The sequence below is a fragment of the Schistocerca nitens genome, chromosome 3 (genome assembly GCF_023898315.1).
Source record: "Schistocerca nitens isolate TAMUIC-IGC-003100 chromosome 3, iqSchNite1.1, whole genome shotgun sequence".
Taxonomy (NCBI): domain Eukaryota; kingdom Metazoa; phylum Arthropoda; class Insecta; order Orthoptera; family Acrididae; genus Schistocerca; species Schistocerca nitens.
Window position 1 is genome coordinate 735,617,762 of NC_064616.1, and position 250,504 is coordinate 735,868,265.

The 250,504-nt window shown below is 41.9% G+C and overlaps 1 protein-coding gene across 2 annotated transcripts; it reads left to right on the top strand.

Moving 5' to 3' along the window:
• Positions 1–18,628: 18,628 nt before the first annotated feature.
• LOC126249737 (L-threonine ammonia-lyase) lies at positions 18,629–243,052 on the top strand. Of its 2 annotated transcripts, XM_049951416.1 has the most exons (10): positions 18,631–18,711; positions 105,088–105,227; positions 147,136–147,252; positions 159,397–159,467; positions 184,011–184,298; positions 189,152–189,314; positions 196,873–197,028; positions 207,178–207,314; positions 233,000–233,225; positions 242,473–243,052. In XM_049951416.1, exons 2-10 carry the CDS (start codon positions 105,186–105,188, stop codon positions 242,593–242,595), a joined length of 1,323 nt encoding a protein of 440 aa, XP_049807373.1. In that variant the 5' UTR covers positions 18,631–18,711; positions 105,088–105,185; the 3' UTR covers positions 242,596–243,052. The 2 variants fall into 2 exon arrangements, with proteins under 2 accessions (XP_049807372.1, XP_049807373.1); XM_049951415.1 differs by lacking the exon at positions 105,088–105,227 and having other exon boundaries at positions 18,629–18,711; positions 242,473–243,048.
• The last annotated feature ends 7,452 nt before the right edge of the window (positions 243,053–250,504 follow it).

Below are 250,504 nucleotides of genomic sequence, written 5' to 3' on the forward strand. Positions count from 1 at the left end.
GCGAGAATGCAGTAAAGGTTCCCAGTTACCTGGAGTGTCTCGAACACTTCTGAAGTAACAGAACGCATTATGCTGTTCTCGACGGAGAGAGTTCTTCAGAGACAGGGATTCCGTCAGAGCGTCCCAGGGAAATATGATAGGGCCGCTATTATTTTCTGTATACATAAATTATCTGACGGACAGGATGGATAGCAATCTGCTGCTGTTTGCTGATGATGCTGTGGTGTACAGCAAGGAGATGAGTGGCTGTAGGATGATACAAGATGACTTAGACAAAATTTATGGTCGGTGTGATGAATGGCAGCTCGCTCTAAATTTAGAAAAATGTGAGTTAATGGTGATGAGTAGCAAAAACAAACCCGTAATGTTCGTTTACAGCATTAGTAGTGTGCTGCTTGACTCAGTCGAGTCGTTTAAATATCTGGGCGTAACGTTGCAGAGCGATATGGAATGGAACGAGGTTGTAAGGATTGTGATAGGGAAGGCGAATGGTCGACTTTGGTTTATTGGGAGAATTTTAAGAAAGTATGGTTCATCTGTAAGGGAGACAGCATATAGGATGCTTGTGCGACCTATGCATGAGTACTAATCGGGTGTTTGGGATACGCACCAGGTTGGAATAAAGAAAGACATCGAAGCAGTTCAGATCCGGGCTGCTAGATTTGTTAACGGTAGGTTCGAACAATGCGCACGTGTGACGGAGATTCTTTGGGAATCCCTGGAGGGAAGTCAACGTTCTTTTCGAGGAATTCTATTGAGAAAATTTAGAGACTGGCTGGCTCTGAGCACTATGGGACTCAACTGCTGAGGTCATTAGTCCCCTAGAACTTAGAACTAGTTAAACCTAACTAACCTAAGGACATCACACACATCCATGCCCGAGGCAGGATTCGAACCTGCGACCGAAGCGGTCTCGCGGTTCCAGACTGCAGCGCCAGAACCGCGCGGCCACTTCGGCCGGCATTTAGAGACTGACTGCAGAACGATGCTACTTCCATCAACATACATTTCGCGTAAGGACGACGAAGATAAGACACGAGAAATTAGGGCTCATACGAAGGCATATAGATAGTCGTTTTCCACCGCACTGTCTGCGAGTGGAAAAGGACACGGTTGCGTTACAGGTACCATCTGTCACGCACCATACGGTGGCTTGCGGAATATGTATGTAGATGTAGACACTTTCAATGACGTATCTGAATTTCTGTGGAGTAATGGCAGACCATTCTTCCTTAAAAGCCGAAACCAGAGAAGGTAGTGATGTTGGACACAGGAATCTGAAATGAAGTAATTATAGCTCATCCCAAAGGTGTTCCTTTGACTTCAGGCCGCGAGTCTGTGCAGGCTAATCCGTCTCAGGAAAGATATTGTTTACAAACCACTACCTCTCTGGTACGGAAGCACTGTCATGCTGATACAAACAGTCATCGCCTCTGGACTTTTCCTGTGGTGTCCACAGTCCACAATGTTGCCAATTTTCTTCATTTCCTTCTACATTAAATATTTCCATAAGCGCAACATGTGGACTAGAGCCCAAACGCGAAAAACATCCCCGTGCTACTACACTACCTCCCTCATACTTCACTATTGGCATAACATGTGATGGCAGGCAACGATCTCAGGCATGCGCCAAAGCCAAACACTTCCATCGGATTGCCAAAGGGTCTGGCATCATTCATCACTCGAAATCACTCGTTTTCAGTCATCCACTGCCCAGCTGTATCACTCTGTGAATGATCTTAAACGTCGCTTAACATTGACTACAGAAATATGTGGGTTATGAGGAGGTGCTCGACTTTGTACATCACTTTTTTTAACTCCCTACGTACAGTCATTGTACTAGCTGGATTGCAGGTAGTGCTTTGCAACTCGTGAGTGATTCCTTCCGCTGATTTCTGCGATTTTTTACAAACCAACGTCCACAATGTTCGACATTCTTTGTCCGTCAGTAAATAAGATCCGCCTTGTCTCGGATTAGCTATCGTTGTTCCTTCGCGTTTTCACTTCACAATCGCAACAGTGGACTTGGGCGGGTTTAGAAGGGTTGAAATGTCCCTGACGGCTCTATTACTCAAGTGGCATCCAATAACTCGTCCAAGTTCGAAGTCACTGAGCTTCCCCGACTAACCACTTCTGCTGTTAGTGCTTCTCTACTGACAACACAATACTACCCGCCTCCTTTTATGGGGGGGGGTATTACATGTGGGTGCCCGCATACTTTAGATCAGTTAATGTATGTAAGTCATGAGGGTGGTGCCACATACTTTGTGAACAGTTTAATTCACGCAGGTACGGTGGCTATATCTTTCCGACGTGCCCAAACTGTTGCCGGCCGCGGTAGTCTCGCGGCTCTAGGCGCGCAGTCTGGAACCGCGCGACTGCTACGGTCGCAGGTTCGAATCCTGCCTCGGGCATGGATGTGTGTGATGTCCTTAGGTTAGTTAGGTTTAAATAGTTCTAAGTTCTAGGGGACTGATGACCTAAGATGTTAAGTCCCATAGTGCTCAGTGCCATTTGAATCATTTGAACCCAAACTGTTGTAGCACATCCAGCTGCAATAACTGTTAACGCCAGTGCCTACTCGGTGTCGAGGTGGGGCCAAGTCATTCACCGCCTGTGAAGGCTGCTCAACCACGCCGAAAACCAGTCATAAGCGCCCTGGAACCCATGACCGATCCGGAAACGGCATTGCTCGTATCTTGATTCTTGTACTTTGTATACTTGTGAAACTCCATACACACTATGTGATCAAAAGTATCCGGACACCTGGTTGGAAATGACTTACAAATGGTTCAAATGGCTCTAAGCACTATGGGACTTAACATATGAGATCATCACTCCCCTAGACTTAGAACTACTTAAACCTAACTAACCTAAGAACATCACACACATCCATGTCCGAGGCAGGATTCGAACCTGCGACCGTAGCAGCTTTAGGCCACGGATTGTGCCCATACATAGGTACACATCCCACGTTTGTGTTTTTATGTTATTGACAAACGAAAAGAATCCTTCAGTAAAATAATTTTCATTAAAATATTACAAAAAAAGAAAGTAATTGTAGCAATTGTAGGTACCTCAGCTGTTTGTGCGTTGTTTCGAATACCGATATAGGGAATAATTTATTATTTATTTTCCACAAAGAACCGTAATAACCGTGTCAAGCCGGCCGAAGTGGCCGTGCGGTTAAAGGCGCTGCAGTCTGGAACTGCAAGACCGCTACGGTCGCAGGTTCGAATCCTGCCTCGGGCATGGATGTTTGTGATGTCCTTAGGTTAGTTAGGTTTAACTAGTTCTAAGTTCTAGGGGACTAATGACCTCAGCAGTTGAGTCCCATAGTGCTCAGAGCCATTTGAACAATTTTTTTTAACCGTGTCAAATTTACAGTAAAATTTTGTATGTTAATACTGGTGTTAAACATATTTTTCCTTAAAAGACTCCATGAGGGCTAAAATAATTTGTTTAATCGTAAAAATGCCTGTTCCAAGAGAGTAAAGGGCTAAAATCCATTTTATGAAAACCTAAAAACCCGGGCCCTAGTCGTAAGAAAATGAAAATAAGCAAAGTACTGTAGACTAATTTTAGTGTTGAACTATCACTTATTGCAGATGTTGTTCTAATCGTAAATTTATTAGCATTTAGTTTTTGAACAAGATCCTGGACATAAATTTTCCATGACAACTTACTCTCTATCTGAGCATCTAGAAATTTTGATTATAGGGACTCACTAATCATATGCCCATTTTGTGTTATCAGAATGTTAGTTTAGCTGTATTGTGTGTTACAAACTGTAGAAACTGAGTCTTAGTATGATTTCGCATCAGTTTATTTGGTAGAATCGATGAACTTATATCTTGAACTGCACTATTTGATCCATTGCCAAAGTCACACTCAACATCCTTCGTTACTAAGCTAGTGTCATCAGCAAACAGAAATATTTTAGAATGAGCTGTTATATTAGAAGTCATATTTGTTTATACAGTATATGTAGTGGTTCCATCACTGACCCCTGGGGCATACAATCCCCCCCTCCCTACGTCCTTCCAGGAGACTTACTGGACAGAACTACGCAAATTTCTTACGTACTGCATTGTCTGAGTACTCAGAAGACATGCCACTTGCATCGCGTCGACAGCTGTATTTCATGCTCGATCCTTCTCCCCCAATTTCAATCTGTCTGCCCAGAGGCACCTGAACGTACATTTTCCTGAGCGCTGGACAGATAGAGGTGGACCGATTGCTTGGCCATCCCGTTCAACTGATTTAAACCCCTCGACTTTCACCTGTGGTGATACGTTGAGTCTCTCACGTATTCGGCTGCTTTTGTGGATGAACTTACTCTCCGTGCCCGCACTACCGCAGACTTTCAGTCAGTACGAACTGCACTAGACACTCTTTGCATGCACGCACTGTGGCAGACAGTACGAACTGCACTAGGCATTTTCGGCGGTGTGCAGAATTCAGTGAGGCGACGAACAGAGGTCTGTATTCAGGCAGAAAAAGGTCACATTTAACATTTCCTCTAATAAGTATCCAGAGTGTACTAGCTGGCTTTGCAGACGTACAGTGCAGGTTTTAGGAACTCAAGGTCGAATGAATATGTAATGATGCATTTATGGAGCCATGCTGAGACAGCCTCTTTTTCTTCTTTTTATATGAGGAATCCATTCCTGAAGTTTTGCAGTCGAGTTTTGGAACACCCTGTATACACAGACTTTTCAGTAACGTTAGGAAATACAAATGGCATAGCTATAGCTCTAAAATTGTCTACATTATCCCTTTTTTCCTTCTTTATGAAGTGGTTGCACTACTAAGTACTTTAATCGTTGAGGAAACTGGCCATTGCTAAGGGAAAAACTACAGATGTGGCTAATTAGTGGCCTAACATACACAGCACACTAATTTAGTATTCCGCTAGATACACCGTCATATCAATGAGGGTCCTTAGACCTCAACGATTTAATTATTGACTCAGTCTCCTCCTTGTCAGTGTATTTCAGACAGCAGTCTTGGAAAGTGGTTTTCTAAGTGAGTTAAACGATTCCGTATAGAACTAAGTTTTTATTTAATTCATCTGCTATATTCAGAAATTGATTTTTAAATACTGTACATATATCTGACTTATCAGTAACAAAAACATTTTTCTACGTTTTGACTTTACATCCGTGACCTTGCGCTGTTGACCGGACACCTCCCTCATGGCTAACCATTTGGTTTTAGTTTCATGCCCAGAATTAGCTAATCTGTTTGCATAGATCATGCTGTTTGCTTCCTCGACGCTTATTTGGAGAGCATTCCTTACTCGGCATGTGTGTAGGTGATGTGTAGACTTGATGTCCTCAAGCTGCTGTGGAGAAAATTATTCTCGCAGCAGGATTGGCCTCGGATGATGTGGAGGTGAGTTGTCCTCAGGTGGCTTCAGAGAAAATTATTCTCGGAGTGGGTCAGCCAACGTGTTATCTGCCTGCGGTGTTGGAGGTGGCCCAGTTCCAGGACGAGCCGGTTGCGGGATTGACCCGCCTTCACGTAGAAAGCACGAGCAGTCTGCCGGAATCTGTCCTGCAGCAGCGAGATACAGGTGGTAGATCTGGCGGTAGCATCCTTCATGTGAAGATTACTGCCTGGCTCTTGGTGGCGCTGAATTCCAAGCGCCACTTCGTCGACCATGAACCCAATGAGTCGCACCCAATCTGGAGGCGGCGTCTCATTATCTGAACATTCATGCTGCCCGTGAAAAGCGCTGCATCGTCGGCGTAAAGCGCCAACTCTACGCGCCCCACCCGCAAGGCGTCGGTTGTGTACAGGGAGTACAACAAGGGGCAGAGCATCGAAACCTGAGGCACCCCTGCTCTTACCTGTCGCTCGCTGGACGACCCGTCGTCTATCCTCACGAAGAAGGACCACACGTGCCATCCGTATCGCGTGAACAAAGATTTGGTACACGAGGCTGTCGTGCCGCATAAAGTCGAAGGACATGGACACGTCGAGAAGCAGCGCCCCAAGATACTCCCTTGTTTCCAGCACTCTCGTTGCTGGTTCCACGAGACGCAGCAGCTGGTGAGAGATGGAAGGGCCGATTTAGATTAGATTAGATTAGATTAGATTAATACTAGTTCCATGGATCATGAATACGATATTTCGTAATGATGTGGAACGAGTCGAATTTTCCAATACATGACATAATTAGGTTAATTTAACAACATACTTAAGTTAATATAACAACTTTATTTTTTTGTGTTTTTTGTTTTTCTTTATTTTTTATTTTTATTTTTTTAATATTTTTTTCTTTTTTTTCTTAATTTATATCTAAAAATTCCTCTATGGAGTAGAAGGAGTTGTCATTCAGAAATTCTTTTAATTTCTTCTTAAATACTTGTTGGTTATCTGTCAGACTTTTGATACTATTTGGTAAGTGACCAAAGACTTTAGTGCCAGTATAATTCACCCCTTTCTGTGCCAAAGTTAGATTTAATCTTCAATAGTGAAGATCATCCTTTCTCCTAGTATTGTAGTTATGCACACTGCTATTACTTTTGAATTGGGTTTGGTTGTTAATAACAAATTTCATAAGAGAGTATATATACTGAGAAGCTACTGTGAATATCCCTAGATCCTTAAATAAATGTCTGCAGGATGATCTTGGGTGGACTCCAGCTATTATTCTGATTACACGCTTTTGTGCAATAAATACTTTATTCCTCAGTGATGAATTACCCCAAAATATGATGCCATATGAAAGCAATGAGTGAAAATAGGCGTAGTAAGCTAATTTACTAAGATGTTTATCACCAAAATTTGCAATGACCCTTATTGCATAAGTAGCTGAACTCAAACGTTTCAGCAGATCATCAATGTGTTTCTTCCAATTTAATCTCTCATCAATGGACACACCTAAAAATTTGGAATATTCTACCTTAGCTATATGCTTCTGATTAAGGTCTATATTTATTAATGGCGTCATACCATTCACTGTACGGAACTGTATGTACTGTGTCTTATCAAAATTCAGTGAGAGTCCGTTTACAAGGAACCACTTAGTAATTTTCTGAAAGACAGTATTGACAATTTCATCAGTTAATTCTTGTTTGTCAGGTGTGATTACTATACTTGTATCATCAGCAAAGAGAACTAACTTTGCCTCTTCATGAATATAGAATGGCAAGTCATTAATATATAATAAGAACAACAAAGGACCCAAGACTGACCCTTGTGGAACCCCATTCTTGATAGTTCCCCAGTTTGAGGAATGTGCTGATCTTTGCATGTTACGAGAACTACTTATTTCAACTTTCTGCACTCTTCCAGTTAGGTACGAATTAAACCATTTGTGCACTGTCCCACTCATGCCACAATACTTGAGCTTGTCTAGCAGAATTTCATGATTTACACAATCAAAAGCCTTTGAGAGATCACAAAAAATCCCAATGGGTGGTGTTCGGTTATTCAGATCATTCAAAATTTTACTGGTGAAAGCATATATGGCATTTTCTGTTGAAAAACCTTTCTGAAAACCAAACTGACATTTTGTTAGTACTTCATTTTTACAGATATGTGAAGCTACTCTTGAATACATTACTTTCTCAAAAATTTTGGATAAAGCTGTTAGAAGGGAGATTGGACGGTAATTGTTGACATCAGATCTATCCCCCTTTTTATGCAAAGGTATAACAATAGCATATTTCAGTCTATCAGGGAAAATGCCCTGTTCCAGAGAGCTATTACACAGGTGGCTGAGAATCTTACTTATCTGTTGAGAACAAGCTTTTAGTATTTTGCTGGAAATGCCATCAATTCCATGTGAGTTTTTGCTTTTAAGCAAGTTTATTATTTTCCTAATTTCAAAGGGAGAAGTGGGTGAGATTTCAATTGTATCAAATTGCATAGGTATGGCCTCTTCCATTAACAGCCTAGCATCTTCTAATGAACACCTGGATCCTACTATATCCACAACATTTAGAAAATGATTATTAAAAATATTTTCAACTTCTGACTTTTTGTTCGTAAAGTTTTCATTCAATTTGATGGTAATACTGTCTTCCTCTGCTCTTGGTTGACCTGTTTCTCTTTTAATAATATTCCAAATTGTTTTAATTTTATTATCAGAGTTGCTGATTTCAGACATGATACACACACTCCTGGATTTTTTAATAACTTTTCTTAATATAACACAGTAGTTTTTATAATTTTTGATAGTTTCTGGGTCACTACTCTTTCTTGCTGTCAGATACATTTCCCTCTTGCGGTTACAAGATATTTTTATACCCTTAGTAAGCCATGGTTTCTTACAAGGTTTCTTACGAGTATATTTAACTATTTTCTTGGGGAAGCAGTTTTCAAATGCATTTACAAAAATGTCATGAAATAAATTATATTTTAAATTGGCATCAGGTTCACGGTACACCTCATCCCAGTCTAACTGCTGTAGGCTTTCCCTGAAATTTGCAATTGTTAAATCGTTGACTGAACGTACCACTTTGGAGGACTGTTTAGTATTGCTGAATGGAGCTATGTCATATATTGTAACTAGCTGTGCACCATGATCAGAAAGACCATTCTCAACAGGCTGAGCATTTATCTGGTTAAACTTATCTTGGTCTATAAAGAAGTTATCTATCAGTGAGCTGCTATCCTTTACCACCCGAGTAGGAAAATCAATAACGGGTGTCAAATTGAAAGAACCGAGTAATACTTCAAGGTCATTTTTCCTATTACCCTCTTTCAGAGAATCTACATTGAAGTCCCCACAAATAATAATTTGCTTCCCCCTGTCTGACAGATAGCACAACAAGGAGTCCAAATTTTTCAGAAATAGATGAAAATTTCCTGATGGGGACCTATATACAGTTACAATTATAAATGTGCCTTTATTTAATTTAAGCTCACAGGCACATGCTTCTATATGTTTCTCTACACAAAACTTTTTTGTTTCTATACTTTTTGCACAATGATAACTTTTGACATATATGGCAACTCCTCCTTTCTCCATATTTTCTCTCATTACATGTGCAGAGAGCTTATATCCACTTACATTTACCTTATCCATATCAGTAACAATGTGATGCTCAGACAGGCATAGTATATCTATTTCATTCTCAGCTTCTAAATCTTCTAAACAAACCAGAAGCTCATCTACTTTATTCTTTAAACTCCCAATATTTTGATGAAATATACTTACATTATTTTTAATTATGCATTTATGAGAACCTTTCCTTATTCTAACATTTGCAGTACTCTCCTGTCTGAGTTTCTCATTGTGCTTAGGCCTAGTTCCTATACCAGTGGTCACACGGTGTTCAGAGAGGCAGATTATGTCAACTGGGTTGGGTGACTTTAATTCATCAATGCAATTACCTAGGACTGAGCTACAACTTGGTGGAAATAAAATTTCTGGTGATTTGTGAAAATTTATAATTGATAGCTGTGATTGGTGATCCAATGTGCTAGAATTGTGCTGTTTAATTTCTTTCCTAAACTGAAGATTTGTTTCAATCCTGACCTCTCGTAGAACTTGACATCTTTCTGTCTTACCTATCCTAAAAAAGGTGCTGCTCCAACACCTGTAACCACTGGTATTTTACCATTCATGGCAGTGCCTCCCCCCCTTAAATTTCCTGCTATTACCCCAGCCAGTTTCCCCTTCCCTTTCCTGTTGAGATGTAGGCCGTGCCTGGTATAGTCCCACCTACTGAGATAATCAACAGGAACCACACCAATATGAGCCCCCGCACCCGACCCAAGCAGCCGTTCCAACTCCAAATTAACTCTCCCAACAGAAGAGTCCAAATGAGGCCGGTCATGACGTCTCAGGACAGATACAAATTCAACATTGGTGTGTCTCGATGCCGACGCAATCTTTACCAGGTCACACTCTATACTGTACCCAGGATCTCTGTCAATGCTGTTCCCTGGCCCTCCCACAATAACCACGGTGTCTTCCCTGGTAAATCCTTTACAGAGTGAACCTAAATCCTCTGTCACCTGAAATCCTAACTGTTCGTCTGGTATGATACTCTTTTGAGTGACGTGTTGCATCAACCTTTTCATGTACAGCCTCTCGAACGCCTTCGAGAGGGACGGGCAGCAAGGTGATGGACCGGTAGCTGGCTACGTGACGTGGGTTCTTGTCGATGTTGGGGATGGCCGCAACTTTCGCATGTTACCATGCGGGGGGATAGGAGCCTGAGTGAAGTATCTCGTTGAAGACCCCCGTTGAAAGTTTTTCGCCGGCCGGTGTGGCCACGCGGTTCTGGGCGCTTCAGTTTGGACCCGCACGACCGCTACGGTCGCAGGTTCGAATCCTGCCTCGGGCATGGATGTGTGTGATGTCTTTAGGTTAGTTAGGTTTAAGTAGTTCTAAGTTCTAGGGGACTGATGGCCACAGATGTTAAGTCCCATAGTGCTCAGAGCCATTTGAACAATTTTTTTGAAAGTTTTTCAGCAGGTGTTTGTTGACTCCGTCACTGCCTCCAGCCTTCATGGTGTTCAGAGAAAGGAGCTGAGTTTCATTTTTCTTCCTCTCTGATCAGCGGTTTTGCTTTCTTAACATTTTTAAGCAGCTTATACTACTGTTTGCGATGGGCTACTGCAGCTCGATTGTGACTGTTTCTGACGTTTTGATATAATTCCCACTTTTACCTAGATGAACCGAGAGAGGTAGCTCATTGATTAGCACACTGGACTAGTATTCGGGAGCACGGCGGGTCAAACCCACTTCTGGCCATCCTGATTTAGATTTTTCTTGATTTCCAAAAATCGCATAAGGCAAATGCCGGGATGGTTCCTTTGCAAGGGCACGACCGGTTTCCTTCTCCATCCATCCCTAATCCGAGCTCGTGCTCCGTCTCTAATTACCACGTTGTCGACGGGACATTAAACACTAACCTCCTCTTTCTCCTGTTCTACACGATATCCTTATTCCACTAGTCAGCCACCCAAATTTCCTGTTAGTTTTAGAAACCTGTTTAAAGCATTCTAATGAAAGCCAGCCTTCAAAGCACGTGAAAAATACACTCCTGGAAATGGAAAAAAGAACACATTGAAACCGGTGTGTCAGACCCACCATACTTGCTCCGGACACTGCGAGAGGGCTGTACAAGCAATGATCACACGCACGGCACAGCGGACACACCAGGAATCGCGGTGTTGGCCGTCGAATGGCGCTACCTGCGCAGCATTTGTGCACCGCCGCCGTCAGTGTCAGCCAGTTTGCCGTGGCATACGGAGCTCCATCGCAGTCTTTAACACTGGTAGCATGCCGCGACAGCGTGGACGTGAACCGTATGTGCAGTTGACGGACTTTGAGCGAGGGCGTATAGTGGGCATGCGGGAGGCCGGGTGGACGTACCGCCGAATTGCTCAACACGTGGGGCGTGAGGTCTCCACAGTACATCGATGTTGTCGCCAGTGGTCGGCGGAAGGTGCACGTGCCCGTCGACCTGGGACCGGACCGCAGCGACGCACGGATGCACGCCAAGACCGTAGGATCCTACGCAGTGCCGTAGGGGACCGCACCGCCACTTCCCAGCAAATTAGGGACACTGTTGCTCCTGGGGTATCGACGAGGACCATTCGCAACCGTCTCCATGAAGCTGGGCTACGGTCCCGCACACCGTTAGGCCGTCTTCCGCTCACGCCCCAACATCGTGCAGCCCGCCTCCAGTGGTGTCGCGACAGGCGTGAATGGAGGGACGAATGGAGACGTGTCGTCTTCAGCGATGAGAGTCGCTTCTGCCTTGGTGCCAATGATGGTCGTATGCGTGTTTGGCGCCGTGCAGGTGAGCGCCACAATCAGGACTGCATACGACCGAGGCACACAGGGCCAACACCCGGCATCATGGTGTGGGGAGCGATCTCCTACACTGGCCGTACACCAATGGTGATCGTCGAGGGGACACTGAATAGTGCACGGAACATCCAAACCGTCATCGAACCCATCGTTCTACCATTCCTAGACCGGCAAGGGAACTTGCTGTTCCAACAGGACAATGCACGTCCGCATGTATCCCGTGCCACCCAACGTGCTCTATAAGGTGTAAGTCAACTACCCTGGCCAGCAAGATCTCCGGATCTGTCCCCCATTGAGCATGTTTGGGACTGGATGAAGCGTCGTCTCACGCAGTCTGCACGTCCAGCACGAACGCTGGTCCAACTGAGGCGCCAGGTGGAAATGGCATGGCAAGCCGTTCCACAGGACTACATCCAGCATCTCTACGATCGTCTCCATGGGAGAATAGCAGCCTGCATTGCTGCGAAAGGTGGATATACACTGTACTAGTGCCGACATTGTGCATGCTCTGTTGCCTGTGTCTATGTGCCTGTGGTTCTGTCAGTGTGATCATGTGATGTATCTGACCCCAGGAATGTGTCAATAAAGTTTCCCCTTCCTGGGACAATGAATTCACGGTGTTCTTATTTCAATTTCCAGGAGTGTATATTGTTTTTCTACTTGGAGGGTGCTGCCAAGCAGAGTTACGAAAACCACAAGGAAGAGTTGGCTGTCTGGGGAGTATTCCAGACGGAATGGCAGAGGTAGTCCCGAGAAATGCCAGGCAGAAGAAAAATTAAAATACAGACCGCGGCGTCAAGGAGAAACTACCAAATCACATATTCATGACGCCTTGGGGCTGTGTAAAATAGTCGATCCTAAGATGGAGGAGGAAGATAAAGATGCACATCTTATGAAAGGGTTGCTGATGACATGTACCAAGCACTTCCACTGAAGGAGTTTCCACAGCTGACGATTTCATAAAATGGTGCCAGAACACTGTGATGATGCATCAAAAAAGAATTGGACGCAAGACGTTTCTACGGCTTCCGAATGTTGTGTCAGTGGCTGTGTTGGGGGAAGAAACAGATCTTACAAATGCCATTCATCAAATACTGAGAGAGGAGGTTGAAAGAGCAATGGGAGTGCACGTCGAACCAAAAACCGGGACGCTTCAAGATATCATAAGTGAGAAAGTGGAACAAACGCTGACTACAGTCTCTCGTCATGTAGTTCCGTCGAAAACGGCGAAGCAGCAGTGGCCAGGGCGAATTTACGCTCCTACAATGCAGCGCGAGGCAACAATTTATGGAAGACTGGCGTTTGGAGAACCCGGGACAACGAGCTAGTATATTTTCACTGCTGGCAGTCGGGACATGTGGTGAGCTATAGCCGGAAAAGGCGACTGGAATTTAATGATGCCCGTGCCAGCAGACTGTAAGGACAACTCAGCCGGCACCAACCCCACGACGCCGACAAAGGACAAGAAGGTGTAGTTCCAGGATAACATACATCACCACTGCGGCAAGATAACCGCTGGAGAGGACGCTTCCTAACACACCAATCAAGGTCTCCAACTTCATTTATAAGTTGCAGCTGATGACATTATCCAGGTAAACTGGAAAGCTAAAGTTTGCGACATTCCTTGGAGATGAGGCCGCTGAAGAGAAAAATTCTCCGCCATCTATCATTTAAAAAATTATGGAAACTAACTTCAATATAGCCGGCCGGTGTGGCCGTGCGGATCTAGGCGCTTCAGTCTGGAACCGCGTGACCGCTACGATCGCAGGTTCGAATCCTGCCTCGGGCATGGATGTGTGTGATGTCCTTAGGTTAGTTAGGTTTAAGTAGTTCTAAGTTCTAGGGGACTGATGACCACAGATGTTAAGTCCCATAGTGCTTAGAGCCGTTTGAACCATTTGAACTCCAATATACTTATGGATGACCAACCAGCCCAAGCTCTTGCGGACTCTGGATCATCACCAAGCAGTTTTAATCTTAGTCATAGGATCACATGGTATCCATTAAGCCCTATCAGTTCAAAAAATCATAACTTGGAAACTATTAGAGATAGAGAATAGTGACTTGCTTTGGTTTGTCCTTATTGCAGATTTGACCTTGAGTGCATGCAAATGGCGACAGACAATGAGAAGGGGCAATTTGTCATTTGGTATCTATCGTCTTCTGCGGTATGTTGTTGTTGTTGTGGTCTTCAGTCCTGAGACTGGTTTGATGCAGCTCTCCATGCTACTCTATCCTGTGCAAGCTTCTTCATCTCCCAGTACCTACTGCAACGTCCATCCTTCTGAATCTGCTTAGTGTATTGATCTCTTGGTCTCCCTCTACGATTTTTACCCTCCATGATGCCCTCCAATGTTAAATTTGTGATCCCTTGATGCCTCAAAACATGTCCTACCAACCGATCCCTTCTTCTAGTCAAGTTGTGCCACAAACTTCTCTTCTCCCCAATCCTATTCAATACCTCCTCATTAGTTACGTGATCTACCCACCTTATCTTCAGCACTCTTCTGTAGCACCACATTTCGAAAGCTTCTATTCTCTTCTTGTCCAAACTGGTTATCGTCCATGTTTCACTTCCATACATGGCTACACTCCATACAAATACTTTCAGAAACGACTTCCGGACACTTAAATCTATACTCGATGTTAACAAATTTCTCTTCTTCAGAAACGATTTCCTTGCCATTGCCAGTCTACATTTTATATCCTCTCTACTTCGACCATCATCAGTTATTTTGCTCCCTAAATAGCAAAACTCCTTTACTACTTTAAGTGTCTCATTTCCTAATCTAATCCCCTCAGCATCACCCGATTTAATTTGACTACATTCCATTATCCTCGTTTTGCTTTTGTTGATGTTCATCTTATATCCTCCTTTCAAGACACTGTCCATTCCGTTCAACTGCTCTTCCAAGTCTTTTGCTGTCTCTGACAGAATTACAATGTCATCGGTGAACCTCAAAGTTTTTACTTCTTCTCCATGAATTTTAATACCTACTCCGAATTTTTCTTTTGTTTCCTTTACTGCTTGCTCAATATACAGATTGAATAACATCGGGGAGAGGCTACAACCCTGTCTCACTCCTTTCCCAACCACTGCTTCCCTTTCATGCCCCTCGACTCTTATAACTGCCATCTGGTTTGTGTACAAATTGTAAATAGCCTTTCGCTCCCTGTATTTTACCCCTGCCACCTTCAGAATTTGAAAGAGAGTATTCCAGTTAACGTTGTCAAAACCTTTCTCTAAGTCTACAAATGCTAGAAACGTAGGTTTGCCTTTTCTTAATCTTTCTTCTAAGATAAATCGTAAGGTTAGTATTGCCTCACGTGTTCCAACATTTCTACGGAATCCAAACTGATCTTCCCCGAGGTCGGCTTCTACCAGTTTTTCCATTCGTCTGTGAAAAATTCGCGTTAGTATTTTGCAGCTGTGACTTATTAAACTGATAGTTCGGTAATTTTCACATCTGTCAACACCTGCTTTCTTTGGGATTGGAATTATTATATTCTTCTTGAAGTCTGAGGGTATTTCGCCTGTCTCATACATCTTGCTCACCAGATGGTAGAGTTTTGTCATAACTGGCTCTCCCAAGGCCATCAGTAGTTCTAATGGAATGTTGTCTACTCCCGGGGCCTTGTTTCGACTCAGGTTTTTAAGTGCTCTGGCAAACTCTTCACGCAGTATCTTATCTCCCATTTCATCTTCATTTACATCCTCTTCCATTTCCATAATATTGTCCTCAAGTACATCGCCCTTGTAGAAACCCTCTATATACTCCTTCCACCTTTCTGCCTTCCCTTCTTTTCTTAGAACTGGGTTTCCATCTGAGCTCTTGATATTCATACAAGTGGTTCTCTTCTCTCCAAAGGTCTCTTTAATTTTCCTGTAGTCAGTATCTATCTTACCCCTAGTGAGACAAGCCTCTACATCCTTACATTTGTCCTCTAGCCATGCCTGCTTAGCCATTTTGCACTTCCTGTCGATCTCATTTTTGAGACGTTTGTATTCCTTTTTGCCTGCTTCATTTACTGCATTTTTATATTTTCTCCTTTCATCAATTAAATTCAATATTTCTTCTGTTACCCAAGGATTTCTATTAGCCCTCGTCTTTTTACCTACTTGATCCTCTGCTGCCTTCACTACTTCATCCCTCAGCGCTACCCATTCTTCTTCTACTGTATTTCTTTCCCCCATTCCTGTCAATTGTTCCCTTATGCTCTCCCTGAAACTCTCTACAACCTCTGGTTCTTTCAGTTTATCCAGGTCCCATCTCCTTAAATTCCCACCTTTTTGCAGTTTCTTCAGTTTCAATCTGCAGTACATAACCAATAGATTGTGGTCAGAATCCACATCAGCCCCTGGAAATGTCTTACAATTTAAAACCTGGTTCCTAAATCTCTGTCTTACCATTATATAATCTATCTGATACCTTTTAGTATCTCCAGGATTCTTCCAGGTATACAACCTTCTTTTATGATTCTTGAACCAAGTGTTAGCTATGATTAAGTTATGCTCTGTGCAAAATTCTACAAGGCGGCTTCCTCTTTCATTTCTTCCCCCACTGCATATTCACGTACTATGTTTCCTTCGCCGGCCGAAGTGGCCGTGCGGTTAAAGGCGCTGCAGTCTGGAACCGCAAGACCGCTACGGTCGCAGGTTCGAATCCTGCCTCGGGCATGGATGTTTGTGATGTCCTTAGGTTAGTTAGGTTTAACTAGTTCTAAGTTCTAGGGGACTAATGACCTCAGCAGTTGAGTCCCATAGTGCTCAGAGCCATTTGAACCATTTTTTTATGTTTCCTTCTCTCCCTTTTCCTACTGACGAATTCCAGTCACCCATGACTATTAAATTTTCGTCTCCCTTCACTACCTGAATAATTTCTTTTATCTCGTCATACATTTCATCAATTTCTTCATCATGTGCAGAGCTAGTTGGCATATAAACTTGTACTACTGTAGTAGGCATGGGCTTTGTGTCTATCTTGGCCACAATAATGCGTTCACTATGCTGTTTGTAGTAGCTAACCCGCACTCCTATTTTTTTATTCATTATTAAACCTACTCCTGCATTACCCCTATTTGATTTTGTATTTATAACCCTGTAATCACCTGACCAGAAGTCTTGTTCCTCCTGCCACCGAACTTCACTAATTCCCACTATATCTAACTTTAACCTGTCCATTTCCCTTTTTAAATTTTCTAACCTACCTGCCCGATTAAGTGATCTGACATTCCACGCTCCGATCCGTAGAATGCCAGTTTTCTTTCTCCTGATAACGACGTCCTCTTGAGTAGTCCCCGCCCGGAGATCCGAATGGGGGACTATTTTACCTCCGGAATATTTTACCCAAGAGGACGCCATCATCATTTAATCATACAGTAAAGCTGAATGTCCTCGGGAAAAATTACGGCTGTAGTTTCCCCTTGCTTTCAGCCGTTCGCAGTACCAGCACAGCAAGGCCGTTTTGGTTAATGTTACAAGGCCAGATCAGTCAATCATCCAGACTGTTGCCCCTGCAACTACTGAAAAGGCTGCTGCCCCTCTTCAGGAACCACATGTTTGTCTGGCCTCTCAACAGTTACCCCTCCGTTGTGGTTGCACCTACGGTACGGCCATCTGTATCGCTGAAGCACGCAAGCCTCCCCACCAACGGCAAGGTCCATGGTTCATGGGGGGCTGCGGTATACATTCGCGTAAGAAGTGTCTGTTTTCAGATGAACCAACGTTCCACATCTCTGGCCACGTGAATTGCCACAAAATAAGGATTTTGTGCTCCAACAACTCGCAGAACCCACACACGCATCCGTGATAGCCCGAAGCTTAATTTTTGGCCTCGACTAATGCGTGAAAGAGTGACGGGACCACTTTTATTCGCAGGGAACACTCGGGCGGGAAATGTTTACCTGGACACCCTCTAACAGTTCCTGCTACCACATATCGAAGAGCTGCAGTCGTCTGTCATATTCCAACATGATGGTGCACCCCAACATCGAAGTTTGAACGTGCGGATGTGCTGAATGGCATATTTCCTGAGAGGTGGACGGGTCGTGATGCGTTTCACGGCCCCCGCGCTCTCCCGATGATACACCATTTTATTTCTTTTTGTAGGGTTACGTCAAGGGTCACGTGTACACAGCACTAGTCATTGTCATTGCTACCATTCGCTTCATGCACGAATCAGTGAAGCAATCAGAACGATTGGTGCTGCAATGCTGCACCGTACATGGGCGCAACTCGAAATGGCTCTGAGCACTATGGGAGTTAACTTCTAAGGTCATCAGTCCCCTAGAACTTAGAACTACTTAAACCTAACTAACCTAAGGACATCACACACATCCATGCCCGAGGCAGAATTCGAACCTGCGACTGTAGCGGTCGCGCGGTTCCAGACTGTAGCGCCTAGAACCGCTCGGCCACTCTGGCCGGCGCGCAACTCGAATATCGCTTTGTTGTTCTACGGGCGACGAGTGGCACATGCACTGAAATTCTTGCGTACCAGATAGAAACTAAATTTTTGACAACAAATCGCGATGCTCTGTCTCTAATAGTTTCCAGATTATAATGTATTGAAATGGGTGCGGGATTTTATGGACACCATGTGTTTCTTCCATGTTCGAAGTTTGTCGGACATAAAGAGTAGCGGTATTTGTGCCCATAAGCGAGAAATCAGGAAGGCTAACACGCTAATAGTATAAACGGACGCTGACGTAGCTTTTTTTTTTTCTAGCTGGTGCCGTACGAGAGACTGGCGCCTTGATTTTTACGCGCACACGCATGCGCGGAAGCTGCGAACGACGGTATAAGTGCTCCGGTGGCGGGAGAAGGCCGCATTCCGCCTGTGGCCGTGGAGCTCGCCAGTTACCTAGTAGTGTCCACCAACATGGCAACCGAAGAGCACGCCGCTGCAGCCGCCGCGCCAGACAACGTAAGTGCTTGCAGTCTGTACTGTTAGCGGTTCTGCGTGCAGTTGAGAGACTCGCACCAAGCCGTTGAACCACAAGAAATTATTATCGTGCTTTAACAGAGAAAAGAAATTCGGCGCGCATCGCGCAGAATTATCTGACAAATGCCTACGTACAATGAGATATAGTTGCCGTCGGGTACTCAATACAGGTCAACAAATTAATTAGCAGCAAAGTCTGATTTCGCAAGTACGAATTTCTGGGGTCTTTCATACAAAAATAGTTGCAATTCAAAATGTATCTCTTACTCTGGAATCAAAGTGTGCAACTATTTAAAACTATGTGTAGTATTAATAACCGTATTTAATATTTATGTTGTTATCCAGACACCCTGCTCTAATAAGCTCAAAACTTTCAAAACACTGACCTAGAATGTGCTGCAAATTTCTGCTTACTACAGATCATGACAAATCGTTTTGTTCGGGATAATTCAAACTAAATTTAGGATGGAAGGAAGACAAGAGTTTAAAGTCCAGCTGACAGCGTGGTGATTAGAAACGGAAAATGATTATAGAGATCACAGAGGGCTATAATTACTTAATGCACGCCGATGCATTGATAAAAATATAGATAACGTAAAAAATGAGTGTGTGACGTGAAATGGATTACCACTTAGATGATGTCCGTGTGACCAAGGGGAGTCATGTAGAACACCTATTAAAAAAAAGAGAAAAAAGACCATTCCTTTACATTTTCTACAATTCTTATCGATGCATCGCTGAACATTAAATAGTTATATCCGTTTGTACCCGCTGTATTCATTTTGAGTTGCACTGTGACTAATTTACAAAATTATAATGTCGTATTATTTGCTTTGATTGTCTTGATGGAAGCTATTGATTGAGAAGAACGGGAAGAAAAGTGCTTTTGGAAATCACAGAAAAGCGATTGTGCCTCATAAAGAGAGCTCTATACACAACATCTGATCTTCGGTGTTAATAATCCATTCTTCGACGACATAGACCTCTTCTACCTGCGGTATCTACAGCCCAAATCGCGCACTTCACCGTAGGATGCAGACATACAAAAATGAGTTTCCCAGCATTTCGTAATCTGCTGACAAATCATCTAAATCTCCCTTAGTATAGCACTTACACGTAAAATCGACAAATTCGGAGCAATACCTTTACACGTTTCAATAAATGGAACGAAGATTCAGGTTTAATGTCCCGCGGACCTCGCTAGAGACGAAATACGAGCCCAACTTAGATAGGGATGGGGCGCGATGCCCGTGGTGGCCTTGCCAATGAACCATCCTACATTCTCTTTGGGGTATCTAGAATAAACACGGGAGACCTTAATGTGTATGTGTAGATGGGGATTTGAATCTCCTCTCTCCTGAATGCGAATTCAGTGAATTAAGGTCTGCGTAGTGTTTTTCAAGTTTTAGATACTTCAGTCCGGATGTGACAAAACTGCAGACAGAACCTTTCACAAAATATGTCTGTCGTTTCTATTGTTGTTGATGTCGTAATGTTTTTTTATCAGATCTTGACAAAAAATAGTGAATGCAAATATCAACTCGATGTGTAATTTTTTATTTAATAAATACATTGCAGGATACTTTTACAGTAATCTTTTATCATGTAGGTCAGTTGCGACAAACTGCATTTTTTTCGCAGTTGTCACGGATGCACTTTTACATTATACTACTTGCGGTGTAAACCAGCCTTAGGGAAAAATTATATCGCTGTGTGAGATATTTGCCATGAATGGGAATTAATTCACGCGAGATATGCTACGAAATTCACCTGTTTAACTCATTGTACTATGTGAACTAGTCGATTTTTTTTACGATTATCTGCCTTGCAGCAGTGACAGCAGCAGCTACCACCACCTGATGATGACGAGCAGTTGCATCGAAGAAATATTGTGCGATTTACACAATACGATGGCTCTGAGCACTATGGGACTTAACATCTATGGTCATCAGTCCCCTAGAACTTAGAACTACTTAAACCTAACTAACCTAAGGACATCACACAACACCCAGTCATCACGAGGCAGAGAAAATCCCTGACCCCGCCGGGAATCGAACCCGGGAACCCGGGCGTGGGAAGTGAGAACGCTACCGCACGACCACGAGCTGCGGACATACACAATACGATCCAGCGGCAAACCCGAGAAGCGTATTTGCAACAGATCCGTCGGGAAATCACGAAAAGTCACAAAAAACAAAATATTTTATCTGGTTAAACAGATTTTGAAAAGTAATGTTATCTTATAATGCTGTTATCAGTTTTGTTGGGTAAGTCTTTTATCATCAGCTGTTAGCTTGCAATTTGATTTTAAAGCTGCTCGAAACCTACAACACGCATTCTCACCAAACTAATTCATTGTGAACAGCTTGTCAGAGATGTGCTGTACCTATCTGGAAACGTCAGTAACTAAAGGAAGGAAGCTTCGCGTATCGGTGCAGAAAGTGCATAAAAAAAAGTAAAGGCTGATGGCATGAATGGCTGGGATAACCCGAAGGGCATGTTCACCTGCCTAACTTCAAAGGTTTTTCCTATCCTCCACGCCTGCAAGTACCTTTCCTTCGCAAGGTATGAGAACTGTGTAAAAAAGTGTACCTGTTGAGAGTAGCTAATTGTAAGGGTATGGGTGTGTAGCGTACTGTTCTTGATGGTCAGACAAGGGGGAGGAAGAAATTCGGTGCCGGCACATAGCCTGCTTCTCACGAAGAGCACCAAAGTTCCCTCCGAGCTTGACGTCCCCCTCCGACGACGGATTACCATCGACACTGTCGCACGTCCTCACTTCACGAGACACTGCGAAGAGGTTTGGAATTTAACTTAAGATACTGGCGCAAGGATTGATGATCAGGGACCTTATGCCACCACCCTTTCGGTCCTGTCTGCCGTAAAGGTAAAGGGAAAATAGTCAACATCACGCGGCGTGCCCGACTGGTCACCCATCCAAGTGCTGGCCATGTGTGGAGATGCTCAGTTTTGGTGATGTGGCGGGAAAGCGTGTAGCAACCTCTGCACGGCCGTCGGCGTCGGTTCATTCAAAGTGTTCGCAAGTTCTAATAGTGAACCTGACCTGTTAATCGTGTTTATAACTGTAAACGCCAACACAACAGCTGTCGTTTGTTTTGCCTCCCGTTGTAGTTTAGTAGCCAGGAAGGCAGTATCTGTCCTACAAAACCACGCACATTTTATTTTATTTTATATTTTATAGTGTAGAAAATCTGGATTCAGTGTATCATGCTTTGGTAGAGTTAGATAGTCACAGCTGTCTGCAATGACCTTGTCGTTGACGAGATTTTTAGTAGCAGTAGTAGTACTTTTATTCATCCGAGGAACACTTTTAGAAAGAAGGTTGACATATCGCTGTATTAAAAACTTAGCTGTCTAGCTGACAAGGATGGTCGGATAGAGACTTGAGCACCCACCCTCGCGAACACAAAGCCAACCGTTAGAAATAGCACAACATCGATAAATTTATCTATAGTATACAATAGTGCTTTATTTATACAGTATTGCAAATAAGTTATTTCTTAATGTAAAAAACGGCTAGTGCTATACGTTTCATTCATTTCTCGTCACCAGTCGTCGCACACATTGCGCACATTATCAGTGACATCCGGTCAACGAAGATGAAGTTTTGTTTCCATTCTGTGTACCCCAACTTTCCTTTTTCTTGCCTAAGAAACTGAGCTAGCATCGCTCCTTAATGGGTGAGATGTTGAACTCAAGAGGGGGATTAGATATTAGCATTATGCACTGGAGGGCGCTGTATGAGGTTTTCCCGAAAAAGAAACAAGTGAAAATTGAAAGGGCAGAGGTGGTTGACTGTTATATAGGTGTGTTATATTTTTTACCAAACTCCTATTATTTATTTAAGTAATCCTTCACTGTGTACGCAGTATTACTTAACACATACTTTTTAAATGTTTTTTTTTATTTTAAAAAATAGATTTGTTTCAGTAAGCCCCTTAGATAATTAAATATAAGTTCAGTCTAGATCTTATTCCATGGTCAGATGTAGACCTATTTTTGCATTAATTATTAAATATTTTTATATGCATAACTTACGACGTTCGAATCACAGATTTACTTCAATTTTTGGACAGCTTTAGCAGTCCATTAGGACAATATAACGTGCCAGTAGTGAGGCGTACTACTTAGGCAATTTCGAGAAAATCGCAAGAGACAGTTTTCACGTCGAATTTGTGCGGTGCGTTGCGTCTCTGAGCACAAGCTGGCGTCATAAATGTGTTCAGCATTCAAACCCCCTTCTAGGTGGATGGCAAGATTGAGTCCCGTTCATTTTGTGTTTTTTCTTAAATGTACATATTTTTCAATACTGCTCATATTGTTTCACAAATATGACATTTGAAAGGTAATGTAACGAAAAAACACGTATATTTTCATGAACTTTTATACTATTCTCAGTGATTCTGATTTTCCAAAAATTCGCACGTACACTATTCATTCTTGTTACATTAGCAAGGCCTCACCGCTACGCAAGTTAACTGCCGAATGAGGCCTGTCTCTGTGTTTACAGGTCGACGAGTCCAGGTGCATAGCAGTTCCGGGCACCTGGCCCCATTACAGGTTGACGGGATTTCGCAAGTCCCGATAGGCATACGTGTTCATGGAACAATTTATTCGTATCATCGTTTACTTCTCCATATTTGTAATCTACATCTACATCTGCACGGATACTCTGCAAATCACCTTTAAGTGCCTGGCAGAGGCTTCATCCAACCACCTTAAAAAAATGGTTCAAATGGCTCTGAGCACTATGGGACTTAACTTCTGAGATCATCAGTCTCCTAGAACTTAGAACTACTTAAACCTAACTAACCTAAGGACAGCACACACATCCATGCCCGAGGCAGGATTCGAACCTGCGACCGGATCGGTGGTGCGGTTCCAGACTGTAGCGCCTAGAACCGCTCGGCCACTCCGGCCGGCGAACCACCTTCACATTTCTCTATTATTATAATCTCGTATAACGCGCGGAAAGAATGAACACCTATATCTTTCCGTACGAGCTCTGATTTCCCTTATTTTATCGTGGTGATCGTTTCTCCCTATGTAAGTCGGTGTCAACAAAATATTTTCGCATTCGGAGGAGAAAGATGGTGATTGGAATTTTGTGAGAAGATTCCGTAGCAACGGAAAACGCTTTTCTTTTAATGATGTCCAGCCCAAATCCTGTATCATTTCTGTGACACTCGCTCCCATGTTTCGTGACAATACAAAACGTGCTACCTTTCATTGAACTTTTTCGATGTACTCCGTCAGTCCTACCTGTTCAGGATCCCACACCGCGCAGCAGCATTCTAAAAGAATTCCATTCAGATATCTTTTCTAAAACGTTTTCAGTTTGTTTTGATCTTCTGATGACTTTAGTAATCGATAAACGACAGCGTCATCTGCAAACAACCGAAGACGGCTGCTCAGATTGTCTCCCAAATCGTTTATATAGATAAGGAACAGCAAAGGGTCTATAACGTTACCTTGGGGAACGACAGAAATCACTTCTGTTTTACTCGATGACTTTCCGTCAATTACTACGAACTGTGAACTCTCTGACAGGAAATCACAAATCCAGTCACATAACTGAGACGATATCCCATAAGCACGCGGTTTCACTACGAGCCGCTTGTGTGGTACCGTATGAAAAGCCTTCCGGAAATCCAGAAATACGGATTCGATCTGAAATCCCTTGTCAATAGTACTCAGCACTTCATGTGAATAAAGAGCTAGTTGCGTTTCACAGGAACGATGTTTTCTAAACCCATGTTGACTGTGTGTCAATAGACCGTTTTCTTCGAGGTAATTCATAGTGTTAGAACACAATATATGTTCCAAAATCCTGCTGCATATCGACGTTAACGATATGGGCCTGTAATTTAGTGGATTACTTCTACTACCTTTCTTGACTATTGGTGTGACCTGTGCAACTTTCCAGTCTTTGGGTACGGATCTTTCGTCGAGCGTACTGTTGTATATGATTGTTAAGCATGAAGCTAATGCATCAGCATACTCCGAAAGGAACCTAATCGGTATACAGTCTGGACCAGAAGACTTGCTTTTGTTAAGTGATTTATGTTGCTTCACTACTCAGAAGATATTTACTTCTACGTTACTCATGTTGGCAGCTGTTCTCGATTGCAGTTCTGGAATATTTACTTCGTTTTCTTTTATGAAGGCATTTAGGAAGGCTGTGTTTAGTAACTCTGCTTTGGCGGCACTGTCTTCGATAGTATCTCCATTGCTATCGCGCAGAGAAGGCATTGACTGTTTCTTGCCGCTAATATACCTCGCATACGACCAGAATCTCTTTGGATTTTCTGTCAGATTTCGAGAGAAAGTTTCGTTGTGGAAACTGTTATACGTATCTCGCATTGAAGTTCGCGCTAAATTTCGAGCTTCTGTAAAAGATCGCCAATCTTGGGGATTTTGCGTCTGTTTAAGTTTGGCATGTTCGTTTCGTTGTTTCTTCAACAGTGTTCTAACCCATTTTGTGTACCTAGGAGGATCAGCTCCGTCGTTTGTTAATTTATTTGGTATAAATCTCTCAATTGCTGCAAATACTACTCCTTTGAATTTAAGAGACATCTGGTCTGCACTTATATTATTAATTTGGAATGGGTGGAGATTGTCTCTCAGGAAGACGTCACGTGAATTTTTGTCTGCTTTTTTGAATAGGTATAGGTCATCAGTCCCCTAGAACTTAGAACTACTTAAACCTAACTAACCTAAGGACATCACGCACATCCATGCCCCAGATAGGGTTCGAACCTACGGCCGTAGCGGTCGCGCGGTTCCAGACTGTAGCGCCTAGAACCGCTCGGCCACTCCGGCCGGCATTCAATAAAAGTTCATGCAAATAGACGTATATTTTATCATATTACCTTCCAGATGTCTTACATATGAAATAATATGACCAGCGTTGGAAAAAGATGCATTTAAAAAACAAAAAAATAAAATATGAGTGGTATCGATCCAGAGATCCACCGACTACGGAGCTCGAATGCTAACTGCATGACCGCCGCCACCTCGTGCTTAATCACATCGCACCAGTACACATTCTATGCGTAGAACTTCTCTTGCAATTTTCTCGAAAATGTCCAAATAGTACGCCTTAGTACTTGCACATTGTGTCGCCCTAATAGACTGTTAAAAAGGTACAAAATTTGATGTAAATCCGTGATCCGCACGTCGTGACGTCCCCTTGTTAGTAAATGTACTCGTGAGGTGATATTAAAATATATGGTGTTCTGAGCAGATCTTTCCAATGAGCCCTGTTACCGATTTTGGTTCTATGGCCTATCCTGTAGTCTGAGAACTATGTTCAAATTTTCTGAATTTTTCTCCAAATTGGAACTTCACGACTTAGAATTAATTGTACTAGAAGGCAGTACATCTACATCTATATCTATATTCCGCAAGCCACCTTACGGAGTTTGGTGGAGGGTATTTCTGGTACCATTATATTTTTTCTCCTTCCCTTTTCCGTTCAGGAATGGCGTGCGAGAAGAATAATTGTCGGTACAGCTCCGTATGATCTCTAAAGCTGTTCATTTTCTCGTCGTGGTCATTGCGCGAGACGTATGAGGAAGGAAATCATTGTTACTGGACTCTTCGTGGGACTTAGGCTCTCGGAGTTTCAACAGTAAATTTATCAGTGATGTAAAGCGCTTCTCTTGCAGCATCTGCCCCTGTAGTTTGTTCAGTGTTGAGCATCCTCGTGTAAGCCGCCGTCACACGTGCCATGGCATTAAGTGCACAACTCGCTGACTTGAATTCCACCGTGCTCTGAACGCTCAGGAACTACCCGGCTTGTGCATACGGCACGTATGCCTCAACGTGGAACACACGATCGCAGCGCGCTCCAGTGGTTGTCGCTTTCTCTGGATCGCGATCACAGTTTGTTTACAAAATGGACGCGCGTAAAATTCCTGCGTTAGCTCTGTTACAACCTATACAGTGTTCCTTGCCAGTAGGTTAGTCATGTTGTTTAGTCTGCATTATTCACAAACAAAAACTTCAATATCCAAGAACATGTTATATGGCAAAAAATAAAGTCACAATTCCAGTCAGTAAGGACATCAGTTTATAAGGTTACATTAAAAATAGGGCGAAACAAAATTACAATAGTTTCTTACATACGATAAAAATTCCTTCACCATCCTCACTTTTCAGTAAAACTCTAAGGTGATTCTTTTTTAATCGCTGTTTTTATTGATAGAACATGTGAAATACGAGAGTTTAAGCTAGAAAGTACAAAATATCTTGCTGAAAGTAATACACGCTCTGTCGTAGATAAAACTAATCGAACAAACACACTTCCGAGAGAGCGCACACTTACATTTACTCAACATCCAATATTATAGAATATACTTCTATTAACTTAAGAAGAAAGTCTCTGAACGTATTAGAGACGAGAAGATAAGAAAAAGGGCTATAGTGAGACGCAAACCAGCTACACGGCCACACATCGCTTGGTGTCTCTACTCCTTATGGTATGCTGTACTTCTGTGATATCTGCCCTTCGCTTGTATGTTACTGTCTTCTGAAGGCTTTAATAGCAGATATGTTATTAACTGAAATTTAATTGTAACAGATCGTACCAAGTACAACGTATTTTTTATCGATCTTCAATGTGTCTTTGCCCTGAAATGGCACTCTTTCGTAACACGCTAATTACAATTCGAAAATTCTTTAACCAGCACTATGATGTTTCCCGTCATTTTATTACAACAAACGTGCAAGAGAACGACGGGTTTTCGAGAGATTCTTAATTTGCTGATGCTTTAAAGTGGTATATATTCATAGGACGTAGGTTATAATATAAAACCCACCAAATATGGACTTCCACTGAAAGGCAATATGGCGTCTCCAAAACAGTACTAAAGAGATGGCCTGCGTGTTGGCGTTCTTCCGTCTCATTGGTCTACGTTCAAAAGCACGTTCAGAATTTCTGTTGTGCTTGATATTTTTCTACAGTCTACACATTCTGAAAGACTCTTCGATGTGCTGTTTCCAGGCTATGACGCCAGAAATTCTGCACTCCTAATGTTGACGTTCCTACGCACGGTTCGTGTGAAGACAGCTTAACGCTCTCGCACTGAGTGAGAGATCACGTGACGAAACGCACCGCTCTTCGTTAGATCTCGTCCATTTCTTCTATCAATGCTCCTTGGCAAGAGTACCCATAGTGATGAACAATACTCAAGAATCGATTGAATGAGTTTTTTGTCAGCCATTTCTTTCGTGGATGAATTACATTTCCTTAAGATCCTCCCAATGAATCTGAGTGTAGCATCCGCTTTTCCTGCTATTTGTTTTATGTGTTCGTACCACTTTAGGCCGCTCCGGATACATATTGCTAGGTATTTTATGGTAGTTATTGTTTCCAATGATTTGTGCTCAATAGTTTATCCGAACAGGGGCAGATAGATTCCTCTTTTTATGAGCAACACGTTACATTTATGGGGCAAGTGCCATTCCCTGTACCATTCGTCAGCCCTCTGTAGGTCTTCTTGGATTTCGCTACTCTTCTGGTGTTGCAACCATCCTACAAACTGCCTGACACCCACTGACTAGGGTGACTAAAGGCATAACAAACTGATGATATACTGTTTGCTCTTTCTGTGTGTATTCATGCTATTGCAACTGACAATCAATATTCATTCTAAGTAATTTGTCTTAAACCTTGATCTTACTTCCTTTTCTTTCCAGGCAGCCACTGTCACCTCTAGTTCGTTTATTTGTTGTTTCTCGTGAGTTACGTCAACGAATGAGAAGTATAGGAGCTCCATAAATTTTGACTTGTTGCCGTGGGTGTAACACGTGGTTCTTTGGGAGAACTGAAGTATCTAGATTTCTGGAAAACACGGTGATTCCCTGTCTTCCATGTTTTTCTGAGTCTGCAACAGGAACAGGTTTTCAGATTTCTCATAAATCCGCTATGAGAACGTCACGCTCTACACTGACAGAAAAAAAACCGCAACACCAAGAAGGCTTTAAGAGTGGCGCTAGTAGCGCCACAATGAGGATGCAAATCAGCTTTGCTTGAAATATGCTCTATGACGGTCGTGAGCATTACTTACCTCTGAAATTGGATGTGATGAGTTAATGATTTATTCTATTGTACTGTATGGAACTGGGGCACGAAACGAAGGAGAGGCTCCCTCCCCACCGTAGCCCTCAGTGGTACACGACCCTACAATAGGCTACAGCAGTCCACTCACCTCACCTCACCGCCGCCCCACACGGAACCCAGGGTTATTGTGCGGTTCGGCCCCCTAGTTGCTGAGGCGGGTAAGGCAAGCCCTCGCGCTAAGCAGAAGATCTGAATTCGAGTCCCGGCCCGGCACAAATCTTCAGCTTTCGCCGTAGAATTATTTCGATGCCCGATTGCGGCTGGCGTCGGCCTTTCCTTCGAAACTTGATGTATACGGCCGCTGTATCAAGTGTTTGTTACGTCGGACATGACCGATAGAACAGATGCACACACACGCACGTGGGCGCGCTCGCGCTCACACACACACACACACACACACACACACACATATATATATATATATATATATATATATATATACACTTCTGGAAATGGAAAAAAGAACACATTGACACCGGTGTGTCAGACCCACCATACTTGCTCCGGACACTGCGAGAGGGCTGTACAAGCAATGATCACACGCACGGCACAGCGGACACACCAGGAACCGCGGTGTTGGCCGTCGAATGGCGCTAGCTGCGCAGCATTTGTGCACCGCCGCCGTCAGTGTCAGCCAGTTTGCCGTGGCATACGGAGCTCCATCGCAGTCTTTAACACTGGTAGCATGCCGCGACAGCGTGGACGTGAACCGTATGTGCAGTTGACGGACTTTGAGCGAGGGCGTATAGTGGGCATGCGGGAGGCTGGGTGGACGTACCGCCGAATTGCTCAACACGTGGGGCGTGAGGTCTCCACAGTACATCGATGTTGTCGCCAGTGGTCGGCGGAAGGTGCACGTGCCCGTCGACCTGGGACCGGACCGCAGCGACGCACGGATGCACGCCAAGACCGTAGGATCCTACGCAGTGCCGTAGGGGACCGCACCGCCACTTCCCAGCAAATTAGGGACACTGTTGCTCCTGGGGTATCGGCGAGGACCATTCGCAACCGTCTCCATGAAGCTGGGCTACGGTCCCGCACACCGTTAGACCGTCTTCCGCTCACGCCCCAACATCGTGCAGCCCGCCTCCAGTGGTGTCGCGACAGGCGTGAATGGAGGGACGAATGGAGACGTGTCGTCTTCAGCGATGAGAGTCGCTTCTGCCTTGGTGCCAATGATGGTCGTATGCGTGTTTGGCGCCGTGCAGGTGAGCGCCACAATCAGGACTGCATACGACCGAGGCACACAGGGCCAACACCCGGCATCATGGTGTGGGGAGCGATCTCCTACACTGGCCGTACACCACTGGTGATCGTCGAGGGGACACTGAATAGTGCACGGTACATCCAAACCGTCATCGAACCCATCGTTCTACCATTCCTAGACCGGCAAGGGAACTTGCTGTTCCAACAGGACAATGCACGTCCGCATGTATCCCGTGCCACCCAACGTGCTCTAGAAGGTGTAAGTCAACTACCCTGGCCAGCAAGATCTCCGGATCTGTCCCCCATTGAGCATGTTTGGGACTGGATGAAGCGTCGTCTCACGCGGTCTGCACGTCCAGCACGAACGCTGGTCCAACTGAGGCGCCAGGTGGAAATGGCATGGCAAGCCGTTCCACAGGACTACATCCAGCATCTCTACGATCGTCTCCATGGGAGAATAGCAGCCTGCATTGCTGCGAAAGGTGGATATACACTGTACTAGTGCCGACATTGTGCATGCTCTGTTGCCTGTGTCTATGTGCCTGTGGTTCTGTCAGTGTGGTCATGTGATGTATCTGACCCCAGGAATGTGTCAATAAAGTTTCCCCTTCCTGGGACAATGAATTCACGGTGTTCTTATTTCAATTTCCAGGAGTGTATATATAAGCGTTACTGTGCGCCAGGTGACGTGTGTATTGTACTGGGAAAACGCTCCAGTTGTTGCAGCTAAATAATCTTCCTAGATTTATTGCGGAGCGATTGTTCCTCATCGAGGCTATGTTCACGTCTCTAATTACGACGACGTACTCGTATTGACGTGGAAATAATTTAATCCCGACTGGCGGGATATCAGTGTGCTGATTTTTGTTGGCTTATAAAAACGACGAGCACTTCTTGCTCTGTGGGAAAGTGCCCCCTCTTGTGACCCTCGCCCCCCCCCCCCACCCACCCCCTTTGCGGACGCCTGTGATCCCAGGAGATGAACGGAATGGGTGATATGTGTGGTTTTAACCTTCAACATTGCGTGGAAGTTTGTTTGATGAAAAAGAGAGCTCAGTTCTTCGTATGCTGACAAAGACTGGACATCTTAAAGCGTCATTATTTGAATCAGAGACATGCACGGCGCAGACACATCCAGAGATTAGATGAGATTAGATTAGATTAGTCAGTTTTTGTTCCATGGACCAAAAATGAGATGATTCTTGTGGATGTGGAACATGTCGGAAAGTATAACATAGATAACTTAGAACAATTGAGTTTAATACTCATTTTCCTGATTATTCATCAGGAGATTGTCAAGATATGTGAATACATTACAGTAAACTGGAACTGCTAATATTTACAGAATTAATACACTGTCAGAATGAAACATAGTTACGCACTTTTAATAAATTTACCATACACAAAATATCTAATATTTACTATTGTGGCCAAGTGCTGTCAGAAATGAAATCTAACAGACATTTTTACTGATGCGGGTCCAACAGTCGCTGTAAAGATATTCATCTATAGTAGAAGGAGTTGCCTACCAAAAAGTTTTTCAAACTCTGTTTAAACTGTGCTTCATCTGAAACCAAGTTTTTAAAGATTGCTGGCAATTTATTGAAATTGTGTGTTGCTGAATATTGGACCCCTTTTTGGACCAAGGTAAATGATTTTAGATCTTTATGTGATTTGTTCTTATTCCTAGTATTGATACTATATATGTTGAGCCATTGGTTGGGAACAGAGACATATATTTGCAACAAATTTCACACAGAAATAAGTGTACTGAGAAGCAGTGGTGAGAATGCCCAGTTCCGTGAACAGGTTTGTACATGATGTTCTTGAATTTACACTGCAAATGAATTTTATTGCACCCTTTTGCACTCTAAAAAATTTTGCTCGGTTTTTATGAGCTACTCCAGAATATTATCCCGTATGACATAATAGAGTGAAAGTAAGGAAAGTATGTAATTTTTTTTTATATTGATATCTCCTACATCTGACATCATTCACACTGCAAATACAGACCCCTTTAGACGCTTCAGAAATTCTGTGGTATGCCCTTCCCAACCGAATTTATTATCGAGTTCTAATCCCAGAAATTTAACACCATCAAACTCTTTTTATCTGCATGTCTTCATACGCTATAGACAAGCTGGGAGAAAATCTCTTACAGGTTGTGAGCTGCAAAAAGTGAGTCTTTTCAAAGTCTGACCGTGAATTAGCTTTAAATCATTTATTAATGTCAATGACAATTTCATTAGCAGCTATTTCTAAATCTGTATTTGAATTGCTATTTATTGCAATGCTTCTATCATCTGCAAACCAAACAAACTTACCATCTGGCAAAGTAACAGACGAGGGTCATTAATGGACACAAGAAAAAGCGATGGAATCAACATGGCACCTTGAGGAACACCACATGTAAATAATTCCCAATGAGATGAAGACTGATAGCTTATTCCACAGGTATTTCGCAACGACATACTTTGTTTCCTTTTAGTTAGGTAAGACTGCAGGACTGTCAGTGACACCATAATATTCTAATTTACTTATTAGAATGCTGTGATTCATATAGACAAAGGCTTTTGCCAGGTCACAGAAAATTCCAGTAGCCTCTAATTTGCTATCTGTTGAATTAAGTACATTCTCACTGTACGTGTAAATAACTTTCTCTATTCACAACCCTTAAGGAACAAAAACTGTGACTTGGACAATATATTATTCGCAGTCGGATCCTTAAGAAGACGCTTGAATACAACCTTTTCATATATTTTTGAAAAAGCTGGCAGTAGTGAAATTGGTTGATAGTTTGAGGATATCTCTTTGTCCCCCTTCTTGTAAAAAGGCTTAACTTCAGCATATTTCATCCAGTCTGGAAATATTCCACTGATAAGAAATTCTCATTACACAAATAACTTAAGACAGAAATCGATTTGTGTGAACAATCTTTGATTAACTTCATTGATGTTATCATAACCACTAGAATACTTTGATTTTAAGGATTGTATGACAGAAGGTACTTCTCTGGAAGAAGAGAGTGTCATTTCCATTTTACTGAAGTTATTTACCGAATCCGATAACCCCAAACTGTCAGTAACAGAAACAAACTACTTGTTTAAGAGGTTTACAACACTAAATGTACTCGTTACCAATGTTTCATTCATTTTTAGAGCTATCTGTCACTCTTACTTTCTGGCCCCACCTGTCTCTTTCTTCAGTATATTCCATATAGTTTTTATTTTGTTGCCTGTTGTAATTATCTTTTTCTCATAATAAAGCTGCTTAGATTTCTCGATTACTTCCTTCGATATTTTGCAGTATTCTTTGTAATGCATTACAATGCTAATATCAGAGCTGTTCCTAGATAGCCGATACAATTTCCCTTTTGTCTCGAACATCAACCATTGTGATATATTGTGATCTCTCAAAGGCTTTTGACTGTGTGAATCGTGTAGTTCTTCAGATAAGCTTAAGTATCGTGGTATGAATGGGACAGTGCACAACTGGTTTAACTCATATTTAACTGGAAGAATGCAGAAGGTTGAAATTAACAGTACAGATGGTCAGCAGAAATCAGCAGTCTTCTAACTGTGGAGTTATCAACAATGGTCTCCCACAGGGTTCAGTCTTAGGTCCCTTATTCTTTCTAATATACAGTTTATTAATGACTTGCCACTCTGTGTTCATGAAGATGCAAAGCTAATTTTTTTTTGCTGATGATCCAAGCATAGTGATCACACCCAACAAACAAGAATTAGCTGAGGAAACTGTAAATACTGTCTTACAGAAAATTATTAACTGGTTCTTTGCAAATAGACTCTCACTAAATTTTGAGAAAACCCAGCATATACAATTCTGTACAGAAAATGGCATAACGCCATTGATAAGTATAGACTTTGAACACAAGTTTGTAGCTAAGGCAGAATATTCAAAAAATCTAGGTGTGTGCCTTGGTGAGAAATTGAATAGGAAGAAACACATTGATAATGTGCTGAAACAAATAGGGTCAGCTACTTATGCTTTTAGGATTATTGCAAAACTTTGATGATAAAAATATCAGTAAATTAGCCTATTATGCCTATTTTCATTCACTGCTTTCATATGGCATCATATTTTGGGGTAATTCATCATTAAGGGTATACGGAACGCCCTATGCTTACAATGTTAAATTGAGCTAAAAGTTAGGAACATTTTCTGATTTGTTATTTGGACGATACTCTTGATTTTTTCACAGAACGCAGAGATGTTCTGCTTTTATGCTGAATTATTAATTTTGAAACAATAATGTATAGTTTTTCAGATATTTTATTTTTTTAAATGTTAAAAAAAGTTATACATTTTAACAAGTATTTTAAAATTTACGTCCATTAATACAAAATAATTCCACATATCTTTTAATTCAGATATATTAGAAGGTCTTAAGGAACAACTACAGAAAATTTCATCTTTCTACTATAAATAGGCCCTGAGAAAATATACCTTATACACAAAAAAACTAAAGTTATGGGAAGTTAGCTTCAAAGTTTTTACTTCAGCACAAGCCTGCTCCATAGCTTGTATCATCAGAATCGTCCAACAGCTTCCTCTTGATGGCTCTGCTATGCTGTCTAGCCATCTTTGAATATACTTTTATGGCACTATCTGAAGACCTGAGCCGTTCCTTGTCCAAACAAAGCATAGCTGCGGCAGTTCGTAGTCATACACAGAGCCCCAACTTCTGCAGAACTTTGCACTTTGTTATATTGCCCTGACTGAATGATGAAACAGCATCATAAACGCCAAAGTGAAGTGTGTTTATACCCACAAACACAGTTTTAGGTAGTCTATTCCATATCACATGGTTCACACACTCATTTGGATTTTGAGTCCGGCCATGAAGACATTTCTTTAGTAGACTAATATCTGCGAGGTCTCGGAATATTGGTTTTATTTCATCCATTATGGCAGGTGGCAGGAGATGAGGGTGATTGTATTGTTTCTTAGTTGCCTTGCCTCTGTTGTACTTGCACCAACTATTGTCTCCTTTTGGACATAGCCCATGTTGGGGATTCTCATTGTTTGAAGCTGTATGAACAAACAGAGCCCAGACTGCTCTTCTCATTAATTCTGCATCTGCTGTATTCTGTCTTATTGCTAGACCATAGCACTTCTGAGTATGATCTATTGTAGCATCTGTCAGTCTATTTTTCCCATCTAAAGTTTTTCCATCGCTCAATTTCTTGCCTTTCATGCTAGCCTTCAGCTGTCGAATCCTTGATCCCATCCTTTTCTGAACATGGCCAACACACTCCAGTTTGGAAATTTTCACATCGTTACCATAGGGTCTCAGTTCCTCAATTTCTTTGAAAGCCTTTGAGCCACCATCTCCAAGATAATTTATGTATCTAACGTTGTACCATTTTTCTGAGCGTTGATAAATACTTCTGACACCAGCAACTTCCATACCACCACTTGACCCATAGTAATTTGCCATGTACTCCTCTTCATGTTTAGTTTTCATTTTCTCCTTGCATCTGCAATGCTTGGAAAGTATTGCCACATCAACTACCTTACCAGTGTCCACACTTGTAGCTGTTACTACACCATTCAGAGATGTGTGGCCTCTCTTCTGCCAGCTTCCATCAAAAGCTATGGACAAGTCTCTGCTATTATTATTTTCAACAACTGCTTCCTCAACAGCATCTTTCATGTTTTCCTGTGCCACATCTTCTGCAGCAGAGCCTATTGCAATTATGTGTTTGTTAAATTTTGAAGGTGGAGGAGGGAGGTTCATCACACCACACAACATGGCACCTGCAGCCCTGCCCTTTCCTATACACCGTAATCCATAAACCAGTCTAATGTTTATATCGTATAGTTTACCTGTATCTGCAGTAACACGCGAGGAATTGAAGAAAGTAACACTGTGTTTGCAATAACTCCACATCAACTCTAATTCACAAGCAAGTCCTACATGTAAGTTTGTTTTCAATGAAACACCACATATTCCACATTGTTTGCAGCACACATTGTTCTCCAAAACGTCTGATAATAAAGAGACGATAATTACCTCATATTTTGTAGTCCCAGCATTTAGTTTCTTGTATTCTTCTTCAATTCCAGCTAGTTTTCTTCTTGAAGCACTTTCCGGTGTAGTGGCAGCAGCATCACTCAATGTATCACTACCAGTGTTGAGGTTAGTCGCTACTGGGACATCAGATACTGATGAAGATGAATCAGACGAATTTCTAGTACACTACTTTCTTGCGCCAATGTACACGCTTTCTAAATACCTTCAGACTAGGTCTTGGCATGTTGAAGGAAAGAAAACTCGATGACTTCTCCACATACGACTTTCACAACAATGACATGGATGTACTCACAAAGGAAACAATACAAATGGTGCAGAATCTATTGTCAACTGTCTAGCAGTGTAGCCAACAGAAAAGCTAACTCTCTTGTGCTCAATTATATCTCTGGCAAGGCTGTCTATATCAGTTATATTTCGCGTCTCATATACAAGGTGCGGAACATCATGTGTCGAAATTATTTAAAAAAATTATTTAAAATAGTTCTATTCACGTCATCCAAATATTTTATACATGTTATTAAACGGGAGAGTCTAAATTTTTCGAAAATGCATTTACCCAAAAATCGATTTTTTCATCGAAAAACTCATTCCGTATACCCTTAAGAGAAAAAGTATTCTTTGCACGCAAGCGTGTAGTCAGAGTAATAGCTAGAGCCAACCCAAGATAACTTCGCAGAAATTTGTTTAAGGAACTCAGGACATTCACAGTACCTTCACAATACATACTCGCTTACGAAATTTGTTATTAATAGCCCATCCCACTTCAAAAATAATAGCATAGTGCATAGTTACAACACTAGAAGAAAGGATGATCTTCACTGTTCTGGGTTAAATCTAACTTTGCTGCAGAAAGGGGTGAATTATGCTGTCACAAAAATCTTTGGTCATTATCCAAATAGCATTAAAAGTGTGACAGATAGCCAACCAACATTTAAAATCAAATTAAAAGAATTTCTGAATGACAACTCATACTCAATAGATGAATTTTTAGATATGAAGTAGTAACTGTAAAAAAAAAAAGTTTCTACAATGAAAAGTTATGTTAAAATGGTTCAAATGGCTCTGAGCACTATGGGACTTAACATCTGAGGTCATCAGTCCCCTAGAACTTAGAACTACTTAAACCTAACTAACCTAAGGACATCACACACATCCATGCCCGAGGCAGGATTCTAACCTGCGACCGTAGCGGTCGCACGGTTCCAGACTGAAGCGCCTAGAACCGCTCGGCCACACCGGCCGGCTAGTTATGTTAAACTGAGAAGTCCCACATTTTGCAATATGTCGCATTCATGCTCTACGTAACACGTATTAATATGATATACTGACAAAAAATATCAAATGGCTCTGAGCACTATGGAACTTAACATCTATGGTCATCAGTCCCCTAGAACTTAAACTACTTAAACCTAACTAATCTAAGGACATCACACAACACCCAGTCATCACGAGGCAGAGAAAATCCCTGACCCCGCCGGAAATCGAACCCGGGAACCCGGGCGGGGGAAGCGAGAACGCTACCGCACGACCACGAGCTGCGGACATGTACTGACACCTTTATACCTTATGTAATCCGGGGTTTATTTTTAGACTTCTCTTTGACTTGAGTTAACTCTGGGGGATTTTTTTCCAGCAGATGCATTAACAGTATATTAAGTACAGATATCAGTAACTTCTACAACGAACGTAAGAAACACGCAGGGCCGGCTCGAGAACAGTTTTCCACACAGACGATCAATCATTTGCGACCCTTCTCCATTCCCCTCCTTGCCTCATACGTTAGTTGCTGTTCGTTGGGCCCTTGCTAATACCTTCAAAATTCCTAAATTCAATCTAGTGAGCATGGAACTGCTTCGTTTTGAGTTGCTACTTATGATACACTTTATTTACGAATTTTGCATTTGTGGCGTCTCTAGCGACTGACTCAATTTGGCAATACAAGCATCCGCTTGTATCTCTTGGGCCTTAAACCCGCCCTGCCTGCCTGAACAAAACCTACGTAAATCGCAGCAAGCTGTGCTGCAGTGCTAAACGGAAACCGCTTTTCACAAGGGGACGGCGGCTACTCGTCATCACCAATTTCGTCGAAATTTATGGTATATCCTGGGTTCGGCCAGACATGAAAGTGTCAGAAATGGGAATTCCAGATGTCTAACCATTAAGAAAAAACAGCATTTTTGGCACAGCCGGGTGACGCATGAGCCATTTACGTTAGCGTAAGTACCAGGCAGACGCTGGCGCAGCAGAAGGAATACGGAACAGTAGTCCGACGGTCATGAGATCGATTCCTTAAGCGGGATTTTTTTTTATTTTCAATTTTTACATCACTTACATAGCAAATACACTAAAGTAATGCTCGATGTATTGTACTTATTAATATCTTCATAAAAGGCTTGAAAAGGAAAGGCGAAGGACTATTTTGGATTGCAAATAAATTTCAAGGATGGGATTGTAAGGCGTACACGAGAACTTCGTGTATAAAATTAAATACTTTTATTATTTTACAATTGGCGATTTCCGCGTACTGGGGTAATATTACTGTAAAAACAGAAGACTAGTAGTGGCAGCGAGTATCTTCTGTGATGCACCATTCAGAGGCTTGCTGAGTATACAGGGTGTTACAAAAAGGTACGGCCAAACTTTCAGGAAACATTCCTCACACACAAAGAAAGAAAATATGTTATGTGGACATGTGTCCGGAAACGCTTACTTTCCATGTTAGAGCTCATTTTATTACTTCTCTTCAAATCACATTAATCATGGAATGGAAACACACAGCAACAGAACGTACCAGCGTTACTTCAAACACTTTGTTACAGGAAATGTTCAAAATGTCCTCCGTTAGCGAGGATACGTGCATCCACCCTCCGTCGCATGGAATCCCTGATGCGCTGATGCAGCCCTGGAGAATGGCGTATTGTATCACAGCCGTCCACAATACGAGCACGAAGAGTCTCTACATTTGGTACCGGGGTTGCGTAGACAAGAGCTTTCAAATGTCTCCATAAATGAAAGTCAAGAGGGTTGAGGTCAGGAGAGCGTGGAGGCCATGGAATTGGTCCGCCTCTACCAATCCATCGGTCACCGAATCTGTTGTTGAGAAGCCTACGAACACTTCGACCGAAATGTGCAGGAGCTCCATCGTGCATGAACCACATGTTGTGTCGTACTTGTAAAGGCACGTGTTCCAGCAGCACAGGTAGAGTATCCCGTATGAAATCATGATAACGTGCTCCATTGAGCGTAGGTGGAATAACATGGGGCCCAATCAAGACATCACCAACAATGCCTGCCCAAACGTTCACAGAAAATCTGTGTTGATGACGTGATTGCACAATTGCGTGCGGATTCTCGTCAGCCCACACATGTTGACTGCGAAAATTTACGATTTGATCACGTTGGAATGAAGCCTCATCCGTAAAGAGAACATTTGCCCTGAAATGAGTATTGACACATTGTTGGATGAACCATTCGCAGAAGTGTACCCGTGGAGGCCAATCAGCTGCTGATAGTGCCTGCACACGCTGTACATGGTACAGAAACAACTGGTTCTCCCGTAGCACTCTCCATACAGTGGCGTGGTCAACGTTACCTTGTACAGCAGCAACTTCTCTGACGCTGACATTAGGGTTATCGTCAACTGCACGAAGAATTGCCTGGTCCATTGCAGGTGTCCTCGTCGTTCTAGGTCTTCCCCAGTCGCGAGTCATAGGCTGGAATGTTCCGTGCTCCCTAAGACGCCGATCAATTGCTTCGAACGTCTTCCTGTCGGCACACCTTCGTTCTGGAAATCTGTCTCGATACAAACGTACCGCGCCACGGCTATTGCCCCGTGCTAATCCATACATCAAATGGGCATCTGCCAACTCCGCATTTGTAAACATTGCACTGACTGCAAAACCACGTTCGTGATGAACACTAACCTGTTGATGCTACGTACTGATGTGCTTGATGCTAGTACTGTAGATCAATGAGTCGCATGTCAACACAAGCACCGAAGTCAACATTACCTTCCTTCAATTGGGCCAACTGGCGGTGAATCGAGGAAGTACAGTACATAATGACGAAACTAAAATGAGCTCTAACATGGAAATTAAGCGTTTCCGGACACGTGTCCACATAACATCTTTTCTTTATTTGTGTGTGAGGAATGTTTCCTGAAAGTTTGGCCGTACCTTTTTGTTCAAATGGCTCTGAGCACTATGGGACTCAACATCTTAGGTCATCAGTCCCCTAGAACTTAGAACTACTTAAACCTAACTAACCTAAGGACATCACACACACCCATGCCCGAGGCAGGATTCGAACCTGCGACCGTAGCAGTCCCGCGGTTCCGGACTGCAGCGCCAGAACCGCTAGACCACCACGGCCGGCGTACCTTTTTGTAACACCCTGTATATGGAGATGTAGATGTAAAAGCAATCATTTTCCCTCCATCTTGTACACGTTACCAACGTCGTGTATTTGTAATTACATGGTTGTTTTAAAGTTTCTATGCAAAATAAACCTTGTTTACATTCATTAGAGTTTGTCTCATCCCACAGTCTGCATAAAATAAAGCAGTTACTGACAGGTGTGAAATATCGATTTAATAAATCATGGTTGCAAAATAGTAACACGAATTCCTTACAGAAGAATGGAAAAACTGGTAGACGCAGACCTCGGGGAAGATCAGATTGGATTCGGGAGAAATGTTGGAATACGTGAGGCAGTACTGACGCAACGACTTATCTTATGGCTGGCTCTGAGCACTATGGGACTTAACATCTGTGGTCATCAGTCCCCTAGAACTTAGAACTACTTAAACCTAACTAACCTAAAGACATCACACACATCCATGCCCGAGGCAGGATTCGAACCTGCGACCGTAGCAGTCGCGCGGCTCCGGACTGAGCGCCTAGAACCGCGAGACCACCGCGGCCGGCAACGACTTATCTTAGAAGATAGGTTAAGGAAAGGCAAACCTACATTTATAGCATTTGTAGACTTACAGAAAACTTTTAACAATGTTGACTGGAATACTGTTTTTGAAGTTGTGATTGTGGAATGGGTAAAATACAGGGAGCGAAGGGCTATCTACAACTTGTACAGATACCAGACGGCGGTTATAAGAGTCGAGGGGCATGAAAGTGGTTGAGCCACGCGGGGTTAGCCGAGTGGTCTTAGGCACTGCAGTCATGGACTGTGCTGCTGGTCCCGGCGGAGATTCGAGTCCTCCCTCGGCCATGGGTGTGTGTGTTTGTCCTTAGGATAATTTAGGTTAAGTAGTGTATAAGCTTAGGGACTGATGACCTTAGCGGTTAAGTCCCGTAAGATTTCACACACATTTGAACACTTATTTGAAAGTGGTTAAGAAGGGAGTGAGACAGAGTTGTAGCCTATCCCCGATGATATTCACTCTTTACAATGAGCAAGCCGTAAAGCAAACCAAAGAAATATTTGGAATAGGAATTACAGTTCAGGGAGCAGAAATAAGAACTTTGAGGTTTGCCGATGACATTGTAATTCTGTCAGAAACAGCAAAGGACTTGGAAGAGCAGTTGAGTGGAATGGATAGTGTCTTGCGAGGAGAATATAAGATGAACATCAACAGAAGAAAAATAAGGATAACGGAATGTAGCCGAATTAAAGCAGATTATGTTGAGGGAATTAGATTAGGACATGCGTATTGCTATTTAGGGAGCAAAATAACTGATGATGGCCGAAGTAGAGAGGATATAAAATGTAGACTGGCAACAGCAAGAAAAGCATTTCTGAAGAAGAGAAATTTGTGAACATCGAATGTAGACTTAAGTTTAGGAAGTCTTTTTCTGAAGGTATTTGTCTGGAGTGTAGCCATGTATGGAAGTGAAACGTGGATGATAAACAGTTTAGACAAAAAGAGAACAGGAGCTTTTGAAATGTGGTGTTACGGAATAATGCTAATGATTAGGTAGGTAGATCACGTAACTGATGAGGAGGTAATAAATGGACTGGGGAGAGAAAACATTTGTGGCACAGCTTGACCAAAGGAAGGGCTCGGTTGATAGGACACATTCTGAGACATGAAGGAATCACCGGTTTAGAACTGGAGGGAAGTGTGCGTGCGTGTGTGTGCGTGTGCGTGTGCGTGTGTGTGTGTGTGTGTGTGTGTGTGTGGAGTGGGGTGTGGGGTAGAAATTGTAGTATCGTAGTGCGAGGCCAAGAGATGAACACGGTAAGTAGATTCAGAAGGCTGTAGGTTCCAGTAGTTATTCGGAGACGGAGGCTCGCACAGGATAGAGTAGCATGGAGAGCTGCATCACACCAGTCTTCGCACTGAAGACCACAACAAAACACATCATATCGTGAGATTTGGACGAGTATAACTGGTTATGTACACGGAAATGCATTTTGATGCAGTCTTCTCGGGATGTGATTTCCTTTTCTCTCTTGACGAGATAAGAGCGCTTTTGAAGCTTCTTCATCGAATTCTTCAGCTGACGATAAAAATAGGCATCGCAGGGTTGCACTAGTGGAGTGCATTTAGGAGATTCACTTTAATTCTGCACGATGGCAGTCCTTCATATTGAAGAATACAACGTATACATATTGAAGAATACTGCGTATAACTGTGGATTTGTTCGTTCTTCCCATTACGAGTTAATGAACAGAAAAAAATTGTTCGGCTGCACATACGCTTTCATTACATCGGATAGAATATATCGAGCATGATGATTTGCAACGTAAGTAACGTAAAAATTGAAAATAAACAAAAATTTAAAAAAAAATTTTCGCGTATGGAGCCGATCCCACGACTGTCGTATTACCATCCCGCCGAGGCAAACGCTGCGCTGCCTCGAAACTGTCAACATAAGTGGCTCAGGCCTCACACAAACCTCACTAAAGTGCTGTTTCTTCTGAACGCGTGGCCATCTGGATCTCTTACTTCTGGCACTGTCCTTTCTGGCCCAGTCCTGAACATACCATAAATTTCGGTGAAATTGGTTTTGACGAGAAGACGCGGTCCCCTTGTTAGCTATCTTGTACGGCGGTTGTTGCGTTCTTCGGGGAAAGGCCGGTTCCCGAACCATACGCGCTGCTCGCTCATCAGTTTACGGGCAGACTGTAGCTTCAACAGTACTTCCGTCTTCCGAGAAGCTTGCAGTACAGCAGGCAGTTTGAGGTGTTCGCCCTTGCCTGCGGCATGACCCACATTCCAGACAGGCGGCACAGTTCAGGGGTGGCCAGACTTCCTGTTCAAGTGGAGGTTCTCTCGTATCCTCTGTGATGGGAAGGCGTCGGCGGGTGCTGATTTTCTGAGATTTCAGACGTGTCCAAACTGCGAAGCGACTTTCATTGTAAGGAGATATGTTAGAGATACTGACGAGATGGAGACAATTTAACTCTTTGTCTTGAAATTGCGATAGCGGGGGAGTAGAAAGGATGAAAATGTACTTGGTAGTGTGTCGTAGAGATTAGAATGGAAAGAAAAACAGGAATTATTTGGAGGACTGATGCCGGCAGTAGAGAAAAATAAATGCAATTACTTCGTGATTAGCACACGAAGCCTTAGCCCAATTAAAAACAAATTTCTATGAGACACTAGTTGTAATATTTATAATTGGGAATGAAGAGCAAATACAGCCAAACTGACGGTGGCTGAAAGATATAAAATGCAAACTGCCAACATGAAGAAAAGCATTTCTGCAAAAGATACAAGTTTAACATCGAATGTATACTGAAGTAGCCTTGTACGGAAGAGGAACCTGGACGATAAACAATTCACACAGTAAGAGAATAGAAGCTAGCAAAATGTAATGCTACGGAAGAATACTGAATATCAGATGAGTAGATCGGATTACTAATTTGGAAGTACTGAATGGAAATGAGAAGGAAATAAATTCATGGCACAATTTTACTAAAAGAAGGATTCAGTTCACATGACACATACAGAGATATCAGTAAATAATAAGATTGGTAATGGAAGGGAGCGTTTAAGTGGGATGAGGCGGGGTGGGGGTGGCGGGGGGGGGGGGGGGGGGGGGGTACGAAATGTAGAGGGAGACCAAGGCTAGGCTACAGTAAGGATGTTAAAATAGTTTAATGGATCTACAGAATTGCCTGGAATATACAGGGTGTTTATAAATGAATATCGGGGTTTTAACGCTTCATAATATTTATTATATTAAACTTACAGTTATAAACGATATGTCAAATGAAAGAGCAACTCAAACAGTTTTACCAGGAACCTTATAAATGTTAACTAATAGCGAAGCACGCGATTGGTTGAACTTCCCTGTAACCAAGTGCTAGATAGGCCGCAAGGGGCCCAATGACAGGGCTTACTTTGCATGGCCTCCACATTCACCCGACCTAACGCCATGCGATTTTTTCTTCCATCATCCTTTCCTCCGCTTCCAGCAGACTTCCCTGAATTAAGAAACCGGATTGAAGCAGTTTTTGCTACAGTCACTGAAGACACACTTATCAACGTTTGGGAAGAACTCTGCTATAGACTTGATGTGTGCCGTGTGACAAATGGTGCTCACATTGAACATTTATGAGGATGTTGGTAAAACTGTTTGAGATGCTCTTTCATTTGACATATCATTTATAACTGTAAGTTTAATATAATAAATAGTATAAAGCGTTAAAACCCCAATATTCATTTATAAACACCCTGTATTTACAATAAGACAGGAGAGAGGCTCTCCTGCGAACCATCCTTTCTTTCAGGAGTGCTAGTTCTGCATAGTTCGCAGGAGAGCTTCTGTAAAGTTTGGAAGGTAGGAGACGAGGTACTGGCAGAAGTAAAGCTGTGAGTACCGGCCGTGAGTCGTGCTTCGGTAGCTCAGTTGGTAGAGCACTTGCCCGCGAAAGGCAAAGGTCCCGAGTTCGAGTCTCGGTCGGGCACACAGTTTTAATCTGCCAGGAAGTTTCATATCAGCGCACACTCCGCTGCAGAGTGAAAATCTCATTCTGGAAACATCCCCCAGGCTGTGGCTAAGCCATGTCTCCGCAATATCCTTTCTTTCAGGAGTGCTAGTTCTGCATGGTTCGCAGGAGAGCTTCTGTAAAGTTTGGAAGGTAGGAGACGAGGTACTGGCAGAAGTAAAGCTGTGAGTACCGGGCGTGAGTCGTGCTTCGGTAGCTCAGTTGGTAGAGCACTTGCCCGCGAAAGGCAAAGGTCCCGAGTTCGAGTCTCGGTCGGGCACACAGTTTTAATCTGCCAGGAAGTTTCATATCAGCGCACACTCCGCTGCAGAGTGAAAATCTCATTCTAGAATTTTCATTGTTCTGCTGTAGTTCTTCCAATGTCTGAGGGTTATTTGAGTACACTTGACCCTTCTATTTGCCCTGTATATAAGAATCACAGGGAGAGAGTTCAGGCGATCGACGTGGCCAGGAAGTTGTACAACCCCTGCTGATTGTCCTCTCCTCACCGAACGCTTCAACACATTCGTGACGCCGGCCTGTGTGGCCGAGCGATTCTAGGCGCTTCAGTCTGGAACCGCGCGACCGCTGCGGTCGCAGGTTCGAATCCTGCCCTGGGCATGGATGTGTGTGATGTCCTTAGGTATTTTAAATATGCCCTCTTAGGCACTGTATAACACTTAAAACACTTGATAATGGCACTTTGAAGCCGAAATCATGATGGTGTAAATGTAACACTGCAAATAAAAACAGTCTAATGGCGGTACTGACTTTAAAGAAACTAAAGAATAATGATGCAATGCCACAGTATGACCCCACATCACATACAAAAGAGCCATTCGTAATAGCTCTCGGAACCTCCCTAATGTTGTGATCGGCGCCTAACCATTATGCGAAAACCATGCAACTCGTCACAAACATTCGCACCCTGGTTGGACACCGACTACAACATGAGGCAGGATCCTACAGCTTTTAGCGATGGCTGTGTTGTGTGTGACGTGACATCATACTAGCGCATCACACAGCATTAAGAATGAAAGTAGACTTTCCGAATCTGATCCAAAAAAAGTGTGAGTAAAAATTTGTAGCTAATCGTTGGGTTATTTTCTCTACAAAAAATACTCGTAGGGCAAAATAGAAATAATAACACAGTTGGAAATAGTGACTAAACGTAAGTAATAATTACAGTTAAGCGTTACGTAGCAAAGACGATAGAATGCACGTGAAGAAAAATAATTATAGAGTTAATAAAATCGCAATAAATTCTTCGAAGAATAAAAGATACACTGTTGTTGACCCTACATTTATTAATATTTATTCAAGCTCCTTTTTTTCATAAGACGAAGTTTATAATTGTTGGCCGAAGCTTTCTAGCCATTGACATTGCCAGGCACATGTTGTGTCTTCTAAGATGCTGGTTTAGTTCGTCAGTCGTAAAAAACAATTTTTCTTCCAAGTCTCGTTTCTTTTTTTCGTGCTCCGACACAAATATTCTGTAATTTCTGAAGCATTGTTTGCAACACTTTCACTCTTCAACTTACAGACAGACTACATTAGAGAGAGATTACAGGATCTGATTTGCGAGGCTGGGGAAGGAAATCAGCCGTATCGGCTTCGAAGAAATGTCTCCACCGTTCACTTAGAGCGATTTAAGGAAACCATGAAACGTCAAGATACAGATGATAAGACGTACATTTAAATCCTGTTCTACGTAATTAGAGCCATTTCAGTAATAAACAACAACAAATACCACTTAATGTACGGGACACGACATGTGGTTATCCCACGCATCCTGACTGCAAATTTGAACGTGAAATCTGGGGATCGGTTTTGCGTTACTGTGCATGAACAGAATTCCAGCTGGAGTTTTCCAACAGGATAATGCTCGCCCACATACCACTGTTGTAACCCAACATGCTCTACAGAGTGTCGACACGTTGCTTTGGCCTGCTCGATCACCAAATCTGTTTTCAATCGAGCGCATATGGGACATCATCGGACGACAACTCCAGCGTCATCCACAAACAGTTATATCCGTCCCTCTACCGACCGATCAAGTGCAACAGGCACGGAACTCCATTTCACACACTGACAATCGACACCTGCACAACACAATGCATGCATATTTGCATGTTTGCGTTCAACATTCTGTCGCCTACACTGATAATTAATGTACCAGCATTTCACATTTGCAATTGTTTATCTCGCGCTTATATTAACCTGTGATTCTGCAATGTTAATCACTTAAACATGTTACCTAGACGAATGTAATCCAGAAATTTCATTACTCAACATTAATTATTTTTTTGGTATTGCGATTTTTTTTCCTTCAGTGTAGATGAATGTAGTCTGGGTATCATACATGCTGTGAGTTACGTTGCTCCAAGACGTGTTCACAGTTTCTAACTGTAACATAACATTATATCTCTTAGTGAGTAGAGTATGAAAGCATTTAAATTTTTCAATACTGAAAAGCAGTTTTTTGTTGGCCCTGGAAGCCGTAAAATAGGCAACCTGCAACGGGGAATGTCCCCAAGTTTAGCTATTTAGTAATATAGATTACTAAAATTAATCAAGGCCCCAGAGCCGATTGGAATCTCTGTCATCTTCTATACGGAATTTTCGTCTGAGTTATCCCATCCACTAATCATAATATACCATAACAAAAACTGTGCATAGTGCTTGCAAGAAAGCACAGGTTCAAATGGTTCTGAGCACTATGGGACTTAACAGCTATGGTCATCAGTCCCCTAGAACTTAGAACTACTTAAACCTAACTAACCTAAGGACATCACACAACACCCAGTCATCACGAGGCAGAGAAAATCCCTGACCCCGCCGGGAATCGAACCCGGGAACCCGGGCGTGGGAAGCGAGAACGCTACCGCACGACCACGAGATGCGGGCGAAAGCACAGGCCATACCCGACAACAAGAAGGGTGGAAGAAGTGACTCACTAAACTACTATCAAATGTATTAACACCCATCTGTTAGAGAATCTCATAACATATTTTGAGTTCTAACGTAACAATGTAGCTTAAAGAGAATGACCTTCTGGATACCAAAATAGTTGAATCAAAAAAAGCAAGTCGAACCTTTACGAAGGAGGGCGATCCGAGTGGTCATGGACTTGTTTGACTTGCAGGAGAATGTAACAGAAAATCATAAAACCGCAACTGGTACTCACGCCGAGAAAGACGCTATACACGTTTTACAAAAAGAAAAAAAAAAAAAAAACAGAAAGAAGCTGCTCGCATTGTTTTCCTGGAGTGCTAGTGCGCAACTTTTTTAAGACTTCGAAGTACATCCTCACACGGTGCCAAGGTTTCATCAAAATCGATTCTATTCGGAAGCAGTGGACGATCGTTTTATTACAATCGTCTTCTGTCGGCCTGTCGGAAAATGTCTTATACTTGGTATTGAACAATAGAAACGAGACTAGTGTTGCAATTTTGTGTGCCTGTCATATTCATCTGGGGGTGGTGACCTCCAAAGCAGGACCAATTTGCGTCCATACTTACCTGCCTTTATTCCTTCCACTGGTCCAAATATTCCTGCATGTCGTTTTCCTTGAGGCTTCGACGAAGGTCCCCTGTGTTTGTGTTCCAGCGGATCACCTATGTAGTAAACTGCCACTGAGCTGAACACTTCTCATAAAATTTGTTATTATTTATAAAAACAAAATTCATCGTCGAAAATTAGTTACACACAAATGCACCACGACAGTTAGATCCTTAGTAATGAGAGCAGCTTCCTTTCGTTGTTACGAAAAGCGAAATCCAGCTTTCAGGACGGGAACGACGAATATTCTTCAGTCTCTTATGTACTGATTATGTAGAGATACTGAAAACAGAATTACACTAATAACAATATGTACAGGGACATAGAAACAATGGTCATTCCCGCTCTCTATCCGTGAACGGAACGGGTAGAAAATTTAACACATGGCAAGGTGAAAAACACACTTTGCCATAACCTATTAGGGGAATCGGAGCATATAATTTTCAAACAACTTTTCTCGAGTGTCACTTCTCCATTGCAGAAATTAATTAGGTTGAGTAAATAGAATTAAAAAAGTTAATCTATCCTCAAATCGAAGGATGTTTGAACACAACAGGGCTTTGTTACGAATGGTCCTACTGCAGGCAAGATGACCTAATCTTCCTCAGATCAGTGAACTGACGTACCCAGCCACTTGCAGGAGCACTACAGTTTAACGTAGACCCCGAAATGCGATATAGCTTGGCGTTTTACACATGTATAAGTCACTGTAGAAGGCGAAAGACTGTGATAAGTGACAGAAATGGAATCACAGAATCTACAGGAGAAAACCCAATCAGCCATCAAGCCACAGGTCAAGTGTGCTGTGGGAATCCAAGTAACTGAAATGAAAGACTGAAACGGACGAGGATACTATTAACATATGAACACTTTGTCTCGTCAACTGTGGTAGTGAAGCAGAAATTTTATCGAGTGAGCTGGCGCAGTAGTAAGGCGCTAGATTCGTATTCGAGATGGCTCAGGTTCAAATCCCCGTCCGCCGATTGTAATTAAGGTTTTTGCGTGATTTCCCTAAATCACTTAAGCCGGATGCTGGGATGGCGCCTTTGAAAGAACACGGCCGATTTCTTTTCTCAGCCAGTACTCGTGCACAGCCTCCATTGATCCCGCCGTCGGTGGATCATTGAACCCCGATCTTCTTTCATTCCTCGTAACAGTATTTCACTAAAATGAACGAAAACGTATGGTAACTGATCATGTAAAGAGGGCGTTGCGTTGTTTACATTACCTACCTCTCCTCTCCTGTGCTGTCCATGTTTTTGCAAATCGTGCGAGGTGAATGCCGAGAAGGCTACGCTCAACGCCTTCCTCTTTCCTTATCATTATTAAGATTTGATAAATTTTATGCTCTTTGTCTATGATTATTATTATCATTTTAATTCATTACTTTTATAGTTGAATGTTAAATTGCTATTTTGTCGAAAACTGATATTTTGAGACCGTGGTTGTGTACAAAATTCATGTTGATTATTGCCGAGAAGATAACAGCAACCAGCCACTTTTTATAACGCTATTTATTCAAATAAATAGCGCCGTTATCGCTTTCGAACCGGAAGTGCAATTAAAAAAATAAAGAAATAAGTAAATAGAAATCAAATGAATCTTCTCGAAAGAGCAACGGATGGTACAGCTCTCAGAATTTCAGATAAAACAACAAAATTCTTGTCGGATTTTAAAAAATGTGCAAAAAAAATGAGATACCAATAGGCAAAATACGAGTTAGTAAATACTGTATAACTATCTAGAAGAAACCTTACAGCAGAATGGACCAGAAAGATTTACTACATAGGTAAGAATTAGTATAATGGAGGGAGTATGTGGTTTAACTTCACTATCATTAGTAGATAAATTCCATAGTCTCTGCTGCAAAAGATGGATTGACGGTGCGGTTGGTGGACAGTAAGTAGCTGCTTGCCTTTAATGCCCCTTCGCAACATAAAACACAGATGTCACTTTGATACAATATCTGAAGCGGTCACGCTGTCCACTTGGGACGGTAAATTATGCGTTCAAATTCCGTCACGCATAAATTTACATGCTACAGCTATAACGTTTACTCACGAGAGAATATATTGGCACCAGTTCTATACTGATTTTGGCATTCTGTGAGTTCCAATGGTTCCTCCAGCCGACCGCTGAGATAATTTCCTAAAGAGGACCACGGTCGACTCGATACTCGAGGAGTGTTAAACATGAGTAATTCGTCTCTAACGACCTCAGTGTTTACGAGACGCTACACATGGATCTTGGCAGCGTCAGACAGCACTTACATGCACAAGTTAGGATAACTGATACACTAGTATTTGGTATGGAAAATGTTACCAAGAGAGACGGCACAGACGCTGGTATTGATATTGTGAGGATACGGATTCAAATTCCGATCTGTCCTTCTTAAAGAATTTCAGATTAATAACAAGATTGTTCCACAAACAATGCCAGAATGAACTCCACACACGATCACTGGCTGAGCTACCTACCGCGTTGCTACTGATGCCATTACTATGGACAAAATATTATTGCTAACAACACAAAAATTTAAGGAAATATTACTCTAAAAGGTTAGAATACACTGCTCTTCTTCAGACTTCACTTTTCATATCCTTAGATCCAAGAAAGTTTTAGCTATATTGGTACCTAAATGTTTGAAGAGAGAGACTTATTTATCATAGGAAAGGAGAAATCATTCCGAATGAGTCGACCGGATAACGATTGTTCGACGACTTCTCTGGTTCAAATGGCTCTGAGCACTATGGGACTCAACATCTTAGGTCATAAGTCCCCTAGAACTCAGAACCACTTAAACCTAACTAACCTAAGGACATCACACACACCCATGCCCGAGGCAGGATTCGAACCTGCGACCGTAGCAGTCCCGCGGTTCCGTACTGCAGCGCCAGAACCGCTAGACCACCGCGGCCGGCGACTTCTCTGGCGTGAGAAGTAATTGACAAAGACAAAAAACGTAAGAACTTAACAATCAATAATGAAAGCTGACAATAGGACGAAACTGGCAACTGAGCACTAATGAACAGCACAATTTTCAGTGAAAGTCACGTGTACAGTGAGAAAGATATCTCTCCCTATGACCTCGTTCCTGTAGGCCATATACGTTCCCAGAAATGTGTAGGTTTGTACATCAGACTTCTGCATGTCCTGTAACTTGTTGAATACGTCTAGACCATGTCTTAAAAAATCCTTAATATGCTCATCTTTCTTGTATTAGTCATAAATGTTTTTCCTAGTGTACTATGTGTTTTACTTAACATATTTCTCAAGTGGTGGATGGAGCCAGGAAAAAGGTGTTGTCGGCATTTTGCACGTTAATGACGGATTTTTAAAAATATTATGACATGAGATGCTTAATTCACTCCAAGGTGCCTTTAGGGCTTAGTCGCAACAAGTTGTGGTGTTGCACTTCATGGTGAGATTGTATGGACCCGTGTGGTGTATTGAAATTTCGCGTTTCTGAACACAGTGGCACCCATGAAAAATCTGGTTAGTCTCATTGTACCCGAATAAATTCTCAATACGACATAGAAAGATTCTACGTTCAAACCTATAACGTCTACAAGAAACGACATTGATGTTTTACAGAGCTTATTATCGTGATCACTGATTCTGATAATTTTTTATAAGTCATTGTTTTTATTTTTTTTTTGGGGGGGGGGGGGGAGAGGGAGAGGATGCAAACTACACTTGCAGAGAGAACTGGTAAGTCATCGTCCAGTACATCTATTGGATGTCGCTACAGTATTTCAATTATTTTTTCTTCTTTTTTTCGATCCAAAAGAACACTATCGAACAGAATCGCGACTATTTGACTAAAACAAGGGAAAAAACAAGGAATATTATGCAAGTATCACGAGTGACATATACGATAATTACAGGGTGTTTCAAAAATGACCGGTATATTTGAAACGGCAATACAAACTAAACGAGCAGCGATAGAAATACACCGTTTGTTGCAATATGCTTGGGACAACAGTACATTTTCAGGCAGACAAACTTTCGAAATTACAGTGGTTACAATTTTCAACAACAGATGGCGCTGCGGTCTGGGAAACTCTATAGTACGATATTTTCCACATATCCACCATGCGTAGCAATAATATGGCGTAGTCTCTGAATGAAATTACCCGAAACCTTTGACAACGTGTCTGGCGGAATAGCTTCACATGCAGATGAGATGTACTGCTTCAGCTGTTCAATTGTTTCTGGATTCTGGCGGTACACCTGGTCTTTCAAGTGTCCCCACAGAAAGAAGTCACAGGGGTTCATGTCTGGCGAATAGGGAGGCCAATCCACGCCGCCTCCTGTATGTTTCGGATAGCCCAAAGCAATCACACGATCATCGAAATATTCATTCAGGAAATTAAAGACGTCGGCCGTGCGATGTGGCCGGGCACCATCTTGCATAAACCACGAGGTGTTCGCAGTGTCGTCTAAGGCAGTTTGTACCGCCACAAATTCACGAAGAATGTCCAGATAGCGTGATGCAGTAATCGTTTCGGATCTGAAAAATGGGCCAATGATTCCTTTGGAAGAAATGGCGGCCCAGACCAGTACTTTTTGAGGATGCAGGGACGATGGGACTACAACATGGGGCTTTTCGGTTCCCCATATGCGCCAGTTCTGTTTATTGACGAAGCCGTCCAGGTAAAAATAAGCTTCGTCAGTAAACCAAATGCTGCCCACATGCATTTCGCCGTCATCAATCCTGTGCACTATATCGTTAGCGAATGTCTCTCGTGCAGCAATGGTAGCGGCGCTGAGGGGTTGCCGCGTTTGAATTTTGTATGGATAGAGGTGTAAACTCTGGCGCATGAGACGATACGTGGACGTTGGCGTCATTTGGACCGCAGCTGCAACACGGCGAACGGAAACCCGAGGCCGCTGTTGGATCACCTGCTGCACTAGCTGCGCGTTGCCCTCTGTGGTTGCCGTACGCGGTCGCCCTACCTTTCCAGCACGTTCATCCGTCACGTTCCCAGTCCGTTGAAATTTTGCAAACAGATCCTTTATTGTATCGCTTTTCGGTCCTTTGGTTACATTAAACCTCCGTTGAAAACTTCGTCTTGTTGCAACAACACTATGTTCTAGGCGGTGGAATTCCAACACCAGAAAAATCCTCTGTTCTAAGGAATAAACCATGTTGTCCACAGCACACTTGCACGTTGTGAACAGCACACGCTTACAGCAGAAAGACGACGTACAGAATGGCGCGCCCACAGACTGCGTTGTCTTCTATATCTTTCACATCACTTGCAGCGCATCTGTTGTTGAAAATTGTAACTACTGTAATTTCGAAAGTTTTTCCGCCTGAAAATGTACTGTTGTCCCACGCATATTGCAACAAACGGTGTATTTCTATCGCTGCTCGTTTAGTTTTTATTGCCGTTTCAAATATACCGGTCATTTTTGAAACACCCTGTATGTCGAAACTGTGAAGGCAATTTATACAATGTATCAAAAGGTGTCAGGCATGATTGTGTCCTACCCTCCACCCTTACTACGTCTATGCAGAACGTGTCATTAGGAAAGCTCCTGATGGCTGGACTAAAGGCATCTCAGTTGGTGGAAGAACTATTAACAACCTCCGATTTGCTGATGACACCGTACTTTCAGTCAGCAGCGAAAACGAACTTGCTGAACCACCAACAAAAATAAACTACATTAGTCTGTCACATGTATAAGACATTAGTGTCACCAAGTCCAAACTCATGGTACTTGATCGAGGAGCATAGGTCTACTCACAGGTCGATTAAAGAAAGTCGTGCATTCTTTCGTCTGCCTTGGGTCAACCGTCTGCGACACAGGAAGTTGTGAAGATGAGATACGAAGACGGATCACCTTAGGGCAAGTGGCTATGAGGAAATTCTCCAACATCTGGCAGAACAGACTGATAACGAACAGCATAAAGATCTGGCTTCTTGAAGCACTCATGTTTACCGTCTTCTTTTATGATTGCGAAACATGAACCTTAAAGACCAGAGACAAGCATTGTTTTTATGCATTTGAACTTTGGTCCTGGCACAGGATGCTGTGCATTAAATGGACAGAAAGAACTAATGTTTCCATCATTGAGCAACTCAGTCTCTCCAAGCGCCTTTCTTCTCGTGTCAACCAAAAAATTCTCCAGTTTTTGGCCATATTGTGAGAACAGATAATGAAAGTCTAGAGAATATAATTATGGAAGGAAAAATGGAGGCCACAAGGCCAATGTGGAGAGCGGAGAGCAGCTGTATAGATCAAATGAAGATCGTCTCCAGTCTACATTTTCAACAGGCTCTAAGAGAAGCGTCCGGTATGAAGACGCTTGGCTCGTGATGAGACGACGTCTAGCCGTGAACAAAACTGATATCGAGTGAAATAAGAACATGTACTGAATTCGAAAGCAACTATATTTTCGTAGAATTATCTCCACCGTCTGTTGAAAATCCGTATGGCTATAATCCTCTATGCAGTCCACGCATGTGGTTAGGAAATGCTTCTCACGATGACGAGGATGTGTTGATGGTCAGGCCAGATATCAGGGGATAGTGAGAACCAATGAAAAGATGTACAGGTTCCAGGGGATCTCCAATCACATCCGCTATTACTGATCCGCTGTTAGAGCCCTATAGATCGCAAGATGCATTTTTGCCAGTGCACACTACCATAGAATGCAGTGTTCTCCTCGACAGCCTCCTTGTTACAACGAATATTTCGTTCTGCTGTGTGCGTGTGCGTGGAGTTTTACATTTGTTTTATTTAAGCGTTGTTACTCGCTTATTTCGCCTATCTCTAGCTAGTTTATTTGCAGGGCAACCATTTGCCTTCACCTCGAGCTTCCAACTAACATGTTGCACCTTTAATGGAAGTGTTGCAAAGACGCATCCACTCGCAACTGTCAGCTGTAGAATGATCTATGAAATTACTGTGAGCAGCGTCATTCGGGCTAGCCCCACCCCCCCGCCCTCACGAACCTGCTCTGACAAAGTTTAAATATCTTAGTATCGAACAAACACAAATTTCTCGCCCTTATATGGTTTTAGGTCAACGAAATAGAAAGTACACAGCAGGACACGACGTGATATTAAGAAATCTCCCAATAAGTATAACAGGAAATTAATATTGTTTGCTCAACCGATGCGTGAAAGTGGACTGTTGTTTCTCTCGGACAGATCTGTTACTGGCGAAGGTATCCAGGCGTCATTCATGACCCCGTGCGGTCTGGGCGCTTCAGTCTAGAACCGCGTGACCGCTCCGGTCGCAGGTTCGAATCCTGCCTCGGGCATGGATATGTGTGATGTCCTTAGGTTAGTTAGGTTTAAGTAGTTCTAAGTTCTAGGAGACTGATGAACACAGAAGTTAAGTCCCATAGTGCTCAGAGCCATTTTGAACCATCATTCATGACCCACCTTCACAGCATCAGTACTGCTAGTAGCACTCTCCAACTTTTCAAACTTTGCTGAAGCAAATCAGTCATGGTCACTCGTCTGAAGTGCCTATGGAAAACCTAAAACTAAATCCCTGGACCGGGATTCGAACCTCTCTACTGACGAATAAGAATTCTATGTCTTAACCAGGGTTACCTCTCTGAATGTTGTCTTCCCTGGGGAGAATGAGGTATCTCAGAAAGCTAACATGTCTTTCCATATGATTAGAAATACCCGAAAAGGACTATCAGAAGAGAATGAAGACGGTAAACCTTTCCTGGTCTCGCGTTCCCAATTAAACATTTACGTGACCACATCGATCTGCGTGTTTTCTGTATAAATTATCCACTGCGCCCTGTTCAATAGTCTTGTAAGTTTCGCAGACAGCATGATTTCAGATCACTTGTGGATATACTTTACCACTTCTTCCATTAATACCGTAAACTTCTCGTCTCATTAACGTTGGACGTAACTAACTTTTTTCCTTGCACTCCTCCTCTTCTCTATACTACGGGTATCTTCTACCTTCAGTTTTTACCTACTTATGATCTCTGTTTACTCATAAATGTACCCTTCGCTCCAATCTGATCATATTCCTCTTCATTTATTGCCACAATACCCGTAAAACTTAACAAAGAACTTGAAAATCATGACCATGACCAACTCTCCACCACAAGAAGTCAAGACCTTTAACCACAAGAACAGTTGAGTTTGTAAAAGGAGCATAACATTTTCCTCCAGCACCTAAGTGGCTTGGTTGCTAGCAATTCTAGAATAGAGGAGGACGAAGAGAGTCTAAGCTTAAGGCTCCCTAAGCAATTAGAAAAAAGACTTACACAAAGTTTTTGTTGATGGCCCACTTAATGAATGATGATTGAAGTTTTAGAGCATTAAGCGGTTCTGCCATCAGCAGCCTTCAGATTTGTTACAGATGGGGCCTAGGCATAGCTGAAAAAGATGCGGACAAAACGTTGCCGTAGCCTCGTTAAGGAACCATCCCAGTATTCGGACCTAAATCGGAGTGGGAGAGAATGTTTCAAACGTTGCATCTTTAGAAAACTAGTCAAACGCATTATCCGCTGCACCAGGTCAATCATTGAGATTCATAGAGACTTTACAGCACCACAGCTGGGCAAACATCATGTAAGGTGTAGACCTAGACCACAATAAGGTAACTGCTGCTGGAGTGACCTGAAGGGATGTAGGCCACTGAGGGAAACCTATATCACTATGAGCAGAGGGACGCATGATCTCAATCCTTCGCCACCTCTCTCCGTTTCTAGTAGCCATTCAGTGGCCGGGATACTGATGAGGCTTTGCTAATTTCTAACCTGCCATCACTGCCCAGGCCTTTCGTCTTGTTCATTGCCGGCCGGAGTGGGCGAGCGGTTCTAGGCGCTACAGTCTGGAACCACGCGACCGCTACGGTCGCAGGTTCGAATCCTGCCTCGGGCATGGATGTGTGTGATGTCCTTAGGTTATTTAGGTTTAAGTAGTTCTAAGATTTAGTGGACTGATGACCTCAGATGTTAAGTCCCATAGTGCTCAGAGCTATTTGAACCATTTTTCTTGTTCCTTTCTAGTAATTAGGCCTTTCTGGCTACAGAAAGTTCATCTGCGGTAAATTATTTAATAGCGAAAGAATAACTGTGAAAGATGCATAAAGTTAGATCTAACATCGATATAAATACTGTAAAAATACCATTACTACATAAAATATACCATTACTATATATAAATTACATAACGACCTCACGATCTCTAGTGACTAGTTACCGAGTAATTGCGTCTTGCAGGAATTTTCTAGAACTTTATTCCGACACTCGCTGCTTGGAAGGCGTGCCGACAAAATTTTGTGATCTTATGTGATTTCGATAGGACGGAATGTAGACACACTTAGCTCACTATGTCAGGTATGAACTGATAGAAGATTTGGGCAACAGTGAACTTCCTTTTTATGATTTACGCAAATAAGCTAATTTACGAATCTTCACTCGATATTCGCACTGATATGTTACGAACACAGCCGCTGATATTCTACGCCAATCTCCTGGGGCTACGTGCTGTGGGCGACAGTTAATGATTCATCAGTGTATGGTGTTTTATAATAAGGGCACTAAATATTCCGAATAGTTGAATAGTTTAATTTCTTCTGTGTCGTGGGAGAAATATATGAACTATACTGTAGGGGTCGAGATGTGCTCCACAAGGTGGTGAGTGAATCCGCTGATGGTAAGGCAGAACGGAGTGCCGTTTCTCTGGCTGGACGTGGACTGCTCAGTTGATGGACACACCGGTTCTAGGCACTTCAGTCCGGAACCGAGTGACTGCTACGGTCGCAGGTTCGAATCCTGCCTCGGGCATGGAAGTGTGTGATGTTCTTAGGTTAGTTAGGTTTAAGTATTTCTACGTTCTAGGGGACTGATGACCTCAGATGTTGAGTCCCATAGTGCTCAGAGCCATTTGAACCATTTTTGATGGACACACGAATTGTACGGCGGACTGTCAATGAAACATCCCTGGTTAAGAAACTCATTTGTGCCAGTCACAGAGACATAATCACAGCCGGAGAGGAAGTTGTTGCCCTCTGTGATATAGTAGGCCACGGTCGCACCGCGTGCCTGCTCAGCTGTTGCCCAGCAGATAGGCACCGCGTTCTGGCGGTTACTGCTGCTGGCGTCAGCGCGGCTGTAGAGTACCGATATGAATACGTGAGAGCCAGGCGGCTAATGTTTTCCACCACGGGAACGCTTCACCTCGGTAATTGTAACAGGCTGGAGTGCTCTGCTGTAACTGTTAGCAATGGTGACTTAATTTGCCCTGGTTTTCTAGTCCAGCCATGTCTTCCTGACGCCCCGTAGATGTCCCAACTTCGGCTTTCAGAGGCGGTGGTAGGCGTATTCCGTAGCATCAGTGTGCTGAATGAGTGTTAATGCGTTCGTACTATTATACAATACAGGCCATTAAAATTGCTACACCAAGAAGAAATGCAGATGATAAACGGGTATTCATTGGACAAATATATTATACTGGAACTGACATGTGATTACATTTTCACGCATTTGGATGCGTAGATCCTGAGAAATCAGTACCCAGAACAACCACGACTGGCCGTAATAACGGCCTTCATACGCCTAGGCATTGAATCGAACAGAGCTTGGATGGCGTGTACAGGCATAGCTGCCCATGCAGTTTCAACACGATACCACAGTTCATCAAGAGTAGTGATTGGAGTATTGTGACGAACCAGTTGCTCGGCCACCATTGACCAGACGTTTTCAATTGGTGAGAGATCTTGAGAATGTGCTGGCCAGGGCAGCAGTCGAACATTTTCTGTATCCAGAAAGGCCCGTACAGGACCTGCAATATGCGGTCGCGCATTATCCTGCTGAAATGTAGGGTTTCGCAGGGATCGAATGAAGGGTAGAGCCACGGGTCGTAACACATCTAAAATGCAACGTCCACTGTTCAAAGTGCCGTCAATGCGAACAAGAGGTGACCGAGACGTGTAACCAATGGCACCCCATACTATCACGCCGGGTGATACGCCAGTATGGCGATGACGAATACACGCTTCCAACGTGCGTTCACCGCGATGTCGCCAAACACGGATGCGACCCTCATGATGCTGTAAACAGAACCTGGATTCATCCGAAAAAATGACGTTTTCCCATTCGTGCACACAGGTTCTTCGTTGAGTACACCATCGCAGGCGCTCCTGTCTGTGATGCAGCGTCAAGGGTAACCGCAGCCATGGCCTCAGAGCTGAAGTCCATGGTGCTGCAAACGTCGTCGAACTGTTCGTGCATATGGTTGTTGTCTTGCAAACGTCCCCATCTGTTGACTCAGGGATCGAGGCGTGGCTCCACGAACCGTTACAGCCATGCGGACAAGATGCCTGTCATCTCGACCGCTAGTGATACTAGACCGTTGGGATCCAAGACGACGTTCCGTATTACCCTCCTGAAGCCACCGATTCCATATTCTGCTAACAGTCATTGGATCTCGACCAACGCGAGCAGCAATGTCGCGATACAATAAACCGCAACTGCGATAGGCTACAATCCGACCTTTATCAAAGTCGGAAACGTGATGGTACGCATATCTCCTCCTTACACGAGGCATCACAACAACGTTTCACCAGGCAACGCCGGTCAACTGCTGTTTGAGTATGAGAAATCGGTTGGAAACTTTTCACATGTCAGCACGTTGTAAGTGTCGCCACCGGCTCCAACCTAGTGTGGATGCTCTGAAAAGCTAATCATTTACATATCACAGCATCTTCTTCCTTTCGGTTAAATTTCGCTTCTGTAGCACGTCATCTTCGTGGTGTAGCAATTTTAATGGCCAGTAGTGTAGTATGTACTAGTATTACCGATAAACTGACACATGTCAGCAGGCCCTTCTGACTCCACACACTGCACTTGTAAGTCGCTACGACGACCAGTTACCCTCGCCGTGCCTGTGCGCAAGAACAGAAGAGGGACACTAGAATAGCAAGTTTACTCACCCCACCCGTGCTGTTGAAACTGCGAACTGGACCTGGCAATGATGTCGCAGCTGGAGCGTTCTCTCCCCGCGTGGTAGCGGTTGATGTTGAAAAACTTTTGACATCATGACGTAGTTTTGTCAGAAATCACTTCTTCTTCATCGTTGCTGGAACCACTCGTGATACCCGAATGTGAGGTTCGGGACATGACCCCTAAGGAGGCGGGTGAATTGACTAGCGAAAAGTCAGAAAGGAGTGCTGTTTTCCCTCCTGGATATGGGCTGCGGAGAGTTGTCCACCAGGCAGGCAGCACACATTGATGACAATGGCTGCAGGCGTTATCGCCGCCATGGAGTCCCGACGTAAGGCGGCGTTCACCGTGACAGAGGCAGCCACGTCCCAGCTCAGTCACACGACTCACAAGTATTTAAAAAACGCTTGGTCACTTTCACATGTGACAACACGACACAGACATTTGGGATAAGCGAATTCCGTCCCAGGTGGGAAAGGCGTATACCATTAATATTCCAGAATGAGATGTTCACGCTGCAGAGTGAAAATCTCATTCTCGAAAACATCCCCCAGGCTGTGGCTAAGCCATGTCTCCGCAATATCCTTTCTTCCAGGAGTGCTAGTTCTGCAAGGTCCGCAGAAGAACTGTGAAGTTTAGAAGGTAGGAGATGTGGTACTGGCAGAACTGCTGCTGTGAAGACGGGTCGTGAGTAGTGTTTGGGTACTTCAGATGGTAGAGCACTTGCCCGCGAAAGGCAAAGTCCCGAGTTCGAGTCTCGGTCCGGCACATAGTTTTAATCTGTCAGGAAGTTTCACCATTAATATTGCTAATATTGTTGCTCGACATACTGTTTTAGTTGGAACAATATGGAATTTTCTCGCACGGTGCAAACTTTCAACCATACGCCAAATATTCCGATTCTGAACATGAGGCATAATGACTTATATATTGTAATCTTCCACTACCAAATTTCACGATGCAGATTAAGTTTTTTAACCTATTTAATTGTGCCCACTGTTCTTGGTATCTTATTTCTGTGTATGTATGTATGTATGACTGTTTTCATGTAGTGTGTGTAGTTTATGTCCATCATTCACGTATTGCCCACAGCAGAAGACAATGTGTTCTGGGAAACCTTCTTACCAGAATGTGCATGTAGGTGTCTGTCTCAGACCCACGCAGTTTAAGTACGTGGGATAAGGTCCGTGTCCAGTTAGAAAATGTACCATACAGTAGGTGTGATCGATATGTTTCATTATCAACCACTCCCTTATGTCAGAAACAAAGTCATACAGTCTACGTTATTTATCACTTACATCCCACTCGCCTTGCCATGTATCCAAACGCAAGCTCTTTTAGGGTGACGTGTCGTCTGCATTGGTACACCAGTTCCAGTTATTGTGTGCACTTTATCTGGTCTCCCCCCTCTTTAGCCAGTCCTTTCCAGGTGATCGTGATAGCTATAGAGTATATTCCGAGCAGCACACTCAGTGCATCCACTGAGGTGGTGCCGAAGCTCCTGATAGCCTAAGTAGGACACTTCTTTGCCCTCGTCTGACTATGATTTGTTGGTCACCCGGTTCAGTCTGTGCTTCCACTTGCTAGTTGCGAGGCTGAGTACTGATTCGAAGAACGCACAATGATATGTCCGTATGACTGGCAGAGATAGTAGTACTATTCTAAATTTAGGCGCCGGCCGTGGTGGCCTAGCGGTTCTAGGCGCTTCAGTCTGGAACTGCGAGACCGCTACGGTCGCAGGTTCGAATCCTGCCTCTGGCATGGATGTGTGTGATGTCCTAAGGTTAGTTAGGTTTAAGTAGTTCTAAGTTCTAGGGCACTGATGACCTCCGATGTTAAGTCCCATAGTGCTCAGAGCCATTTGAACTATTTTTTTGAATTTAGGCTCACCAGTTTATGTTTTTTTTTTTCAGCTTTGTCCGTTGCTAGCCTTGTGTGTTCGTGGATATTCAATTACTCGTCTATGTGTACACCAAGATAGCGTGGTACATAAGCTCGTTTGATGCTTGTGTTCCCTATTTTAACTGAAGGATTCGTTTCGTTTGGAGTGACTATAGAAAGTTAGTTGATCAAACGAGTCTTGTTTCACACTGTTTTCAACCTCTGGACGAGTTTATGTCCCAAGACTGAAACTTGGCGGGAGTTCGGTGATGATTTGGGCAGTAATATCGTGGTACTCCAAGGGCCCCATGGTTAACTCTGTAAGGTCGCATCACAACGAAGGATTATGTGACTATTTTGGCTGATCAGTCCATCCCATGGTACAATGTTAGTTTCCCCATGGTGGTGCTGTGGTTCAAATGGCTCTGAGCACTATGGGACTCAACTGCTGAGGTCATTAGTCCCCTAGAACTTAGAACTAGTTAAACCTAACTAACCTAAGGACATCACAAATATCCATGCCCGATGCAGGATTCGAACCTGCGACCGTAGCGGTCCTGCGGTTCCAGACTGCAGCGCCTTTAACCGCACGGCCACTTCGGCCGGCGGTGGTGCTGTGTTCCAATACTACAGGGCCCCTGTTCACATCGCTCACATTATCCAGGACTTGTGAGCAAGAGTGAGAATTGTCGCATAGCCACTATATATAATGTATGGACCAGTGTTTCGGGAAGGAATTTGGATGAAGAGGCCAACTAGAGAGATTTACAAAGACAGAGAAACAATAACAGATACCATTAGAACGAGCAGGATGAAATATTATGGACATTTCATCAGGATGAATAAAAGCAGGCTCACAATAGAAATCTTTCAGATAGTAAACAAGAGCAAGAACATGACAAAATGGATCACTGAAGCAGAAGAAGACATTAAAGAACTGGGGATCACACAAGAGAACATAAACAATAGAGAACAGTTTAGAAACATCATAAAGAAACACACACGTAAACAAGAACATACGGAGAACAGAACGGGGAAAAGTTGGTCGGAAGGACGCAAGAGAGAACACAGTGAACGTATGAAAAGAATTTGGGAAGAACTATGAAAGAAGAAGAGATCATGACTTCTCAAGTTCAGTCGCTCTCTCAAAAAGGAAATAATTGAAAATAATAATAATATTATTGAGTCTTTGTGGTCTATTTTGGAGAGAAGGGCGCGTGATTGTAATCCGCCTCCATCATCATTACCTGAACTTGCCACTGTTTTGCAGGAAGAGAGGTATATGATTCCCTTGAAAACCATACAGGATCAGTATTTACCAATTCCGAGACCACTGGAAGCTGTTTAAAATGACAACGAGTTCCCGACACCGTATTAAGCATGGTGATCTGTTATATTTAGCTTCACGAATAGACGCCACCAGAAGACTCTAAATTCTCATGACTTGACTGCCTGCGACTCTGATGGTCGGCGTGCTCCTTCAAGCAGCCGCACTCACAGCTCTGCTGCAGAGTCAGTGAACTTACTGATTCATCAACATTAGTGCAGAAGACTGCAGTGAGGAAAATACGTCAGTGTAGGATGATGCGACTAAGTAATTTCTACATGTCTAAAACAATCAGAGAGTATTAGCACTGAAGATTATTTGTTAATATCAAGAACATTGCTCTCATTAAAATGTGACTCTGCACCACAGAAGAGCCTACAGCACGTAAAAGTTACATGCACTGAAGCGTCAAAGAATTTGGTATAGGCATGCGTACGCAAATACAGCGATATGTAAACAGACAGAATACTGCGCTGCAGTCGGCAACGCCTATACAGGGTGTCACCTAACGTTACCGCTGGATATATTTCGTAAACCATATCAAATACTGACGAATCGATTCCACAGACCGAACGTGAGGAGAGGGGCTAGTGTAATTGGTTAATACAAACCATAAAAAAATGCACGGAAGTATGTTTTTTAACACAAACCTACGTTTTTTAAATGGAACCCTGTTAGTTTTGTTAGCACATCTGAACATATGAACAAATACGTAATTAGTGCCGTTTGTTGCATTGTAAAATGTTAATTACATCCGGAGATATTGTAACCTAAAGTTGACGCTTGAGTACCACTCCTCCGCTGTTCGATCGTGTGTATCAGAGAGCACCGAATTACGTAGGGATCCAAAGGGAACGGTGATGGACCTTAGGTACAGAAGAGACTGGAACAACACATTACGATTACATGCTAATACATTTTTATTGGTCTTTTTCACTGACGCACATGTACATTACCATGAGGGGTGAGGTACACGTACACACGTGGTTTCCGTTTTCAATTACGGAGTGGAATAGAGTGTGTCCCGACATGTCACGCCAATAGATGTTCAATGTGGTGGCCATCATTTGCTGCACACAATTGCAATCTCTGGCGTAATGAATGTCGTACACGCCGCAGTACATCTGGTGTAATGTCGCCGCAGGCTGCCACATTACGTTGTTTCATATCCTCTGCGGTTGTAGGCACATCACGGTACACATTCTCCTTTAACGTACCGCACAGAAAGAAGTCCAGAGGTGTAAGATCAGGAGAACGGGCTGGCCAATTTATGCGTCCTCCACGTCCTATGAAACGCCCGTCGAACGTGTACCTCACCCCTCATGGTAATGTACATGTGCGTCAGTGAAAAAGACCAATAAAAAGGTGTTAGCATGTGGACGTAACGTGCTGTTCCAGTCTCTTCTGTATCTAAGGTCCATCACCGTTCCCTTTGGATCCCTACGTAATTCGGTGCTCTCCGATACACACGATCGAACAGCGGAGGAGTGGTGCTCAAGCGTCAACTTAAGGTTACAATATCTCCGGATGTAATTAACATTTTACAATGCAACAAACGGCACTGATTACGTATTTGTTTATATGTTCAGATGTGCTAACAAAACTAACGGGGTTCCATTTAAAAATCGTAGGTTTGTGTTAAAAAACATACTTCCGTGCACTTTTTTATGGTTTGTATTATCCAATTACACCAACCCCTCTCCTCACGTTCGGTCTGTGGAATCGATTCGTCAGTATTTGATGTGGTTTACGAAATATATCCAGCGGTAATGTTAGGTGACTCACCCTGTATAACACAACAAATGTGTGGCGTAGCTATTAGATCGGTTACTGCTGCTACAATGGCAGGTTATCAAGATTTAAATGAGTTTGAACGTGATGTTACAGTCGGTGCACGAGCGTTGGGACATAGCATCCCAGAAATGGCGATGAAGGGGGATTTTCCCGTACGATCGTTTCGCGAGTGTACCGTGAATATCAGGAATCCGGTAAAACATCAAATCTCCGGCATCGATGCGGCTGGAAAAAGATCTCGCAAGAACGGGACCAAAGACGACTGTAGAGAATCGTTCAACATCACAGAAGCGTAACCTTTCCGCAAACAGCTGCAGATTTCAATGCTGAGCTGTCAACAAGCGTCAGCGTGCGAACCATTCAAAGAAACATCATCGATATGGGCTTTTGGACTCGAAGGCCCACTCGTGTACCCTTGATGACTGCACGACACAAAACTTTACGTCTCTCCTGGGCCCGTCAACACCGACATTGGACTGTTGATGACTAAAAACATGATGTCTGGTCGCACGAGTCTCGTTTTAAATTGTATCGAGCGGATGGACGTGTACGGGTATGGAGACAACCTAATGAATCCACGGACCCCGCATTCAGCAGGGGACTGTTCAAGCTGGTGGAGGCTCTGTAATGATGTGAGGCGTGTACAGTTGGGAGTGATATGGGACCCTTGATATGTCTAGATACGACTCTGACAGGCGACACTTACGTAAGCATCCTGTCTGATCACCTACAGCCATTCATGTTCATTGTGCATTCCGACAGACTTGGGAAATTCTAGCAGGACAATGTGACATCCCAGCCGTCCAGAATTGCTACTGAGTGGCTCCAGGAACTCTCTTCTGAGCTCAAACACTTCCGCTTGCCACTAAGCTCCCAAGACGTGAAAGTTATTGAGCGGATCTGTGATGCCTCGCAACATTCTGTTCAGGAGAGATTTTCACCCCCTCGTCCTCTTACGGACTTATGGACAGCCCTGCAGGGTTCATGGTTTCAGTTCCCTCCTTCACTACTTCAGACATTAGTCGAGTCTATGCCACGCCGTGTTGCGGCACTTCTGCGTGCTCGCGGGAGCCCTACACGATATTAGGCAGGTGTACCAGTTTCTTTCGCTCTTCAGTGTATATCTCAATTACAAAGCATGCATAATGTAAACAAACTGGCCATTATATTATATTTTTGTAGATTTCTGATTCTCTTTTATTGGCCACCTCAGGTACCGACACATCACAACCAATTTCCACAGATGCAAGCGACGGTAGCAGTCTAAGAGCCAACTAGCTTTGCTGTTTCAGAGAAGCTCGTTCCCAGGGACCAAGCCATAACAATTTGGCATTGCTTAAAATGAATTTCCCCATTTGCGGCTCGTATCATGGTCAGAATGGTTCTGCATTCGCCAGGCTTTGTTTACACAGTTTGCTACCAAGACGTATGCCTGCAACGCCACCAAGTGACGTTCAGTCACGTGGTGGTTAGTGGTCTTCATGTTTTGGTTTTTCAGTGTATATCGTATTATGTATTCTAGCCTAACATCTAAAGAAATTCATATACAAATGCCACTGCAGATTACTGTGAAAGGTAAAAAGTCGCAACACACCAGTAAATAAAAATAATAACAAAATGTTCAAATGTGTGTGAGTTCCTAAGGGACCACACTGCTAAGGTCATTGGTCCCTAGACTTACACCCTAATTCAACTAATTTATTCTAAGAACAACGCACACATCCATGCCCGAGGGAGGAGTCGAACCTCCGGAGGGAGGGGCCGCGCAATCCGTGACATGGCGCCTCTAACCGCACGGCCACCCCGCGCGGCGTAATAACAAAGAAAAATTATTATTAGTGTGATCTAAACTTGTGTCCCTTTGAGTATGGAAGGTAAAATATATATTATCCGAAAAATCATAATTGGGACTAAACTTGTGTTCCTTTGAGTATGGAAGGTAAAATATATATTATCCGAAAAATCATAATTGGGAGTGGTCAAAATGCCACAGAAGAAAGTTTAATTGGCTTTGTTTTTCACAGTTCAAACTTAACTGATAACTTGTTTTTGTGTATTTGTATACATCATGAATCACACAGTTCATTTGATTGCACCTTTGCATACAGGATTAATGTTTTCTTCGCATCATAATACACTTTTGTCATGGCACCTCCCACTCTCGTTACATGGGTGCAGCTTGATCGTCAGTTCTTATGCATTCTCCCCAGCCAGTCATGCCTTTTAGTTGTTAGCAAGAAACAAAGAAAATAACACGACGAGTCGCCTGATATTCAAGGATAAGTAGAACTGAACCCACCTCCGTTCTCGACCAACGCTCAAAAAAAAAAAAAAAAAAAAAATTAACACCTCCGAAAGCTGAAACGTAGAAACATTGGTTGCGTTAAAGCGAGATAGTGCTTGTGTGAAGGTTTCATTTCCGTGTCAACAACACGTAATTTTCAGCAATAAAATGGTCCAAGCAATTATTGAAACTGTACACCATTAAGACAAAAGTATCTCCAACCGAAATAAGTTAGACGTGGTGTAAACAGAGCTAAAGGTATGTAGATTTTCCATGTTAGCCTCATTGCAAGCATTCAGTTCAACAGCAGCTGTTTTCCCAGAGTGAACTAACAGTCTATTGTCACTATTTTGTTGTAAACTTCATTCATGACTGCACAAAACTGAATGAATACACAAGTAAACACTAGGAAAACGTTGTTAAAAATGATCCCAAACCAGTTATTATTAAATGAAATATACATATAAACCAATAAGCCATATGCATATGAAGTAAATAAGCTTAACTAAAAAATGGCTCTGAGCACTATGGGACTCAACATCTGTGGTCATAAGTCCCCTAGAACTTATAACTACTTAAACCTAACTAACCTAAGGACATCACACATCCATGCCCGAGGCAGGATTCGAACCTGCGACCATAGCGGTCGCAGGGTTCCAGACTGAAGCGCCTAGAACCGCTCGGCCACCCCGGCCAGCAAATTACTGTTGATCAAATAACTATCCTAACGAACATCTTTACATAATCATACAAAAAAATCAAATCATATGACTTGTCATCTGCTACATAGACCACCAATTAAAATGGTTCAAATGGCTCTGAGCACGATGGGACTTAACATCTGAGGTCATCAGTCCCCTAGAACTTAGAACTACTTAAACCTAACTAACCTAAGGACATCACACATACATGCCCGAGGCAGGATTCGAACCTGTGACCGTAGCGGTCACGCGGTTCCAGACTGAAGCGCCTAGAACCGCACGGCCTCACACAGGCCGGCACCACTAATTATTGGTATATATCTAAAACATGCATCACACGAAACAGAATATACAAGAATTCACTATTATAGTTGCAACAACAAACAAAAATCAGTTTCCCCTCCTTTCTTCATTGTCAACCATCTGACTTCAGTCACATTACAAAATGGCGAAATAAGTACAAACAAACATTAGGATTATAAATAAATCACTGTCACTTTATTTTTAGATAAAAGCAACAAAATCCAATTTCATCATTATCTGCACCACTGATTTTCTACGCACACCAAACTTCGCTACATAGTTAATCAAAATACACTTTACACAACGCAGTACATGCGTATCTTAACCTATTCCAAAATGTGAACCTCGTCTAATTAACCAAACTCCTGAAAATGGAAAAAAGAACACATTGACACCGGTGTGTCAGACCCACCATACTTGCTCCGGACACTGCGAGAGGGCTGTACAAGCAATGATCACACGCACGGCACAGCGGACACACCAGGAACCGCGGTGTTGGCCGTCGAATGGCGCTAGCTGCGCAGCATTTGTGCACCGCCGCCGTCAGTGTCAGCCAGTTTGCCGTGGCATACGGAGCTCCATCGCAGTCTTTAACACTGGTAGCATGCCGCGACAGCGTGGACGTGAACCGTATGTGCAGTTGACGGACTTTGAGCGAGGGCGTATAGTGGGCATGCGGGAGGCCGGGTGGACGTACCGCCGAATTGCTCAACACGTGGGGCGTGAGGTCTCCACAGTACATCGATGTTGTCGCCAGTGGTCGGCGGAAGGTGCACGTGCCCGTCGACCTGGGACCGGACCGCAGCGACGCACGGATGCACGCCAAGACCGTAGGATCCTACGCAGTGCCGTAGGGGACCGCACCGCCACTTCCCAGCAAATTAGGGACACTGTTGCTCCTGGGGTATCGGCGAGGACCATTCGCAACCGTCTCCATGAAGCTGGGCTACGGTCCCGCACACCGTTAGGCCGTCTTCCGCTCACGCCCCAACATCGTGCAGCCCGCCTCCAGTGGTGTCGCGACAGGCGTGAATGGAGGGACGAATGGAGACGTGTCGTCTTCAGCGATGAGAGTCGCTTCTGCCTTGGTGCCAATGATGGTCGTATGCGTGTTTGGCGCCGTGCAGGTGAGCGCCACAATCAGGACTGCATACGACCGAGGCACACAGGGCCAACACCCGGCATCATGGTGTGGGGAGCGATCTCCTACACTGGCCGTACACCACTGGTGATCGTCGAGGGGACACTGAATAGTGCACGGTACATCCAAACCGTCATCGAACCCATCGTTCTACCATTCCTAGACCGGCAAGGGAACTTGCTGTTCCAACAGGACAATGCACGTCCGCATGTATCCCGTGTCACCCGACGTGCTCTAGAAGGTGTAAGTCAACTACCCTGGCCAGCAAGATCTCCGGATCTGTCCCCCATTGAGCATGTTTGGGACTGGATGAAGCGTCGCCTCACGCGGTCTGCACGTCCAGCACGAACGCTGGTCCAACTGAGGCGCCAGGCGGAAATGGCATGGCAAGCCGTTCCACAGGACTACATCCAGCATATCTACGATCGTCTCCATGGGAGAATAGCAGCCTGCATTGCTGCGAAAGGTGGATATACACTGTACTAGTGCCGACATTGTGCATGCTCTGTTGCCTGTGTCTATGTGCCTGTGGTTCTGTCAGTGTGATCATGTGATGTATCTGACCCCGGGAATGTGTCAATAAAGTTTCCCCTTCCTGGGACAATGAATTCACGGTGTTCTTATTTCAATTTCCGGGAGTGTATATACTACTCACGACTGGACATAAAAGCTCTATAAATATAAAGCACAAAAAGTCCAATAATCTTTGTTATGAACTGTTTGACTTCTACCTGCTCCTTGTACAGTCTAAGCTCAGGTGTATTTCTGAGTCTTGTCTCCACATAAGCCACTAACTGTACTTCCTAATTGCCTTCTCATTTGCGCCAGTGTGACATCTCAACTGTTCAATTATTCAGTAAAGACTTACACAGATTATCATGTGGTGATCATTTAAAATACTATTTCTGTCACCCCGCCATTTAACTTATGTTTTTCAATAGTCATCTTGCAGATTCTGAATTTTAATGAAACATTGCTAGCCGTAATTGTTGTCACTTTATTAAAACTAGAACTACTTCACTCGTTTTCTGTAAAAATACTGACTTCATTTTCGTTAGAACAGGACAATTACACGTGCACGCAAATGCAATTACACACATCATTCTTAAATACAACTACAAAATGATGCCTAATTTAATATTTATAGGTACACAACACACTGATTTGCTTATCCTGTTCCTTTCTACATCCTTTACATGGTGCAAGCTCTCTGAAACTGTTTGCTTCAATCTAATTGATGTAAAAGATTTTCATCGTGCTAAACTAAAAGATCTGTCTCAAGGATGCAGCCGCTGAACACAATAAATCGTTTTCTGTTTTAATGGTTCTGTGTCATCCCCACAAGAAAAAATTACGTTAAAAACATCTTTTAAGTCAGGAAATTCCAAATTGGACCCACTAGCTTATTTGCAGATCAAAACTTCTCCTCTCTGGTTTTGGGATTAATGGGTGCCACCTGGAAAATAGATAGCAGGAGTTTCTTTTCCCTCCATATCGTGCCCGCGCGTCGTACACCGCCGAGATTTGCCATTGACCGGAACTTTTCAGTTTACTTACTACCTTCCTGATAGCCGTTGTTACTTCGTGTATAGTACGTCCCGACAGTAGCAATGACTGTTTTCGTCTGCTCAAATCTGACAGCTCCGACAAGTAACTGCCACGAGCACTATGGCTCCTTGTCTTTCAACTCGAGCCATCTGTCTTACATTCATCTCAGATGTACTATAACTACAATTTATGTAACGACAGTTTATTACGATTGTTTTTTCAGCCACATAAACAGATAGAAATTTTATAAATCTGTTTCCGTGACTTTTGATTCGCACTCTTAGTGTGTGACCACTCAAATAAATCCAGGAAAAGAAATAGTTTCTCAGGCGTAGCAAAAAGCTCCGAGAACACCTGGAGATGCAACTTTGCATTAAAGTGAATAGCACTGGGCTCTCCACAGATGTGGCAGTAGTAGCTGTGTGGGAAGTAACGAAACATTCCCTCGTATGTGATCCTGAATAAAATACTGTTTAGGTCAGTGTGTTGTACCTTGAGACACTTCTCAGACACTCGCCTCTAGCCAGTTCTGTAATAGTATTTAATATGGTGTCTTCTTTCGTTTTCGAATGACGTCACTCACTTTCTATGTGCTGCATTCTTTTCCTAAAATTATAAAAATTACTATGGGAAATTAAAGTTTTTCCAAATATGAAAAAATGTTCCTTGGTAAAACATGATCATGTACCTAGGAACAAATATTTTATTCAAATTTAAAAGTACTGCAATCGAGAACATCTTGTTAATAGTGTATTTAATAGACTGTGTGTTACATTATTGCTCTACTACATACAAATAATCAGTAAGTGAAATCAAATTAAGCTGGAGTATTATCAAAACCCAATTAAAAGTTAAATACAATTTTAGACTGAAGCTGTGGGAAACTAACACAAATTTCCATTTTCAAGACAGGCAAAACTCTCAAGACAGTAACGAAACTCAGTTAATTTGCAAATGTACCATGTTCTACAGTAATAGATCTTTTGTTCCAACGTACAAGATGGTGCACGACTGACAAAGTATGGCTTTGTAGTCCACACGGTATATAACTAGAAGAAAGAAAAAATAGTGCGAGTTGCAAATTATTACTTTTTAATTCATTCGATGGCTAGTTTCGGGCTGAGACCCATTTTCAAATCATCAGAACAAAATCGAAAATGGTATTTCCGAAGATGTTAAAACTGTGCAGTAAACATTTGCAGTGCATACAGATAACTCTCCAGCATGCTGGAAGTTCATTATGTAACTAGTTTTAAAATACACGCTAAGACAAAAAAAAAAGGACGCACCAAGTAGGAATTACCTGAATGGGACAGAAATCGGTAGATATGATGTACATCTACAGGCAAACAAATCACTACAATTTCAGAAAAATTTGGGTGCTTTATTCAAGAGAGTGTGCTTCACAAATTGAGCAACTCAATAACAAGCTGATCCCCCACTGGCCTTTACGCAAGCTGTTATTCGACTTGGCACTGACTGATAGAGTTGTTGGGTGTTCTCCTGAGAAACGTCGTGTCAAATTGTGTCCAATTGGCCAGTTAGATCGTCAAAAACCAGAGATGGTTGGACGACCCTGTTCATAACGCTCCAAACGTTCTCAATTGGGGAGAGATCCGGCGACTTCGGTTTATTGGGACAATTTTAGGAAAGAGTGGTTCACCCGTAAAGGAGACCGCATGTAGGACGCTGGTGCGACCTGTTCGTGAGTACTGCTCGAGTGTTTGGGATCCGTGCCAGATCGAATTGAAGGAGGACATCGAAGCAATTCAGAGGCGGGCTGCTAGATTTGTTACCGGTAGGTTTGAACAACAGTTAAGTTCTACGGAGACGTTTCGGGAACTTAAATGGGAATCCCTGGAGGGAAGGCGACCTTCTCTTCGAGAAACACCACTAAGAAAATTTAGAGAACCGGCATTTGAAGCTGACTGCCGAACGATTCTTCTAACGCCAACATACATCACGTGTAAGGACCACGAACATAAGATACGAGAGATTAGGGTTCATACGGAGGCGTAAAGATAGGCGTTTTCCCCTCGCACTACTTGCGAGTGGAACAGGAGGGGAAATGACCAGTAGTGATACAGGGTACCCTCCGCCACGCATCGTACGGTGGACTGCGGAGTATCTATGTAGATATAGATGTAGACTTTGCTGGCCAAGTTAGGGTCGGGCAAGCACGAAGACAAGCAGCAGAAACTTGCGCCGTCTACGGGCGGGCATTATCTTGCTGAAATGTGAGCCCAGAATGGCTTGCCATGAAGGGCAACAAAGCGAAGCGCAGAATGCCGTCGACGTACCGCTGTGCTGCAAGGGTGCCGCGGATGACAACCAAAGAGGTCCTGTTGTGAAAAATATGGTACCTCAGACCATCACATCTGCTTGTTGCTGTATGGCGGGGCGGACGACTGTCAGGTTGGTGTCCGACCACTGTCTGGAGCGTCTCCAGACACGTCTTCACTGCTCATCGGGACACAGTTTGAAGTGGGACTCATCACTGAAGACAATTCTACTCAAGTCAGTGAGATTCCAGAGCCGGCCGGAGTGGCCGTGCTGTTCTAGGCGCTACAGTTTGGAACCGCGTGACCGCTACGGTCGCAGGTTAGAATCCTGCTTCGGGCATGGATGTGTGTGATGTCCTTAGGTTAGTTAGGTTTAAGTAGTTCTAAGTTCTAGGGGACTGATGACCACAGCAGCTAAGTCCCACAGTGCTCAGAGCCATTTGAACCATTTTGAGATTCCAGGTCGAAGACGTCTGGAGACGCCAGAGACAGTGGTGAGATACCAACATGACTGTCGCCCACTATATAGTCTGACAACCAGGAGTGATAGTCTGGGGTGCCATTTCATTTCATAGCAGGACCCCTTTAGTTGTCATCCGCTACACCTGTACAGCACTGCGATACGTCGACATCATTCTACGCCCCATTTTGCTGCCTTCCATGGCAAGCCACCATGAGCTAACATTTCAGCAAGATAATGCCAGCCCGCACAGCGTGCGAGATTCTACTGCTTGTCTTCGTGCTTGCAAAACCCTACCTTCGCCAGAAAGATCGCCGGATCTCTCCCCGACTGAGAATATTTGGAGCATTGTGGGGAGGGCCCTCCAACCACCTCTGGATTTTGACGATCTAACGCGCCAATTGGACAGATTTTTGGCAAGGCAGGACATACGACAACTCTATCAATCAACGTCAAGCCGAATAGCAGCTTACATAAGGGCCAGGGATGGACCAAGTCGTTACTGACTGGCTCAGTGTGTGAAGAGAAAGATCTCTTGAATAAACTATCAACTTCTTGTATGTATAGAATTTTACTTGCCATAAAATTCGATTGAAGGTTTAACAATATATTTGAAAAATCTTCATACTATTACACAGCACATAATTGTGTAGAACTTTAAAAATTTACAGATGCTGCACAAAACAGAATCTCAGTCCTAGCAACAATAAAAACCGTTGAAAATCGCGCAAACTGCTTGTGACAGGCTCTAGAGCCCATTCCTTCATGTGATTCTACAGATCAGTCACCAGACTGTGGTACCACCCGAAAATATCGTGTGTTTCTAGGGACACTCTCCTATAAGTATAACCCTCCCCCCCCCCCCCCCTCAGTCTCAAGCAAATCAGTCACTGCCCGTATCCTATATTACATAAAAATTAAGTTATTAAGTGAATGTCTTGCATATTTTACACAAGAACAACTTGCAGCGGTATTTTCCATACTATCCTCAAAAGAAACTCGAATAGAGATAAGCTAAAATTGTATCGCTGTTGCATCTAAACGTATACATTTGTCGAAAACGGTTTCAGCCTACATTCTTCTCACTCAACATCCCTAACTGTCTCCGTTACCACCTATTACCATTTTACTTTGTCTGCTACGCTATGGTTCCACCTGGGCATAAATAATTTCTTAGTGAGTTTTTGAAACATAAATAATTTCTTGGTGAGTTTTTGAAACACTATCAGATTGTCACACTTCTCCCAAAAACTGTTCACCAGTCTGTTATAGTCTTAAATCGACGGTAATCAATTACGTATCTGAAAATGGCCTTGCAAGCATACTGGTTAACGGCGTAAATAAACACTGTATAAAAACTCATGCTTTATTTACACTCCTAGCTATGAAATTGTGTACCAAGCAGCGAGAGAAGACTCCATTAATATGTATAACAATACGTTTGTTGGCGTTATGGGTACGCTGTCAGTGTATCTTATTGTGCTCCAACAGTTCATGACTGTTGATCCAACTACAGGGTGTCGTAGGCCTTAAGTGTCAACTTAAACAGACGACAGAAGAAACCAGTGTTATAAATGAATATTTCACGTGGTACAAAGTTTTGAATGAGCAATGCATATGAGCAGGATTTTAGTTAGCTACTTATATTCCGTAACAAACAACTGCCTACCGCATTGATATTGACAGCAATGCGTTGAAAAAAAAAAGCACGCAAGAAAATTTATGGTTGATTATGGAATATGGAACATTACGGATTTTCATTTAATGTATGGTGTACCATTATGTTGTGCTTAGAAGGTCGAACGGTTGTTTAGAGAAAAGTTTCATAGTAGGCGTTAACCTCACTGGAAGAAATTTATGGGTGTGGATAGAAACTTAAGAGAAACAGGGACGTTGAATGCGTAGAGATTTGGCCAAGGATTTAGACACAGAATTGTTCACCTAATAAAATCTGAGGCGACTGTGTTAAATTGTGTAGAAGATTGTTCAAAAAGCACAACTCAACTTCAGCAGGTTGCCGGTAGCCACTTTGAACAATACGTGTTGCTATAAGATACAACTTGTTTATGTTATTCTTTTCCTTAAAGACGCTTAGTTCAGGATTCTCTACCACCTCTGTCCCTCCACGAACCATGGACTTTGCCGCCCTCGTGGAATGACTTGTGTGCCTCGGGATTGGAAAGCACCACTCGTGCGAAACTCAGCTTCCCCTTTCCCCTTTCCCCTTTACTCACACGATATCCTGCGAACCATGGATAAAGGGCAATAGTCAGACAACATATTCCTGGATTTCCGAAAAACGATTGACGCGGTGCCGCACTGAAAACTGTTAACGAAGGTACGAGCACACGGAATACATTTCCAGATATGTGAGTGGCTCGAAGGCTCCCTAACCCAGTACGCTGTTCTCGACGGTGAGTGCTTATCAGAGAAAAATGTATCATCAAGAGTGGCCCGCCCGGTTAGCCGTGCGGTATAACGTACGGCTTTCCGGATTGGGAAGGAGCGCCTGGTCCCCAGCACGAATTCGCCCGGCGGACTTGTGTCGAGGTCCGGTGAGCCAGCCAGTCTGTAGATGGTTTTTAGGCGGTTTTCCATCTGCCTCGACGAATGCGAGCTGGTTCCCCTTATTCCGCGTCAGCTACACTATGTCGGCGACTGTTGCGCAAATACACTCCTGGAAATTGAAATAAGAACACCGTGAATCATTGTCCCAGGAAGGGGAAACTTTATTGACACATTCCTGGGGTCAGATACATCACATGATCACACTGACAGAACCACAGGCACATAGACACAGGCAACAGAGCATGCACAATGTCGGCACTAGTACAGTGTATATCCACCTTTCGCAGCAATGCAGGCTGCTATTCTCCCATGGAGACGATCGTAGATATGCTGGATGTAGTCCTGTGGAACGGCTTGCCATGCCATTTCCACCTGGCGCCTCAGTTGGACCAGCGTTCGTGCTGGACGTGCAGACCGCGAGAGACGACGCTTCATCCAGTCCCAAACATGCTCAATGGGGGACAGATCCGGAGATCTTGCTGGCCAGGGTAGTTGACTTACACCTTCTAGAGCACGTTGGGTGGCACGGGATACATGCGGACGTGCATTGTCCTGTTGGAACAGCAAGTTCCCTTGCCGGTCTAGGAATGGTAGAACGATGGGTTCGATGACGGTTTGGATGTACCGTGCACTATTCAGTGTCCCCTCGACGATCACCAGTGGTGTACGGCCAGTGTAGGAGATCGCTCCCCACACCATGATGCCGGGTGTTGGCCCTGTGTGCCTCGGTCGTATGCAGTCCTGATTGTGGCGCTCACCTGCACGGCGCCAAACACGCATACGACCATCATTGGCACCAAGGCAGAAGCGACTCTCATCGCTGAAGACGACACGTCTCCATTCGTCCCTCCATTCACGCCTGTCGCGACACCACTGGAGGCGGGCTGCACGATGTTGGGGCGTGAGCGGAAGACGGCCTAACGGTATGCGGGACCGTGGCCCAGCTTCATGGAGACGGTTGCGAATGGTCCTCGCCGATACCCCAGGAGCAACAGTGTCCCTAATTTGCTGGGAAGTGGCGGTGCGGTCCCCTACGGCACTGCGTAGGATCCTACGGTCTTGACGTGCATCCGTGCGTCGCTGCGGTCCGGTCCCAGGTCGACGGGCACGTGCACCTTCCGCTGACCACTGGCGACAACATCGATGTACTGTGGAGACCTCACGCCCCACGTGTTGAGCAATTCGGCGGTACGTCCACCCGGCCTCCCGCATGCCCACTATACGCCCTTGCTCAAAGTCCGTCAACTGCACATACGGTTCACGTCCACGCTGTCGCGGCATGCTACCAGTGTTAAAGACTGCGATGGAGCTCCGTATGCCATGGCAAACTGGCTGACACTGACGGCGGCGGTGCACAAATGCTGCGCAGCTAGCGCCATTCGACGGCCAACACCGCGGTTCCTGGTGTGTCCGCTGTGCCGTGCGTGTGATCATTGCTTGTACAGCCCTCTCGCAGTGTCCGGAGCAAGTATGGTGGGTCTGACACACCGGTGTCAATGTGTTCTTTTTTCCATTTCCAGGAGTGTAAGTTCTCCACGTACGCGTACACCACCATTACTCTACCACGCAAACATAGCGGTTACACGCGTCTGGTGTAAGACATTCCTTGGGGGATCCACCAGGAGCCGAACAGCACAATAACCCTAAAAGAGTGGTTCGGTGTGGGGTGACGGAGGGGTGAAGTGGACTGCGATAGTCGTCGTGGGGTTGTGGACCACTGCGGCTGCGGCGAGGACGGAGCTTCTCCGTCGTTTCTAGGCCCCCGTTGAACATACAGTATAGTACAATACAATCATCAAGAGTTCCCTAGAGAAGGGTGATAGACCCGCACCTATTCTCTATGTACGTAACTGGTGTAACGGACAGAGTGAGCAGCAGTCTGCGACTGTTTGCTGATGACGCTTTGGTGTACGGAAACGTGTCGTAGTTGAGTGACAGTAGGAGGATACATAGTGACTTCGACAATATTTCTAGCTGGTTGGATGGGAGCTTGCTCTAAAAGCAGCAAATGTATGTTAATGCAGATGAGTAGGAAGAACAGTCCCGTAACGTTCGAGCGGTAGTAGTGTACTGCTTCACATAGTCACGTCGATTACATGTCTTGGCGTAACTTGTAAAGCGATATGAAATAGAACAAGCACGTAAGGACGGTAGTAGAAATGCGAATGGTCGGCTTCGGTTTACTGGGAAAATTTTATGAAAGTGGTTCATCTGTAAAGGAGACTGCACCTAGAACACTAAAGCGACCCATTTTTGAGTAGTGTTAGAGTGTTTGGGATACCACTAGGCCGGATTAAAAGGAAAACTTCGAAGAAATTCAGACGCAGGCTGCTAGGTTTATTACCGCTAGGTTCGACGGAGTGTTACGGAGATGTTTTATGAACTCAAGTAGGAATCCCTGAAGTGAAGATGACTTTTTTTCGCGAAAGAGTATTGAGAAAATTTAGAGAACAGGCATGGAAGCTGACTGCAACGCGATTATACTACCGCCGGCGTACATTTCCCGAAAGGACCACGAAGATAAGATGCGAGAAATTGGGGCTCGTACGGAGGCGTATAGAAAGTCATTAGCTAGTAGTGGTACAAGGTACCTTCCGCCATGCACCATAGGTTGCTTGTGGAGTATGTATGTAGATGTAGATGCAGGGGATACAGAAAGCTGTACCGTAGGTGCAACTATATCGGAGGAATATCTGTGGAGAGGTCCGACTGAAAATGGTTCCTGAAGGCGAGCAGCAACCCTTTATACAGGGTGTTACAAAAAGGTACGGCCAAACTTTCAGGAAACATTCCTCACACACAAAGAAAGAAAATATGTTATGTAGACATGTGTCCGGAAACGCTTACTTTCCATGTTAGAGCTCATTTTATTACTTCTCTTCAAATCACATTAATCATGGAATGGAAACACACAGCAACAGAACGTACCAGCGTGACTTCAAACACTTTGTTACAGGAAATGTTCAAAATGTCCTCCGTTAGCGAGGATACATGCATCCATCCTCCGTCGCATGGAATCCCTGATGCGCTGATGCAGCCCTGGTGAATGGCGTATTGTATCACAGCCGTCCACAATACGAGCACGAAGAGTCTCTACATTTGGTACCGGGGTTGCGTAGACAAGAGCTTTCAAATGCTCCCATAAATGAAAGTCAAGAGGGTTGAGGTCAGGAGAGCGTGGAGGCCATGGAATTGGTCCGCCTCTACCAATCCATCGGTCACCGAATCTGTTGTTGAGAAGCCTACGAACACTTCGACTGAAATGTGCAGGAGCTCCATCGTGCATGAACCACATGTTGTGTCGTATTTGTAAAGGCACATGTTGTAGCAGCACAGGTAGAGTATCCCATATGAAATCATGATAACGTGCTCCATTGAGAGTAGGTGGACGAAACTAAAATGAGCTCTAACATGGAAATTAAGCGTTTCCGGACACATGTCCACATAACATCTTTTCTTTATTTGTGTGTGAGGAATGTTTCCTGAAAGTTTGGCCGTACCTTTTTGTAACACCCTGTATACATGCAGGGCTACAGTCTGGATAATTGACTTACCTACCCTTGTAATATTAGTCAACATCGTCTCACTGTATCACTATTCTGAACGTCTGAAAGGAAGGGGAAACAACAGTTTCTACATTTATCGAGGGCATGCAGCTTTATGGTGTGGTTTCATGATGATGGCATCCTATTGTGCAAAAAAGTACCCTATTCGCATCTTCAGGTGGGGATTTCTCAAGAGGGTGTTGCCATCGTTGCCATCGCGAAAAACAAAAAAGTGTATGATGATGTATGCAAATGACCGATTAGCGGTGAGAGCTGGATCAAACCCGTCTTTAGATTGAAGCCAACAACAACAACAACAACAACAACGACAACGACAACGACGATGACGACGACGCTGTCTCTATAATTTTGACCTTAATGTTTGAGATACCATGTGTGTACCTATTTTCTATAGATTTGCTTCTCCTGCACTAGTATTGTCCCCTGAACTTTATTTAGGTACCTGTTATTCCCCAACAGCAGCACAATGCACGGTGTCACGTTGAATGGGTGAAAGACAGTTCTGCTTCCCTGGTTCGAATCCTTGGCCGTGCCAGCTTTAATTATGCACTGAACGCCATGAGCGAGCTAGAATGCAATAGACAGGGCTGATATTTTGAAAGGAAAATTTTATCCAGTGTCATGAGTGATTCACGACACCAGCGGTGGAAAGAACAAGTACCGTGTGGTTATAGTTATAATGCAGCTACTCAGGGAGGTCTAGTGAGGGCCGTAACTTGGTAGAAATGATAATGCGTTAATTCCTAGCCGATTTACGCTGGCTCCAATTTTGGCCACCAGGAGCAGATGTGGCGCTGTATACTATTTGTATGACATCCATGCTGTCATTTGACAAGGCATAACGTGAGTGAACAGTAGGGCTATCAGGAAGAGAGACAGTGTGCTGTTACTGAGACTGTTTTATGGGAATGGTAGAAATTACAGTGCTACATTGAGAGAGTGTTGCCCACTGAGAGGTCTAAGCTGACACCCGACGTTATTCAATGGCTCAAAGATGATGATAATGAAATTCGAAAACACGGGTTAGCTTGATGTGGCACATGGAAGAGGAGGACGTCCTATCCCAGTGGTTGTTATTGACGAGGTTGCTGTTGCTGTAACTGACCGTGCAGCACGTGCCCTGGGTGGTGCTAGAGTTCATGGAGTGTCACTAGAATCGTCCATACCATGGTCAACAGTATGGGAAGTTTTGCCGTTTGTATTACACTGGTATCTGAACAAGATCCAGCAACTGAAACCTCTTGGTTCGCAGCAACGTTTTGAATTTGCGCTGCGGTTTCTGACTCGGATCAAAGTTGATGACATTTAGCCGGGCAATATTCCATGAGGTGAAGAGATACATTTTACACTAAGGGGTTCAGTGAATACACAGAACTGCCGAATTTGAGTACTGTTAAACTGCGTGTTGTGCACGAAGAGCCGTTGTACTCATCGTGTGTGACTGTGTGAGTGGATTCATAAGCACCTTTCCTCTCTGTCCATTCTTCTTTGAAGTGAATACACCAAGACTGCCTGTCAGGTGTACCGTGACGTCTGCACGTAATCGAGACGTGCTTTTATAGCATGTAATTTCTTATTTGGAAGAGATCTTTCACTGGGCGAGCGTTATTTAAATTTATTGAAAGAAGATATAGAGCTGGGTGTAGCGTTATATTATAGGGAAACACATCAGGTTCTCTTACCTTAAACTAAAGATGTCGTATGTGGCTTCCGTTGGTTATCCTGTACACATCCCATCGGAAGTCAATTTCTTCAAAAACTCTCTGTAGCATTGCAATTATAACTTGCTCAGTGGCGCCGTAAATTCTTGCTCTAAGCTCAGGTAGAGCAGCCGGCACAGGAGGTACAAACACGATATCCTTGATGAAGCCCCATAAAAAAATCGAGTGGTGTCAGGTCTGGGGAACTTGGGGCCCATGCAATTGGCGCAAGTTGGCCAATCCATTGACCTGGAAAGCGGTCACTGAGAAAATCCCAGATGTCAGCATATTGCATTTCGTTCTTGGTCATCCTCATTGATCTGTGGTATCAAAAAGTGTTGTAACATATCCAGTCACACTATAACATTGATGGTTCTCTCACGGAAAAAAAGGGGCTGTACACTTTGTTCTTGCTCGATGCACAAAAAGTTCAGTTTAGGGCTATCACGAACATGTTGCAATGTCTGATACGGATTTTCACTGCTCCAAATCCAACAGTTATGTGTGCTAACCTTGCCACTTAAGCGAAAAGTCGACGCGTCAGAAAATATGATTTTGTCCAAGAAATGTTCATCCTCATGTAATCGATTTTACATATCCCCACACAAGTTCTTGCGAGCAATTTTATCAGTATCCTTTATTGCTTGTGCGATCTTCAGTCTGTATGGTTTCAAATGCAAACGGTTTCTCAACACACGCCAAACAGTCGTATGAGGGACTTTCAGTTCGCGAGATGCACGCCGGGTCGATTTCGTAGAGCTGCTGACAAAACGTTGTCTCACTCGCTCAACGACGTCGTCAGATGTGCTTGGACGACCTGAGCATCCTGTTTCTACAAAACATTTACGCCACTCATAAATTGTAGGCCTACTAGGAGGATCTTTAGCGTACTTCGTACGGAAATTACACTGAACTGTTGTCGCCGACTTCGATTCTTCAAACCAAAACACACAACTAGCACACTCGGGTCCAGTGAAGGCAGCCATCTTTGACGCAACTGCCGCTAGCGCTCCTTACTGTGCGATTCAGCACTAGCGAACTACGCGAGGCAAGATGTGATGTATTTCCCTACAAATTAACACTACAATAACCTCCGTAGGTACTATGAATTAATTTATATGCATTATCAACGTTGTAAAGTCCTTTTTGAAACACCCTGTGCAACAGCGCAACCTGTAGGCTTGGCTAGCATGTGCATTTATGTCCAAGTACGTATTTCTCGAGATGTTTCCATATTTCTGTACTAGCCTCTGTAAGTCTGAAGACAAAGAATAACGTGGACGCACTCCCTCCCCCCCCCCCCAAACAAGACGCAGCGCGGTACCGTCGACATTTGCACTGTTGTAGAAGATAAGAACCCATAGAGAAATCCTCACAAGCACCATTTAATGACGTGTAATTCTGTCCCTTGACTTGATTTCCACCTGGATTTCGTTAGGAAGTGAATACACAAGGTTGTGCAAGTACGTAGCATCCAGGTTAAGTCACTAACTGAGGATCTGATCGTGCAGTTCCACCAAATTGAAGGGGTGCTGAAAAAATGGTTCAAATGGCTCTGAGCACTATGGGACTCAACTGCTGAGGTCATTAGTCCCCTAGAACTTAGAACTAGTTAAACCTAACTAACCTAAGGACATCACACACATCCATGCCCGAGGCAGGATTCGAACCTGCGACCGTAGCGGTCTCGCGGTTCCAGACTGCAGCGCCAGAACCGCGCGGCCACTTCCGCCGGCGCAAGGGGGGGGGGGGGGGTGCTGATGCCAGTGTTTGAACCGCTGTACCAACATGTCTCTCAGACTGTGGTGTTCAAAATGTAGTGTCGGCAGACTTGCCAACACTACGCACACTAATTGAAAGAGGCGGCCAAGATGCACGCGCTGGTCTGAAACAGGATACGTAATGAATGCTATAAAGAAAAGTACGTAGCTTCTTGAATACTTAACTTTTAATCCATCCTTTGTATACATCGTTCTTGATGAGACATCTGGAGATTGTGGCGATACAAGTGAGACTCTTTAGATACAAGGCTAATGGCGCCTTGCTAGGTCGTAGACATGGACTTAGCTGAAGGCTATTCTAACTGTCTCTCGGCAAATGAGAGAAAGGCTTCGTCAGTGTAGTCGCTAGCAACGTCGTCGTACAACTGGGGCGAGTGCTAGTCAGTCTCTCGAGACCTGCCGTGTGGTGGCGCTCGGTCTGCGATCCTGACAGTGGCGACACGCGGGTCCGACATGTACTAATGGACCGCGGCCGATTTAAAGCTACCACCTAGCAAGTGTGGTGTCTGGCGGTGACACCACACAAGTCAGTTGATTGTGCAGGCCAGTCGAAATGTAATAGGGTGTGGGAGTGTTCATTAAACCAGTCACATGTTCTTCCAGAGAGATGAACTTTCCTGTTGTTGTCTTTATGTGCCTGTGTGAACAACGACCCGTTGCGAGGTGACCTACCCCAAACGTTCACTGCATGCAGTACCAGTTGCAATGTTATCTCGCTAATAGGTTGGGATGGTCCTTCAGTCACTACCTGCAGCAGTTCCTGTCGGATTTGGAAGCGATTTCTACTCAAAAGCCGTAAAACACGTCTCCGGTCCCTCTGTCAGGATCTTTTTTTGACCGCAATTCTGACGCCATATTTCGTAGCCACGGATGGTGCACCACTGCTTGTAGACACGTTGAACAGTCTGCCGCTAAACACCAACAAATCCAACAAACTCACATACTTTATGTTCATGGGCACGGCCAAACACGATTGCCTCCTTTTTCCACTCTGTACCCATGTTTACGTACAATGTCCGCTTGAAAAGTGACTCACTGATCGCTACTGTCTTATACTCACGTGGAAGCAGTGCGCGCGCGTCTGAGCGCGTGGCTCGATCGTTGTGCCATCTGCAAAAACTTAGCAATTCCTTTGTGCTTGTGCACTGGGCAAGTAATGTTTTGTCCGCCGATCTTATTTGCTGTGTAATACAGATACAGAGATAATGGATGTTAGAAATTACGCGAAAAATATTCCTGAACAACCTCTGAAAATGTGTCGGTGGAGATCCAGTTTAGCTAGTAGAAATGCCAGCGTTGTACAGGCACTACAGAGTAAGACGATCGTGCGACTTGAGATACCTGCATATTCTCTGGACTTGAGTATCATAATGCATTTGTGAGGTGCCACAATTTTCGAGGCTTTGAGAAAGGAGTAATGTATCTGTATGAGCTACGCTGGCATGAAAACAGGTTGTGTTGTGAGCAGAGTGAGTGAAACAGAGATAGAGCTGATTCATTAAAATTCGGGAGTGCAGCCGCAGAAACTCGGTTTCTTCCTCTTCTTCTTCTTCTTCCAGTATTTTGCCGTAGGTATACCTTTCGGCCTTCCCAGAGTGAGATAACAGACTGAAGTTACAGTACTTGTCCCATCGTCTTACGGCACAGATACACAAGCGCCAGAGACGCTGATCGGCGACAAGGACTATTCATAAATTCAATCTGTGACTGCTCGGTCGATCCAAGTTGGGATCATTTTTAACTGCACTGCGGCGACGACTTGGCGAACTTGTTAAAGAAGGCACGACATTCCATGATTTGTCCAAGATGAAATGAAATTCTTCGTCAAACGAATTTCAGCTGCTTCCTTTACCACCGAGTCCGAAGAAATGAAGGCAACTCTATACTTGAGACATTCTCATGCCGCAAAGACGTAGCTACATTGCAACTAATAATGATACATCGATATCCTAGCATGGATCGTCCACGTGGTCACGGATTCAACTTATGCATGCTCTTTACCGCCGACCAACATGTCTGGCATGTGCGTCTCTGTGATTTAAAATGACGGACGAATACTGTAGCTTCTGCCCGTGAGCTCATTCTGAAGATGGCCGAAAGGTATACGACAGAAATACTCGAAGAAGAAGAAGAATTTGTCCCACTGCACACCCTAAATTTAATGTATCAGCTATTGCAAGGCGAAAACGTGAAGATACACAGAGTTAATTTTACGTAAACGGAAATCGAGAACCCCCTAAAAAGCATTAATATTGGTCAACGGATTTGATGTTAGCCTGCTTGTGCAGTGAATAAGAAAGGAGGAGCGACGTACGTTTCCAGCCTAAAAGACACGTCCACAGATCAAAACCGGTGTGTCTATCGTTACATTTTAATTACACAGAACGGAAGTGGACACTGGTCGTCCCTCCTACTGTTTCAGAGCGCTAGTGATAACAGCCACAAAGCGACGCGTGAACTTTGAGAGTGAGGCAGGGCGGTGGAGACGGGCATTATCAGGCGGTCTCTGACCCGGCGTCTTACGCAAACGCGATCCCAGCCACTTCCTCTGTCTGTGCCCTAATTGACGTCCGTGTTGCCGTCATAAATTTGTCCCTCATTTTTGCAGACGCGAAAAAGCCTCCTCTCATATATGAGTAAGCGTATTCATTCACCAAACAAAAACAAACTACATTCTTGTCAGGATATACAGCCATAGAAGAAATAACCTCTTCGTGAGTACAGTTCACACATATTTTGTAAAGGAGAATAAAGATCAGTCTCTTACTATTTTTCTACCACTCGGCTATGTTTATTGTTTTTATTTATCTGCTACCGATTTCTAAACAACCCCGGATACATCTTCCGATGCGATCATAGCATATAAATTGCAACAACAAACACAGCTGTATGGTAAAAAAGCAATAAGATAATAGCCATTCACAGCTAAAGTCTCCAATTACGTCACTGTGCAACCAACAATATTCACATGTTAAGTCAAACAATATCCCCCTCCAGAAAACATTAAAATGAATGGAATCAATATTTGATTTTCAGTTATTGCATTTCTTATTACTGAGAGGGAAGATACTACTACGCTCGGCAGCTGACGAAGTATCATCCGCTGTGAATTTTGCATTGCTTGGCTAATGGTTAGCGTCAAAATTTTAATTCAGATACTAGCAGAAAATGAAATGCAGTAACTCCGAACAGGAAGTTCCAACACACTTTTTTATTGTGAACCAGAAAATACTACTATTGCACTCAAGCCAAATCATACGCCGGAACAGGAATTACGAGAAGGTATTAGTATATTCAGAACACAAAGATTTTTGTGAAATTTAAGTCTCACAGCAGGCGTCGTTTTATTCTATAACAAATACCAGCACATTACTGATAATGATAAATTACCAAATTCAGCAAGGAAGAGAGACCACAACTTTCTTAATATATGCCATATGCAACTGAAGCCATTTGTTAATTGTTTGATTCCGTAGAGCTGTCAAATTGGGGAGATGTTAATTGCTACGTTTTATCCATTGTTCAAAATAATCCCAGATATTTTCAATGGGGCTAAGACCGAGTGATTTAGAGGTCCAGTCGAGGTTCGGTAACGTGTGAGTATGCTTGTAGCTCCGTGAACACAGCTGTTGTCATCTTGGCAAACGCGAGTTTTACCAGCATGCTCATCACGAAGATGGTGAACAAAGGCCAACACTTGGTCACCAATAATGTTGAAATAAACTTCCTGGTTTATGTTCACAGTAACATGAACGAGTGGGTCCATTTCATGGTAAGAAAAACACCCCTAAAGCGTAACAGAACCATCTCTGGTCTGAACGCCATCCTCCACACATTGCTGGTCAAACGCATCATTGGGCCATCGGTACAGTCGACGCTTTGAATCGTTTGAAGAGATAGAAAACTGCTACTCAAATGGCTCTGAGCACTATGGGACTTAACATCTCAGGTCATTAGTCCCCTAGAACTTAGAACTACTTAAACCTAACTAACCTAAGGACATCACACACATCCATGCCCGAAGCAGGATTCGAACCTGCGACCATAGCGGTCGCGCGGTTCCAGACTGAAGCGCCCAGAACCGCTCGGCCACTAGCGGCCGGCAAAACTGCTACTCACTGGACCATACCACCCGCCTCTAGTCAGCTACTGCCCAGTTTGTGTTCTTTTTGGTCCACTGACAACGTGCAGCTTTACGTGCCGCTGGGAGAAATGGCCTTTTGCGAGGTACCAGACTCTAAATCCTCATTACACGCAGATCCCTTTGCAATGTTTTCTCGGAAACTGATTTAGATGGACCTGCATTCACAAACAGCAGCAATTTCGGTCGGGTTCGAAGCCGATTATCATTGACAAGGTGTAACATTCGTTTCCGGTCCCAGTCAGTTACGATCTTTTTACGATCACTGATCTTGCATCACGTTACGAGGCTGCGAGTGGTACATCTTTCTTCGTTGACGCGGTGGCCTTACGCGTTGGTATAAAAAGAAATCGGGCAACTTCAATCACTGTGTGGTCCTAGGCACGCCCAGACTCGGTAGGTCATTTCTGCCATTCTATCACGACTCCACGTCTACCAGTTTTACTACGCTGATTCCATACAAACGACTGGCACATGCATACCACTTCACGATCACGTCTAAAGTCAGCTGCGGAGGCTCATACAACTGCCTGGTACCAGTTCAACACCATCCACAGCACTCCAAGGTGACCAGTGTGTTCTTTTAAGAGAGTGACTACTATTTTGTCTAGTAGGCTTCCTGATGGCTAAAATGTGTTCCGTCCTCAGAGTTCGAAGTGGCAATCTTCGATTTACGAGGGCATGCTGAAAAGTAATGTCTCCACCTTTTATGTGAAAAATCTTAAAGCTTTAAAATAAAACAAACGTTATTAACATTCCATTTCTTTATTCTTCATGTCTACGTATTTACAGCCCTAGATGGGTTCGACTTGTAGCGTGTAACATGGCTGTGTGTAACGTAACTATGTCGTTGCTTGAGAAGCAGCGTTCTGTAATCGAATTTCGAATTCGAAGAGTTCGTCCACACATGGAGCACTCTCTCCTTCACAATGACAATGTCAGATAACGCACGACCGCTACAAGAATCCGCCACCTTGCGTTCACTGTCATCAATAATCCTCCTTCCAGACTTGGTCCAATCTGGTTTTCATATATTCCCAAAACTTAAAGAACACCTTCGAGGACTTCACACTCATAGTGACGAAGCGCTGGGAGCAGAGGTGACGCTATGGCTCCGTCAAAAAAGTCAAACATTCTACAGTGAAGGTATCAACAACTCGTTTCTTATTGGGGAAAATGCGTTCGTCGCTAGGCTGATTATGTTGAGAAATAAACACGTAGGCATGAAGAATAAATATGTAGAATGTTCAAAAAGTTCTCTTCATTTCCAAATCTTTACGAGTTTTCACATAAAAAATTCGTAGGCATTAATTTTCAGCGCGCCCTCGTGAATACCGCCGTGCTAGCGTCCTCGAAAACTAACTTAAAAAGAACTTTATAATTTTTTCAGTATAAGAAGCATAAAATACCTTCCATTTAAATATTTGTTGAGATAAATACACCAATGAAAAACTGAAATATAGATACGTACCTGACAGTGTAGCAAACGCCTTAGCGCTGATGACGGCTGTGACGCATCATGGTATGAGCTCTATGAGTCTGGGAAAGCATTGGGAGTTATCTTCAACGACTGTTCAGTCATCGTCCAGAACTCTCGGAGATGGACCAAAGCTGGGTCAGGTCGATGGTAAGAAGCCCTAGGTGTTTCCAAAGGGATTGGATTAAGGTAACCTTGGGGGCCACACAAGCTCTCTTATGTAGCTAGAGCGTCTCACAAAACATTGTCGTAATTCGTGAGCTACTGGAGGCCCATTGTCTTGCTAAAGCTACAGGTGAGTTGTAGGATGCTGAACGCGAACAAACTGATGAACATGGTTAGATTTAAGGTTGCTGTATCATTCGTCGTGGCGAGACAATGGAGGACGTATATTACCTGTTAGTGGACATTAATATGGGCTGTGTCCACCCTTTGCCTTTATGACGGCTTGAACTCTGCTGGGGACAATTTAAATGAGGTGTCTGAATGTCTGGATGAAGTACAGCTCATTATTTCTCAAGAGCCGAAACCAGAGAAGGTAGTGCTGTCGGACGCTGAGGTCTGGGCGAAGTCGACGATCTAAATCATCCCAAAGGTGATCCACTGCGTTCAGGTCGGGACTCTGTGCTGACCAGTCCATTTCAGGAATGTTGTTGTCCATGAACCATTGCCTCAGAGATCTTGCTTTATGATAGGATGCACTGTCATGCTGATACAAATGCTTACAGGTCACGGCATAGAGACCCTCATACACTATATGATAAAATGCAGGGTGGTCGGAAATTCCCGTTACAGACTTCTAGGACTTGTAGAGGCGAGTGAGTACATAGTATTTTGAATAGGAACCCATGTCCGGAAACGTCATCCAACGAGACTACAGATCGTCAAAGTAATAGGCGCGGGCGTCTGTAAATGTACGTATACACAGGGTGATTCCGTGATGATGTTACAGGCTTTATAGGATGATGGAGAACGATAAATATATTAATTTGAAGTAAGGATCCCTGTAGCGGAAACGAATGAGTGGAAAGTTATAAACGAAAACCGTTCTGATACCTTTGACAGTTGAATACATGTACCGGTTCTTGTGTTGCGAAGAGTGTAGGGTTGGCAACTTTCAGTGGTGGTGGTGTGGACAAAAACGAGAAAAAATGTCCAATAAACGTGGGCTCTAAAGTGCGTACCTTAACAGCTGTGAACACTTGCTCAGTAGGGGAGATGTGTTTCAGTTTAGCGAAGATGAACGAGTGGTCATAGCTCCTCAGGTATGCAACTTAGAGCCCACGTTTACTGGACATTTTTTCTCGTTTTTGTCCACACTACCACCACTGAAAGTTACCAGCCTTACGCTGTTCGCAACACAAGAACCGGCACATGTATTCAACTGTCAGAGGTATCAGAACGGTTTTCGTTTATAACTTCCGACTCGTTCGTTTCCGGTACAGGGATCCTTACTTCAAATTAATGCATTTATCGTTCTCCATCATCCTAGAAAGTCTGCAACATAATCACGGAATCACCTCGTGCATACGTACATTTACAGACCCTGCGCCCATAACTTTGACACTCTGTAGTCTCGTTGGATGACGTTTCCGGACATGGGTTCCTGTTCAAAATACGATGTACTCACTTCCCTCTACAAGTCCTAGAAGTCTGTAACGGGAATTTCCGACCACCCTGTATTTTATCATATACTGTATGAGGGTCTCTATGCCGTGACCTGTGAGCATTCCCGACACGAAAATACCTCCACCATCTACCTGGCCAATGTCGTGATGGCAAGCAAGGCGTTTCGCGATGTAATTTTCGACCCTACACTAAATATTGTGCTTCGGGCTATCACAGATGTGTTCACGTGCGTTGTGTGGGTTTTCAGAGCTCCAACTCCTAATGTGACGATTCACATGTCCACGAAGGTGGAACGTTGCTTAAACAAGCTTTGGGCTATCACCGATGTGTTCACGTGCCTTGTGTGGGTTTTCAGTGCTCCAGCTCCTAATGTGACGATTCACATGTCCACGAAGGTGGAACGTTGCTTCATATGAAAACAAGCAATTTTCAAATGTTCATTGTCAGCAGCTATGTGGGCCAGCGTAGAACAAGCGAATGCACGCCACAGAGGACGGTCATTTGTCCGCTATGCTTGGACCATTTCACTTTGTACACAAAAATGCGTAACCGCTTTTCTAACATTTTATGGACAGTTGATCTTGGTTCTTGCAATTCGTGTGGTGCGCGACGAACTGACTTTTGGGGGACTGCGTTGAAATGCAGCTTCAGACGCAAAGGGACGTCCACTTCGAGGGAGGTGCCTCTCTCTTTACAGTTTTTACATCGCCTCATTAAGCTCGTTTTTGCCGGTGATTCCCTCCTATATTGACGTCGATAATTTTACAGCTCGTTGTGCTTCACAGCGTCGTTGTCATTGATTTGGATTCTGCACAGCAGGTGGCACATTGCACCTTCTCCTCGACTGTCGCCATTTTGATAAAGGATGAACGGGAAAAATATCTTTGAGAGCTGCTAAACGTTTTACAACAAATCACAATTTTCTGTCTCAAATAGTTTTTTGACTTTACAGACAGCCTGTAGTTTTGTGTGGCAATGAAGTGATTTAATAATAGTCGCGTTGGCTGATGGTGACTTCCGCAAAAAGTCAGAAGAGATAGATAGATAGATAGAGAGAGAGAGATAGAGAGAGAGAAAGGAGAGAGAGAGGAGACAGGAGGGAGGAGAGAGGAGAGAGGAGAGAGGAGAGAGGAGAGAGGAGAGAGGAGAGAGGAGAGAGGAGATAGGAGAGAGGGGGCAGGGGGCAGGGGGCAGGGGCAGGGGGGAGGTAGGAAAGAAAAAGGAAAAGAGCTTTGATGGAGAACTGGCTGACGATCACATTATAAACGGGCCTTGTCAAACTGTAACTAGTAAAGTGGAGAGGGAGCGGGTGCCGAACACACACATTCTGGCCGCTTAAATTAAATACTGCCTGTAAAGAACGCTGAAATAGGTATGCCTACGATAACGCATACTAAACAAAATGGAAGGATCTACTACCAATGGAAGTGACACAAAGAGTATTATGAGTTTAACTGCTAGTTCGTAGATGATTAGTGTGTCCTACTGCGTATTTTACAAGTACGATTGTAAGTAAAACACCTCGCCTTATAGAACCAATATTAATATCCTTTTATGCACTACTTATATCCGTAATGTACTCGACGCAGAATTAACAAGGTAAAAAAACGAGCGAAGTGAAATAGCCCTTCCGTTACAACAATAGGAGAAAACATCATGCAAAAGACTTGCGTTTTCAAATGTGTAAATTCAATGAAGTAAAATGGTTGAATATCAAGAGTGACAGCCCCTCTGCTTTTAAAAAATATAGATTTCTTAATTTCTGACACCTTCCACAAGATGGGCAAGCGACGAGCATACGTAGTTAAACAAAGAGCAAATATGATATTATATACATCTTGACCCCACCACTCAGTTACACAGCGTGACAGGGATAGGACTAACTACTAAATTAAACAGTTTCAGAACGGAACCACCTGAATCATACCCTGACCTATGTCACCATTATCTCTCTTTCAAACATATAAACATGTCAGGAAATTAATTTACGTGAATATTTATTTGTTGCTGGCGGTATTAGTGACTAGGTAAACATCTCTCCTTTTTTTTTTAACAGTATTTCCCGTTTGTATTCCGATACCCACCTGAATATGAGGAGCTTTAAGCTACGGAAACTGTTGTGCTTCCAAATAAACGATCTTATATACAGACGTTTGCGGTTTTCATTCCACAAGATCACAAGACGCACATTCAATCTGCGGAGCGTAGTATTGTTTAGTATTGTGCGATATGCCTGTTCATCATAAGCCTATCCACACACTAGTTTTCTCTACGATTTGGTGAGTGTGACTGTATAACAGTTCCCTGTTAGATACCTCGTGCCCATAGACACGAAAAGTCTGTTCTAGTAGTTATGATTTAGAAGGAATTTTTTATTAAAATTTATTTACCTTTTCAAGGTTCCGGTTTTATACAGGGTGCGGCAGCGTTCATAGTAGGATATTAAAAACACACCATCAGGCAGCAACTGTAATTTATTTATTACCTCTTATGTCAATTAATAGTTAAAGGTATGCCATTTACTAATGTGTAAGTCATTGTCCATTGCGTGGATTACTTCTTGAATATGACTCCTGTCAAATGATTCCCCTCTGCACAACACATTCATCGAGGCGGCGTTGGAAGCTTTCCGTAACTCGGCGTAACGTAATCCCTGGGACATTTCCGACGGCAGTTCTCGTGTCACAGTGTGGAGTGGAGTTGCTTCCTTTGGGATTATTGGCCCCTACTTCTTCGAGGACGACAGCGGTGTGGCTGTAACTGTCACCAGTGAACGCTACTTAAAGATTCTGCAAGACTTCGTTCTTCCCCAATTAGGTATGGTCGATGTGTATGTGGAACGATTATGGTTTCAACAAGCGGAGGGACCTCGCATGCAGCCAGAATTTTCATGGATTTCTTGCGACAGACATTTCCCGGTAGAGTAATTTTCCATTTTGGTGACATTTCCTGGTCGCCTTGCTCACCTGTCCTTTCATGTGCAGACTTTTTCTTTTGGGGCTACTTGAAGCAAAAAGTGTTCCGAACACGTTGTGCCACCATTCCTGAGTTGAAAGATCGCATCAGAACTGCCGTGACTGGACACTGCACATCACACAGTTACCAGTTGATGGTGAAGAGACTTCTCGATCGTGAAAAGCGGATTCTCGGTCCCCCAAATGCGTCATTTGCTTATTGACGAACCCACCCAAATGAAAGTGGGCTAGGTCGCTAAACCAAACCACATTAATCGACATCATGCCCCCGGCCAACCGTGCAGTTTGAACGTCCTAATGCAAACCGTTCAGAAGTTATGACGATTTTATTTCACATAGTTCAATAATTGTTACCCAGCAAGTACTTGCAACAGAGACTGCCTTTTTATTTGAATTTTTTTTCCAAGGTTTAAAGACAGACTACAAGCGCGCCTAGATGACGCAAATAAGGGAATAGTGCACTTCATTTCTGGATACGGTCCTTGTCTGGTCCACTTACACAGAATAGGAAGACGGACTGCGGCCATCTGCGATTGTGGAGAAGTAAGGACCCCTGAACAAGTGAAACTTCATTGTATTTTACAGCAACTGAAAATGAGAAACAGGCCAGATAATATGAACTTCGACACAATAGGTCAAGATGCCGAAGGATTTAATTTACTTAACTCTGCTGACAATAGAATATCAGCAGCACTGCAGTGTGAGTTTTACGACAGGAAACATGGGGATATTAATGACAAAGCACGAGATGATATATGTAGTAACTAAATGGGTCAAGATCAACCAGGTTTGGAGCTTATACGTACAAGAAAAACAGCAGTAGCAGGACTACCTCGAGGAGTTCAACAATGGAACATTGAAGAGCAAAAATCATTAGACATTCTGATTCGGAAGGAGTTGATGATGAGTCGGAATGAGATGTCGATGAGTAGGCTAATTAATGATGTAATGTGTTCATTTGTAAAATTGACAGTCGATCAACTTGCACAAAAGAAAATAGCAATGGCAACACAGATGATGATGCAAAGGCTCGAGTGCTGTCGAGCCACGCAGTATCATTTGGCTGTAGTTTAATATAGGAACAAATTTAGATATAGATAATTGCACGGTCAGCAATGCTGAACAGTTCTAAGATGCTCATTACCACTGTAACGGATCAGGGCCAGAGGGTTCTGTGATGCTGGGTTTTTCTTTCATTTTTACTAACTCTTCTTCTTTTGTGTAACTTCTACATTTTTCTGTTAAGGATGTAGAATTTCGCTGTAGATGTTCAATTTGATTTATTCAGTGACATACTGAAAGGAATATGGAAGGTATAGGATGTTACACCCGCCTTAGAATCACAAGACTGTGGAGTCAAACCCAACAGTAACAAATAAATAAATCAGTAAATAAGTAAATGTTCCTAACCTGAAAGAAAACGAAATTGAGATAGGCCCAATGCGACAGCGGCCAGTAGCCTACAGACGCTGAAATTACGGTTAAGCACAGTCGATCCTTTTGGACACGCTTATAAGTAACCAGTATTCACACGCCGCCCGGTGGCTATGAAATTTAAGCCAGTTTATTTGTACACAGTTTGTGATGAGGAACTATAAGCCGTTAATTCTCCCACCCTGATGACCAGTATCACTTACGCAAAGTACTTCCACTATCGGTATCTGAACCGACTAATCTCGGGTCGAGCTTCAGCATGTTGCGGTGACCTCGGCCGAGAAGGCTGTCTAAAGATGAATTAATGGATGTTAAACTTTGCAAACACAATATCGCTAATTAAGGCCTCGGAAGAGGAGCTGAAACATGCTGTCACAGACGAATTCGAAAAATACATGCACAGGAGAAAAGCGGGACGAAGGAGTTTTAAATAGGATAGTAAAGGGAAAATAGTTGTCAAGAGAAGGCAGAGTTTAATAAGATAACCAATTGTGGTGCTTATGTGGAAATTTAGAGACTCACACAAGTTAGGATACTTGCCTGAAACAGTTAACTAAAAAGTAAAGATACACGACCTCTAATAACTTGAAAGTCGGAGAATACCAGATCCAACAAATAAGAAACAGACAGTTCATGCAAATTGTACGTTTACCACTAAGTAGCTCAAAATCAAACAACTTACTACATTTCATACAATAGTGCCTGAGCAATAAACGACTCAAAAATACCTCGTCCGCATATATTTTCATTAATGAAAATTATTCTGAGGAAAATAAGAATAGCAGTTATTTCGGGAACAACGCAACGTAGATGGATTTCTGTTTGCATTGTTAGTTCATTGGAAGGAGGGAAGCAAGAAAGGGACACTGGAGTACAACGTCATGTCGACACAGCTATCGAAGGAGACAGAACACTAGCTCAATTGAAAACGGATGCGGAATCGGTTGTTTTTTTGTGAAAGGACTCAGGTATTCGCCTTAAGCGATTTAGGGAAACCGTGGAAGACCTTCACCTGTATGGACGTATGGCAATTTCGGTGATACTCCTCCAAAATGTGACTCCTACTTTCTCAACCACTGCAGCACCGCGCTTTGTAAGGATTGTCATAAATAGGCTTAATATACTGTCGGACGAAAAGTACATGCGACGGCACTGTCAGTCATCTGACGGTTTTTGCGTTACCCTCAGAAAAAGTGTGAAGTGCAACGGTGCTTAATGCTGAGACAGAAGCACCTGCTCGAGATTGCTTGTTAACGGTTCAAGAAACCGCTATAGCCATGAGGTGGTCGTGCAGCGCTCAGAGGCACTACTTCATCACCAGGTAGGCGTTTCTGCTGTTTCACAACGTTATCATTATCCATTGCTGAAAGTCGCAGCCTGGATTTTTCACAAAATACAGCAATTTCTGATCGTAGTTGTTCCAGATCTACTCAGTTGAGAAGGTAACTGATTAGAAAGAATTCAAACTACTGGTATAATATGTAATGCAATAAGTTAAAGGCCTATTCTAACCGGTAGAGTTTACAGCACTGATGAGGAACTGTGTAAGCAGAGGCAGCCATGTTAGACGTAGTGCTCCCAGCACCTCAACGAAAGGAATAGTCCCTTATGCAGCATAATCAGACCACCCGTTAAGGTTTTAACATGAGTGACAGATGCACATAGGATGGGCAAGACTAGCTACACCATCGTATTTGGTCATGGTTAGATTTTATGGACGATGAACGTGACTCCAATAGGGAAGCGACCACGGTAGATCCCTATTTCTAGTCTAGACGTTAACATCATGCAGTTCATGGTATCTGTTAGGTAACTATATTGTGAGAAACTAACACCTATTTCTAGATACTGTAGAGAGCAGCCGGCCGCTGGTGGCCGAGCGGTTCTGGCGCTACAGCTTGGAACCGCGCGACCGCTACGGTCGCAGGTTCGAATCCTGCCTCGGGCATGGATGTGTGTGTTGTCCTTAGGTTAGTTAGGTTTAAGTAGTTCTAAGTTCTAGGGGACTTATTACCTCAGCAGTTGAGTCCCATAGTGTTCAGAGCCATTTTTTTGTAGAGAGCGGGGTGAGTCAACATATGCAACCGGCTAGGCTGAATGTGTTAAGACTAAAAAAAAGACTGACTGCTAAACAACAACATTGACTTGAGATTCTCGTTGTCACGTGATAAGCACATGAAACTATCGCGTTGATTTATTTATTTATTTATTTATTGTTCCGTGGGACCAAATTAAGGAGAAGTCTCCATGGTCATGCAACGAGTCAATACATGAAATTATAACACGATAGTAGAAACAGATAAAATGAAATATAAAAAACATATTCAGGCGACAAGTCGTAAGTTTAAATAAAGAAAATCAACAATGTAACACTGGAATTTGCTTAATTTTTCAGCTCTTCCAGGAGCTCCTCGACAGAACAGAAGGAGTGAGCCATGAGGAAACTCTTCAGTTTAGACTTAAAAGAGTTTGGGCTACTGCTAAGATTTTTGAGTTCTTGTGGTAGCTTATTGAAAATGGATGCAGCAGAACACTGCACTCCTTTCTGCACAAGAGTCAAGGAAGTGCATTCCACGTGCATATTTAATTTCTGCCTAGTATTAACTGAGTGAAAGCTGCTAACTCTTGGGAATAGGCTAATATTGCTAACAACAAACGGTATTAAAGAAAATATATACTGTGAGGGCAATGTCAAAATTCCCCGACTATTGAATAGGGGTCGACAAGAGGTTCTCGAACTTACACCACATATAGCTCGAACAGCCCGTTTTTGAGCCAAAAACACCCTTTGTGAATCAGAAGAATTACCCCGAAAAATAATACCATACGACATAAGCGAATGAAAATATGCGAAGTAGACTACTTTTAGTGTTGAACTGTCACTTATTTCAGATACTGTTCTAATGGTAAATAAAGCAGCATTTAGTTTCTGAACAAGATCCTGGACATGGGCTTTCCACAACAGCTTACTATCTATCCGAACGCCTAGGAACTTGAACTGTTCCGTCTCGCTTATAATATGCCCATTCTGTCTGATCAAAATATCGGTTCTTGTTGAATTTTGAGTTAGAAACTGTAAAAACTGAGTCTTACTATGATTTAGCATCAAATTATTTTCCACAAGCCACGAACTTATTTCATGAACTACATTATTTGATACTGTTTCAATATTACACACAAGATCCTTCACTACCAAGCTGGTGTCATCAGCAAACAGAAATATTTTTGAATCACTTGTAATACTAGAAGGCATATCATTTATATAAATAAGAAACAGCAGTGGCCCCAGCACCGATCCTTGGGGAACGCCCCACTTAACAGTGCCCCATTGGGACTGAGCATCACTACCACTCTCAATATTGCGGAGAATTACCTTCTGCTTTCTGTTCTTAAAGTAAGAGGCGAATCAGTTGTAAGCTACTCCCCTTACTCCATAATGGTCCAACTTCTGCAGTAATATTTTGTGGTCAACACAGTCAAAAGCCTTCATTAAATCAAAGAAAACACCTAGCGTTCGCAATCTTTTATTTAATCCGTCCAAAACCTCACAGAGAAAAGAGAATATAGCATTTTCAGTTGTTACACCATTTCTAAAACCAAACTGTACATTTGGCAGCAAATTATGTGAATTTAAATGCTCCAGTAACCTTGCATATACAACCTTCTCGATAACTTTAGCAAACACCGATGGCATAGAAATAGGTCTAAAATTGTCAACATCATCCCTGTCTCCCTTTTTATAAAGGGGCTTCACTACCGAGTACTTTAATCGGTCAGGAAACCGACCACTCCTAAAGGAAAAGTTACAGATATGGCTAAGTACTGGGCTAACATACATAGAACAATACTTCAATATTCTGCTAGATACCCCGTCATATCCATGAGAGTTCTTGGTCTTTAGTGATTTGATTATTAACTCAATCTCCCTCTTGTCAGTATCATGGAGGAGCATTTCAGGTAACAGTCTCGGAACACTTTTTTCCAAGAGCGCTATATGATTCCCTGTTGGGACTAGGTTTCTATTTAGTTCACCTGCTATATTCAGAAAGTGATTATTAAATACTGTACATATATGCGACTTACCAGTTACACGGACATTCCCACTACGCACTGATTCTATATCTTCGACGTGTCTCTGCAAACCAGCCACTTCCTTTACGACTGACCATAGAGTTTTAATTTTATCCTGAGACTTAGCTATTCTATCTGCATACCACATACTTTTTGATTTCCTAATAACATTTTTAAGCACCTTACAATACTCTTTGTAATGGGATGCTGCATTTAGATTTTGCCTGTTTCTAACGTTTTGATATAATTGCCACTTTGTTCTACAAGATATTCTTATCCCTCTAGTCAGCCACCCGGGCTGCCTGTTTGTGGTAGTAACCTGTTTTGAACGTTCTAACGGAAAGCAACTTTCAAAGAGCACGAGAAAAGTCTTGAGAAAAGCATTATATTTATAATCTACTGTATCAGCGCTATAAACATCTTGCCACTCTTGTTCCTTGATAAGGTTTACAAAGGTCTCTACAGCAACTGGATCAGCTTTCCTAAACAGTTGATAACTATATTTAGCATGTGTTGCAGCACAAAAATCTTTTAGAGTTAAAATTTGTGCATCATGATCTGAAAGTCCACTCACCTTTTTGCTAACAGAATGCCCTTCTAATAATGAGGAATGAACAAAAATGTTGTCTATGGTTGTTCTACTGTTCCCTTGCACTCTCGTTGGAAAGAATACGGTTTGCACAAGATTATATGAATTAAGGAGGTCTACCAGCATCCTTTTCCTTGCACAATCACTTATGCAATTAATGTTGAAGTCACCACATATAACTAACTTTTTGTATTTCCTATAAAGTGAATCAAGAACCTCCTCTAGCTTTAGCAAAAATGTTGTGAAATCGGAGTCTGGGGATCTATAAATAACAACAGTTAGAAGTTTAGCTCCATTAAATTTAACCACACCTGCACAACATTCAAACACCTTTTCAGTGCAGTACTTTGAAACATCAATTGACTCAAATGGGATGCCGTTTTTCACATACATGGCTACTCCCCCACACCGCAAAGAGCTCCTAGAATAGCTGCCAGCCAACCTGTATCTTGGTAAAGGAAGCCTCTGAATTATCTCCTTATTTAAGAAGTGTTCAGATATACCAATAATTTCAGAGTCAACATCTATAAGCAGTTCACGAACTATATCTCTAATACCTTGTATATTTTGATGAAATATACTAATTCCCTCATTACTCGGATACCTAAGCTTTGTCGAAAGTGGTTTCTTTGTTAGAGAGACTTCCCTTAAGCAGGAATACCTATCAGCTGACTTCAATCTAAAAAAGGTGCAGCTCTGACACCCACTACTGCAGGAATTTTCCCATGAGTGATCCCACCACCCCCACCTATGCTGTCACCTATAAGCTTTGCCAACCTCCCCTTCCCATACCTGTTGAGGTGCAGGCCATGTCTAGTGAACCCCGTCCTGCTCATAGACTCCACCGACACCACTGAAATGTGACCCATGCTTTCTGTCATCAGCGCACCCCCAAGTCTCATGTTATTACGCCTGACGGCTGTATTAAGATGAGGCCGATCGTGACGCTGAAACAGTTCCACGAAATGCACATTCGTGTTGCCAGTCTGAGTGGCTATCTTTTCCAGGTCACCATCTATGTCATACTCCCCATCCCTATCAATACTATTACCAGCCCCACCCACAATCACTACCTGATCCTCTTTAGTAAAATTCCTACATAACCCCCCTAAGTTAACAGTCACCTGAGCCAATCCTGCTTTAGGCTTCATAATGCTGGTGACCTTGATTGCAGACTCAGGCTGCACTGAGGCTCCTGTGGCGTAGTGCAGCCTTGTTCACGTGTTCCGCTAAACTCTGCGAGCCTTGACAGGCTGAGGTTCATCGGATGGGGTTGTCGGATGCTCTACTACCGCAAGCGTGTCGTACGTAAGGAAGGAAGATTAGTGTTTAGCGTCCCATTGACAACGAGGCCACTACAGACTGAACGCAAGCGTGGATTAGAAAAGGGCAGGGAAGGAAATCAGCCGTGCCCTTTCAAAGGAATCATCCCGGCATTTGCCTTAAGCGATTTATGGAAAACACGGAAAACTAAATCCGTATGGCCGGACGGAGATTTGAACCGTCGTTGTCCCGAATGCGAGTCCAGTGACATGCGTGTCGTATTTCACCTCGGTTGAATGTTGGATGTAGAGAATTGAGAGAATTCAGGCAATGCCTTCAGGCCAGGGCTACGCTGTGCCGATAGGCATCCCGGTCTTTGTCACCAGCTGTGGTTATAAAAGGTATGGTTGTTTAAACTGCGATTGGCGCGTTTCAGTTGAGTCCCGTAGAGACGATCATTGGTTCTGAGCCTGGTGGACTCTCTGTGCCAAAGATGAGGAAGTTTGGCGGAGAAGTATGCAGTTCCTGTGTGGCGACCGAACAGTAAGTTTCTTCTTACAGGGAAGGAACACAGTTCGGCAAGTGTCTAGAATGTGAAAACACAGAGAGCGCCATTGTACTGCAACGGAAGAGGGACTGGATACTGTAGTGTCACTGGTAATCTGAAGTATTAGTAGCGTTGGTACTTACAAAGCGACGTTTGTCGTCAGATGTCCTGGATGTCATGTATCGTGCGATGCGCTGCGGATGTATTAGACAAGCTGTCATCGGCGAATCTTTGCTCCATTTGTTCGGTAGTAAATGAATTTCCAGGAGGCGAGATATATGAGAAGAGATGCAGTTCATCCAGAAACTTCGTGAACTGAACTGTTATATTCTATTTTGCTCACAGATTATGTGTGTGCTAAGACTGTGAATTTGGCTGTCTCCTCTTGTCAAGTACTTGCGAGAGAGCTGAACCAATTATATAAGAAGGTTGTAGTCAGCGATGTTTCGTGACACATAATCTGGTCTCCTCTTGTCAAGTACTTGCGAGAGAGCTGAACCAATTATATAAGAAGGTTGTAGTCAGCGATGTTTCGTGACACATAATCTGGTCTAAGTTTTATGTGTTGTGTTTAAGGAACTCTTCGGCCACGTGGTCAGACATTAACATTTGTTTTGATCTTTCATGTTGATGTGGGTTTGGTTCCCGACTGGCTGTATTTCCGTATCAATTATGGGCTTAGGGCAAAGCTTACAGGCGGACGCCATGCCGGGTTAATTACAGTTCCTCACGATGATAGCAAATATGGCGTGTTGTATAAGAAACACTGTTTATTGGTACAGCTAGCATATGCACAGGGCATCGGTTGTTACACTGCAACTTATTGTAGGTGTGTGCTGTATGTGAGTTGTACTTGGGCCATTTGCAAGTGCTTCTGTTTATACTGCTTATGGGTTATCTCTACTACTGTGTAAGCACAGTTACGACGACAGCAATATATGGTCTCGATTCCTCGTTGTGTCTTTCTCCCTGTTGTTGGAACCAATTAATGTTGCGAGCATTAGGTGTAATACCTTCACTCCTTGGTAATATCGTTGCTTCTCATAGATTCAGAAACTCCTCAAGACATTCTAAGTCCGTTGCCGTCTCTTTCTACATTACAATGTCACTGGCAAACCTTAAAGTTCTTAGGAGAGTTTCTAGGAAGCCTACCAACGCAAACAGTCATTTATGCGCCGCTTCGACTCACCACCCAACCAAGTAGCAAGCAATTCTGAACACCCTATCTTCTCGTGCAGCCGGCTGTTTTGGGCGAGCGGTTCTAGGCGCTACAGTCTGGAACCGCGCGACCGCTACGGTCGCAGGTTAGAGTCCTGTCTCGGGCATGGATGTGTGTGATGTCCTTAGGTTAGTTAGGTTTAATTAGTTCTAAGTCTAGGGGACTGATGACCTCAGATGTTAAGTCCCATAGTGCTTAGAGCCATCTGAGCCTTCCCGTGCATTCTGTATCAGTGAAAATAAGAACTTGATATCAGAAATTGATTTCTAAGGGAAGCACTGGTGACCAACTGCTACAATGAATTTTCCATGAATAGAACCTTCAAAACAAATCGGTAATAACAGTTTAAAGAAGAACAATGAGGAATCTCCCCCTCATTCTGTAAGGTTAAAGTTTTTAAGGTCTAAATTATTGGGTCAACACAAAATAAGAGTTTTTACAGCCTAAAAAGTACGTGACTGACCACCTTCACACTGCGGGAGTCTATGAAGTGACATGTGGTTGTTGTGAAGTACATGTAGGTGAAACTGGGATGACACCAAGAAGAATGTAATCAGTATTAAAATTTTCATAACCTACTAATCTTGCGAAAGGAAATAATATTTAGTGAATGAAGTCCGGGAATCAGTTGATGTCCCTAAGAATGAGTGCAATTTTGACTAAGATCACGGCTACTGGCTTCCAGCTTCGAGGCTACACGTCGTCAAAAAAGTAAATACCCTGCCGCGTCACGCAAAGAATATAAACAATTGTCAGGATGCAACCTCGACGGCACGACATAACATTCCGCTCTCTTTCACTATCTGCCATCAGCATTTACCCAAGACGAGTCCATCAATGGCAGCCTGAAGACTTTTACCTAGTAACTCCATTTGTCCGAAAATGCGCGGGAAAACAGCCTTTTTATAAGTGGACGCAACATGACTTTTCGACGACCCAAGGACGCCACAGGAATCCTGCGGAAGATCCCAACTGAGGGATCGAAACGTCGAGTTTTCTAAAACTTTGAACAGGAAGATGACGTGGCTTAACGACTCAGTTTCTACATCTGCATCAATATACCAAAAGTCACCTGACATTGTGTGTCGGAGGGTACTTCTGGTACCAATAACTGGTCCCCCTTTTCCCTGTTCCATTCGCAAATGGCGCGTGGGAAGAATTATTGTCGGTAAGCCCTTGTCTTAGCTCGAATTTCTCAAATTTCCTAGTTATGGTTATTTTGGGAGGCGTATATGGGAGGAAATTTTGACCATCAACGCATTGAAAAACATTGGGTTTTAATCAAGCATATTAATAAACTGGCTTTGGACCACACACAAGTCGTGAGCAAAATTATAGAAGCAATTAGTAGCTACGAACTACCGCTTTCCTTGGGATTCACAGTTTTTTTGAAACTTTTAATTCACTTAAAACACAATCTGTACTAATAGCATTAGAGAAACAAGGCATTACTTCAAATAATGATAGTTTACTGAAGAACATGTTCACAGTGCCACATCTGGAAAGTGAGACATTCAGAGCTGAAAGAGGTATCAGGCAAGAAGATTTCAGATTTTCAAGGAATTTACAGAGCATAAACAGGGAAAGCAAAGAAGGAATGTCTTGTGTTCAAATGTGTGTGAAATCTTATGGGACTTAACTGCTAAGGTCATCAGTCCCTGAGCTTACACACTACTTAACCTAAATTATCCTAAGGACAAACACACACACCCATGCCCGAGGGAGGACTGGAACCTCCGCCGGGATCAGCCGCACAGTCCATGACTGCAGCGCCTGAAACCGCTCGGTTAATCCCGCGTGGCTAGGAATGTCTTCATCGAATAAATATGAATCACTTTCGTTTTGATAATGAAATTTTTCTGTTTGTTCTTAGTGCCGATAACAGCCGACCGGATAGCCGTACGTGTTAGCTCGCTGCTTCCTGGATTCGGGGAGCTGCGGCGCGCCCGGATCGAATCCGCCCGGCGCACAATGGGCCAACTCGCTTCAAAACCTGGACATAATCCAAAGAAGGTTATAAAATCCTATACAAAAATACAATTGCACTCGATAACAGTACTATTAAAGTAGCAGGAGAGCCATTTACAGAAGTGGAGCAATGATGAGGAAATTTTGTCCCCAACTATTTTGGAGAATATCGATAGCAGTTTAGCCGTAAGTCTATATATGTCATTATACCGGTTAAAAGTGTCAAAGAAATATCTACTGGAGTGCTATCCATCTTTTTCTCATCCTGACAACTGCGTATGATGGCTGTCAATTATTAAACAGGCCACACAAACAATAACCGAAAAATGTGTCGTTTTCCAATTCATCGTTACCGGCAGCTGTGACGGCACGTACCACACTACCTACTTGTAACTGGAATACCACTGCAGCATTGGACAAGTATGCACCAGTGCCATCTAGGCAGTATTTGGCGAGACTAAGTCGGAACGCACACCTTTTTATATTTTTGTTTTGTCCAAGTTTTGAAGCGAATTGGCACATCGTGCGGCGGATAAACGTGGCCAATCAGCCTGGATGTGGTTATTTGGCGGTTTCCCACATCCGACTAGGGCAATGATTCCCAACCTGGGTGTAATTACCCTCTTCGCAATAAAATGAAAAAAAATTCTGAGGGTAAAAACAAAAGGGTCCGATTCTCTTTCGGTCAAGAAACTAAATTATTTTTAAAATCTCATTATTATCACTATTTTACAAGGCCGTAATAGTGATTACATCGTTATACCAATAATTACATATTTTTAAAACAATAATATTAGTGAGTGACAGTATATAGTGGAAGTTGCAGCTTGTGAAACGAATACAGGGTGAAAAGTATTTAAACCGACAAACTCTGGGAGGTTGTAGGGAACGTCAAAATAGTTATTTTCCCTGATGCCACTTTTTCCTATGAGGATTATTTAAACCGGTGGAGGCCGCATTACGCTCTTCAGTTGTTAGAGGCTGCATTACGATCTTCAGTTCTTATAGGGCGTATTATGCTCTTCAGTTGTAGGCAACTTGCTGTTCACCAGTGTAGTAGTGCATTGTCTGTGTTTACTAATGGAGCGGTACGCATGGGGTGAGTACACTGATATGGTTGGCGCGCACTACGTAGCGAACCACAACGGACGAGCTGCACAGCGGGTTTAGCAACAACAACTCCTAATCGCCGTGTCCCGCATCATACGACCTTTGCTGCTGTGTACGAACGTCTGCGTGAGATCGGGTCATTTAGCAGATTACCTGGACAGGGACGCCGTTGCGCCGGCCGCGGTGGTCTAGCGGTTCTAGGCGCTCAGTGCGGAACCGCGCGACTGCTACGGTCGCAGGTTCGAATCCTGCCTCGGGCATGGATGTGTGTGTTGTCCTTAGGTTAGTTAGGTTTAAGTAGTTCTAAGTTCTAGGGGACTGATGACCACAGATGTTAAGTCCCATAGTGCTCAGAGCCATTTTTGACGCCGTCGCACGGTAAGAACGCTGCAATTTGAGGAAACTGTATTGCAGCATGTGGAGCGGGATCCTTCAATCAGCACTCGCGCAATTGCACGTAACATGGGGACGAATCAGACGAATGTAAGAACAGTCCTTCGAGAGCAATTGTTACGTCAATTTTACTTACAGCGTGTCCACAACCTGGAACCAGTTGATTATCCACACAGAGCACAGTTTTCGCAGTGGTACCTGGAACAGTGTGAAATGCATCCTACATTTCCATCCTCTGTGTTGTTTACCGATGAAGCAAAGTTCGGGAGTGATGGAGTCTTCAACATGCACAATTCGCATGTTTGGAGTGAGGATAAGCCACATGCCACAGTTACTAGCGCTCATCAAGTGCGGTTCTTCATTAATGTGTGGGTCGGTGTTGTTGGGGATTGTTTAATAGGGTCGTATCTGCTACCTAGGCCATTAAATGGCAGACACTATTACAGTTTTCTCGCCAGAGCATTGCCAGAATTGCTGCAATACGTCCCGCTCCTACAAGACAACTCATGTGGTTCCAACATGATGAGGCGCCGGTACATTTCAGTCGTCGTGTGCGTCGATTCCTGGACCGACGGTTCCCAGAAACGTGGATTGGCAGAGGTGATCCTGTACCATGGCCTGCTCGATCCCCAAATATGTCCCTTCTGGACTTTTTGTATGGGGAGAGATGCGCAACCTTGTTTACGCAACTCCTTTTGCATCAGAAGAGGATCTGGTTGCCCGAATAGTAGCACCAGCAGGAACAATTCAGGAAACTCCTGGGGTTTTTGCCCGTGTGAGACAGAACATGATCCGATGGTGTAACCTTTTGTCAATGGAGGCATTTTTGAAAATCTACTGTAATTGAAATTGGGTTGTGTTAATGTGTTGTCTCTTGGTCATACAAAAATGGAAAAGTGTATGTTGGGTTAATTAATTCGTCGCCAGAGAAATCTTCCTCTACCGCTTTGAATACTTCTCATACGAAAAAATGACATTAGGGAAAAATATTTGTTTTGATGTCCCCTACAACCTCCCGGAGTTTGTCGGTTTAAATACTTTTCACCCTGTATATGAACATCATTTTTCTCACATACTCCACCCACTACTCACATACTTTGTACCATGCATCTATGCCAGTAAAACTGAGACATATACGTGACATATGCTTAAATGTCTAATGAAAACTCCGTCTCCGAACTGTAGGTAGTTACCGCAATGGACCAGACACTGCTTCATTATTTGCTTCGCAACACATACACGAACTAAATAACAGCACAACACAACAATAAATATGTAATGGCTGCTTCACTGCTGTAGTGTCTACACGATATTATTGTTATTATTGTTGTTATTATTAAGGCAGTGACCAGAAACAAAGCATTGACAGCCAGAAGTCTTCGAATTTCTGCCATTTCAGGAGTAAGCAGTCCAGTAATCAACTATTGTATAGTGCACATATTTTAACTTACAAGAGGAGTGACACATACATGACATCACTGATTTCGTCCAGATTTATGGTACACGCATTTCTTGGCCAGAATTGTAAGTAGGGGAGGGAAAAGCATCAGATGGGAAAAGGTTTGGAAAAAAAAAAATCATATTTGGTGCGGATCGAGTGAGACGTGAGCCATTTCTGTTGGCGGAGCTTCCAGGCAGCGGATATCATAGTGGAAAGAGCAGAGAACGGTAATCAGAGGATGGTGAGGTCATGTCTCTCTCGAAAAATTTTCTTTTATTTTCAATTTTTATGTAACTTACAAAGCAAATAAACCGAAACATCGCTGAATATCAGATTTTCATAAACAGCATGAAATGGAAAGGCAAAGGGAAATCTGGGATTGCGGAAAATAAGTCCCAAGAAAGGATTGTCTTTCGAGGTCCACAAGGAGTCTGCAAATAACTTTACAAGAAAGGATTGTAATTAAAGTGTACAGTCCGTTCCCGGAAATTTATTTGCAATCCAAATTTTCCTTTGCCTTCCAGTTTCATACCTTGTATATGCAGGGTTTAGCCAGAAATGAAAGTAAAAGAGGAGGGAGCTCCAGACGGCTAGGCGTTTACAAAAACTAGCGTTTTTGACTCTGTAGAGCAAGTAAAGTAAAAATTTAAAATAAAAAAATTCTCACATGGGGACTAGACCCTATGACCCTCAAATTGTTGTTCCGTACTCTTTCCCCTGCTTGGAAGCTACGCTAATGTAAGTGGCTCATGCCTCGCCCCAGCCGCGCCAAAAATGCTAGTTTTTCTAAATGCGTAGCCATCTGAGGCTTCCACTTCTGTTTCTTTCATTTCTGGCTAAGCACTGTATATACCACAAATCTGGACGAAATCGGTGATGACGAGCAGGCATTTTAAATGAGGTCACAGGCTATGGGTGAAACAAGTGTCGCTAGGGAGAGGTGTGGTGCAGGGGAATCGTGTTTCGTACCAAATGTCTACCCTCAATGTGAATAGTTAGCTTTCTTTTCTAAGTAGGAGTTTTTGGCAGCACACGCGATGCACTGAGAAATTATCATTCTATAAAAAAGGATTGTTACAATCAAGTGGTACCAAGCAGCCTCATTGACTCATTAGATAGTGGTTTAATAAAAAGCTGCCAAAACTAAATATATTTTATCTTTGATCATTTTAACAATTAAATTTTTCAAATAAAATCTTTTTTAATTCTAATGTTGATGACTGTATGGGGGGGGGGGGGGCTTGGGGGAGGGTACCCTCTAATACCTGATTACACTCAGTTGTAATGGCCTCAGAAGGTTTGGGAACCAATGGACTAGGTGAGTAATAGACTGGTACCGATGTACCACCTCAGTTACAAGAGGATATGACGAAAGCCTTAATCTCATGTGTTTAACTTTTGCAGAACAGTTTTCATCAAATGATCATACAACCAAGTGAACTGATAAGGCTCTGAGCACTATGGGACTTAACAGCTGTGGTCATCAGTCCCCTAGAACTTAGAACTACTTAAACCTAACGAACCTAAGGACATCACACACATCCATGCCCGAGGCAGGATTCGAACCTGCGACCGTAGCAGTGGCGCGGTTCCGGACTGCGCGCCTAGAACCGCGAGACCACCGCGGCCGGCTGAACTGATAATGTTTCTTTTAAACGCTTTCTGTGTCAATAAATGCAGAACACTTCATTTTAATTGCCGGAGTACGTCCACATACATGAATGAAAAGAGCGTTTCAGAGAAAAGTCGAACAGCAAATTGCAGCCGAGTTGCTTATCGTTGCTACTGATTGTGGCTGAGTGTGCTTTACAGTGTGTTGCGTCAGGATATGTCAGCTGCGGAGAAAAGGAAAGAAAGGACAACTGGGCGTCCACGGCAGCCGTAACGGGAACAGCAAGGACGCTGCCCGATCTGCCAGGGCGCGGAATGCCAATTCGTGAAGGCAGGGAAGCCCGAGAACAAGGTGCTTTGTATCGATACAAACCTTCCTTGTTTCCGTGCCCAATACAAAGCTGCGCAAATGTGCACTGTAGTCTCATCCTCTTTGTATCCATATGGTAAAATATAAGCGAGCGTTAAGAGTCATACATAGTGATCATGACATGATTTTGCTACATCATCGCTAACGCGATTCGTAGCACGATTACCGTGCATCACCCAATAACGAGAAATTTGGCAGCTAAATCATAATGAAACTGGAAACAATAACTAAAGTAAAATACCTGGGAATAGCTATCCGGAGCGATCTAAAATGGAATGACCATATAAAACAAATTGTAGGAAAATCAGATGCCACGTTGAGATTCGTTGGGAAAATCTTAAGGAAATATAATTTATCCACGAAAGAAGTGACTTATAAAACACTTATTCGGTTGATTCTTGGGTATTGCTCATTATTTTGGGGCTCTTATCAGGCTAGATTAATGAAAGAGATAGAGAAGACCCAACTAGAAGAGAGCGTCCGTTCCAGAGAGTGGAGCGACATATTATTTCCTTCCACATAGGTCTCGGGAAATGGCCACGGCGAGAAAATCACAGAACTTTGAGTTTATGCGGAGATTTACCGACAATCGTTGTACCCATGAGCCAGTCACGAACTTCTTAAGATTTGACAATTACTGCTTTGCTATACAACCATCAAATCATTTGTTTTTTATGTCTGAGCTGGCTTTGTACTTACTTTTCAGACACAATTTTATATTTCATATTAGAGTGGATATAAGTAATTTTTCATTTTTGCACGCCACATTGACATAGGCACGTATACAGGGTGTTAAAAAAGGTACGGCCAAACTTTCAGGAAACATTACTCACACACAAAGAAAGAAAATATGTTATGTGGACATGTGTCCGGAAACGCTTACTTTCCATGTTAGAGCTCATTTTATTACTTCTCTTCAAATCACATTAATCATGGAATGGAAACACACAGCAACAGAACGTACCAGCGTTACTTCAAACACTTTGTTACAGGAAATGTTCAAAATGTCCTCCGTTAGCGAGGATACATGCATCCACCCTCCGTCGCATGGAATCCCTGACGCGCTGATGCAGCCCTGGAGAATGGCGTATTGTATCACAGCCGTCAACAATACGAGCACGAAGAGTCTCTACATTTGGTACCGGAGTTGCGTAGACAAGAGCTTTCAAATGCCCCCATAAATGAAAGTCAAGAGGGTTGAGGTCAGGAGAGCGTGGAGGCCATGGAATTGGTCCGCCTCTACCAATGCATCGGTCACCGAATCTGTTGTTGAGAAGCGTACGAACACTTCGACTGAAATGTGCAGGAGCTCCATCGTGCATGAACCACATGTTGTGTCGTACTTGTAAAGGCACATGTTGTAGCAGCACAGGTAGAGTATCCCATATGCAATCATGATAACGTGCTCCATTGAGCGTAGGTGGACGAAACTAAAATGAGCTCTAACATGGAAATTAAGCGTATCCGGACACATGTCCACGTAACATCTTTTCTTTATTTGTGTGTGAGGAATGTTTCCTGAAAGTTTGGCCGTACCTTTTTGTAAGACCCTGTATATTTCATTTCAACCTTCAACTATAAAGGATACAAGCAGTGGCGACACATGTAAAACACATAACCATACTCGAATCGGCAATAGAGGCCACGCAATCTTGAGGCCACGCTGGCATCCTATGTTGGATTGCGAACACTTACACGGATGAAAAAAAGAATATAAGTGGCGATCTAAAAGTTTTTGTTTGACTGCGTTGCTGCAGCCAATATGCAACGTAGCGCGTGTCCGATCCGGGTGCACAGGCTATCCGGAAAATACTATTGCAAACGTCTAGGACTTGTAGCGGTGAGTGGGTACACAATATTTTGAATAGGAACCCATGTCCGAAAACGTACCGTTTCTCAATTCAGATGTTTAACTCATCCACTTCTGCTTGAGGGACTGAATTAGGCGTGACGCAGTAAAATTATTAGATAAAAATTCGTAAGGAAACGTAACGATAGATTGATTTACCACTTAAGCACATTTTTTGTATAAACACTTAATCGTTACGTGTTTACATTATTCCAAAACAAAACAGAACTCAGCATACTGTACGTATAGAACAGTACTGGTGCATTACAACAAAAAATGGCTCAAATGGCTCCAAGCACTATGGGACTTAACATCTGAGGTCATCAGTCCCCTAGACTTAGAACTTCTTAAACCTAACTAACCTAAGGACATCACACACATCCATGCCCGAGACAGGATTCGAACCTGCGACCGCAGCAGCAGCGCGGTTCGGACTGAAGTACCTAAAACCGCTCGGTCACAGCGTCCGGCGCATTACAACAGCAGCTCGTTGTGGCGACCACCAACGTTGTTGGTTGGTTGATTTGGGATGGGTTCAAACAGCGAGGTCATCGGTCCCGCATTAGGGAAGGAAGTCGGCCGTGTCCTTGCAAAGGAACCATCCCGACATTTGCCTGAAGCGATTTAGGGAAATCACAGGATACCTAAATCAGTATGGCCGGATACATGCTTGAACCGTCGTTTTCCCGAATGCTAGTCTAGCGTGCTAACCACTGCGCCACCCCACTCGGTGAATGTTGTAACAGAAATTGTACCTATGAAGCATGTTCTGGTACACGCTCTCCATCCCGCCTGGTGTCTCTTCAATTTCTAGTGCAGCGGGAAGAACTTTTGCCAGAGCTTTCTGTAAAGGAATGTCGTAAATGAAACTTTGCGTGCACAACTGGACATTAAAATTGCTACACCAAGAAAATGATGTGCTACAGATGCGAAATTTAACCGATAGGAAGAAGATGCTGTGATATGCAAATGATTAGTTTTTCAGAGCATTCACACAAGATTGGCGCCGGTGGCGACACCTACAACGTGCTTACATGAGGAAAGTTTCCAACCGATTTCTCATACACAAACAGCAGTTGACCGGCGTTGCCTGATGAAACGTTCGTTGTTGTGATGCCTCGTGTAAGGAGGAGAAATGTGTAGCATCACGTTTCCGACTTCGATAAAGGTCAGATTGCAGACTATCACGACTGCGGTTTATCGTATCGCGACATTGCTGCTCGCGTTGGTCGGGATCCAATGACTGTTTGCAGAATATGGAATCGGTGGGCTCAGGAGGGTAATACGGTACGCCGGAACGCCGTGCTGGATCCCAACGGTATCGTATCACTAGCAGTCGAGATGACAGGCATCTTATCCGCATGGCTGTAACGGATCGTGCAGCCACGTCTCGAACCCTGAGTCAACAGATGGGGACGTTTGCAAGACAACAACCATCTACACGAACAGTTCGACGACGTTTGCAGCAGCATGGACTATCAGCTCGGAGACCATGCCTGCGGTCACCCTTGACGCTGCTTCATAGACAGGAGCGCCTGCGATGGTGTACTCAACGACGAACCTGGGTGCACGAATGGCAAAACGTCCTTTTTTCGGATGAATCCAGGTTCTGTTTATAGCATAATGATGTGTTGGCGACATCGCGGTGAACGCACATTAGAAGCGTGTATTCGTCATCGCCATACTGGCGTATCACGTCATGGTATGGGGTGCCATTGGTTACACGTCTCGGTCATCTCTAGTTCTCACAGACGGCACTTTGAACAGTGGACGTTACATTTCAGATGTGTTACGACCTGTGGCTCTACCCTTTATTCGATCCCTGCGAAACCCTACATTTCAGCAGGATAATGCACGACCGCATGTTGCAGGTCCTGTACGGGCCTTTCTGGATACAGAAAATGTTCGGCTGCTGCCCTGGCCAGCACATTCTCCAAACCTCTCACCAATTGAAAACTTCTGGTCAATGGTGGCCGAGCAACTGGCTCGTCACAATACGCCAGTCACTACTCTTGATGAACTGTGGTATCGTGTTGAAGCTGCTAGGGCAGCTGTACCTGTATACGCTATCCAAGCTCTGTTTGACTCAATGCCCAGACGTATCAAGGCCGTTATTACGGCCAGAGGTGGTTGTTCTGGGTACTGATTTCTCGGGATCTATGCACCCAAAATTGTGTGAAAATGTAATCATGTTATTACGGCCAGAGGTGGTTGTTCTGGGTACTGATTTCTCGGGATCTATGCACCCAAAATTGTGTGAAAATGTAATCACATGTCAGTTCTGGTATAATATATTTGTCCATTGAATACCCGTTTATCATCTGCATTTCTTCTTGGTGTAGCAATTTTAATGGCCACATGAAGTAGACGATAGGAGTAGTATTCGTCATCCTCTCTATTCTATTGCGTACCAAGATAAGCAACTCTGAAACTTTTTTCTTTTCCTCAGGAGACGTGGATACGTTACATATCTGAAGTGAAAACGTCTTAGAACAGAAACAGTACGTTTCCGGACATAGATTCCTATTCCAAATAAGTCTGTAACGAGAATTTCTGAACACCCTGTATATGGAGTGACAAGTAGGTAAAGGATTGGTGTGCCATTCGTGTCTTTCCGATGTGCGTGTGCTAGCGTTTTTGTTTGATGCGCTAAATTATAAATAGCGATGGCACTATGATACGGAACAGTCAGCTGCAAATACTGGTCCAGTTATTCTGATAGAGCGTTTCCGTGATTTCAAAAATCACTTCACACTGGTAGCAGTACGGTTTTTTCAGCAATTCTACCGCCTGTTTTATTCTCTGTCCTAGTCCACTTTAGCTAGAGTTTCGTCTCTGATAGTGAGACTTCAAACAACAACTAAACAAGAGCATGGACTGTACAGGGTGAATCAGAATTCCGCCGACAAATTTTCAGAGGTGATAGTATGGACCAAAACATGGAAAAAAATCTAGTAAACATTGGCTCTAAAGTGCAGTCCTTAAGAACTATGAGCACTTGTTCATCTTCGCTACTGAGAAACACAACTGTTCTACTGGACAAGTGCTCATAGATCTTAAGATAGGCATTTTGGAGCCCATTTTTACTAAATATTTTTTCTTTTTTTGGTCCATACAGTTACCTCTGAAAGACAGTCGGTAGATATCTTGTTCACCCTATTCGACAGTGTAGATAGTTGACGTAATGTTTTATGAGTAGCTAGTGATAACACGCAACCGTTTGCAACAGTGCTTTAAACGATTTTGATTGCCATGGGAAGCTCCAAAGCAATGCGACGCTGCAACCGCTCCACGTGCCGGTCGGCTGTTAACACCAATTTGTCCATTAACGGCTCCCTCGTGCTTTGTGAGCCTTAAGAGGAGGCAAGATTAGGGTTTTAAGTCCCGTTGACGACGAGGCCGTTAACCTCCTCAGTCCTGAGCTTAGAGTTTATGAATGAAAAGTTTATGTATACTATCAACGCATTGTTCTGAGAGAAAAATAAGATCAAAGTACTAAATTTAAGAAATGGGAGTGATTCATTAAAATTTTAGGATACGTTCAAAGTAAAAAAGTAAAGGCGTATGGGACTGTTGGCTGGGAGACTGCGAAGGGCATGTTCAGCCACATAATTGGAAAGGTTCTTCTGTATGTTGCGCACAGTGGCTCTTTTCCTTCCCGATGTGGAACAGTTGTGAATTTATGTGCATCTGGTAAGTCTGGCGACTGTAATGGTTGTGTGTAGCGCGGCGCCATGTTGTGTTGGATGAAGACGAGAGAAGAGAGAGAGAGTGGAACCCAGTGTCAGCACATCCCGAATGCTACCAGAGGGACCGGCCGAGGTTAACTTTCCCATTCGACGGACGGATCGCCATAAACAGTATTACATGCCCTCGCTTCATGAGACACAGAGATTATGGTCAGATCACCGAAGTTAAGCAACGTCGGGCATTGCCAGTAAGTGGATGGGTAGCCGTTTGGATGTACCATGTCGGCCGGGGTGGCCGTGCGGTTTTAGGCGCTACAGTCTGGAGCCGAGCGACCGCTACGGTCGAAGGTTCGAATCCTGCCTCGAGCATGGATGTGTGTGATGTCCTTAGGTTAGTTAGGTTTAATTCGTTCTAAGTTCTAGGCGACTGATGACCTCAGAAGTTAAGTCGCATAGTGCTCAGAGCCATTTGAACCATTTGATGTACCATGAGCTGTTGGCTGCTTTCCCTTTGCCTTTAGGGTAAAGAGGAGAAGGGGTGGTTCCTGATCGCTAGACATCGCACCGATCTCCTGAGTTAAATGCCACCTACTGGGAAAATGCAGAAACGAAAGCAAGTGAAGCACTGAAGCGTATGGTATAATGTATATGCTACTATCAGGCGCAGCGAGTTTGGTTTATTCCCTGAGCCAGTAACATGAAATGATCGTGCGACATTCTTGGCCAGGAGGCCCCATGCGGGAAAATTCGGCAGGCGAGTTGCAAGTGTTACTTCAGTCGACGACTTGCGTGTCGGTTACGATGAGAACACAACGCCCAATCCGCGAGCGGAGAAAATCTCCAACCTAGCCGGGAATCGAAGCCGTGTCCGCCGCATGGCAGGCAAGCACGTTACCACTCAGCTAAGCAGGCGACACCCTAAGGCAGTAAAAATAAAACTTAGATGTAGCATATATGCTATATAAGAACTTAGAATGGTCGTGAGGGGCTCTAGCTCGAATTAAGGAAGGATGGAGAAAGAGTAGGTCGTGCCGTTTTCAAAGGAATCTCTCGTGCTTTAAGCACTTCATAGACAGCACGGAAAACTTACATATAGATGGCCGGGCGAGGATTTGAATCGCCGTTCTGTCGAATACTGGTAGAGCATACTATCAACCATTTCATGGCGATATGAAAGCTTGCTGTAACCAGGCAGTTAAATATTGTAACAGCGTGAACAACGAGAAGAAAAGGAGCCTTCTTTCCTACGCGCCATGCAAGCGTTCATTTTTGGGTACCTTTTACTCAGAATAAACAGTTTCATGTACGTAGCTCCTGTAAATTCTTAGTGTAGCCAATCGTCTTGCAACCAGTGAACCCCCGATTCTTTAAAGAATCGACCTCCACGTATAAAACAGCTTCAAACATTTGACTGCTTTACAAATGAGTTAATGTCTTAAATATTTTACTTCAAGCATGTAAGCTTGAGAAAGCTCAGGAAAGATTTGAAATTATGTGTAAAGTTTGTTGCAAGTCGCTAAAAGCTCTCATTCTCAAATACAGGATGAATTAGTCCGCGTATTTGTGCGCCAATAGTGAGCTGCCTCAAGAAAACACAGCTTTAACAGCAATACTTGCCTTATTATTTAAACTTTTAATGACTTTAATGAGTAAATTATGACAGCATTTCACATTTTTAAATTCGGCCACGCGAAATATTACAAGTCAAATTTTTGTTGCCCCTGGAAGCCGTTAGATAGGCCAAGTCTAAGCGATGAGAAATTCTACTTTATGGTTAGTAAATAGCTGAAAATAAGACAGTGACATTATTTACCACTCAAAATCAATAAGAATAAAAAGCGGATGGACGCGGAATATAAAAATCAGGAGACTACAAATGGCTAAAAATTCATTAGACAAATTGAATGCTGAATTGCAGTGTAATTCCCAAGGTGTATGATACGGAAAATCTGTAACTGATATGGCAATGAGAAATAGAGCTTACATGAGCAAACCAAAAAGAAAATTGAGTCACTCAAGAGACAATGAAAATAAGCATTATGGGAGTGACTGCATTGGGCAAAGGAGACGTGAAATCGAGAGGAAAAGACAGGTAATGAGGATAACTTTTTGAGTCTGATCAGATGAAGGCATACCAGGTCTGGAGGGATAGGTTACAGATATTAATTTATGGTGAGCATTGGAGGTTTGGGTATTGTTTTAGTAGTCGAATGAATTTGCATTGGGGACAGGTGGACGGGTTTCTACATTATTGGGTTAGTTGGTCATTAAACGAGTGTTTAAGGCATATTTGGCAATGGTGTGATGGAAAAGTTCTTCACGGTGTATGTAGTGCCAACTGGGGACTCCATGATTGATCAGGTCATCAATAGATGATGAGGATTCTTAAAATATATGAACAAGAAATGTGGGGACTTGGCTTTTGTGGATGCCGAGGGCTTTACAGATGTTGAAATCCGGCTGAGATTTTAGTTCTCATTCGACGTACCTGATCACAGTCGTGAGGGTGGCAGGCGGCATGAAGGAGCTATGGTTGGTTGGAGCTTGGAGGATCATGGGGTAGTAAGAATGCATACGGATAATAGGTTTTGGAGAGAACTTTCTTAGCGGGGTAGTGGAAATCGAGAAAAAAAGACTTAATTATTACAGACGTTATGCATTGTGTGAGTTGGATGATGTTGAGGTTATGGAGGTACTGTTGGTCAGGTTGAAGTAAGTCAGAGGGTTTGACTGGAGTAGGTGTTCGGGGATTGTGGGGGTGTCATTGGTACGATATTGTCGGCTTCAGGAAGAGACTTTTGGCTTCTGGGATGGGTAGTGTATCACTTTTCAATCACTTGTATACTGTTTACGAGATAAATGATTGGTAGTGGAATTGACTTTTACCACAGGGTGTCTTACCCAGAGTGTGGCCTGTCTGACGAGATAAAGTCGGTGCTGACAGAACGTGGTCTATTGCAAGGCTATGTGAGGCTCGTGTGTTGATTACTGGCGAAAACAATGGTTCAAATGGCTCTGAGCGCTATGGGACTTAACATCTGAGGTCATCAGTCCCCTAGAATTTAGAACTACTTAAACCTAACTAACCTAAGGACATCACACACATCCAGGATTGTAACCTGCGACCGTAGCGGTCGCGCGGTTCCAGACTGAAGCGCCTAGAACCGCTTGGCCACACCGGCCGGCTGGCGAAAATAAAAAACATGTTTCTGATGTTATGGGTTGTCCTCATGCAAAAATGCTAGTGGTGGTAAGAGATTGGTATCGCATGGTGATGTACTGGCAGATGCAACGGAAAAGTCAGGTGGAGTCTGTGGGTGTGGTGGTGGTTGTATGTCAGGTTGTGATAGGTTGGGTAAGTTACGCTTGAGGTGTATCATTAAGAAAAGCGGAAAGAACAGGCGAAGACATGGTGTAAGCCCTATAGGGGGTGAAGGTAGAGCAGAATAGCAATCAGCCTAAATGGACGTAGGTGTCACAGTTGTACGAAGATCCATGACTGAATATTCAGGCAACCAGTAGAGAGAAGGTGACAGCAGGAACGCAAGAGTAGACAGAATAGAAGGCCATAGCGAAATGGCTGACACAACGAAGACGGAGGTGACACGAAAGATGGTCCTGGCAATCGAAGGCGGCGATACAAATGACAGTCGAGTCGATGACAGACGGAGAGATGGCGGTGAATCCGGACGATGCCGATGGCAGGCGGCAATACGGCAGAAAAGTCCATGTGATGACGACAAGAAGCAGTGACACGAAAATCACTCCATGGAATGTGGGCGGAATCCGTATCAGCGGCGTGCGAAGAAAAGTCATCTCGTCACGAACGCTAACAAAGAGCGTCTCCTGGCTACCTACTGCAAGAGTCGATGTAAGGTCCCAAAATTAGGAAGCTCTTACTGATGTTTTTTGGTGGTTTTGAATGAAGTATCATGTTCAGATTTATTCAGTATAGTGGCTCTCTTCTGCTTATTTTTCTCTTTTACATAGGGATTTTCGACTTTTGTGAAATAAAGCTGTATAATTACGCGTAGTACTGCTTCAGTATATTCTGCTTGTAATAATTTTGTGTATTATGTCTGTACTATACGTATACTTGAACATTTCATAGGACACGTCACTGACTCACACATTTCACTGTTTCAGATCTAATTTCTGTACGTTCCACTTTATCTTTCAATTGTATAAAGGGTATTTAATATCAAAAATCTAACAACAAACTTCTTGGGCACATATCAGTCCTTCGCAGTGTACTGTGTTCTGTAATTAGTGTGTGTATTTTACTCAATTTTTGTCTCAAGTTAACCATTATTTCTGTAAAAAAGGGGGAAAATGCGAAGTATTTTTCTCCTAACTTCGTGTTCTTATATTGCTGTTTTATCTATTGCATCATGTTTATTTTCTCATAATCCGATCAATTGACTTACTACGTAAGGTCTTTAGGTATATTACGTTATTCTGTTTATTTTTTATTTTTTATTTTAAAGCTGCATTGAATCTGACACTCATGGTCTTTGCGTATAAGACAAATGCTGTCCATATCCAAACCACATCCGCAGCTCTTTTCTCCGTCTCTGCATCAACGGATATTAAAAGATTGTAAACCATTTCACCCCTCCGGTACAGTGGAGTTCGGACGGTAGGATTGCGCATACCTTAGACTAAGAACATAAAGACCTATCACGGCCACATTAGCTTCGCGACGGTAGCACTAAATATCCACGAACGGACGACTCGGTTGGCGTACCAGTAATAAATTATATATACAAACCTTCCTCGTGAATCAGTCGGCCTGTTAGAGAAAACCGTCATCAAGAGCCCTGTAGTAATTCCGGAGACTACACACACAGATAGTAAATGCGCCGAGGGACTTCAACTTACAAGGGACCGCACATACTTTTCATCACAGGTCTCGTTCGAATTTATGGTGTATGCAGGGATTGACCAGAAATGAAAGTAGCAGAAGTGGAAGCTCCAAATGGATGTGCTTTTAGAAAAAAAATGGCATTTTTGACGCGGGGCGGGGGAGGCGAGAGCCATTTACAGTATCTTAGTGTAGTTTCCAGGCATTGGCTGGTGCAGTGGAAGAAATACAGAACGATAATTAGAGTGTCGCGGGGTCGAATCACTACGCCGAAACTTCATTTTATCTTCAATTTTTACTTTATTTATACTGCAAATAAACCAAAGAAATATAGAGAAAGTAAGAGACCCAATACAGCGCAATATGATGTAACTCATTCTGGAAAATCATTACCAAGAGTAGACGTATGTCTACAAGAGAGTACGAGCTCGTTTTGACAGAGGATTCAAAAAGCGGTGGATGAGTACGCGTCAAAATATAGGAATGTCATCATTATTAAGTCAAAATCTGGGAAACTCACAAACGCCTTACACTTTTTTTAACTAATGTGATGAAGCCCTACGTGCAGGAGAACAAATATCTTCTGTTAACTGACTTGTGAGGAAGACAAACAAATCCACAACTATGAGACGAGAATTTTCATGATGGAGGAGGATTGGCATCGTACAGTATTCCCCCAAACGCGCTCCGCTAGCGCATCTATCTCATGTATATTTCTATCGTCATGTAATGAATTTGATCAAAACACTTCAAAACTGCACTTATCTCATTGAGAGAGAAAAAGAAATAGTTCCGCTACGAGCCTGCAACAAAATACATTCCATCATACTTCACCGTTACCCTCGTTAATTTTGGAGAAATGATGCGTTCCGCGTGGTTTGCTGGGAAACTGCGATGAGAGCTAACTTTTCAGGAATATAAACGAAGTTTGTTTTTCTATAGAAACTTGAAAATATTTTTTTAATCATAAAAATGCGACGTATATAACGTGTGCAAGATTCTGAGAAAATGACTGATTCACATGTTTTTAGGATGAATATCATCCCAGAATGTGTAAATCAACTATAAAGTGATTAAAGTATCTAATTTACAAAGTATGTAAAATGCCTTTTATTAAAATATTAATAGATACAATATACTGAACATTATTTCTGTTTATCTGCATTGTAAATAACGTAAAAATGAAGATAAGAAAATGACTCGGCGTAGGGACCCAATCCCCGCCTTGGTTTATCGTTTTTTACTCTTTCCGCTGCGCCAACTGTTGCCAGAAAATTACGCTAACATAAATGGCCGATGCCTCGCACGACACTCACCAAAAATGCCATTTTCTCTCAACGCTTGGCCATCTGGAGCTCCCACTTCTGCCACTTTCATTTCTGGCCAAAACCTCCATGTACCATAAATCTGGATAAATTCGGCGATAACGGGTTTTCCCGTTCTCTTGTTAGTAATACGTATGCACTGTACTCCGTCTTCAGGCCACAAGTGGCCCACCGGGACCATCCGACAGCCGTGTCATCCTCAGCTGAGGAAGCGGATAGGAGGGGCGTGTGGTCAGCACACCGCTCTCCCGGTTGATATGATGGTTTTCTTTGGCCGGAGCCGCTACTATTCGGTCGAGTAGCTCCTCAATTGGCATCACGGGGCTGAGTGCACCCCGAAAATGGCAACAGCGCATGGCGGCCTGGATGGTCACCCATCCAAGTGCCGGCCACTCCCGACAGCGCTTAACTTTGGTGATCTGACAGGAACAGATGTATTCACTGCGGCATAGGCGTTGCCAGTAATACATATATATCTGTTATATTCTTGATACGTTGAATAACTTACAGTCTTCTGTCGCAATTACCCCTGTCGTGCACATGACTCCTGCAGAGTCACCTCTCAAATGGTTCAAATGGCTCTAAGCTCTATGGGACTTAACATCTGAGGTCATCAGTCCCCTAGACTTAGAACTACTTAAACCTACCTAACCTAAGGACATCACACATCCATGCCCGAGGCAGGATTCGAGCCTGCGACCATAGCAGCAGCGCGGTTCCGCACTGAAGCGCCTAGAAATGTTCGGCCACAGCAGCCCGCAATAGTCGCCTCTATGACTGGTGCTGTGTCCTGCGTGCATTTACAACCTCAGGACTGACTGTACACCACAGGGTTACTAAAATGGATTTTGTGAAATCTTCTGCAGAATATTGCCGCAACTTGGGGAAGTCAAATGAACCCGTTTTTCAGACTACCGTCACACTTTGCAAAATGGCTCTGAGCACTATGCGACTTAACTTCTGAGGTCATCAGTCGCCTAGAACTTAGAACTAATTAAACCTAACTAACCTAAGGACATCACACACATCCATGCCCGAGGCAGGATTCGAACCTGCGACCGTAGCGGTCGCTCGGCTCCAGACTGTAGCGCCTAGAACCGCACAGCCACTCCGTCCGGCCACACTTTGCACACCCATAAATGTTGCTGGTATAGTTCGTTCATCAAATGTACATTAAATCACGTTAACGTGCTACATTTCTCAATCTATTTAGTGTTGCAATGTGTGCTTGTAAATATTTTAAGAGAAACATTGCTAACGTCGTTGATATTATGCCGAAGATGTTTATGTCGTATGTGATACGCAAACAGAGGTCGAAAATGAAGCGAGGATTTAAATTGATGGAGTGTCTTATAACAGCTGTCAAGTCGCCTCGTGGCATAGGTGACCTCTGTTTATGTGAACGAATCAATAATCACCGAGCCGTAAGGGAGGTGCTGGTACGACAGCAGTGGGATGTACGTGAAATTGTGCGGTAAATTAGGATGTCGCCATGTCGCCAAACTTATCCCTTACAGATATCAGCATCTCTACATCTACATATACGTGATTACTCTGCTATTCATAATAAAGTGCTTGGCAGAGGGTTCAATGAACCACCTTCAAGCTGTCTCTCTACCGTTCCACTCTCGAACGGCACGCGGGAAAAACGAGCACTTAAATTTTTCTGTGCGAGCCCTAATTTCTCTTATTTTATCTTGATAATCATTTCTCCCCATGAAAGTGGGTAGCAACAGAATGTTTTCGCAATCGGAGGAGAAAACTGGTGATTGAAATTTCATGAGAAGATCCCGTCGCAACGAAAAACGCCTTTGTTTTAATGATTGCCACTCCAATTCACGTACCATGTCTGTGACACTATCTCCCATATCTCGCGATAATACAATACCAGCTGCCCTTCTTTGCACTTTTTTGATGTCAACCGTCAGTCCCACCTGATGCGGATTCCACACTGCACAGCAATACTCCAGAATAGGGCGGACATGCGTGGTGTAAGCAGTCTCTTTAGTAGACCTGTTGCACCTTCTCAGTGTTCTGCCGATGAATCGCAGTCTTTGGTTTGCTCTACCCACAATATTATCTATGTGATCATTCCAATTTAGGTTATTTGTAATTGTAATTCCTAAGTTGTTGTTGTTGTGGTCTTCAGTCCTGAGACTGGTTTGATGCAGCTCTCCATGCTACTCTATCCTGTGCAAGCTTTTTCATCTCCCAGTACCTACTGCAACCTACATCCTTCTGAATCTGCTTCGTGTATTCATCTCTTGGTCTCCCTCTACGATTTTTACCCTCCACGCTGCCCTCCAATACTAAATTGGTGATTCCTAAGTATTTAGCTGAATTTACAGCCTTCAGATTTGTGTGACTTATCGCGTAATCGAAATTTAGCTGATTTCTTTTAGTACTCATGTGAATAACTTCACACTTTACTTTATTCAGGGTCAATTGCCACTTTTCGCACCGTACAGATATCTTATCTAAATCATTTTGCTAGTCGTTTTGATCATCTGATGACTTTACAAGACGGTAAGTGACAGCATCATCTGCAAACAATCTAAGACGGCTATGTCGTTAATATAGATCAGGAACAATAGAGGGCCTATAACACTTCCTTGGGGAACGCCGGATATTACTTCTGTTTTACTCGATGACTTTCCGGCTATTACTACGCATCTACCTTCTCCAGAATACTGCGCATACAAGCCACTGTAGTGACAATTTGTCCCGGGCTAATAATAGTGACTTAAAAAATAATCAACATCATTATAGAACCGCTTTAAGGTAAACATCGAAATTTTGACGGAGATTTTAAAGTTTAATCCATGAAAAACTATTGTTGCAGGTATTTGCAGATACAGCCGCATCGACGCAGACTACTTATGGTCATATTGTGTAAATTTGAAGTGATACATCAAAATGAGTAATAATGTGATGAATGAAACAGAGTGGTTACAATTACGACCAAGTTGCAGTATTGGACAAGTAACTATATGTTTCTTAGATTTATTACAAAACCTAATAATACAAGGTGACCCAAAAGTCCGTTAACATTTTAAAATGCATTAATTCACGGAATAATGTAGGTAGTGAGATAAAACTTGACACATATATCGGAAATGACATGGGATTTTATTGAAACCAAAAACGAGTGCAATAACCGGCCAACAGATGGCGCTGGACAGCAACAAGTCATTGACGCCACATGAAAATCGAGTATAAAATGAACTATAGTGAGAGAGGAAGTCAGGTCCCCAGACTTCAATCCGTGTGATAATTGGTTGCGGGGTTACCTGAAGTCGCATGACTAGCCCAATCTTCCGACGTCATTAGGGATGCTAAAAGACAACATCCGAATGCAGTTTCTCACTATACCTACTGTTATGCAGTACAGTGCTGTTCACAACACTGTGCCTCGACTACAGGTATAGTTAACGAATGACGGCCGATATCTTGAGCGTTTGTTATAAAGAACATTGTCTTAACTGAAAATCAACTGTAGTGTTAAGTATTGCTTTTGTATCACATGACGCGTTATCTGTTGGTCAATTTTCGCACTTTTTTTTTTCTTTCAATAAAACCTCATGTAATTTTAAGTATGTGTGTCAATTTTTACCTTTTTACCTACATTATTCCGTGAAGTACTTAATTTTTCGAATGTTAATAGATGTTTGGGACACCTTGTATTAAATCCATCCACATTCTGTATCTAAAATTCACCATCAAGAAACTTTCCAGATAAAGAGGATAACAGAAGGTTTTAAATAAATAGACAACACCATGTAAAAGCACTGTCTTCAGCTCATTAAAGTAGCCTCTATTACTAAACAAATATCCCGGCCGGGGCACGGTGCCATTATCCCATTAGTAGCTTGACTATCTAACGGCTTCCAGGGCCAACAAAGATTTTATTTTCAATATTTCATGAAATTCTTGGCCGAATTTAAAAATTTAAAAATTCAAATGGCTCTGAGCACTATGGGACTCAACTGCTGTCGTCAGAAGTCCCCTAGAACTTAGAACTACTTAAACCTAACTAACCTAAGGACAGCACACAACACCCAGCCATCACGAGGCAGAGAAAATCCCTGACCCCGCCGGGAATCGAACCCGGGAACCCGGGCGTGGGAAGCGAGAACGCTACCGCACGACCACGAGATGCGGGCTAAAAATTTAAAATGCTGTCGTAATCTACTCAGTAAGAGGTAGAACCTTATGTTAAAAGTTCAACACAATGAGACAAGTGTTACTGTTAGAAACTGTGTGTTTGTCTTGAGGGGACTTAACTGACGGCGCGCAAATTTCCGGAATATATTCGTCCAGTCTTAGAGAATGAAAGCACTTAACTACTTCCAAGAAACTTTACACATGAGGTACTGGCGAAGACTGGTCTTGACTAGTGCTTGGATTTTTGTCGGAGAGCCCTTGTCCGCGAAAGGCAACGTTCCCGAACTCGAGTCTCGGCCCGGCACACAGTTTTGTTCCGCCAGGAAGTTTCAACTTTACACATAATTTCAAACCTTTTCCAGACTGTTTCTCGTTGACACCTCCCACAAAATTATGAAAAAAATTATCGCTTAGTACATTTTTGCATCAAGCTTGACGTTTTAATTTATTCCTTCTGTACTACTAAGTCTATTCGCTACACAATATACGGACAGTATCCACATATACTAATGAATGTCCTTGCAAAATTATATCATTGTAAGACACACAGTTCCGGAAATATTAAGTCATAAAAATTTAAGTACTTGAAAAACTAGCGTTTGATTCCATTGGCACGCAGTAAAACTTCAACATCACGCATGACGTTTTAATATATTACTTTTTTTACTACTTTCTCTATTGGTAACTCACTTTGCATGCAGTATCTACACATATCACTGAATGTACATGCAAAATTATATCATAGTCGGACATATAGTTCGGAAGAGATGACGTCATAAACATTGAGATGCGTGATAAACTAGCTTTTGTTTAAAATGTAGCGCAAATTACCGAGTTTATGTGCGTCCATCGTTTCATAATGAGAGCACTTAGCGACTTCTAACAAACTTTAAGGACACTTTCAAACCTTTCTTAAATTTTTTCTCGCTTACCTGCTTAAAGTAAATATTTTGGACATTAACTTATTAGTAATTAGACGTTTGAAGCTGTTTTATACATGGGAGTTCGATTTTTTAAAGAATCGGAATTTTGCTGGTTATACGGAGTAGAGAGCAGGACAACTGAATGGGAGAGTCTCTCTCTCCATCTCTCTCTCTCTCCCTCTCTCTCTCTCTCTATCTCTCTCTCTCTCTCTCTCTCTCTCACACACACACACACATACACAACCATAGATAACTAGTGACAGAAAGACGAGAGTAAGATTCAACTTGCGTTCCAGGCGTTGCATGAAAACAGAACATTGGATACAGCCACACGCTTAGAACTGACAAAATTTTGTTATGAAACTAGTTTCTAATGAATTGTATTGCCGTTGATAAGTGACATCCAAAGCGATTTTGTGACTATATTTTCCGGTGAGGTGCACGTGAATGAAGGGAGTAACATCGAAAGTCTCTGTAGATCTGGAGAGAAACAAATACCGTGCAATAAAGTTTATGATTTTCTTTCATTGCAACACCATTGGATCACACTGCTTCAACATTTCAAATGGAATGCCTTGTACGAAGAAGCAGGCGGACAAAGTAGCAGTAAGATGAACTTAAACAGCCTAAAGGAAGCGCAGTGGTTTGCCGCTGCATTAGTGTATGAACAGACTTTACTGACGATCTGATTTGACAGGTACTGGGGTAGTGTGCAGAAAGAAATCAATCGTCAATTGTATATCTCTCAGCAGTAAGTGAGCAATTAGCAGAGACTAAACAGACCGAAATCCACTTAGCTCCAATTCAAACGATTAACTCATAAACAGGGTTATTGACCACCAATATGTTATGGACATTTGTGGACATACATCGATGCATGTCATTTTTTTTCTATTTTTTTCACTTTTCCTTTCTATTTTGATTTTTACTTGTTTGTCCCTCCTTTCTTTTGGATGCCAGTGGGCCCCTTGTCCTCGAGCGGCCCCAGGGCACTGGCCTCACCCAGCCTAGTTAAGTCACTGCTTAGAATCCTAATGTTTGTCTGCTTTGTAATGATGAGGGATCAAATACACAGAGCTCTGAAACAATTTACATGCTACGGAGGCAGACAACACTAATCATATCTAAAATTTATCATGTGTGTTATTCTAGAGAAATATTTGAAAGGTTCGGGACCTTATTTGTACCATCCTAACGTATTTTTCAAAGTGTAATGTACATTAAGAATAGTATTAGGCAGTATTAATCTGGGTGAACTTAAGAATGAAAGTTCGGTCAAAATTGGTAATCGGATGCTTTTATAGATGGCATGGTTAAAAGCTGTAGTGATAGAGCGGCTCCGATAGAACTTACAGAATACCTTAAATTATTTTCCTGATCATGCTGTTGTAATGCGGGTGACATCACCTTGCAAGACACAGATTGGGAGAGTCGTGTTATCAAAACTCGTACCAGAGACAGGGATTCGTGTGACCTTATTCTGAATTTCTTGTCCGAAAATTAGTTTGGTCAGATAGTTAGAGAACCAAATCGGGACCTCCTAGCAACAAACAGACCTGATCTTACCGAGTAAGTTAACGTAGAGGAAGGTATCAGTGACAAGGCTGTGACAGTAACTATGACTATGGTTTTACGAGAAATATTAAGAAAGGTAGGAAGGTATTTTTGCTTAGCAAGAGTAACAATATAAAAATTGCAGAGTACCGGAGTAGTCAGCATCAAATATCCAGTGCTGAGGACGAAGATGTGGAGCACAAATCGAAACTTGAAAAGCATCGCTCAGTATGCCTGAGACAAGTACGTTCTGAACAAGGCCTTAAGGATGGGAAGGACCCATCGTGATTTAACGGTCGCGTTAGAAAACTGCTTAGTGAACAAAGGGAGCTTCATCTTAGATTCAAGAGACGTCAAAACCTAGCCGGAAAACAAAAGTCGAACTGAGGGAGGAGGAGGAGATTAGGTCATTAGTGACGGAGACCAAGCTCGGATTAGGGAAGGATGGGGAAGGAAATCGGCCGTGCCCTTTCAAAGGAACCGTCCCGGCTTTTGCCTAAAGCGATTTATTGAAATCACTGAAAACCTAAAGCAGGATGGCCGGACGCGAGTTTGAACCCTCGTCCTTCCGAATGTAAAATCAGTACGCAGTTGGAGATCATCTATTCATTCACTCAGAAACCATACTGGTACCGATACACAAGATAACAGAGAAGGCCGAAATACTGAAACCATCTTCCGAAATTGTTTCATGGCGGAAGATTATGACACAGTCCCTCCTTTTAATCATCGTACGAACGTCGAAATGGCAGATATTGAGATAACCGATAGCGGAATAGAAAAGCAACTACAATCGCTTAGTAGCGGAAAGGCATCAGGATCAGATGTAATACCTATAAGTTTCTACAAATAATATGCGAAAGAACTTACTCCCTTCTAGCAGGAGGTTATCGTAGAACGAAGGATAGCTAGTGACTGGAAAAAAGCGCAGATCATCCCCGTTTTCAAGTAGGACCGCAGTACGGATACACACAATTATAGATCTTTATCACTGACGTCAGTATGTTGTAGAATTATGGAACATGTTTTATACTCAAGAACTGTGATTTTTTGGAGAACGAAAATCTCCTCTATAAAAATCAACATGGATTCCGCAGACAGAGATCCTGTGAAACTCAGCTCGCTCTGTTTCTCCATGAAATCCATAGTGCTGTAGGCGACGGCACTCAGGTTGATGCCGTGTTCCTTGACTTCAAGTATGTATTTGATACCATCCGGCACTGCCGTGTAGTGAAAAAAATATATATATACGAGCTTATCGAGTATAAGACCATATTTGCGACTGGATTCAAGACTTCCTTGTGGACAAAACTCAACACGTCGCTCTTAATTGAGCAAAATCGACTTATGTAAACGTAATTTCCGGGGTACCCCAATGATGTGTAATAGGACCGTTATTGCTTACGACGTATATAAACGAACTAATAGAAAGCGTCAGATGCTCTTTAATACTGCTCTCAGATGATGCGGTTGCCTGTAAAAAAGTAGGAATGCGAGAAGACGGTATAGATTTGCAGAACGACCTGCAGGGGATTGATCAATGGTGCAGGCTCTGGCAGTTGACCCTTAACGTAAATAAATGTAACATGTTGCGCATAGACAAGAAAAGAAAGCTACTACCGTACAAATGCACTATTGGTGAGAAACTGCTGCCAACAATGTCTTCCGTAAAATATGTAGGAATAACTATCCTGAGCGACCTCAAGTGGAATGACCATATAAAACAAACAGTAGGAAAAAGCAGATACCAGACAGACATTCATAGAAAGAATACAAAGGAAATGTAACTCATCCACGGGGAAAGTAGCTTATAAGATGCTTGTTCGGCCGATTCTTGAGTAGTATTCATCAATTTCTTACCAGGTACGACTGATAGAAGAATAGAGAAGATCCAACCAAGAGCAACACGTTTCGTCAAGGCATCGTTTAGTTGGTGCGGGAGCGCTATCGAGGTGCTCAACGAACTCAAAAATGGTTCAAATGGCTCTGAGCACTATGGGACTCAACTGCTGTGGTCATAAGTCCCCTAGAACTTAGAACTACTTAAACCTAACTAACCTAAGGACAGCACACAACGCCCAGCCATCACGAGGCAGAGAAAATCCCTGACCCCGCCGGGAATCGAACCCGGGAACCCGGGCGTGGGAAGCGAGAACGCTACCGCACGACCACGAGATGCGGGCGCTCAACTAACTCCATTAACAATTATTACAAGAGAGGCGTTGTGCATGACGGAGAGATTTGCTGCGCTTTCCAGGAAGAGTCGGACACCGTATTACTTCCTCCCATATTCATCTCGGGTAATGACCACGAAGAGAAAACTCGAGAAATTAGAGCCAATACAGAGGCTTACCGACAATCATTCTTCCCACATGCCATTCGCAAACGGAACAGGGTAGGGGGAGGGGAGGGGGGAGGCATCAGTTAGTGGTAGTAGACGTACATTAGGTGGCTTGCGAAGTATGATATGGATGCTGATGTAGATTGCACGTATATCTGTATTTGTGGCCGTATAACCTGGATAGTCAACTATTCTTATAGCTATTAGAAATAAAGATCCAGAAATGACTCTATGATCAGATACAGAATTGGGCACTAAATTTTCAAAACAGGTTGATAATTGCCATAACGCTATTCTTTGTTTGGTTGCTTTATTAAATAACTGTATTTACTCTTGTTTTCAATTTGTATAAGCAATATTTTACTGTCTTATCTATTACTATGCAGGATGTATCATAATTAATAGCGAAATCTGACAAAGGTGAAAGATTACAATAGAAGCAGAAACGTCCCAGCGAAAAAACGATCCTCAGACGAAGCGTTTGCAAAATAACTGCCGATGTATTGTTACAAGACGTCCCAGGATAAATTACGAATTATTGTCTAATTAGGACAAATATATTTCAAAGACAAGCTTTTCGGGTAAGTGCCCGTGCAATTGAACTCCAATCTGACGTAAACTCTCTTGCTCTTCATTAGTCATCACATCAGCGAAGTTTTCCACGGAACGTTTGGTTAGAAGTACTAGGTGTTCGTCTCATTGAGCCACAGATTCTTTCACGAAAACTTGATGGATGAGGGTACCTGCGGTGAGATCTTCCTAGACTGCTTGAAGATGTTCCTTTTTCGCAATATTGTCGAATATGGTACATGCATCGTGCGGCATCAGCCTATTCCGCTGCTGATGTAAGACAACGTATGGTTCCAGATGGATAGGTCGAGAAGGTCCTGTAACACCTAGATCACCTGTCTTCAGTCATCTGGATTTTTCTGTCTGTGACCATATAAAAACTGTAGCGTATATCATTCCTTTTTATACGAGTGCATAACTGAAACAGCGTATTTACCGTCTTTTACAGCTTTACGAGATGATCAGGGATCTTTGACAGAATTTTTATCTCACTGTAGAGACGAGTGTAGTATTGCATCCAAGTGCGAAGATGACGCATGGGACACCTTTAACTGAAACGACTGTGCAGTAAATTGTAGGCCTAACATCCATCAGGATGCAATAATTCTTGTTACGATAGCCCATGGGCGAAATTTGAGTCCAACTAGATTGGGATTTAATCGAAAAATTTACATTTCAGTTAGGTTGTACAAACTATTAAATTATTTCAAACTGACGTCAGTGGCAGCTGTTATTCGCATAATCATTTGCAAACGCATGTCCGCTGGAACATTTTTGCTTCTATTATCGCGTGCTTTCACCCAGATCAGTTTTCGCTGATTATGATACAACCTGTATGTCTTCGTTTTCGTATCTAATATGTATTAGATTAGTTAGTTATGCGTTAGTAAGTATTGTAATTACAAAGAACCTATATGATGCAAATGCTTATTGAAACAAACAAAGAAAATAACGATAAAACGTAGTCTTCATGGATCCGTGGGCTGACATAGGATACATCAAGCGGAGGACTGATTTACGCGAGTGTTTGAGCTCCTGCCTTAGATTTCTTTCAGGTATATGGGTTTCGTCTGCCACTGATGTCCACCTCAGGCTTCCTCAGTTACTGTACCTTATTTATGCATTCGTTGCAAATCGTATGCTTCTGTCAACTTCTTCCTGTTTTGTTCTAATTGCTCTTGGCATCATAGATATCATCACAGACAGTGACTACAAAGCTCCTCGAAATGAAAGATGCAGAAATAAAGTGCGTTCTTCGGTAACGGATTCCTCTGACTTGTTTAAGATAAATTACGAACTAGTTACTTCCGGAGGTCCAGGTCGATCCTAGAACCACCCATCCAGATTTAAGCTTTCCGAGATTTCACTAAATCGCTCCAGACGAATGGTTCCTTTGAAAGGGCACGGCCGATTACCTTCCCCATCCTTGCAGTAATCCTAGCTTGCGCTCCGTCTCTAATGACCTCGCTGTCGACGGGGTGTTACACTCTAATCCTCCTCTCCTTCCTAGGATCTCGCAAATTTTCACTGAAGGGCTATACCCTAAATTTACGGTATTTCGTCCTATGTACTGGGAGGAATGTGTAACTAAGGAAATGAGAAAATAGTTTAAACTCCTCATCAGTGAAATGAATCTGATGAAGCTTCTTTTACATGCGTTGAAAATGATATAATATCACTGTACGTGTTTGAGGCTTCATTGAAACACATTTCGTGCTCTAAACTGTTTCTTAGTGCTTCATTAAAAAATTAATACGTTTTATACATATTTATTTCAATAATTATTACTTCTGAAGATCATAATAATTTAATAAGACAAAATATTGAATGAAAAAGATAGCGGTTGATGTCATCCTCGCTGGATTAACAAATCTTTAGTTCATCCAAAAAATGTTCAAATGTGTGTGAAATCTTATGGGACTTAACTGCTAAGGTCATCAGTCCCTAAGCTTACACACTACTTAACCTAAATTATCCTAAGGACAAACACATACACCCATGTCCGAGGGAGGACTCGAACCTCCGCCGGGACCAGCCGCACAGTCCATGACTGCAGCGCCTGAGACCGATCAGCTAATCCCGTGCGGCTTTATTTCATCCAGACATTACTAAAATTAGACGTGCGCACAAGACTACATCTATGAAAAGCGACACACTGTTAAGACTGCTGAGTTATACACTGTAGATTTTGCGTGACATGGTTCCCAGAGTCGCTGTTTTGTCTGTTTCACGAACCGCGTGACAGCAGATGTTCCACAGTCACGCATATACCAGTTACTACTGTAACACAGTCAAGGCGTGCTATTGTTCTCAACAATGTGAATTTCATCCTGTCTTCGGCAATATTGAGATGCTGTACGCAGTATGTAAGGCTTTAAAATATCTTCTCTTTATCTGAAATGTTTTTCCTGAAAACTACCATAACATCACCAGTTACTCGTATATTGTACTTTTTGGTTCAAATGCTCGCAACTGGGAGCTATGGGAAATCAAATACTGCGCTGACTTGTTGGATATTCACGTGTTTCTGTTATTTGTATAATTGAAAATAGGCGAATGACAGAGAAACTGCTTGTAAATGACAAGCTGTTGGACATTCATGGCATGCTGATGCTGAGTGTTTATAGTGAACGGTGATTACTTTTGTGGCCGACAGGCGGACACTTACAACAATACCGTCCACCCTGCCGCAAGCCTGTACTCAGCGTGCGGCTACGAAAATAAATATATAACTGTGTGTCCCATATTTATCCCGGAAGCTAATTTATGAATATAAACATATATTTCGTAAGTGACTGGTCGCAGGTATCCGTATCTATATTCAATTCATCACATTTTTACCGCTCATGTGACAACTCCAATGTGGAAATAGGATGATTCACTCCTATCAGTAATCACGAGCATACTCGCAACACAGTCACTCCTTCCTGCAATTTTTCAGATGAATTAGAGCTTCCCTTAAAGATCTGAGTGTCTTGTCCTTGATGTTCAGCATCAGAGATCGGAACCTACAGCAGGTGTTTCAACAGTGGCGTGTGATAGCCTTTAGGAGCAGCGCGAACGCTACAGAGGAGTAACAAAGATTCTGCAGCTGAAATCAAAACTCAAGTATTGATCTCAAACGTAGGGGAAAAGACGAGACAGACTTAAGTGTGGGAAAAGTCTAGAATTCACAATTCTGGACTACTATTTGCACAAGCAAGTTATCCACGGGAAAATAACACATAAAAGCACGCAAAGAAAATAACGCTGAGAGTTCGTTCCAGCCCTTAAGGAAAATTACTGCATGTATAGTATATATAGGGGGTCTATACAAGGGCGATATACTCGAGGAAAATGTTATTGAAGTGGAAGAGGATGCAGATGAAGATGAAATGGGAGATACGATACTGCGTGAAGAGTTTGACAGAGCACTGAAAGACCTGAGTCGAAACAAGGCCCCGGGAGTAGACAACATTCCATTAGAACTACTGACGGCCTTGGGAGAGCCAGTCCTTACAAAACTCTACCATCTGGTGAGCAAGATGCATGAAACAGGCGAAATACCCTCAGACTTCAAGAAGAATATAATAATTCCAATCCCAAAGAAAGCAGGTGTTGACAGATGGGAAAATTACCGAACTATCAGTTTAATAAGTCACAGCTGCAAAATACTAACGCCAATTCTTTACAGACGAATGGAAAAACTGGTAGAAGCCGACCTCGGGGAAGATCAGTTTGGATTCCGTAGAAATGTTGGAACAAATGAGGCAATACTGACCTTACGACTTATCATAGAAGAAAGATTAAGGAAAGGCAAACCTACGTTCCTAGCATTTGTCGACTTAGGGAAAGCTTTTGACAATGTTGACTGGAATACTCTCTTTCAAATTCTAATGGTGGCAGGGGTAAAATACAGGGAGCGAAAGGCTATTTACAATTTGTACAGAAACCAGATGGCAGTTATAAGAGTCGAGGGGCATGAAAGGGAAGCAGTGGTTGGGAAGGGAGTGAAACAGGGTTGTAGCCTCTCCCCGATGTTATTCAATCTGTATATTGAGCAAGCAGTAAAGGAAACAAAAGAAAATTTCGGAGTAGGTATTAAAACCCATGGAGAAGAAATAAAAACTTTGAGGTTCGCCGATGACATTGTAATTCTATCAGAGACAGCAAAGGACTTGGAAGAGCAGTTGAACAGAATGGACAGTGTTTTGAAAGGAGGTTATAAGATGAATATCAACAAAAGCAAAACGAGGATAATGGAATGTAGTCGTATTAAGTAGGGTGATGCTGAGGGAATTAGATTAGGAAATGAGACACTTAAAGTAGTAAAGGAGTTTTGCTATTTGGGGAGCAAAATAACTGACGATGGACCGAATAGAGAGGATATATAATGTAGACTGGCAATGGCAAGGAAAGCGTTTCTGAAGTAGAGAAATTTGTTAACATCGAGTATAGATTATGTGTTTGGAAGTCGCTTCTGAGAGTATTTGTATGGATTGTAGCCATGTAAGGAAGTGAAACATGGACGATAAATAGTTTGGACAAGAACAGAATAGAAGCTTTCGAAATGTGGTGCTACAGAACAATGCTGAAGATTAGATGGGTAGATCACACAACTAATGATGAGGTACTGAATAGAATTGGGGAGAAGAGGAGTTTATGGCACAACTTGACAAGAAGAAGGACCGGTTGGTAGGACATGTTCTGAGGCATCAAGGGATCACAAATTTAGCATTGGAGGGCAGTGTGGAGGGTAAAAATCGTAGAGGGAGACCAAGAGACGAATACGCTAAGCAGACTCAGAAGGATGTAGGTTGCAGTAAGTACTGGGAGATGAAAGAGCTTGCACAGGACAGAGTAGCATGGAGAGCTGCATCAAACCAGTCCCAGGACTGAAGACCACAACAACAACAACATAATATATACATGCATATATACACATAGCTCCAATTAATTCTCGCTATTGGCGAAGAGGGGACATTAATTGTCCTAGTGCAACACAACGGACGGCGACACGAGGCCCCTTTGACAGTCGAGTACTAGGCTTTCACGCCTGTGTGACTTTCGAGTGAAGTGAAAAGAACATACCAAATTAGCGCGTTGAACATATCGCGTTTTGTACCTATAAAACAGCATCTGCGGGAAGTGTTACTCTTTTACTGTCACCTCAAGAAATTGCTTCCGAATGTCATCGTTTGCTAGTGGAAGCGTATGCAAAACATGCTCTGTGGAAAGCAACGTGTAGCGATTGGTTTCGACTATTCCAAGGCAATAATTTTGAGATGCGTGAAAAAATGCGTCCTGATCGCTGAGGTGTACCATGAGCTACTGCAAGAGGATCAGACGGTGAATGCTGAACGCTCCGAAGCACAGTTAAGCACAATTACTCAATTTGAGTGGCGTACGTAAAGACAAAAGCCCACAATATGCTCAGAGACATGACAAATGAATTCTGCTTCATGACAATTCCAAAGCACTTTGCAAACCGAGTGAAGCAAACCTTGAAGGGACTTTGATTGGATGTCTTACCCCCCACCAATATTCACCAAATATCACCCCTTTCGATTACCATTTGCAGCATTGCCTTCCTAACAACACTTCGCAATTTTGGACTATCTGAAAAAGGGATTCATAAATGGATTACCTCAAAAGAACTTTTTTTGTCGCGGAATCCATTTGTTACCCGAAAAGAGGGGAAAGACTGTAGCTACCGAAGGACACCACTGTCAGTAAATTCTCTTATACCACCCTGTTAAAATAAACATGTCCTCTGTCCAATAGACAGAAAGAATAAATTCAAGTACCCAACAGAGAGAATTAATCTGAAGGAAATAAGTACAGGGTAACAGTTACTGAACTACACTCCTGGAAATTGAAATAAGAACACCGTGAATTCATTGTCCCAGGAAGGGGAAACTTTATTGACACATTCCTGGGGTCAGATACATCACATGATCACACTGACAGAACCACAGGCACATAGACACAGGCAACAGAGCATGCACAATGTCGGCACTAGTACAGTGTATATCCACCTTTCGCAGCAATGCAGGCTGCTGTTCTCCCATGGAGACGATCGTAGAGATGCTGGATGTAGTCCTGTGGAACGGCTTGCCATGCCATTTCCACCTGGCGCCTCAGTTGGACCAGCGTTCGTGCTGGACGTGCAGACCGCGTGAGACGACGCTTCATCCAGTCCCAAACATGCTCAATGGGGGACAGATCCGGAGATCTTGCTGGCCAAGGTAGTTGACTTACACCTTCTAGAGCACGTTGGGTGGCACGGGATACATGCGGACGTGCATTGTCCTGTTGGAACAGCAAGTTCCCTTGCCGGTCTAGGAATGGTAGAACGATGGGTTCGATGACGGTTTGGATGTACCGTGCACTATTCAGTGTCCCCTCGACGATCACCAGTGGTGTACGGCCAGTGTAGGAGATCGCTCCCCACACCATGATGCCGGGTGTTGGCCCTGTGTGCCTCGGTCGTATGCAGTCCTGATTGTGACGCTCACCTGCACGGCGCCAAACACGCATACGACCATCATTGGCACCAAGGCAGAAGCGACTCTCATCGCTGAAGACGACACGTCTCCATTCGTCCCTCCATTCACGCCTGTCGCGACACCACTGGAGGCGGGCTGCACGATGTTGGGGCGTGAGCGGAAGACGGCCTAACGGTGTGCGGGACCGTAGCCCAGCTTCGTGGAGACGGTTGCGAATGTTCCTCGCCGATACCCCAGGAGCAACAGTGTCCCTAATTTGCTGGGAAGTGGCGGTGCGGTCCCCTACGGCACTGCGTAGGATCCTACGGTCTTGGCGTGCATCCGTGCGTCGCTGCGGTCCGGTCCCAGGTCGATGGGCACGTGCACCTTCCGCCGACCACTGGCGACAACATCGATGTACTGTGGAGACCTCACGCCCCACGTGTTGAGCAATTCGGCGGTACGTCCACCCGGCCTCCCGCATGCCCACTATACGCCCTCGCTCAAAGTCCGTCAACTGCACATACGGTTCACGTCCACGCTGTCGCGGCATGCTACCAGTGTTAAAGACTGCGATGGAGCTCCGTATGCCACGGCAAACTGGCTGACACTGACGGCGGCGGTGCACAAATGCTGCGCAGCTAGCGCCATTCGACGGCCAACACCGCGGTTCCTGGTGTGTCCGCTGTGCCGTGCGTGTGATCATTGCTTGTACAGCCCTCTCGCAGTGTCCAGAGCAAGTATGGTGGGTCTGACACACCGGTGTCAATGTGTTCTTTTTTCCATTTCCAGGAGTGTATATGACATAGAATCGTCATAACTTCTGAACGGTTTACGTTAGGACGTTCAAACTGCACGGTTGGCCGGGGGAATGACGGGAATTAGTATGGTTTGTTTTAGCGACGGAGCCCACTTTCATTTGGATGGATTCATCAATAAGCAGAATTGGCGCATTTGGGGGACTGAGAAACCGTTTTTCGCGATCGAGAAGTCTCTTCGCTCTCACCGGGTGACTGTGTGGTGTGCGATGTCCAGTCACGGAATAATCGGTACGATATTCCTTGATGGCACGGTGACTACCGAACGGTACGTGAAGGTTTTGGAAGGCGATTTCATCCCCATTATCCAATGTGACCCTGATTTTGACAAGCCGTGGTTCATGCAAGACGGATCTAGACCCCATCAAAGCAGGAGAGTGTTTGATGTTCTGAAGGAGCACTTTGGGGACCGCAACATGGCTCTGGGGTATTGACCACCATATTCTCCGGATCTGAATACATGCGACTTCTTTCTGTGGGGCTGTATTAAAGACAACCTGTACAGTAATAACCCCAAAACCACTACTGATCGGAGAAAAGCCATTCAAGTGGTTATTGACAGCATCTATGTTTGGAAACTTCAGCCGGCCGCTGTGGCCGAGCGGTTCTAGGCTCTTCAGTCTGGAACCGCGCGACCGCTACGGTCGCAGGTTCGAATCCTGCCTCGGGCATGGATCTATGTGATGTCCTTAGGTTAGTTAGGTTTAAGTAGTTCTAAGTTCTAGGGCACTGATGACCTCAGACGTTAAGTCCCATAGTGTTCAGAACCATTTGAACCACTTTTTTCGGACACTTCAGCGAGTCATGCAGAATTTCGCTATTCGTCTGCACCACAATATCACCAATGATGGCAGGCACATCGAACATGTCATAACCTAAATCCGAATATCTGTAGTGACGTTTACGTGTTGAATAACGTGTGTGCACGCCATAGTTTCTAACTAATTTACGTTTTATTTCATATAGTTCCATAAGTGTCACCCTGTAAGAAGTTAATAATCGACGAAGATACGATGATGAAGGCGTGTAGCTTACCAAGGAAGCATCGGCGTGCTGGTTGTAGGCTGCTTGCAGAACCAGATATGAGTGCGTGTTCCTACAGCAATTCCGGAAATCGCTTGCATCTTCTTGTTATGCGACCGGATTACTATGGTGAGTTTCCAGCACCAGGTAACAAAATTCAGAACATGTTGCAAGTAAGATTGTGGCAGATTTGCACGCCCATCTTCACGATGAACAGAAATCAGGCAACTGCGATTAGATACTACTCCAGAGGGGCTAGAGAGAGTCTCCATCGGTTTTATTTCCTTATTCAGTTTACCTCCCTACTGCCAATCTCACATGGGACGTTAGCTAACATCTCCTGCTGTTGTATTGCTGAACAGCATAGGGGACTTAAGTTTCTTACATTGGCTAGGCCAGAGTGGTACCAATCAAGAGACGCAGAAAGAAAGGGTTTTGTTCAATAACGGCGTGACCGACAAGCAAGTCTGAATGGAACAACTCCTTTCTTCTATTTGAACGAAATCGCTATCTTGGAATTATTTTAAAAAATTGATATCCAGCGCTCTCAAAATTATCTGGATATTTTCATCCCGTCATACTTGTCCCTGGCAACACTTCGATCGGTTTGGAATCGCAGAGAAAATTACTTTTCTGGGAGAAATTTGCGTATCTAATCGATGCGTAAATGGTTGCGAAAGCATACTTGACCTCTTAGCAGCAAATAATCCTGGACAAATAGTCAGTATTGTGACGAATAAAGGGATTAGCGACCACAAGGCAGTTGCTGTTAGGCTGAATACCGTCATACCTACAACCATCAAAAAGAAACGCGAAGTATATCTATTTAAAAAAGCTGATAAAAATGCTCTTACCGCTTTTTTAAAAAGTCAGTCTTCACTCTTTCCGATCTGACCATGTAAGCGTAGAAAAGTTGTGGAATGATTTCAAAGAGATAGCATCGACAACAATTGAGAGATATATACCACATAAATTAATAAGTAATGGTACTGATCCCCCATGGTACACAAAACGGGTCACATCGCTGTTGCAGAACCAGCGAAAAAAAGAATGCCAAATTAAAACAACCAAAAACGCCCAAGACTGGCAAAGTTTTACAGAAGTTAGAAATATAGCGCGTACTTCAATGCGACATGCTTTTAATAATTTCCACAACGAAATTCTGTCGCGAAATCTGGCAGAAAACCCGAAGAGATTCTGGGCATACATAAAGCACACCAGTGGCAAGACGCAATCAGTACCATCACTGCGCGCGGGATTAGCCAAGCGGTCTCAGGCGCTGCAGTCATGGACTGTGCGGCTGGTCCCGGCGGAGGTTCGAGTCCTCCTTCAGGCATGGGTGTGTGTGTTTCTCCTTAGGATAATTTAGGTTAAGTAGTGAGTAAGCTTAGGGACTGATGACCTTAGCAGTTAAGTCCCATAAGGTTTCGCACATATTTGAACATTTGAACCATCACTGCGCGATAACAACGGTGAAGTCACTGATGATAGTATCACTAAAGCAGAGTTATTAAACACGGTTTACCGAAACTCCTTCTCCAAAGAACACGAAGTAAATATTCCCGAATCCCAACCAAGAACAACTGCCAAGATGAGAAACATAGAAGTAGATATCCTAGTTGTAACAAAGTAGCTTAAATCACTTAATAAAGCCGAGGCCTCTGGTCCAGATTGTATACCGGTCAGGTTCCTCTCAGAGTATGCTGATACAATAGCTCCATATTTAACAGTTGCATACAACCGCTCTCTCACAGAAATATCCGTACCTAAGGACTGGAAAATTTCTCAAGACACACCAGTACCCAAAAAGGGAAGTTGGAGTAATCTGCTGAATTACAGGCCCATACCACTAACGTCGATTTGCAATAGGGTTTTGGAATATGTACTGTATTCGAACATTTTGAAGTACCTCGAAGAAAACGATTTATTGACACATAGTCAGCACGGATTCAGAAAATATCGTTCTTGCGAAACACAACTAGCTCTTAACACTCATGAACTAATGAGTGCTATCGACAGGGGATGTCAAATTGATTCCATATTTTTAGATTTCCAGAAGGCTTTCGACACCGTTCCTCACAAGCCTCTTCTAACCAAACTGTGTGCCTATGTAATAACGCCTCAGTTGTGCGACTGAATTAGTGATTTCCTGTCAGAAAGGTCACAGTTCGTAGTAATAGACGGAAAGTAATCGAGTAAAACAGAAGTAGTATCCGGCGTTCCCCAAGGAAGTGTTATAGGCCCTCTATTGTTCCTAATCTACATTAACGACGTAGGAGACAATCTCAGTAGCCGTCTTAGATTGTTTGCAGATGATGCTGTTATTTACCCCCATGTAAAGTCATCAGATGACCAAAACGAATTGCAAACGATTTAGATAAGATATCTGTATGGTGCGAAAAGTGGCAGTGGTCCCTGAAGAAAGAAAAAGTGTGAAATTATTCACATTAGTACTAAAAAAAAAATCCGCTAAATTTCGATTACGCGGTAAGTCACACAAATCTGAAGGCTGTAAATTCCACTAAATACTTAGGGATTACAATTACAAGTAACCTAACTTGGAATGATCACATAGATAATGTTGTGGCTAGAGCAAACCAAAGGCTGCGATTCATTGGCAGAACACTCGGAGAAGGTGTAACAGGTCTACTAAAGAGACTGCTTACACCACGCTTGTTCGCCCTATTCTGGAGAATTGCTGTGTGGCGTAGGATCCGCATCAGGTGGGACTGACGGATGAGATCGAAAATGTACAAAGAAGAGCAGCTCGTTTTGTATTGTCGCGAAATAGGGGCGATAGTGCCACAGACATGATACGTGAATTGGAGTGGCAATTATTAAAATAAAGGCGTTTTTCGTTGCGACTGGATCTTCTCATGAAATTTCAGTCACCAGTTTTCTCCTCTGATTGTGGAGGGAGAAATGATCATCACGATAAAATAAGAGAAATCAGGGCTCGCACGGAAAAATTTAAGTGCTCGTTTTTCCCGCGCGTCGTTCGAGAGTGGAACGGTAGAGAGACAGCTTGAATGTGGTTCATTGGACCCTCTGCCAGGCACTTTATTGTGAATTGCAGAGTAATCACGTAGATGTAGATGTAGGACAGCTCATTGACTATGCACGCACTCAACCCATGATTGCGGTCTTCTGGTTCGTAATCCCTTCGATAATCCGAATCCATGATTATATTTTATATTCGGTGAATATTTCATAATTCCTTCTCAGTAACGGCTGTGCGAAACCTCTCCGTGTGCGTGTTAGTGTGTGTGTGTGGGGGGGGGGGGAGGGGGAATTGGTTGGTTGATTTGGGGGAGGGGACAGAACAACGAGGTCATCTGTCCGTGTGTGTGTGCGTGTGTGTGTGTGTGTGTGTGTGTGTGTGTACATTTGTGAGCTAGAAAAGTCTCCAGTTCACAATAGCAGAGTAACTATAAACTGCTAGATTTTCATATGTTGCCATGGCGTCAAACAACTACAAATTTCCCCTCCCCCCCTCTCTCTCTCGCTCTCTCTCTCTCTCTCTCTCTCTCTCTCACACACACACACACACACACACTCACTCACTCTCACACTCACTCACTCTCCCTCTCTCTTTGTCTCTTTTTCTCTTTCTCTGGCTAAATTGTCTACAATAAATGAATATGACGACTGCTATTATTTTATGTCATTTCACCATAAGAGTCAAACAATTCATCTACAGAAATGACGGGTATTTATAACAAGGAGCCTTTAAAGAGCCAGTCCGGCATTTAATTCCTTATTTTCTGTGGAGACTCCGGTTACAGCATAGCTTACAAATTATTTGAGCTCCCTGTAAAGAGAGGTACAACGGGATAACCATTCATCGGATCAATGAGCACCGTTTTCCTAACATGAGATATCTGTAAACATTAACTTTCTTACGCTCTGTATACCATGAGTGTCATGTTATGATTCCAGTTGTCACCCAAGCTGTTTTCCTGAAGGGTTTCACTAGCTTTAAAATAATCTTGTCATGCTTCGAAAAACTGTATGGTATTTTCTGCGAAAGTATCAAGTATTTAATGAAGGTCATGGAATACTGTTTTAACACTTGTATGAATTTATTAGAAAATGCCTTTTATAAAAAGTAGTTTTCGTACATTTACTGTTATTTATTTTCATAAACTTGCATGTGTCTCAAACGTGCAACTCTTAAGCGAATGATTAATAATAGTATGTTTCTTAACAAAAAAAGTTGCCCCAATGTGTCATCTACGTTCCTAAATCTATCACTGATGTTCTGAAACAGTTGTGGTGATCTCGGAAGTAACCACCCATAAGACCAGAACACCAGTATAGGTATGCGAGCAGTAAGAACAACAAATGACCATCCTAAGGGTGGCTAGCAAAGAGTGCACACCAAATAAGTCTCTACAAATAAGAAAATAGAGGTAATTAGAGTAATACACATATTACAATTAAAGTTGACAGAAGAGAAGTAGTAGGTTAAGATCGAGATAAGACTGATTGACGCAAGAAAGAAGGAATTAAATAAAAGCAAATCTATAAACAAATATACTCCACAAGCCACTACTGCTAATCCCCTTTCCTATTCCGCTCGCAAACGGAGTGAGCGAAAAATGACTATCTATATGCTTCCGCAAAGGTTTTAATTTCGCTGGCCGCGCGGGGTAGCCACGCGGTTTCAGGCGTCTCGTCTGTGCGGCTCCCTCCCGTCGGAGGTACGAGTCCTCCATCGGGCATGGGTGTGTGTGTCATCCTTAGCGTAAGTTAGTTTAAGTTAGATTAAGTAGTGTGTAAGCTTAGGGACCGATGACCTCAGCAGTTTGGTCCCATAAGATCTTATCACAACTTTCCAATATTTCTAATTTCGATTATCTTGTCTTCGTAGTCCTTACGTGAGGTGTATGTTGTTGACAGTAAGATGGTTTAGTAGTCTGTCGCAAATGCCGGTTCTCTACAAGTCCTCAGCAGTTTTAGTTGCAAAAGGGTTAATAGCCATGATAAACTTCTTGGAAGACGTTTGTTACTTGCCTTGCCTTTTTTTATATCCATTTAATTATTATTTTGCATTCAGCGAAGTTTTGGCTGTGTACACAGTTTCAAGCAACTGCTTACATATCAAAAGAACGAAACAGAATGTAATGTGCAAAGCAATCATTGACGTGTTAATCATGAGGGGTCGCTGCACACAGATCAGTGTTCCCTCACACTAGTAAATGGCTTGTTGTGTGCTACTGTTTGTAAGGCAGCCCGTTCGACGCACCTTAAGTGGGGTTTGCCTACTTACATGCTCTATAATAGTCTCAAGGCTGAAGTGGTGTCGAATTTTCCGACAGGTACATTTGTAATGTGCTCAGCAAAGCATGGGTAGCACCAAGGGCGTTGCCAAATTGGGGGGGAGGGGGGGGGTTGGGGAAGTTTAGAGGGACCCTTTGCCGTTTTATTCATTCACATGTTAATATTACACTACCCCGTGCTCGCGCCACAGGGGTGGCGCAAAATAGGAGCGCTGAGAAAGCGCAAGCACCCTTTGCTGCGTCTAATGACGTTCAAATTTCGTCGAATGGTTTTGAACGGTCCCTACTGATTTCAACTTGTACACGAGAGCAAAAATGCGGTCGGGCTGCACTCCAAAAGGGTGCTATCACGTTCAATGGGGATGGCGTCCCACAATGTCCTTAAAGAAAATCTGAAACACCTGAGGATGTCAGCAGAGTCAAAGGTTGTCAAGAACGTCTACCTGTTACTCATCGCACCGCAAAATGTCATTTTCGACCGCGAAATATGTGGAAATCAACGCCCTTGGGAAATGGGTGGTTTCACTGACGTCCTCTACGCCACTCCCTAGGCCTTTTCGTGTCGATTGTGAGCCGTGGTGTGTTCGAAATGTTTGCTCGGCCACCCATAAGAATACAGCGCGTTTCAACGCTGGGGGTCGCAGTTCTGATCTCTATCCCAGAGGTGTGAAAAGAAGGGGTGAAAGGCGGGTAGGAGGGGCTGTGACGACCTTTCTATAGTGTGACACGTCCAGAGTGACGTTGGGCAGAATTGTGGTGAAATTTGGTGCCAATATGACATCATTAACCCACATTACAGCTCGCAGAAACTTCTAAGCTGTGCCCTTTTTTCGCATGTGTCGACGCCTTGCTGTCTGAAGCTTCGCCGAGTTCGAGAGTGACGTTGTAGGGCGCCACGTTTTCCCGCCATTGCAAAGGAAGGTTGTCGGCACCTTTCAGCCAAATTTGAAACTTAAGCGTCGCAATCGGAGACAATTACAGTGTTTCGAAAAAGCGGTACTTTAATTTTTTGTCACAGTGTAGATGAGGCTCCTAGAATGCTCCCAATAAACAGAAGCCAGCCATTCGCCTTCCCTACAACCAACCTTACGTGCTCGTTCCATTTTTTGTCGCTTTGGAACGTTACGTCTATATATTTAACTGACGTGACTGTGTCAAACAGCACACCACTAATAGTGAATTCGAATATTATTTTTCCTACACACTTGCATTAATTTACATTTTTCCACATTTAAAGCGATCATCACGTCAAACAGAAATTATATCCAACATTGTTCCACATTTAAAGCGTTCATCACACCAAACAGAAATTATGTCCAAGTCCTACCGTATACTCGTACTTATACAATCACTCAAAGACGACCTTGTCCGCCACATTTACAGCGTCATCAGCAAACAGTCGCAGACTATACTGAAAAATAACAGTAAAAGCAGGCAGCGTGGGAGGATGGCCAACTGTGATTGGTTGGGCCATCTTAAGAAGTGCTTAACTAGCCGAACATGCCACCTGTCCATGGTTCCCGCTGGTTTTCATCAGAGACTTTGTGGCACTTACTTCTAGCGAAGACTCGGTAGGATTCACCTCTCATATGTGCTTGGTAGACTGCAAAAAATATATTTAGGTAGACTATGCCGTGTTTTCTGCACACGAAGCTGAAAACGCACTTACATTTCTGTTACAATTGGTAGATGTCTATACATAGACTTACTAGGAGGCATATGCGTTGTACCAGCAATGTGTTAGTTGTGCTAAAGTTTGAAATGCTATGCTGATGGTTTTCTAAAAGCATTAGTAATGTTGCCATTATAAACCTATATGTACGTAATCACGTATTTTATTGGAGTGATCACGGTCCTTGCGACCCGACCATGTATGGATAATAACGTGGTAGACGTATTTTCCGCCAGCTTCCTCTGTAACGTACCGGCCCTTAACTATAAGCATATGTACTAAGGAAACAGGTTTTTCTCACCGATGCCACGTACGTTTATAAGTTACGTGTAGGAATAGAATGCCATGGACGTCGCAGTAGTCGGGACTACAGGTTGCAGAGTGTAGGGGACCATCTCGCTAACTCCTCTCCATAAGCTTTCAGCCAAGACCAAGCCCCAGGAATTGAGCTTGTGAAACATTTAAAGTGATTCCGATTATTTTTCAGGTGGCGGATGAATTCGATCCCCTGTGCTCAGAGGAAACACCACATCAGCTACATTTCGAAGAAGTCACATCAGCCGCATTCAAAATAAAATCTGGCGTCATGTATACGCCGTGTGTGGTGAGTTGAACATGTATGTACATTGCTGTTAAGATATAAGGATAGCTGTATATATATCACTGTCAGGCTTCAGTAGCAGCTCTCACTGTTCAACGACTAGTAGTGTATAATATTTTTTCTATTACACAGGAAAACACTCTAGACCATTTTCTACTGTTACACATTTGTTAATGTGCTAGTAATACTTTGTGATCAATAATCGATATAAAATATTGGTTTGCAGTGATCTGTTCGAAAGTAAGGACAAAAATAATCCGCAGTCAAATGACACCGTTGTCTGAGGATGACACGGCGGTCGGTCGGTCCTGGTAGTCAGACGTGGAACACTGACGACGAGTATGCCTGCCCTCACATTCCTTCCAACGCCGCCCCACTGTTACATCCAAACGTTACACAAACCTGGATACAGCGCGATTCGACCAGACGGTCAAGTGAGGACTCACAGGAAGGTTCGGCTCAAACACTGTGAGCTGCTGATAATGCTGTCTGTCACGAGTACGCGGCGTCTCCAAGTCCTTCAGTGATCACTCAACATCTGATACTGTTCGCGCTCCTTATACAGGGTGAGTGAGCTGCCCCTACCGATATCGTTTTATGTAACCCGCCATGTTATATCTGGCCTCTGAACTTTGCGCAAAGTTTTCATATTTTCTGGCTCGCTACGCGCGAACTATTAGTCCTACAGAAAAATGAACGGGACCTTTTCGTAAGAAATTTAATGTAGTTAAATTTTGTACTGGGACAATTTTCGCTGGAGGCCACGATTTTCGAGTTATTCAAGGAAAACGTATAAAAATAACCTTCAAACGCACCTTCGCCCACCCACTTATCACTCACCATTAAGGATTTATAGTATGTCGTTCGTGGCACCCCCTCCAACCACTGCACAAAACTTTCCCACTGCCTAAACTATTCCCGATAATAGACCTTTTTTGGGCTTGGGTGGGTTGTTTGGGGGAGGAGACCAGACAGCGGCCGGCCGGAGTGGCCGTGCGGTTCTAGGCGCTACAGGCTGGAGCCGAGCGACCGCTACGGTCGCAGGTTCGAATCCTGCCTCGGGCATGGATGTGGGTGATGTCCTTAGGCTCAAATGGTTCAAATGGCTCTGAGGACTATGGGACTCGACTGCTGAGGTCATTAGTCCCCTAGAACTTAGAACTAGTTAAACCTAACTAACCTACGGACATCACAAACATCCATGCCCGAGGCAGGATTCGAACCTGCGACCGTAGCGGTCTTGCGGTTCCAGGCTGCAGCGCCTTTAACCGCACGGCCACTTCGGCCGGCGATGTCCTTAGGTTAGTTGGGTTTAATTAGTTCTAAGTTCTAGGCGACTGATGACCTCAGAAGTTAAGTCGCATAGTGCTCAGAGCCATTTGAACCATTTTTGAACCAGACAGCGAGGTCACCGGTCTCATCGGATTAGGGAAGGACGGGGAACGAAGTCGGCCGTGCCCTTTGAAAGGAACCATCCCGGCATTTGCCTGGAGTGATTTAGGGAAATCACGGAAAACCTAAATCAGGATGGCCGGACGCGGGATTGAACCGTCGTCCTCCCGAATGCGAGTCCAGTGTGTAACCACTGCGCCACCTCGCTCGGTGGACCTTTTTTGGTCTCTATTGATTGGGATATATCGCCACCAGCATAATCGGCTATTTCGTTAACATTATCAATTTAAACATACCCGCGAGGATAATATAAAAACGCTTTTTGTAAACGTTGCGCCAAAACTAATTACGTTGACAATTCGACCCAAACTTAAGCCTTACAACCACAGTACTTTCGTAGTCAGAAGGCCTGACGAATAAATCGATGTAATTATTTACTTTATGCTGCTATAATTCACAAAATTTTACGGTAAAATTTACGCAAATGTCAATTTTACAATTTGTAAGTGCTCAACTAAGCCATTGGCTTAATGAGACCAGTTAATGAAGACAAAAAATGGTAGAATGTGGGAAATAATTTGTGTAGTCGCAATTTTTTTCACATTGTTTGAAGGGAGTACCATGAACAACGTTCTAGAAATCCTGACCATTGAGGACTGAGTGTGGGAGTGGGGGGTGGGTTTGAAGGCCATTGTTATACTTTTTTCTTGAATAACTTGAGAAGTAAAACCTCTAGCGAAAAAGTGTCGCAGTACAAAATTTAACTACATCAAATTTCCTACAAAATGGTCCTGTTCATTTTTTCTGTAGGTCTATTAGTTTGCGCGTAGCGAGCAAGAGAATATGATAATCTCGCGCTTAGTTCTTGAAGGCCAGATATAACATTACGGGCTGCATAAAACGACATCGGTAGGGACAGCTTAATCATCCTATATATCCTATCAGGCCTGGTAAAAACATCAAACACCAACAATGCTAATGCATTTTGGTGCCCGTTATACTTGTTACGGAGAACTGAATTGCTTATCAAGGACATACTGATCGATGGCGTATGCTTGTATGAAGTTAGTGACATCCGACCATGTCTTCTGGGTGTTTCACTTTTTATGTCAGAATGTAGAATAGTTCGCTCTTATCTTTCTCCATCTTTGTCTAAAATCAGACACCAGCCATTACTTCGTCACTAAATACTTCGCTGTGGATGGGATGTTATGCCAAAATCAGAAAACACTGTGAAATGTGTTCGAAAGGAAGATTAGAACTAAACGTTGAGGTAATCAGAGACAGAGGTGTAGATCAGGAAGGAAGAATAATGCGTAGCATTTCGTCAATTTCGACGTCATTAGGGACGGAGTCAAAGTATAAGGGAGGAAATCAGCTACTCCTATACAGGTATCAGTGAAGTGATTTTGGAAACGACAGGAAACGTGTATCTGTTCCTCTCGAGCACAAATTCATTGTTTCGACCACAGCGCCAGTTTGCTTGCTAAATGCAGCTCGTTTACTATTGATAGCTGCAGCACTATGAGGAATGTTGCTTCTGAATTTGACAGTCTTTCTTCCCGTTAATCTGTTGCTTACGAGAATGCATGTCTGTACTAATTAAGATATGTCAGCGCAAGTCTCCTAGGATGCCCGAGAATTTTAAACATGTGTTACTTGATGTGCGAGATCGTCCATTACTTGATCGCAGTCGTGCTGATCGGTGAACCTGCGCATCCGTCGTTTATCTGGCGCACGCACTCAGACCGGATCTGTCACCTTCCTGCACCGCAACCTAGCACAAGCAGGTCAAGTCCATGAGAACGTTTCCCGACATACACTCCTGGAAATTGAAATAAGAACACCGTGAATTCATTGTCCCAGGAAGGGGAAACTTTATTGACACATTCCTGGGGTCAGATACATCACATGATCACACTGACAGAACCACAGGCACATAGACACAGGCAACAGAGCATGCACAATGTCGGCACTAGTACAGTGTATATCCACCTTTCGCAGCAATGCAGGCTGCTATTCTCCCATGGAGACGATCGTAGAGATGCTGGATGTAGTCCTGTGGAACGGCTTGTCATGCCATTTCCACCTGGCGCCTCAGTTGGACCAGCGTTCGTGCTGGACGTGCAGACCGCGTGAGACGACGCTTCATCCAGTCCCAAACATGCTCAATGGGGGACAGATCCGGAGATCTTGCTGGCCAGGGTAGTTGACTTACACCTTCTAGAGCACGTTGAGTGGCACGGGATACATGCGGACGTGCATTGTCCTGTTGGAACAGCAAGTTCCCTTGCCGGTCTAGGAATGGTAGAACGATGGGTTCGATGACGGTTTGGATGTACCGTGCACTATTCAGTCTCCCCTCGACGATCACCAGTGGTGTACGGCCAGTGTAGGAGATCGCTCCCCACACCATGATGCCGGGTGTTGGCCCTGTGTGCCTCAGTCGTATGCAGTCCTGATTGTGGCGCTCACCTGCACGGCGCCAAACACGCATACGACCATCATTGGCACCAAGGCAGAAGCGACTCTCATCGCTGAAGACGACACGTCTCCATTCGTCCCTCCATTCACGCCTGTCGCGACACCACTGGAGGCGGGCTGCACGATGTTGGGGCGTGAGCGGAAGACGGCCTAACGGTGTGCGGGACCGTAGCCCAGCTTCATGGAGACGGTTGCGAATGGTCCTCGCCGATACCCCAGGAGCAACAGTGTCCCTAATTTGCTGGGAAGTGGCGGTGCGGTCCCCTACGGCACTGCGTAGGATCCTACGGTCTTGGCGTGCATCCGTGCGTCGCTGCGGTCCGGTCCCAGGTCGACGGGCACGTGCACCTTCCGCCGACCACTGGCGACAACATCGATGTACTGTGGAGACCTCACGCCCCACGTGTTGAGCAATTCGGCGGTACGTCCACCCGGCCTCCCGCATGCCCACTATACGCCCTCGCTCAAAGTCCGTCAACTGCACATACGGTTCACGTCCACGCTGTCGCGGCATGCTACCAGTGTTAAAGACTGCGATGGAGCTCCGTATGCCACGGCAAACTGGCTGACACTGACGGCGGCGGTGCACAAATGCTGCGCAGCTAGCGCCATTCGACGGCCAACACCGCGGTTCCTGGTGTGTCCGCTGTGCCGTGCGTGTGATCATTGCTTGTACAGCCCTCTCGCAGTGTCCGGAGCAAGTATGGTGGGTCTGACACACCGGTGTCAATGTGTTCTTTTTTCCATTTCCAGGAGTGTACTAACGACCAATTTTTGTAACACGTAGGTTCCCTTAGTTGGTTTTGAATAGCGAAATTTGTTGCAAATGCTGTGCTAATTTTGCCAAACGGACTCTGAAAGTGACTTCTTAAACATCAAATTTATATTAAAAAAACAGAGCAGAGTTACACAGTTAACACACATACATTTAATAAATTACCATTACAGAGTTCGTAAAAACGCAAGTATTTACTCAAAAAGTGGAAAAGCAGACGGGAGAGATAGCAACACCTGTACTTTACAATCTGCCTGTCATAGGCATGGGTTACTTCATCAAGGGGAAGGAAGGAAAACTATTGTATAGTAAACAAAGAATGAAGACGGATGGAAGTAGCCACTTGAAATACATGGGTTGATCGCCAAAGGGCATAACATCTTCGATAAGAAAGTGGTATCCAGTGTTGGCACACAATCTCAGCCTTCTTCTTTCTTACGAAATTCCCGATAAATGTTGGAGGGAAATGTTTCGAAAAATAGCAACACATTTAGCCGTGTATTGTAGATGTAAGTAAGCATTATGTAAACCTAATAGCATGCGACGATTCACAAATTCCCACAAAACGATCTCGAGCCATAGCCTGCGACGATTCACAAATACCCACAAAACGATCTCGAGCCATAGTCCGTTCATGCTTCCGAGATTTAAATACTTTTATTGAAAACCCTAATAACACCCGATTTCTCAGAAAAGGCACATTGTGTTAATGGAAATGCTGTTATGTTTGGGATAGGAGCGCTCTTTACAGACAGATTTCAAGAACTGATCAAAGATATCGGATGTTGTCTCGTGATAAGTATGAGTGCGTAGCTCCGACATGATTTGCGGAAGGCACAATTTCCGGTAGGGGTTAGGAAGATTTCGATGCACAGTTTGATTGAAGATGAGTTTATAGTAGAGATCCTATTCCTCGATCAATCTGATAATCAGGTAAAACATCAATGGAATTGTTCTTCTGCAATAGTAAGAAAATGTCAGTTTAATAGACTTCTGTTAGACTTCTGTCGATATCTATATGTGGGTGCTAACTAGAGTTGCTGCTGTTGTTAAATGCATGCGTCAGTCTACGTAAGTGATTGTGCACAATGATAATGTCTGTAAATATTTAGAACAGTTGCATTAAAATGAAAGTAAGCATTGAAAAGTAGTTCACAAATTAAGTAATTGTCTGTTCTCTTGTACTTTTCATTGTTCATGATATTGCAGTACATATGCCAGAAAGTGATGAGACTTCCAGTAATTCTCTATCAAGTGTCAGAACCAATGTGCCCTGTTGCTAGAAATATGGTATCTTTCTAGAAAAAAAAAACAAAGTTACACCATTTAGTAATAAGCCACAGAAGGCGGTGAGACACTTGTACCAAAATTCTCAGCTAACACCCCCTAAAAAAAGGTTAGAAAGCTCTCAAAGTAGTCCTATCTCTTTTAATGCCACGAAAGACGTCTGGGGATAAGCAGAGATTTTCTGCATGTCACAATAAAACTCGCAGGAAAATTATGGTTTGATAATTTGCAGCGTTCACTTCGTCCTGGCGACATGATACACACCAGTCACAGCAGCAGTGAACTTTCCATGTATGCTTCATGTAGCGACTTTGGTCTTCCTGCCTTCTAGTTCAAGGAGCGATGGTCATATGATTTATTCCCGCGTGCATATTGAAGCACTGGATGCAGCTATGCCATCTGCATGTCAAATGCCGAAGGAAAGCGACCTGATCTCATCACCGCGAAAGCGTCAAACACAATTCAGGAATCGGGAACTGGGAAAGCCGACCTCTCTGCCTAGCATATGTTTTGAAAATAATAATTCATTATTTAGCAGAGTCTTGATAAACAGCGGTTAGAATACACTGAGTGCTGTTATGTGGATCGTCTTACAAATCGATACATTCAAAATTCAGGATCTACATAAGCCTCATGAAGCCTTATGAGTATTATGACTTTCAACTCACTTTCCCATAATTGTGTCAAAAATTCAGTGGTCACACTATTAGCTCTGGAATAGAAGGGTCAATTTTTTTTACGGGTATAACCAAGTGTTGAGTGATTTTAATTCCTGAGGCAATCAGCTGAATTCTTCTTCTTCTTCTTCTTCTTCTTCTTCTTCTTCTTCTGATGCTTCGCTTCAGAAACGTTTTCTTTCTGTTTGGCATTCTTTCGTTTAACCAAATATAGTTCATTACTTTCTTTTCGATGTGAATCGGCTTTATGCACAGAGTAAGTGTGAAACAGTTAGTTACTCCCATGCAAACAAATTTTGGCGTATAAGTACAACATTAAAAATTCTTTGAGGCTTACACAGTTTATCAGGGACAAATATGTTCATTCGGAAGTCTGTTTAGAGGAAGTTACGAAAAGAGAAATCCACTACTGGAAAAATATGCAACACCCTCAGGGACTGTTTAGTGACACCAGGGTATAATATGTGCATACTGAGAGGGTTGCTGTGTTAGTGATTAATTTGTCAAGGTCATCGGCGATCTAATGGCGCTCAGGAAGCCTATCTGTGCACCCTCGGTTTTGACTGTGCAGGCAGTAACTGTGCTGAGTTTATAGGTGAGCAGTGTTTGCAGCATTCATTCTAGGATACAACCATGCACCAACCACGAGTACATATTCTTGCTGAAAAGCTTCAGCCATTCAACAGGGTCGCACTGTGACCCTGCGGGAAGCTGGACGGATGTATCGACGAATTGCCGCACATGTTGTACACAGTGTACCGGCATCGGTGGTTTGTCGCTGCTTTCAACAGCGGTCTGTGGAACATTCCCACATGTTTAGACCAGGCTCTGAACTTCCGTGTAATACAGAAGCACGTCCAAATCAACGCATTGTGCTAGTTGCAGTGGCCGACCGAATATCATCCAGGGACGAAATCCGAGCACCTGTTGCACCTGTTGCGTCATCAGGTGATTAAGATCATGTGTGCCTCTGGCCAGTCTACCAGGCTACTACTGACACCACGATACCGACAAACGTGGCTACTCTGATGCCGTGAAAAAGTTGGCTGGAGAGTGGAACGCCGCTCTGTTGTCTTCATTGATGAGAGTACGTTCTCTCTGTATGCGAGTGACGTGTATGGCGTAGATGTGGTGAGATACTTGTTCCAGAGCGCATTCGTCCACGCCATGCCGCTTCCATCCCAGGCTTCATGTTGTGGGGGGCCATCAGTTAAAACCTGCAGTCATATTTGATGTTTCTGCAGGGTAAAGTAACCAGTGTCCGATACACTACGCCGGTGATACTCTCATGTCTTCGACAGCAAGATGATGTGTATTTTCAGCAGGAGAGAGCACTTTCACATACGGCTGCTGCGACGTTCCTTCGTGGTGTAAAACAACTGCCCTGCCAGTAAGATCACGAGATCTCTCGCCAACTGAACACGTAAGAGACGTAAATGAAGCCGGCACTTAATCGTTACCCTGGGCCTGGGCCTGCAAGACCCATTATCGGATTGCAACAAAAAGCGCAAGATGCTTGGGACAGTCTATCGCAAGATGCCATTCGGCACCTTTATGGTCGTTTGCGTGCGAGAATGTGCACATGCGTCGCCGCTAGAGGGTGGTACAATGTATACTGATGCGACTATTTGGCCGCCGATTACTGTGACGTGTGTTTCCTTTAGTCTGAGTTTTTTTATTATGTACTCCTCTTGTCACCTCACTTGTCACTAAAATGACCTTGTCCTTGAGGGTGTTGCATTTATTTTTTTCCGGCGGTGTATATTGAGCCGTTTACGTGTTGACGATTTCTGTTAAGGTCAAGCCTTCTCCACACTTTGCTGGGGCCGTTTATTCGGCATGTACATGTGAACACGCAGAGATGTCCGTACCTACTCCACATTAGTACTGCAGTTCGCGACTGGCAGGAAAGCTGGTAAACAGCCACATTTCGCCGTCGCAAGTCTCACACGTCACTCACAGGCGACAAACAATCGTTCAGTGCCTTGCTCGACCTGTTAGCGTTGATGCTATAACAGTTAAACGTAACAACCTATTTTTAGAGTCTGTTTATCACAGAGGTATTTTCAGATGAATTGACGTGGTGTGATTTGTAGAATCGTACCTCTGTAGTTACCAACCGGTACTAGGCTGTCTATTGCAAATATCACCTTTCTTTAAAGTGAGGTTATCTGCTCTCTTTTCAGGTCGACAGGCTACACAGCCCCTTATATCTCAGATACTGTCTACTGTCAGTGCCAGCTAATCTGTTGATATTTCAGTAGATTTAGCTAAATGCCATGGAACGATATTTGGAACTGCTACTGCCTCCCTACCTAGTCATGCGTGGACATAAAAATGAGAAAAGCATCGATATGAATTCGATTTACTCTCAATAACAATGACTAACCCGACTCGGGAAAAGGATTGCCATTAATTAATTAATTACAATACCGTTCATTTAAATCAGCAATAAAAAAGCGAAAATAGGGGAGGCCCTGAAATTCCATATTTTAATACTTCCATTGAAGACGGTGATAGCTCTTACCGATTGTTAGACGAAAATAGATGCATACTGCTAAAGTGATACATCAGAACAGACGTTTGCAGTCCTTTTTTGTATATTTCATTCTCATTCCTGAAAGAGATGTACAGCGAAGCACAGTTTACTTTATCGCAGGCTTTGGCATGTTTCAACATCGGAGCATTACATGAAATCTGACAGAGTTGGGAAGTGACTTGAAGAAACCATTCATACCACTCGATGGGATTTGCAGACACTTCTGAGAACTGAAATTGGAATGACCACATCAGCTTTTGAATCCGCCCCGAATAAAACTTTTACTCGGCAGCATAGTATACTTGCTGTTAGATTAAAGTTAATTTAATTAAACAGTGTTAACATAAATTAATTGATGCATTTGTGATAAAACTTTCCAATACTGGCCGGAGCGTTGTCGGAGGGACAATTCTAACGTTCGTCGTGTAGAAACAAATGAAGAATAAGATTTGATTTTATCAGTGATTAAGCGCAAGCTACGAGTGGATGAAGATGATGAAGAAAATTGGCTGTGCCTTCTTTAAGGAAACAGCCTGACAGTGCCAAAATGATTTCAGGAAAATCACAAAAATATAGGGAAAAGAGAGAACTAACCAACGCACACTGTGGATACGAGTTCAGTGTCAATGCACTACTGTATCATCTCGCTTTGTTCTGTCATGAAAGAACTAGGTATTCTTTGTGGACTCGAGAAACTGATATCTTGACTTACAGCGAAATCTGTCTACTCCCAATTAAGAATCCAGAATTGCCCCGCTGAGTGGCCGAGCGGTTTGAGGCGCCATGTCACGGACTGCGCGGCCCCTCCCGCCAGAGGTTCGAGTCCTCCCTTGGGCATGGGTGTGTGTGTGTTGTTCTTAGCATAAGTTAGTTTAAATTAGTTTAAGTAGTGTGTAATACAAGGGACCGATGACCTCAGCAGTTTGGTCCCTATTAATATGTTTAATCTGCTGGGAACTTCCATTACAGAATTAACTCCACTGTAGGCAGAAAAATTTATTCTGCAAATATTGTATGGACTATTACTACGTCATTTTCCATGACATCTGTTCTGCTAGTATTGCTAGCCCAAAAATGTATTTGGGAGTGCGCCTCTGTACGCTATGGAAAGTACGAGAGGCACTAAAAAATTATAGCTTCGAGGAAGGTCGTGAAGGATTTCGGGATTACTTAGCTAGTACGAGAATTTCCCACGAAAAGTGAAGGTCTGCGCTCAGTTCCCGATTCGGAATATAATTTTAATCTGTCAGGAAATTTCAAGAATTGAATCAGTTCCTCTTAATCAAGAGAACTGCTATTTAGTTCTGCGCCATTTTGCTAGGTTTTAGGCATGGTTCGTGTATATAACCTACCGTTACATGTATCTTAAACCGGTTTCTATTTATTATAACTGGTTGCCAAAAGCAACTGCTACGACACTGAGCCTTGATTCCGGAGGAGCACGATTCAAATCATCTTCTAGCCATCCAGCTTTAGTTTCCTTAAATGATTTAGGACTGAGATGGACGGCTCAACAAGACCACAGTTCGTTTTGTCTTATGCCTTTCTTCTACTGGGCTAACAAAGTATTAAACTCTAACTTTCCTGACTTTTCTTTCACAGAAGCCATCTATATCCCAATGGGACAAGAAAGGAGCAGTAAATACGTAGTTTAGTTAAGCACCATAAGATGACGATACAAAGGCGAAAGGTTTCCAACAGGAATACCGCCTCCACTTGCTGCTATCCTTTCTCTTGTGTATGGCACTAGCGCATCTCAACCCAGCTAGTAATCATTATTTTGCTGATAAAGAAAGAAGTATTACAACCACAGGTGAAATCTATCAGAAAGAAGAGATGGTGATACGGAAATCGGTTCTTCTCTGTTAATTCGCTCGTTATTACTACCACATTCTCGCGCACCGCGTGAATTGAAACAGAGAGAGAATTCTGGATTCAAATGTTCAAATGTGTGTGAAGCGCTATGGGACCAAACTGCTGAGGCCATCGGTCCCTTGTATTACACACTACTTAAACTAATTTAAACTAACTTATGCTAAGAACAACACACACACACCCATGCCCAAGGGAGGACTCGAACCTCTGGCGGGAGGGGCCGCGCAGTCCGTGACATGGCGCCTCAAACCGCTCGGCCACTCAGCGGGGCAATTCTGGATTCTTAATTGGGAGTAGACAGATTTCGCTGTAAGTCAAGATATCAGTTTCTCGAGTCCACAAAGAATACCTAGTTCTTTCATGACAGAACAAAGCGAGATGATACAGTAGTGCATTGACACTGAACTCGTATCCACAGTGTGCGTTGGTTAATTCTCTCTTTTCCCTATATTTTTGTGATTTTCCTGAAATCATTTTGGCACTGTCAGGCTGTTTCCTTAAAGAAGGCACAGCCAATTTTCTTCATCATCTTCATCCACTCGTAGCTTGCGCTTAATCACTGATAAAATCAAATCTTATTCTTCATTTGTTTCTACACGACGAACGTTAGAATTGTCCCTCCGACAACGCTCCGGCCAGTCGTTTACTTCATTCCTGTCAAAACTGAATTGTTACTCTGCTTGTTATGGCCGTTCTGTCTACAGCATGTTGAACAAAAGAGGTATCTCTGACATAAGAAGCTTTGATGAAGACTTCTGGAATGATAGCAAAGCAGTTTCGCGTAGGATTTTGCGTACGTGAATCGTTTTATATGGCTTATCAAAAATTTCGCAGATTTGCTGCTGTCTTCCCCATATTTGTCCCCCTTAATTAGAAAGGACAAGGGAATTACTCTGGCTACAGCTTAACTTGGATTTCTTGATAGCATTGTATATGTGTGTTATGTAATAAGTTGTTAAATTTGAAGATTTACTAAAAAGCAATGTAGCACTGTGCACTAAAATATAAGGTATTTTTATTGTGATATTATTACATAATTATAAGTTTGAATTACTTGCTTGATGTTTTGTGCAACTGTATGGAAAGCATTAATATGATTTCATTTGTCTTCTTTTCAGAAATCTCATTTGTCGCAGGTCACTGGTATGGAAATTTACTTGAAGAAGGACTTCCTGCAATATACTGGCAGGTATTGTATGAGGTATAAGTCGACAACTGTTCTATCGGTAGAGCCACGGGGAGCTGGTGTGACCACTCATGAGACCGTGGGAAAACGTCAGTTTGCTTATAATGTCAGTATGCTTTGGTTGCACATTCTTACGATGCACTTCAGTTATGGGTCGTACTTTGTGTCGTAACATGCGCCAACAATAAACAGCCAACGTATTTACTTGTTTTGGAACTCCTCTTGTACGTCCCCACACAGCAACCATAAGTCGTGTAATTCTCAGTTGACAGGTTTTTACGTCCGCACAGACGCCAGAACGGCAGGCAGGTTCGCATCCCCATTGTATAAGCATGTGAAAGGTGATAAAACAGTGTCTTCATTAACTGTGTGACAGTGATTCTGGCGTCCGTAGCTCGTGGTCGTGCGGTAGCGTTCTCGCTTCCCGCGCCCGGGTTCCCGGGTTCGATTCCCGGCGGGGTCAGGGATTTTCTCTGCCTCGTGATGACTGGGTGTTGTGTGATGTCCTTAGGTTAGTTAGGTTTAAGTAGTTCTAAGTTCTAGGGGACTGATGACCATAGATGTTAAGTCCCATAGTGCTCAGAGCCATTTGAACCATTTTTAGTGATGCTGGCGAAAAGCGTCAGCTGTACACATACTTGGCTCAATTTCGCGTCAGAATCTACTGGCCGTACGACGTGGCGCAGTAGCCAGCCTGGGAATACACAAAGATCATTTCTCGACCTAGGTCCTTGTAGTGCGTCGAGAAAGACTTTGTGAGACAGCGGTACACAGCGTAAATCAGAATTACTTACTAAAATATGTCACGTACAGATTTGTGTCGGCACTAATTTGCTGTTTGTTAAATATTGGAATGTACAAGTTATGTGGCCAGAATAATTCATTACGTGACCAAGTACTGTTGCGAGGCGTGTAGGTGAGGAGCTAATTCAAGTCTGTGAGCCGAACCGAGATAAGTAACCAATCAGTACACAACCAGACTCAGTAGCAGAGGTCCACACGAAGTCCAACTACAGCGAATGTCGTCAAGTGGTAGACATGTCCGCTCATTGTTTGATAACCCTAGTACGGCAAGCAGGCAATCAACTGGCTTTAACCTTTTTTAAATATAGTTTTAGTCCAAGGCTAGAAGCGCGTAGATGGACCACTTACAGTGAAAGAGCTCTGCACTCCTTTACATCATAGGTGGTTTATTGTGTTGTGACACAATTTATTTGGGCATTGAGGAACGGGTGATAACGCTATCTCGCTCAGCCATTGTATGGTTTGACTATTATAGGTACAGACGAAAGTGGTGAGTGGAGGACAATGAAACAAGAAAATTGTCCTAATAAACACAGGTCCAGAAACCAATGGTTTCCCGGGTACGACATACACACAAGTCTAATCATACTTGTATTGCAACAAAATATTAAGTCTAAGACTACGCTTATGCTGCAGCTTCGCAGTTGGCACATTGCTGACAGTAAGCTGAATGCGTTGATGTGAAGTGGAGAGTGTCCTTGAAGCAACGACATTGACAGAGCCACATTTCCTACCTGCATGAGTTACTGGTCGTGTATACCTACATTTCCTGCAACACAAGCCTATTGGAGTATTTGTATGATATTCCCAATTGTGAAGGGATACGTAAGTGGTACACTTCCATGTGGCTCTTCGGGAATACGTAACACGAATCTTCGACAACAAGTGTATCGTTGTGGCTAGCCAATACCATGGCCTCCCAGGTCCGCCGGCTTGAACCTGTTGAATTTTTTTGTGTGGGGCGATGAACTACGGGAACGCATTGTGGATGGTTGTCATTGCATTGGAAACACGCCTGGGATTTTTGAATGTATCCGCGCATCGATGAAAAGACACACTGGACTCGCATTCGGAAGGACGACGGTTCAATCCCGCGTCCGGCCATCCTGATTTAGGTTTTCCGTGATTTCCCTATATCACTTCAGGCAAATGCCGGGATGGTTCCTTTGAAAGGGCACGGCCGATTTCCTTCCCCATCCTTCCCTAACCCGAGCTTGTGCTCCGTCTCTAATGACCTCGTTGTCGATGAGACGTTAAACACTAATCTCCTCCTCCCCCCTCGATGAAAAGATGTGCTGAAGCCGGCCTTCACATGAACAGTGGTCGTGTGGAACTCTTGTCGTAATGTGTTTGTCCTCAGGTGCATATCTGCAGTCTGATTCCTCGAGGACTCTGTTGCAACGTGTTCATGTATTCAGTAGAAATACATCTTATCGGGAAAACCGTTCGTTCTTGACCTGCTTCTTAGGATTATTTGCTTGTTTCACTGTCCTCTACACGCACCTCTAGTTTTAACCTGTACTCTCGACCAGGCGAGGCACACAGCCTTGCGTATGTGGCGCTTGGTGGCGTCGTTGCTGTTGTACACAGAGGCAGTCGATTGAAGCGTTGGGACACACGTTTTGTGGAAATCACTAACAAATGGTTCAAATGGCTCTGAGCACTATGGGACTTAACATCTTAGGTCATCAGTCCCCTAGAACTTAGAAATACTTAAACCTAACTAGCCTAAGGACATCACACACATCCATGCCCGAGGCAGGATTCGAACCTGCGACCGTAGCAGTCCCACGGTTCCGGACTGCAGCGCCTAGAACCGCAAGACCACCGCGGCCGGCGGAAATCACTAACATCCGAGATCAATTTTTATTGACGTCGAAGCCCCTACAGAGGCGGCTTTTACTTTTAAAGTCGTCCGTGGACAACCCAGTCACTCACATGAGAGTAACAACGGGACACTGGCAGCATAAATTGATACAAACAACGCTTTAGTGTCTTCAGTGGCAATTAATCAAGAGCCGAGAGGTAATGTGTGAAGCCTTCAACTACTATAGTAGCAGAATATTATCAAATGACATCCCAAAATTTGGTCATATGTAAAGACTCTCAGTGGCACCAAAGTTAGTGTCCAGACGCTAACAGAAACTGAAGGCGGCAAAACAAAAATAGAAACGTCGAGCCCCGTTTTCAAATGATGCTTTACAAAGAAGATCTAGGATTACTGCCCCAGTTTAATTCTTGCATCACTGCAATGGTGAATAATATAGATATTAGTAACAGTGGCTTTGAGAAGCACACAAAATCGCTAAAACTGAACAAGGCTCCAGGGCCCTATGGAATACTTATGCGATTTTATGCAAAATATATGGCTACTTAGCCTTTCTTTTGACCTTAATATATTGTAGATCTCTCGACCAAATCGGTGCCCAGAAGTTGGCAGGAAGTGCAGGTCACATCTGTCCACAAGAAGGATAGCAGAAATGATCCACAATGCTATTGTCTAAAATCATTTATATCCACACGTTGTAGACTCTTATAACATATTCTGAGCTCAAACGTAATGAGGTATCTCGAACAGAATGACCTTCTTCATGTCGACAATCACGGATTCCGAAAGCATCTGTGATGAAAATCCAGCTCGAGTTTTTCTTAGACTGGCAGGTTCGTTTCTCCACAGTTGGAGTTCAACGATGCTCCAGCTAATATCTAGCTGAATGTCAGCTGCAGTGAATGCAGTGTTCACACAAATTTCCCCTCTGCGTCGCACAGAGCGTTATGCGCCCTGTTCTGCACTTGACGCCAGTTCAGAGAAGAGTCCTCAATAATTTCGCTCTTGTCTTTCCCGTAGCTGAGCTGTTTCGCCACCTGGATTCTTTCGTTCTCCACGTCATGGCTTTTTTCGAACAATAGGAGCGTTCCTCTTATTTTGTGGAAACCCTCTCCGCCAATCGCAAGGGCCCTACAATTGAACTGCGTCGAAATATCGGCACTTTACTCCTTCCTAGTTCATTTCCGCCAGTCGGACGTTTTGTGCCCGCTCCGGACACCTAAAAGTTACATGCGTACATTACATGTGTACCATTCGCTGTTCACGTGATCAGCTGTGTCACTGGTTTTGTTCGTATCCATTTGGAATTCCGAAACGCAGTTTTCTAAAGCTTCTTACTGTCCTACTTCTGTTGGCCCATTACTTGCTCTCCAGTATGCGTCACCTGTCCAGTCGCTGACTCCCACCAGGGTACGCCCCCTAAGAGCTTTTCGTGGTGCCTTCCATGGTGCAGTCTCTGCTTCTCCCCGCACTCGCTTCCACACAAAACGTTTCCTCTCGCTGCATGTTTCACCTTCTGTTCATTGACATGCATTACATAGGAGCGGTGTGTCAATACCGTCGATTGAGTGCCATCCCTTCTGCATTACATACTTATAGGCAAATCTGCTCATTACGGCCAAAGTATGTTAGGTGTCATATTCACCTTCCAGTTACAATGTATAAAACTCTTATGTAAGGTGCGAAATTGACTTTCATTTATTCTGCCACCTTACAATATCAAGTTGGCTACCACAGCTATTTCCTCACACATTCAGAATACAAACCACCATTGCAATGTTGCCTCATGGACCTACTGCAGTCTGACGGTAGCGCGCTACTTTGTCCTGACTCATTCCACTGATTTTGGAGGTTTGTTAATAGTATCGTAAGCTTACGCCTTCCTCCCTTTCAACTGTCTGCTACGCGCAGATGAGAAGTCTGATTGCAACGTTTTTAATTGGATGTGCTAGTTTTATGCAACACTAATGTGGTAGCAGTATACTCAACTTTGGTGCGTTAAAAGACCTTGCTGCTGTGCGCGCCTATCAAACTCCAGGGAAGCTTATTTGTATTTCCGATTTGAGACTTCCAAATTATGTCATTTCCTTTCTACTTCTTCCTAACACTTCTTTTACAGAACAGTAGTGAAATTCTTCGGGTTTACACACATGAGGGCAAAGAAACTGGAATGACCTGCAGGTTTTCTTTCTTTTTCTTTTCTTTTCTTTTTTTTTTTTTTTTCACGACGTAGGCAAGTATACCGTATTCAAACTGTAATCTGAGGTGCAGGATACTGGCTTATGGGTCGAACGAAGTGGCGTTGCATTTATTCGTTTTGGGCTCACATTTGCAAGTAGCGGAGCCCAGCTTTTCATCCTGTCGACTTAGTTTTCGACTTTTTAACTTTCTAAATCACTGCCGGCGAACGCTATAATGATTCCTTGAACTTACCACAGCTGGGCATTTTCCCATCCTTTCCAAGCTGGTGCTCTCCATTAATCACCTCCGCATCGACGAAGACGCTTAAACTTCTTTGTGTAATCCATTTTCCGTAATAAAAGTGAAATTGTCAGGTGACGTTGAGATCTAGGTCTACATCCCCATCCACATACATTGGTGTGCAAAACTTAAGGACGAAAGTAACTTTCGCATTTGTTTACCTTTCAAGTAACATAGCTCAATGAGACTTGAACCATACATTCAAAGAACTGCTACAGTATAGTACATAAGGTAACAGAAATGCACTACTGGCCATTAAAATTGCTACACCAAGAAGAAATGCAGATGATAAACGGGAATTCATTGGACAAATATATTATACTAGAACTGACATGTGATTACATTTTCACGCATTTCGGGTGCATAGATCCTGAGAAATCAGTACCTAGAACAACGACCTCTGGCCGTAATAACGGCCTTTATACGCCTGGGCATTGAGTCATACAGAGCTTGGATGCCGTGTACAGGTACAGCTGCCCATGCAGCTTCAACACTATACCACAGTTCATCAAGAGTAGTGACTGGCGTATTGTGACGAGCCAATTGCTCGGCCACCATTGACCAGACATTTTCAATTGATGAGAGATCTGGAGAATGTGCTGGCCAGGGCAGCAGTCGAACATTTTCTGTATCCAGAAAGGCCCGTACAGGCCTTCAACATGCAGTCGTGCATTATCCTGCTGAAGCGTAGGGTTTCACAGGGATCGAATGAGGGTAGAAAAAAATGGTTCAAATGGCTCTGAGCACTATGCGACTTAACTTCTGAGGTCATCAGTCGCCTAGAACTTACCAATAATTAAACCTAACTAACCTAAGTACATCACACACATCCATGCTCGAGGCAGGATTCGAACCTGCGACCGTAGCGGTCGCCCGGTTCCAGACTGTAGCACCTAGAACCGCACGGCCACTCCGGCCGGCATGAGGGTAGAGCCACGGGTCGTAACACATCTGAAATGTATCGTCCACTGTTCAAAGTGCCGTCAATGCGAACAAGAGGTGACCGAGACGTGTAACCAGTGGCACCCCATACCATCACGCCGGGTGATACGCCAGTATGGCGATGACGAATACACGCTTCCAATGTGCGTTCACCACGATGTCGCCAAACACGGATGCGACCATCGTGATGCTATAAATAGAACCTGGATTCATCCGAAAAAATGACGTTTTGCCATTCGTGCACCCAGGTTCGTCGTTGAGTACACCATCGCAGGCGCTCCTGTCTGTGATGCAGCGTCAAGGGTAACCGTAGCCATGGTCTCCGATCTGATAGTCCATGCTGCTGCAAACGTCGTCGAACTGTTCGTGTAGATGGTTGTTGTCTTGCAAACGTCCCCATCTGTTGACTCAGGGATCGAGACGTGGCTGCACGATCCGTTACAGCCATGCGGATATGATGCCTGTCATCTCGACTGCTAGTGATACGAGGCCGTTGGGATCCAGCACGGCGTTCCGTGTTATCCTCCTGAACCCACCGATTCCATATTCTGCTAACATTCATTGGATCTCGACCAACGCGAGCAGCAATGTCGCGATACGATAAACCGCCATCGCGATAGGCTGCAATCTGAACTTTATCAAAGTCGGAAACGTGATGGTACGCACGAGGCATCACAACAACGTTTCACCAGGCAACGCAGGTCAACTGCTGTTTGTGTATGAAAAATCGGTTGGAAACTTCCCTCATGTCAGCACGTTGTAGGTGTCGCCACCGGCGCCAACCTTGGGTGAATGCTCTGAAAAGCTTTCACAGCATCTTCTTGCTGTCGGTTAAATTTCGCGTCTGTAGCACTTCATCTTCGTGGTGTAGCAATTTTAATGGCCAGTAGTGTAAATAAGAAATTAGCTGAACATAAATGACACTTTTATTGAAAGACACTAGGTACACTGAAGTCGTCTCAGTTTATAATCGTCTCCTGGACATTAAGGGGCTCCGGAACGCCCTATACTTGCAATGTTAAAATAACGCTTATAAATTACATACTTCCTCACAAAGTATTTGAGGTAGGAAGTTGAACTTTTTACAGATTATTTATTGGAATATGGGCTACAACTTAACACAGGGATTTTACAAAATTTTAGTTCAGTTATTAAAGATGATTTTTTTTCAATTGTAATCAAAATTCACAACATTTTTTGCAATTTTTTATTTATATATTCAAAAATATACAGTTTTTTGGAAAAAGGCTGTGTTAAATTATGCAGAAGGTACTGTGTAACATTTACTGAAAGTTTGAAATAATAGGGGGAGACTTCAATCTACCAGGTATAGAATGGGATAGTCACACAATCAGAACTGGAGCCAGGGACAGAGACTCTTGTGACATTATCCTGACTGCCTTGTCCGAGAATTACTTCGAGCAGATAGTTAGAGAACCAACTCGTGAAGCTAACGTTTTAGACCTCATAGCAACAAATAGACCGGAACTTTTCGACTCCGTGAATGTAGAAGAGGGTATCAGTGATCATAAGTCAGTGGTTGCATCAATGACTACAAGTGTAATAAGAAATGCCAAGAAAGGAAGGAAAATCTATTTGCTTAACAAGAGTGATAGGGCACAAATCGCAGAATATCTGAGTGACCACCATCAAACGTTCATTTCTGAGGAGGAGGATGTGGAACAAAAATGGAAAAAATTCAGAAACATCGTCCAGTACGCCTTAGATAAGTTCGTACCGACTAAGGTCCAAAGCGAGGGGAAAGATCCACCGTGGTATAACAATCATGTACGAAAGGTACTACGGAAACAAAGAAAGCTTCACCATAGGTTTAAGAGTAGTCGAATCATAGCTGATAAGGAAAAGCTGAACGAAGCGAAAAAGAGCGTAAAGAGAGCAATGAGAGAAGCATTCAACGAATTCGAACATAAAACATTGGCAAACAATCTAAACAAGAACCCTAAAAAGTTTTGGTCATATGTAAAATCGGTAAGCGGATCTAAATCCCCTATTCAGTCACTCGTTGACCACGATGGCACCGAAACAGAGGACGACCGAAGAAAGGCAGAAATACTGAATTCAGTGTTCCGAAACTGTTTCACTGCGGAAAATCGTAACACGGTCCCTGACTTCAGCCGTCGCACGGACGCCAAAATGGAAAATATTGAAATAAACGATATCGGAATTGAAAAACAACTGCTATCACTTAGTAGCGGAAAAGCATCCGGACCAGACGAGATACCCTTAAGATTCTACAGTGATTATGCTAAAGAACTTGCCCCCTTTCTATCAGCAATTTATCGTAGATCTCTGGAAGAACGTAAAGTACCTAGCGACTGGAAGAAAGCACAGGTCGTTCCCATTTTCAAGAAGGGTCATAAATCAGATGCGAATAATTATAGGCCTATTTCACTTACGTCAATCTGTTGTAGAATAATGGAACATGTTTTGTGTTCTCGTATTATGACGTTCTTAGATAATACAAATCTCCTTCATCATAACCAACATGGATTCCGCAAACAGAGATCATGTGAAACCCAGCTCGCCCTATTTGCCCAAGAAATTCACAGTGCCGTAGACACTGGCGAGCAGATTGATGCCGTATTCCTGGACTTCAGGAAGGCATTTGATACGGTTCCGCACTTACGTTTAGTGAAAAAAATACGTGCTTACGGAATATCGGACCAGGTTTGTGATTGGATTCAGGATTTCCTAGAAGAAAGAACACAACATGTCATTCTTAACGGTTCAAAATCTGCAGATGTAGAGGTAATTTCGGGAGTACCGCAAGGAAGCGTGATAGGACCTTTATTGTTTACAATATACATAAATGACTTAGTTGACAACATCGGTAGCTCCGTGAGGCTATTTGCAGATGACACGGTTGTCTACAAGAAAGTAGCAACATCAGAAGACTCGTACGTACTCCAGGAAGACCTGCAGAGGATTAATGAATGGTGCGACAGCTGGCAGCTTTCCCTAAACGTAGATAAATGTAATATAATGCGCATACATAGGGGCAGAAATCCATTCCAGTACGATTATGCCATAGGTGGTAAATCATTGGAAGCGGTAACGACCGTAAAATACTTAGGAGTTACTATCCGGAGCGATCTGAAGTGGAATGATCACATAAAACAAATAGTGGGAAAAGCAGGCGCCAGGTTGAGATTCATAGGAAGAATTCTAAGAAAATGTGACTCATCGACGAAAGAAGTAGCTTACAAAACGCTTGTTCGTCCGATTCTTGAGTATTGCTCATCAGTATGGGACCCTTACCAGGTTGGATTAATAGAAGAGATAGACATGATCCAGCGAAAAGCAGCGCGATTCGTCATGGGGACATTTAGTCAGCGCGAGAGCGTTACGGAGATGCTGAACAAGCTCCAGTGGCGGACACTTCAAGAAAGGCGTTACGCAATACGGAGAGGTTTATTATCGAAATTACGAGAGAGCACATTCCGGGAAGAGATGGGCAACATATTACTACCGCCCACATATATCTCGCGTAATGATCACAACGAAAAGATCCGAGAAATTAGAGCAAATACGGAGACTTACAAGCAGTCGTTCTTCCCACGCACAATTCGTGAATGGAACAGGGAAGGGGGGATCAGATAGTGGTACAATAAGTACCCTCCGCCACACACCGTAAGGTGGCTCGCGGAGTATAGATGTAGATGTAGATGTAGATGAAACAAATATGTTTGGAAGATCCTTAGAAAACATGTAATTAGTATGAGAAAATAAAAGTTTTGGGAATCGAGCGACAAAGATTGGATTAACTTTGTAGTGCATTCCAGGTCCGTAGGATGGATTATCTTCATCCTCTGCAAACTCCTCCTCCAGCTTCCTCTTGTTCCTTCTCCTGTTTACTCTTGCTTGTATTTCTAGACTCTTTACAGCCCTGTCTGCAGCCCGAAGGCGTTCTTTGTCTAAAGCAAGCATCGCTCGTACCATGTTAGAACCTATCTTCATTCCCATATTTCTAAATACCTTGCACCTTACAATGTTGCCATCATTGAAAGTCGCAACAGCATCATACACACCAAAGTGAAGTGTTTCTATTCCAACAAATACAGTCTTGGGGATTCTCGACCATATAACACTATTTACACTTCATTGGGGTTTTGAGTTTTTCCGTGAATACACTTTTTCAACAGTTCAGGTGCTGCTAAGTCTCTGAAAATAGGTTTTATCACCTCCATTATTGCATGAGGCAGACTATGCTTATGAGTGTACACTTCACCAGTTAGCAATCCTTTGTTATATTTACACCAACTGTCTTCTTCTTTGGGACACAAGCTATGTTGGGGATTTTCATCGTCTTTATTGTTTACAGTAATAACACATACCTTTGGCTTTCCAACATTTCTCCTTTTCTTAAAAGCCTTCAGAGGATTTCTAATAACTTTACTTTTACTCATTATTATACTTCAACAAAACAGAGACTCAGGAAACAGAATTAATTACGAATATTTTCGAGATAACGACAGAGTAAATAAACATGAAACAATCGACAATCACACCAGTGATATATATTGAACCATCACAGGTTAGCCACAACACATACTTAATCTCACATCACTAAAATGTACCTGATGAACACGGACGTTAATAATAACACCATTTGACAGCAGTTTAATAGCGCCACAGTGGGTCACGCCCATGCAGAACACATTTCAAAAAAAAATTTAAAAATAGTTGTAGTCTTCGGAATTGAATAAATTATATATCTATTAAAAGGTAATAGTCTGCAGATTCAGAAAACGCAAAAAAGTAAAAATTGAACTTTTCATGATTTTGAGCCTTTCCGGAGCCCCTTAAAGATGCAGGACATGTTTCTCAATACGGTGTGTGATCACCATGGACGGCAATGCATGCTCTGCTCCCATGGTCGCAGCCAGATTGGTAAGGAGTTCTTTTGAAAAGGGCATTCCATTCCTCCGTTGGCCACTGCTGGATAGTCGTTGGTACACGTGGACGCGCAGCAATACATTTCCTCAAGGCATTCCACACTTTCTCGATGGGATTTAAATCTTGGGGGTGGGGGGGGGGGAGGACGGGCAGGCCAGTCCATTCGCCGAATATCCTCTCGTTCCAACGGCTCCTTCAACTAAACAGACTGATGCGGTCGCCCAATGTCATCCGTAAAAATGAAGTCAGGGCAGAATGCACAGCTGAAAAGACGCGCATGGGGAAAGGGTAGTGTCACGATAACGTTGACCGTGTTCAAAGATTGTGAGGTCAGCATGCCCATGCAACATTATGCCTTCCTACACCATAACACTTGGACCAACTGTCGAACAATGCTGGACGACCCTCATACGGCGAGAGTTGGGAACTCACAATGCACCCAGCAACACTGTCGATCACGATCGTTTCGGCAGTCCAGGTGCTGTGGTGTGGGGAGGCATAATCTTGCATGGGTGTACTGACCTCCAAATCTTTGAATGCTGCAAACTAACCCCTCAACGTTATTGTGGCACTGTACACCTTCCCCATGTGCGTCTTTTTCAGGGGTCCATTCGACCCTGATGACATTCTTATGGATGACAATGTGGGACCGCTTCGAATAGTGCAGGTGGAGGAGCTCTTTGAACAAGAGGATATTCAGCGAATGGACTGGCCTGCTTACTGGCCACCTTACCAACCTCATGTCCAGAGGAACATCACAAATCGCGATGACTTCAGTGTAATTATTGTTTTTGAATAAAAGTGTCATTTCTCTTCCTCTCATTGCGCATGTCTTTCGGTTACTTTCTGTACTATGCTGTAGAGTTCATTCTATGTATGGTCCAAGTTTCATTGAGCTGTATTATTTGGAAGAGGCCCATCATGGTTCAAATGGCTCTGAGCACTATGGGACTTAGCATCTGAGGTCATCAGTCCCCTAGAACTTAGAACTCAAAAATGGTTCAAATGGCTCTGAGCACTATGGGACTCAACTGCTGTGGTCATCAGTCCCCTAGAACTAAGATCTACTTAAACCTAACTAACCTAAGCACATCACACACATCCATGCCCGAGGCAGGATTCAAACCTGCGACCGTAGCAGTCTCGCGGTTCCGGACTGAAGCGCCTAGAACCGCACGGCCACCGCAGCCGGCGGCCCATCATGGGGAAGTTATTTTCGTCCCGTAGTTTCGCATACCAGTGTTTATACTACACAAGCTACTGTATAGTGCATGGCAGATGGTACATCATACAAATATTATCGACTTTCTTTGCTATGCCATTCACGTACTAAGAGAGTAAAAAGTGACTAAATGCTTCTGTACGTGTCCTCACCTTTCTCATCTTATTCCCATGATGTGAATGCGAGATATTGTTGGGAGCATAGTAATCACACAGCCTTAGAAAAGAGGTTATCTAGTTTTACCTAACAGCGATTCGTGAGAACTACGTCATCTTTCTTCCAAGGATTCCCATTTAAGTTCTGTGACCCTTTCTGTTACACTTTCGCTTGGACTACACACACCTGTTACGTTTCTGAATTCCTTAGATGTCTGTTGTATCGACTATGTAATAAGAACTCCACTCGTTTGAACAATACTCTCCAATTGATCGCAACAACGGCTTGTATGTGGTTGACTTTACAGATGTATTTAATTTTTCCACAATCGTTCCAACAAATCTGCCTTCCATTCGCCTTCCCTAATACTGACTTTACGCGATTGCTCCATCTGATGTTGCTTCTTAGTGTTACCCCTAACTGGTCATACGATGTGACATACTTAAAATGTCCACCACTAATATCGTAATTAGATACTGCAGGCTTCTTTCTCGTTGCAGCAGACATTATCTTAGATCTATCCACATTTAAAGAGAGCTGCTGTTTATTAAATCAAGCGAAATTTTGATCAAATTCTTCTCATTTTTCTTACAGTCGTCCGAACCAGGTTTTTAGTCGGATATTCGCGAAGCCAGTCCCTTATTTGCGGAAGTAGTGTGCTCGTATCTTGCTTAGTTGCCGACGATGTGGTATTGTGTTGAAGGCTTTGGGAATTGTAGGAAGACAGAATCTACCTGTGCGTCTGCATCCATTGTTTTCAAAATTTTTGTGTGAATAAAGCAAGTGGTTTTTTTTTATCAGTGTTTGTTCTTTGAGAGAAGCTTCTTTACCTCCAGAAACTTCAAAATGTTTGAGCTTAGAATATCGTGTAATATCCTACAACAGACGGACGTCAGCGATAATTGGCCTGCAATAAGGCGCATCCGATCTTTTATCTTTTTTGTAAACAGGAGCGACTAGCGGTCTCTTCGTCGCACAGGATTAATCGTCCGCTGGTGATTCTCGATAATATGAACTAGAGAAGGAGCTGTTACCGCGGCGTATTCAATATAACATGCAACTGGAATTCTGTCAAGATCTGATGCCTTTTTCGTTTTAAGTAGTCTTTACTGTTTTTCAGAACTGAGGGTGCTAATATCGATACTTCTCATTTGTAAGTCTGTGCAACGGTCATTTGTCTGTTGTCTTCATTTTCGACACTAGACGGATCTACGAGAGACTGAATGAAAGGTTTCGATCCAGTCATTCATTTTACGATTGAATATAACTTCTTAGAATTTTCTGATAAGCCTTTCGGGATCTGGCCTTTCTTACTGATGCTACTAACTTTCCCTGGAGTCTATTGCAGCGAGAGTTTTGTTGTTTGTTTTCGCAACGTTCTACGAATGGTACCATTGAAACAGGATCGGTCTTTTAGGCATTTTATTACTTTATGTGGAACGAACTAATCAAGACCACGGTTTATAACGTGTTTCAGCTTTCACCAGAACTGTTCTCCTTTTATCAGATCGGAACTAAATGTTCTCAGTTCATTCTTTAAACAAGCTGATAATGAGTATCGTTTCGGCCAAACAAATACTCTACCAGCTCTCCTGATGACATTTTTGCCTTCGGTGACCATTGTTACTGTAATGGCATCATGGTTACTAATCCCCTCATTGGTGATACTCTCGAGAAGATGAGGTCTGTTTGTAGCTATACGAGGTGTAGGACGTTGTTTGTGGAAGCTCTCGGACGAAGTTTTCAGCATCACTTCACCAGACTGTTTGTCCTTACTGCCGATAACATGAGCGTAGCTTTCCCTGTTGATACTAAGCAGGTTGATGTCACCACTTACTACTATCTTATACTCGAGGTATTTACATGCTATCGACTTTAGTCTACCACTGAATAACTCTGAGTCTAGTGGTCGGGAACTTAAGTCTATCGTCCCTGGTTGCTGTTGCCCACATTAATTTCCAGTGGGATTTATTTTGAACTACTCTACTCGTAATGTTTTGCTCATCACTATAAACAAACTTTCTCTTGAAGAGTCCAATCTATCTTTCTGATATGTGTCGTCAAAAATTTCCGTACTCTCTAGTTTGGGTTTCAGCTAACTCTTAGTTCGTGTTATGTTGTGGGGTCGACAACTTTCTGCGAGAGACATGAGTTCTGCACTTTACTGCAAATACTCTGGCTGTTAACAATCTATATTTTGAGATACTCTCTCTCCAGATTTGTTACTTCGTCTGTTCCGTCTGTTGAAATAACTGGTCTATCTAATGCCTTTTTTTAAAATCTCATATATTCGTTAAAAACCACGATTTCCACACATATTGTGCCACACAAGTTGCAGTTTCTGGTGTACAGTGCACACCTCACCTATAAAAGGCAACTTTACTAGTTTCAGCTGTGTATCATAGATAAAGAAATCTACAGCCGATGTCGTCACAGACCTGGTGTAGCGTTTGCATCAGATCCTCCACTCACCTCCAGACCAGGGGCGCTGATCAGTCCTTAGAACCATACGTCAGATTGATAGTTGTGCAGAGACCTCACTAGTGTGGCTAGCTGCCCTCAACACTTCTGTCAGTCACCATAGAAAGTTAAGAATGGCCTCAGAATGCAGGTGACAGACATTGTTGATGACAATGTGAGTGACGATCTGTAGCTGGCTGCATCTTGCGCTCTCAGTTGCTCCCTGGATGACCTCTTCCAACTGATAATAGTTCCCCCCAGAATACACACCAAGTGCATATTTGGTTCATATCTCTGCCCCCCCCCCATCCCCCCCATCCTTGATGGTAAGCCCACCGGACAAAAACTTAGTCACCTCTGTGTGAACACACAGACGAATTGTTCAGCCATCACAGATGATGCAGCGACTGAGTCACATGTTCACTGGCACTCGCACTGCCTCTATGTGAGCATAAGGGAGTAGCGGTCAATGAGACATTCATGTTTCAGGCAGACATAATTCATAAACGTAAGTAAATGTAAGGACGTGAGAGAGTGGCAAAAAGGGGCAGTCGTGTTTGCCCATGCCAACACCATACGGTGTGCAAAGTTGCTGGATTTGTTGGTGTTTCACAGTGGACTGTTCAACGTTTCTAAAGCAGTGGTTTAACACACGTGGCCATGAAACACGACGTCAGAATTGTGATAGGAAAAAGATCCCGACTGAGAGGAACCGGAGACGCGTTTCAGAGCTTGTGAATCAAAATCGCCTCCAAACCACATAGGAATTGCTGCAGGCAATGAATGAAGGCCCATCCCCACCTGTTAGCGAGAGAACATTGTGACGGAAACTACAAACAATGAACATCTAAAGACAGTCGCCTCACAATAGGCCATTGCTCACACAGAGACAAAAAGATGGTAACAGTTAAGTTCATCAGAGAGAAAGAATATGTGACTGGTTTTCTGAACACACGCCCCCCATGATACATCTTAATTCACCTGCAAAATTACCTGCCTTGAACCCTACACAAAATTTGTAGGACATATTGGAACAACTGGTAAAACGCTGAAATAATCAAATCCTCAGCAACTGGCGTAACCTGGATTCAATGTACAGTACCTGCAAACTTTTGTGCTCTTGTTCTAACCAAATCCAGATGGTTATCAAGTCCAGGGGCAGAACTGCATGGTATTAAATGATGTTTGTAATGATTTCTCTAGGGGTAACTGATTTTTTATCTGGTGAGCTTATTTCCCTAAGAGGGGCTATCACACAACTAACACTACCACTACCATTAACAGCCTCTTCTTTCCTGTCTACGGATGCCCTGACCGCAACAGAGACTGCTGCATGAGTAGGAAATGCAAAGCCCACTGGCTTTCTCCGGTTATCAACAGGAGGCAATACCTTAAACGTTTTTAGTACAAGTATGGGGCTAGCCTTTGGTCATTTTCTACAGACAACCTTCCTCACAAAACAGCTCGAGATCTGGGCACATCCAAGTGGATGGAGTGTTAGATTAGATGGAAGGGGATAAGCGAAGGAATGTACCATGTTCTGATCAACAGGTCCACAGTAACATTTGTTTGAAGTGATATAGGGTACCCAAGCAAAACGCATATCAGGATCGCTGGATTGGAATTTTAGGTCTGCTCCTTCCAAATACTGTGACATCTCTCACGACTCATTAATACACCACCCCTTCCTCTCTGGTTGATATAGTTACACAAGCTACTTTATAATCCAGAGGTAAGTGGCCTTCTCCATCTATGATGTGGGACCAGTGATTACTTTTGGCTATGCATATGTCCAATTTTCATTAAACTAAAATAATTTTTATTTTGTGTGTTGATTGCTTGTTGCCTCATATGTAGAGAACATGTAATGGAAAACTTTGGCAGTTGCTGTGAATGATTTGCTCTGAATAGTCTGCAGTCATTGTGAATTTGAGTATTTAACCAAAAACTGAAAATTCAGAAGCACAAAACATTTTCTAATATTTTACATGGCATTAATTTGATTTTTCCACTGACTAAGCAAGAAAATGGAAGACCACTTGAGAGACACAAACATTCAGTTGTAATGCTGCTGATAGCTCATTTGTGGCAGGACTAATGGATTTATTTCACTGCCAAAATTTTTTTGGCAAGTCTTTCATAAAAGATAGAAGCACATACCAATATTCATGAAAAAATATTACAGAATTACCCAGTGTGGTACCTGCAAGTGGCCTCTACAGGCAAAACAAAAAGGTTTCCAGGTAGACGTAAAACAGTATCAAGTTATTTTAACAAACATAGAAGCATAGCTTCATGGAAAGTGCGCTGATTTACTAATTGTCCGAATAAAGAACATAAAGCTATTCCAAAGTTATATGAACTCTCTCAAATTTTCGGCAAACCAACAAATGTAGAAGTTACTTGTCAAGTGTGGACCACCTTCACTTTTGAGTGTAATCAGCAAAAATTTGAAGTACTGTTGAACCATAAGTGAATGGCTCTCCATTAATCACAAACACTAAATTTAATGGGCTGGCAGATACCAGATCCTTGGTCCACAGAGACCAAGTCGTATAGACAAAGACTCATTGCTGACTGACGGCTGCTTGTTGCCACAGTGAAGGCATATGGTCTGGATTAAAGCAGTGGCTAGAACTGGCTTTCTGAGGCTGTGCAGCGGCTTAAATTTTACATGGGCAGATGGATACATCATGCCTACTTGCTGGCCATGTTTGCTGTTCATCCTGGTCATGACAGAGGTAACTCCTGTGGGCAGAGGGAGCTCCCCTTCTTACGGTGGTAGCTGTCAGAGTTCCCCATGGAATCAGCCTTGTTACTGCTGTCCTACAAGGATGCTGAGGCTCCAGAAGATGCAACCCCCGGAACTTGCATGTTATGCTGGTGGACTAAATGTCTTGATAAAACACAGCTTCCTAGAAACCCAGCTGCTCAAACACTCTGCATAATGTGTAGTTGTGAGCTGAGAAACTTTTCTTCCCAAAGATTGAGGTTGAGACCGGTTGCCTGCATGGTTGATGGGCCACTGAGGCCACTGTGGATCACATTGTCTGTTCAAATGCTTGAATGAGCAGAAGGCAGGCCAACCAAGATAGGTCATTGAGTTTCAGCAAGTTGTTCCTAAATCCCTCATCCAGTGAATGCACAAGGCTCATGTTTCTAACAAAAGCATCAGCATAGCATTGTTTACACTTCAAACTGGTGCAATGGAAACAACATTCACAAGAAATACCCTGTAACTGCACTCTCCATTCTCAGTATGTTTTTGTGATAGCTAAAAAGATTCGTGGCAGGTAGTGGCTACATGTACCTGGGAATCAGAATACTCTGCTAGTTTCATTTTAAGTTAATCATATGACAAATTTTTGGGTCTTGCCTCTCTGTTCAACTGTTGACTGAGTCTATAAACTGTGACACCTGAACAGGCTGGCGAAAAGGCCTGTTGCTGGATACCATCTGAAATTCCATGTGCAGTGAAATGCTGTTACAGGTGTATGATATAATTGGCACAAGATTCTACCTTCTTATCAAAAGCAGAAAACAGTGGTAGTGCTGACCAGAACACTTTCACTGTAGAGTCAGTCCATGCAAGTTTTCTGGATACTTCCAGTGGTGTGGTGCAGCCAACCATCTTCTCCAATATCAGTTACTGTGTGTGCTGCATTTTTTTCAATAATAAGAGAACTTGGGTGGTCACAACTGTGTTGACTGCAGCCATAGTGAAATGAAAGTTGAATATTAGGCCACCAGTGACATGATATGAAAACTCATGGAAAAGTCCAAAAATCACTGTCTTCTCTGGGAAACATCAAATATGCACAAATTTTATAATGAAAACCTCATTGCCAGTGACTAGTGCCCTTATGGGGGCTTCACAAGCAAAACAAAATTCCTAGGTGGACAAAAAACAATATCAATGTTATTTTAACAAAAATAAAAGTCTTGCTTCACAGAAAGTTCACTGATGTTACTAATTGTCTCAATGAAGATTGTAAAGGCATTCTGAAGTTATACAAATTGCCTATTGAGTTTATGGCAAACTGACAAATCTAGACATTACACTTTCAGTGTAGACCACTATCACCATTGAGTAAAATTAGTACAAACAGATGGACTGCAAGTAGACACCTGTCTGTTAATCACAAGTATTAAGTTCATTGAGCGATCAAATACCAAGTCCTGGCACCTGAGTCCACAGAGGCCAAGTTGTAGAGGCAGAGGCCCATAGCTGACTGATAACTGCTCATTGTTGTGATGAAGGCATGTAGCATGGATTGAGGTGGTGGCTGGAACTGGCTTGCTGAAACCTTGCAGCGGCAGATGGATATGTTATAGCCTACTTCCTGGCATGTGGCACAGTGAAGGCAAGTAGTGCCATGTTCATCAAGCCTCCTGGTGGTATGCTACAAATAGGTGAAGGTAGTGCCACATGTCATGAAAGTGACTGTCAGATTTGACCATGAAAACAACCTTACATTGTCCTCTGGGGTGTTGGTGAATGGCTATGGAAGTGGCCTGTAGGCAGGCACATTTCTAATCTCCAGAATTTGCACGTTATGTTGGTGGACTAAATGTCCCAATGCAGAACCCAGTAACAAAAATATTCATCTCATCCCATAAATTTCCCATAGCGTTCATATTGTGCAAAAGATTTTGAGAAGTGCATACAATAATTCTTTGGAATGTCATCAAAACAAGTATACAGAGGCCTTCTTGCATGAGCAAATGCATTGTCTTGCTTTAATAACTTATGTTTTAAGAGTACATGAACTGCACAGAAAAGTGCAAATTATTCTCAAGTAACCTTTCATAGTGCCTATAATTAGTTGCCTGTATAGAAAAAAAGTAGTTAAATTAGCCAATACCAGTGTCCTATATTTGGAGTTTCCATCAACCGACACTGTGTTTTGGTCAACCAGTGGGATCTGTAGCTTCTTGTGCTGTACCTGAAAGTAAAGAAGAAATATAACACTTATTGAGTTGTACAGTTCTAGGTGAGGAAATTGGTCACAAGCTCATTTAAAGAATCATTTTTATGTTATACACCTATATTCACATTCATATTCTCTAAACCACAGTGCAGCACACGGTAGAGGCTGAAGTGATTTCAAAAAATCCCAAGACTGTCAGTTACAGATGTAAACCCCACTCCTTACAGAAAAGTAAATTGTAATAACTTTTTACTGCTGTGTCAGGATGTAGGTGTAGTATATGTAGATGTAGCACAGGCTGTCTGCTTGTTAACCAGCCTACACATCCTGTGACAACAAATGAATCCATTTTTCTTTCAGAGGCACCTTGAGAACATCTTGCATTAAATTGTAATGTCACAACGTCCTGACACATTTTATTGATTACTTCTCACTATTCTTGCTTTATGCTGGTGATCATAATCATGAAATAGCCATGGTAAAATACCACACTGTCTGTGCTGAAAGACAATCCCTTCAGTACAGTGTTGCTGTGATGCATGTGAAACTGTGGAGTAAAGTATTGTGAATGGTTGCTTGCCAGCTGAGATGGAATTTCAAATCTGTCATGTCCATCATTATGTGTCATCTACTTCCCTTAAGGCCATGTCATTTTAGTAACATATAGAAGGAAAGCTGAAAAATGGAAGGAATATGTTAAGGGTCTGTATCAGGGAAACAAATTGAGAGCAATGTTATAGAAAGAGTAGAGGAAGTAGGTGAAGGTGACGTGGGAGATTTGAGATTGCAAGAAGAATTTGACAGACTGAAAACCGAAGTAAAAACAAAGCCCTTGGAATAAATGACATTCCCTCACAATTATTGAGATCCTTGGAAGAGCCAGCCATGACAAAATTATTACACATGGTGTGCAAGATAAATAAGACAGGAAAAATACCTACAGGCTTCAGGAAAAGTGTAATAACTCCAATTCCAAAGAAGGCACATTTGAACACCAGCTAACCATCAGTTCAATATGTCGTGCTTGCATAATATTGACAGAGAAGAATGGAAAAACTGGTTGAAGATGATCTCTGGGAAGAACATTTTGGTTTCTGGAAGAATATAGGAACACACAAGCAATACTGACCCTATGTCGGATCCTAGAAGACAGACTGAAGAAAGGCAAACCTGTATTTATACGATGTGTAGATTCAGTAAAAGCTTTTGACAGGGTTGACAGGACTACACTCTTTGAAATTCTGATGGTAGCAGGATAAAGTACAGGAAGAAAACTGTTATTTATGGCTTGTATAGAAACCAGACTGCAGTTAACAAGAGTTGAAAGACATTAAAGGGAAGCCACAATTGAGAAAGGAGAGAGACAGGGTTGTAGCCTATCCTTAATGTTATTCTGTCTGTGCAATGAGCAAGCTGTGAAGGAAACCAATGAGAAGCTGAGAAAGTGGAATAAAAATTCATGGAGAAGAAATAAAAATTTTCCACTTTGAAATTTTGTCAGAGACAGAAAAGGACTTACAAGAACAGTTGAATGGAATGAATGGTTTCTTGAAAACAGATTACAAGATGAACATCAACAAAAATTAAATGATTAATGGAGTATTATTAATTTAAATAAGGAAATGCTGAGGGAATTAGATTAGGAAATGATCAACCAAAAGTAGTAGATGACTTTTGCTATTTGGGTGGTAAAATAACTGATAACAGCCAGAGTACAGAGGATATAAATTGCAGACCGGCAATAGCAAAAAAAGCATTTCTGAAAAAGAGGAATTTGTCAACATCTAATATCAAATTAACTGGTAGGAAGTCTTTTCTGAGCTGTTAGTTAGGGTTGTAGCCTTTTAAGGAAGTGAAATGTGTTCAATATGCAGTTCAGACAAGAAGAGAACAGAAATTTTTGAAATATGGTGCTTTAGAAGAATGCTGAAGATTAGATGGGTAGATAAAATAACAAATGAGAAGGTACTGAATTGAATTCAGGACAGAAGAAATTTCTGGCACAACTTGACTAAAAAAAATTGATAGAACACATCCTGATGCATCAAGGAATTGGTAAGGGAAGGAAGAGTGTAGGGGTGGGGGAAGGGGGGGCAGGGGAGGGACAGCGATCTAAAAGTTTTAGAGGAATACTAAAGCTTGAATACACTAAGCAGGTTCAAATGGATGTAGGTTACTTTAGTTACACACAGATGAAGAGGCTCACAAAGGATAGACTACCATGGGGAGCTGCATCAAACCAGTCATCCAACTAAAGACCACAACAACAACAGTAACAATGATAACACCAGTGTAAGAAGTGCAAGCCATTAATTTGTTACCATAACAGATTTCCTTGTTCAAAGAGTATTGAAATTTGCAGCAAACAGGTCTTATTTGTAATTGCACCAACACAAAGAGGAACAAACATCAATGACTTTACTATTTAACTCTTTTTTTTTTTTTTTTTTTAGAAAATAGGAGTCATTTGATTGGTGAGTTAGATCTGAAAGAATAACATCTTCAATATATCATTATCATGCCAAGGTCTTGCTTAGATGCTCTCAGAAAAACCAGCTGGGTCTTATCATCCATAGACAGGAAACAGATATTCATTGTATTTGCAGGTTGCATAGTTCTGTACATGTTACAATTAGGTCTTGCTAAGTGTGTCTTTCCATTAGAGACCACACTGGATTTGTCTTTGCTCATTGATAATGTGGCACTTGTTTCCTTGACTTAATGCGCATTGTGATATGAGTAGACCATCTTAATCTAAAGGGTGGAATAACAAGTTTGATTTCTCCTTGTGATGTGTTTATATTTAGTTCTGTGAAGTTTTGTGTTTTGACTGTTTGTGTGTTGTGTTTATAATATAGAAATGGAGCACATCCAGTGTTCATCTGAATGAGGTGGACAACAAATTTAAAAGCCACAGTCATGCTGTCCTTAGTACCAGACTAATTGTAGCATGTGAACACAGTTCGAGCCTTGCTCACAGCTTCGTCTCATTGGGTAGTGTATGAGCAAGTGTTTGACCCTTCTAAGATCATACAGCAGAATAATCGATATTATCACTTTCTGCCAGAATTTCCCTTTGAATATTTAAGTTGTTGCATTGATGGATTTTTGAATGAACTAGCAATAAATATGGTTCATTTTTGTACCTTCATGTTTGTACAATATTTAACAACATATTTTAATGATACAACAATGTAACTACATAAGTAGGGTTTGTCTTCTAGAATGAAATTTTCACTCTACAGCAGATTGTGCGCTGATATGAAACTTCCTGGCAGATTAAAACTGTGTGCCGGTCCTGAGTTCAAGTCTCGGTCCACACACAGTTTTAATCTGCCAGGAGGTTTCAGGGTTTGTCTTGCTTGGCTTTACTCATACCCTGTTAGCATGTGAAATAACTTTCATTGACTTTTATAATCATTTAGTCTTATACTCTCAATTATTACTATTTAGCCGCAGTGTAAATGAATTAGGTCCTGCGACTCTGCCATGCCGCTAGTAAAACAGCTACACTGTGTGCCAAAACACCTGCTAGATGTGCTGTCGGCTGACGGGAGAATGGCAATTGGGCATTTTTGCATGCAGTGTAGCTGTTTTACTAATGGCATGACAGAGTTGCAGAACCTAATCCATTTACGCCATGGCTGAAGTGGTGACCCTTGAGCGCATCCCCAGAGTCACAGGACCTAATTCATTTACACTGTGGGTAAAACTACATCCTTGATTTTGTACTGATTTTCACTGATTAACAGTATTTACTAAATAAGTATTGTTCTGTGAAAGATGATGCTGTCTGCATAGGAAAATGTGGAAGATTAGAGCTTTTTATTTTTTTCCCACCAATGAGGTAATTATGGAAAACAAATTGTGGCCTTATGTTTTGTGTTCTTTTTCCAAAGGGACTATCTCAGCATTCACCTTAAGTTATTTACAGGAACCAGTGAAAGCCTACATCTGAAAGGCCACAAGGAGTTTTGAACTTCATTCCTCCTGAAAGTGAGGCCTCTACATTACCTTACTAGGTGCATGCTTTGGAGATAATCATTGCTGTTATCCCTTATTTATTTATTTACAAATAAATAAATAAATGAATAAATAAACTGCTGTCAGAAAACAGTACTAAAGAACTAAAATTAAAACTGTAACCTTCCTAATATTGGAGCTCTTAACTGAGAGTTAAAAACAACTCATCCTTTGTGTTTTCAGACCATCAACATTGGATTACCATTCTTACAGACTGATTTTATGGATGACAATATGTCATACTTAAAAATGTTTAGCTGTAAGTTGGTTTTAATATGTTTCTCATGTTTTGCATATATTTTATTGTGTTCATAGCACACAAAAATGCTAATGAACACATATTTCCATATTTACATATCTGATAGTGAAGTATTTTGGAGCAATGTTTTTAGATTAAGTGAAATGTGCTTCTATTGAATGAACATGGTACACGTTATTCAGCAAAAACCTTTCCAAGCTTGTAGCTTCTGCAGTTGGATACCTTTGTGTTGTTTGGTAATCTGTCAAATGAAAAGAAAATAACTTCATCAATCTGATATGAACTGACAGGACTCATATGAATATCCTTGCTAAGGCAGACTGACTCAAAGGTTCAGCTTGACACTTGTTTTTTCCCAAAGTCTTTCCTGCTAAAGACAAGTTAGCTGTCTTATTGATTGTTAGTCACTTAGTATGACATATCAGTGTATCAATGTTAAAATATGAACAAAAGAATATCTTCCAGTTTGAATGATGAAATTGTCAATCTGGGGTATATTATGTAATGCCTATAATGTTTACAGCTTTAAGGAGAGAGGTGCAAGGTATGCACTTCTGATGTTACCTGAGGATCAGAAGAAAAGAGGTGTTATTTCAGCATCCCTTGGGAACCATGCTCTGGCACTTTGTTATCATGGAAAGGATCTGAAGATTCCTGTGACTGTTGTTATGCCTTCTGTAGCACCATTAATGAAGATCCAAGCCTGTCAGCAGCATGGAGCTACTGTTATAATCCATGGTGAAGATATGGGTGAAGCCAAAAAGGCTGCAATGAGACTTGCACATGAGAAAGACTTGACTTACATTAATGGGTAAGAAGTTTCATCCATAATGCACATCACAGCTACAAAACACTGCAGAGCTTTTATACATTGGATATGTTAACTTTTTAATTTTGTAATAATTCTTGTTTTTACACTACCTGATTAAATTTATCTGGACACGCCCTATGTAATGTGGAACTGACCACTAGATGTCATGAGAAGTGTATCCACCAGTATAAAAGGAGATGGGAAGTATTGTGTTATCAGTAGGGCAGCTGAACTAGCAGAATAGTTCAATCAGAAGGGCTCAGTAAGTCAGAACATGGACTAGTCATTGGATGTCATCTGAGTAACAAATCAGTCAGGGACATTTCAATACTTCTAAAGCTGCCCAAGCCGACTATTGGTCATGTAATTCTGAAGTGTAAATGCGAAGAAACAGCCATAGCTAAATCAAGACAAGGCAGATCTCATTTAATGGCAGACAGGGACCATCTAGAATTGACGAGTGTGGTTGTAAAAATGGCATGAAAGCAGCAGAAAGAACCACCCAAGTGTTAGGGTATGGCAAATGCCGGGAGGGCATTATCTGCTATCATGTGCAGTGCCAATGGTGAAGTATGGTGGATGTTGAATAATGGTATGGGGGTGTTTTTTGTAGTTAGGGTGTAGTCCCCTTATTTTGAATAAGGAAAACACTAAATTCAGATGGATAAGACTACATTTTACAGTATTGTGTATTATGTACAGTAGAGGAACAGTTCAGAGACAGAGATTGTCTCTACCAGTACAACAATGCACCCTGGCGTAAAACAGCATCTGTAAGGCAACGATTTATTGACAATAACATTTGTGAAATGGATTGGCCTGCCCAGAGTGCTGACCTGAACCCAATGAAATACTTTTGAAATGAGTTATTAAGTCTACTACACTCCAGACCCCAGTCTCCAAGATCACAACCCTCTGTGGTTTGGCTCCTGATGAAGAATGGGCTGCCATTCCTCCACAGACATGCAGATATTTCATTGAAAGTGTCCACAGCAGAGTTTGAGCCATCATAAAGGCAAAGGGTGGACACACCCCATACTAATGTCCACTAAAAGGTATCCAGTTACTTTTGATCAGATAATGTACACACTGCATTATATATTTTTAATCTATTAAGAAATGTACTGCAGGAAAGACAGGGACTAGAACTATTTTTATTTTATTGAACTGATATCTCACTTAAATGTTTTTGTGTTGTCAAAAAAAAATATAAATAATGTTTATGTAATTTACCATATACAGTGTGAGCTATACCTATTTGCGTAGCAGATTGTTAAACACATAGCTTTTTTTTTTTTTTTTTTTTTTTTTTTTTTTTTTTTTTTTTTTTAGCAGATGTTCACTCGAAACAAGGTTGCTGCATTTTTTTGACAACTAACAAATGTATTTTAGGGTGATTGAGGTTGCATTTCGTATTCCATGTTTTCATTTTGTTTTGCTGTTTTGCTAATATTACAGCAAGTGTTGCTGTAAATGTCACATCTTCTTTTGTGTTAATAAATTGCTAGTGACTGTGCCTCTCATTTACAAAAACTTAGATGTACATGAAAACAGTTCTATGAAAAACACTAACATTGCTCATTTATAAAAAGAATAAAAAGCCTCCCAACATGATTGATTATGTGATACATCATAATTTGTGTTGATTATGTGATACATCATAATTTGTGTTTTATGCCCATTATAATCATTTACACAACATTTTCCATTGCAAAAAACCCAGTGTATATTTTAAATGACTGTGATTTCTACTACAGATGTTATTATGATTATTTTTATCAAAATTGAGCCTGCAATTTTGAGTCCAGTCAATTAAAATGGTGTTGCAGTTTTAGTGTTTGAAACAGGCTGTCTAGCACTGTTGAATTCAGTTCAGTGATTGGCAGTGAAGTTGCTATGTTATTTCTATTTTTTTAATAATTAATGGATAAATACACTGTATTATGGCTCATCTTATCCGTTAACAAATGCACTACAGGAATGATATACATTCATATATTAGGGATTATACTCCTTTTTATTTCATTAACTCGACATCTCATTTAAATACTTTAGTGGTGTTGAACAATTATACCAATAATATTTATGTGATTTACAAAGTGAATTAAAATTTTATGTATACTGTAGTCATTCTCGATGAATCTTCAAAATGATTTAACAAATGAACTACTGTACTGTAATAACTGAATAAGGAACTCCATCTTACTGGCAATTTTGCAATCTTCTTAATACTTGTAAATGAAGAAAGCAAGGGAAAAAATATTTAAGGTAGAAAGAAGGTTAGAGCTTAACACCCTGTTGACTGTGTTAGAGGTGACACACGTACTCAGTTGGACAAAGATAATGTGGAAAGTTTCCCACAGTCTTTCCCTATAAAATAACATCACAGCACTTGCCTTTAGTGATTTAGAAATTGAAGGGAACCTACAGGAGATTTACAGAATGAAGATTTAAAGTTTCTGTATGTTCAGAAGAAAAATGAAACATTGGTAGGTGACTTCAGGTATTCTTTAATAAGTGCGGCACAAACCACATCACACCAGACCTATAGATATTTCACTCATGTCTACTCATTATGAACCATTAAAAATTTTCTTGCTCGATGGGCTTGCACTTGTCATATTGCAGGTACTACAAGTTACAAGGGAAACAAGTAATGCATTTACTTCAAAGTGTCACCCAGTATAAGGATGACATGCAGCCCTACAAGGGACAAAATCCAAGAGATCTTTTTGTATCCTGCAGAATATTTTTAGATCAATCTGATAACTTAAAGACAGCTTTATATGGAAGTCTTACAGTATGCTACAGGGAACCTAAGACCACATGAAGCTGCACAACAAGTTGCATTCTGTAGGCATAAGAAGCAAGAATAACATGACAAACTGGAGACTCACCCATGAATTGACTCCATTCATGTGAGCAGTAATAGACAATGAACTGTCTTCCCAGTTATTATGACTATTCCCTTGAATCAACAATGGCAGTTTTGATGAAGACATCACCCTCAGTCAGTCCAAGTACTGGTTAGCACATTTATAATAGCCACAAAGTACATTTTTAATATTCACTACTAATGATCTAATTATGTCTATGCAACATGATGCATTGACATAACTGTATGAACATGTACACTAAAGAGCCAAAGAAACTAGTACACCTGCCTAATATCATGTAGGGTCCCCATGAGCATGCAGATGTGCCACAACATGACGTGGCATGGCTTGACTAGTGTCTGAACTAGTGCTGCAGGGAACTGACACTATGAATCCTGCAAGATTATCCCATAAATCCACGAGAGTACAAGGGGGTGGAGATTTCTTCTAAGCAGCACATTGCAAGGCATCCCAGATATACTCAATAATGTTCATGTCTGGGCAGTTTGGTGGCCAACAAAAGTGTTTAAACTCAGAAGAGTGTTCCTGGGACCACTCAGTAGCAATTCTGGAAATGGGGGATGTCGCAGAGTTTACTGTAATTGCGAAAGTCCATTGGAATGCACAATGGACATGAATGGATGTAGGTTGTCAGACAGAATGCTTACATACATGTCAACTGTCAGAGTTGTATCTAGACGTATCAGGGGTCCCATATCACTCCAACTACACAAAACTTGTTGGACCAGACAACATGTTTCCAGTCATCAACAGTCCAATGTCGGTGTTGATGTTCCGAGGCGAGGCATAAAGCTTTGTGTCATGCAGTTATCAAGGGAACAGGAGTGGGCCTTCGGCTCCATAAACCCATATTGATGATGTTTCATTGAATAGTTCAGACACTGACACTTGCTGATGGTCCAGCATTGAAATTCATCGCAGTTTGTGGAAGGGTTGCACATCTGTCCCATTGAACAATTCTCATCAGTCATTATTGGCCCTGTTCTTGCAGGATCTTTTTCTAGTTACAACAATGTCAGAGATTTGATGTTTTACCATATTCATGATATTCACAGTACACTTGTGAAATGGTCGTATGGAAAAATCCCCACTTCATCACTACCTCGGAGATGCTTTGTCTCATTGCTCATGCGCGGACTATAACACCATGTTCAAACTTACTTAAATCTTGATAACCTGCCATTGTAGCAGCAGGAACTGATCTAGCAACTGTGCCAGATACTTGTTGTCATATACAGATGTTGCTGACTGCAGCACCGTATTCTGCCCATTTACGTATCTCTGTATTTGAGTATGCACGCCTATACCAGTTTCTTTGACGATTCATTGTACGTTATGTATGAAAAGTTTGACATATTTGATAATTGATTACATCTGACACCAAGGATTGAATAAAAATTAAATTATGTAAAATATGTTTCCAATAAAGAATTGATTTTATACCATATTAAGATGAAATTAGAGGTCAATGAGACATCCTCCAAGAAACATTTAATTCAGAATGAGTACATAAGCCTTTTCACCTGTGATTGATAAACTGTGATAAGCAAATTTTATTCACATTCAGAATCAATCATCAGCAGTTAATATTTCTGGAAAATATCAAAAGTTTGTTGATATCTTCAGCAACTGTCAAAACTTGTAATATTTACTGATGATATAAGAAATTGAGGGAAAGAGTGGAGATAGTGCATATAGGTGGGGGTTCAAATGGAGGGAAGTAGTAACTGAACATAAATCACTGGGAATGAGAACCATAAATGCTAACAGTTTTAGACAACTAAGCAAAGATGCAAAAAAGCTATTTGTGATGTCACAATGAACCAAATTTAACAGTGTAAATGTATACAAATAATTCTGGTTTAAAACATTTTCAAAGATTGAGATAGTAAAAGGAGGATTATAAAAACATCATAGTTAAGTAATATGACTTGTAATTACGTATTTTTGTTCCAGCTATGATCATCCACACATAATTGCTGGACAAGGAACTGTAGGATTAGAAATCGTGGAGCAAGTATCAAAGATCGATGCTGTTGTTGTACCTGTTGGAGGAGGAGGACTAATAGCAGGAGTTGCTCTTGCAGTCAAGTCAATGTTTCCTGATATTAAAATCATTGTGAGTACAAAATTATGGACTATAGCAAAGTTCTGAGGAAGATGCTCTTTATGTTGCATTAAAAATTATCTGATACTGGTATTCAAATAATTTTTGCCTCTTATTTATAAGAAACATTAATAATGATATAGGTTCTACTAAATGGGTAGGCTTTAGTATGGAGATATAGTGACAATATGCGGTTTACTTATTAATAATTTTACAAATGTATTTCATTTACTTTTTTCATTGATTACAGCAGGAGTGAGAGAAAGGGGGGGGGGGAGGGAGAGAGAGGAGAGAGACAGGGAGAAAGAGAGAGAGAGAGAGAGAGAAAGAGAAAATGAGAGGTCAGGGGAGGGTGGGGGCAGTCAAAAGGAATAGATGTGTGTTATCTTTAGTCACAAATCTTTAGAGTTCATCCATCTGCCTAACTGGACAGATGCTTTTCCTTTTATCACATCCACCTTCCCTTAATGTAATATGTATATTTCACCTTGAATGTATTTGTATAGATAGCATCACCGTGATTAATGTGTGTAGGGCATAGTCTTGTTGATGAGAGAAATGAGAAAATACAACCTGGTTGCTGGCACAAACCTTACTGAACAGGTCAGCAAGCTTAATAGTACCACTCAGAGCATGGACTATTATCAACCTTGTCACATTATCTCTTTCTGTGAGGTACTCTATGAGATTTGAAACAAAAATCCACTACACTGGTGCTCATGTTAACGATCAGTAACAGTATTCCATTCATCCTTCTTATCCTTTTGAACTATATTCTAGTGATGAAAATTCTTTCATAGTAAAAATTGAAACAAGCATCTTTAGGTAAGGAACCCTGCTCTAGTACATTTTAGCAAAATTAACCTCAGAGGAGGGATCTCACAGAGAGCGAGAGAGAGAGAGAGAGAGAGAGAGAGAGAGAGAGAGAGAGACATAGAGAGGGGGGAGGGGCTAAAAATTGTTCATGACTGCTTGCTGCTTCTTCCAGAAAAAGAGTTAGGTTGGAAGCAATAAAAACATTATAAGACAACAGTGAAAGTGTAGCTCATTCACTGGCTTGGAAAAATTAAAAGTGAAGAGCTTGATTGATAATGTAGATACCATGCTTCAATATAGCCCACTGCAACATCAGCATCTTCCTTTCCTACAGTAAGTAGTCACGCTTAAATTTAGTTGTTTGTGCTGATTTTTGTAGAGTTCTCATATTGTTCACACACCTGATGACATGCATAAAATTAAGAATGAAACAGTTTCATGTCATTTGATGAAAGACTTAAACAGGCAATTAGGGGCTTATGTAAATACTTAACTTGTTTTTATAATACACAAATATAAGATTCACATGGATAGCAGAGTGCATTACAGAGCCCACTTCCAGGACCCAGGAAGGCCCATTGGTCCCAGGTCAAATATGCCTCAGGGATTACTGAAGGGAGCTGGTGTGTTGGATAGCTTGGGTGTGGTTTACAGTTTGTTTTTCACATCGACTTAGGTAAATACTGGAATGATTCCCATGTCCCACCTCAGACACATGATGAGCAGACCCTTTGAAAAATGATTTTGCATTTGACCATGCAGTTACACTAGATGCAAACAAAGGATACACAGATTTTTCCTGTGGGTTGGGGGGACTGCTGCTAGTAGCTTTAAAATTCCTTCGGGAGTGACAACCCACTGCAGTCTGTTTCCTTTTCCTGACCTTTATTTAGTATCTTCATGGGATAAGCATGACAAATTTTAGATTTTGCAATGTTAGTGGTAAAGGATGGCTGGACACCCTTCCTATCATCTCCCCCTTCCACCCCCTGGCCCCCCATCCCCACCAGAATGGTATTTGTGTGCACCATCTGACCATGTGTAGTGTTATTCCATGTGAAAGTGTGTGAATATTTTCTAAAATTATATTAATCATGTAACTAAGGTATAAGGTGTGTGCCAGCATAGTATTCAACTAGTGGGATGTGTGGAAACAATCTGGAAGCCTCATCCAGGCTCACTGGCACACAGGCCATCATCATTTATCCACTGGGCAGGATTCAGTTTGGGGCCAGCTTGCCTCTCCAAATCCTGTAAATGGTGTGCTAATGCATGTGACTAAAAGGACAGCTTGATGACCCAATCATAATAATAGTCTGTATACTGGTATGGTTAGTTCTCTGCAAAATTGGAGAAGTACCATATCACCCCTGACCCAGAATGGGCCAGAAAAAGGGCATTGGATGGGAAGGATGGAAGGAATATTATGAGTGTCATCTTCTGATAATCCTTTACTTTCTCAATGTGATGCACTTAAAATACCATTTATTCTGAATGTATAGACAAGGATAGAAGCATATTTTACATACTTACACTCCCTGATACCTTAGGAGATAATTTTATGTTTTGCCATAACAAACTGTTGTAAAAAATAATCAAAAAATTTGACCAAAAGTCACTGATCATAGCACTGAACATAGTCTGCCCCACATTGCATTGTATTGAAGTACAGTGTGAGATAATGTAGGCTTTATAAGCAGTTCATCAGTTTTTTTCTTTTCTGCTTTCAACCAATTTTTTTAGTGTTTTGGGAGCAGTACTGTGATAGAACTCTGAAAAATAAGTCTTCATACACTGTGCACATTGACCTTCTAGTTGCTTAGAGTGTCTCAATTGGCATACCTTAACCACAGTTCTGTGCTTTTAATGATAACCATTGTGCAGCTGTTTTTGTTTTCTTAACAAGCTTCCTAATTATATTTATATACCATGGGAGGCATTTGCCATTTGTAACTTTTCTATTTTGAAAAAAATATTTATACAGCTTTATCAGCTAACAGCTTGGAATTGAGACACAATTCGACATTTATGTCTACATCTACATCTATATAGATACTCTGCAAGTTACCATAAGTTGTGTGATGGAGGGTACCCTGTATTTTTCGTTTCCCCTCCTGTTCCAGTGGCAAACAGAACGAGGGAAAAACAACTGTCTGTACATCTCCGTATGAGCCCTAATTTCTTGTATCTTATCTTCATGGTCCTTATGCATGATGTATGTTGGTGGCAGCAGAATCATTTGGCAGTCAGCTTCAAATGCCAGTTATCTAAATTTTTGCAATAGTGCTTCCTGAAAAGAACACTGCCTTCCCTCCAGAGATTCCCATTTGAGTTCCCCGAAACATGTCCATAACACTTACATTTTGTTTGAGCCTACTGGTAACAAATCTAGCAGCCCTCCTCTGAATTGATTTGATGCATTCTTTCAATCTGATCTGGTATGCATCCCTGTCACTTGAGTAATATTCAAGAATAGGTAGGTCTCCCAATAAACTGAAGTTGACCATTTGTCTTCCTGACCAAAGCTTTTAGATGCTTGTTCCACCTCATATTGCTTTGCAATGTTATGTCCAGATATTTAAATGATTTGACTATGTCATGCTGGATGCTAGTAATACTGTATCCAAACACTACAGGTTTGTTCTTCCTACTCATCTGCATTAACTACCATTTCTTTTTCCACATTTAGGGCTAACTGCCATTCATCTCACCAACTGGAAATTTTGTCTAATTCGTCGTGTATCTTCCTACAGTCACTCAACTTTGACACCTTACTGTAACCATGGCATCACCAGCAAACAACCTCTGACTGCTGCCACCTGACTGCCAAATCATTTATGTATATAGAGGACAACAGTAGTCCTATCACACTTCCCTGGGGCGCTCATGACAATACCCTTGTCTGTGATGAACACTTGCCATTGAGGACAACATACTGAGTTCTGTTGTTTAACAAGTCTTCAAGCCACTAACATATCTGTGAACTTACTCCATTTGCTTGTACCTTCATTAACAGCTTGCAATGGGGCACTGTGTCAAATACTTTCTGGAAACCTAGAAATATGAAATCTGCCTATTTCCCTTCATCCATAGTTCTCAGTATATCATGTGAGAAAAGGGCAAACTGAGTTTTGCACAAGCGATGCTTTCTAAAACCATGCTGATTCATGGACATAAGCTTCTTAGCCTCAAGAAAGTTTATTATATTCAAACGGAGAATCTGTTAAAGGATTATGCAGCAAACACAAGTTAGATATATTGATTGGTAATTTTGCGGATCCATTCTTTTACCTTTCTTTATATTAGAGTCACCTGCACTTTTTTCCTATCACTTGGGACGTTGTCGCATGTGAGAGATTCACAATAAATTCAAGCTATGTAAGGGCCCAATGGTGAGAGTACTCTTTGAAATATCAAACTGGGATTCTATCAGGACCTGGTGATTTATTTGTTTTCAAATCTTTAAGTTGCTTCTCTGCACCAGGTATGCTTATTTCTATGTCATCCATACAGTAGTCTGTCCAATGGCCAAATGGCGGTATGTTTGTATGGTTCTCTTGCATTAACAGTTTCTTGAATGTGAAGTTTAAAACTTCAACTTTTGTTTTTCTGCCTTCAATTGCCACACCAGACTGGTAAACAAGGGACTGAATGGAAACCTTAGACCCACTTAGCGATTTTACATACGACCAGAATTTTCTCGAGTTCTCTGCCAGATCTGCTAAGGTGTGATGGTGGTAGTTGTTCTATGATTCTCACATAATTCTTTTCACAGACACCTGAATCTCTACTAACCTTCGATTGTTGTTGTTTGTTTGTCCCCTTTTTAACCTAGAGTGCAACAGCCTCTGCTTCCTCAGCATCTTACAAAATTCGTTGTTAATCCATGGTGGTTGTTTTCCATCCTTTATCCACTTACTAGACGCATAACTCTCCAGACCACAATTTACAACCTGCTTAAATTTTGCCCATAATTCCACTGCATAGTATTGTGTGATTCATTCCACTGTAGCCTGTTTTCCTAGATGAGCAAATAATAAGTACATGGGATATGGAAAGTTAAAACTATGTGCATAGCTGGGGCGTGAACCAAAACATAACAACTGAGTCACTTGAGATCACCTCATGGGCTGTCCCTAAGCCTAAGTTTCCACTGACTCTTCTACTCTCTCTCCAAATTCTGCAGAGGCTTTCCTGTGTTGTTACAAGGTTAACAGTTCTATCAAATTTGTGGGCTTGGGACTTTGGTCTCTCTAGTGCCTCAAGGTTATTACTGAGATTAAATTCTTTTACTTGCTTCAGAATACATGTTTTAGTCACTAAAAGAAATTCATCTTAGAAATAATTATTAACTAGGCCATTATTTTTATGTTAGTATCTAGCTTAACATTACATATATTTTTTGAGGAATTTTGTGACTGTTATAATGCTCCCATTGTTCTCCATACATTTCTCACTGTTCCTGCAGTGAAAACTATTTAAATTTAATTTACTTGTCTGCAACCTGTACTTTGATTCAATGTACTATGTAAAACCATTTGGTTTATTAATGACAACCTTAAAATTTCTGTGAATCCCTATGGGTCTTATCTACATCTGATTATTCCCTTAGGTTACAAATATTATTCCCTAGATCAGAGATACAGTTCATAGCCACTTTATATTAAGTTGGTGAGTTTCATATTTCACAGACTACTCAGCCTCATCCATGCAGAATTAGCATAAGAAGACAAAAGAAAAATAAGTGTGTAACGATGGATCAACTTATGCCTGAGAATGAAGAGAAAAAATTACTATTAGTCAATAGTTAATTTGTTCAAAATTCAAACAACAGTGTAACACAAAAATCACATGTGAACGTCTTCATTTAGTTCTCAGTGGTCTAATTAAAGTTTATACTAATTACGTACTGTAAAACTGGCTTAAAATAAACCTCAGATTAAAAATAAAACTCAACCATTTCACCAGATGTAACTATTGAAATGGCACAATATTTGGACATCAGATTAAAAAGTAATCATTTGGTATTCAAATGCTCTGTCTCATGTCTATTACCAGACATAACTTTTGGAATGGCATAATAAATAATTGAAGGAATAAATATAACAATTCATCAAATATTAGAGGCACTCAGTTGTCAAAAGGTACATAAACAATTCTGAGAACTTTGCTTATTTTGGTCAAATCCTTTTTCTATTATTTACATTCCACCAGGTCTTTCTGTTACCATATTACGATGCAAAATGGCATGATATTTTGGCACCAGGCTGAGAAATCATCGTCAGCTGATCTAGTGCACTGAGGCAATGTATTTTTCACTTCCAATTTAACACCAAATGTGTGGAAGGACAAGTATATGGGTGCCAAGATTTACTGATATGTTTGTCATGAAGGATCATGTAGAAATCTATACAGTAGAAACCTCACATGATAATATGGAATAGGGTGGGAGAGGGGGAAGGTTGGGGGGTCTGAAGTCCAACGGTCTAACTTTCAGAGTGCAAGTCTCTCTAAATATTGATGAGTGCAAGATATCGGTACTATAATTCCTATAACAAAGTGAAAGAATCTGATAATATTTTATTACAAGATTTATGGTGTACATCTTGAGCATGTCACTTCATATTAATATTTAGGAATAATGCTAAGAAACAATATGAAATGGGACAATCATATAAAATCAGTATTAGACAGTAAAAGTCCATGATAGAATAACCATAATATGGAAAGGATAGATTGCTACTCACCACATAGAGCAGGTATTGAGTCACAGACAGGTACAATGAAAAAGACTATGAAATGGGACTGGCATGTGGGGAGTGTGGTAGGGAAGGCAGATGGTCAACTTTGGTTTATTGTGAGAACTTTGAGAAAATGTGGTTCATCTGTAAAGAGGACTACATATAGGACGCTAGTGTAACCTATTCTTGAGTACTGCTCAAGTGTTTGGGATCCACACTAGGTCAGATTAAAGGAAGAAATTGAAGTATTTCAGAGGCTGGCTGCTAGATTTGTTACCAGTAGGTTTGAACAGCACATAAGTATTATAGAGATACTTCATGACCTCAAATGGGAATCCTTGGGGGAAAGGTGATGCTCTTTTTGAGAAACACTAATGAGGAAATTTAGAGAACTGGCACTTGAAACTACAGCATAAAAATTCTACTGCTGCCAACATACATCTCCCATAAGGACCACAAAGATAAGATAGGTGAAATTAGGGCTCATACAATGGAATGTATACAGTCATTTTTCCTTATTTGTGAGTGGAACATGAAAGGAAATGACTAGCAGTGGTCCAGGGTACCCTCTGACATGTACTGCATGGTGGTCTGTGGAGAATGTCTGTAGATGTAGATGACAAATTAGTAAAGATATTATGGATTATACACTTTAATGTGGTGGGACCTTATGTTGTCACATGATGATAAAATGAGGGCATCATCAGATAAGCATTTTAAAACTAACAAGAATACTGGATTTTAAGTTTCTCTGACTTTGTAGCAATATATTACGAATAAGTTTCACAAAGACTCCATATGTACACTCATCTGATGTAGCTTAAAAATGATTATCACACAGTTATATAATTAACAACATAAAATTATCCACTCTTTTTGTTTGTGCTAAGTATTTCAGTACCTATTACTGGATTTTTATGAATTCCCTGTGGCTCATTTTCATTTCAGCTCCTAGGTCCTTTAACATAGTTTTATTTGGACCTCTGTTGATAAAATTTATTGATCTGCCATAGGGAGTGGAGTCAGAAAAGTGTGCCAGTTTTTCAAGTGCTTTGAAATCAAAGAAACCAGTGTACACACCAATTCAGTCCACCTTGGCAGATGGTCTTGCTGTCCCAAAGGTGGGATACAATGCATTTGTAACTGCTGCTCCACTGATTGACAAAATGGTGAGTAGTCATTTGGATTGTTTCAAACTGTATGACTGCAACAATCTACATAATAACCAGTACTGTTCATAATATTTTATTAGTTCAATATTACACTGATGATCATCATTTTTTATGTATTATCTAGGGACAATAAATTACGAGGGCTATCCACAAAGTACATTACATTTTCGTTTGTGTCCATTAGGGGCGGGGCTAGCGCGGCCATCTTGGTGTCATGGCATTCCGCCGCTCAGTCAGTATCCTGCCGTGCTAGTGAGAGGTTCGTGCTGTACTCCGTTGAGTTACTGTGACAGTTTGAAATGTCAGCGTTAATTGAAAATGCCGCGAAGTGTGAAGTGTGTGTTGTGTTAAGGTTTCTGACTGCAAAAAACTGTACACCGATAGAAATCTATCGGCAGCTTTGTGAAGTGTATGGGGACAACATAATCACTGAAGGTGGAGTGCGTCAATGGGTCATAAAATTTACAAATGGTCAAAGTAACGTTCATGACAAAGAGCGAAGTGGAAGACCCAGCATAGTGACTGCTGAACTTGTCGAAAAAGTCAATGCCGCAGTCCGTGAAAACTGTAATTTCACAATAACGGAACTCTCTATGAGTTTTCCACAAATTTCATGAAGTTTGTTGCACGAAATCATTACCGAAAAGATTGGTTACCACAAGTTTTGTGCAAGATGGATACCAAAAATCTTGACAGAGATTCACAAAAATCAGCAAATGGCTGCAGCGTTAATGTTTTTGGATGCTTATGAGAAAGATGGCGACTCATTACTCGATCGCATCATTACTGGTGATGAAACATGGGTTAAGCATGTGAACTGCAAGACAAAATTGCAGTCAATGCAGTGGGGGCACACAAATTCCCCCCAAAAACCCAAGAAATGCATGCACACAATGCCGGCAAGGAAGGTGATGGTGACTGTCTTTTGGGACAGAAAAGGTGTGATTTTTGTGGATTTCCTGGAAAGAGGCACTACAATAAACTCTCAAAGGTATTGACAAACTCTGCACAACCTCAGAAGAGCAATACAAAACAAGCGCAGGGGAAAGTTGGGCTCAAAAATCTTGCTGATTCACGACAACGCCCGGGCCCACACGGCAAATGCCACTCGTGAAGCTCTCGAATCTTTTAAGTGGGAGTTGTTTCCTCATGCACCGTACAGTCCCAACCTGGCACCGAGCAACTTTCACTTATTCCCAGCAATGAAGAAGTGGTGGGCTATGCAGCATTTTGATGACGACGCACAGCTTCAAGAAGAGGTAACCACGTGGTTGAAGGCACAGGCAGCCAAATTTTACGACGAAGGAATTTCCAAGCTCGTCCATCGCTACGATAAGTGCCTTAATTTAAATGGCAACTATGTAGAAAAGTAGTATTTAAGTGTGGCTTTCATCTGTATATAATAAAAAAAAATTCCAATACTTTATTTATTTTTAATTCCAAAACGTAATGTACTTTATGGATAGCCCTCGTATTTACTTGATTCATAGCAAAACTGTTTATTGAAAAGTTCAAAAATGAAAAATGGTGTGCAACTGAATTAAGACAGAAAAACTCATACTTACCAAATGGCTACAGACATGTGCACACACCAAAAAGGGCACCACAGAAGAAAAGAATTATAATAACAACACTAACAAAAGAAAATTTTTTAGTGTTGGAGAAGGCAGAAGGGGAAAAAAGTCAGAAATGATGAAGTGGAAAACTGAGTATAGAAACCTAGAGGTGGCATTAAAGGACAACAACATTTAATAAAAAGACAAGAAGAAACAAATGAATGGCTTAAGAGAAAAATACACAAAACATTAAAGAGGGTCATAAAATGAAGATGACTGAATATTAAATTGGTGGCCAAAGTGAGGAGGGAGAGTGAAAATGAAGTGAGGGAGGAATCAAGAGCTAGACAGTAACAACAGTGATTAATATAAAGTGGCCACTTCAAGAAGAACACAATGATTTTTTCAACAGATCAAAGTTGTTTCCTTCCTCCAGCCTTTTTTTTCTTTTGGATTCAACTTAAGACTAGGTGGGTAGTGAGAACTGCATACATGTTGTGGAGCAGCTGCCCTCCTGCAAGTTCTCAGGTACTGTTGCTGAGTGGATGAATTCAAACCATCTGTGTTTGAAGCTGTTACCAAGGATATTGTCATTGCATTGCAGAGTGCACTCAATAATAGCTCAATTGGTATTACCAATATAGATTTCTTTAGCCATCATGCCTATGTGGAGAGGAAACAGAGACTTCATGTCAGCTACAGTACTATAGAACATACTGCATCTCATATTCAAATTTCTCTGGTGGCAGACCAATACATGAATTTACACTATTTGGGAACAAAATGAACATTTTGGTGGCTAAATACAGACTGATTCAGATAGACAGTTACAAACTGATGATGAAATGCTGACTCACATGTAGTAACTGTAAAATCTGAATGATGACTTCAGACTGCCTGTGGCACTGTGCAGCAGGCTTATTTATAGATGAGCATAATATTATAAATCACAAAATATTGATGCACAGACTGTTACATTTTGAATATTAACATCAAAATCAGGAAAATTAAGACACAAAGATACAATATGTAATGACATAAATTTAACTAATAGCTGTATAATTAGAAAATGCCAAAAATAATAAATACTACTTTCTGAGGTTGATTTTAATGTACATAGGGATTCTCAAAGCCTGCCAAAAGTTTCAAGAAAACGAAACTTTCCAATTTGTTTAATTAAACAACTAAAAAGTTATTTTGTTGCAAATAGGAACTTTTGGAATCAGTAAAACCAGTGCTACAAGACTACAGTATTGAATTTTGAAAATAATCACAATTCAAGTGTGAAACTGTTATAACTTCAAGTTGAACAAATATATTTCAAGGATGATACAATACATGAAAGTCACAGATCAAGTAAACAGAGTAAGACATGTGTCACTTTAACAGTCAAATCATAACTGAGTCTGAGTCTAGCGGCCGGGCTGGCCGCTTAGGTGGCGCTGCTGCTGCATGGCTGGCAGACAGCGCCGCATGTAGAAGACACGCGTAACTGCGTGGCAGCACTTTGAAAGGTCGGCGAGTCACAACACTTTTCCCCTCTTTGAAGTTTTTGCACAGGTCTTGATGGAGGTGGCCTGTAGATTGCTAACATCCATAGGTGTTGTTTGACTGGCCGTAAAGTCTCGAGGAGGAGGCTTCCCATACGGATGGAAGTGTCCCCGATGATAATGGGTTGAGATGACAGGAGACGTGGGGGTCGAATCTGCTGGGGCCCCATGCACCAATCTGCCCATTGCGGCAAGTCTGGTTGTTATAACAGGAAACATGGGCGATGTGTCCACGTCCGTAGGAGAAGGAGGTGAGTAGAGTTGCTCCGACAGATGGTAGTCATCTGGTTCCTGCATGGGCACGTTGGTGTCAGTTATTGTGCTGGCACCGGTATGATGGTGAGAGTAATGAGAGATTCCATGATCCCGAGCATCAGGTAGAGCCGAAGGTGGTGTAGCAGCAACCGGAACAGGCGTTGCCAGCACACGAGGCCGAAGCTGGTCCGAATGACGCACTGCAACACCCGTGTCTGTCTGGATTTCATACAGGCGTCGGCCATGGTGTCGTAAGATGTGGCCAGGACTCCATTTTGGCTGCCTGCCATATCCCCGTACCCATACAAGGTCGCCAGCGGTGAACCAGCCAAGCGAAGGCACCCGCAGCCGTGAGGTGGAAGGCTGCAGAAGATGAAGTAGCGTGCGAGGCTGTCGGCCATGTAAGAGCTCAGCCGGGCTGTGGTCGCCCATGGGAGTGAAATGGTAAGAAGCCAGAAATTGGAGATGTGCATCATCAGCAGCAGAAGAAGTCAGGAGTTTCCTCATCTGAGCCTTAAATGTGTGGACCAGTCGTTTAGCCTCACTGTTTGACTATGGATGGAACAGAGGGGCCGTGACATGCATGACGCCGTGATGGGCACAAAAATCTGCAAAATCGGAAGAGGCAAATTGCGGACCATTATCAGTAACAAGAGTAGAGGGAAGGCCTTCCAAAGAGAAAATGTGAGCTAGAGCATTGGTGGTTGCCGCGGTGGTAGGCGATGTGCAATGGACAATGAAAGGAAAGTTAGAGTAGGCGCCAATAATGAGAAGCCAATAAGTACCTAATAAAGGTCGCATGGACTCAGCATGAATATGCTCCCAGGGTTTCATAGGCGAAGGCCATGGTGACAAAGATGACTTCGGGGTGGCGGCCTGTGACGCACAAGGGCCACAGGCAGCAACCATGTGTGCGATTTCAGAGTCAATGCCGGGCCAGTACACATGACGGCGCGCAAGAGATTTTGTGCGAGAGACACCCCAGTGGCCTTGGTGAAGGAGGCGCAAGACCGAAGCACGCAAAGACGCAGGGACCACAACACATGGCGAAGCATTTTCGGTGGAAAGGAGGATAACACCTTTCCCTTCCCGTGAGACGGTAACGCAAAGCGTAGTAGTTCCGCAACGGATCAGAAGTCTTAGTGGACGGATGATCTGGCCAACCCTTCTGAATACAGCGTAAAACCCGGGAGAGGGTAGGGTCAGAACCCGTAGCAGCCGCCAGCCGGTCCCCGGTGATGGGGAACCCGTCCACAACCCACTGCTCGGCAACATCCAGGTGGAAACACAAACATTCGTCCCTATCGAATGCCATATCAGGACCCATGGGAAGGCGAGACAGTGCATCAGCATTTGCATGTTGAGGTGTTGGCAGGAAATGAATCTCATAATTGAAAGGTGACAAGTAAAGAGCCCAACGCTGGAGGCGGTGTGCAGCCTTGTCGGGAAGTGACGTTGTTGGATGAAACAAGGAAACAAGTGGTTTATGATCCGTAACAAGATGAAATTTGGATCCATAGAGAAAAACACCAAACTTATGAAGAGCATAGATAATGGCCAAGGCTTCTTTTTCAATTTGAGAATACTTTTGTTGGGCATCCGTGAGCGTTTTGGAGGCATAAGCAATGGGTTGTTCAGAACCATCAGAAAAATGATGCGCAAGGACTGCACCAACCCTGTAGTGAGAGGCATCCATGGCAAGAACAAGCTGTTGGCCAGGCGATAAGTAGCCAGGCACGAGGCCTGTTTCAGAATAGTCTTCAATTTCTGGAAAGCTGCATCGCATGACGTGGACCAGTGAAAAGGCATGTTTTTATGCAACAGGCGATGCAACGGCAGAGCCACCGAAGCAGCAGACGGTAAAAACCTGTGATAGTATGCTATTTTACCCAAGAAGGCCTGCAGTTTCTTAACAGATGTAGGGCGAGGAAGGGCATTGATCACAGCAACAGTTTGCTGAAGTGGACAAATACCATCCCGAGAGTGTTCCAACCCCAAGTACATGATAGGTGCCTGAAAAAATTTTGATTTCTGAAGATTATGCTTAAGACCGGCAGTCTGTAAGACATGAAAAAGTGTGCAGAGATTCTGAAGATGTTCTTCAGTGGTGGAGCCAGTGACAACAATGTCATCCATGTAATTTATACACCCAGGGACAGTGAGCAATAATTGTTCCAAGAATCGCTGAAAGAGAGCAGGGGCACTGGCAACCCCGAATGGCAATCATTGGTATTGATAGAGGCCGAAAGGCGTGTTAAGGACCAGAAACTGCCAGGAAGCAGCGTCTAGAGGAAGTTGATGATAAGCTTCTGACAGGTCAAGTTTAGAAAAATACTGGCCTCCAACAAGTTTAGTGAACAATTCTTCAGGTTGAGGCATAGGGTAAGTGTCGATAAGGCATTTAGCATTTACAGTGGCCTTGAAATCGCCACAGAGACGAATAGCACCATTTGGCTTAGCAATGACAACAACAGGAGAGGACCACTCACTGGAAGTGACAGGAAGCAAGACCCCTGAAGCAGAGAGACGATCCAGCTCCCATTTGACCTGATCACGAAGGGCCACAGGAATGGGCCGAGACCGAAAAAACTTAGGCCGAGCAGTGGTTTTGAGAGTGATATGAGCTTTGAAGTCGTTTGCACGGCCGAACCCAGGAGAAAAAAGGGACGAAAATGTTGTCAAGGAGGAATCCAATTGAGCATAAGGAATATATCGACCTCATTTAGCAGCTTCTAGTCTTCATTCTCTCCATGTTGGCATTTAAGTAGTTGGTTAGTGAATGATTTCTCTTGCATTGTAGCTGAAAAACTTTGCTTATGGATTTGTTCATATTGTTTTCATCAGCATTCAGGGACTATAGTATCCCATAAATAAGAATATATATGCCACACAGTGCTGTTGACATCTGTTGGTTCTTTACCTTCACCATATGGGCCAGCATACATCCCTCATATGGAAGGAATGGTAATGCCTTCATATGTCTGTGTTTCAAAAAAGTCTCAGCAAGTAAGCAACAACTATCAAGCTGGGAAAGTATGGTCATGAAAGATGCACTCAGTTACTTCTGAAGCAAAACTCTTAACAGAATTTTTTTTTTAAATTACAGAATTAAGCTAAAAAAATTTGGAGCTGTCAGAGTAGCAGACTCAGAAAGTGACTTCTATAGTGTGGCTGTTGAGGAGAATTCTCCATTTAATTGGCCACCATTGTGAATTTAAAGCTTTCCACACTTAAGAAGGCACTGGCAAGAGCCTAAACAGTTAATAAAGTAGGTAAGAGGCAATATTGTTAACTTGTTTGTTTGTAAAAACTCAGACCATGCAGATTTGCATGGTCAGTTTGTCTGATTTCAACAAAGCCTTGCTATATGCCATTGTTTGTACCATGGTGCTCATATGTCAAGTGGAGTAGGAGTGCAGCTCTAGTATGAAACATTCTGAACATGGTGGTGACACATGCCAGACCTCTTGTGTTGACTCATTTGTGTAGGCTCGTTCTTTCAGTGCCTCTTAAGATGTTCATACACTACAATGAGGGTGATCATGCAATGAACTAGAAATCTGAACTGTCCTACAGTTTATCTACACCCACTCGTGGCATTCAATAAAAATGTTGGTTGGGTGCCTGAGCTACTTATAATGATTGCACTATTCATAAAATCTAATCAAGAGAAAGATTCTCAAATTTCAGTGCCTCTTTCAAAATTTCCTGACTGGGAGATAACTGTACAATACTATCCTATATTAAGGGATCTGTATAGAAATATTCACAGTCTGGATTTTTATGCATGAAACTATTCTTTCTATGGTGTTCTTGTAAGTTGGTAATCAACAAATTACTATAATTGGCCAGGTTGTTTATTGTACTGATGAAGTTATAATCTAATGACTACAACAGGATATTTTTGTAAAAAACAGATGATAGTTCACACATTTCCCTAAATGATAGTAGTACTTGTACAGACAAGGAGGCAAACCCTCTGAGCAGGAATATATGTTTCAGACAGGCTTGAGAAAGAAACAGTGAGTGCTGTAAGCTATTGTCCAAAAGCTTCGAAGTATTTTACTTTCTCACTGCAACATTAAAAGCTCATTCATTGTCCTACAAACTTCCTTTTTCTTTCATTGATCATTTTTCAAAGTGTCAGTTCACAATTTTTTCATGATATCATTAAAACAGTACAAAATACAAAAACATTTTAGCACATAAAACCCTTTTGGAATTCCATGCTGTTTTGATGATATCACCAGAAAACTCTGTTCCAAAACTGATAATATGAAAAATTCTTAAGGAAAGAAAAAGTATGTCTGTAGGAAAATGGATAAGTTTTCAATGTTTCAGTGAGTGGGAAAATAATTTTTCTTATATTATAACTTTGAATAGAATATGGCACAGCGGTCGGTAACGCCTACATAACAAAAGTGTCTAGTGCAGTTGTTAGATCAGTAACTGCTGCTACAAAGGCAGCTTATCAAGACTTAAGTGAGTTTGAAAGTGCTGTTATAGTCAGTGCATGAATGATGGGACACAGCATCTCCGAGGTAGCGATGAAGTTGGGATTTTCTTGTATGAACCACTTCACGAGTGTACCGTGAATATCAGGAATCTGATAAAACATCAAATCTCCAACTTCGCTGCAGCTGGAAAAAGATCCTGCAAGAATACGACCAACAATGACTCAAGAGAAATGTTCAATGTGGCAGAAGTCCAGCCTTCATATTGCTGCAGATTTCAATGCTTGGCCGTCAACAAGTGTCAGCGTGCAAACCGTTCGATGAAACATCAGTATGGGCTTTCGGAGCTGAAGGCCCACTCATGTACCCTTGATGATTGCATGACACAAAGCTTTATGTCTTGCCTGGGCCATAAACACCAACATTGGACTGTTGATGACTGGAAACATGTTGCCTGGTCGGAAGTGTTTCGTTTCAAATTGTATCAAGTGGATGGATGTGTATGGGTACAGAGACAACCTCATGAATCCACGGACCCTGCATGTAAGCAGGAGACTGTTCAAGCAGGTGGAGGCATTGTAATGGTGTGGGGTATGTGTAGTTGGAGTGATATGGGACCCTTGATACATCTAGATATGACTCTGACAGGTGACATGTACGTAAGTATCCTGACTAATCACCTACATCCATTCGTGCACATTGTACATTCCAATGGACTTGGGCAATTCCAGTAGGACAATGTGACATGCCACATGCCCAGAATTCCTACAGAGTGGCTCCAGGAACACTCTTCTGAGTGTAAGCATTTCTGCTGGCCATTGAACTCCCCAGACATGAACATTATTGAACATATTTGGGATGCCTTGCAACATGCTGTTCAGAAGAAATCTCCACCCCCTCATACTCTTATGGATTTATGGACAACCCTGCAGGATTCATGGTGTCAATTCCCTGCAGCACTACTTCAGACATTAGTCAAGTCCATGCCATGTCATGTTGTGCCACTTCTGTATGTTCGCAGGAGCTCTACACAATATTAAGCAGGTGTTTCAGTTCCTTTGGCTCTTCAGTGTAAATGCTGTAAAAGCCACATTACACATGAGCCAAAACATTAGGCATTTCCCAGTGTGAGATGAACACGACCTGATGGCACTATGGGCACATGACGTGCTAAGGAAAGCATATAAGCACAATAGAGACAAATGAGGAATCATTCTAGTGAAGACACAGGCTACAGATGGGGAAATCCACAGATGTAAGTAAGTTTGACAGAGGCTAGATGTTATGGCACAATGCCTGGATATGAGCATTCCAGAAACAGTGAAGCTGGTTAGTTGTTTATGTGCTACAGTCATGAGCATCTGTGGAAAGTAATTGAAGGACAGAGAAGCCATGACCAGATGAGAAGCTATTGGATTTTCATGCCTCATCACAGAATGTGGAAGTTGGAGGCTTGCACACACTGTGAAGCAGGACAGTTGGCAATGAGCCAGATGACAGGGTACAATACAAGTGTGGGTGGGTATAAGTGATTTAGAGGACACCAGTCATTGCACTTTGTTGAACATTATGCTCTGCAGCAGATGACCCGTATATGTTCCTATGTTGACCCAATGCCATCATCATTTAAGATTCCAGTGAGCATGAGATTATCAAGATTAGTCACAGGTCAATGGAAATGTCAACTAGATGGATGAGTTCTCTTTCTTATTACACTAGGTTGACGGTCATGTGTGGATACACTGTCAAGCAGGTGAACAGCTGCTCAGATGCATACACACAAACTGCTGGAGGTAGTATTATGCTAATGAAGGACATTCATCTCAGCTGTAATGGTACCTGTGGTAGTAATCAAAGGCACCATGACAGCTGTGGAGTACATTAACATTATTGTGGACCATTCACTTCCCTTTATGCTTGATATTTTCCTGAACTGTGATGATGTCTTTTAGCAGGATACCTGTCTGTGTTATAAGACCAAAATCAAGATACAGTGGCTTGAAAAGCATGACAGTCGTCTCATGTTGATGTCTTGGACACCAAATATGCCTGATCTAAGTGCAGTGAAACCCATCTGGGATGCTATCTGGTGCTACCTTAGTGTCCAAAAAACTCCAACCCTTAATTTAAGGGAATTGTGTGACCTGTACATAGACATCTGGTGTTGTATTTCTCTTAATTTTTACGAATGCCGTGTTGAATCCATGCCATGCATTGTTGTATTACACTTCAAAGGTGGGTGAACATGCCACTAAGCAAGTGATTATAGCATTTTGGCTTGTGAGTGTATTGCCCTTAAACATGTGTTCTAAGATACCAACATAATTTTAGGTAGTTGTGAAGGAAGAATGGATTGCTGTTGCCATCTTGCGGCTTGTGGAGTTAGAAAAATGTGTTGTGGAGGGTGCTGGGGCAGCCGGACTAGCAGCAATACTTGCAGGTCACTTACCTGAATATAAAGGCAAGAGGTTAGTGATAACTTAGTAGTAGTAATTTAATTGTGAAAGGATAATTTTACAATGCTTTAGGATATGTCAGATTAATACAAGAAAAAACTTAAGTCATATGTGTGAATATATACATATATGTTTAATGAGGAAAGGACTGCTGGTTGGCCATGACCTTGTTAAAGGAATCATCCCAATATTTGCCTTAAGTGCTTTTGGAAAACCATAGAAAACCTAAATTAGGATGCTTTGGCAGAACATTAATCTCCATCCTCCTGAATCTGAAGTCAGTGCTTAACAAATGCATTACCTCAGCTATACATAATTTGCAGTGCTCTCATGTTTATCTTTATAATAGTGGAACAAGTCGACTTAGTAACATAAAAAATATATACACTGTCCATTTAGTCTGTTTCTGTACTATATGAAGCAGCAGTACTTTCAAGTATTCCAGTAATGGTAAATAATATGATGATGTTTCAATGTAAAACAGCATATTTCTCCCTTCTTTACTAGAATGATCACCATCCGCAAAATCAATCACTTAATTCTATAAATTGCCAGCTTTTTTCACAGCATGCCAAACTACTGCAGTTTTTTATCTCACACAATATAATTTAAGAAAAGAAAGTATTTTTCTCCAAGTAATCTGTTTTCACTAATAACATTTGTACTTTTAAGATTACTGACTTACTAAGAGTGACTGCATTTCCATGACTGCAGTGCAAAGACTCAGGTTGTCCATAGGACATTTGATAGCTGAGTAATAGTTGATTTTCTTTAATGCTTTAATGACACCAGAATATTAGGATTTGGAGAGTACTGATTCTGTTCATATCTGGAAAAGAGCATATATAGAACAGAGATAGCACAGTTGCACAAATAAAGTAAAAATTTTACTAAAGGACTTATTAGATTCAATGTACATTATTATAGACATTCCTCAGAGGAGCATCTTATAAGTAACATTGTTTTTAATGTAAACTGCTCAAAGTTCTGTCCCTCTTGCATATATGTGAATGTGTGTTGCCTTAGATTCAGGAGATCAGGGAATGAAAGAATAATGGAACTAACAAAAACAATTTACTGTGGAGTAAAAACAAAACAATAACCAAAATAAATGCAAACAGTCCATATACAAACTGCTAGTACTCACTGTCTAATGGACGCAATATTTCAGCAAACATTTCATCGTCATCTGATGCACTGATGAACTGATGTCCAGGAGATCAGTGGATGACTTATGTTCTCTCCCCTCATTTCTCCAGAATGATGTTTCATATGCTCTCAGCACCTGATGATGTATGCTGCAGCTGTAGAGGCAGATTAGGCAGCATAGTTTTTGGCACCCCACCTTCTCAGAAGTCACTTTGTTATATATGATGAATACCACATCCTTTTCCTTAATCATACTGAGTTGGGTTCCCAGGTCTTGTTGAGAATGTAACCACTGTTGCAGTTTATTGGTTGGTGCTTGTTTCATATTTGATTTGGGTGACTTCTTTTATGACAAGTTCCAATATTTGTATTTTGTGTAAAATTTGTGCTACAGTCATATTCCATACTGTGTAATTCAGAAAAAAATATGCTCTGCAATAATTGACTTGCTTGGCTGTAGTAAACAAGTCTGCCACCCATGTTCATGACAGTGATCTTTGACTGTGTAAACTATATGATCTACATGCTTCTTTCTGCATTGGCAGGGAATTTGGGATACACCAGGAGTTGGTAGGGGAGGGAGGGAGAGAGAGAGAGAGAGAGAGAGAGAGAGAGAGAGGGAGAGAGAGAGATAGAGAGAGATAGATTGGGGTTTAATGTGTCAACAGCATCGATGTCATTAGAGTTGGCCCAGCTTTTCATGAACCATGTATGGAATGCTGCCTCAGAGATTTTGGGTGAGGGGATATAAGTTACCTGCATGCCCCCAAGAAGTTAGTTCATCAGTTCATCTGTTGATGGCAACAGGATTGCTCATTGAAATACTGTGCTCATTAGGCAGTACACTCATGAACTGTTCTCTCAGAAAATACACTGAGAGATACTAACAAATCACAAAATAAAAGCTGTTTGTTTGGAAGTACACATTTTTGCACATCTGTGAAATCAAACTCTACTTTGCTCCTCCCCGTGCATGGATTCTTCTTTGGATGCTGTCAACAAGGTATTTGAGATTTTGCCACTGAGGTCTGTCCCTTCCTTTCACAATGCCTCTGCTAAGGTCGTCCAGTGTATGACAAGGGTTACTGCAATATTTCAGCTGGTCCTGAAGCATGCATAATTTGTTTCACGTAAGAAGATACCATAGATCATTTCATTTTGTTGATTCCTGTTTGCTGGTGAAAGATGTTCATAAGTTTCAAATGGTTTACTTGTGCATTAACCTCTTGAGAGACTAATTCTTTACTAAAAGATTGCTAGATCTGGACAGTAGGTTAGAGATCCTGTTCCCTTAGCACACAGCACCCAAACTAACCTTGATAATGATGAGAGGTATCCAACATCTATACATGATATCAACCCAAAACAAGACTGACCACCCCCTTGTTGAACATGTGGTACTGCATCCCAAAGACATACATCTCCTACTATGACAGTCATTAAGTAACAAACAAATCCTGCAGTCAACTGTGAAAATATGCTCACACCACTGGTCCAGATTCCATTCCAAGTGTTTCTTTGCCCTCCTTCTTTGTGAATCATGGTGCTGATGGGCTTGTACTGGGTGTTTAGAGACCACATTGATCATATGGAGATAGGTCTATACTCTTTGAACTGACACAGCCCTCCCAGTTGTCTCAAAAAAGTCAGTGCACAATTCTATCACATTCTCATTATAGTACTTACGAGTTTGTATTATTCCATCCCAGTCAGTATGCAGTAAAGTTAAACACAAGAAAAAGTAAGCGCATTTTAGGACTAAATGTTTACCTTTTTTGCACTACTTAATTATCATTGGGTGGAAATAATTACAAACAAAATAGATTTTGCTTATCTTTCCCTCTTGCTTCTTGCTCATTGTCTGAGGATGGGCTTGTTATGTGATGACTGAAACACATTTATATGCCTTTTTCATCATTTATTAACAACAGATGAACTGTTCATGAGATATTCTACAGACAAGTGATTAAAATGACAGACATCTTCAGATGAGTGGCATAGTATATTTTAAGTAATAAGTTAGTCATAGGCTAACTGGATAGTATCTTTACATGTCAAAAGCAGAACACAAACTTGTAGAATAGGTGCATAGCACCTACATTTATAATATCACTTTTCCTGTCTTTTTTTCTAAACTGAAACATTTTAATTTCAATAATTTAATAATCAGCACATTAATTTTGACAAAATTATACCTTTCTGGAAAGGTTAAGGGAGGAGAAGGGAAAAGAGAGGTGGGAAGTGACAACACATTATACAAGAAATAAGAGTAGGAATTTCTCAGACAGTGTTGATGTGAATGTGGAAAATAGGTTTCATCTGTTATCACAGTTGGAAACTGATGAGCTACAAGTAGCTGTACGAGTAAACAGGAATCAACAAACTTTCAAAAAGTGTTTGAAAAGTAAGAAGTCAGAAAAAGTTGTGAAGAAGAAGAAAGTTTTGTTTTTAGGTAGTTCATATGGTCATGAGTTTTTTTTAAACCTAGTGCAAATCTGGGTCAGGTGATAGAGGATGTAGGTTCACTTCGCAAAGACTTCACAAAGCAAGACACCATGGTAATAGTGGGTTGGGCAGGCAACAGCATAGACAGGAACCAGAATTATTGAATGGAGAGTCACCTGGGGGGTTAAGGTAGCTTCAGCAATGAAACATACTGATGAAACCCGAGTTCGAGTCTCGGTCGGGCACACGGTTTTAATCTGCCAGGAAGTTTCATATCAATGCACACTCCACTGCAGAGTGAAAATCTCATTCTGGAAACATACTGATGTTGGTCTTGTGTCTGTTCTGTGGTGCCCCAGTCTCATTTAAGCTCTTCTGTTAGCAGAGTTAATTTAGAGGTGGAACAGCTGCTTGGATCAGGTGTGGGGTCTCATACTGGTATCGTTCCTGTTGACTCTATCAGCAGGTGGGACTATACTAGACTTAGCATTCACCTCAACATGAAAGGGAAGGGAAAGCTGTCTGGTTACCAGTGGTTAACCATGACAGAACAGCAGTTTTTAAGGGTAGGGAGAGCATCAACAAAAGATTTTTAGAGACAGGTTGAAAATGACATTCAAATTGATAAAACAAGTAGCTAGAGAGCAAAATTTAAGGTACACAATTCATGCAGATAGCCTCTGATTGAAACTAGAGATACTCAAAAATTGACAGGAAAATTAGCTTCATCCAGCTGTAATTCAGTCAGTGCAAAAGCTCAGTTATCCTTATTACATCAGAATATCTGAGGACTAAGGGGTAAGTTTAATGAATTCCTTATTTGTGTTAAAGAATTAGAGCTTGGCAAAGCAGTTGATATAATTTGCCTCTCTGAACATCATGTGACCACTGGTATAGATGTGTTAAATGTTACAGGATTCAAGTTAGCTTCCTACTTCTGTATAGAAAATATGGAGGAAAGATTGTTTTAATTTCAAGAATATTGATATTAATGAATTTTGCTCAGAGCAGCACATTGAACCTTGTGCAACAGAAATATTATTTCATAAAATTCCTTTATATTAGTAAGTATATACAAATCACCTTCAGGAAATTTTAATCTCTTCATAAAAAATCTGGAATCTATGGTGTCCCATCTCACAGTAAAAAAATCGAGGAAAAAGTGGTTGCTGGTGATTTTAATGTGGATTCATTTAAAAGCTCTTCAGTGAACAATTATTGCCATCAGTAACACTATCAATCAATTTAGTTGCTACTGTAAACTTTGCAACTGGCATATGTAAATACTCTGTGACTGCTAAAGATAACATCTTCATAGACAAATCTAGGGAAAAAAGTCATATCACAAAACCAATAGTAAATGGGCTATCTGATCATGACGTGTAGCATCTTGTGTTAAATATTGAAACTTGTCAGGACAAAAAATCTATTAAATTTGAGTACAGGAGCATAATAAATCAGTCAAAAATTGAGAAATTCAGGAAATTGCTCAAAGACATAAACTGGATAGATGTTTATGATACATCTGACTCAAGTGGAAAATAGAAAGAATTTATTTAAAAAGTTATTTCCACTTTTGAAAATTGTTTTCCATGAAAGGTAACTCAAATCACACAGAAGTCAAAAAGTAAACTGTGGATTACACAAGGAATAAAGATATCATGTGGGACAAAAAGGAGACTGTATCTACCATCTAGGAACAGCTCTGATGTTAGCATTGTAATGCATTACAAAGAATACTGCAAAATACTGAAGCAAGTAATTCAGAAATCGAAGCAGCTTTATTATGAGAAAAAGATAATTACACCATGCACCAAATAAAAGCTGTATGGGATATAGTGAAGATAGAGACAGGTGGGTCCAAAAAGGAAGAGGAACAGATAGCTCTAAAATTAAAGGAGACTTTGGTAACAAGTGCATGTAGTGTTGAAAACCTCATAAACAAGTACTTCATTTCTGTTACTGACAGCTTGGGGTTGTCAGGTTTGGTGAACAGTGCAATGAAGTATCTGAAACCAATCTTTAAAAATAACTTCAGTAAAATGGATATGACACTCACGTCTCCCAAAGAAATAGCATCCATCATAAAATCCTTAAAATCTGAGTATTCTAATGGGTATGATAACACAACAAAGTTAATCAAAGAATGTTCATGCAAGTTGCATTCTATCCTTAGTTCTTTGTTTAATAAAGTTATTATCAGTGTAATAGTTCCTGAGTGGCTGAAACATGCTGAAGTTAAGCCTCTTTACAAGAAGGGGAAGAAAGAGATGCAAACAAGTTATTGAGCTGTTTCACATTTGTTGTCTTCCTCAAAAATATTTGAAAAGGTTGTGTTCAAGTGTCTCTTTAAGCATCTGACTGCAAATAATATATTGTACAAGTCACAGTTTGGTTTTCTTAAGGATTCTGATATAGAGAAAGCTCTTTACACTTATATGGGGACTGTATTTAATTCATTAGATAATAAATTAGAGGCTACTGGCCTTTTCTGTGACCAGTCAAAAGCCTTTGACTGTGGGAACTACAGCATTCTCTTAAGTAAATTAGAATATTATGGTGTCACTGGCAACACTGCAAAATTGTTTGAGCCTCTTTCAACTAACAGGAAACAAAGGGTGTCATTGCAAAATACCAATGCAGGAGGCAGTCAGTATCCATCTGATTGGGAATTAATTACATGTGGTGTTCTTCAAGGATCCATCTTGGGTCTCTGCTTTCTCTTGTGTACATTAATGACTTCTCATCTGTTGCATTGTAAGATGCTAAGTTTGTTTTGTTTGCAGATGATACAAACGTTGCAGCAAATCAAGTACAGATTTAAAAATAGCTACTAATTAAATTTTCACTAACATTAATCAATTGTTTAAAGCTAATTCACTGTTATTAAACTTTGAAAAGACTCACTATATGCATTTCATAGCCTGTAAGAGATTTCCTTCCAGCATATATATATAATATATGAAGGCACGCAAATCGAAGAGGTTGACAGTATTAAACTTCTGGGATTACAACTCAATAATAAATTCCATTGGGAAGGGCATACCGCAGAATTGCTTTAGTGCCTAAAAAAGTCTGTATTTGCTGTGAGAATGATGTCAGATGTAGGAGATATAAATATAAAAAAAAACTTGCATACTTTGCTTACTTTCATTCTATTATGTCGTATGGGATCATATTCTGGGGTAACTCATCAAACTGAGCAAAATGGTTTAGCTTGCAAAACCATGCAATAAGAATAATTTGTTATGCACATTCAAGAACATCATGCAGAATCCTGTTCAAGGAACTTTGTTTTCTAACCACTGTTTCTCAGTATATTTATTCCTTAATGAAATTTGTTACAAGTAATATATCTCTATTTCCAACCAATAGCTCAATGCATAGTATTTATACTATGAATAAGAACACTCTACATAAGGACCTAAAATCACTTACCTTGGTCCAAAAAGGGGTCCAATATTCAGGAACAAACATTTTCAATAAATTGCCAGCAACCATTAAAAACTTGGTTTCAGATAAACAGAGTTTAAAGACTTTTTGGACTGTTAGACCAGCATTTGTAAAAAGTCTGTCAGATTTCAGTTTTGACAGCACTTTGTCACAACAGTCAAGATTAGGTAATTCGTGTATGCTAAATTTATTAAAAGTAATTAACAATGTTCCATTCTGACACCATATTAATTCTGTAAATACTATCAGTTCCAGTTACTGTAATGTATTCACGTATTTTGATAATCTCCTGACAAATGACCATGGTAGTAAGTATTATATTCAAATGTTTTATGTTTCTTATGTAATACTTTCTGACATGTTCCACACACAAGAGAATCATCTCATTTGTTTGGTCTGTGGAACAAAAACTAAATATAATCTGATCTATTCCTGAATACCCCAAACATTAAGCAACACTATGTGGCACAATTATAAATAATGTACTGTAAGACTAATTATAAGAACAATAAATCTGTAAGAAACCATATATATTTATTTAATAAGAAGCATTAATCAACAATTGATGACATCTATACAATTCATATTTTACTATGAATGAGTAAATATATAAATCAGTTAATCACTCAGTCAATCAATCAGCACAGCCTCTTGATTTAAGATGATGGAGCCATCTTGAAATCTGCATTTGCAAATTTACATGATGACTAGCAGTGTTTGTAGTTACACCAAATTCCTGCTCCAAATCATACAACAGATTGATGACTTCCTCTAGACTCTGATACAACCAGACCATCATTGATATGAATAGCTATAGCTGTCAAGAGTCCACCCTTGTTTACAAAAACACAGGGATTTGCATTTGTTTCTATCAGGCTGAACACATTGGTGAAACATTGGTTCAATAGTTTAGATGCTTGTTTGAGTCCAGAGATACTTGTCTTCAGCTTGTATATCCTTTTGGTATCATCCCCCAAAGACCTGTGGTTTCTTGTCTACATATACAGGGTGAGTCACCTAACATTACTGCTGGATATATTTCGCAAACCACATCAAATACTGATGAATCGATTCCACAGACCGAACGTGAGGAGAGGGGCTAGTGCAATTGGTTAATACAAACCATAAAAAAATGCACAGAAGTATGTTTTTGAACACAAACCTATGTTTTTTTTAAATGGAACCCCGTTAGTTTTGTTAGCACATCTGAACATATAAACAAATACATAATCAGTGCCATTTGTTCCATTGTAAAATGTTAATTACATCCGGAGATATTGTAACCTAAAGTTGACGCTTGAGTACCACTCCTCCGCTGTTCGATCGTGTGTATCGGAGAGCACCGAATTACGTAGGGATCCAAAGGGAACGGTGATGGACCTTAGGTACAGAAGAGACTGGAACAGCACATTACATCCTCATGCTAACACCTTTTTATTGGTCTTTTTCACTGACGCACATGTATATTACCATGAGGGGTGAGGTACACGTACACACGTGGTTTCCGTTTTCAATTACGGGGTGGAATAGAGTGTGTCCCGACATGTCAGGCCAATAGATGTTCAATGTGGTGCCCATCATTTGCTGCACAAAATTGCAATCTCTGGCATAATGAATGTCGTACATGCCGCAGTACATCTGGTGTAATGTCGCCGCAGGCTGCCACAATACGTTGTTTCATATCCTCTGGGGTTGTACGCACATCATGATACACATTCTCCTTTAACGTACCCCACAAAAAGAAGTCCAGAGGTGTAAGATCAGGAGAATGGGCTGGCCAATTTATGCGTCCTCCACGTCCTATGAAACGCCCGTCGAACATCCTGTCAAGTGTCAGCCTAGTGTTAATTGCGGAATGTGCAGGTGCACCATCATGCTGATACCACATACGTCGACGCGTTTCTAGTGGGACATTTTCGAGCAACGTTGGCAGATCATTCAGTAGAAACGCGATGTATGTTGCAGCTGTTTGGGCCCCTGCTATGAAGTGAGGACCAATGAGGTGGTCGCCAATGATTCCGCACCATACATTTACAGTCCACGGTCGCTGTCGCTCTACCTGTCTGAGCCAGCGAGGATTGTCCACGGACCAGTAATGCATGTTCCGTAGATTCACTGCCCCATGGTTTGTGAAACCCGCTTCACCGGTATACAGATAGAACTGCAACGTATTCTCTGTTAATGCCCATTGACAGAACTACACCCGATGATTAAAGTCATCACCATGTAATTGCTGATGTAGTGACACATGAAACGGGTGAAAGCGGTGACAATGCAGTATGCGCATGACACTACTTTGACTCAGTCCACCGGCTCTCGCAATGTCCCGTGTACTCATGTGTGGGTTCATGGCAACAGCAGCTAACACGCCAACTGCACCCGCTTCTCGTGTGACGGGCCTGTTACGGACCTGTTTGCGTGCTACGACCATACCTGTTGCATACAGTTGGCGGTAGATGTTTTGCAATGTGCGTCACGTTGGATGCTCTCTGTCCGGGTACCGTTCTGCATACACCCTGCAGGCTTCAGCTGCATTTCGTCGACACTCGCCATAGATAAGTACCATCTCCGCCTTTTCAGAGTTCGAATACACCATGGTCACAGTTTCTACAACACTACACTATCACAGACGTCTGGTAACACGGTGTACTACAGTTGGTCTGCGTGTGGAGACAAATGCAGAATAACAATAGCAGCAAGCGCTACATGTGGACACTGCGACAGCTAGACCAAACCACAACAGTGCACTACAGCTACACTCGTAAACACGGTCGTCATCGTAAACATGTCCCTGCAGATGCTGCTCGCCGACCGTGGCCCGTGTTTGTTACAACACGCAACTGAATGTCTGAGGTTTCAAGCGTCAACTATAGTTTACAATATCTCCGGATGTAATTAACATTTTACAATGCAACAAACGGCACTGATTACGTATTTGTTTATATGTTCAGATGTGCTAACAAAACTAACGTGGTTCCATTTAAAAGAACGTAAGTTTGTGTTAAAAAACATACTTCCGTGCATTTTTGTATGGTTTGTATTAAACAATTACACTAGCCCCTCTCCCCACGTTTGGTCTGTGGAATCGGTTCGTCAGTATTTGATGTGGTTTACGAAATATATCCCGTTGTAACATTAGGTGACTCACCCTGTATACCTCTGTATCAATTTTAGTACATAAAAACACAATTTCAATGTCAAACTGCCTCATATCCATGGCTTTGGATGCTGCGATAGGTAGGATTATTCTTGTGGAGACAAATCTTAATACTGGACTAAAAGTTTCAATATAGTCCATGCCATGCCTGTACTGAAATCCTCTAATAACAAGTCAAACAATAAATCTATACAAAGTTCCATTCATTTCCCTCTTCACTTTGAATACCCACTAATTGTCTTGTATTTTTTGGTTTTCTGAAGAATCAATCATAATCAAAGTTTCATTAAGATTAGGTGCATTCATTTCTTCTTGCATGGCCTCTTTCCAGTTTTCTGAGTAGTCACAGTCCATTTTATCTTGGTATGAGATGAGTTCATAACAATGTGTCACATATGCCAAATTTACATTAAGGTTGGCATATCTAATAGGCTTTGTGACTGTCGCCCTGTCACATAGGCTTCTTCCTGTTTGATTAATGGATTCTGTACCATAATTATTGATATTCTGTTTAGTACTGTTGATTTCAGTATTCAAGTCTTCTTCAAGTGATTTAATTACTTCCTCTTCTGCAGGAGTCAGGCTTTCTTCTTAAGTAGGCTGTTCATGCTATTGGTCTCAAATATTAGGAATGGTTCATCTTATTTCTGGACAATTTTCTTAGACTGACAATCCTTGTATAATTTGCCCATGAAAACATCATCAGAATGTATTTTAGCTTGACCAGTATGAGGGAACCAAACATGATATCCTTATACCTATGTATCATATCCAGCTAAAAAACCTTTTTCAACTTTGGAACCCCACTTCAGCCATTTCTTCTTTGGGATGTGTGTATAAACCACCTCTCCAAAAATTCTGGCCACATCACAGTCCACAATTTGTTATGTGATTTTCATCAACACTACTTTTGCCTGTTCTGTTCAAAATATGTTTCCATGTCCAGAACTTCTGCCCATAATCATATTGGCAACCTACCTGCATGAAGCATTGTCTTTGCATTCTCAACCAAAGTTCTGTCCTCATATTCAGCTGCAGCATTAATTTAGGGACTGCAGGCTACCAATGTCTGATGGATTATCCCATGATTCTGCATTATTTTATGTACCTCTTGATCAATGAATTGTAGTGATCACTTTAATACCATGTTCAATGTGCTTATCACTGCTTTTTACAAAATATTCCAAGTGTTTTTTCACTTCAGACTCATGTTTTAAGAAATACATTATTGGCCAGTGGGAATAGTCATCCCTTAATAAAAGAAAGAACTGCAAATTGCTAACTGAATTAACTTGTATAGTGTCACACAAATCACTGTGCATCAGGTCACCTGTCTTTGTCGACTGTGAGTCACTTCTATGGAAAGGCATCTTATGAATCTACATCCATATTCCACAAACCATCATATGGTGCATGGCAGAGGGTACCTTGTACCACTATTAGTCATTTCATTTTCTGTTTCACTCGCAAACGGAGCAAGGGAAAAATGACTATCTGTTGTGTCTCCGTGAACTCTAATGTTTCTTATTTTTGTGACCCTTATGTAAAATGTACATTGATGGTATTAGAATGCTAGTTCTCTAAATTTTCTCAGTAGTGTTTCACAAAAATTGCCATCTTCCCTCCAGGGATTCCCATTTTTCGTTCATGAAGCATCGCCAAAATACTTGCATGTAAATTGATCCTACTGGTAACAAATTTAGCAGCCCTCTTTGAACAGTTTTGATGTCTTCCTTTAATCCAACCTGGTGGAGATCCCCCACACCTCACCGAAACTCAAGAATGGATCACACAAGTGTTCTGTATGTGTTCACCTTTACATATGAACCACAATTTCCTAAAATTACCCCAATAAATCAGATACAAGCATTTACCTTCCCTACTACTGTCCTTATGTACTAATTACATTTCGTATCACTTTGAAGCACTACACCTAGATATTTAATCAATGTAAGTGTGTCAAACAGCACACTACTTGTGCGGTATTCCAACATCATGGGATTGTTTGTCCTAAATATCTGCATTAACTTACTTTTTTCTGTACTTACAACAAGCTGCCATTCATCACACCAATTAAAAATTTTGTATAAATCATCTGCAAATAGTTGTAGATTGTTGTTCACATTGTCTGTTAGATCATTTATGTATATAGAGAATAATAATGATCCTATCACAGTTCCTTGGAACACTCATAATGATACCCTTGTCTCTGATGAACATTCACCATCAACAACAACATACTGATTTTTATTACCAGGGTCATTCAATAAGTAATGCCCCACATTTGTTTTAAAAATCCATTAATATACATAGACACACATCCTTGTTGGTGCTTCACATTTGATGTTTGTTGCTGGCCGGGGTGGCCGAGTGGTTCTAGGTGCTACAGTCTGGAACCGCGTGACTGCTACGGTCGCAGATTTGAATCCTGCCTCGGGTATGGATGTGTGTGATGTCCTTAGGTTTAAGCAGTTCTAAGTTCTAGGGGACTGATGACCTCAGAAGTTAAGTCTCATAGTACTCAGAGCCATTTGAACCATTTTTGATGTTTGTTCTGTGTGCTGATGAAGTTTCGAACCATTCTGGCAGATGACAGAGCCATAGTACAGTGTCAAAAAGGCGTCTACATATGATTCACATTACAAGTGGCATGCTGTTATTGAATTCTTGTGTGCAGAAAAAGAAACTGTGGTGAACATCCATGAACATTTGTGTGCAGTGAACGGTGATGCTGCAGTTGATTGGAGTAGAGTTGGGTTATGGGTAAGGAAAGTTACAGCCTCAGGAAATACAGAAACAGAGCTCCATGATCAGCCATGCTCGGGATGTCCTGTCACAACCACTACATTTACCTGGTTTTCTTGTATTTTTATCTTCAAGTTGGGGGCTATTCTTAAAATGCTTGTTCCTCTGTTGTTTACCTGCCAAAAATGCTCCCCCGCCCCCCTCCCCTTATCTTTCTAGAGATTTAGGTATTTTCCTTGCATCAACAATTTTCTAGTGTTTGTTGTTCAGGTCGTGTTCACTCTCATGCATTCAGGGAATGATTACTGCTCGTTGGTAATGTCATTAACAGTTTTGTGATCACAACAAAGTTCAAAATATTTTCTCCTTTATTCCTCAAGTGATGCACAAGGTCTTCTAACTGCAAAATGCATGTAGCCATGTCACTTGAAACATTCTTTTTTAAATTGTACCATTGCTGTGGGAACCAATATATGCTTACATTATTTTCCTGTCCATAAACTGAAAGAAGTTTGTTCCACATGGCTGTATTCATAGTTAAAATGTGTGGGAGTGCCTTCTCCTCAATTGACATTCCAGTAATTTTCTGAGCTGGATTTTCCATCTTTTTCCAGACTGTGAGATCCTTTTCATATGCTTGTCTTGCTGCAGTGTTCATGTCATTACACATTGGTTTAATGACAATATACCAACCTCCCATGGAATTTAAGGTAATATGCACTTGAAATTTCCAGTTTTCCTGGTTCTCAATACCTTTGAGGTTTCTAACTCTTATAATGTCATTTTCCATCAGTTTAAGGTTATGTTTTTGTTTATACTTCGCTATTTATGTAGCATAAAACTTGTCACTCAGTAATTACTAGGCCCATCAGTTTATAAAGCAGTCACCGGTTATGTTTTTGTTCATATTTGGCTATTTATGTCACATAAAACTTGTCACTCGGTAATTACTAGGCCCATCAGTTTATAAAGCAGTCACAGAGAAACACCACTGATCCCCACTGTAGGATAATGTCAATGTTTTATTTACTAAATGGGTACAAAAAGTGATACATATGCACAGAGCCACAAACACATTTCAAGAAAGAAGTGTTCCTTTTACCAATATGCTCACTGTGTAAGTCCTAGATGGCAGCACAGTTTAAGCAACTGGAAAATGCACTAAAGACAAATGTGGAAGTATAATACTGTTAATGAATATTGGACAAACTTACAAAACAAAACATTTTTCATTGAATATTACAACATATTGATATCACATTACTTATGTAATAAATAGTATAGAATAAATATAGTGTCATTTTGATCATTAGTTCACCCTTTTGTTGTAGTTGCTTCCTTTATTTTAAAATAAATGTAGTGGTGATGAAACTTTATTGCTCTATATTAAACCGAGGCCAACAAGAAAGACAGGCCATGGCATGAACATCACACAGGTGACACTGCAGGTCTTAAGAGTGCCAGCAGCCATTCCTGGCAGGGAGTGAGCAACTATTTCAGACACGTTTAATTGTGTGTTTAATTGCATAAAAGCTCTCAGCTGTACATGACAAAGTTAAAATCCTTAGAGGGTACCTTTTCAATTACATATTGGTTTCCTGTGGGCCTTGCATGGAACTGAGAGTTCACAAACTGTGGTGGACAAGCTGACTAGTGTGACATCTCAAGTTCATTTTTTAGCCCTTACTTCTCATAGGCCCTGGTTAAACACACTTTATACTTGAAAGTAGGTCAGGAGAAATGCTTTTATTAATTCCAACTCAACCTGAGTAAAATAATTACTTACATATGATCACATGAATCACATAATTCAGATGTAAGTTATATTTAAGTTATAGAGCTTTTAAAAACATCGGTATTGGTTGCTACAGTAATGGAAATTTACCTAACCCCAGATACATTTAAAGCCATAATTTGTAGGTAGCAGTCATCAGTGGTTGCTGCTAACAATAATAAAGCACAAAAGGCAGATCTTCAGTGTTTTGTCTGTCACAATAGTGGCTGAATGTCTGAACTATGTCACTGTGTTTTACCCCAATTTTGTGACCAATTTCCCACACTGACAGTCCTACTTGCCATAGAGTAACAATGTACATGCTCTAAACTTAAAATGACCTACAAGGCATGTTAATAGACTGAACACTGTACATAAGCCACAGAGTCTTATCCATGATACAAGACACAGCACACACAACTGAACTTCACAGAGAATTCAGGTTTATTTTTACCTCGAGTACACAGATGCCTGCATGTAGCAATTTCTCCTTGTCAAAAGAGTATTGAATATCATGTCTCCAATAAGAAAACAAAACAAACATTTTCCTGGTCATGACCATGCTGAAACACATTTTTTTCACCAGTTTAAATCAAATACTTCCTGTGCAGCACTAGATATGGGAAAAAATAGCCTTTGCTGATAACAGCACGTTACATGCCAGAATTCCTGCTATAAAAAGCAAATAAAATTCTGAATGATGATCACAGTTGTTCAATATGCAATAAACTAATTCATACATCCATCCATACATATTATAAAAGTGTATGTAAAGTCATGTTCAAAAAAATGGAACACATTGAACGACTAGAGATAGGATGTTGATATTCACAGGACATGTACATTAGTATGTTCTGTAGAAATGATTATCATTTCAGTCACCTCAGTTCAGAATGTGTCCTGTTGCCCAATAGGAATGCGGTCCACCACGGGCCCTGATAGCTTGTTCCATGTGTGATGTCATCAATTAATATAAGGCACAAATTGTATCCTGTGGTATCCATGCTGCATTCACCTGCATTCCAAAGTTCATCTGTTGTGGTTGGCATTGGATCACAGTGCTGAACATGTCATTTCACCTCATACCACGCATTTTTGATTTGTGACAGATCGGCTGATCTGGTAGGCCAGACCAAAAGACTGACATCTGAGATACCGAGAAGGCACATGTTTGTGCAGCAACATGTGGTCATGCATTGTCTTGCTGAAAAATGCTGTCTGGGCTGTTGTGTAGAAAGGATATTGCTACAGGTCATAGGTGTCATTCACATAGGTCACACTGGTCACAGTGCCCTGGACACACACCAACTGTGATTTATGGTTGTACCCAGTAGCACCCTACACCATAAGGCCTTGAGTTGGCACTGTATGTCTTGCACAAATGCAATCACTCTGATGCCACTCCCCTTGTCCGTGGTGAAGAAAAAGGTGATCATCATTTTCAAATAAACAGAATCTGGATTCGTCCAAAGACACTGTCTGATGCCATTCTTGTCCCCAGTGGCATGATTCCATCCACCATTGCTGTCTAGCATGTTTCTGCACATTTGTCAATGGTACTTGGAGAAGTGGACGACACACACGTAACCCATGCTGTAATAAATGGCAATGGGTGGTCACCCCTGATAGTGTACGATGTGTTACACTGTTGCACCAGAGCTGAGGAGGACGCAGATCTGTTTTGCAATGCTATTAGGATGCAGTGTCGATCTTCTCAGGTGGTGGTATCCCACATGGATGCATCACATTCTTTCATGCCAATACAGCACCCTCTTTCAAACCCACTGATTTCACAGTATGGTTCATGTGTATGTCTGCTCAAGTCACACTGATTCATACCTTGGGTTTATAGTGACAAAGAGAGCCCAATCACATTTTACCAGTAGGTAGTATTGCGCTGCAATATTGATATTGATCTTGAACCCATGAGTTGACATGGTTCAAATGTTAATCATTTCTGCAGAACATACTAACGTGTATGTCCTGTGAATATGAACGTCCTATCTCTAATCATTAAAGGTATTCTGTTTTTTTCTGAACATGAGTGTACATGGTACTGCTTGTTCAGCAACTTGTGCTTCTGTTAGTCTTTAAATTTGATAACATTCATGGACTGTGCGGCTGGTCCTGGTGGAGGTTCGAGTCCTCCCTCGGGCATGGGTGTGTGTGTTCGTCCTTAACATAATTTAGGTTAAGTAGTGTGTAAGCTTAGGGACTGATGACCTTAGCAGTTAAGTCCCATAAGATTCCACACACATTTTTGATAACCTTCAGACACTGTTTGCATACAGATGCAGAATCTTACAGATAAAGTACCTTGACAGATGCTAGAACCGACAAATCTCCATCTTTCTAAATAATTTTATTTGGTTTTATCAATTTGAGCTGGGGTACTTCTCTTGTTAGCTTTTAAAACAAAGTTATTGTTTTGCAAATCATATGTGGAAAATATGGACACACAATATCTAATCTTCAGACAAGAACTATACTTTAATAACTAAAAATAATAATTGGATTAATTGTAATGATCTGTTTATAAAGTTGAGGATTCTAAGTGTGCCATGTGGCCTCGAGTTGGTGCTGTATGTCTTTTGCGAATGCAATCACTCTGATGCCATTCCCCTTGTCTGTGGTGAATCAAAATAAGGCCATCGTTTTCATACAGACAGAACCTGGATTCGTCTGAAAACACTATCTGATACCATTCCTGTCCCCAGTGATGTTGCTCCATGCAGCACTGTCATCTAGCATGTTTCTGCACATTCATCAAAAGTAGGCAGATAAGTGGATGAAGCACTTGTAACCTGTGCCATAATTAATGGCAATGGATTGTCACCTCTTATAGCGTACAATGTGTTACACTGTTCCACTGTTGCACCAGAGCTGAGGCAGGTGCAGTTCTGTCCTGCAATGCCATTCAGATGAGATGACAATCTTCTCGGTGGGAGTTCTGGGTGGTGTGACCTGGCCCATCTTGTCATGTTCTATGGCCTTCCCTGAGGCATTTTGCATATACCCTTTGCCCTGCTGAAACTCTTCGTTTCACAGGAGCAGAAATTTCCCAGATGGAAGCATCACATTCTCTCATGTCAATAATGTAACCTCTTTCAAACTCACTGATTTGATGGTATGGTTCATACATACATCTGTGGGGCATCCTGCATGCTTGCTCAAGTCACACTGATCCATTATGTTTGGTTCATAGTGACAATAAGAGCTGTAGGCGCTTTGTACCAGTAGGTGGCATTACGCTGTGATATCAATGTTGACCTAGACTCCATGGCCCAACATGGTTCAAATGCTAATCATTTCAACAGAATGTACTAATGTACATGTCCTGTGAATTTTAATGTTCTATCTCTAGTTGTTCAAGGTGTTCTTTTTTTCTGAACATGTGTGTGTGTGTGTGTATGAACATGTGTGTGTGTATGTATGTTCCACATCTTCTCCTAAACCACTGGTTCAGTTTCAACCAACTTTGGTACACATATCATACTGTCTGCAAAGAAGCACTGTGTTGGTAAGAACCATCTAACTATCAAAGAGGTGGGAGTGAAAAAAAGTGTAGCTCACAACACACAAATAGGCAGACTCCATTTGTCGAGTATTTGAGAATGAGAGCACTTGGTGATTTGCAGACAACTTTACACATAATTTCAAACCCTTACAAGATGTTTTCTTGTCCACACCTCCCACAAATTGACAAAATGGAAAAGTTTATTGCTTACCACATTTTCGCTGGCAAGCAGTAAAACTTCAGCATCAGACATCAAGTTTTAATTTATTATTTTTTTAGTACTACTTCTATTTACAACACATTTTACAGAAGGTATTCACATATGCCGCTGAATGTAGCTGCAATGTACACTGAGGTGACAAAAGTCATGGGATATTGATATGCACATATACAGATGGTTGGAGCATTGCATACACAAGATATAAAAGGGCACTGCATGGGCAGAGCTGTCAGCTGTACTCAGGTGATTCATGTGAAGAGGTTTCTGACATGGTTATGGCTGCATGACAGGAATTAACAGACTCTGAATACAGAATGGTAGTTGGAGCTGCACACATGGGACATTCCACTTTGGAAATCATTAGGGAATTCAGTATTACAAGATCCACAATGTCTGGAGTGTGCTGAGAACACTACATTTCAGGGATTACCTCTCACCATGGACAACACAGTGGCTGATGGCCTTCACTTAATGACTGAGAGCAGCAGCATTTGTTTAGAGTTGTCAGAACTAACAATAAGCAACACTGCATAAAATAACCACAGAAATCAATGTGGGACATATGACAAACATATCTGTTAGGACAATGCAATGAAATTTGGCATTAATGAGCTATGGCAGCAGATGATCAATGTGAGTGAATATCCTAGCTGCAGGACATTAACTGCAGTGCACATGACTGAAAAACTGTGGGCTGGTTGGATGAGTCCCAGTTTCAGTTGGTAAGAGCTGATGGTAGGGTTCGAGTGCAGACCTAATGAAACCATGGACTCAAGTTGTCAACAAGGCACTGTACATGCTGGTAGTGGCTCCATAGTTGTGTGAGCTGGTTTAAATGGAATGGACTGGGCCCCTCTAGTCCAACTGAATCAATCTTTGACTGGCAATGGTTATGTTCAGCTACTTGGAGACCATTTGCCACAGACAACTTTGGAATTTTTATGAATGACAATGCAGCATGTCACTGGGTCACAGTTGTTTGCAATTGATTTGAAGAACATCCTGGACAGTTCAAGTGAACAATTTAGCCACCCAGATCATCCAATATGAATCCCATCAAACATTTATGGCACATAATTGAGAAGTCAGTTCATGCACAAAATCCTGCACTGGCAACACTTTCAGAATTACGGGTGACTATAGAGACAGCGTGGCTCAATATTTGTGCAAGGAACTTTCAACGACTTGTTGGAGTCCATACCATGTTGAGTTGCTTCATTATACCAGCCAAAAGGAGGTCCAGATTGTTATTAGGAGGTACCCCATGACGTTTGTCACCTCAGTGTATGTATCACAATGCGACACACAGTTCAGAAGATATGACATCATAAACACTGAAATCCATGAAAAGCTGCTCTATCATGCATGATGTTTTAATTTGACTTCTTTCCTACTAACTCTATTTGCAATGTATTTCACAGCCAGTGTCCATGTATATCACTGGATGTACCTGCAAAATTATACCATTGTATGACATATAGCTCAGGGGACATGATGTCATAAACATTGAGCTGCATGAAAACGAAACTACAATGGGAAATTTACTAGATACAGGTGAAATATGTGTGTAAATACATGTGAAATATGTTAAATACATGTGACATATGAATGTGTGGGAAAAAAAAACATGGATAAAAATCTCCATATAAACAAACCCCTGGATCGAATTCAACAAAAGTTTGTACACGTGCTACTTACGGTCTGGAAAGAAATATTGTTGGGGTTAGAACCAGTACCATCCTATGGGGGTGAGGGTGATAATATGGAGAAAGGAGGGGGTGGGGAGGGGGAAGAGATGAACAGACAGAGAGGAGAAGGAAGAGATGGACACAGATATGGGGGAGGAGTTGGACAGAGGGAGGGGGGGGGGGGGTGGACGGAAGAGGACAGATGAAGAGGAAGAGTTAGACAGAAAGAGGGTGCAGAAGGAGATTGACTTAGACAGGATCAGGGGGATACAGAGTGGGCAGAAGGAGATGCACAGAGGAAGAAAGAGCAGATGGACAGAGACGGGAAGGGGAGTGTGAGGTGATGTACATAAAGAGTGGCAAGGAATAAATGCATACCCAGCAACATTGGGTTCCCAGCTAGCACTGAACATAAAGAAAAGGAACACCATGTATTTGCTTGAAGAGGGATAATAACAGTGTCAAATTAAACATAGATGGTAATTTACTAAGCTTTTCTTAATGTAGATTTGTCCAATAGAGAGACCTGTAGGAAAAATATACGTACAGTTGAAAAAGTTAATAACAAAAGAAAATACTGCAGGTTGGACAAAGCCATGGGCCTTAAAGTATGTTCATATAGTCAATTCCATAAATCTCTAATGTACATTAACATTGTCTTGTACAGGATAATACAGTTTGTAAGGTAACAAGGGGTAATATGGAGCTCTTCCAAGTACTCCATAATTTAAATTTAAAGCACAGCAGCAGAAGTTTGTTGGGCTGGTGTGCTTTAATCAAAATGTTTCATAGTAGAATTAAGTTATAAAGATTTTTAGAACAACTGCAAAGTAAGTCATTATTTTATTATGAAGATGCCTTTCAGTTTCAATCTTTGTAGTGCTAGGCAAGTATTTGTATGTCTCATATTTCATGCAAAGATGTCATTAAATGAAGGGAGATGGTGAAACTGTGCCAAAACTTGGTGTTATTTCTAATTATGTAAATCTGATAGCATGTCATCAATTAGTTATGATTTTAATTTTCTGAGCTTAAGAATAAAATTATGAATTAAATGCAGAGTGAAAATAGTGTAATGCAAAATGGACATGAAAATACTCATTTTGTGTTTTGATGAGCATCATAGTTCCGTTGCATAGCATTTTTTAAATTTTTTTTAATTGCAACGTATTATAAAATTATGTGGTGATAAATGCGTGTAAAATTATATAATGTATTTAGGTTTAAGTATTTAAATCTTATAAGAAATTGTAAATGAATTGTGGCCATGTTTATGAATTATTTTGATTGATGTAGTGTCACATGACCCGACTCAGGACTGGAGATATGAGCAGGAATATGAGGTCTGTGGTCATTGTCCATTGTGGTGGTACGTTCCGAGCGGCAAAGTGCCGTGAGTGTAAGCATGGACACCAGTGTATGCGAATAAACTGTGAAGGAACAACATGAAGGTGTGTAGGTGCGGGACAATAAGCCATGTGTGCGAATTGCACAGATTATTATTTATCCAGATCGGATTTATTTGTGAACTTTAATATGCATGACCACAAAGTTAGAAGTGTTTTTTTTTTATTTTATTTATTTATTTATTTTTTTTTTTATAAATAAGTTTCAATCTGAACTTGTAAAGTGTACCTCATTTTGTGCAAGGTTGTGGTATAGACAATTGTGTATTCAGTTCACTGCTGTTCAAAGACTAGCCAATATATGACTCAGTATTAGGGGTGCAAATGCAACCATTCACTACCAACTCCCTTTGCCGATGAGCCACGTGAAAAATAGGTAGTGAACGAGCCCCAGTACAGTTGCAAGTTCTCAAACACAGTCATCCAAGGGACATTATTTTATTTTTGATGATGAATAACTAAACTACCCTCAGTTTTGAATCTTCTTCTTTCTTATTTTACTTTTCGTATATCTCTGCAGAGTTAGCATCATTATATATTGGTTTTAGCAGTTTCAGATGAGTCTGGCAGCCAGATGCTATTCTTGATGCCATCACTCTACCTAGGAACGAATCTCTATACCCCATATGTCTGTGACCAGTGTAAATCTTATGTTCAAGTGTAATAACTTTTTGAGTGTTAGTGTAGTGTGTATTCATGATGGGATGCAGGTACCAGCCTAGTACTTACCTAATTCAGTGTGGTAAATTGTCTAAAAGCCATTTCTGGCTGACCACACCATCAACCATCATTGTTAATCCACAATGTGGGTTCAATCTGGGGCTGCAATTGCATTGTCATGTTCTGGAAGAAGGCACATTAGTGCTCTTGGCTGTCTGGGTAGGTTGTAACAAAAAAAATTGGATACCTTTCCCAGTTAGGATTCTAAACCAATGTGAATGTCTTGTACTATAGATGACTGTTCTCCTGATAAGGTGAATGAACTTGGTACCTCTACCCATATAATTATATAGACTGTGATTTGGAAATGGAGCTGATAGTAGACATTTACTTCCAAAGTACCCACCTAATACACACCTGTGCAGTTGCTCTCAACTTGGGGGTAAGCTGTCTTGAAGCCTGGTGGTGGATGACATTTTCACTGCCAGTATTTGGCCCACGAAAGGTGGAGAAGTGGTACCATAAAGTTTCTTATCGCCAGTCTTTGCACCAATCTCCTGGATTAAATTTCACACCTCTCTGCAATATCATCAAGTGAGGACATATGACATTATGATGGTTATCTGTCTGTTACATGGGGACAATAAGCTCACCAGGCTCCCTTGGTGCTATTCAAGAGGAGTAAGCTATGTGCCGGCACCATGTATGACCCTCTTCCTTATTTCATCATCATCCAACATGAGCATGACACTGAACTCCACACACACTCCACACTTAACAGAAATACTTACATACACAGCTCTCATATTTCATACCAGAAAGGTGCGTGCTGGTGCAGAGGATAGGGAAGACTTTTCCAGTTAGATGGCTAAACCTGCCCTTTGGGGTCTCACAACCATTCATGACATATGACTTTACTTTACTTTTTTAATTCCACAGTGACCTATTCACTTAACTCTATATCTTAAAGTATTACATCTATAAACTCAAAAACAGGTGCAGTTTTATTATCTTTTATACAGAATATGACACTGAATTTTCTAATTTCTAAGTTATGACAAAGAGGTTGTAAATTTATAAAGTTCTCATGTAGATTTCACATTTTATTCTTAGATATATTTGGTCATGTTAGTGTAGTTGCTGAATTGTGTAATTCTGCATGTAATTTGTCAAAAAAAATTGTCATTGAAGTAATGTTACATGAAGCCAGGGATTGATACATTAAGAAGTTGATTGGTTTATTTTTGTCTTGTCACCATGTTCATCTTTCCTTTATTGTCTTTGGTATCAGTAATGTAGTTAAAATGAATTTACAGCCCAAAACCTAGGTTGTGCAATAAAAATAATAAAATTTATGAAACAAGGCAAAAAAACAATTTTTTTAGTTAATTTCATGAACTAATTCAGAAAACAATGAATATTTAAACAAGGACCTCAGTATGATGATCTTATACTTGACTACACACACTATTAAAATTTTTAATTTGTGGCTTTCATTTTCACTGGAGTGCAGACTTGAAAAACTAAATTTATTGGAAACTTCTGAATGAACTGGAGTCAAGCTCAGCATTACATAAAATTAACACATGCTGCCTAATAAAAAAAGTGAAGTACCCACAAGGGGATGAGGAAACAAAATGAAACTTCATAGGTTGAGAGGGTATGTGATGTTGTTTCAGTGATTATGAAATTGAGTTAAATTTATGAGGAACATGGCATTATGAGATCACTTATCAGTATGATGTTGCACCCCCTCTGACCTGGATGCTTGCACAGATTTGGCTGGAAAGTTTGTCATAAAGCCATTGTGTCCTCTCCTGAGGCAAGCTTGCCCAACAGTTTTAACTGATCCTTGTTGACCTTGATACTGGCTCTGGGATGGAGCTGATGTCTGAACTGATCCCACATACTGTATGGGGGCAGATATGAGGGTCTTGCTGGCCATTGGAGTATCTCACCATCGCACAGATTGTTCATAGGGACATGTGGCATATGTGGATGAGCATTGTTATGTTGAAATATGGCACCATGTTATTGTTGCATGAGAGGTAACACAAGATGAAGCAAGATGTCCTATGGCTCCATACACCATGATGTCAGGAGTAGCATTGCTGTGCCTCTCCAAAATGATGGAAGAATGGGGCCTCTCTCCAGGTTGCCACCACGCTCTGCTGTAATGGTCATTTGGTATAGTGCAGAACCATGATTCATTGCTGAACATCGAGAAACACCATTCATCAGTAGCCCATGCTTCCTGGTCATAGCACCACTCCAAGCACAGCCATTAGGATGGTAATTCCCCTGTCTGTGTGCTGCTAGTCTCCAAGCAATCATGCAGGATGACAGTGTTGCAGAGAGTGTGTTACTTATTGTTGGATGGGAGGTGCAGATGTGAAGGGACTATGACATGCTTGGTGCAGTCTGACACTTGGTCATTGTCACATTCGAGTGACCCAAAAATCTGGATACAGTAGCATCTGACCAGCCAGTCAAATGGTAACCCATGACAAGGCTCATTTTAAACTTTGTCAGTTACTGACAATAATGTCTCACATGAGTTTGTGGCATGTTAATGCCACTCACAGTGATACTGAACATCTGATGCTCTTCATGTTTCTTGTATACCCTATCAGGCCTGCTAACAAACACAGACAATGCTACTACACTTGCTAGCCATCCTACCCATCACAGAGGATTCCAATTCTAATCATTTACATACCCAACAATGGTGTGTGTGTGTGTGTGTGTGTGTGTGTGTGTGTGTGTGTGTGTGTGTGTAAGAAGTTCTGCTGACATCTGGCCATATCTTCTGGGTACTTCTCTTTTTTTGTCAGACAATGCAATCAGTTATATTTTGATATTGGTTAACTACAATGATCTCAGTGATGTGTTGTTGTCCAATTGCTACCCACCATTACTGGGTTATAGCCTGTAATGGCTTCAGCACAGAAGGGGGGGGGGGGGGAATCCTGCTCTCTTGTATTCATGGTTAGTCTACATACACATTGTGAGAGAGAAGTAATACTTACTTCCTCACAAGTTCAAACTCCTTTACAACCAGACTGTAAAATTGTCCCATTTTTTTGTTATGAAAATGCACTATACACAAAAATAAAACTTTCCAATAATAAAGCCAGTTTTGAACATTATTAAACATGAGCAGGGTATATGGATTTGAGTTACTGAAAAATAGCTGTGGCAGGAATGATGACAAACTGAAGTCATTTACCAGCAAATTCAATGATTACTTCATCAAAATGACAGCAAATATTTTGAACACAGTAAACAAACAGGAATATTTTCCTTAGATTTTCTTTGGCAGACACTGTGAGCTACACCATTGGACACCAGTTTAAAAATTACAACTCCTAAGGAAACTATACCATTAATCAGGTCACTAATTTCTAAAACACCACAAAAAATTAAATTAAATTAAACATGTTCGAGCTTTAGCAAATGTTATATTGTGAAATGATTTTCCAGAATTGTATTACTTCTATGTGGTGGAAATATTGATACTACCATTTTGGGCCGCTGTCTGGAAAGAGGTCTTGCAGCAGATGGCAGACTAGTGAAATTCTCTGTAACGGTTACTGATCGTCCAGGAGGGATTGCAGAGCTGTGCCGCATAATGGCCAAACTTGGTGTATCCATAAAAGACATAATACATGAAAGAGCATGGATAAAGTCTGACATATTTAGTGTTGTGGTAAGTAAAATATTCAGGTACTATTATGCAATAATAAATCAGTACATTACTTGAATATTTACTAATTGCAGGCATTCCAGAATTTTTAGCAGTCATAATAGGAAAGGAAACCATCTAGTTCAAGAACAGAAAATGTGTATCTATGTAATGTATGGATATGACAAATGGACCTATAATAGAACTAGAATAACTGTTATCAGTTGCAGGCAGAATGTTAGCTGTTCTTGTTCCAAAACAGATATCATCTTATCACTAACAAAATTTCGATTTCCAAAAATTTTACATTTGGAGCATGGTTTACAACATAAAATTCACACAAATGGAAGGAAAGAAAAATAAGAATTTAACATGCTATTGACAATAAGGTAACTACATGTCAGACTGGACAAGAATGATAAATGAAATTGGCCCATTCCGGCACTCACGTTTATCAGTTTAGAGAAATTTAGGAAAACCTAAATCTGCGTGGTTGGATTTGGATGGACATGGATTTGCAACATACTCATCCAAAATGTGAGCACAGTGCCTCAGTGAGATGGTTAATTATTGTCATGTTAGATAGATCATAATTTTTATCTTCTCTTCTGATTTTCTTTTTGTATTTATTTTATCTGCTTCATTTTCTATAGATACATGGGCAAATAAATCACAAGGCTGTACAATATCTCATACTTTTACAATGTATCTTTCATTTCTACATAAAATAGTTCCGTGTATAAAGATTAAGGGTTAACAACAACATTAAAATTAAATATTTTACAATGTGTTACATCATAATTGACACTGATTATACATTATTATGAAATTCCTGTAAGGAACAGAAAAATTTTTCAAGAAGGTACTGTTTTAGATGTTTTTTAAACTTGTTTAGGTCAGTAGTGATGGATTTGATCTTGGCTGGATGGGGATTATACACCTTTGTACTAGAGTAGTTAATCCCATTCTGGACTCAGCTCATGCTTTTGTCAGTACAGATCATACTTATTTCTAATGTTATGGTTAAGATATAATTTCTAATGGTATGGTTAAGGTATAGATTGTTCAATTTGAACAAGCCAAAATGCTTGACAATAAAAGATAAGAGAGATAATATACTGAGAAATCACAATGAGCATGCCTAGCTGTTTGAATATGCTGCTACATGAACTACTCAAGTTTAACCACATGAATCAAAACCTAGCATATGCTGATGATGTTTGTATCCTGTCTAGAAGATTGAAAGAGCTGGATGAAGGATTTGGCAGAACAGGAAAGGAGGCAGTACAGTTGGGGCTTCAAGTAAATGGTACCAAAATGCAGCATCTCTTTGCTGCTGTTAAAGAGAGGTGCATGGAGCCAACTATGAGAGATGTGAGAAATTCCAGTACTCAAGAGAGCTTTTAACCAATGATAACAATGTAATTGAAGAAACTGCAGTAAAGTTTTGGAACATATAGAGCATTTGAACATTACAAATTACCTCAAAGAAAAAGATTTCTTGACAAATAGTCAACACAGATTCAGAGAATATTATTCTTCTGAAACACTACTAGCTCTTTATTCCTATGAACTAATGAGTGCTATGAACAGGGGATGTCAAATTGACCCCATATTTTTAGATTTCCAAAAGGCTTTTGACTCCATTCCTCAGAAGCGACCTCTAACCAAACTGCATGCTTATGGAGTATCATCTCAGTTGTGCAACTGGGTTCATGATGTTCTGATAGAAAGGTCACAGTTCATAGTAATTGATGGAAAGTCATTGAGTAAAACAGAAGAAATATCTGGTATTCACCAAGGAAGTGTTTTAGGTCCTCTGATGTTCCTGGTCTTTATAAATGATTGGTGAGACAATCTGAGCAGCCCTCTTGGATTATTTACGCATGATATTGTCATTATCATCTTGTAAAATCATCAGATGATCACAAACAATTGCAAAATGATTTAGACAAGCTACCTATATGGTACAAAGTAGTGAAAGGAATCTACTAAATTTTTATCACACCATATATCACACAAATCTAAAGACTGTGAACTCAACTAAGTACTGAGGGATTAGAATTATGAATTATATAACTTTGAGTGATCACATAGATAATATTGTGGGGAAAGTGAACCAAAGACTGTGATTTATTGGCAGAACACCTAGAAAATTTAAGTCTACTAAAGAGACTGCGTAAACTATGCTTGTCCATCCTCTTGTGGAGTATCACTGTGTGGCGTGTGATCCGCATTGGATAGGACTGATGGAGGATACTGAAAAAGTTTAAAGAAGGGCAGCTTGTTATTTATATTATCATAAAAATAGGGAGAGAGTGCCACAGATATGATATGCAAAATGGGACAGCAACGGCTTCTTCATTGTTACAGGATCTCCTCATGAAGTTTCAATTACAACTTTATCCTCCAAATGCACCAACCTACATAGTGAGAAATGATCATCATAATAAAATAAAAAGATTTAAGTTTCCATTTTTCCTGCATGCTGTTAGGGAGTGGAATGGTAGAGAAATAACTTGAAGGTGGTTTCATGAACCCTCTGCCAGGAACTTAATTGTGAATTGAAGAGTTATCGTGTAGATGTATATGAATAAATACAAGCATTGCCATTGGAATCAGAGCTTACTGGGTCCTGATTAAGATTATTTTGTCATGTAGCCTGAGCAGAAAATTGACTGTCTACCAAATTGTTTTAAGGCCGGTGGTAGTGCATGGCTCAGAAACATGGACAATGACTGTGGCAGAAGAGGAATTCCTCAGAAGATGGGATAGGAAAATATTAAGAAAGACTTTTGAAGGAGTGAGGCAGGGCAATGGAGAATACAGAAAAGAATGAACTGGAAGAACTATGTGGTTATAGCCTACTGATCTAGTTTTGGAAATCAAGAGCAACAGATTAAGATGGCTGTGCCTTTTAGAGGCATTATTGAAATAAGTGTTTACATCAATAGGCTTAAATATTACATCATATTTAACATAAATTACTATGACACTCTTTTCAATTCTGTTTCTGATGTGGTATTGTACTGTGCTGTATCCATGCAGTTTCATCAACTCATTTCTTCCCCTACCATGTATGCACTAAAACATAATATATGGGCACTGTTTCGTGCATTGGTATCACTTATGTCATCAAACAGTTGCTCAAAGCTAGTTCCATGACATTTTGATGAAATAAGAAGAATTTATCACTAATGGTATCTTGAATTCAGTACAACTGCTGTTATCACTGAGATTTATTTCCTTCATCACATAATAAGAGCAGTTTTTTATTGGCAAGAGAGACCTGTTGTAGTGGTAATGATGCTAATATTAATTAAATGGGACTATGTTACTTACATACTTGATGGAACTTTTCATCTTCTACTACAATGCCATAAGAAAGCATCATTTAGTAATCTAGATCTTTTTGGTTTCGGGCACGTTCTCTGAGACCTTCCTGCTGCTAATGCTGATGACTATTACATTAGGCTCATTTGTGTAGCAGACGGTGGATCTTCTGTTGCCAAATTTTGTATACTGGTCATTCTTGTTTGTTGGGTTCTAGCTTGTGTGGAAGCTGCGCCTGATGTTGACACTGCACACAGTTTCTGATACTGTGGTTGTCTTCTAGTTGATAATGCTGACTTTTTCTTGCTTGATTAGGCTGTGAAGCTGCACCTTCAGATACATTCTTTTGCAGTTGTAAACTGCCCTTTATAACGAATTCCTGTGGATAGTAAACACACACACACACACACACACACACACACACACACACACACACACACACACACATACACACACACACACACACACACACAGAGAGATAGAGAGAGAGAGAGAGAGAGAGAGAGAGAGAGAGAAAGAGAGATATTTCTATAGAGTAGGATGAGTTATCAAGTAGATATAACTTCAGTTTTTGTTTGTAAAATAGATTCTTGGAAATTTTATTCCCACTCTGCCTTTGTTCAGTATTAATCTGAGAAAGAAGCAGTTTAGTCAGCTATGGGTTTACCAAATGCTACACACCAACATCAGTGTAGTGCAAGTTAGGAAAACCACAGGAAAACTCTGTCAGTATGGGTGGTTTAGGAAATTTGAAGTTTCTTCTGTCATGACTCTAGCACTTTTCTGTGTTGCTTTCTCCCTTTCATCATCTTTATTGACATCTCGTGGAAATCGGGTTTTCTGTCGGATATGATGCTGATATCCGGTAGAAAACCCGATTTCCACGAGATGTCATCAAATCACCGGGAAAGTCTAAGAAATTACATCATCTTTATTGTTTGTAGCATATAATATATCTTAAGAGAGTTAAGTAAAAACGAGATTATACATCACAGAGGTCATAGTACTGACTATGGTCCATAGGCTGGGTGATACTTAAATGAGGACTTTTTTTTTTTTTTTTTTGAAGGTACTATAAGACTTATAATTCCATCATACAGAAGTAAATTGGAGTACAATATATTTTTCCTCGCAGGCCAAAATTGTTTTATAAATATCATGGGTAAGTGTAAACAAAACACTTGACCCTTGGTCTTAAGACTCTCTTTGGTGTAATGATAGTGATCTTCCATTGCACTGTACCATTAATCACTGATCCTTTTAGATAATTCTGATTGCTCATTCTTAGCCACTGACATTTATAGCTCTCAGATGTTTGATAATGAGCACTTTTGCTTTTATTTCTCTTAGCAGATGGAAACAGAGGGGCTTTTTTTCATTTCCGTGGAAATTATATTTTTGTTTTTCTTGTCAGTAACCATACCAATTATTTCAATTCACAAGTTCACACTGGTAAAAAATATGTATAGTTTACAGATGGCAGTATAAAGCTTTTATGAATGTTTCCTACAAGATTATCTGATAAAAAAACTGGCAGAATTTTAAAGTTAATGTTTTCTTCTGTTATTATTGAATAGAGTATCAGAGTATATAAAGCTTCTTAGCTTATTTTTTTCTAATTTATGGTAATACATGTTACATCATTGGAAAATGATAGAACACTAATTTTCTGGTTTGCATTTGCTTTAACTCTAAGACCTCATCTATTATTTACAGTGAAGAGAAGCACTGACAGCTAAGTTATTTTAGCATCTCAAAAGCCCTTGGCTGTCATCAAAACTCTCATAATTTTCTTTGTTTACTGCCATTAATGTTTTGTCCATCATTACCCTTTAAAAAACCTTACACATGCAAATCCTTCCACAAAGCTTTTAACAGTTGGGAAGAACATGGTCAGTATGCAACTGAAATTTGTAGCATACAATATTTTTTGTTTTTCATTTGGCTAGCATGAATTCTCTAAAGTTCTTTTGTTAGTTTGGGATACATTTCAATTTGTACGCAAAATGTAATGTAATATCACTCTCTGAATTATAGACAACATGGCAAAAGCAAAGCTATTTTTGTGAGTGTTAATGTATTTACTCTCCCTTCTGAATTGAATAGTACAGGTTTTGTATTACTGTATGCCTTATTTACGATGTAGGATGCATTACAGACCAATTTACTCTTACCTCATCAACTTAGATCAATAACTTGCTTTTTCTCCTTTTCTTCAGTCACTTTGTTAAAGATATATTTAAGCTTCTTATTGATTCTTATTATTACTATTTGCTTGTCAATGCCAGTACATTATTTTTTTCACCAATAAGATATCTCTTCATTATTATCTTCTGAATGAAATCTTTCTCATTATTTTTTATTTGCTTTATGCATTAAATTTAATGTGTTCATCTACATATATAATATTCTAAAGACCTGAGACATATTTGCAATTAATAGCCTGTGACTGCATCAAGGTTTTATCTTGAAGCAACTTATCTGTTACTCACCACTTTGAAAACTTGCTTGTTAATATATATGTAGTAGCCAATGGCCTTGCTGCAGTGGTAACACCAGTTCCCGTCAGATGACTGAAGTTATGCGCTGTGGGACTGGGCTAGCACTTGGATGGGTGACCATCCAATCTGCCAAGCACTGTTGGCAAGAGGGGTACACCCAGTCCTTGTGAGACAAACTAAGGAGCTACTTGATCAAGAAGTAGTGGCTCCAGTCTTGTAAACTGACATACGGCTGGGAGAGCAGTGTGCTGACCACATGCCCCTCCACATCTGCAACCAGTGATGCCTGTGGTCTGAGGGTGACATGGAGGCCAGTCGGTACCATTGGGCCTTCATGGTCTGTTCGGGTGGACTTCTGTTTAGTTTTTAATATGTATGTAATGCATCTCTTTAAATCTTACCAGCTATGGTGGCTAATCATGCAAGAACGCACTTCTTAAAGTGTGTCACTTATGACCTGATTGCTTCATTGTGTTTATCCAAATTGGATTTACCTCTCACACAAGTTAGTTTCTAGATACTATGTGTTTTAAGGTTTACAATTTTCTGGGGTGATCTATTTGTTTCTGGTTGCTGTGAATACAGCAACTGTCAGCTACATCAGTTTACTACTGTTGTCCTGCTTTCTTCAACATGAGGCTCTTTAAAGTCTTAGTACAATGACTGTAACTGCATCTGACCAGTTACAGTGGATATAATGTCCTCAATATCCCATTAGACATCAATTCATGTTGGTATGGGGTATTGTCACTTGTGGATATTATTCCAATTTATTTTATACTGAAAGCTAATATGAACACTATAAATTTCTGCATTTTGTAATGAATCTTTTATGAGAAGATAAGAGTATAGTTTTTTCAGTTTCCACATGTGTATGGTATCCATCGGTCAACTACTATTACTGGAGTCATTAACTTTTTGGAATTGTCTGGATGGTTGTTCATGCCATTTAACTGGCATATAGACCCAGACCATGGGAATCAATGAGTATTGCATTGAACAGCTGTTTCCATCCTGCACTTCACCAATCAACTTGAAAAATACAAGATAACTGTCTTAAAAGCTTCACTGACCAGTTTGATCCACAGTAGCATTACCAACTATAATATGACATATTGTAAAAGCACATGACAGTCTATTCCTAAATCCAACTGTTATTCATGAAATAGATATGAACTCCATAACCAATGGTTTATAGCTGAGAATGATGGTCAGATAGCAACAGTAAAGCATCCTTATCAGTCAGGTTCAACTAAGAAGATGAAAGTATACTTTCACATAATCATAAATGATGACTCAATTACAGTATTTGGAAAGAATTTACTGGATGAAAAATAAGAAGCTTACCAAAGAATAAATTTGACACTGCAAGTGATATTCAACCTCTGATGATAGTAGGAGTGAGAAAGACAATCTTTCAAAACATTTGCTACTAAAGTCAGTTTATTTTTCTTAACAATACCTAATGTCACAATGACAAAAATTGACTGCCAAAAGCAGATCCATTATACTTACTTAAACAGACATAGAATTCTTCAGCACAAGACATTAGTTTTGCCATATTGCCTATTACTGAGATAACGAAAGACATTATGTTAATGAAAAACAGTTACACTTTAGATTTTCTTGTTACATAAAACCAAACTACTAAAAATCTTATGCTGACTTTGAGCTAACCAGTCAAGGTGTATTTTCTGAAATTCTGAAGTTTGTGGTGGTAACACTCATTTATAAATGCGGAGACTAGGAAGTGACATTTAATGATAGACACAGCTCCTTAGTTCCTGTGTTATCAACATTTTTTGAAATGGAAGCTTACAACAAAATAATGAACCATTTTTCTGAGAATAAAATTTTAACAACAGCTCAGTTTGGCTTCAATAATGGCTTATCTATTGAGAGAGCAGTATATGATCTCACAAATTAAATTGTGACAGAACTAAACAGGAAAACTTACCTTGGTAGAATTTTTTGTGATCTTGCCTAGGCCTTTGATTGTGTGGATTATAATATTATGCTAGGGACTATTAAATTCTATGGCATTAAAGACATTCCCCTAGCATGGATGGAGCCTTCTTTTGACAATAAAAACAGTGTGTTACATTAGCAAATAACAGGATGGAAATAAGAGTAAATTTGGAGTTGAGAAACATTAAATATGGTTTCCCACAGGGTTTGGCACTTGTTCTCCTGTTGTTGATGTTATTGACCAACATCAATAATTTGCATGGGACATTGTATTGTTTTCTGGTGACAAATGTATATCAATAGGGGGCCCGAATATCTCCAGGAGAATAATGGAACTGGCTTACAATAGATTCACAGCAATCATGTTAACCCTGAACGCTAGAAAGGTTCATATTATGCAGTTACAAAATTAAGAATGAATTTCATGTACCAGAAGTAGATACCAATGAGCACATACTTAATGAGGCTTCATGTGTTGAGATTCTAGGCATCCTGATGAATAATAAACTGAGTTGGCATCAGCAGGCAGATAAGATAACAAAAAACTCAGTTCTGCCTGCTTAGCATGTAGAAATTTTTCTAGTAGTGTAGACTTGCAGATGTAACAGCATAATTTTCTGGGGCAATGCAACTAACATAAAAAAGCATTTATTCTACAGAAGCATGTATACTGTGTGATGATGTTAACTGAATATCTTGCAATGACTTCTTCAGGGACATGGTGATTCTTACACTTATATGACACTACATATACTCCCCACTGGTATTTGTAGAGGATATCAAGAATGAATTCAAATGAACTGTGTAATTCACAACAAAATTACTGGAAGGAAAATAATACCCATTAGACTATACACCCCTATCCAGGATTTAGAATGGGGCTCTATACTATGGCACATAAGTCTATAATGGGTTACCAGTAGACACCTGTGGGGGAGTGGAAAGAAAGCAGAGATTCAAAAATAAAGTGGAAGGCTACCTTATTAGCAACTCTTTTTCAGTTTATCAGAATATTTGCACTAAGGATTAAAAATTCTGCAAAACTCTAATGTATATATTAAAAAGTTATTGACATTGATAGTGTATAGACAGTGATAGTGGTATGTATGAAGTTAGGTAAATGCTTTGCTCAAAATGTCATATAAAAGCAGCAGCTAAAAGTATTAAAATGCAAGGAGCATCAGTGATCTTTATCAAAGTAGCAATTTCTAATATACATAAACATATATCCAGCAATCTAGAAGTAATTTACATAATTATCAATGTGAGTAGATTAAAATTAATCATAATTTGATGCTAGTACAGATCTGCTTTATATCACTTGCACAGACTGTTTCTGCCTGTTAATGTATAACTTGCCTCATTCCACATCCCTGCAAGCTTTCCTTCAATACGGGGTTTCTGGAACATGGTTTTGTTTAAATGGATGAATAAATTTTAAGAAATGCTTAAAGAAGCTCTGCTTTCAGGTGAAAGTTGTATGTGAAACCAGAGATATGCAACATGCCAGCCAGCTAAGGGAAACATTGTACAAGAATTATGAGAAGGTGGTGTTTGGTGATATACCTACAGCTGGACTTCCAGAGCCATAGGCGTGTACATCAAGTGACATACAAAAACCAGCTAAATTGTTTTTGTTTTGAGTATTGCTTTCAGAGTACTGTTATATTTCTTAATTACTGCAAGAGTTTCTTTTTGCACCTACACTATTTAACAAGTAGTCTTAAACCTGGCAGGAAACATAATCACAAAATTAAACTGAAAGTAAAAATAATTTTGATGTGTAGCCGTGAGTCACAACAACAATATTCTTCAGTTTGTTGCATGAATGTCTAAACAGAGTTACCTAAAATTCACACTGTTGAAACTAAATTAAATAAAAAACATATTTATGATCTACCAGCATGTACCTGGAAACAAATTGTATCCAAGAATTGTTGATCATGTGAAATATATTCCTTCATCCATATCTTAATATTAAGTGTTATGTGAATTCCATTATAATTAATAGTGTCATATATATGTGAGACAGCTACTGATATATCAATGTCAATAAAGACTTGTGTTTTATGAGGATTTGGAGATACTTTCTAGTTTTTCATATGTGTACCAGCAAATGTGGCACAATTTTATGAAATTAAGAAGGCCTAGGGTAACAATAGAAAACAATTAATTGAATTCATTTAATTTAACTTCTGTAACTACTGATTATGTTCAGTAATGAAATGATGCCCCAGCAGCATTCTTTCTCTTTTAATTATAATTACCAGTTTTGGCCCACAATAACTAGCTGCAGATACCAATATTCACATGTTCTGCAGAGTATGGCATTAGCAAGATATTTTCATCTGCTGTACTGAGTGAGAAAACTTTCTAATACTGACCATGATAACCTTTAATGTGTTACCTCCTGAAGTACAATCCTTGTAACTGGAAAAGACTAGAAAAAATTTCAGAATACAATGTTCTAAGATTGTGACCTCTGTATTTCAAAATGGTTCAAATGGCTCTGAGCACTATGCACCTTAACTTCTGAGGTCATCAGTCGCCTAGAAATTAGAACTACTTAAACCTAACTAACCTAAGGACATCACACACATCCATGCCCGAGGCAGGATTCGAACCTGCGACCGTAGACCTCTGTATTTAATTAATTAATATTTACATTGATGTCAGGGAATAGACGTGCAGAATGGCTAGATGTATAGCTAAACAAGATAGTGCTGTCATTACTAGTGCAAATATTTTTTTTTAAATTTAAGTAGGTACTGCACTGAACTGAATCAACTATTAAAGCCTATTTTTCAGTCAATAAGCTATGTATTAATCTTTTATATTTCAGTAATTTATTGCTGTTTAATTGTACAGGTGCTCCAAAGTGAATGTATTCTGAATTGTAAGACTGGTTTAATCATCTCAGTAATGACAAGTGAATGATTATGAGTTAGTGATAAATAATAATAGTGATATTAGAACCAATCGCATTAATTGTCTGTCTCATTTTTGGCACAGGAGGATGTGTTCTATAGATTTCCAGGATAAACTTTGTATCTTAAATAAGGTAAGGTAATGACTGGCTGAATTTAAAAATCAGTTGTGATGCAAAACCACACAATCTTTCCATCTGTCTGAGTTTTCTATAATCAAAAGCACCATCTTTTGTGATGGTACTCTGATGCAAACCACACACTGGCCCTGTATGTGATGATGGGTTTGTTGTCTCTGGACTTACCCCATAAAAGAATGTAATATTACACTGAAGTGCCAAAGAAACTGGTATAGTCATGCATATTCATATACAGAGGTATGTATACAGGCAGAATACAGCGATGCAGTCAGCAATGTCTATATAAGACAAAAAGTGTCTGGCACAGTTGTTAGATTGGTTAATACTGCTACAATAGCAGGTTATCAAGATTTAACTGAGTTTGAACATGGTATTATAGATGGCACATGAGCAATGGGACGCAACATCTCCAAGTTGGCAATGAAGTGGGGATTGTCCCGTACAACCATTTCATTATTGTAGTGTGAATAAAAAGAATCCGTTAATAAATCAAATCTCTGACATCATTGTAGCTGTAAAAAAATGACCAATTATGACTGAAGAGAATCATTCAGTGTGACAGAAGTGCAACCCTTCTATAACTTGCTGCAGATTTCAATCCTGGGCCACCAACAAGTGTCAGTATGTGAACCATTCATCAAAAAATCATTGATATATGCTTTTGGAGACAAAGGCCCACTTGTGTACCCTTGATGACTGCATGACACAAAGCTTTACACCTTGCCTGGGTTCATCAACACCAACATTGGACTGTTGATGACTGGAAACATGTTGCCTGGTCCAACGAGTCCTGTTTCAACTTGTATCAAGTGGATGGATGTGTACGGGTATGGAGACATCCTCATGAATGCCTGGACCCTGCATGTCAGCAGGGAACTGTTCAAGTGGGTGGAGGCTCTGTAATGGTGTGGGGCATGTACAGTTGTAGTGATAAGGGATCCCCGATATATCCAGATACAACTCTGACAGGTGACATGTACGTAAACAACCTGTCTGACCACCTGCATCCATTCATGTCCATTGTGTACTCCATCAGACTTGGGCAATTTCAGCAGGACAATGTGACATAGCACACATCCAGAATTGCTACAGTAAACCTTTTCTGAGTTTAAACACCGCTGGTCACCAAACTCCCCAGACATGAACATTATTGAGCATGGGATGCCTTGCAACATGCTGTTCAGAAGAGATCTACACCCCCTCATACTCTTACAAATTTATAGACAGCCCTGCAGGATACATAGTGTCAATTCCCTCCAGCATTACTTCAGACATTAGTCAGGTCCATGCCATGTTGTGTTGTGGCACTTCTGCATGCTTGTGGGGACTCTACATGATATTAAGCAGGTGTACCAGTTTCTTTGGCTCTTCAGAGTGTTAGAGTAATTCATTATATGTACTTTTCTAACTGTCTCATCAATCTATTTTTTCCATTACATGTCATCATTAAGTTCTACCCCTAGGAACTTTACATGCCTGAAGTATTTAATTTCTCCACTCCATTGATGAAACAGGTTGTTTTTTGGTCTTAGTTGGTGAAATTGTACTAAGTGACGATGTTGGTGGAACAAGAGTAATTGATTTTTGGTAAAATTCTGTTATATATGCCACTTGAAATCCACATCTCTAGTATCAATATGTATCCCTTGAACTATTTAGTCCCACAGAGGGAGGTTGCCAAGCACTAGTACACAGTACATGGTAACTAGGGTGCAGATTATGACATTCATCATCTACAGAGTGTAACAAAAGTCCCATGCCACCACATGTGTCGCAACCATTATGGAGTGTGTCATAAATGTGGGAGGGAAGAAAGTAAGAGAAAAAGAAACGGATGGACAATAGAGGGTGGCTAGATAGAGGAAACAGTAACAAAGGTCGGACAACACAACGTTTGAATGGAAGGGAGCCACTAGGATTGTAATATTGTATAGAAAGTTCTGGTTGAGAATTAGGAATTATTTAGGAATAAAGGAGACAACTCACTGAAAGGTAAAAGTGCTGCATCATCTATAGGTCCACAAACAAAAAGTAGAGAGCTTTGCTGGCTTTCATAATGAATTTCCTTTTTCAAGCTTGTAGGAAAAACATGCACACACACACACACACACACACACACACACACACACACACACACATTCATTCACATGCTCATGCCTGTCTCCCTACATTATACTCAGTTGACTTCCAGCTCTTCCCTGGCCCCTGGTGAGTATAATCCCAGAAGTCCAACATAACCTCCAATCTCTGCTGAAATCCCCAGGCCCTTCCTAGAACCTCTCCCCTGAATCCATCTCCCTACTCACCTCAACAACAGCGCACACACCCAACTTCTACATGCTTCCCAAAATCCACAAACCTAACAATCCTGGACACCCCTCTCTGCCTGGTTACAGTGTCCATGCCAAAAGAATCTTGGCCCTTGTTGACCAACATCTGCAACCAACTGTCCAAAACCTAGCCCCCTACATTAAAGATACCAACCACTTCCTGCACTGGCTCTCCACCATCTCCACAACCTTACCTTCTGGGTCCCCACTCATCACTGTTGATGCAACCTCCTTATACACCTACACCCCTCATACCCATGGCCTTGCTGTGATTGAACACTACCTCTGCAGATTCCAAACCCACCACTTCATTCCTTGTGCACCTAACCAACCACATCCTAACTCATAACTACTTCACCTTTGAAGGGAAGGTATACAAATAAATTCATGGAACATCCATGGGCACCTGCATGGGACTATCCTATGCCAACCTCTTCAGGGACCATGTAGAGGAAACATTCCTAGCTTCCTAAGACCCTAAACCCCTGGTCTGGTTCAGGCTTATTGATGACATCCTTATAATCTAGACCCAAGGCCAGGACACCTTATCCTCATTCCTCCACAACTTTAATGCCTTCTCTATCATCCACTTCACCTGGTCCTCCTCCACTCATTGTGCCACCTTCCTAGATGTTGATCTCCTCCTCTCAGATGGCTCCATCCACATCTCAGTCCACATCAAGTCCATCAATCACCAACAGTATCCTCACTTTGGCAGCTGCCACCCCTTTCACACCAATGAATCCCTCCCATACACTCTGGGTACCTGTGGTAGATGTATCTGCAATGATGAGAACTCCCTGACCCAGTATGCTGAAGGCCTTACAAAGCCCTTTGCAGACAGGCAATACCCTCCATACCTAATTCACAAACACATCTCCCTTTCCATGTCCCCACACACCCCTGATTCTTGCATCCATCCCAAGAAACAAACACAAAGAAGCAGCCCCTTGTCACTCAATATCACCTGGGACTGGAACAACTGAACCACATCCTTTGTCTGGGCTTTGATTATCAATCATCATGCACTGAAATGAGGGACATCCTACTCAAGATACTTTTATTCCCTCCCAAAGTGGTGTTCCAACACCCACCTGACCTTCACAACCTCCTAGTCCATCCCTATGCCACTCCCACTCCTAGTCCCTTGCCACAGGGGTCATACCCTTGTGGAAGACTCAGATGAAAGACCTGCCCCATCCACCCTCCCAGGACCACCTACTCCTGTGACGTCACAGGCTTATCCTACCCCTTCAGAGATCTGGCCACCTGTGAAAGTAGCCACTGCACAGTATTTTACATTTTGATGATAACCAACCAGCTGTCAGCTAGAATTAATGGCCACTGCCAAGCTGTTGCCAAGAACAAGATGGACCACCCAGTGGCACAACACGCAGCAGAACACAACATGCAAGATTTCAATAGCTGCTTCACAACCTATGTCATCTGGATCATTCCCACCACCACAAGCTTTTCTGAGCTGCACAGATGGGAGATATCCTTAGAGCACAGCCTTCATTCCCGTAACTTCACTGGCCTAAACCTAATGTATCTCACTGTCCCCCCCCCCCCCCCCCTCACTCACTCAATAGTGTGTGTGTGTGTGTGTGTGTGTGCACACCATCCCTTGCCTCAGTACCCCCACGCAATTCATGTCAGCTAGTTGTGTGCTGCTGTATCATGCCTTTGTCTGTGAAATCATGTGCCCTGCTGCCTGCCACATGCCCCCTCTACCTGCACCCTAGCTAGCTCACATACAGCTCCCCACTCTCCCATGAGCTGCTAGACACTTCCGCCCAACCCTCCCCCTACCTCCTGCCTCTCTCCACCCCTCACCTCACCCTCTACCTTTTGTTTATGGACCTATCGACAACGCAGTACTTCTGCCTTTCAGTGAGTTGTCTCCTTTGTTCCTAAATAATTCCTAATTCTCAACCAAAACTTTCCATACATTATTAAATTACAGAGTACCTTAGCCCTCAATACTAAATATTCAGCTCAGGGGATTAAGAAGTTAAGTACAAACCAATAAAAATCATGTGTTGTACAAAACATTTTCAGTCAATATTAACTAAGTAAGGAAGTGAATAATGAGAACCATCTACCATTGTTAAATAGTTATGTTGAAAAATTAATGTGTATATGATAGCATAGAGAGATTGATCAAGCCAAAGTCTTGTTAATGCACAAAAGTAGAAAGAAGCAAAAACTAGACGGAAAAAAAGCAATGCAATTAATTATTATGTAAAATTTTGCCAAGTGGTGTGACCTACAATCCTAAGATAATTTTGTCTTGCATAAGATCAGTAAACAGATGGAAATAATTTTTTCAGTCACTCAGTGATCATACTGGAAATGAAACAGAAGATGATAGACAGAGAGTTAAAATACTGAATTGTCTCCTTTCCTGTTGTTTCACTGTTGAAGTCATAAAAGTGGTAATGAAATAGACAATCAACTAAAATTGCTAGACAGTTCTAGGGTGCCTGGACCTGATGTGATACCTGTAGGGTTACACACAGAATATGGGAACAAACTTGCTCCCTTTCTAGTAGCAGCTTATCATGGAGTATTTGAGCAAAGAAAGTGGTTGGAGAGAAAGTACAGGTCATTTCCATTTTCAAGAAGGGTCGTCAGACAGATAGACATAATTATAGGCCTTTATCACTGTCTTCAATCTCTTACACATTTATGAAATGTTTTATGTTCATGCATATAACATTTCTAGAGAATGAAAATCAATATGGATTTTTAAGAGAGCTTCTGGAACTCAGTTTACTCTGATCATCCATGAGATACAAACACAGACAATAATGCCCAGATTATTGTCATGTTCCTTTACTCCCAGAAGGCATTCAAAACAATTCTGCTCTATTATTTAGTGAACAAAATACAAGATTATCAGGTATCAGACCACACTTGTACTAGATGTAGGACTTCTAAGCAGATAGAGCTCAACACATCATTCTTAACTGAATGAGATGAGAGACATGAAGGTAATTCTGGGGGACAACAAGGAAGTGTGATAGGGCCGCTACTGTTTAAAGCATTATAAAGTAGTCATTACTGTCAGAAACTTCATGAAGTTGTTTGCAGATGACAATGCTGTCTACAGCAATATCACAACTTGAGAAGAATGTAGCAAACTGGATGAACATCTCCAGTGGATCAGCAGTTGGTACAGTGGCTGGTAAAGTATTGCAAATAAACAGGTTAAGAGCTCCATTACTGTTTGGTTACATTATTGAAAATATGTCACAGGTAACAGTAACAACTGTCAAATACCTAGAATTAACGATCCAGATTGATCTTAACTTGGATGAACACATAAAAAAGGTAGGGGAAAAGCAAATATTGGGCTGAGAGTCACTGTAAGGAAATGTAATTCATCCATAATTTGACTTAAAAAACACTTGTTTGACTGATTTTTGCTTGTCAGTTGTATTAATAGATGAGATCCAGAGAAGAGTGGTGTGTGATGGGATGATTTAGTAAATGAGAGAGCACTATGCAGATGGTCAAGAAGCTCCAGTGGTAGGCTCTATGAGATAATAATTGTGCATCGTTAAGAAGCTTACTGTTTCTAGAGAGTACATTCCACAAGTGTCCTTCAATATATTACTTGTTCCCACAGACAACTAATAAAATAAAATGATCACAATGAGACTGTCAGAGAAATTAGATCTCACACAGAGGGTTACTGATAGTTGTTCTTCTCAAAAACCAATTTTTTATTGAAGGAGGAAGGGGTAATGGCCACACACTGTAAGGTTGTTTGAAGAGTATAGGTGTACATGTAAATTTTTACGCAAAACTAAAGAAGACAAAACCTAAGGGTAGTTTGTCCTATTATTACTGACTGGAATTTTGAAGGGTTTGGAATGCTATACACAATTGTAGGATTCCATAAACCCAAGGGATACAAAATTGTATGCTTCTCTAGTATTAAGCAGATGGGAGAGGTACACAGTTGTTCACCAGGGGGAAGGAAATGTTGAGATGTGTGCTACACTAGGGAAGGTGTTTATAGCTATGTGCTGAGTACAAAGGTGAGGGTGATGGGACAGTAAGAACATGTATTTCTAAGAGGTTTATTGTGTTTAT

What these genes read in the sequence shown, in the direction of transcription:
- LOC126249737 (XM_049951415.1), top strand. Translation starts at nt 18,667, where the DNA reads ATGGCAACCGAAGAGCACGCCGCTGCAGCCGCCGCGCCAGACAAC. An exon ending in TCATGTATACGCCGTGTGTG is followed by an intron (nt 147,253 to 159,396) that starts GTGAGTTGAACA and finishes TCTTCTTTTCAG; the next exon opens with AAATCTCATTTGTCGCAGGT. An exon ending in TTCCTGCAATATACTGGCAG is followed by an intron (nt 159,468 to 184,010) that starts GTATTGTATGAG and finishes TAATGTTTACAG; the next exon opens with CTTTAAGGAGAGAGGTGCAA.